The sequence below is a fragment of the Osmerus eperlanus genome, chromosome 9, assembly GCF_963692335.1.
Source record: "Osmerus eperlanus chromosome 9, fOsmEpe2.1, whole genome shotgun sequence".
Classification (NCBI taxonomy): Eukaryota; Metazoa; Chordata; class Actinopteri; order Osmeriformes; family Osmeridae; genus Osmerus; species Osmerus eperlanus.
In genome coordinates this window covers 18688054-18950210 of record NC_085026.1, presented here as the reverse complement: position 1 = coordinate 18950210, position 262157 = coordinate 18688054, and the positions used below count along the sequence as shown (strand labels likewise).

General features: G+C 45.7%; 18 protein-coding genes across 35 annotated transcripts; 10 read left to right on the top strand and 8 right to left on the bottom strand.

The window, feature by feature from the left end:
• Window positions 1-25336: 25336 nt before the first annotated feature.
• On the top strand, window positions 25337-30606 carry osr1 (odd-skipped related transcription factor 1). The gene is made up of 3 exons (XM_062469347.1): window positions 25337-25628; window positions 28746-29431; window positions 29870-30606. Exons 2-3 carry the CDS (start codon window positions 28758-28760, stop codon window positions 30000-30002), a joined length of 807 nt encoding a protein of 268 aa, XP_062325331.1. The 5' UTR covers window positions 25337-25628; window positions 28746-28757; the 3' UTR covers window positions 30003-30606.
• Window positions 30607-71431: 40825 nt separating this feature from the next.
• On the top strand, window positions 71432-74022 carry LOC134026600 (retinol dehydrogenase 14-like). The gene is made up of 2 exons (XM_062469492.1): window positions 71432-72235; window positions 72466-74022. The coding sequence occupies exons 1-2, from the start codon at window positions 71933-71935 to the stop codon at window positions 73081-73083; spliced, it is 921 nt and encodes a 306-aa protein (XP_062325476.1). The 5' UTR covers window positions 71432-71932; the 3' UTR covers window positions 73084-74022.
• A 3901-nt stretch (window positions 74023-77923) lies between these two features.
• Window positions 77924-84945, bottom strand: LOC134026599 (cytosolic 5'-nucleotidase 1A-like). Its single transcript, XM_062469491.1, has 6 exons — window positions 84743-84945; window positions 83163-83330; window positions 82922-83051; window positions 80864-80986; window positions 79416-79600; window positions 77924-79246 (listed from the first exon to the last, which is right to left on the bottom strand). Exons 1-6 carry the CDS (start codon window positions 84863-84865, stop codon window positions 78764-78766), a joined length of 1212 nt encoding a protein of 403 aa, XP_062325475.1. The 5' UTR covers window positions 84866-84945; the 3' UTR covers window positions 77924-78763.
• A 10456-nt stretch (window positions 84946-95401) lies between these two features.
• Window positions 95402-98647, bottom strand: LOC134027041 (protein L-Myc-1b-like). The gene is made up of 3 exons (XM_062470159.1): window positions 98387-98647; window positions 97231-97875; window positions 95402-96257 (listed from the first exon to the last, which is right to left on the bottom strand). The coding sequence occupies exons 2-3, from the start codon at window positions 97823-97825 to the stop codon at window positions 95683-95685; spliced, it is 1170 nt and encodes a 389-aa protein (XP_062326143.1). The 5' UTR covers window positions 97826-97875; window positions 98387-98647; the 3' UTR covers window positions 95402-95682.
• Window positions 98648-107996: 9349 nt separating this feature from the next.
• si:ch211-67f13.7 (uncharacterized protein LOC565426 homolog) lies at window positions 107997-111065 on the top strand. Of its 4 annotated transcripts, none has more exons than XM_062469887.1 (8): window positions 107997-108569; window positions 108652-108758; window positions 108836-108942; window positions 109034-109205; window positions 109296-109413; window positions 109527-109606; window positions 109681-109763; window positions 109951-111065. In XM_062469887.1, exons 1-8 carry the CDS (start codon window positions 108033-108035, stop codon window positions 110223-110225), a joined length of 1479 nt encoding a protein of 492 aa, XP_062325871.1. In that variant the 5' UTR covers window positions 107997-108032; the 3' UTR covers window positions 110226-111065. The 4 variants fall into 4 exon arrangements, with proteins under 4 accessions (XP_062325871.1, XP_062325872.1, XP_062325874.1 ...); XM_062469890.1 differs by having other exon boundaries at window positions 108411-108569; window positions 108672-108758; XM_062469888.1 differs by lacking the exon at window positions 109527-109606 and having other exon boundaries at window positions 109951-110052.
• zgc:153911 (uncharacterized protein LOC768172 homolog) lies at window positions 110509-113278 on the bottom strand. Of its 2 annotated transcripts, none has more exons than XM_062469892.1 (4): window positions 113022-113256; window positions 112116-112457; window positions 111693-111977; window positions 110509-111416 (listed from the first exon to the last, which is right to left on the bottom strand). In XM_062469892.1, exons 1-4 carry the CDS (start codon window positions 113086-113088, stop codon window positions 111247-111249), a joined length of 864 nt encoding a protein of 287 aa, XP_062325876.1. In that variant the 5' UTR covers window positions 113089-113256; the 3' UTR covers window positions 110509-111246. The 2 variants fall into 2 exon arrangements, with proteins under 2 accessions (XP_062325876.1, XP_062325877.1); XM_062469893.1 differs by lacking the exon at window positions 110509-111416 and adding an exon at window positions 111447-111521 and having other exon boundaries at window positions 111618-111977; window positions 113022-113278.
• A 937-nt stretch (window positions 113279-114215) lies between these two features.
• Window positions 114216-138966, bottom strand: si:dkey-157l19.2 (uncharacterized protein KIAA1522). 3 transcript variants are annotated; one of them, XM_062468816.1, is made up of 8 exons: window positions 138650-138966; window positions 130249-130492; window positions 121539-121682; window positions 121007-121056; window positions 120760-120910; window positions 120460-120573; window positions 116139-120230; window positions 114216-116029 (listed from the first exon to the last, which is right to left on the bottom strand). In XM_062468816.1, the coding sequence occupies exons 2-8, from the start codon at window positions 130478-130480 to the stop codon at window positions 115995-115997; spliced, it is 4818 nt and encodes a 1605-aa protein (XP_062324800.1). In that variant the 5' UTR covers window positions 130481-130492; window positions 138650-138966; the 3' UTR covers window positions 114216-115994. The 3 variants fall into 3 exon arrangements, with proteins under 3 accessions (XP_062324800.1, XP_062324803.1, XP_062324801.1); XM_062468819.1 differs by having other exon boundaries at window positions 121013-121056; XM_062468817.1 differs by having other exon boundaries at window positions 121539-121679.
• Window positions 138967-139966: 1000 nt separating this feature from the next.
• On the top strand, window positions 139967-141709 carry LOC134026255 (syncoilin-like). The gene is made up of 4 exons (XM_062468820.1): window positions 139967-140635; window positions 140854-141264; window positions 141338-141462; window positions 141556-141709. The coding sequence occupies exons 1-4, from the start codon at window positions 140123-140125 to the stop codon at window positions 141599-141601; spliced, it is 1095 nt and encodes a 364-aa protein (XP_062324804.1). The 5' UTR covers window positions 139967-140122; the 3' UTR covers window positions 141602-141709.
• An 866-nt stretch (window positions 141710-142575) lies between these two features.
• On the top strand, window positions 142576-146943 carry zbtb8os (zinc finger and BTB domain containing 8 opposite strand). Its single transcript, XM_062469781.1, has 7 exons — window positions 142576-142836; window positions 143074-143098; window positions 143205-143326; window positions 143521-143603; window positions 145711-145763; window positions 146385-146421; window positions 146658-146943. The coding sequence occupies exons 1-7, from the start codon at window positions 142755-142757 to the stop codon at window positions 146742-146744; spliced, it is 489 nt and encodes a 162-aa protein (XP_062325765.1). The 5' UTR covers window positions 142576-142754; the 3' UTR covers window positions 146745-146943.
• Window positions 146944-147171: 228 nt separating this feature from the next.
• On the bottom strand, window positions 147172-151307 carry LOC134026809 (CD276 antigen-like). The gene is made up of 4 exons (XM_062469780.1): window positions 151170-151307; window positions 148567-148920; window positions 147852-148133; window positions 147172-147619 (listed from the first exon to the last, which is right to left on the bottom strand). The coding sequence occupies exons 1-4, from the start codon at window positions 151210-151212 to the stop codon at window positions 147492-147494; spliced, it is 807 nt and encodes a 268-aa protein (XP_062325764.1). The 5' UTR covers window positions 151213-151307; the 3' UTR covers window positions 147172-147491.
• Window positions 151308-151730: 423 nt separating this feature from the next.
• On the top strand, window positions 151731-159255 carry khdrbs1a (KH domain containing, RNA binding, signal transduction associated 1a). 3 transcript variants are annotated; one of them, XR_009931352.1, is made up of 11 exons: window positions 151731-152077; window positions 152564-152691; window positions 152865-152981; window positions 153072-153218; window positions 153343-153470; window positions 155454-155742; window positions 155827-155903; window positions 156201-156259; window positions 156419-156557; window positions 158371-158431; window positions 158710-159255. XR_009931352.1 is itself a non-coding variant. In XM_062469007.1 (9 exons), the coding sequence occupies exons 1-9, from the start codon at window positions 151930-151932 to the stop codon at window positions 156517-156519; spliced, it is 1194 nt and encodes a 397-aa protein (XP_062324991.1). In that variant the 5' UTR covers window positions 151731-151929; the 3' UTR covers window positions 156520-157455. The 3 variants fall into 3 exon arrangements, 1 of the variants encoding a protein (XP_062324991.1); XR_009931351.1 differs by having other exon boundaries at window positions 156419-156581; XM_062469007.1 differs by lacking the exons at window positions 158371-158431; window positions 158710-159255 and having other exon boundaries at window positions 156419-157455.
• Window positions 159256-162108: 2853 nt separating this feature from the next.
• On the top strand, window positions 162109-167363 carry tmem39b (transmembrane protein 39B). 3 transcript variants are annotated; one of them, XM_062470378.1, is made up of 9 exons: window positions 162109-162310; window positions 163043-163241; window positions 163489-163708; window positions 164273-164356; window positions 164501-164655; window positions 164962-165295; window positions 165506-165693; window positions 165809-165941; window positions 166398-166509. In XM_062470378.1, exons 2-9 carry the CDS (start codon window positions 163111-163113, stop codon window positions 166413-166415), a joined length of 1263 nt encoding a protein of 420 aa, XP_062326362.1. In that variant the 5' UTR covers window positions 162109-162310; window positions 163043-163110; the 3' UTR covers window positions 166416-166509. The 3 variants fall into 3 exon arrangements, with proteins under 3 accessions (XP_062326362.1, XP_062326364.1, XP_062326361.1); XM_062470380.1 differs by lacking the exon at window positions 166398-166509 and adding an exon at window positions 166560-166580 and having other exon boundaries at window positions 162110-162310; XM_062470377.1 differs by lacking the exon at window positions 166398-166509 and adding an exon at window positions 166987-167363 and having other exon boundaries at window positions 162122-162310; window positions 165809-165929.
• Window positions 167364-167825: 462 nt separating this feature from the next.
• ccdc28b (coiled-coil domain containing 28B) lies at window positions 167826-174829 on the top strand. 3 transcript variants are annotated; one of them, XM_062470382.1, is made up of 6 exons: window positions 167826-168058; window positions 169054-169377; window positions 169500-169669; window positions 169960-170114; window positions 172162-172184; window positions 172297-174829. In XM_062470382.1, exons 2-6 carry the CDS (start codon window positions 169142-169144, stop codon window positions 172367-172369), a joined length of 657 nt encoding a protein of 218 aa, XP_062326366.1. In that variant the 5' UTR covers window positions 167826-168058; window positions 169054-169141; the 3' UTR covers window positions 172370-174829. The 3 variants fall into 3 exon arrangements, with proteins under 3 accessions (XP_062326366.1, XP_062326367.1, XP_062326365.1); XM_062470383.1 differs by lacking the exon at window positions 167826-168058 and adding an exon at window positions 168155-168391; XM_062470381.1 differs by lacking the exon at window positions 167826-168058 and adding an exon at window positions 168155-168406.
• A 541-nt stretch (window positions 174830-175370) lies between these two features.
• LOC134027175 (TOG array regulator of axonemal microtubules protein 1) lies at window positions 175371-194632 on the bottom strand. Of its 3 annotated transcripts, XM_062470376.1 has the most exons (25): window positions 194223-194632; window positions 192358-193584; window positions 192249-192312; window positions 190593-190659; window positions 188753-188872; window positions 188351-188599; window positions 187978-188249; window positions 187474-187697; window positions 187125-187219; window positions 186872-187036; window positions 185013-185078; window positions 184530-184684; window positions 184299-184398; window positions 184092-184214; window positions 183978-184055; window positions 183359-183476; window positions 182721-182826; window positions 182301-182536; window positions 180003-180170; window positions 178738-178864; window positions 178484-178593; window positions 177687-177864; window positions 176832-177051; window positions 176651-176737; window positions 175371-176539 (listed from the first exon to the last, which is right to left on the bottom strand). In XM_062470376.1, the coding sequence occupies exons 2-25, from the start codon at window positions 193320-193322 to the stop codon at window positions 176283-176285; spliced, it is 4350 nt and encodes a 1449-aa protein (XP_062326360.1). In that variant the 5' UTR covers window positions 193323-193584; window positions 194223-194632; the 3' UTR covers window positions 175371-176282. The 3 variants fall into 3 exon arrangements, with proteins under 3 accessions (XP_062326360.1, XP_062326358.1, XP_062326359.1); XM_062470374.1 differs by having other exon boundaries at window positions 183978-184214; XM_062470375.1 differs by having other exon boundaries at window positions 183978-184214; window positions 186872-187009.
• Window positions 194633-195091: 459 nt separating this feature from the next.
• Window positions 195092-204555, top strand: LOC134026222 (kelch-like protein 28). Of its 2 annotated transcripts, none has more exons than XM_062468750.1 (7): window positions 195092-195232; window positions 196104-196364; window positions 196505-197142; window positions 197246-197689; window positions 199508-199716; window positions 200006-200454; window positions 200587-204555. In XM_062468750.1, exons 2-6 carry the CDS (start codon window positions 196104-196106, stop codon window positions 200167-200169), a joined length of 1716 nt encoding a protein of 571 aa, XP_062324734.1. In that variant the 5' UTR covers window positions 195092-195232; the 3' UTR covers window positions 200170-200454; window positions 200587-204555. The 2 variants fall into 2 exon arrangements, with proteins under 2 accessions (XP_062324734.1, XP_062324733.1); XM_062468749.1 differs by having other exon boundaries at window positions 200554-204555.
• A 69-nt stretch (window positions 204556-204624) lies between these two features.
• Window positions 204625-208406, bottom strand: c9h14orf28 (chromosome 9 C14orf28 homolog). 2 transcript variants are annotated; one of them, XR_009931343.1, is made up of 6 exons: window positions 208101-208406; window positions 207236-207760; window positions 206560-206649; window positions 206347-206481; window positions 205878-206238; window positions 204625-205583 (listed from the first exon to the last, which is right to left on the bottom strand). XR_009931343.1 is itself a non-coding variant. In XM_062468751.1 (5 exons), the coding sequence occupies exons 1-5, from the start codon at window positions 208184-208186 to the stop codon at window positions 206052-206054; spliced, it is 1023 nt and encodes a 340-aa protein (XP_062324735.1). In that variant the 5' UTR covers window positions 208187-208406; the 3' UTR covers window positions 204625-206051. The 2 variants fall into 2 exon arrangements, 1 of the variants encoding a protein (XP_062324735.1); XM_062468751.1 differs by having other exon boundaries at window positions 204625-206238.
• Window positions 208407-211871: 3465 nt separating this feature from the next.
• On the top strand, window positions 211872-240480 carry fsip1 (fibrous sheath interacting protein 1). The gene is made up of 5 exons (XM_062470305.1): window positions 211872-211967; window positions 212080-212196; window positions 214951-215112; window positions 231445-231588; window positions 239939-240480. The coding sequence occupies exons 1-5, from the start codon at window positions 211911-211913 to the stop codon at window positions 240212-240214; spliced, it is 756 nt and encodes a 251-aa protein (XP_062326289.1). The 5' UTR covers window positions 211872-211910; the 3' UTR covers window positions 240215-240480.
• Window positions 240481-243864: 3384 nt separating this feature from the next.
• LOC134026268 (thrombospondin-1-like) lies at window positions 243865-253905 on the bottom strand. 2 transcript variants are annotated; one of them, XM_062468852.1, is made up of 22 exons: window positions 253740-253905; window positions 253520-253608; window positions 252821-253380; window positions 252590-252668; window positions 252349-252438; window positions 251902-252023; window positions 250773-250898; window positions 250060-250156; window positions 249744-249917; window positions 249469-249645; window positions 249206-249379; window positions 248784-249064; window positions 248460-248678; window positions 248252-248359; window positions 247767-247926; window positions 247555-247673; window positions 246940-247174; window positions 246498-246725; window positions 246116-246387; window positions 245912-246009; window positions 245680-245819; window positions 243865-245570 (listed from the first exon to the last, which is right to left on the bottom strand). In XM_062468852.1, exons 2-22 carry the CDS (start codon window positions 253581-253583, stop codon window positions 245563-245565), a joined length of 3531 nt encoding a protein of 1176 aa, XP_062324836.1. In that variant the 5' UTR covers window positions 253584-253608; window positions 253740-253905; the 3' UTR covers window positions 243865-245562. The 2 variants fall into 2 exon arrangements, with proteins under 2 accessions (XP_062324836.1, XP_062324837.1); XM_062468853.1 differs by having other exon boundaries at window positions 253520-253598.
• Window positions 253906-262157: the final 8252 nt, after the last annotated feature.

Here is a 262157-nt window from a genome sequence, read left to right as displayed (position 1 = left end):
CTGCGGGCACTCTGCCCCTGAACTCAATGCGCGTTAATGTAGTTTTCAACCAGGATAGGCAGAGGATTCTAAACAACCGGACAACAAATAGATGCACAAGAATGGTGGAGAAAGATCAGGTAATAAATCCAGTTCCAGATTTCACAGTTAAAAGACGAAAGAGAAAACAGACAGTAGTTGAAAAGGCTACCAGCAAAAATAGATTAGATTTAGCACATGTTAGCTTGAAGGTATAACGTTATCACTGTTTAAGTTCATTATGATAGTGTTGTGTGTGTTCTTACATGTGAATGGACATGGAATTCATAAAAGAAACTATACTGGGAGGATCAGAATCAGAATGAGCTTCAATCGCCATGCAAGTTCACACAACAAGGAATTTACTGTGGCAGGAAGGTGCATACAATAAACTATACGGATCTTCAGAACCGCTTTTGCTCAAATGTCTGTCAAATTCAAGTGTGTCACAATATGGAATGATCTTCCCCCCTCCCTCAATAATTTTACTTCCTCTTTTCTGACTTTCAAATAAAATAAAAAATTCCGCTGTAGTTGCCACTTTTGTTGTTCTTATTTTATTTTAATTCATACCATTAATTATTGATGACCCTTTTCGCATCGTATTCATTTACTATGTAGTACTTTATTATTTATTGTTAACTCAAAGCATTAGTTATCTGTGTATCCTTATTGCATTATTATTATTTCTATGTAATACTTTACTTTATTATTTATTGTTAATCCAAACCATTCGATTTACTTAATTACTTGATTATTCCTATTGTATCATTCATTTTCTATGTATTAGTTTGCTTTAGTACTTATTGATTATTATACATTTTGTTTAGTTTAGAGGAGGAGGGCCTCGTATAAGCGTTTCACGCTTCTTCCCTCCTCCTGCACCTGTTTTACCTATTGTTTTTGTATTATTTTTGTATATATATAATATTTTGTGCAATAAAATAAAAAAATAAAAAAAATACGGATCTTAAATATACAAATTAGAGAATATACAATAGTCTAAATACGTACGGCATGATAAAGAGTGGATGGCTGGGGAGTACAGATCAAGAGAGAGGGGATGGGGGCTGGGGAGTACGGTGTGATCAAGAGTGGATTGTTGGGGAGTACGGTGATCAGGGGTGGATGGCTGTAAGTCATGTAGAGTCTAGACTTTTCTTTCACATGAGCTTTGGCCCGGTTTGAGGTCTGTTCAGGTGTCCATAGTCTTGCCATTGGCCTGGATTGACTTCAGAATCAGAATACGTTTTAACCGCCAAGTAGTTTACGCAACAAAGAATTGGTTAGTGGACTTGTGGGCCATCAGAATGACCCCCTAGGTCTTGAAGTGGATTGGAAGCCTCACCACTTGATATTTTGGCCCCCAGGGAGCTATTAATCAGGAAGGGTACCTTTCTTACCTGACTTCTACTAGGGCTGGGCGATATTTTTTTTATCGATTTATCGAAGTAATGACTTCCCTCAATAAACTTATCGTACATTAATTCATTTTCAATAATATCAATAATATCGATAGAGAATAATTAGGAACAGCAGTCCATTTAATTTCTGTAATGCAGCAGGAAGTTGCGGAGAAATGGTAGCCTACGCTCACTAAAATATACTGAGCACTTGAAGTGGAATAGCTAATGTTAACTGCGGAAAATGAGTCTTATTGCCGAAAACAGTGACAGCGATACCCATGGCGAGGGAGCAACTTCCAATGAAGAAATTATTGATAAAAAGGGTTACTTGACTCCAGATACGTGCTCCCTGGCCACAAACATTTCTCTCACACCGTGCTGCCTAAACGTTTTGCAGAGTGTAGGGAAAAAGTTGAGGTAGAAACTTATTTTGCTACTACTACGGATCTGTGATCTATCGTCTTAATTATCATTATCAAATGGAAATATAAATATCTATATAGATAATTTTTTACCCATATCACCCAGCCCTACTTCCTACTTTTTTTTTTTTACCCCCAGCTAACTCTGACTAGGAAAAAAAGAAAAATCTAATCATAAGTGGATGTGGGCCATCAGAAAGGCTCTCCTAGGGCTTGAAGTGGATTGGAACTCTCACCCATTGATATATTGGCCAGCAGGGGTCTAGTAATCAGGGAGGGTAATCTGACGTGGTTCGAAAAGTCAAACCGGATGACAACAGCTAGTGTCATTGCCACATGACAACATTTTTGAAGCGTTCTTATGTATAAAGTCAATAACAATGAGAAATGAAGGGACCTTGTGCAGGTCTTACAAGCCATTCAATGACAAGACTAAAAATAGGTACATAAAGAGTTGATTGGTCGATAATTTATTACTGGGATTGTTACTCGATTGCGATTTTGCTCAAAATATCATTAGCAAAATTGGGTGCCACTCGTTGCGTTATAACTCTGTATGGCAACTGATTACATGGCATCAGTTTGTGACCGAGCGTGACACACCATTACTACTTGTCCATTACTACTATTATTATAGTATCTGTATAGATAGATAGATATATAGATAGAATGTGAGACACAGTAATACATATGACTTATCAAGCTTTTAAATGGACCCATATGGTCCCTTGTTAATGTTTAAGGCCTAAAGAATTGACGGTAATGAGTCAGGCAATTTTTGTTAAGTGTTGTTTACTTCTCAGAGAACAGGTGCAAGGGAGGTGAAAACGACATACCTCTTAAACAACAGCGATGAGGGTGGATTTTCCACAATAATATGTTATTATTAGGCACTGATCTACCCCCATCACACACACCCTTGGTACCCCCCTACGGGTAGTAATTGACAACAGCTATGCACTTTGTATTTGATGGCTACAAGAACTCACTAAAGACTAACAAGAGCAAAAGGCAACATGTAAAAAGATATTGTGCAGATCTTTTCCTCTGTGTGTGCCCACCACCAAGGGCAACTGGCAGCCGCACCTGGTGACTGGCAGGGGGATCTGATGGGTAATGCATCTGGGACTCCCTGAGGGTGTTTCAAACACCCGAGAGCAGGATTCTGCATCACAGGACAGCAGGGAAGGCAGTAAAAGGGTACACCAAGATTCTTACCATTTGCTTGTTTTTGCATTTATTTGGAGTTTAGATAAAGGATGAATATAATTCAGAAAATAATTCATTTATTTTAGATATTCAGTGCAAAACACATGAAGCAGCTTGTTAATTTTGTTAACAAAATTTGCGGCTAACAGGAATGATGTCCCATTTGTTCATTGCACATATACTGTAGATATTTATAAATGTTTTCAAAAGATTAGCAATTGTTACAGTGACCAGACTGACAAACTGTGCAGGTGCAAACTTCAAATTAAAAGAATAATGCCTCTTTCATAAATAGTTTAAAAACTTTGCGCCTTTTTACAGAATCAACTGCATACATGTAGTTGTATGATAACAAACAAATATATAACAAATATAATAACAAAAAGTATAATGATTTCATATTTAGAACATTCTGTTATTGGTATATTATTAAGATATATCTTATGTGTATACATATGTATACATAAATACATGCATACATATGTATATTCTGTATAGCATCTTAAAACTATTCAAGCAAGGAAATCTTGCAGTCGATTGATATGGAATAGCTTGCATTGCATGACTGACGTGCAGCAGTTTGGTTTATTTAACAGTCATGCAAAGCTCCACCATATCAAGTTTTACTCGTGTGAGAACTTTTACCGTTAAACTGTAATAAAGTGTAACTTCCTACCAGTTCCTATGTAAATACTGTGTTTTATTTTTATTTTTGGGTATCGCTAATCAGGTACATTATAGTTATTAACTTAACCTTAATGTAAAGTGAAGCCCTGTCCTTTTATAAACGTGGAAACATTTGTGTCTACCCTAAAAGAAAAACATGCTTTCCTACATGGCTGCATAATTCATTGTGATTTGAATTTGGAGAATATCTTAAATATTGTATAAAGTATTGTATCAAGCATATCTACAGGAAATATTCCACAAAAACAGAAACTATTCCACATAAGTTACAGTATGTATGCTAATACAGCATATAGATTCTGACAATTTAATGACAAGTCTTTAAATTTGTTGATCGCTCTCCGTTTCTTCTTTCATTTGAACACCACTCACACTAGGCTTATCTAGGTTTGAACACCAGCCAGCCCCTCACCATGAAGCCCTCAGCGTTATCCCTCAGCGTTATCCCTCCAGCTCACCATGGAGCACCAGATGAATAACACCACTCACACTAGGCTTATCTAGGTTTGAACACCAGCCAGCCCCTCACCATGAAGCCCTCAGTGTTATCCCTCAGCGTTATCCCTCCAGCTCACCATGGAGCACCAGATGAATAACACCACTCACACTAGGCTTATCTAGGTTTGAATCTGTGTTAGACTTTTGTCCAGGCCCCAGGGCAGAGTTCAGAGCATTTTTTCTTTTTAAATATTTCTCCATCGCTGTCATTTAATTCTACTGTAAATTATCAAGGTCATTATAGCGCTACCTACTGCCACCCAGTGGCATGGAAGAGTATTTATTTACTTATCCAGCCACTACATTGCAGGCTCAGACGTTCAACAATGGCAAATTATTTGCAGCAACTAAATAATATTTTTTGTAACCAATTAAGTGAAATTTGACATTTTCCCACAGCACACCTGACGATCTCTCACGGCACACTGGTGTGCTGCGGCACATTGGTTGAAAATCACTGCTGTAATATACATTACATACAGTAGGCTATGTACTGTATGCTGTAAAGGCGAGTTCACACCAAGGACGATAACGGTAACTATAAAGATACAGTTTTAAGAATTGTTCTATATTCAAAACAATAGCAAAGTCCTAGCAGGAATGATATCATTGGGATCACTTAAAAAAAATCTCCACCTGATGAACTATAAAACAATGACAACCAATCAGAATCCATCCGAATTTAAAACGCGAATATAGTTATTGGGTGTGCTCAAGCCTTCGGCGACCACAACCATTGTTCTCTCTTATATATATTTATTATTATTTTCCGACCCCTAAAAAAACTTGAATATTTGCACTACATAGACAACGTCGGTGTCAAAATGTTCGTTTTGGTCCCGATTGAGTTGCTTGTATTTGCACGAACGTTACGTTTGACGGTTAAGGCCGATTTATACTACTACGTTTTTACGGACACAGGGAACGCCCTCTCCGACGTGGAACGCCCTCTCCGAGCCCCTCGGAGAGATCTACGTGCACCTCCTGATTTTCCTGACTATCCGTCTGTCCGTCCGTCATTTTACGGATACCGCTTGGCTGTGATTGGTCCGTATTAAGAACCGCTTGCGTCAGGGGCGGGGTTGCCGTGACCAACAAGAGGAACAGAATCCTTTGACCGCCATTGCTGTAAGATTTTACAATTCATATTTCAGCTAAACAGTACATGTAAATCAGCATCTGGATTAAAATGTGACGAGAAATGGGCAGTGTAGTTGCTGAAAATGTGCTTATTATATTGATAAAACGGCTAATTTGTAAATTTGCTCCGACTTTTTGATAACCTAGCTAGCATCACAGTGCAGCGCCAACTACTCTTCTGGCAGTGAATTGTTTTCAGCACCCACAGCCTTCGGAGTACTATCAATTCAACAAATCCGTCCGACTCCGTCCGTCTGTCCGTAACGGAGTCGGAGTAGTATAATTCGGCCTTCAAGGCCGATATATGCTTCTGCGTTTTTCGAAGAACGGACACATGGGAATGCCCTCGTCTCCGTGGAACGCCCTCTACGAGCTCTCTGTCAGCCTTCGGAGAGCTCGACGTGCACCTCCTGAATTTTCTAACTATCCGTCGTAATTTCGGAGAGCGACGGAGAGCTACGGAGACCCCCTTTGCTGTGATTGGTCAGTATTAAGAACCGCTTGCGTCAGGGGCGGGGGCGGGGTTGCCGTGATAAACAGGACGAACAGAATCCTTTGACCGCCATTGCTGTAAGTTTTTAGAATTCATATTTCAGCTAAACAGTACATGTAAATCAGCATCTGAATTAAAATATGACGAGAAATGGGCAGTGTAGTTGCTGAAAATGTGCGTATTTTATTGATGAAACGGCTAATTTGTAAATTTGCTTCGACTTCTCGATAACCTAGGTAAATAAACACTCGAGGACGACTTACAAAAAACCGTTGCGCCACCTATTCTTCTGGCGGTGAATTGTTTGAGGCTTGAATCAGAGCCTGTCTACGGAGAGCCTGTCGACTCCCTATTAAGCCCCATTGAACCGAATTTCGTTGCAGTTCCACCAGAGTTCCACTGGGGGTGATCGCGAGCGAGTGCAAAATGGGAGTCTATGGAGCTAAACGGCTAAATTTGTCTCTTTCGCCTGATTGTCTTAGAGAAATCTCAGATTTGATTATAGTTTTTGCATGTTCAACATGGATTATTGGTCAAAAGTTGAATAAATGAGTACTTATGTCCTTTATATTTCTTACAGGGTGAGTCGTTGTTGCCCATAACACGCTAGCATTATGCTAATGAATGCTGATTGGTTAGTGAAGGACTGACTACGACCAGAGATCCCTCTTGATGGCATCCGAAGCAGATACAGGCAAAAATACAGGGTGTTCATATTCACAGCCTGGAAACATACCCATCTGCAACTGATGCAAGCACACCCCACAATTTCCCCAGAAATTGTACCCTCTCTAGTTGTTATAGTTATCGTTCTTGGTGTGAACTGGCCTTAACATACATATGCAACATACAGTATGAATGCAGAAATGTGTTGTGTTTGTGAATTAATGCAAAAATTGTTCCAGTGTTTTATGAAGGAAAGATAGTCGGTGTTCAGTGCAGCACTAACAACAGTTGTTATTTTGCCTCTGGATATGACATGGTGATTCACACATGGTATAATGAGCGTTTCAAGATGTCTGAAATGATCTATAAATTACCTATAAATTTTTACTCGGCTCACTGTTGAGGTTACTAACTAAAACATGTACAACTGGTCATTCCCAGTGTACGCACTGTGTTTGGTAGGAACTCTTTCAACATTAGTCATTTTATTAGTTTTTTTAATCCACCTCTCCAAACCCAGCTGCTGTTCACACTTTTGTACTCCATATATATTAGAAAGGTAGTTATGATATATATATATATATATATATATCTGTTAATGCATAGATATTTTGTATGTAAAATTGTGAGGATGTTGTTATAAAAACTAATAATTACAGGCATATTTTCAATGACACCATGATCAGTTATGTTTTCTCTTTAATAAATGCACCGCAGCTACGGTCCTGGAAGAAGATAATCAGCATGTATGAGGACTGTCAACTGTAGTTAATTAAAACCACCTTTGTTATTTTGTTTATGAAGGCAAGTGTGCAGTAAACTGACCCAGTAACTAGGCCTCTCTCCACATGAGGCCTCGTCTTAAAGAGTGTGGTGTGTCTCTGCTGGTCCTTTCCATACTGCTGCTGCTGCTGCTTTTATGAGCAGAATTGTGTAGCACACCTGTTTGTTTGTTTGTTTGCTTCAGCCATGACTGTTATAAGGATTTTAATGGGAAATCAGGCCTACGTATTTTTATTTTACACACAGTGTACACACTAACCCTAACCCTAATACGCCAGTAATCAGTGATCCATATGCTGTCATCATGGATTTTCAGCAGACAAGTTTGATTTTTGTCTCAGTTTATTTGGAAAGATAAATGGCCCTTTCTTCATCCTGCTGACAAAATGTAGTCTAAGTGCTATTGTCATGTGAAAACCACTCATTGTCTTGTGACAAATTATCTACAATTACAGTAATTGCATTGAAGATGAATAATTGCCTTTCAGGGAACAATTGTGACATTAAATACAGACTGCCATAATTTAATCTTTAAATAAACTACATAACCTCAGAGCTCCCTTTCTGTATGGTACAATTGGATACATTCACTCATGGTAGGAGACATTCATTCATGATAGGAGACATTCTGCATTGTACATCTAGACCTGCAAAATCAAAAACAGCACACTAATGAATCTAATGGTTAGGGTTGCAGTCCTACTGGCATGTGAACAATATGTAAATGTAAAGAAAGTAATGCTTGGGAGATCTGGAGGTGTATGACGGAAGATACATGTTCTCACTTACTTCTTCTTACTCAGTTTTTAGAGATTCAGCAAAATGCTCCATACTTGTTAAAAACCTTATAACATATAAAAACCTGTTATAACATATATAAAAAAATGTGTGGCCAGTGTAGATCAGTTAAACTCACTCCTTAGGTATGTAACAGGCCACCCGGGCCAGCAAATAGTTATTTTTTTGTTGGCATAGCTGGTAGTGGTCACACTTCAGAATCAGAATTCGGTTTATTCGCCATGTATGTTATACAAACACGGAATTTACTGTGGCAGGGAGGTGCAAAACACTAAACATATACAGATCTTAAATTAAGTAAAAGTACAAAAGTTTAACTATTTCTAAGAACTAAACAATCTAAGAATACAACAATTTAAATATAAAATATATATAAAAATAAGAATAATGAGCAGCGTGAATGGTCAACATAGTGCAGTCGGATACTGAGATAAAGTGGCTTATGCATACTGAATTGCCATTAGATGGACTTATAGTTAAATAAGTGAATGAATGTCAATGGGAGTCCTTGGCCTTGTTGTAGAGGCCAGTAGCAGATGGAAAGAAACTGTTCTTATGGCGTGAGGTTTTGGTCCTGATGGACCGCAGCCTTCTGCCAGAGGGGAGTAGCTGGAACAGGGAGTGACCAGGGTGGGAGGGGTCGGCCACAATCTTCCTCGCACGCCTCAGGGTCCTCGAGGTGTGCAGGTCCTCAAGGGTAGGCAGATTGCAGCCGATCACCTTCTCAGCAGTGCGGATGATACGCTGCAGTCTGCTCTTGTCCTTGGCAGTGGCAGCAGCGTACCAGACGGTGATGGAAGAGGTGAGGATGGACTCAATGATGGCTGTGTGGCTCAATGATGGCTTGGAATATCGGAGGTGGCGGGTTCGATCCCAGGTGTGGGCGAACGTCGGCCGAGTGTACGTCAGACAGGGGCGTGGCCACGTCTGTTACACATGCAACAAAATACTGTGATTTCAGAAACTGTGGAAAATTTAACATTGTTTATATCTTCCACTGCAATACATTTCCTGAAGAATGGGCATAATTAGTGTGTATGTGTGTTCTACCTTTTACACTAAATATTTTTTTTTCAGAGACAGTTCCTCCTCAGGTCGCTTTGTGCATCAAAGGCACCCTCAGTCAGGTCCTGTATTCTTAAGGTTCTGTTGGTTTGAGCTGTTTTTATTTCTAATTGAAATCTCTGAACCCCAGTTCTATTAAAGCCCCTGTGGTGTCAGATGAAAACACTGGCATCAATGATTAAACAAACTTGCTAAAAAAAAAATCTGTGTCAGATGTGCCATACTGTTAGTCAGAGCAGTACCTAAATGAGTGTTTAAGTCTGTATTGTTATAGAAACCAATAATGAAATAATTCCTTGGTTTGGATCACGTCTTGCTGTTGCTACCAGTTGCATTTGCATCGTCAACATCTGCACAGGCCATGGCCAACCAATAGAGGGCAGTAAAACGGCACTCATCCAAACCATAATGTTACTATAACAAATGTAACAGCCAAATAAACTGAAATATGAACAAAATTCCCTGTGGTGAGTGCATGATTGTACAGTACACCATCATAGCTACAGTATTGTTAAAAGGTGTCATAGCTACAGTAATGTTAACAGGTATCATAGCTACAGTAATGTTAACAGGTATCATAGCTACAGTAATGTTAACAGGTATCATAGGTGTGTGGTGGAAAATCTTGTGCATCCGTAGTTAAAGCCCTTTCTCTTTAGGCTTTCCACACAAAAATGTGTGGTGAGGTTACAATGCTCTGACAGATCAAATACACTTTTTTATTGCATGCAACAGCACTTCTACATACGGATAAATTCAAATGATTTGAAGGTTTGAGTGTATGAATCTTTTGTAAATACAAAATAATCTGATTATTTTGGGTCAATGTTCGTTAACGTGTGCTAATTTAAACCCAGCAGGTGGACATATATATCCAAGCCGGTAAAAAAATTAACTAGACTTGTCTACAATCATGTGGTTTCTCAACAAGTCCTGGATCACAAATGTCCAACTAGACCTTGTCGTCACCAGGAACTGCTGGTGTCACGGTGACCCCCCATGTGTCAGATCCCTTTGTGTCAATCACACACACTCTCTCTCCACAAAGACACCTCACCCCCTCACCTCATCCACAGGGACCCTCCTGACCCTCCAGAAACAGACTCTGTACTCTCTCCCCCTCTTCCTTGCCTCTGTACTCTCTCCCCCTCTTCCTTGCCTCTGTACTCTCTCCCCCTCTTCCTTGCCTCTGTACTCTCTCTCCCTCTTCCTCGGCTCTCTCTACTCGAACACCCCTCCCCCACCTCCTCTCCACCACGCCTGCAGACTCTATAATATTCATGCCAGCATTGTGGACATCGCTGGAACTTTCTCTCCTGGTTCAGGTCTGTCCAGGTCCACTGGAGAGGTGCCAGACCCTCGCCCCCTCACTACAGGGTTAGGGTTACAGGACTCCCTCAGGGGTTTAGGTCCCCATATACACCAGAACACTTGGCTTAGTCATCTAATCTTATGTCTTCTATTAGCACTGCTATGCTGACGATTTCAAAAAACACATTGCTCACACAATGCAGACCTGTGCTCTCTATGCAACATCACACAATGCAGACCTGTGCTCTCTATGCAACATCACACAATGCAAACCTGTGCTCTCTATGCAACATCACACAATGCAGACCTGTGCTCTCTATGCAACATCAAGAGGATCCGTACATTGTTGACAAACTCCCATACCAAGTGTCACTACCTCTAAACCGTAAAGATGTGTTACTGCAGGCAGTTCCTCCTATAACTACAATGTTATCACCGTGGGTATTTCTATGTGGTAGTTAATGTAACCTCAATGTAAAGTGTTGATGTCATTTCCCATTTAAATTGTAATCACTCCCCGAATGACGACACAGGCAATGTACTCCCTGGTGAGTTAGAAGGACGGAGAACTGTATGCTACAATACAACTACACAGTCTTTTATCAAAATACTTAAAACCACAAAGTATCAGTGAAGAAAGGAAAAAAGGAAGGAAAGAAAATAAACTTGGCACTTCAACTTCTCACTGTCATGTAATATCTCTGACATCATCATTGTAAAATTAGGAACCTGGTTTCTTCTTTCCTGCAGATGTGGAAGCTTGAAATTGCATTCCATGGGCCTGTGCCACATTTCATCAGTGGTTTTTCCCTCACAGGCTTCCAACAAGGAGGCTTCGCCACATCTGGACCTGACCTCCGTTCTGCTCCCGACCCTGCATGGCTCCCCCATCCTCCTTTTCTTGTCCTTCACTTTCTCTCTGGTCCCCTCTCTCAGTGGCCGGCTCTCTGCTCTGCAGTGTCTAATATATCCTGAGCAAGACTAGCTAATCCCAGGCAGTCCCAGCCAGAGCCCACACCTGTGGCTGATTGAATCCTTGTGGAGTAGAAAAGCCCTGATTTACGGCCCTGAGGAGCTGCGGACCCAAGTTGCAGCTGCGAGCCGGCAGGAAAAGGAAGTTGTTCATCACGCTGCATGGATTTCAACATAAATGGTCACCATGCTCATACTATAATGTGAGCCCGTTTAACTTCACATAACTGACAGGGAGGGGCTGTGAGAAATTGAGTTGGCAAAAATTTAACAATTGTTATGACCAGCCCCTTTCCAAACACAGATAGAAAGCCAATGTAATGTGTGCCTGCCACCCACCAAATGTATAAGGATTCTTAGGCCTACACATCACATTAGAACTACCAAGAGTAAAGTATATTTTCCATTCTAACAGAGAATTCTGTTGACCAATATAACCAAAAACAATTAATATATATAATTCATAATGATGGTGGTCTCCTGTTGTCCTGATGCATGATGTCAGGTAAGCCTCAGAGCTTTGTCCGATTCCCACCACACACACACACACACACACACATACACACAAACCCACACATTTATACATTTATACAGCACATACAGTTTATCCTATTGGGTTCATTTGAAACCAGAGGTGGTTCTACTCACCACAAATATTTTTGGACCTTCATGCTGTGTAAGACAATCATTACTCTCTGAGCTCCACTCAGGAAATGACATCGTTGGGGCTCCGCCTCCTTTCCTCAGCTGCATGATTAAAATATAACTTCTCTCTTCTGTGCACACACTCAGGTTCATGTTTGGGGATGTATTCAGTTATTGTTGTTTAATAGTCATAATATTTTGTGCAACATTACTCTGAAATTATGTACTTTTATGGATGCAATGTTGTTTGATGGATGCAATGGTTACATCTGTAAGGCTGGGTGTCAACCTGCCCCCACCTCTCATATGCTAAAATCTGGAACTGCTCGACAGGGTCTGAACTTGACGGCTCTCACACCCCATTGTATAACTTACTGTAGCATTGCTAGTTATATGTTGATAAGTAAGGGTCAAGATGTGGTCTGATTGGTTGTTCTTGTGTATAAAAGGAATTTTGATGCTTTGTTCTGGGGATTCTTGATCTCCTGAGAACTTCTCCTCAGCTCTGGCTTGTTCTTGTACTCATTCTCCCTGCTCACCTCTTGCTGTCTCTCTGATCTCATGACAATAATCATGGTTGAGTAGGTAAGAGTTAACCTTCTTTTGGTAACACGTTTGCCTTGTAATAGATTTCATTCATTTACAATGTTATTAAATGTAAATTACTAAATTTCATTTTAACCTTACTTTGACATTCTCGCTCTGATTTAACCTATAGAGTCAAATAACTAACTCCGTTGGTATTGGCATAATATGGTTCATGCTAATACACTGTTCAGTTTACCATCTTTCTTTAAACCATAGGGGAATTAGTTTAGGTTGTTTGGCCAATATTTAACCCCCTACACATCTATGGACTGTCTGGACAGTTATTTACTATCACATGTCTTTAAACTAACTGTCTTCTGGGGGAGGTGCCTCTTCCATACCACTAAACCATGATAGAGTGAATCAGTTACTAGGGTAGTTATGGTAATTAATGTAACCTTAATGCAAAGTTTTGTCAAATAATGATCATGCCTAATCCTAACCTATTGCTATGCATGCCTAAACTGAAGTATTTGTCTAATGTGATTTTTCCAAAGTTGCAAGATGTTGCATGTTGCATGTTGCATGTTGCAAGTTGTAAGATGTCCAAAGTAACAATAATGAGCATAATCAGAGCGTCTCGGACAAGATCAAGTATTACTGTTAAGATACACACTCATGTTGATATGGTAGCAGGTAACTAGTCAGAAAACAATAAAGAAAATGACCACTTGGGTCTGGGGTGTTTGGACGTGTGTTTGGGAGCCTTAATGCAACACAGTCTGTATCACGAATGCAACACAGTCCAGCTTCCTAACAGCTTTTCTTGTTCTCTCCTCTGAGGTATTATATCTCAAAAATGTCCTCTGCTCTGCTTTATGCACACAGATCCCAAACCCAGCTGGCTTGGAACTGGTTGACTTGTTTGTGTACCAGTTTTCACATGCATGCTTTGGAGTTTCCTGACTACGCTTCTCAAGCCAGACCACCTGCAACAGTTAAAAGGTCGACAGAAACTTGTTAAACCAGCAGTTTAAAATGATCAGTGATTAAATATGTCTTGTGGGACAAAGACAATTGACAGCCTAGATCTGCTAATTGACAAAGATGAGACAACTTACTGTGTCACAACCTCCCACGGTAGCCATTGACACATTCTGGACATCATATTATGTACAGGAATTTCCTGGCACCACCAAATTCACATGGAAAGGATAATAGTTTTATGATCTGTCTTGAGCAATGCTTGATAACTATGTCTTGACATGACCCTTTCCTCAACCTCCCTTTTCAGGGGAATATCTTAACCATCCATTACAAACCTTTTGATGTAACTATACTATGTTTATATTTAAAAAATCGAAACGGATTTCACCTCTGATGTGTGACAATCTAGAACAAACAGCATGCATGCTATTATTTTCAAGAATACGATTTCATAATACTGTCATGACACAATAACTTAAAATGTATTACAAGAATCTTTGTAGAAGTTCGTAATTTCTGAGAAAAATTAAAACACATTCCTGAAAAACATTCTTACAGACAGGTCATCAGAGGTAAAATTTAAGTGGAAAAGGTATGAAAGACAACAGTGAGAATTTGTCAACTCAACAATTAGTTTGCTGACAGTGGTTCTGTCATTCCATGCTGGGCTTGATTAGGTGTGTGTACTGTGCAACAGTGAAGGCTGCATCTTAATGCTGTTTACATAAGTCTTTGTTATTACCAGAGTTGGGAATCCACAATCCCTCTGCCAAGTGCAACTGAAAACATATGGATCCAACAGGAAAGGCTCATAAATAAAGATATGACTTATTTTTGCTCTTTTTTCACTCAATGCATTACTGTTGAGAAAGCATTGGCCGTTCTTAGGCTGTACGTGAGTAGGCATACAAGAAACAACGAGCTATTTATAGCTGCTTTGATTTTACTGGTCATTTTAAATGCTACTGATAAAGCACAACACTGCAATGCAAGTACTTTTGTTTATCAACATACATTGAAATGCCAGCATGAACATTAAGCAGTAAAAGAACAGTGTTTAGTTTCCATGTCTAGTTCCTTAACTGGAACCTATGGATTACAAGCCCTGCCGATCTATGCATGTACTACATCCAGCACGTGCCATCCTATGAACATACATGTGCTGCTTAACCTCACACCGTGTATCTTCAAACACTCAACAATAACTTATATAATGTAATGTAAACGTTCCCCATTGCAGTGTTTACTGTGTACACATCAATGAACCAAGCTCTTTATACAATACATAAAGTATGTAGCAATCAGACAATCCTTTAGAAGCACTTACTGTGAAATGTTCTGCCACACACAAATTGAGGGTGCATTACCAACATTATATATGACCTAACTTTGTAAAGAATTTAAAACTAAAGATTCAGCAGCAGAATTTGTTACATCTGTTCTCAATTACACAGGACAATATGTAACCTCTTGCACAAGACTGGACTTCTATCCAAGGAACAGTAGTAAAGGGTGTAGTGATTCACTGCAGATATTCAGACATTTCTTAACCAATGCTTTGGACAGACCACGCCAATGATAAACGTTTCAGCGTTCCCATTTTTCCCTAGAAATGAAAGCATTTGAGGATTCCAAACCAAAAAGTGCCAAAATCTGAATCATGTGTGTTGCACTAGGGTTATCCATATTTATTTGCTGTGTAAAAACCTTGTCTTTTCCCATGTCCAAAAAACATTTACAAGGCTTGGCTGAAGAAAAACAAATATTGCCCATAATATATTTTATGGAAGGGGAAGATGTTATATCATCCAGTACTGAGTGTGAATCGTACAAGAGGATATGGGGCACAACTAACCCATCCTTGAAGTATGATGGATGTCAGGGGACTCAACACGGGCACCTGCCATATTGGGACATGTAGATACTTTTTTGTAATTTGTAGCTGTGTGTGTGTGTGCATACATGCATGCCTGTGTGTAGGGTCACAACACACAGTACATGAACATTTCAGAAATGGATACAAGTAGCAATGTGAGTAGAAGCAGGACTTATGGGTGGAGGCTGTTTTGGATACGAGACTGGTGCCTCTCACGCAGAGCAGATACTGCAGACTGGAGGGACACCATGTATTTGGTGCTGGGATGCGTGGCTGCATTGGAATGCGTTCAGCATGAATATGGTTCTCTTGGGCTTCTGCATAAACCAAGAATGTTTCAGTGGATCATTGTAGCCATCAGTCATCTCTTCATAGCCCTTGTGGTATCAAACTGTTTATGTTAGCTGCTACTTATTGCATTGGCTTGAATTGGCTCTGGGTACGTTGCAGTTCACAGGTAATAAATTTAAAAGTCCTTCTAAATTATTGTCATTTTCATATTTGCAAATGTCTGATCTTGACAGAGGTATGTTGATTAATATTAAAGAAATTGTGGAGAAGACTTTTCAAGTCCAGAAGCAATCACGTTGTGTTCAACACACTGCTTCTGTGCAGGGAAGACTCACTCAAGTCAAGGAATAATGATGTGGCCCATTTCAAACGTGACCACTTTAGAGTTTCTGATCCATATTTGGGTGTGCTTTGCCTTCGGCAAGAGCTCAACCTTTGTTCTCTCACATATATATTATTATTGGGTGTGCTTTGCCTTCGGCAAGGGCACAACCTTTGTTCTTTCACATATATATTATTGGGTGTGCTTTGCCTTCGGCAAGGGCACAACCTTTGTTCTCTCACATATATATTATTATTATTATTTTTATTTCTTTTTGCCCCCCTAAAACTCAGTCAATATTTGGCCTACATAGACAACATAGGTGTCAAAAGTTTCGTCTTGGTAGCCATTGAGTTGCTTCTATTGGGATTTACGTTCCGTTGCATGGTTTAGGCTGAGCTTAAGTTTTTGTGGCGAAAAGTGAAGCTAACGGTGGCTAATTTGCTAGCCACAGTCACTGACGTTACTAACGTCACTACGTCACTAACGTCACGAAAACACGCGTGACTACCTTTGGCAGAACATTCGTTTCGCATCTGTTAACTTGGGGGATAGCTAGGCTAACTATAGCTTTACTGCAAGGCAGCTGCAGAAACGCCACAAGCAAAGAGGCCAGGGTGATAACTATTTACTCATTTTACTTTGTGATATGACACACAATTGTGATGTGTAATGTACAATAAAAGCTGATTTTATTAAGGAAGTACATCTACTTTCGGAAACAGTAGTCTACTATGTCACTGAAGTATTAGCATCATGACATTAGCCTCTGTTGCCCGGGCAACACATACTACCGTACAACGGAACGTTAAATCCAATTCAACCAATGCAATCGCTACCGAGACGAACACAGCAGTACATTTACATTTAGTCATTTAGCAGACGCTCTTATCCAGAGCGACTTACAGTAAGTACAGGGACATTCCCCCGAGGCAAGTAGGTTGAAGTGCCTTGCCCAAGGACACAACGTCAGTTGGCACGGCCGGGAATCGAACTGGCAACCTTCGGTTTACTAGCCCGATTCCCTCACCGCTCAGCCACCTGACTCCCAGTAGTCTAGTACTGTACCATAGTAGTACAATTTACCGGGGCAGCTTATCCACACAGGGCTATATCGCATTTTGCGTTGTTACTGACAATGATCGCTACCAATGAGCTTTTTATGAATGAGCGATTTTCCACTAAATAAATGTCAAGCTTATTTACGTTTTGGGGGGCATATTTTCAGTTAGCAGATGGTACTGTTTGAATCGCGATTCCATCTTCTACTGCCGGTAACATCGTAGAATAATCTTCAAAGGGGGTTCTTTATTAATGAATGAATGCAATGAGTAGGCTAAATGCATGAAAATATCACGAGAAGGGAAAAACTTAAAAGGACGTTTAAGTCATAGAGATTAGGTCAATTTGTACACCGGTCTGCCAAATTTATTCGTTTTGATTCAACGATGAGGCTGCCTCTTGCAGGGGAAATGAGAAGACATCCATTTCATTCTACACTTCCCTCGTATTTTCAGTTGTAAATGAGCAGCAAAAAAAAATGCTTTTAAATCTATGTAATCTTTATAAATAATAAGTATGCATTTTTATATAAAATACAGAAATATCAGTTGTAAAAATGTCATTAAAAAACAGACCCCTGTGCAACCGACGCAAGCAAGCACACCCTACAATTTCCCCAGAAATTGTACCCTCTCTAGTTATTATTATTTTATTGGGTGTGCTTTGCCTTCGGCAAGGGCACAACCTTTGTTCTCTCACATATATATTAATATTCTTTTTATTCTTTTTTGCCCTCAGTCAATATTTGGCCTACATAGACAACCTAGGTGTCAAAAGTTTCGTCTTGGTAGCGATTGAGTTGCTTCTATTGGGATTTAAGTTCCGTTGCATGGTTTAAGTGGAAATTAAGTTTTTGTGGCGAAAAGTGAAGCTAACGGTGGCTAACTTGCTAGCCACAGTCAATGACGCTACTTACGTCACTAACGTCACGAAAACTCGCGTGACTACCTCTAGCAGAACATTAGTTTAGCAGCTCGTTAACTTCTGAGAGATAGCTAAGCTAACTGCTTTACTGCAAGGCAGCTGCAGAAACGCCACAAGCAAAGAGGCCAGGGTGATAAGTATTTACTAATTTTACATTGTGATATGACACACAATTGTGACGTGTAATGTACAATAAAAGCTGATTTTATTAAGGAAGTACATCTACTTTCGGAAACAGTAGTCTACTATGTCACTGAAGTATTAGCATCATGACATTAGCCTCTGTTGCCCGGGCAACACATACTACAGTGGTCTATGATGCATCTGTTTTCAATCGTTAAAATAAACATTCCTCACAAATACATTTTCGTTGTAGGATTTATTATGACATTACATTACGAGTAAACGATTTGTGGGTGAAATTATAATTACCTGTGGTTTCAAACCAGTGTTGCTCACTGCAACGCTGTAGCCTACCCGAGACACTACAAAAACATCTACACAGCTGTAGGAAGTCAAACGGCGACAGAACATGTTCGGCACTCCCCTTACTTAAACCAAAAGTCTATCTAACTACTAACCTTAACTTCATTGCCACAGCCTAAACTTTGTCAATCTGTTCATGAAAATGATTAATTTCAGCCTAAACCGTACAACGGAACGTTAAATCCAATTCAACCAACGCAATCGCTACCAAGACGAACGAACACAGGAGTAGTCTAGTACTGTACCGTAGTACCGGGGAAGCTTCTCCACACAGGGCTATATCGCACTTGGTGTTGTTACTGACAATGATCGCTACCACTGAGCTTTTTATGAAAGCGATTTTCCACTAAATAAATGTCAAGCTTATTTACGTTTTTGGGGGCATATTTTCAGTTAGCAGATGGTACTGTTTGAATCGCGATTCCATCTTCTACTGCCGGTAACATCGTAGAATAATCTTCAAAGGGGGTTCTTTATTCATGAATGAATGCAATATGAGTAGACTAAATTCCTTAAAATATCACGAGAAGGGAAAAACTTAAAAGGACGTTTAAGTCATAGAGATTAGGTCAATTTTTACACCGGTCTGCCAAATGTATTCGTTTTGATTCAACGATGAGGCTGCCTCTTGCAGGGGAAATGAGAAGACATCTATTTCATTCTACACTTCACTCGTATTTTCAGCTGTAAATGAGCAGCAAAAAAAAAAGCTTTTAAATCTATGTAATCTTTATAAATAATAAGTATGCATTTTTACATAAAATATACAGAAATATCAGTTGTAAAAATGTCATTCAAAAACGGACCACTGTGCAACCGACGCAAGCAAGCACACCCTACAATTTCCCCAGAAATTGTACCCTCTCTAGTTTTATTTATTTTTTTGCCCCCCTAAAACTCAGTCAATATTTGGCCTACATAGACAACCTAGGTGTCAAAAGTTTCGTCTTGGTAGCGATTGAGTTGCTTCTATTGGGATTTACGTTCCGTTGCATGGTTTAGGCTCAAGTTAAGTTTTTGTGGCGAAAAGTGAAGCTAACGGTGGCTAATTTGCTAGCCACAGTCACTGACGTTACTAACATGAGGAAACATATTCACATAGGCGCTTGAAAGTCACTCATACGCACACTTTGAATTATGTTCTTAGATGACTGGCTAACTGAATCTTGACTTAAGTTTAGCTACTACTGAGCTACTCTTCACATGTGGATTTCATTACCTGACTGGGGAAATATTACAGGAAAACATAAGTAGTACACATTGTCCATTGTAGCCCAAAGCTTCTGTCTGGTAAATTGCAGTTGTATAGCTTTTATTCAGGGCAGAGGGAGAACAGGGATAGGCTGACTGGGTAGGAGAAAGTCGGCCAATCCAAGACTGAAGGCCAAACTTGATATATCACCGAGCCCCCATACTTTCATTTCTTGGTCTGGTAACAAGACGCAGTGCATCCAGACTCTTTGATTTATAATACCTGCTATCGTTGAACACTAATCATTTATTATATTCCCCATGTACCAAAAGCCTCTCACACAAACTGTAAAGCTTGTGATTAATTTCGTGATATACCTCTTTGAGTTTTACTTTTCAGGTTTTAGGAGCTTTGTATGTTTTAGGGTATTAAGTTTTGGCAAATATAGTTTGTGCAATGAGTCTTTCAACCTCATAGCTGAAGGATGATTCACATTTATTTTTTTGTGGGGTTTTCTGTCATATTTTGTCTAGCAGTCTGCACTATGACTGTTGTTGTTGCATGACTTAATTGTCCTGGAGATTTGTAAACTCAAGAAAATGCACTGTCCATGCTTCTGCATCAGAACATTGTTGCACAACATCTATCAGATAACTCATGATTCATTCCTTCTCAGCTGTTAAAAGCAGTGTGTGTACCATTACCATCTTGTCAGATGTGCTCATAAAGTTACGGTTAACAGTCTCACATGGCATACTGGTCCTGCTGTTTCATTTACAGCCTGTATTTGGTCTCAGTGGGGGTTCCAGTGAGCTCAGGGGAACTTTGTGTGAGTGTGTATTTTGTTTGTGTGTACGCACCTGCATGTAGAACTATTCGTTTTCTAATTAAAAACAGACCCGACCACAAATACTTCTTATGTGAGGGTACCAGTCTACTGCCAAACACCTTTTATGCTTTCATATGGCCATAAAATCATACATTCCGTCATTGAGCGTTGGCATATATCAACACAAGTGCTCTAAAATCATTGTTAAATATCATTGCAATGAAATATCAACAACATAAAGGCATTACCTGAGGTTCGGGAGGTGAAAATCTCGACTCTCCTCCTCACACCTCTCCTTCTACCCACCCATCCCTTCTCCACCTCCAGGTCACAATTGCTTTATTAATACATCTATTGCACAGAGATACAGTATAGCTCATTTGAACTGCTCCTGGTGGATCTTGGCCAGGGTTAACTGCCATCCATTCCTTCATTCTTGACACGGTTTCACAAGCGTCTTCAAGGGTCTTATCTGAATGCTTTATTGCTTGCATTGTTGCAGATATAGAAATATGCTACAATGTCATAAAAACATATATATATATGCATCTCTTCCAATGTGGCACACGAATCAGCTTCATGTGGCTCCAAACCCCATAGTTATTTTTATTCATTTTATTCATTTCATATTTGAAGCGATGGTACCATTGGTTACCTAACTATTAAACATCATTTTGTTAATTAATAGCTAAAGTATGATCGAACATGTGTCTTTGTAAAGGGCCTGCATGACATCATGCTACTTATTGTGTAGTCACCCCTGAGAGAAATCTGTTGTTGAAATGTTACATTTCAAGGAGTAAATGCCTCTAAAAGCCCACCTCTACTAAAACATCATTTAGAGCTGTCAAAACGTTGATTAGATCGAACCTCAGCTACCAGTACAACAGATGGAACCTCAGATAACAGTACAACAGATGGAACCTCAGCTAACAGTACTACAGATGGAACCTCAGCTAACAGTACAACAGATGGAACCTCAGATAACAGTACTCTCTGGCAGGGTTAGGGTTAGGGTTACTCTCTGGCAGACCATAATATGGGGCTCTCAGTTCACTTGTAAGGCACTTTATTAAAGATTGAGATAGCTGAACATTGTCATCAGCACATTAGGCCAAATTCATTCTTTAACATGGTTATTCCTTTAAAAGAGTTTAAATATTCTTAAGAAAGATTTTTTCATATTTACAAAAACAGAAATAGAATAAATCTGATCCTGAATGCATGTCTTTAGCGAAAATCCTCCTTCAATTATCCAATCTTCTGGAACCTTAAGTATTTTAATCTGAATGAAGAAATTATGGCATTGTAGAACAATATTTTGGACTGTTATAAGTTTGACTGAGTGATTAGTATTAACTGAATATTTCAAGTAATGATACAATAAATTGGGTTTCTCCAGAACAGTGGAAGGGTTTGTCACAGTCAGTCATGGAATGCCCCTCCCCCTTTATTTCCTGGATTTCAGGTAATTTAAATGAAGACAGTGCCTAACCTGTGACCCCAGCCTACCTTTAAAAGTATTATTTTGCACTGCGGTTGCACTGCAGGTTGTCATGATTTTTGTGTGCGTGTTGACTGTTCTTTGAAAGTACTATATTTGTGATTTGTGTACGTGCTGTAAGATTTGATTGGAATCCAAGGTTAGGTCATGGTGTCGCACAGGTCCCAGTATCACATCACTCTGTAGGGGACTGGGAGTGGGTGGAGGTGCAGTAAAATTAAGAAAGGTAACATAGTTATGTCACAGATAATCAGGGCTTTTGGCAGGTTGGTACCCAACTATCCATTTGCTTTTGGTTTTTGCTTTTGAATTTTATTTCACACCGGGACATTTTAGGGACAGCCAGTGCTCTTTGTTGCCATCATCTTAGAGCCTGTGGAGGGAGCTGCTGCTGTAAGCACTGTGGAGGGAGCTGCTGCTGTAAGCACTGTGGAGGGAGCTGCTGCTGTAAGCACTGTATGGTGAATTAGGCCTAACTGCTGCTGCTGTAAGCACTGTATGGTGAATTAGGCCTAACTGCTGCTGCTGTAAGCACTGTATGGTGAATTAGGCCTAACTGGCTCAACCATTGTGCATGTAATGACCTCTGTTATGAACTAAATGTTTACATGTTTGTGGTTGTAAGACAATTTAACAGAGAACCAAAATAGTGCATTTTGATTAACATAACATAAGCAATTTATTACTTAAGAAACAGCAGACAAATGAAGGCTACATAATAATTTGCACGATTGTAGGCTACCACAGCATTGGCAATTTGACTAGAATAGACAATGACGGAGTAGACGGAGGTTGATCAAGTACTTTAAGAATTTCAATGTGATCTGAGAAATATAGGTACCAAAACCACTGAGAAGAACTGTCATCGCCAGCTGCATCATGAGCACTGCACTATCTATCTTTAATTCCAGATATCTGTGTGTGTCACCGACATAATCGCTGGCATTGTGCCCTATCTATAATTATATAATCTAGGAATCTGTGCATATGTGCCACCAATTCTATCATGTGCACTATGCACACTATCTATAGTTCCAGTAATCTGTATTTGTGATATAGCTTGACTGTTGATCAGAGGGGACAATCTCCCTCAGAACAAATGGCTTGATGGCCCTCTGATGGTTGCCTGTAGCATGGGACAAACTGACACTAACATGACATGGTACAATGATGTTAGAACACAAGCTAACACATTGTACAATGATGTTAGAACACAAACAAATGTATTGCTAAAAATATTACATTTCAGTCAATAATCTTGGTCTTATACCAATAGCCGATGATAAACACTTTTAATGAAGTTGAAATACTATATTTATTTAGTGAATGTAACTTGCTACACAACTCCTGGAATTGGGTGTGGACATTAGATTAATCGGTATAGAACTACAGGCATTTAAGAACACTTCAGTAGTTATCAAAACCCAAAAGCTACTTAATTATAATTAAGGATAAGGGATGTGCTGACTCTTAGAAGTAAGGACTGTTCATTGAATTTGGACCGCAAGGAGAATTGACCTTCATTATAACTGGAAAACAGAGCTGATCAAGAGTTGAGTTTAATGTTTCCTGATGTTTTAACTGGTTCTGATTTGGGTGACCTGAAGGCTGTTGGAGGTAGTCTAACATCTACTCTGCAGTTGTTACACAAAACTATATTTGTCAACATTTCCATCAGTGTAATGGATGTAAGTTTTAAGTGTATTAAAGTTTTTAGTGTATAAACAGTGTGTATATACAGTACCTTGCACTGCCAAGTGTGTAACCCTCTGTCCACCTCCCTTATGTTATTGAGTTGAATCTAGGAAATTGAATCTTCACTCTGTTTGATATTTCCTTTTCAAACACTGACACTCAAAATGAATTACTGTAAGGTGAAATTGGTTTTATATAGGAACATATACGTATATGTAGAGAACTTCAGAAAAAAAGGTATCCACTAGGTGGCAGGTTAGACTGGAACTCTGTTTCAGTCACAAGGTGCTGTTGAACTAACATCTCTGTTACTGTAACTATGCACTTTTGAACTAATATCTCTGTTACTGTAACTATGCACTGTTGAACTAACATCTATGTTACTGTAACTATGCACTGCAGAACTAACATCTCTGTTATTGTAACTATGCACTGTTGAGAACACAGATTAACAATCATGTGAACAAGTGCAGCAGAGTGCAATATACTGTTATAGGTCAGATAAAGCTTGGATATTTTAACAAGAAAGCTTGTATGAAAAGAAACTATAGATGTTAATGTTATATATTAGGGAGAGGGAGGTGGAGTGCCACGTCCCCATTATACTATTATGTTGGCACACACACTACTAAGTTCACACTTTCAGGAAAAAGTTATTTTTTTAATATGACATTTAGATATTGTTCTTGTGGGTTTTTTCTCAGCTGTCCCAATCACTTCATTGTTCTAAATGAATAAACTTTCTAATCCAGGTTGAGACTATATTGTTACAAAACCCTCACCTAGTTTCTCATGACTATTTAATAGGTCTTGTAGAATGAAATACAGGCTGTAGGACTGTCTTATTAACCATCAGGAAAGGGGGAGGCAGGGGCAGGAGAGGCTGGAGCAGCAGAGGCAGGAGAGGGGGAGGCAGGGGCAGGAGAGGCTGGAGCAGCAGAGGCAGGAGAGGGGGAGGCAGGGGCAGGAGAGGCTGGAGCAGCAGAGGCAGGAGAGGGGGAGGCAGGGGCAGGAGAGGGGGAGGCTGCAGGGATAAATGGATCTTCACATGTGCCATTCCTTTAATAAACTCAAATTGTGATCTGCTGAGTTGTTGATCTATTTTAGAAAGAAGTGATATTGTCTTTGTTTTCTCACCTGGTACTGAACCCAAATGAATGTAAAGGTTTAATTTCCAATTTAAACTAATATGATTTCTTAATGGTGAAAATGTAGGATGAAGATATGTTTGAAAAACACAAATATATACACAAACCATTCATTAAGAAAGTTTAATTCGATTTTAAATTGGGAGTTAGTAAACTATAGGTACGGTATGGTCAGTTTGAACAAATCTGTTCAAATTTGACAAAACATCTAAATGTTTAGTGGATTTGATAACTGTTTAATTGCTAATGAAGTGTAAGCTCATTAACTCAGGCACGTTTAAAACTCAGCTATATCCACAAGACAACCAATTAATGTAGAGTGGATATAAAGGGGTTGGCTATATGGCGCGCATGTGCGAACGGTTTGATGTAAGGGGTTTGGCTGCAATAAGAGGTGGTTTGAATGCAGACCACAGACTAGTTACTGAAGACGTCTCAACTAGTTGAATTCAGAACGCGCGTGCCACGGTGGTTTGAGACAGTAGTTATAGAATTCTGTATGCGTACAGCTACTTAGTAAAGCTGAAGTGAACATGTTAGCTAAGGTGTAGTATCACTGCCGAAACTATCTAAACTATTAGCCTACACACTTTCTGTCATCTTGTATCAGTTCGCAGACCTTTCTACAGGACCTCTTTGAATTCTGAAGGACTGACCTTACATTTGACCAGGTAAATTATTTATTTTAAGTTGTTTTACTGGATAGCTATGTGGGAAAGCAGAATAGACGTCACTTGCGAGAGAGGATCTGGAAGTTCTTTCGCTAAAAACGCAGAATGGAAACCCTAATGACAAAATAGTGACATAGCTTCTTATTCGCAAAATTTCTGATAATCCAGCATAGCCTCACGTTTTTTCAAAATTAAAATGAACAGACATGCCATCTACCTTTGCACACTTGGATTACTAAAACTTGAAAAGTATAACATTTGTGTTAAATGGTCCAAATGGTTCAGTGACTTATGTGTCTTTCGCGGGCGTGCGACAGGTGGGATCTTTCCACGTATCATTTAGAACGGTGTAAATTGGATTGACTGATTTTTTGTTGCTTACTGTTGACTTAACAACAACAAAAATGATATGCATATATCATCACAAATACACGGTTTGGTAATTGTTTCTCTATGATGGAAAGGGATTTTATAAATGAGTGACCATTTGATAAAACGCTGACCAAAATTGAAAAAAATATAGCCTAGGCCTACTATATGTAGCCTATAGCTAAATCGAGACTTTATTATCAAGACTTTAACATTTTAATATTTGGCGCCTTGCAATTTTCTACAGCAGTTTGCACCTTACCATTCAGGATATCAAGGTTGGATCAACCTTTTATCGTTTAAGATTATTCAATGTCATGGAAAACAATTTTGTCATGACACTTCCAACATTTATGATCTGTTATTTTCTATAATATTATATTTATTTTTAAGCATTTTCAAAATATTCAATGAATCATGCTTTTCGAGTTTTTTTTAGGTGACATCAGTATTCGATTTCTCTCTATTTTATAATGCTAAAATAAGTAGTTTTTGCGCAGGTCCTTATTGCACATTGGCAGAACTGTAGGCCTAACTTTCTTAAGGAAATATAGCCTAGTATTATTCTAGTTATTAAACATATTTTTCTTGACAAATGAGGGAAAAAGTGAAGGCACACAATACTTAACATTCGAATGTCCCTATATAAGGGCCTATATCTTTTACATTTTTCAGAGAACAGAGTACTCTGTACTGTAATCCATGTGCAAGTTCAAGGATCAGATTCAAACAAATGAATTTAAGTAATATTTTGCCATTGTATTTTTTATTGGGTCCAATAACCTAGTAAACCCTTTTGATTGAATGCATGATGTGCTGTACAATTATGTACCTATTTACAAGACAACACAATGTTACAAGCTAATCTCAAATTATCAGAAGAATAGATATAACCTAGGTCCTAAACCAATTTAAAGAAAACTAATTACAAAGCAAAGGCAACCCCCTAACCTTTTTCAGCAACTCTTCTATGATAAACCACTCGCTGGTGGTAGTGAACTAAATAATATTTTGGGAGTAGACCTATCCCAAAATTGAAATGGATTTGACTTTTTGCTAACACTAATGCAAAATGCTATAACATTGCAGTGTGTAATTAATGTAGCCTATCTAACGGCACAGAGCTCAAGATGTTAAATTGAACCCTAATTTGATCGCAAATGTTTTGAAACATTTCCAGATAAACGAAGCACTTGTTTCCTTAATGTAAAGTAATTAGACTATTAACTAAATTAAGCGGCGTCTCATTCCACACGTTGGCTTTCTGAGGTGTGGAGTCTGACAGCCGACACCAAAAGAGCGGGAGGCAGTAGTGTCGCTTGATTGTTGAGTCGTTGTGACGGTATGTTGACATCAAAGGGTTAAGGATACCAGACTGCTCGGGAATAACCACTGATCTCCCCTAATGACCTCCTAAGTAAAAGTCAATTACTTCTGCGTCATGATCAGAAAGGAGCGATCCACAGGGGAGGTTTTGAGCTTCAGCCGTAATGAGACCATTTCAACTTCATGTACTGCTTCAGGCCAGTTCTCACTCTACAGAACCTAATTTTATCCACCAGAAGTTCATGCATTTCTTGATAAATAGTAGGATACTATAGTCTTCAAGTTGCATTATTGCTATCATGTTTTATTTCATTTTGGGATAGGAAGTTATATATGTTTTATTTACGCCCTTTCTTGTTTTTAACCTGTAGCACTTTGAGATTTAGCTAAATTTAAAGTTAATTACAAATACAGTTATTATTATTATAAGTTCAAACTGCTGTCAGTCTAGGTTTCCATAATAAAGTATAAACCAGCATTGAGGTTATGACAGTTTTATTTGAAAAACCTAAGAGGACTTGCATCTTATGACACATATATAACCAAACAAAGACTAACGCAATGGATTAACTCTAATGCTTTTTCTATTGACTTCCAAATTGTGTCACACTGCTTATTAAGGTGTGGCATTGGTCATGTGATTAGACTGTGACGGATGATGACTGCCATGGATCCTGTCCATCCTAAGCATTGTAAAACAAAGAGGCATTATTGTTCATTGTTTTTTTCTCTTATCAAACAGTCATGGAGGTATTTTGTTCTGTGAATGGTGTCATTATATTCACCTGAGATGAGCAGTCCCAGGCATGTTCTCTGGGAAGAGGAAACACCCACACCAAACACAGGGTTGTATGGGTTTGAGTGTGTCTGTGTCTGGATGTGTCAGTACTGTGGATTGATTTGTGTGTGCATTCCCTGACACATGCTTGACACACACACGCTTACACATACACACTTGTCATGTCATGTCATTCATCGTGTGTATTTCATTCCATTGTGTCATCAGGGCCAGTGCTGTGAGCTGCAGGCTCCAGTGGCAGACATGCCTGGTGGAGACACATTTTAACACTCTCAGATGCAACAAAGCTCTGACAAAATCAGCTCCTGAGATAAACGGATTCCTTTGTTGTCTACAGTAGTGCTCTTGGTGGGGGACATGCACCACTTTAATCCGTTGATAATGAGGTCTCTTGATCATCTAGCTAGACTTCTTGTGACTTTTTGTGAATTGAGGTGTGGCACGGAATGTGTGTCCGTATGTGTATTGGGGGATGACATTAGCATTAGCTAATCACAATCAAAGTGTAATTGTGTGTAAGTGTATTCACAACAGCATAATACAACATAAAACATTGGAGTTGCATGATAAACATGTTAGTTTGTTTTTACTCAACTTTAAACTTATTTTCTTTCATATTCCAGGGGCAACTAACCATGGGAAGCAAGACTCTTCCAGCCCCAGTCCCGCTCCACCCCCCCCTACAGCTGGCCAACTACTCCTTTCTCCAGACCTCCACTGGCATCCAGCTCCCCATGGAGCAGACCCCTGGCATCTACAGCTTCAGTGCCCTCCATGCCATCCACTTCCATCAGTGGACTCTAGGCTACCAGCCCTTCACCCTGCCCCGTGGCACTTTCTCCAAGCTGCCTGCCCTCATGGATGGCTGTTTATCCCCCATTCCCATCTTCCCCCACCTGCTCCAGCCCAAGCTGGACTATTCCTCTGCCACAACAACAGTGGGTTTGCTTCAGGGTTTGAAGAACAAGCCTCGCTTTGACTTTGCCAACCTGGCAACAGCTGCCACCCAGGAAGACCCTCTGAAGGACCTGAGCATCACCGGGGTGTTGGCAGCCTTGCCTGGCCACGCGGCCACAGGGGGCTCAGGTCTCCTGGATGCAGCCAAGCTCTGCTCCCCTGAGCGCAAGCCCAGTCGAGGACGGCTGCCATCAAAGACCAAAAAGGAGTTTGTGTGCAAGTTCTGTGGTCGGCACTTCACCAAGTCTTACAATCTGCTGATCCACGAGCGAACACACACAGACGAGAGGCCCTACACCTGCGACATCTGCCACAAAGCCTTCCGGAGGCAGGACCATCTCCGGGATCACAGGTGGGAGGATTCGTTCTCCAATAAGAAATGCTGTATTTTTATGCAGTGTAAAAATATTTACAATTCAGTTGTGCATGGACAACAATACGGGCTAATTCCGTATCATCTTTAGTTCTTAAAAACTTACAGTCCTACAACTTACAGCCTAACAGACAGTCCTGCATACAATACATCTCAAAACTAATAGGAAAGTACTATTAATAGTATTGTACTGTATAGTAACTTGGAAACATGTGCTGCAGTTTCCAGATAGTTACATCTATAGAATTTAAGATAAATTTAAAGAGATCTAAAGTTATCTGGTAATAACACTGCATGTTTCTGAATTCAAGTCGTTTTTTATTGGATGACATAATAGTGTGATTTTTTTTTACCTGTGAAGGCATGTTTTAGATTTAAATATGCGGCTATATCATTGTCTCTCTCTGTCTCCCCTAGGTACATTCACTCCAAAGAGAAACCCTTTAAGTGTCAAGAGTGTGGAAAGGGATTTTGTCAGTCAAGGACTCTGGCTGTCCACAAAACATTACACATGCAGGTCAAAGAATTAAAGACACCAAAGTTCAAATGAAACCCCCCAGGATTAAATAAATAAGATAAATAACAGGAGGCACTGTGAAGGACCAAATAAGAACACAACTGAAGATGTTTTCAAGCTCAAGTGTCAGAAGTGTTCTGTATACAATATCTTTCCAAGACGGAGTGGGATGCAAAAGTATGCTACAGTGAAAAGAACACCACTGTGTCTCACCTGTAAGATGTTTTTATTGATGGACTTTGGAAAACCCTGGATCTATTGCTTATACACAACATTTAACTCCATTGAGTTTTTGTGTCACTATTGTAGCTGCTTATTCTAAGTGTTGATCCAAACATAAAAAGATGATCCAAGTCTTATGCAGTTTTTGTAAACAGCACAAAAAAATGGTAAAGCCATGCAGGCATAGTTGCCTTTTCCTCCTAAAAACATTCCAATGATACTTTTGTACAGATATCTTTTTATAATTATATTTTTGCACTTTAAGCTGATTACTCATTATCTACATATATCACTGGATTCCCTATTTTCTAAATAAATAGTCATTTTCTAAACAAAATACATGTTATATTTTAAATTGTGATTTATTAGCAAAAAGAAAAATGTTGTACAGGTCCTTATTTTATTATTAAAAACATTTTGCTGATATGGATCCCTTGCTTGAAAGTTTTATTGTGACATTTCAGAAGTGTTTAGTGTCCTGTATGTGAAAGTGTGTGAGAAAGATGCACTGTGTGGCCAACAGTATGTGGACCGCACTCAGTATACAGACACCTGTTTGTTGAACCTCTCATTCCACTCTGCCTTCTCTTTTCTGGGAAGACTTTCCAACGGTGAGTATATGATGTTAGGCATAAATATAACTACATTGTGCTGTAACAGGTTAACAGCTGTGTGCTGGATAAAAATATATATAAACGTTTTCAACATGCAGTACTTAGGAAATGGGAGTCCTGTGTGTCCATAAAAAAATAGGTGAATTTATACTCTTCACACTGTACCTCCGTAATTTCCCACTAGTTCATAGTTTCATAAGCTATTGATCAGGAGGACTCAGCATGATGCTGTGGTCATCACTGTGGGGAAACAACATGCGTGGAACCCTATGTGCAGTTGCAATTCATGTGGTCAATCAATGTCTGGCATGGGTTTAATAAACTTGACCTACGTCACACAAGTCAGTCAACAGAGGTAGGCCTTTTCACAATTTGCATTTTGAATTGGAAACAAATATTACTGTAGAGGCTTCAACAGGGCTATAAACACTGTCTCTTTCACAAATCCTTGGTCTACTTGACACTCTTTATATAATCTACTGACAGGTTATGCATAACCTGTTGTTGTGATATCTTATTGTGGTAGAGGCTGGCACAGAGACCAGACAGCTGTGAGGCAGACTCTGGCAAGGTCATGCAGCGTCAAGGTCAAGGTGGCCTGCTGACCATTTCCCTTCTGTCTACAAAAAGGGATACCAAGGATATTTTGTAAGTTATTAATGAAGGTGAATTAATGTGTGTATAAGCTGGCAAGTGTATGACAGTGTGCTAGTGTTTAATAATTGTGTTGGGACAGATTCATTGGGGTCAGTTGTCTAAGTGTCACACCTTATTTTGCCAAGTTGTTATGGTTTTTTATTCATACGACTGTTGAACTTCTCATCGTTGTTGTCTGACATTTCTAATGAATAACTGATGATGAGATTGATAGTAATTTAGGCTTTGCTGAATAAGTAGTCACAATACATCCTTCCAACTATCAGGATTTTGTCATCTGAGTAATTTTGCAGTAGGAAGGCCGCAGAGCGTCCAGGGGGAAAGAGAGTTCACAGGATGGAGAGCCTTGTTGCTCACCGTTCCTCTAGAAGCCAGGAACTCATCTGTCCATCAACATCTCCCTGGCTCCACTGGGAACGTCCGGGACACGGAGAGTGTGAGACAGCTGGCCAGTTTGCTGTGACCTGAGCGCGTCATGGTGAGAGTACAAGGACGACACAAGAGTCCTTTCTAACCATGCACATTAGTACCCTCCGGAATTAAAACCGATTTAACTCTTATATTAGTATTATCGGGAGTTAATTATTTAATGAAAGAAACTTCAATACACTGACTGTGACATCCAAATTCATGACTTATTATCTTAACAAAAGACTTGACTACACTTCACTGTTCTTTCCAAACCTATAAACCCTCTACCAAAGTAAAAGTAACCTTAATCAGGTCATGTTTAATAATCAAATTTCCATAAAGAACATGACATCAGCCATCCAACTGAACAATCGAATAAATTATTGTAATATGTGAGAAGTCACATGCTTTATGTCCAAGCGAGATGTCATTCATAACTTCTGTCGAAATGGTTTGATTAAGTGGATGTTCCTCTGGGGTTGGTACGTGGGGTCAGAGAGAAGTTAGCGAGAAGTTCGGGATAGGTCAGGGAGAGGTCAGAGAGAGAAGGTGTAAGTCACATGCTGTAGACGATGGGGGAAATGCTAACATGTTGAGTGTTTGTGGCCTGAGGGCGGTAGAGGGCGGCAGGATGAGCGGATGATGGACTGACAGACACAGAGCCGAGAGGGACCACATCCACCATGTCACCTCCTCCCTGGTTTCCTCTTGCACGGAAAAGGGAAACTGGTGTGACACTCAAATATGCCCTTTATCCCCCAATACAGAACAGAGCTCGGTTCAGCCAGGAAGGTGAATTTAGAGCTTGATGAAAATCACTTCCGTGGCATTCAACTTAGAGGGTCTCAGAGAAAAAACAATGGCCGAAAGACATTTCTCACCTGCAGCGAGAGGTGGGCATGGATGTCCATGGATGTGTTAAAGGTAAGGATCACCTATTCATCCTCCCAGCCACCGTCCTACCCTGCTACAGCCTGCATGAAGAGCACTAGTGCATGTTGATGTTGTGCAGCTCAAAACAAATATTACTGACTTGACAAATGAGCTCAAATGTATCTACTACATATTACTTTTATAGGACACCTTTCGAAGGCTATAATGGCAATCATTTTTTATATGCTCTTAATCCATTTCATAAATCAGTTTTCCAGCCTTCATGGCAGTGCTTTGATGATGCCTATTTGTTATTTGCTGGGAAATTAAAAAGCTGAACAAACTGTTTTGGTTCCTACCTAACACCAATTCTACACAAAGAAACCTGTATTAGGTGCAACAACCTTCCACCTTCAATTATCATATGATATTAATAAAAGTATGGTAGGATTGTTGGTAGACTGATAGGAAAGGTTGAAAATCACTACCATGGACTGACGTAGTGTAATTCAACATACCATAACAAGACATATCGTTCTGCAAATGGCCCTCACATTAAATGAGAAACATCTGTATGCAAAAACCAGTAAATCAAAAGATTTTGTATGGCGAGTGTGTATGGTAACTCACTGAAGTGAGCAATTGATCCTCAGTTAAAGACCAGGGTTCCTGGATTTCCTACAGGTACACTCTTGCACTTTTGAGGTTCATGTTGTTTAATTTGTAATTTGTTTAACTACATGCTCTTATGTTTCTTCCCATTGGCACTTATTTGCTTTTCACAATGTATGCTTCATGTTTTGGCTACCCGCAATGTTTTTGGGGCTATCTCGTTGTTTATGATCAGTGACCTGCACTTTTGTAAAGCTCTCTCTTGGAAGTTGCTTTGGATAAAAGCTTCGCTAAATGAAGACATGTAAATGTTCTCCTCTCTCCTCTCCTCTCCTTTCACTGTGTGATTTCTTTTCTTAAAAAAAAAACAAAGACAAAATTCAGTTACCTGCATGACACTAAAACATGTAGTAGTAATGGGTACTTTTTACTTAAGTATATGTCAGAGCCCACACTTCTTTACTTTAATTGGAGAACATTTTTTAGAGTCTTTTTAAACATGAGTATCTGTACTTCTACTTGAGTGAAGGATGTGTGTACTTTTGCCATCTCTGGTCACGGCACACACCTAACCATCATACTATAATATGAGTCAGGAGGTAGTCCTCTCCCACACTCTTTTTTCATCAAGTTAAGAGCTTGGACAAGTCTGATTTTAGTCAGAAGAGGGAGAGAGCAAGCAAAGAAAGGCACATGGCTGCTTGTTCACATTTCCATCACAGTGTTCAAGGAACTTTGGGTGCACACTAATCTGTTTCCAAAAATGCTGTGACCATACTCTTATTATTTCATTCTTTAAAATTCTAAAATTCCCAAGAGCTGATTCACCTTATGACCCAAAAAGGTTGCCTGGCATCGGATGGCTTTAAGAGGTAGGTTGCCCAGCAATGACAATTGGGTACATCACTACCAAAATAAAGTGTGGTGTTGTGATGTTTTATGACTGCCATTTAACTCTGTATAACTCGAGACAACTATCATCTCAGTAAGCGTGAGAAGTGGTTGAAATGCGAGTGTCACGGCGACTGGAGAGCCCTGCATAACGTTAGCCATTCTTCTTGTTGCCTTCTGCCTTGCTCCATGGTAGCTTCATAGACTAGCTTACGTTTGTTGTGCGTGGTAGCCAGGAAATAAGAAAAGGCACGCAATGACAGGAAATAATATTGATCATGCCACCAAATACAGATTCAGACTAAAGTAATGAGCCTGGTTTGTAAGAAGTATAAAGTACTGATATTTGTGTAAAAAATTTAAATCAAATCAAATCAAATGTATTTGTATAGCCCTTTTTACACGCAAGCATGTCACAGAGGGCTTCACATATGCCGATAGAACTGCCCCTCAACCAACCTAAACCCTCAAGGAAGACAAGGAAAAACTCCCAAAAAACTTTCAACAGGAGAATTCTTTTTTGAAGAAACCTTGGGAGGAGCAATTCAGAGAGGGATCCCCTCCTCCAGAGACGGTTGGTGGGAGAGAGGAGCAGAACACAGGCTAAACATAGTCATACAGTGTCGATGGGTTTTTAAAACACCAAAATCCATTATTCAACTTTATAGATGTAGGACAGGACCGGGAGACTCGCGACCAGGTCCAGCGTTGGCTGACCGACGACCAGGCAGGTGCTGACAACTCAAACCCCCCACACCACAAGGGATGTGTGTGGGGGGGGACAGAGAGAGGAGAGCAGGGATTAGAGAATGCCAGGAGCAGCTAACAGTTACAGTCATAATAGAATGAGATCCCCACCGGTCAAGTGTGGACTGATGCAGCAATTTAACAGAGCAAAAAAGGGGAATTTGATGCAACCCCACACACCAAGACAGCGACAGCCCCCCTCATTTGGAACATGAAATCTGTTCCAGGGGAAGAGAACTCTAAAATAAGTTATACTTAAAGAATAAGGATGGAAACAACCCGTCCCCCATTGCCTCCAACTAGTAACATACTTACCTTTAACAGTCGTAGAATTGACTAAACAATAACGTTTTTAACCTAATTTTAAACGTCGAAACAGTATCAGACTCCCTAATTGAGACGGGTAGTTTATTCCAGAGAAGAGGCGCTCTATATGAGAACGCCCTACCTCCAGCTGTTTTTTTCTTAATTTTGGGAACCACCAGATAGCCGGCATCTTGAGATCTAAGTGTCCTTGCGGGGCAATAGGGTGCAAGGAGACCGGAGAGGTACAGTGGTGCCAATCCATGCAGAGATTTGTAGGTTAGTAGTAGAACTTTGAAGTCAGCTCTGGCTTGGATAGGGAGCCAGTGTAGAGAGACAAGAGTAGATGTTATGTGATCAAACTTTCTTGTTCTGGTCAATAGTCTAGCAGCAGCATTTTGCACCCGCTGTAAATTTTTTAGGTGGGTAATTGGGAGGCCAGAGAACAACACATTGCAATAGTCCAATCGGGACGTAACAAATGCATGTATTAGTTTTTCGGCATCATCCTTTGAGAGAAATTTTCGTATTTTGGCAATATTACGTAGATGGAAAAATGCAGTTCTAGTAATTTGCTTAATATGGTACTCAAACGAAAGGTCTGGGTCCATTGTGACTCCTAAATTTTTTACTAGCTGGTTTTGAGAGACTTTGACGCCGTCTAGGTCTAAGGTCAGATTGGAAAAATTATTTCTATATTTTTTAGGACCGAAAATTTGAACCTCGGTTTTATCCGAATTTAGAAGAAGGAAATTTGCAGTCATCCAAGCTCTCAACCTAGAAACACATTTTTCCATAGCATGTTGAAATTCTCCAGACTTTATAGACATATATAGCTGAGTATCATCTGCATAACAGTGAAAATTTACCCCAGAGCTTCTAATTATGTTTCCTAAAGGCAGCATATAGAGAGAAAATAACAGAGGGCCTAGAACTGAACCCTGTGGTATTTTACAGTGGAGCTCCTTTTACTTTCACTTAAAGAGTGAAAGTAAAAAGTTGTCAGAAAAATAAATAGTGAAGTTAAGTACTGAAAATCTACTGAAGTACAGTAATGAAGTATTTGTACTTCGTTACTTCCCATTTCTGGTCATTGTATGTAAAAGTGTGAAAAAGAAATGCAAAGTTTTAACTGATGTGCTTCTTCAAAGGTCCTAAAAGTACCCTATCCAGTCCGCATGGTACACGCCCTACCCAGTCCGCATGGTACACGCCCTACCCAGTCCGCATGGTACACCCCCTACCCAGTCCGCATGGTACACGCCCTACCCAGTCCGCATGGTACACGCCCTACCCAGTCCACATGGTACACCCCCTACCCAGTCCGCATGGTACACGCCCTACCCAGTCCGCATGGTACACGCCCTACCCAGTCCGCATGGTACACCCCCTACCCAGTCCGCATGGTACACACCCTACCCAGTCCGCATGGTACACACCCTACCCAGTCTGCATGGTACACGCCCTACCCAGAGACACAAAGATTTAACTAAAGGTATCTACAATTTTATTAGTCTTAGTGTTAATCAGTAATCAATGTGTATTACATATCAACTGATTACAATATTTAACTCATTTTATATAAATTATTAAATGAAACCAGTTGGTTATGGTGGACCCTACTGACTGGACCCTACTGTGTGTGTGTGTTTCTGGCAAGGCAACAATATTATTTCTCCCCATAATTGTGTTATGATGATGATGCCATATTGACTTAAAAAATCTGTCCAACTGTTCTACTGCAACTTTGCTAAAAAACACAATACAAATGGCTTGCGAGGAGACCATGTTTGGGTTGTCAGTGGGATGCTTCTATGTCAAAAGAGTTCACAAGTTCTTTGTGGCTTACATGAAGTATGTTGGCTAAATTGTGTGTGACTGCATATATTCCAACAAATATTTGTTAACATACATAAATAATCCTAAAATATCAACAGATGATCACTGATCTCTTTTCATGCACTGCTTCTCTTGAATAGTCACAGAATAAAAGCCCTAACTATAAGGAAAATGGCAGCAGTCTATCCCAGCAGGACCCTTTGAAAACCAAAGTCCTCTGCTGTGTTGATTGAAGTGAGACAAACAGCAGACTGGATAGGTGAGAAACTTGCAAGAGGGTTAGGGACGACCCCCCTACTGCTTCCACTGGGGTGCAGGGACGACCCCCCTACTGCTTCCACTGGGGTGCAGGGACGACCCCCCTACTGCTTCCACTGGGGTGCAGGGACGACCCCTCTACTGCTTCCACTGGGGTGCAGGGACGACCCCTCTACTGCTTCCACTGGGGTGCAGGGACGACCCCCCTACTGCTTCCACTGGGGTGCAGGGACGACCCCTCTACTGCTTCCACTGGGGTGCAGGGACGACCCCTCTACTGCTTCCACTGGGGTGCAGGGACAACCCCCCTACTGCTTCCACTGGGGTGCAGGGACGACCCCTCTACTGCTTCCACTGGGGTGCAGGGACGACCCCTCTACTGCTTCCACTGGGGTGCAGGGACGACCCCCCTACTGCTTCCACTGGGGTGCAGGGACGACCCCTCTACTGCTTCCACTGGCCTCAAGGGGAGCAGCTGGGGGACAACTGCTTTTCTAGTTCTCATTTTGAGACATATGATGCAGGGTGATTGATTGCCTTGCTTCTGTTGTTTGTCTGGTTCAAATCTAATTAGGCCACCAGCCACTAGATAAGAAACGGGGAGGCAAGAATGGGGGGTCACTAAAAGCAAATATACACATGCAATGCAGAGGGAAATGCACATACAGACTCACAGCCAGATAAATACTGTGACACTTAACACACAAAATATTCACTGAAAGTTTGAGCTCAAGTTAGGGAGGGTATCATAGGGAGGCACTGCACATCAGATACGAGTGACTAGAAAGAGAGAGAAGACAGAGATGTTCTCTTGTGGAAAGTATAACTAGGGTAGAGACTGAATAGTAGCTATGTTGTATTGTTGAGAGTATAGCTGGAGTAGAGGATGAACAGTAGAGAGCAGTAAGAGATAACAGCTCATGAGAAGCATTAGATAAATCAATTGGAGGAGGATAGTGGGATGTTTCACACTAGCGGGAAGCAGAGATAACAGGGGGCATGCACATACAGAGCATGGGAGACAGTGTGCATGACCACTGCATATTAGTCAAAGAGTAGCCAGAGAGAGATAATCCTGCAAATAAAGAGAGCTGAGTAATGTTTTCTCTGAAAACCTCTGAGACACTTGAGATGGGGCTTTCACTCTGAGCATTACAATGTCTTCCCTGTGACCCCCCCCCCCCACAAGAGAAAACATTGAGACCAGTGGCTGGAAGGAACTCAGAAACATGCGGGAAAGCATCCTCAGAATCCTTGCACGCCTGCCAAAATGAATAGATATCAGGATTGAAGGAGATGTGGTATCAAAATTTCCAATATTTGGCTCCACAAACACATATGCTGTTGCAAAAACAGAGGCCAAGGAGTCTCCTGCTGGTTGTTCAAATAGAAAAACGTTTCATTATGAACCTTTGGGAAATGGAACCACTATCCTGGGGGTTAGGGTTCGGCCCATTTTGAGCCTGAAGCTTCTAACTTGTCCTTGTAGAAGAGGACTTTGTCCTGTATTAATGTTAATCCTCTTCAAGTCCCTTGTTTTGTTTATCAGTGATGACCTCTCCTGGTCAAAGCATTCGAAGGTGGCAGTAAAATATGCCCAAATTTCTACCCCATTACTTCTTGAGGAGACTCATCGACTGTCAAAACTCTCTCCCACTTCTACAGGTGAGTATTCTCACTGGCTGCATCACTTCCTGGTTATGAGCGCATCATGCCAGCTCCCTCTGTGCAAGGCATCTACCACACACAATGTCAGAGAAAATAATCTCTGGACAACCAGACTCACAAAAAGGTTTTCCCCCCCAGGCTATCAGGCTTCTCAGCCATCAACTTTAACCTAGTTAATGTACATATCCATTGGTACTCCAACACTTTATGATATATATTTGTTGTACTTACTACGTGGCTGTTGCCTTGCCTTGTCATAAGAATGTCATGACCTAGAATTACCTGTATTATACTGTGCATATGACAAATACATCTCTTTGACTTTGACTACAAACTTGAGAAATGAACATATAATAAACACATTTAACAACCATTAGGCTACACCTAGAACTTCTAAAATAACACAGCAACAAATAAATACATATATAGACATATATAGAGTATGAACCCTTTGGAATGATGAGATGATGCTATGATGGTTTTTAAGCTGTTCCTAACACACGCTGTTTCACTTTGGCCCTTTTACACGCTAACTACATAATGGATGGATTGGGGAAAGGAATGCACGGAGCAGGCAATCATCTTTAAAATGGCACTCTTGACCCACAGAGACATTGTGTTTCAAATGGTTTAGCATTTTTTGTCATTTGAATGGGAAGCACATGTTTGTAAATTAAAGTTACAGCCGAGTTAAATTTACATTTTCTGATGTCCTGCCATATTTGACACTTACAGAATTAATATAAATGAATATTTCTACTTACAGTTTTACTATTTAAAAAATACATTTAGTGAAATATTGAATTCACCCACAATATATATATAGATCTTTCACAGAGTAGAAAAATGTACATTTTAAATAATGTTTAATCATTGATAGAACTGTCAAGACACATACACAAGTGTAAATCGCAGCCTTTTTACAGTGTTGACACATACACTGCTGTATGAATGAGATAACTGAATGAGAGAACTGTCTCATTATTAACCAACTTGCATTTGACTGTATATATTGCATATGGTCAGTGATAATTTGGAATGCAATGCCTATTTCTAAATGATAGAGGACTCCAAATGTGGGGGAATGTGATTATTTGTAACTCAGATTAAGTCTGAGCCTTTCCCAAACAGTTGGATATAATCTTCCTTTTAATACTTGGCAGTTTTGTAACACAATGCTTAGTTTGATGGAAGATGATTATTTTGTTCCACAAAGCCACATGTACAGGTGCAACGGAGGGGTAGGTTTAGCACATGAACTGTAATCACTGCACATAGCTGCAGATGTTCAGATTTATTCAGGGGGGAGAGGAATACATTTTATACATTTACATTTAGTCATTTAGCAGACGCTCTTATCCAGAGCGACTTATAGTAAGTACAGGGACATTCTCCCCGAGGCAAGTAGGGTGAAGTGCCTTGCCCAAGGGCACAACGTCATTTTGCGTGGCCGGGAATCGAACCGGCAACCTTCTGATTATTAGCCCGACTCCCAAACCGCTCAAGCATCTGACCCCTCGACCCCCTAGTCATTTCTTCCAATGACTATTTTCTTCTTACTTTCAGGGACCACTGGATGACAAGTTTTTACAACCTCTAAACTCACCTACACACTGCCTCTTTGGAGGATGAGTTAAAAGGGTTAGGGTGGTTAGGGTTAGGGTGGTACACCATTACTCATCCTAATCCTAACCCTAACTCACCTACACACTGCCTCTTTGGAGGATGAGTTTTTTACTTTTCAAAAATGTAAGAGAAAATAAAACTAAACCAGTGCAACCGATCATCTTCCAAAATGGGAGTTTATCTAAAAGCTAACCATAACAACAGCAGCAGGGAGCAGGAATGACGATGAAGAGGAATGATGATGAAGACCACTTGGGCTGCAGAACTTAGTTTTGATCTCTGTCCAAGAGCAGCTTTGGTAACTTTAGCCAAACATCCCCCATCGCTCTGTGTGTTTCTTACTCCTTCACTCAAGGTGTCAAGATGAAATGATTACTTTGTGAGCTAGACAAAACAATTATTATGTTAATGTGAAAAGCATTGTGGTAAATCAGAATCACAATTTGTTTTTTTGCCATGTAAGTTTACACAAACATGGAATTTACTGTGGCAGGAATGTGCATGCAATAAACATTTACGGATCTTAATGTAGTAGAATGTATAATATAAAAAAGTCTAATTCTAATACTTTTTTTTTTGCCTTGTGAAACCTTGTGAAAATATATATTTTTGGCTGTACCAAATATTGCTTCATTGGGGAATGATGCAACTAAATCAGTTGACGTTCAAGTCCGATCTGTCAACTCCTGTTGTGAATATAAAATGTCCATACTTACATGCATCCATACTGTGCAACCACATCGCTTCAGACGGCTGAGGTGGGGCCTGAGACAGAGCCTAGTGAAGGTGCGCTTGTTTGATTGAACCTGATGTAACAATGAACAAAAAGGGGAATCTTCTGGGGAGCCCCTTGCTCCACGTGGGTGGGCTACTCATGCCTGTGGTGAGGCACACAAACCTTCACATCAGTGCCTGTGGTGAGGCACACAAACCTTCACATCAGTGGATGTTCGTATTCGTGCCGTTGCTTGACGCTCACTTGCGCCCTCCCTCTGGGCCGCTGTCCCTGGGCCGCTGTCCCCGGGGGCCTGGGGGGCCTGGGGGGGCTGGGGAGGCTGGGGGGTTCTGACTCTGGGGATCTACCAGTATACACACAAACACTCAATGTACATACATAAATGCATACCAACATGGTTTACACAATACATCATTAACATTCTACATTCCATTGATCTGGCATAATGTGGATCATCAGAACCTCATGTAAGATAAAACAATAATAGTTCCACTATTATTGTTTTATCTTACTGCAGTTGCTTAATGCATTTCGCAATAAACAACCTACTCAGACATTGCACAAGGTGGACCAAGAACATGTCTTGATCTGCAACACAGAACTATAACATATTGCTTTTTTTAGTTCGCAAGCTCACACTCCTTACCCCATTTCTTATTTACTTATGCACCTTTATTTCTGCAGGAGCCCAAAAACGTTACAAGCTATGCAAGGGAGCCCTGCATACAAAAAGTAGAAGACTATGAGTGGATGGATGGATAATAGGAGCTTTATGATCTCCGATGATCTATGATGAAGGGGAAACTTGCATAAGTCAAGCACTTCAAGCATAGTACTTGATGAGTATCTACTACACTCTACTGTACTCTGCTTTACTCTACTCTGTTTTAGGCTTCTTCTCCTCTTCCCTCTTTCGAAAGGTTGAAAAAAAATATGTATATTTTTAATATAGTTTCGAAAGGTAGAAAAAACATTTAGGAAAAAAATATTTTATAAATTGTCTGGGTACCAGGGTGTTCCTTGTGGAAATACAAATCTTTCTTTTTATCTAATTGTAACTGACGTTGAAGTGAACAGAATTGACGATGTGAAAAGATAAATAAACAATCCCAGGAATTCTGCATTTGCAGCTTGGAGCCAACACTATACATTGTACCATAGATGTAAAACCATTGTTATTCTTGCACGTTTGCAATGATCAGGAACTAATGGGCTGGTGAGAGATGAGAGAGTGTAAAGCAGAAGGACACAGACCCAAGGGAGCAGCAAGCAGTTGGGCAGTGCTGAATGCCAGACCACAGAACACCTGACAGTATGTTACTTTAATTACAGTTTAATTACATGCTTTAAAATGCTATAATAAATACAATATTGTCTTATCAGCAATAGTCTTTATTCTTTTCTTTCTATAACAGAGGAGTAAAAGTATGCAAGAAAAAGTAATTCCCAATTCCCTTAAATGTGATATTTCTGTGACAATGTAAGGATTATATCTGTCATCATGTTTCTATTCCCTTGGTCCAGTACGACCACAGTTGATGAGAATATAAGAAAAATGCAATTGGGAACTATTGGGATAAATACATTACCTGGTTAAACATAATTCGTAATGCTCTGAAACTGAGAAATTATACCTCATAATTTCAATCCAATTTCTGGTATGTGTTTACGAGTAAACTAATTTAAATCCTTTATTTCAACAGAAGCTTTGACAGATGGTAGTAATGTAGACTATGCTTTGTTTTGGAGTTTGGTACTTGAAACAAGTCTTGGACTGAAGAGGAGAGCTAATGTAAAGTTTCCCTCGGACTGTAGCTGTGAAAAATAATCATTCATCCCCCAGTCAATCCACCCTTAATCCCAAACCACTCTGGAACAATGATCGCTGACACTCCGTCTTTTCTCTTCAGAAGACATCATCCTTTACTGGTATTTGTGGCCACATCCATTCTTTGGGGATATTGTAGCAATTTCTCAGGAATCTGCTTTTGTAAAAAGCCCACATGTTAGATGAGCCCTCATGACAAGTGAAGCACATTATTCAAGTTGTACCAGTCAGCATGCCGGGGCTCCTCTGTGCCTCTGCTGTTGACATCAGACTGTTTGGTTATTCTGCATCCACTCAAAGCCTCATTATTGCTCCTACTGCATTTTATCTGACTGACTGACTTGACTTCAATCTGACTTCAGTTATGTTCAGCCTTTGGCAAATTACCACTCTACCTACAATAATTGCTTACTGTTTAAGGGTACTATACACATAAAGTAATCTATGACGGTTATTTCAACAATGAAGCACACAACTCTTAGCATATGTCGGATAGGAATAAGGTGCCATCAAACATCAGTATCGTCATGTACTTGAATCATCATGATTGTTTATGTATTTTACTTTTACTATTTACTGTTGTAATATTGTATTCTGTAATGTAGTATAGCTGTAGAGCTTATCATTATTTTCAGGCAAGCAGTGTTCTGTGAACAGAAGTACAGTTTGTACGAAATACATAACCTTTGACACATCTTAACAATTATTAAATTGGTATATTTATCACAAAAACAGAACCGGTTCTGTGTTCTAGAACCACAGTTTTCTGATGTAGAAGCTTGTTGTTCACAAGATCAGAGTTACTCCTACTTTTCTTCTAAAGTTACTTTTAATTTTCTAATTGTTGGCGTTAGTGTTTCAAATTACCACAACACTGACCCTCCTTAAGTCTAGTAATGGCAGTAAAACACACCCTAAAAATACCTTATTGCTTCCAGATTAACCATTACAATATTATGAGAGGAATGTGGAGGGGCAGATTCAAAAGGAAATACCATGAGGTCAGAATAATGGTCTCCTTGGGATCCAGCTAACAGCAATGGAAGTCATGATGGAGATCCATGTTTGTTTAGCGGAGGGTGAGAACTAACCTGGCAAAGTGAAAGCCTTGTGGTTATGTCAACACTGGCTGGGCACATGGAGTCCTGCTCCTAAACCACTCTGTCAGACTTTTGTCAAGACAGCGCAATTATAGTGACTCACTCTAACAGAACACATACCTTCTATTCATCCACAACGGGCTTTATTCAAACAGAGGCATCAAATCGTACTGTAAATATAAGTAAAATATTCTTTCCACTTATGTTTACTGGGTCAGTGGGTCAATTTACTGTCACTGCGCCCGTTTTCTGTTGATGTGGCAAACAAAATATTTGAGGATCCCAGTCAGTAGCATACAGAGCCCATGATAACAGGGATGGATCTGTATCACATGTTCTTCAACTAAATTAAAGTTAAAATATATATAACACAAACAAGAAAACCATTGATTTTTCTTTTTTGGAATAACAGTTTATCAGTATAAAATACAATAGATCAGGTGGCGTGTGGAGCTATATTTATATTTTTGCAGGAAGTGAACATTTAAGATTTGCTGTCATTGTGGCATGTGGCTTGATTTTGTAATGTAATGACAAATCTCCCTTTTGACAAATGACAATACGCCTTTTAGAAAAGACAACAGAGACACAACACGGGCTGACGTGTGCATTCTGGGTTTGTTTCCCTCAACTGACTCATTTTAAATCGTGTAGTGTGGCTTTTCTTGTACCAGAATCGAAAATAACAACAGATGTGTCTTAACAATATCCAACAAACTTGAAGTTAATACAATTGCAACCAAATAAGCATTGAACTAAATGTAATTTAAAATACATTTGTAATTTCTTTGTCAGATAATGGGTGTGTTCATCCTTTGTCGAAAGAAATGTAAAGGAAGACTTTTTCTGTAAAAAGGGGTTTTAAGTTGTTCTCTGAAACATCTCTATGCTGAGCCAAAGGCTGCTCTTGTCAAGAGGGAACCAGTAGACTGCAGATGTATTCATTACAGCCAGCACCCCTTCAGATAAGCTTTCCAGACTCTTGAAACAGCACCAAAAGTTAGGAATTAATAAGAAGTCATTTGTGTGGCCTCAGATAAGCTTGAATCTGTATTTAGCTTGATTGTTGGCCATTGCCACATAAGCCTAAAAATATTTAAAGTAGAATTTGGTGCCAGACAGAGCAATAATTAATTGTTTATGAAAACTTTCTTTTGCCAAAGACCATATAACAGGAACCTTATGTAAATGAAGCAATATAATCTGGGAATTTCACAATATAAAACATCAGACTGTGCTACATTTGCGTTGAAATTCAGTGAACTAGCGTCATAGTCATAAAAAAACCATTTGGTGGGCTCAGTTCCACTCTCTTTTACTCTTGGCTGGGGCTTAGCTGTGGTTTATGTGATTCGACTATGTAAACAAAAGGGAACATTAGATCAGTTCACCCTCTTCGCAATCAAAATCAGATGGACTGTTTTGATACTCATCTAATATAAATGCATACATGGTTGCATTGATATTATGATGTCCTGTATGTCCCACGGTGTAAGGATTATTTTCAAATCACTTTTAATGTTGCATCTACATCTGTAGGCAAATCAATATTTTTACGAGTAGAAGAAACATTAAAATAGGTGTGTGGATGATTGGCTGGCACTCGCAATAACTCTGAACCAAGAGGGGGCTGGACACCCAGCCTGCCTCCTGTTGTACTGCTTCGTGTAACAGCATTATATCATCAATAAAGATTGTCTATGTGTTTATATTGCATGTACAATTGTTTTTATAGATGTAGACATACAACATACAACTAATAGTATTAATAAGTGTCAGTCATATTCAAAAGGCCTCTCCGGGATATTGCCCTTCATATGAGTTTGGAGGATGGGGGTCTTTCAGACTCCAGTTCGCATTAGCTGCAAAGAGGGAGAGAGCTCTGTAATACTTTGTGAGAAGATTTATGTGCTACATAGAACTTTCACTTGCAGTATTATTATAGACCCCTCAGTGTACACCCATGATTAAATAATGATGACAGAACTAAGGTTTCCAATATGTGTAAAATATGTTCTCTCAGATTCCTAGAATCCAATGACAGACTTCCAAAGTTATGTTGTAAAACTAAAAAGAAAAACAAACAATGTAAATGCTAGTTTGGAATAAATGCTCTCTTCCTCCATATACTCTGTAAGGCTGTGAATGTTAACTAGGTTAAAGACTGATACACTCTCAGCATGTGTATGTGACACTCCCAGTATGCAGAAACAAGTTTAATTTTCAAAATCTTGGAGTGAACCTTTACAGTATACACAGCTCACTGTTAATATTTCCTTTGTGCCTCTATCCTCTCAGTGGCATTAAGCGACCATAACTAGATGGACGCAGGCAGCTGTCAGTGTGAGTATGTGCCAAAGCAAATAATGCTGAATAACTTTGCCATGCTGAACAGATTAAGTGCTGCACCTCCTGTTTAGGGCTGACTGACAGAGCCGTGCAGGCCTGCGCTGCTGATGTAACCAGTTGTGTATGCAAAGCTGGGCTTGTGTAGAAATCTGGAGGCATTAAGATATTTATGGGTTCTCTTTTTTCTTCACTGCACTTCTGCTCAATACTGTGAACAGCAATCTTTATTGTCTTTCATTCTGATCCAATAAGGCCCAATATATAATACAACTGAATACTCCATCCACTACTGTGTACTCCAGTTTAACTACTGACTTCATTGTAGAGTGGAACAGGAGCTTTCCTTTACCAACAGTGGAGACTGGGTTTCTCTATGTGGCATCAGTATCAACACTAAACAAATATCCCATTATAAACTGTGGCACTGCTAGGAATACCTGACAAGTTCAAATGCACTGATTGTTACTTTATATTACAAAAGAACACATCTGTGTTACTGTCAATGCAACAATAAGTGTCTTGATTGTTACCAGGTGTTATCATTCAGTTACTTTGTGAATACTTCTCTTTGTTGCTTCTCAAAAAATGTTTTTTGTTTTTATATTTCACAGCAGCTGCCACACGCTGGGGAGACAATTTATAGGTTTTAATAAAGAAGGAAACGACTTATGGCAGGCAGTGGAGTTGGTGACAATAAGAAGGCTTCTTTTCTCAGGAATTTCTGAAAGCTGTTGGCTGCCAATTTTGAAACAAAGCTTATTTGTCAGGTAGAAGCATTTGGAAAACACCTTTCATACTTCTGGTTTATTTTGGAACCGCTGTCTGCTGTAAACAGTATGGCTTTTGTCTTTTTCTTTTCTACAGTTCAACATCTGCTAGATGGAGACATAAGATAAGCAACATCCTCACGTGAAGGATACAGGTATCCTCAGGTAGACTTTGTGACATGGGCATTCAGGACACTGAGTATTATTATCACTCCCAGTAAGAGAACATAAGAATTGACACCCAGGTTCACAGCCATTGTGTGTGGTGCTCATAAAGACATTTTCCTGATGTTTGGTTTTTGTTGTTTACCAGGGGGGTATTGCAGAAAGCAGGTTATGCAACATAACCGGGTAAGTTAACCCAGCAACTGATTTACAATGTTGCAGCAACCCACTGGCAATGTTTCTACAACGCTGGATGTCAGCTGGGGAGTTAACTTACCTGGGTATGTCGCATAACCTGCTTTCTGGAATACCCCCCAGAACAGTGAAATTCTTGAGAAAACAATCATGGTGATTTAAGTAATCCAAAGACTATCACATCGAAGATGTTGCCCAACCAATTTGTTGACTGTAGCAGCTGTTTTGTCTGCTCTTTACAGGTAGTGCCTGTCAGAAACACACCTGGGTAGTTCATCAAAAACCTCACACACCCATTCAGCACTTTTGTATGCAGCAATGCAAGGCCGCTGTTTATGTCTCAAAATGGCTCATGTTAATATTATTTATCAATATTAATGTGCTTGAAATGGTGCTAATATAATACATGCATTTCAATACCATACTACAATACAATACTGCAATGGTTTGTGGCTGCTTCCACCACCTCAATGCTATCCTTGTTGTAAAGACGCTAATAACTCTATCCTTGTTGTAAAGAAAGCTTGTGAAATCTAAAACAGGTCCTGAAATGCTGAGTTAAATTATGTTGTTTTCTTTTTTCTCCATTGAATTATGTAATGTACCCGACCTGACAAAAAATATTCAATCTGTCAATAAGAGGTAAAAACTTGTTGTATATCTCCCTTGTTGAGTGAATACATCTAGGTGTTTGTTATTATAAGACCTGCCATCCTAGTGTGTGCACGTGCTGAGCTTGTCTCATTCACTCCATGCTCAGCAGCATATAGTAACTTCAATTTCACACATCTGCAATTTAAATAAGATTTTAAGGTTAAAAGTAATCAATTGCTAGTTCTTAGCTGTCTAGTATTTACTAGTCTGTCTAGTATTTACAGGTAAGAACAGATGTGAGAAAAAAGCTTTTGAAATGCTCCAATAACGAGTATAGAAGAAAGAATCACAATGCCAACATTACATGAACTAGTATGCATTGGAGTCAAACGCATCTATTTGTACTACAGCCACTACAAAGATATGACGTGCAAAGGTGAAGGTCTATTTTTCCCAGCAGAACTATATCCTCAGACTGTATACTTTCTCTTTCAAATGTAATCCTTTATTGTGGCATACACTAAAATTTGACAAAGTCTTCTCTAATTCATAAAAATTATAGATTTTTTGTCTAGAATGACCTGTAAAGATCTGTAAGCATGCCATCACACATGCCTGTCTTGACAGACAGATAGTACAACCCCCTTTTGTTCATCATCAGAACAGAAGTTGTGTTGTGGTTAAGCTGTTTCGCCTCAGTGGAATGTGCCATCAGAGAGTTATGTTAAAACACAGTCATCTCTTTTCAGTGCTAGTAGCTATTTGACCTCAGATATATTGATGACTTATTTACAACGTAAAACACATTAGATCACAGTGAATTAAATGCTAGAATGATATTTGACTGTAAAACCACAGGCAGAGGAGGGCAGTGCCCACTAGGAGGCTGCAGAAACACACGCAGAGAATAGTGGCCTCCTTCTCAACATACTACCAAGAACACTGCAGAGGATAGGATTTTTACAAATAATATTTACTGAAGTTATTGTTTATCTACAACAATACATATAGATATGTGCTCCCCAACTGATATGACTGATCATATGGTGTGAGCCGTGCTATAGATAGACAGTAGAAACAACTGTTAATACAGATCATTACACACAGCAAACATGCCGTTTATGAAGACACCACTCCGCAGTCTCACATTTCTCTTCCCTGTGATCCTTTGCTGAACTGCTCTCACGCAGTGACGCGTTTGGCCCTGGGATCCATATTGCATACCTCAGGCCCTTGTCTAAACAGGAAAGGGGAGTTTGAATCACTACCCCTTTGTAGTGGATAACTTTGGCTGGCAGTTTTCCAATTCTTCTTGCTGTGTGTCGGGGAGGGATCTCATTAATGCATGGTGTTCAGCATACATTATGCCCTGTTTTAAATTTGACAAAGGTTGTCAGAAATGTGTTGTATTCTAAGGAGGACTTTCATGTTGAGCTGCACTAAGTGATAGAGCCATGGACCTTGTGAGACTGGGCACTGCACTAGCATTATCTGCCAACATGCACTACATTAGTTGACTATCAATGGAGTGCTCCACGTCTCATTTGAACAGCCTGTTAAGGCCCTAATTAATATCTAGGAGCAAACGTTTGAAGGTTTATTGTAGCATTTATTGTGCATGATAGACATTGCCTCTCCTTCCAGGTTAAAATACCTACACCCATTATAATGACTGTATTGGCATCTCTTACCTTAGCTGAGAGGAATCCTGCGTTCTAAGGTTTAGTCAGAATGATTTACATAACGCTTGAGTCACTGAGGATAATAATCGACAGGTGTCATGAAGTTGTGGATGGGCCAGTTGCATTTAAACTTACCTAGCCTTCTAATGTTTGAGTTTCAGAGGCAAACACTGTTTAGGATGAAGTTCGCTTGCCCAGCTCAAATGTTTGATGATGAATCAGATTTACTGGACATGTTTCATGGGTAAGACATTTATAAGGACTTAAGATTAATCAAATCTTTTCACTAAATATGTACTGGTGACCATGAGCACATGGGTGAAAGCACCTCAGTTCAATATTAGTAGCACCATGTGTATTTATTGTATCTGTTAACAAAACACACTTGAATGTTCCCACCTTTCATTGTTCTGTGGTGTGTTTTATTTACCTAGCCTTCGCTCATGTTGGAACTCATATGAATTTATTTTTGCTTTTACTTCCTTGCTTTATTCATACCTTTTCTATCAATAAGAAATGAGGGAGTTTTGTGAATCTTTAGAAGCACAAACATTTGAATTGTCCTCAGGCCACCACTGAGGGAGGCTCGGTACATAGCTACTGATTGGGTCACTCACATCAGCTGGTGTGTTCTGAAACACTCAGGTGAGAACAGGTTGCAATATGCAATGAAACCAATACTAACTCAAAAGCCTAATTGGCAATTGTGGGTAGCTAATTTAATAAGCTAGCCCAGAGACATTAAGCTTGCAAACTAGCACAACAGATAAGCAGTATATCATATTTAGAGAAAAAACACCTCCACATATTTCACAGCAGATGTGTCCAGGGATGTATGCATGTTTTATGTGTGTTTGTGTGTGTATTGGTGTGTAGGGATGTAGGCATGTGCTGGGTGTGTGATCTTGTGGGGCCCAGGCAGCAGTGTGTCTGGTTGTGTGTTTTTTGTTAGTAAAAAACAAAAAGACTTGGCAGCAGAGGGCCAAGACAGTGTGCACGCTGTGGCCTCAGGACAGCCCTGTGCGCGCGGTTGTGATCCACTGCCAAACACAGCAGAACAGGGGTAGATTTGTCCTAATCAGCAGAATGTAATGTCTTGCATCCAGCCGTGCTCACCCCATAATGTCATCCATCGGCTCCCTCTACAAACTTAAACTTTATGAAGTGACCACATGCTATACCAGTGTTTTAGGTCACTGATGGGACAAACATCATGTATGTGTGGGTCTATCTTCCTGAACAAATGATACCCAGACAACCATCACAGCTGCAACATGTGTCTGTCTGTGGTTTTCAATGGATGCTCTACATCACTGTAAGAGTACGAATAAGAGAAGACTCTCCCTTAAAGATGCTTTGATGGAAGGCCATCCGATACAGGATGCACTTCATATTCCTGCAAGATGTTACATATTGGAAAGTTTATGTTTGCTGAAAGCTGATGCAGAATCTGTATTTTAATCAAATGTATAGTAAATAAATAAATAGTATTTGGATTTGATTCAGATTTAAAGGATTTGGTCACACTGCTCAAGCAACCTGATGCTGGTGCTTGTTCATCTCTATAAGCAGCCATGATCTGCCAAAGTGAATGTTTCTGAGTAATGATAAAGGTATTTTTTCAGATTTTTAACATTATTTTACCCAGCCAGTTCCACCGGTTGAAAAACAGAACAATCATAAAATATACAATCTGTTTTCTGTGGAATATTTCCAGAGTGCCCCCCACCACCACCCCACCTAGCTGGGCTGAGACAGCACTGGGCTGGACAGCACTGGGCTGAGACAGCACTGGGCTGAGACAGCACTGGACTGAGACAGCACTGGACTGAGACAGCACTGGACTGAGACAGCACTGGGCTGAGACAGCACTGGACTGGACAGCACTGGGCTGAGACAGCACTGGGCTGGACAGCACTGGGCTGGACAGCACTGGGCTGAGACAGCACTGGACTGAGACAGCACTGGACTGAGACAGCACTGGGCTGGACAGCACTGGACTGAGACAGCACTGGGCTGAGACAGCACTGGGCTGAGACAGCACTGGACTGAGACAGCACTGGACTGAGACAGCACTGGACTGGACAGCACTGGGCTGGACAGCACTGGGCTGAGACAGCACTGGACTGGACAGCACTGGGCTGGACAGCACTGGACTGAGACAGCACTGGGCTGAGACAGCACTGGGCTGTGCTGGGGCTGAGACAGCACTGGGCTGAGACAGCACTGGGCTGAGACAGCACTGGGCTGTGCTGGGGCTGAGACAGCACTGGGCTGAGACAGCACTGGGCTGTGCTGGGGCTGAGACAGCACTGGGCTGTGCTGGGGCTGAGACAGCACTGGGCTGAGACAGCACTGGGCTGAGACAGCACTGGGCTGAGACAGCACTGGGCTGTGCTGTTGAGGGCTGTTTGTTGTAAAATTGTGTCAATTTGAACGGCACATCTGTACCTACATTCTCAACTGCAAGTAGTGTGATGCAGGAAATGTCATGTGAAAATGTGTGAGACTTTATAGCACCTAACAGAGACTTGCACACTCAAATTTTTGCTGAAGCGTTTAGCGCATTAAAGGGGAAGGTCACCCCCTCTTGCCTGTAGCGCTATTTATCCATCTAGATTGTTTTTATGTGAGTTGGCAAGTTTTGGAGATATCGGCTAAAGGAAATGAGAACAAAGTTATACGTTTAAAAGGCAAAGAGGGCACTTGAAAATATATTACGAAAAATGCACTGACCATTCTCTTTTCAAAAAGAACTGATAAAGGAGATACATCTAAATAATTCCTAGTATGCAGTTTTAATGTTAGCACACCTTTACTGATCAACAAATCAATGCAGAACTTATTAACTTAGTTTATGATATGTAAAAAATATGTTAAAACTGAATATAAAGATCATTTGTTGGTTTTAAAGCATGGGAAGTCTTAGTGAGTTCATCATTCAGTCTTTATGACTTCTGTTCATCTCGACATACACAGCAATTAGAGGGCTACAACAAGATGCAGACAACTTTTCAGGAGCTTTAACTCTCAACTTCTTTCTTCTGAACATTTCTCTCCTTCTGGGAAGTTTCTTAGAAGCAGGTCTTGTCATTTCATATACTCCTCAGTGATAAATGAGAGAGATAATGTGTATTAAGCATGTCCATTTCCTTGGAAACTTTTGTCCCTGCTTTTTATCAAGACTTCCTTCTGCAATAAGCCATGTCGTAGTTCCATGAAGAATTCCTGGTTGTCTCCGCTAAGCTTTTCACAAGTAACTTCTGTGTTTTTTACGTTATAGTACAATACATTTAGTCTATTTTAAATAGACTAAATATATTAGTATATATAAAAAATACCAGATTTAAGAAAATATTTGACAAACAACAATGTTCATCTGAATTATTCCAAAAGTATTTGACAGTATTATTCTCAGGAGTCGCACAGTGATTGGTTAAAAAAGCTGTTCCCCCTACAACAGAGGCTGCAAGGTGAATACACAACTTCAGATAATCATGAGATCATGTCTGGTGTAAAAGATTGCTTCTGGAGAAGTGTTTCAAGTAAAACATTTGTCAGTGAAGCCCAGCCCATGTTGATGGTGTGCAGTGATGAGTTTCATGTGAAGTTACATGCAGACTGTGCAGCCAAACACACACATGGATATACGTAATTTGCATTCAATATGTATCTAAAATGTAAACTTTCCAATACACTTAAAACTTCCATAAACACTAATCTACTCTTCATTAAATGTGTATAATGTCAAGTGTACAGTACATGTGTAGTGCTTGATTCTGTTCCCCATAGAGACCTCTGTCCTTCCCTGCTGGGACTCTGAGAGGGAAGTCTAATGGGATAGACTTGCTCATTGAACTGGTATATACTTCAACAGTTAAACTTTTGTACTTTTACTTAATTTAAGATCTGTATATGTTTAGTGTTTTGCACCTCCCTGCCACAGTAAATTCTGTGTGTGTATAACATACATGGCGAATAAACCGAATTCTGATTCTGATTCTGAACAGGAAGAGCAAACACATGTCCTTGTGCGACCACAGGCCATTGAAATGAAGTTCCCATATCCCAAATGACTAAATGTAAATGTAAATATTCAATCAACCATCAAAAAGTTATATCTGTTTTCCATTAATATTTCTAATAAAGGACATGAGAAATATAGTTTTGCCAAAACTAAAGAAATTGTCCAAAGACAAACTTCATGGCACACTGACTTCCACTCAGTGTTGCAATCCCATTTGCACGTTGAGCTCCCACCTCAGTGCAATAATCACTGTATGGAATGGAAAATAAGTGTATATGACTAATGAAAGCAAAAAAGACTAGAAGCTAAATGTTTTTGAAAAAAGCTACTTTTAAGACACCTCATATTGTAATTGAATGCTTGAAACCAAAAAGCCAAGAGTTAAGTCCCCATGAAGTGCGACTCTTTTTGTCCTGCACCTGCTTTGTGTTGGAGTAAGCAACCCACACAAGTTCAACCCTTTCAGTTCTGAAGTCCTGTCCTCTCCTGGAGAAGACACCAATTACCATTCTCAAACTCTACCATGATGCACTAAGTCATGGATGTAAGCCATCTGAGAAATATTAAAATGTGTGGAATAGTAATTTTACTTATGGCACAGTGCCTTTTATCTGCCAAAAGTCAATAAAACAAGAAAGAAAATGACAAATTCCAGCCACTTCATGTGCCCATAGGAAGCCAACACTGTGAACACACAGCTGTGGGGCCAGACGGCTGTCAGGGAGGGTTCTGCTGTGGGGTGCATGAAGGGGTGATATCACAACACCTCATCCCTGACTCATGTAGTTTGCTTTATTTACTTTCAAATCACATGCTCTCGTTACAGACTCAATGACTTCACGGATCATCCAATTAGATTGTTTGTATCCCTTGTATCTGCAGATGTTTCAGTGAGTTTATTTGTGTTTTGTGTACTTTGTTTTCTTCACTTGCATAGGAGCCGTGTGTCTCAATCACTATCACGTGGATGACACGCAGTGTGACATCTCGCTGCCATGGGGCCCTACTGGTTCTACTGATCATCTGTGCTCTCTCTCATCTCATTCTGTCTCTACATAGAAACTTATTTTTGTGCTCCACATAAAGTAACACAGAAAAAAAGGTTAATTTGAATGTTTTCAAATCAAGCTTTGCAAACAGGTTTGGATTATTGTTAGAAAAGTCAGTTACGGTACTTTGTGGGGCACTTGTAAAAGTGGTACCAGTAACAAAGTATCGAATCAAAACAGTTGTGGAACTGATAAAGATACTAAACTAACCAGTCAGTAACAACTTGCATTGAATGTGCATTTTGTGCATTGAATAAGACTGAACTCATCATGGGGTTGTTTAGGCCACACTGCATGTGTGAGTGGGTTTGTAGCAAGAAGGTTATTATTTGAAAAAGCTAATCAAACACAAAACAAAAGCACCATGAGGGGCACCATGGCACCATGAGGCTGGCCTCCCACTGAGAGGCACCATGAGGCTGGCCTCCCTCTGAGAGGCACCATGAGGCTGGCCTCCCTCTGAGGGACACCATGAGGCTGGCCTCCCTCTGAGAGGCACCATGAGGCTGGCCTCCCTCTGAGGCACCATGAGGCTGGCCTCCCTCTGAGAGGCACCATGAGGCTGGTCTCCCTCTGAGAGGCACCATGAGGCTGGCCTCCCTCTGAGAGGCACCATGAGGCTGGCCTCCCTCTGAGAGGCACCATGAGGCTGGCCTCCCTCTGAGGCACCATGAGGCTGGTCTCCCTCTGAGAGGCACCATGAGGCTGGCCTCCCTCTGAGAGGCACCATGAGGCTGGCCTCCCTCTGAGGCACCATGAGGCTGGCCTCCCTCTGAGGCACCATGAGGCTGGCCTCCCTCTGAGAGGCACCATGAGGCTGGCCTCCCTCTGAGAGGCACCATGAGGCTGGCCTCCCTCTGAGGCACAATGAGGCTGGCCTCCCTCTGAGAGGCACCATGAGGCTGGCCTCCCTCTGAGAGGCACCATGAGGCTGGCCTCCCTCTGAGAGGCACCATGAGGCTGGCCTCCCTCTGAGAGGCACCATGAGGCTGGCCTCCCTCTGAGAGGCACCATGAGGCTGGCCTCCCTCTGAGGCACCATGAGACTGGCCTCCCTCTGAGAGGCACCATGAGGCTGGCCTCCCTCTGAGAGGCACCATGAGGCTGGCCTCCCTCTGAGGGACACCATGAGGCTGGCCTCCCTCTGAGAGGCACCATGAGGCTGGCCTCCCTCTGAGAGGCACCATGAGGCTGGTCTCCGTCTGAGAGGCACCATGAGGCTGGCCTCCCTCTGAGAGGCACCACGAGGCTGGCCTCCCTCTGAGAGGCACCACGAGGCTGGCCTCCCTCTGAGAGGCACCACGAGGCTGGCCTCCCTCTGAGAGGCACCATGAGGCTGGCCTCCCTCTGAGAGGCACCATGAGGCTGGTCTCCCTCTGAGAGGCACCATGAGGCTGGTCTCCGTCTGAGAGGCACCATGAGGCTGGCCTCCCTCTGAGAGGCACCATGAGGCTGGCCTCCCTCTGAGAGGCACCATGAGGCTGGCCTCCCTCTGAGAGGCACCATGAGGCTGGCCTCCCTCTGAGGCACCATGAGGCTGGCCTCCCTCTGAGAGGCACCATGAGGCTGGTCTCCCTCTGAGAGGCACCATGAGGCTGGTCTCCCTCTGAGAGGCACCATGAGGCTGGTCTCCCTCTGAGAGGCACCATGAGGCTGGCCTCCCTCTGAGAGGCACCATGAGGCTGGTCTCCCTCTGAGAGGCACCATGAGGCTGGCCTCCCTCTGAGAGGCACCATGAGGCTGGCCTCCCTCTGAGAGGCACCATGAGGCTGGCCTCCCTCTGAGGCACCATGAGGCTGGCCTCCCTCTGAGAGGCACCATAAGGCTGGCCTCCCTCTGATAGGCACCATGAGGCTGGCCTCCCTCTGAGAGGCACCATGAGGCTGGTCTCCCTCTGAGGCACCATGAGGCTGGCCTCCCTCTGAGGCACCATGAGGCTGGTCTCCCTCTGAGAGGCACCATGAGGCTGGCCTCCCTCTGAGAGGCACCATGAGGCTGGCCTCCCTCTGAGAGGCACCATAAGGCTGGCCTCCCTCTGAGAGGCACCATGAGGCTGGCCTCCCTCTGAGAGGCACCATGAGGCTGGCCTCCCTCTGAGGCACCATAAGGCTGGCCTCCCTCTGAGAGGCACCATGAGGCTGGCCTCCCTCTGAGAGGCACCATGAGGCTGGCCTCCCTCTGAGAGGCACCATGAGGCTGGTCTCCGTCTGAGAGGCACCATGAGGCTGGCCTCCCTCTGAGAGGCACCATGAGGCTGGCCTCCCTCTGAGAGGCACCATGAGGCTGGCCTCCCTCTGAGAGGCACCATGAGGCTGGCCTCCCTCTGAGGCACCATGAGGCTGGCCTCCCTCTGAGAGGCACCATGAGGCTGGTCTCCCTCTGAGAGGCACCATGAGGCTGGCCTCCCTCTGAGAGGCACCATGAGGCTGGCCTCCCTCTGAGGCACCATGAGGCTGGCCTCCCTCTGAGAGGCACCATAAGGCTGGCCTCCCTCTGAGAGGCACCATGAGGCTGGCCTTCCACTGAGAGGCACCATGAGGCTGGCCTTCCACTGAGAGGCACCATGAGGCTGGCCTCCCTCTGAGGGACACCATGAGGCTGGCCTCCCTCTGAGAGGCACCATGAGGCTGGCCTCCCTCTGAGAGGCACCATGAGGCTGGCCTCCCTCTGAGGCACCATGAGGCTGGCCTCCCTCTGAGAGGCACCATAAGGCTGGCCTCCCTCTGAGAGGCACCATGAGGCTGGCCTTCCACTGAGAGGCACCATGAGGCTGGCCTCCCTCTGAGAGGCACCATGAGGCTGGCCTCCCTCTGAGAGGCACCATAAGGCTGGCCTCCCTCTGAGAGGCACCATGAGGCTGGCCTCCCACTGAGAGGCACCATGAGGCTGGCCTCCCACTGAGAGGCACCATGAGGCTGGCCTCCCTCTGAGAGGCACCATGAGGCTGGTCTCCCTCTGAGAGGCACCATGAAGCTGGTCTCCCTCTGAGAGGCACCATGAGGCTGGCCTCCCTCTGAGAGGCACCATGAGGCTGGCCTCCCTCTGAGAGGCACCATGAGGCTGGCCTCCCACTGAGAGGCACCATGAGGCTGGCCTCCCTCTGAGAGGCACCATGAGGCTGGTCTCCCTCTGAGAGGCACCATGAAGCTGGTCTCCCTCTGAGAGGCAACATGAGGCTGGCCTCCCTCTGAGAGGCACCATGAGGCTGGCCTCCCTCTGAGAGGCACCATGAAGCTGGTCTCCCTCTGAGAGGCAACATGAGGCTGGCCTCCCTCTGAGAGGCACCATGAGGCAGGTCTCCCTGGCCTCTGAGGGACACCATGAGGCAGGTCTCCCTGGCCTCTGAGGGACACCATGAGGCAGGTCTCCCTGGCCTCTGAGGGGCACCATACAGTAATGTAATCTCACAAAGTTTATCCACCTGCCTCGTACTCTGTAGAGAGGCCAGTTTGACTGTACTGGCCCTGGCAAGAACGCCACATGGATGTTGTTTCAGCTTCCTCTCATCTAACATGTTCCCTCAGGAAGTTGTCTTAGTGGGGGCCATACTTGTCTCATACTGGCCTGTAGTCCTTCTTCAACCACTCTGCTTCTTCAACGAGGTTTGAGAACAGCTTGTCATGTCCAAATGTGTCCCTTGGGACACTTTCACGATAATCCTGTGATTTTGTGGAGAGGAATAGTAAGACATTATACAGATCCTTTGATGTCCATTGCTTGATAACTATGCATGCTTCAAAAACTGTTGAATCCCAGAGGAGGTTGTACAGAACATAAAAATATGTTCTCAACCACAATTTATTTAAATTCGTTAATTTAATAAAACAATGTCGTTGTTGTCATTGAGTAATTTACAAATGGGGCAGAAAAAAGTGTGTGTAAAAGATGTGTTTTACAGATGTACCATGCTATTACATCATGTTAGGTTCTAGAATGTACAAAGATTCTGTCAAAAAAGATCAAAAAGGTGATTGTCCATGCCTTGATACAAATTTGTGTACATTTAACCTCTCTACAAGAAAACAGTAAACAGTGTTGATACTGTTAATAGTACATTTGAGGAAATAAAGGAAAGAAAATAAAATTCCTTGTGAAAAAATAAACACGTATTAATAAACACCACAAATTGTTTGCAGGCTTTTGGAGATAAGCTGCTTTTTCAATTTTTTTAGTTCAGTCCCTTAAAGTGTTTCTGGGGACACAAATTCAGTTGCAAATATGCCACAGAGCTGACTGGTGGTTCACACTGAGAGCAGCAACTAATCTGTGTTTATTCAGACGTGCATCGTTGACATGGAACGGCTCCACTTTAGGGCCTCACAAATGTAATTTTCTACAGATAAGTCATATCTGATTCAATGAAGTAGGTCTGTCATACCAAGAGAGTAAGAATAATATTAAACTAACAGTACCTTGAAGGGGACAATTAACAGTTTTAACGTTTCACTTTTTGCATCTACTGAGAGATTAACAAAAGGACATCTAAAGTCGGAGGTTTCTCACAAAAGATTTCACAGCTTCTCCCTGAAGTGGGAGAGGCTCTGGGTGGTCCATAAGAGATTGTCTAAAACCAATTTCTGCATTGATATCTAGGTTAAAACGTCTGCAAATCAGTCCCTTGACAAATTTCAAACTCAAAACCCCAGGAGATTGGAGGGGGGATAAGGTAAGAGGCTGTAAAGAAAGGCGGCTTAACCATATATTTTAGTTTCGCTGAGGCACTAATGTTTCCAATTTTCTTATTTGGTTTTTCCTTATGAACTACTGTGTTAAATAATATAAAGAACTAAAAGCTGTGGTAACGGTGAGGACCTTGAGGATCCTTGGCAACACAAACAACTGATGTTAAGGTTGTTTTTCCACTCAGTATTATGAAAGAAATAACCCTTACCCTGGATTACTAGCACTCCAGTAATTACTCCATGAACATGTTCCCCTGACAGGGGTTGCTAGATCTCATACTTGGAGGCTGGGGTCAGGGATCAGGGTCAGGGTCGGGGTGAGGGTTGGAGTCAACCCTTAACCGGGCTCTAGTCATTGTAGATCTTTACACTGTCACAGGGGCTGGCTGGCAGGTAGACCCCAAACGCCAGACTCAGAACACGGGAATCGGTTAGTGGTTTATTATTTTGTAGGAGAATTGGCAGGGGGTGGTAGTGGAGAATTGGCAGGGGGGGTGGTAGTGGAGAATTGGCAGGGGGGGTGGTAGTGGAGAATTGGCAGGGGTGGTGGTAGTGGAGAATTGGCAGGGGGGGTGGTAGTGGAGAATTGGCAGGGGGGGTGGTAGTGGAGAATTGGAGGACCAATACCTCACGCCACAAAAACAGTTTCTTCCCTTCCGCTGTTGGCCTCTTCAACAAGGCCAAGGGAACACACTGACTCTTATGACTTCCTGCTTAAAACAAATTGTATCTTGTACATTTGTAATATTTGTATTTTTGTATTTTTATATTGTAAATTACGACAACTTATATTTAATTATATTGTATATTTTATTTAATTCTAATTCCACTTAGTACTGCTAGTTTATGTACCCTTAGCATAGATAGTCCACATGTGAGTGAAAAGTTATGATTCACAACCGCAGGTAGTTCAGAAGCACTAAAAGTAAAGTGTTGCAAAATCAACATCATTTCATGAGAGCAACATCAATTGGGAGAGCTGGCTCTTGCCAAACAGTGATCTTGAATATGACCTGCAGAGAATGTACTGTAAGTGCAGCTTTCTGTCACCTTAGGCCAAACTAGTCAAAAACCGGAGCATTGAGACTCTGTTTGAGGGATCATGGGGACAGAGAGATGTGTAACTGAACGAGGAGGTTGTTCCACCTCTGGGGACCACGGAAGGAGAAGCACTGCATGCTGGGTGTGCGAGGACCTTGTGAGGGTCATGAGACGACAACATGTTGGAGAGCGAAGCACCAAGACGTGTGTAAGGTTTCCTGCAACAGCAGGTGTTGGGTCGTTCTGCTCTGGTTAGGGTTTAGAAGGGCAGCTTTGAACTAAGCACATTGACATGAATGGGCCATTAAGCCACCATGTCAACATGGATAAGTACCGTTGTACTGCCCTCTGTTGGGGCTTGGCTTGCTCAGGCATTGAACAACAATGCAAAAAAGGAAGATGTCATTGCCGTTTCATGGCATATTTCTACGAGAGTTAGCATTTTGAGGAAAATATTCTTGCCTTAACCTCTACCTACACTATAATTATATATCTATACTATATTATATACCTATAATTAAAAAGTGTGACAATTTGCCCTGGTCTCACCTGCTGTGGTAAAGATATGCAAGCGAGACTAGCTGTTTTCAGCTAAAGGGCAGCTGAAAACAAATAGCTGCTCAAGAATATGCTCAATCTGACTATCAATCCAGGAATCTGTCTGTGTTTGTCTGTTTCTCTTGATTATCTCAAGAACCAGGCACTGTATGAAGCTGAATCGGCAGATTTATTGCTCAGGACCCAAAGACATGTAGTGTCACATGTGAAGTTATTTGGCTGATGATTAAAAATACGTGCAAACATGACTCCACAAGGACAGAACAATAACATTTGTCTGCAACTCCCACAGCCATCTTAGATAACCAGTTTTGCCAGCCTATGTTTAGTTAAGTTCACTTCCTTTTTCATCAGACATAGTTGTGTCTATTGCACAAGGGGAGCACAACAGCTGATGCACATCATTGCAAAACTCAGGTTGGGAGCAGCCAGAAACAGACTTAGTCTGGAGCAGTCTGGGACAGGAGGAGTCTGGAGCAGTCTGGGACAGGAGGAGTCTGGGGCAGTCTGGGACAGGAGGAGTCTGGAGCAGTCTGGGACAGGAGGAGTCTGGAGCAGTCTGGGACAGGAGGAGTCTGGAGCAGTCTGGGACAGGAGGAGTCTGGAGCAGTCTGGGACAGGAGGAGTCTGGGGCAGTCTGGAACAGGAGGAGTCTGGAGCAGTCTGGAACAGGAGGAGTCTGGAGCAGTCTGGGACAGGAGGAGTCTGGGGCAGTCTGGGACAGGAGGAGTCTGGAGCAGTCTGGGACAGGAGGAGTCTGGAGCAGTCTGGGACAGGAGGAGTCTGGGGCAGTCTGGAACAGGAGGAGTCTGGAGCAGTCTGGGACAGGAGGAGTCTGGAACAGTCTGGGACAGGAGGAGTCTGGGGCAGTCTGGAACAGGAGGAGTCTGGAACAGGAGGAGTCTGGGGCAGTCTGGGACAGGAGCAGTCTGGGACAGGAGGAGTCTGGAACAGGAGGAGTCTGGAGCAGTCTGGGACAGGAGGAGTCTGGGGCAGTCTGGAACAGGAGGAGTCTGGAACAGGAGGAGTCTAGAACAGGAGCAGTCTAGAACAGGAGGAGTCTGGAGGAGGAGTCTGGAACAGGAGAAGTCTCGAACAGGAGCAGTCTGGAACAGGAGCAGTCTGGAACAGGAGGAGTCTGGAACAGGAGGAGTCTGGAACAGGAGGAGTCTGGGGCAGTCTGGAACAGGAGGAGTCTGGAACAGGAGGAGTCTAGAACAGGAGCAGTCTAGAACAGGAGGAGTCTGGAGGAGGAGTCTGGAACAGGAGAAGTCTCGAACAGGAGCAGTCTGGAACAGGAGCAGTCTGGAACAGGAGGAGTCTGGAACAGGAAGAGTCTGGAACAGGAGAAGTCTGGAACAGGAGCAGTCTGGAATAGGAGAAGTCTGGAACAGGAGCAGTCTGGAACAGGAGAAGTCTGGAACAGGAGCAGTCTGGAACAGGAGAAGTCTGGAACAGGAACAGTCTGGAACAGGAGCAGTCTGGAACAGGAGCAGTCTGGAACAGGAGCAGTCTGGAACAGGAGCAGTCTGGGACAGGAGGAGTCTGGGGCAGTCTGGAACAGGAGGAGTCTGGAACAGGAGGAGTCTAGAACAGGAGCAGTCTAGAACAGGAGGAGTCTGGAACAGGAGAAGTCTCGAACAGGAGCAGTCTGGAACAGGAGCAGTCTGGAACAGGAGGAGTCTGGAACAGGAGCAGTCTGGAACAGGAGCAGTCTGGAACAGGAGGAGTCTGGAACAGGAGCAGTCTGGAACAGGAGCAGTCTGGAACAGGAGCAGTCTGGAACAGGAGCAGTCTGGAACAGGAGGAGCCTGGAACAGGAGCAGTATAGAAGCGTCTGACCCTAGCTTTAAACCTGAACTTCAGTTTGCTAGTATCAGTCATAAGTGTCACAAAAAAACATAATGTAGGGCAGCATGAAGAGCTGACAATGTTCTCTGTTCTGTAAGTGACAGTTGTAGATGTAATTTTGTGCCAAACATCCTGGGAAACTCCAAATGTAGCTTTCTCTTCTCTCAATCATTCATTAACATAAACAAATTAAGTAATACTTATCATTCCAATAAACATATCCACTTCAGTTGAAACCGCAGTAAAAAAAAAGAGCTAATGAATACAACTTCTCAAAAAAAAGGAAGAATTGGACCTTTAAGTGTAAAGTGAACCAGCGTGGCTCAATGGTATATCATTTATCAAATTTAACCAAGCTGCAAAAACACAAGATGTTGACCTTGGAAAGCTGCACAGCAGCGGAACCACAGGTGTACTATTACGTCAAGACAACTTTCCTTGGGCACAGGCACTGTCCTTGGTGTGTGGGAGTGTAGCATACTGTAGGTCTAACAGACCTTGTATTGGTGGCAGTGTCTAATACATAAGTGTCCCGGCCTCCACTAAAAATTCAGTTGGTGCCAGTCTCTCCCCAGTCTCTCCCCTGTCTCTCCCCTGTCTCTCCCCAGTCTCTCCCCAGTCTCTCCCCTGTCTGTGTGGTTCCAGTCTCTCCCCTGTCTCTCCCCTGTCTCTCCCCAGTCTCTCCCCTGTCTCTTCCCTGTCTCTCCCCAGTCTCTCCCCTGTCTCTCCCCAGTCTGTCCCCTGTCTGTGTGGTTCCAGTCTCTCCCCAGTCTCTCCCCTGTCTCTCCCCTGTCTCTCCCCTGTCTCTCCCCTGTCTGTGTGGTTCCAGTCTCTCCCCTGTCTCTCCCCTGTCTCTCCCCAGTCTCTCCCCTGTCTCTCCCCTGTCTCTCCCCAGTCTCTCCCCTGTCTCTCCCCTGTCTCTCCCCTGTCTCTCCCCAGTCTCTCCCCAGTCTCTCCCCTGTCTGTGTGGTTCCAGTCTCTCCCCAGTCTCTCCCCAGTCTCTCCCCTGTCTCTCCCCTGTCTCTCCCCTGTCTCTCCCCTGTCTGTGTGGTTCCAGTCTCTCCCCAGTCTCTCCCCTGCCTCTCCCCAGTCTCTCCCCTGTCTCTCCCCTGTCTCTCCCCAGTCTCTCCCCTGTCTGTGTGGTTCCAGTCTCTGCCCAGTCTCTCCCCAGTCTCTCCCCAGTCTCTCCCCTGTCTCTCCCCTGTCTCTCCCCTGTCTCTCCCCTGTCTCTCCCCTGTCTGTGTGGTTCCAGTCTCTCCCCTGTCTCTCCCCAGTCTCTCCCCTGTCTCTCCCCTGTCTCTCCCCTGTCTCTCCCCTGTCTCTCCCCTGTCTCTCCCCAGTCTCTCCCCTGTCTGTGTGGTTCCAGTCTCTCCCCTGTCTCTCCCCTGTCTCTCCCCTGTCTCTCCCCTGTCTCTCCCCTGTCTGTGTGGTTCCAGTCTCTCCCCTGTCTCTCCCCTGTCTCTCCCCTGTCTCTCCCCTGTCTCTCCCCTGTCTCTCCCCTGTCTCTCCCCAGTCTCTCACCTGTCTCTCCCCTGTCTCTCCCCAGTCTCTCCCCTGTCTCTCCCCAGTCTCTCCCCTGTCTGTGTGGTTCCAGTCTCTCCCCTGTCTCTCCCCTGTCTCTCCCCTGTCTCTCCCCTGTCTCTCCCCAGTCTCTCCCCAGTCTCTCCCCAGTCTCTCCCCTGTCTCTCCCCTGTCTCTCCCCTGTCTCTCCCCTGTCTCTCCCCTGTCTGTGTGGTTCCAGTCTCTCCCCAGTCTCTCCCCCTGTCTCTGCCATGCTGTTACGATGCGCCACCACTCGTTTCTTCATTTAAAGTTTTACATCGGACCATTTCTTCTTAATTTCTGCCATGGTCCGGTTCTCTGAACCCACATCATTTATGGCCCTATAATAATAATAATGATTGTATTTGTCATGCACTTTACATTTAGCTAAATCTCAAAGTGCTACAGGTTAAAAACAAGAAAGGGCGCAAATAGTGACAGTTTTACACTCCGCCGACTTTCTTTTGTCGCTAATACCTGATGACAGGCCGACAAACAGGACACATTTTCTTGCCTCCACCTCTGTTGTCAGAACCTTGAGCTCACAGTCACCGTATTTGTTCTAATAAACGCTGCGGCGTTTATTAAATAACGTTCCTTTTTGGTGCGGCGTTTATTCAAGGGCGGCATTATTCGAAGAAATACGGTAATTCAGACAAAGAAATGACCTTAGGAGCGCATTTATAGTCCATCTGCATATTCATTTATGGGAGGAGGAAAGGCGGGGTCAGTGGCTCGTTCACGTGCAGTCAATCTCACGTTGATTGTGATTTATAAATGAAAGGTGCACAGGACCTGGCGTACGACCGGTTTTATACATGTGAATATTTCTGTGCGTAGGTACTTTTCGAGTTTTGACCGTACGCCATCTTCTGGTATGAAAGCTGCGCAATCCTTTATACATGAGGCCCCTGGGGTATCATTTATAAAGCTTGCGTACGCACAAAACGGGGCTGAAAATGTGCTTACGCCACTTTCCACGCAAAGGTTGTGATTTATAAAAAACAAACTTGACGGGAGAATGTGCGGTCCTCCACGCAAACTCTGACCCTCCCGTAGGCCTATGCACATTTTGGAAACAGTTGGAATTGGCGATGCAGATGACCGTACTGTAGTCAGACTGCAGAAAGTGAATGTGGGAAGAACATTACTCGTAATATTTATATATTTTGTTTTCCTCACACACGTTTTTTTTTACTCAATTTCATCATTATCATGAAGATTAAATCCAGCAGTGTTATTTGCGTTTGTACTGAGTGATAATTGTTCCATAAACACCTTGTACAATCCAACTCAAATTTTAAATAAAAATTCAGCACTGTATGTCTCACCATCAGATTGTCCACTACGGGATGTAGGAGGGGGAGATGCCCGACTGCATGGAATACAGGATAACATCACATATCCTACCTTTAGATAACAGCAGAACACATTGTATAACTAAATATATTTCATTAATACTGTGCATATATCATCATATGTCAAAAACTGGAAATACAGTCGTTAAGCTCCCGCGCAATCGCTACACTCTACGTCCTCGTTATCAGTCCAGACTTCAATAGACTACTGTTCATAACAAAACACTTTTGTTTTCAAATTGTATCTTGACTTGTGGTATCACTGGCACAGTTGACGCCACTCGCACTGTTTTTTTTATTGGTGATCCAACGGCCACCAAATAATGTGGTTTTCGGGCCTCCGCCAATAGGCTAACAGTGTCTGAGAAGTTGTCATGCGCCATGCTTCACCGTAAAGAACAATCGCATGCCAGGGTCATTAATATACTGGATTAGCATTCATGAGGTGCTTTGCATTGACCATTTATGGTTAAAAATGGGCGTGTTCAGGGCGGGGTAAAATGCAGATTCATGTACGCACTCTTGTGGGTAGTCTGTGATTTATAAAGGGAACATTGCGTACAGGTGTGCGTACGCACGGTTTTATAAATCTTAATTTTTGTGTGCGTACGCCATTTTAGGCTTTTGGGCGTCCGTACACTTTTAGTAAGAATCCTACGCACAGTTTTATAAATGAGACCCCTGGTCACTTTGATAGTCATAGATGGAAAGGTGGTCTCTTGTATGAAATGTGTATTCCATGGCTCATACCAGACCTACTGTGCCAAGAAACCCAGCATGGAAAGGATTAACACAATGGTGAAGCACCAATAAGGGAGTCTACAAAGGTGAACTACACCAGCCTTCACCCGCTATCCTCTCCTGTCTCACTCTGCAGTACCCCTGGTCTGCTCTGGAGTAGCTCTGCATGAATAATTTACAAACCATTTAGACTGGAGCCATGGTGCTCCCCCCGTTTGTCTCCTTTAAACTGATTAACATCAGAACCTGCAGAACCCATGAAGGTCAGACTGTTAATGCAGAAAATGACTTACTACATTTGGGTCCCACATCCTCATACTGTTCTTATAAGGAGGCCTGTAGTCTGCTGTTAAGTTGTTTATATATTCTGAAAATGACTTTTGAGTGGGTAGTAAGCGCTAGTAGATGAGGAGAGAGGGTTGGTGTAGCTCCTGATAGAGCCCAGGCTGACAGTGCAGTCCCCCTATGATGGATTAGCTGGCTTGGCAAATTACAACTCTCTAATTATGCGTCACAGTGTGCCTTGCAATGTATCACTCTTGAGTTTGTCCTAACAAAACAAAACACTTAACATTTGATTGAAATAAAAATATTGAGAGGGGCACAGTTACTGTTATAGAACAATGTTAGCCCCTCCAGCAGTGCTCTGCTGAGTTGGGATTCATCACATGTCAAACAAGCCTGGAGGATCATCACCATTGTTTGTTTTAATTCAAATTGTGAAATGCATATGATTGTCAGGGAGAATAAATGCATGCAGCTGAAAGGAACAGCAACATACAACATGGACTCTTTCATTGAATAAACACAATGCAGAGGAAGTGCGCACCAACACACTTGATATAATACGACAGCTCTAAAAGGCATCTAACAGGACTCATTCCTCTTCTCAATATTTACTGAATAGGAGGGGGGCTTGGATTCCACCCCCTCACACCTCAAGCCCAATATACATTTACATTTAGTCATTTAGCAGACGCTCTTATCCAGATCGACTTACAGTAAGTACAGGGACATTCCCCCCGAGGCAAGTAGGGTGAAGTGCCTTGCCCAAGGACACAACGTCATTTCGCACGGCCAGGAATCGATATCCCCCCCAATCAAACTATACTAACTACAACACAAATAAAACTATACTAACTATTGCACAAATAAAACTATACTAACTATAACACAGATCAAACTATTCAAATTATAATACAAATCAAACTATACTAACTATATCTATATATAGCTATATATATATAACTATATCTGCTAAATGACTAAAGTAACTATAACACAAATCAAACTATTCTAACTATAACACAAATCACACTATACTCACTATTGCACAAATCATAACATAAGAATGGTCCAGTGAACTTGGCTTGCTGAGAAGGAGACCCCCACCTGGCTGGATCCTTCCTGGACCCTCGTGAAGACTACACCTCCCAGGTCCTGAGACACAGACTCACTTTTATATATTTTAAGCCCAGATTAATTAGATGTATCTAATTAATTATGAATTACATGATGTGAAGCCTATAACTTCACTTGTGAAGTTATAGGCTTAACCCTAACCCTAGTTGATTAATTTGTAGTGTAAGTTTGCTAAACTGTGCACATGGTCAAGAAATGTGTTTCAAGAGTTAAACTATAATTTCTGCATTCTACTCTGCAAAGATGTGAACTTGAGTCACATGACTCAACAAATATTTTTACTAGATTTGGCCAAAAACATTTGGACTGGAGAATCTAGGCAGTGTTGTTTCCCACAGGCTTGTAGTCTACTGTAAGAATATATTCTAAAACTAAACATGAAACTGGAGGCATTCCTCAGTAGAGTTGATGTGTCCCAGTTGCTCATGTGCATGGAGAAACACACGTTTGCACTGGGAAGTCTTACCAGGAACTATTATCACACTTCAATGAAGTGGAGACAGACCTATCACTATTTTCCTACCTTGCTAAGAATCAGACTACATTAATCAACAATATGACTTTGCCAAAGCTGGTGAGACACCGGGAATAGAGTTGTCATCCAGGTATACATGATGTCATTCAAAGCTGTATTTTTGTTGGGTGACAGATCTAATTATATAATTAAAATTGTCCTTCTCATGGAAAAACATACAGAATAGATTGTTGGAATATATATTTTCTGGTCGGTCTTTTATTTGTTTTAATTGTGAGACCAATATTATGTATAAGGAGTCAGGTGGCTGAGCGGTGAGGCAATCGGGCTGGTAATCCGAAGGTTGCCAGTTCGATTCCCGGTCATGCCAACTGACGTTGTGTCCTTGGGCAAGGCACTTCACCCTACTTGCCTCGGGGGAATGTCCCTGTACTTACTGTAAGTCGCTCTGGATAAGAGCGTCTGCTAAATGTATGTATTTTATTTTGATAAATTCAGAAGGATGATATCATACTGCTGGTAAGAGATCCATTCATTGGCCAGAATCAATGTTAGGGTTAGGGGGTTAGCGTTAGGAAAATGTGTGTTTTGTCTCTAATTTAAAGCTGCAATATGTATCATTATGAAATACATTCCAATATGAGAAACAGTTCCACCAATTCCTGTCTGAACTTCCATGCTTTCGGACAAATCAACTTTGAGTGGTTTCACCAAAAAAGCCAAGGAGAAAAGCCGGCCTCAAGGCGATTGGCTGGAACAGGATTATTGGAACATAACTGTGCTCCAAAATGAGAAATTAACATTCCATTGGCACTGAACAGCTCTTTTTAAAAACTGCAAATCCATCCCCACCAGTTTTTCTTAAGAAATATTTAACGCCGCATCCTCGGTTGTTTAAAATAGTTTCCCATATTTGAAAGCAAACCTGCTCCTGCTGAGTGGGACAAAACTTTTTTTTTACTGAACAATCGTGTCTTTTACGCTCCTGTTTCGCCCGCGAGACAAAAATGCTGCCTCCCCCTTCCTCAGTTACGACGCACTAAATTCTAAAAAATATATTTTTTAGACGCTACACATGTTATACATCGTTGGAAAGCTACGATTCTTGTGCTTCCATTGAAATAAACCAATTAAAGATCAAGTCGCAATAGCAAGCAAAGTCAACGTCTTTTTCCGGTGAACATTCCTTCAACAATGCCAAAGAAAAAAGTTGTACTCACCCTAAGTTGTTCAAATAGGTCCAGGTGTGCAAATCATGCCATCAAAACTTGATCTGCGTAAGTCCCAAGGGTTCAAAGTATCTAACCATGTAAAGTAATTCGTCCAAATACAATGTTTTACGTTCATGAATAGCGATTATCCTTTGTTTCATTATGCAAGTTAGCCGACGGAAGAAACAACTTGTTCACATAAAAGTGTTATTTTCTCCGATTTATCAACGGAGTATTTACAAAATGAAGGTCTCAAAATGTCCGTTGAACCCTCCCCTTTTGATTGACACCTTGTTCGACCCAATAGGAGCTTCCATGCCCCGTTGACAGCCCTCTAAAGCCAACTAGGTCTGTGCGTCCTGCCCCCCCCCCCGCCCCCCCCCCCCCCGCCCCCCCCCCCCCACACTCGTTCTAAACAAATTTCTCGAACTGGCTTCGACTGGCTCTGAAATTAGCTCGTTAGCCTTGTAGCTGACAGCTAGCTGAAAATGCCAATACCTCATTTGTATGCGTCTGTGGAGCCTTCAAAATAACAGTCGATTGCGCAATATGGTTGACAGAATCAGTGTTCTTTGTGCGCCAATCCTTGGAATCAGATAAAGCACTCCAATGTGTTCATGCTTCAGTTTTTGTGTTTCAGTATTACTAATTAGGGATTTAGCTATTATATATGATATTTCTAAGTACCAGAGATGGGCCAGAGATAACAATTATGAAAAATAATACCTTTTTATTTGACCTTGACCTTGGTTACAAAGGGTCATTTTGGAGTCTCCAAAAGACCCTTTTAGAAAATTCCTGGATGTACTCTTATAAAAACATGTGTCAAATATGAATATATTGTGGTATTATGTTTGACTTTTGATTTGAATTGGGTAAGGCTTCAACCTGTGGTCCAATTTAGTCTTCCAGATAATACCTACCACCTCTAGGCCTATTCAGGCCTCTGTTTTCAAAACAAAATCTAGGCGGAAATAGAAATTTTCACTTTCCTTGTGTTCAAGCTTCTATTACTCAACACTAGAAGGACTGACAGGGGTCCTGACAACAGGGGACATAACTTCAGAGTGTCAGCTTTCAAAAGAGATCATTTACATGCATGTACTCCAAATGGTTCAAGAACAGCTTCCAATTTACTTTGGGTATGCTGTTTAGGCGTTTTCAGGCAAATTTAACAGGAACATGAAAAGGTTAACATTTGAGTCACGAGAAACATAACACAACTTGAGTCAGAAGTGTTACCACGTTTTTTGCAGTCATGCCACGCCCAACCAACAGAGGGCAGTACAACAATAGTCATATAATACACAATGAATGTCAGAGTTTGCTTTGCTATGTCAAATCTTTTTGGACGAAAAAGCAAAATACTGTCCTTTGGGGACATACTGGGCCTCGAACGTTGAGCCTGAATCGATGGAAAGGGGGGCCCTTGTTAATATCTCGATGTGGATGCTTTTTTTTGCGACGTCGTACCGTCTCATCCGTCGGTGGTAGCAAAATAGTGTCCCAAATATTGTAATTTTCAATGCACTGATTTACAATGCAGGGTCCTTGACGAGGTTCAAATGTAGGGGATAGTGAATGAGTGAACCAGGGAACACTTGTTTAACACTTGTTCAAACTTCCGCCTTCCTTGTCATGACGTAGTTTTTAACCTTTGTTATTTTTTTAAATATTTTTTTTACCTTTGTTATTGTACATGGACAACAGTACATTGTGCCAGTGAAAGACGGAAGGACGGGAGCAAAATGAAGTCGCATCCCGAGTGTTGCCTTTCTGCTCTCCAGTTGCATGTCTAGTTAAGCCTCTCTGGGGACTGTCATCTGTTGAACTGTTAGCTTAGCTTTACTGAAGAGCCAGCTACTGTAGCATGCCAATTCTGTTCGTATGTGCTAGTCCTAGCTTACTTGTAAGATATTGTACCATCAAAATGATGCAAGGAAAAACTATAATAGTGACTGGTGCCAACAGCGGGATCGGGAAAGCCACAACAATTGATCTGTTGAAAAGACACGGGCGTGTGATAATGGCTTGCAGGGACGTGAAGAGGGCTGAGGATGCCGCTCGAGATATCAGAATGGAAACAGGTCAAGACACCGGAGAACTCGTAATTCAATACCTTGACCTCGCGTCCCTGACATCTGTGCATAGGTTCTGTGAAAATATAATTAAGGTATGTTATGTTGTCAAAGCATAACCAGGATGAGTCTAGTTGCATTCAGCCAACAACAAGCTAGCAGCTAGCGTTGTTTCTGCTATAGAAGTTAGTTTACGTCAACATCTTGTTTACATTTTGGAAATATGTGCAAAACATGGAGTGACTTGTTAAATGGGATGTTATTTATACTGTATCCAACGGGTCAGGTAATCAAGAGTCACTAACTTAAAATTGTGTTTCAATAGGAGGAATCCAGAATAGATGTGCTGATCAACAATGCTGGAATCTACCAGTGCCCATACTCCAAGACAGAGGATGGCTTTGAAATGCAGTTTGGGGTTAATCACCTCGGTCACTTCCTCTTAACTCACCTCTTGAAGGACCTCTTGATAAAATCAGCTCCCAGTCGCATCATAGTAGTGTCTTCTAAGCTATACAAATATGGTCAGATAAACTTTGAGGATCTAAACAGTGATAACAGCTACGACAAGGCTTTAGCCTATGGCAGAAGTAAGCTAGCAAATCTTCTGTTCACTTGTGAGCTAGCCTGTAGGCTTAAGGAGACAGGAGTCACAGTCAACGCCTTAACTCCAGGTTTAGTACGAACTAACCTAGGAAGACATGTCAGTATTCCTCTCCTGGCCAAGCCGCTATTCAACATGGCCTCCAGACTGTTCTTTAAGAGCCCAGAACAGGGTGCTCAGACCTCTGTGTACCTGGCCTGCTCCCCTGATGCAGAAGGGGTTTGTGGGAAGTGCTTTGCAGACTGTAAGGAGCAGTCTCTTTTGCCAAAGGCTACAGACGAAGAGGTGGCACGGAAACTGTGGGACATTAGTGAAGTCATGGTGGGGCTAACGACGTAGCAGACCAACTTTGGTAACTAAGGTTCCTGAGAGTTGAGTGCTTTACTGGAGTGAACATTTACATTTAGCAAATATTTGAATGAAATCCTTGAATTAAAATGTACAGATGATCTGTAAAATTCCAGTTGGTGTCAAACTCAGATGAAACCCAATAATCATAAATTGAATACCAAATATATAGGAAGTGGATGCAGTGTTTGTACGTAAAATATTGTGAATTTCTGTAAATGAGCAGCAATTGAAATTACTAAACTTTAAGGAGCATTTAACAAATTAGGATGTATGCACACTTCATGGATCTTAACTGGCTTTTCAAAGGCATTTTTTGTGAACAAATGTAGACAGTCTTAGAATATCTAAATACAGTTTCTTTCTAAACTTGATACACAGTGTTATATATATTTGTCTCTTGTGAAAAGGTTTAAATTAAGTAATCTGTTTTGGGGAGTAAATTGTTCATAGCTCAAAATGAGTAGCAAAATTGGCTGCATTAAAAATATTACCATGTTCAATTGACATCTTTGTTTCATCAAATAAGAACAGTTTATTAAAACCACCTAACATCACTTTAAAAGCCTTGTTTCTCATAAATGTAAGGCTTGATACGCAGACATGGATAATTGAATAATTGTTGTTGACTAGGCTCATTTGCAGTACAGAATTGCCCTTGGAAAGAAAATAGATTCTTCATTGGTTGGGGTTTAGTTAGACCTCAATCAGCCATAGTAGCTGCTAGTCTTGAATGCAAATGTTCCAATATTACTTAGGAATGTTTTCTCTCTTTCTGTGAGGTAACGGGAGAAAACCCCTTGGATTTGTAATGTATTTTTCACCTGCAATCTCCATTAGTGCATTTTATGGATCATTAATAAAGAGCACAGGACAATCCATAAAACAAATCAAGTCCCTGTGACTTGGAGAAGAGATTAGCTCTCAGGTTGCTGCTGTTTCAAGCTGGTTTAATGAGTATGTTTGCTTTATAAGCAAATAAAATATGTATAACTTTCAAACCTTTGAACCTTAAATGATGCGTACAGCATTGGTGGATAAGAACTGAAGATCTACACCTCCATGTTTGAATATTTGTGAGACTGAAAAACATGGTTAACTTAATGTTTTTAAGACCTTACAAACCTCACAGACATGCTACAGGAAACATGTCTGTTTAGCTTAGCCAATGTCATTCAGCATGTGTTGAAGATCTAAGCTACATGCTTAAACCCTTGTTGACTGGAAGAGCTGGGTGAACTGATGAAAAACAGGTTTAATGGTTACACACTTTACAAGCAGTGTTTCAGAAATGCATCCGAAGACAGGAAATTCAAATGAGCATTGTGTGTAAGAGATCACGCTTAATATAGGCTTCATAAGGGGCTATGAGTACTGCGTAGTAAGATCACATGACAAGCTGCTGTGTTTATTCCTTATGTCACTACCAACCAGCCCGCCAGGTAGTTACTTATATAAGATCACTTCAAAACCAGATCCCATTGACCCTTAGGGAGCTCAATGGGATGAGTCATTAGACATCAGACTAAATCATGGTAAACAAGTTAAGACATTATAAAGAATAATCCCAACATAATGTAAAGTGCATTGTGTTCTAACTAAAAACCTTTTATGACATGCTGCATAAGTTAACTAAAGACCTTATAGGCTGTTTGTGTAATAACTACCAAGATGGTTACATTGTGACTACAAATGACTACTCCACACCCTTATGTAACTGCCGCTAGACTCCTGTCCCACATCTAAACATTTGATGCATGATAGGCTTCATTACATAGACTGTACATATACTGTAACAACGTAAATCCAATATATAGGTAATTAACATTTGTATGAAATGCTTAAGACTGAACTATTTTTATTTCAAACATGCAGACAAGATCAAATTTGTCTTCTCTAAATGTGAAGACAACTATCCATGCATTCAATGTAACTGCTTTCAACAGTTTGTATTTGTATTTTTTTTATTTTTACTGGGATTTATTTATGTCAGTCTTTCAACATCCTTCCTAACACGGTCTGGTCGAGAGCCAGTACCACAGCTGAAAGAAAACAACTTGACTATTATGTTTGGCTCTGAGTCTAAGACACATCCACCACCATACAGTTGCAAAGACCACAATGAACTTTTAAACTTCTCTGCAACAAATTATTTTATGCTGTTCTATCATTGTGGTTTATTGTGCCATAGTGATTTGTAATGATTTTGAAGATTTAATGCAGATTTATTGCTGAATGATAGGTAGTTGGATCAGCGCATGTATGTGGAACCCCACATCCACTGTTTTCTCTGTGTGTAGTGTTGTGGTGAGGTCTCAGTCTCAAACATACAAGACATTATGCAATGAACCAGGGCAATATTAACATCCACAAAACTAAGCAATGGATGAATCATTGTATCCATCCAACTAATTGAACTCAGAGGAGTTAATTTTTTGATAAATATGTGCATAATGTTTCCTGCTGGGTTTATCATTGCTACATTGAGCAGGAAGTGAAATGGAAACCACCTAGACTCTGACCTTCAACATCCTTCACTACAACACCACCTAAACTTCACCATGAATATTTGCTATCAAATTGTCTGAGGTCACACGTTATGAATGTGAGTCAGTGCTGTTAATTGTTATTGTTCAGATTTATAGTCAATGGAGTGTTGAGGACTGTCTGCTGAAAGAGAAAGCAGAAGCGAGTCTGCAACAAGAGGCTCGTAAATCATCTGGAAGAGTTTACTGTGAAGTAGCTCTGTAGTTCAGCAGGGCCAGGCAGGCCTACTGCTTTGGGTGAAATAATCCAAACAGTTAAGAGAAGAAAGAGTCTGGGTCTCCTTGTCTGTCGTCCATTATGTCCCTGTTGTTGTACTGGCCTTACTTTCCCCTTGTTTTTCCTGTCAAGAGTGACTGTAAATCCTGTTGTTCTCATACACATGCCCTCATCAATGTGACTGTAAATCCTGTTGTTCTCATACACATGCTGCCCTCATCAATGTTTTCCCCCCCTCAATAATGAACTGCTCTGTCTGCCTTCACTACTAACTAATCAATTTAACTAAAAAGAACACCATTTTTTATCCAGAAGTATTTACATGTTAAGGTGTCTTTTTCTCTACATAACACGTATATGCACAGAATCCACTTATAAATGTATGTTTTCTCTTTAGTTGTTCTTGTTTTATTTTGGCTGTTTTTTGTTGATGTGAGATCTACATAGATTCAATCATTCAGCATTAACACATTTTCAAAGGATCTTAAATAAGTCAAGCTATGCCATTTGGACACCAGTGTATTTTGTTATTTCACATCCACAGCCATGAGACCCTCCCCCCCCATGGCAAGGACATACAAACAGCAACTTTCCTCCCCCCTCATCAGTGGCCTTGTCGTTGTGATGTAACTCAGAGTCACACAAGGTGACGGGAGAGAAGCCTTTCATCTCAGAGTAAAAAGGGAACGTGTCCGGGGTCAAAGGGGAGGTGGAATGTTACTTATTTCCAGTGGGACCCGCCCTCGCTGTCAGAGAAACACCTCCCCAGGGACAGGAAACAGCTGACTCACTGACCTCAGAAGGTATTCATTGATAATATCAGAAAAATACATACTGTCACCTTGTTTCCCCCCTCCTCCAGTATCTGCTGAATGTCACCTACTTAGAGATGTCAGGGCACAGGCAGACCCCAATACATCATGGATATTGCGTGAAAATGGATTCCTGTTCTTCCTCTGAATTAGTGAGTGTCTGCAGATTGTGATTTATGTCACCTGTGTGTGATTTTTTCCTCTCTCCAGTGTTCTTTTAAGCTGGATATTGTTATATCTCTGTTTGATGTAGCTAAGTAAAATATGAAGTACTAATTAACCAGGTAGATCAGCAGAAGCGAGATGTTCTCTGTATCCTTTCTTTAACCTGTCTGTGTGTCTTCTGAGTCAAACCAACAAAACAAGTCGAGTCTCTTTTCAGTGACCAACTTGAAGATGCGTTGTTGAAAGTTTCCCACAGAAACAACTGAGAACCTAAACATAATAATGCTTGGCTATGTTTTCAAAGACAATTACTTCCACCTGAGGAGTTCTACATGATGAAGATGGTAAATGGAAGGATGTGTTGCATGTAGGAAGCCCTGGTGTTTTGGTAATTCTTTCAATTTTCTACTGTCTTACAGTAAACACATGGCGCCCTCTGCTGTATGTGGGCGCCCTCTGTACGGGCGTCGTTAGACCCTTTTTACGGGCGTCTGTGTGGGCGTCGTTAGAGCCTTTTTACTGGGGCATGTGCCCCAGTATAAATCTGCTGTGCCCCAGTAAAATCTAAAGTTTGAGTTTTAACAATTTACTTTATTCGTCAATGCATTAATTTAGATTGATAATCCCGAAAAAAATTAACGCAATATCCCAATCAACACTTGTAAAATCAAAGTAGTTTAACCGAAAACACAAACCGATGCATGTCTTCGCGCTCTTCTGAGCTTGCCAAATAGCCCTGAAGCATGCACACAGAAGTCCAGGTGTCGGACTCGGCACACAAGTCAGAATTGATAGGCTAAGAAAACATTACAAAACTAAAGAAAGTTTCTAAATGATAGGCCTACCAATTATCTTATTTTGACTAAAACATAAAAACAATATTACATGAAGCTCAAAAAAACTGTATTTGGGCTCAAATGAATGGGAAAAAAATGTGCGCTCTCGCATTAACTAATGATGTCCCTGCCAAAGCTGATATCAAACTTGCGTCCCTGAACTGTGTATAGTGGGTTAAGCAAGGGGAGTTTTTATAGCCTAGTAGTGCATTGTGCGCAGCAAGCTTGAAATAAAAAAAAGGATATGAATAGGGGCCTGTGCCCCACTAGAGTTGTATGTCTAACAACGCCCCTGATGTAGGTGTTACAGAAGCAGAGCATCAGGTGAAAAACAGAGATAATAAAAAAAATACAAATAATAGGAATAAACTGGACAAATAATAAACATTGAAACACATTTGAACACACAAACTACAATACAAACATTTAAACAATAAAAAACATTTAAATGTACATTTAAAATAACAAACGTAAGGCCATACACATCAGAGCAGACAGTGTGTAAAGACATCAGAGCAGACAAGTTTGGATTGGTTTCCACAGGCAGTTTATATATATTAATTTGTGAACTGCTCATCCAAACAACTTCACACTCAACTCTGTCCATCCCTGGGGCCTGAGCTTGCTGAAAATCAATGTCATACAGTGATGGTTCGTTAATCGTTAGATAGTTATATTGGATAGGTAAGGTACAGGAAAATGTGCAGAGACAGAAGCAACAGGTCACATTTTTAAACATCCTGAAGAAACTGTGTTAAAAAAAAACAAGACATTAACAGACGTGTGATTATAATGGATGATTAAAATGTTCTCATTCCTCAACAAAGGTTCCTCAACACCAGAAGAACCACATAACTAGTGTACAAAATGAAAATGTATATGTTCTAAAGGAAGGTACTAATGGCTGACCATCCATAGGACCTACACCACCATCTGCAATGTTGAGTTACATCAACCAAGCGCACAGTGTTGTCTCTAGATGGCCCACAGCCAGCGCTGATGTACAAGTCACGACAGGTATCACCTCATGCTGCCTTACAGTCATGCAGAATGGGGAACGAGAAAAGCATAGACAGAAACATTGTGTTTTGACGTCTATTCATTGTCCCGTGCGGGGGAGGGTGGACGGGGTCCTGGCTCCTTGGGGCTGGAGTCCTTCTCCCTGGCAGGCTTCCCAGCTGGGAGGGTCTGAGCCACCCCAGCTGGGAGGGTCTGAGCCACCCCAGCTGGGAGGGTCTGAGCCACCCCAGCTGGGAGGGTCTGAGCCACCCCATAGGGCACGTGGCAGGCCACAGTCCCCAGCTCTGCCGCCCCCTCTACATGGAACATCTGGTCGTCAAAGAAGATGTGCGGCCGTATTTTCTCCAGCATCGGGCCTTTGGGGGCCCCGGCCAGGAACAGAGCCTCGTCCACCTCCAGTCCCCAGGCCCGCAACGTTCGCAGGGCCCGGGTCCCCGAGCTGGCGGCGCTGCGGGCCGTCACCAGGTAGGTACGGATGGGGCAGTCCAGACGTTGACCTTTGGTATAGAACTTCTTCTGTAGCTTCCCCAGAGCTTCCAGGAAACCCTTCAGTGGCCCCTGGTTGGGGGCCGGCAGGAGGGCAGAGAGATTAAGAGTTTTGAAATGGCCATTTAAGATCTACTGAAGAGAAAGCAGTAGATCTATGGACATCACTAAATGCCTCCCATAAAAATCAAACAGTGTGTTCCATGCTTACAGTGACTTTAGATAATTCCTCCAGACTTACATGGTCAAGGGGCATGTTCTCATGGGCCTTTTCATGCTCAAAGAACTTGTCCAGTCCGTGAGCCTTGTAGATGCGCTCCGACTCATCAGAAAAGAGAACGGCATCACCGTCAAAGGCCACGCGGAGCTGGCTCTCTGACACGACCGTCAGCTTCTCTGGGGTGAACATGGTGGCCGCTGCGATCCCTGAGGCGCACAAACATTCACGCACATTTCAGAAAAGTTGATTCAAAAATGGATTCAAGATATTAATTTTCTCGCCAGACAGAAACAATTTTGCTTGACCCAAGGGCACCAAAAGAAACACTTAGAAATACACAGAGATAGGATTTAGCTGGTTCAGATGCCTGAGCGGTTAGGGAATCGGGCTTTTAATCAGAAAGTTGCTGGTTCGATTCCCGATTTTGTTGTGTCCTTGGGAAAGGCACTTCACCCTACTTGCCTCGGGGGGAATGTCCCTGTACTCACTGTAAGCTCTCTGGATAAGAGCGTCTGCTAAATGACTAAATGTAAATGTAAGTAATGAAGTAAAGATACTTTGTTACTATATTTAAGAAAAATATATATTTTTTAAAGTTTCACAAAATAAATTGCCATAATTGATGAGTACTTGATGAGGTACTATTGTACTTGGCTCTGTTCTGCTTTAATCTACTCTGTTTTGGGCTTCTCTGTTCTCCTCTCCTTTCTCCTTCCTCTCCTCTCCTTTCACTGTGTAAAAAAAAGTTTTGAAAAAAATGTACGTTATGGATGAGACAGAGGCAGTTAGCAATGTCTACATGACTGAGAATAGAGACATTCCTGATCACCCATGGCCATATATGAGGGAGATGTTCGAAATTGTCTACGTCAAAAAGGATTCCTGGCAAATGCTCTGCGTGTCTGTAGTGTCTTTTTGTATTAATGTATTAATATGATGTGAGGTCCAGTTACCAGCGTGACACTAAAACAGGTAGTAGTAATGGCAATTTTTTACTTAAGTATATGTCAGAGCTCACACTTCTTTACTTTAACTTGAGTGAAAAAGTATAGTCAGCACTTCAACTTTTAGTCTTGAGTCTTTTTAAACATGAGTATTCTATTTGAGTGAAGGATGTGTGTATACTTTTGCCATCTCTGGCAATACATTACTTCTTGCAACACCGGAAAATGTGTCCCTTGTCTGCACCTTGTATTTGAGATCCTGTTGTTCCACTGTCTGGCAAGAGACTGCATACATGAAATGGTTTGATCTTAATTAGATTTTGGGTCCTCTGAGTCATGCATGCAAATAAGCACCTTTCATGAACACAGTGTTAGCCAGCTACGGTACCAGAATTCTAGCAGTTCGATGGGGTGGGCAGGAAGAGACCCCATCATAGGAGGTGTGAGTTGAACCAAGTCCGTTTGGTTACAGTATTATCTGTCATCTTAGCTGTTGACGTTACAGTATCATCATGACTGGCTGACCTTCCTCCAGCGCCTCGCGGACCTTCACAGGGTCAGCTGACAGGTACAGGTTGGTGTGATAGGCCTTCAGGTAGCCAATGGGACTGTTCCCTCCTGTCATACAGAAACGCTCAATGAACAGATCTAGAGTGGAGAGATAAACAGTTCAGACAAACACGTTAGGGCTTGAGGTCATGCAAGGGTCCATCATGTCTTGTGTAGCTCACAAGTACCCAAAGAAATAAAAACAGAGGTGAAAACAACTATTATTGCATCAGTTAGCTAGATTCTGTGAGCTGCAGCCCAAAGGTTGCCAAGCCAGCACAGCGATGAGAAAACCAAGCCCACAGGAAAGGCAGCCTAGTTTGTGCCACAGTAGACTGTGGCTGCAGTTCAGGGAGAACAGTGCCGGAGAAGAAAGATATAAGGATTGCGGAGCTGAAACTGGCTCAGGCAGATGTTTCTCCTTGGCTGGGCTGTTTTAGTGGGTGCTGGGTGAGAGACGCACCCTTTTGACCCAGAAAAGAACACATCATGCAGGAGCAGAGGAGGAGGGCATCATGAGCCAGACCACAGGGACATCACAGAAATCCATCCTCAACCCTCAAAGTTCAAGTGTGTGTATGTGCACATGATGTTAACAGAGAAGAAGAGTGGCTGGAACAATGTTTATATTATATTATGATGATTATAAAAATGTACACAATGATAGAAAAACAGTTTAAGTTACTTGCCAGTCTCCTGTTTCTGGCATGTGTACACACAGATACACACACCCACACACACACAGAGATCCACACACAGAGCACAACACTTTAAGGGATTGAGTATGGAATTCTGTGATGCTTTAAGCAGGCATGTTTGTACCCTAAGGTGAGACTGGAGCAGAGTCACCCAGGCTGTGTGGGAATCAGAAGAGCCAACTGTCCAGAGAGCAACATCCATCGCTTCACCAGAGGAACATCACCAGAGACGGTAAAAACGAAGTACAAATACTTTGTTACTGTACTTAAGTAGAATGTTCTGGTATCAGTACTTAAAAATATCTATATATATATCTGTACTTTCTACTTCTTACATTTTCAAACCAGGCTCATTACTTTAGTTTTAATCTGTATTTGGTGGCCTGATCAATATTATTTCTTGTCATTGCGCGCCTTTTTTCATTTCTTGGCTATCACCCACAACAAATGTAAGATAATATAGCTACCATGGGGCAAGGCAGACGTTCTGATGAGACAGAGGCAGTTAGTCATGTCCACATGACTGAGACAGAGGCAGTTAGCCATGTCACATGACTGAGACAGAGGCAGTTAGCCATGTCCACATGACTGAAACAGAGGCAGTTAGCCATGTCACATGACTGAGACAGAGGCAATTAGCCATTTCCACATGACTGAGACAGAGGCAGTTAGCCATGTCACATGACTGAGACAGAGGGAGTTAGCCATGTCACATGACTGAGACAGAGGGAGTTAGCCATGTCACATGACTGAGACAGAGGGAGTTAGCCATGTCCACATGACTGAGACAGAGGGAGTTAGCCATGTCACATGACTGAGACAGAGGCAGTTAGCCATGTCACATGACTGAGACAGAGGCAGTTAGCCATGTCCACATGACTGAGACAGAGGGAGTTAGCCATGTCACATGACTGAGACAGAGGCAGTTAGCCATGTCACATGACTGAGACAGAGGGAGTTAGCCATGTCACATGACTGAGACAGAGGCAGTTATCCATGTCACATGACTGAGAATAGAGACATTCCTGATCACCCATGGCCATATATGAGGGAGATGTTTCAAAATTGTCATCGTCAAAAAGGATTCCTGGGAATGCGCTGCATGTCTATAGTGTCTTTTTGTATTAATGTATTAATATGATGTGAGGTCCAACAGGTAGTAGTAATGGCTACTTTTACTTAAGTATATGTCGGAGCTCATACTTCTTTACTTTAACTTGAGTGAAAAGGTGTAGTCAGCACTTCAACTTTTACCAGTCTTTTTGCCCAACACTCACAATCTCCTGTAAACCTGTGTGTGTGTGTGTGTGTGTGTGTGTGTGTGTCAGATGCTCACCGTGGTGGTTGATGGTGTTGATGAGTCTCAGGCCAACGTGAGCGTGGTGGTTGGTCATGAGCACAACGTCGAACAGCTCCTCGCTGTCTGGGTACAGTTCTCTCAGCCTGGCGTTCACCGCCTCCAGAGCCTTAAACACAGACACCTCCCATCAAGCATCAGAGAACTAGCAGTGCAAAGACACAACAGACACAACAGCTAGACTAGATGTTGATGCGAGTCCTTGTGTGTCTTCTCAGACCTTTACAAAGGAGAAGGCAGGGCCCGGGGCAAACGGCTCCGTCTCGTGCTCCATCTGGTGCTGCAGGTATTCCTCCAGGCCTCTCTGCTGGTGGATCAGCTGCTGTTCCTCCATGCTGAACAGCACCCGCGATGACACCGCTATGGTGATGGCGTTCTGGGGCTTCGGCTGCAAGATGAACAGACGGTCAGTAAGAACAAACCATCACTTCCAGGTTGCAGATAGGTAGGACTTGCTGTCCCCCTGGGGGTAGGACTTTCTAAGGGACTAAGACAGCAGGATCCTCTAATAGCAAACTGTTCTACATCTCTTCTCTTCTCAACAACAGAAGAAAGTATCTGCTATCACTTGTCAATAATCAGCACAAGTGCCTTCATTGCATATTAATAATATTGATTGCCAGCCATCCGAAAATGACTTAGCTATATTTACAGTGATGTGTTGGGGGGGACTAATTGTATTTGTCCGAGGATCGGGGGGGTCGTGTCCCCCCATCCCCCCTGGGATTTCCGCTCATGACACCAGATGATTTATTGCTTCACTTGGCTGGAGGGTGTAATTTTGATATTACAAGACAAGATATTGTGGAGATTATAGAACACGCTGACCATAAAAAAATAATGGAATTGAAAAACAACCACCATTTTATGTAAGAAGTTATGTTTTTAGAAAGTCTTAGAAAGAAAGTAAATACAAACGACCACCAAACCATGACATTGCACTACAAGGTGCAAGGTCAGTCGATGCCATACAAGGATTTTCCATTAAACAGTGTGGATACCCATTACAGCACTGTAGCTGTGATGTCTGCTGATGTCTGTTCAATGTCATGAAGTCACCACTGGCAGGTGGCTTGATTCAGCCTCTTACTCTTCAGGGGGAGGAAACTGGACTGTTCTCCATTGAAATGTTCTCTTTTCCTACAACATACATTTTTTATAATAATAATACATTTGATTTGTAAAGCGCTTTTCTAAGTACTCAACCTCTAGACTATAATGTATATTGTGTCAGATGTTCATCATGTTTAAGTGATGATAAAATAGATGTATTAATCAGCTCATCCTGAGACATTTAACCTTTCAGAATGACTGAGGGGCAACAGGCTGTGTGGCAACCAACAGAAGCAGACACAGCCTACATAGACCATTCAATTCAAAGTTGGCTTACAAATTGTATAATTAAACATTGACAGGCACAAACCAATTATTTAGTTGTTTGTCCAGATAATTTTATAATTTTTAGGATTCAGTTCTCATCCAAAATTGATTATTAGAGATGGTTATTAGAGAGGGTTGAACACATTACAGAACCTGCGTTTTTAGTTTACTGTTAGAAATTAAGATTGTCGCTAACATACTGGCACATCACATCACATAACGTTAAGAAGATACTTAAGATAAGATAGGAGAACACATTTTCAATGTACTTCTTATGCATGTTACTATTACTATTTAGTAAGTTATCGTAAATTCTTATTTGTTGGTGAATTGTGTTTAAACATGTCAGTCAAGAACGTTTGAAGAATATGTCAGACAGTCAGTTAATCGTTTCATGTCACAACACCCAGACTGACTCACTGTTTTCCTGTTCGGAGTGGAGGGCTTCTTTCCTTCCCAGCAGGCATTGCTGACTGCGCTGGTGGCGACGGCAGCGCTGAGCAGTGGGCTGAGTTTATCCTTCCTCCCATCGCTGACGCTCATCCTTCCTGTGCTCTGCCTCGGTACCTCTTCAGTCTCCCTCACATCACTGCCACTTCATACGCTCTCTCCTCTCTCTCCTCTCTCTCTCCCTCTCTCCCTCTATCCCTCTCTCCCTCTCTCTCTCTCTCCTCTCTCTCCCTCCTCTCTCTCTCTCTCTCTCTCTCTCTCTCCTAGAGCTAGGAAGGAATATGTAGGATTATGTTCTCACAGTTTCATGCTCTCACAGTTTTTCCGCTTTTTTAGAATATATCTCCATCACACAACGTGCCTCCCTTTCCCTTTTATTCCATCACACTCCATCTTGATGTGCTTATTTTCCTTGCAGCAATACCCTCCCCTTTTGATTTAATGGGGTCAGATGGCTGAGCGGTTAGGGAATCGGGCTATTAGTCAGAAGGTTGTTGGTTCGATTCCTGGCCGCGTCAAATGACGTTGTGTCCTTGGGCAAGGCACTTCAGCCTACATGCCTCTGGGAATGTCCCTGTACTTACTGTAAGTCGCTCTGGATAAGAGTGTCTGCTAAATGTAAATGTAATGCATATGGGTTAGGGTTAGATGGCATAGCATATGACATGTGTGAAGCGTGGGTTGTTCAAAGGGAAAACAGCTGCATGTAAGCTCACATACTGAAGACCCAGGCACAACAACCGATGTGGGAGATATCATATAGCTGAGTGCCAGTCAATATATAAATGGCTAAATCCATTTAACAGTGGATCTTGATATGTGCGCAGGATCCTAACTGAGTTGTACGGTTGGATGATTTGAGGACTGCAGTGCAGTGCGTAGTGTTGTTGTGTATCCTTCAAGCATGAAAGAGGTGGAAGGTGTCTGTGTTTACACTGCTCGCCCTTGAATCTCCTTAATGTGTCACTGGTCTCTTCCTTTTCCTGCTTAGGGGGATATGGTATCTCTGGATCATTTGCTTCCCTCTGCGTCTGATGATGTTTTCTCTTTTCTATTCTGTCAAACCTCCCTGCAGTCTCTCATATAAAAGAATTACAGCAGAGCAGTAGTTGCCAGGCGACCACCAGAGAATTGCTAGACTGGGACACACACACCTGGAAGCTGATTGGCTGTGGGGTGAAACCAGGCTCTGATGTCAGGCTGGCACCACAGAAAAACACATTCAGCAAGGCAGGAACACAACACAGGTTGCCATCGTCAGCCACCGGTGTCTGGAGAGACATATGAAGACAGAAAATTCAATAAACAGGTTTAGTGATGGAATCATTTCTTAATATCGCATCTAACTACGACACACACACACACTAGAGGCTAATTATTGAAGAGCAAATACTACCCTTGATTGTGATAGACATGGTTTTAGCTAAACCTCACATCTTTTATGTGTGTGTAATTTGTGGACATCAACATAACTTAGTGCACAGGGTATTATAAAGAGAGAGTGTTTAGATTTGACTTATACCCAGTTTAATGGATTAAGTCTTACAACAAGTCTTTAATGTGTTCTATAACCCCATTATAATACAGTATAACACTCCTTATTGGGATAGTCTCTGAGAGATGTAACAGTTCACCCGGTTCCCCTAGCAGCCTGTTCACCATTGTTATCACTAGAGGGCAGTAGAGAATAGGAGTCTCTGAGTCACCACAGTTTCTGTTCCTTCTGACATGTTTAAGAAGAGGAAGTGAGAGGCATACATGACAGTTTGGAATGGGAAGTTTACCTGACAAGAACACAATAATGTGTTATCTGAGATACTGTTGGAACACAAGCGAGCCTGCGATCAAACAGGCCTGCCTCCAGATGCTGGGTACACACAACAAGACAGGACCTGTCTGTCCTGCAGAAACAGAGCTGCTAAGGATGATTTGTAATTCAGTATTGTTATTAATTTGTCATTCTTTCAAACTATTGTTTTTTAAACGAATGACACAAACTTGGTCATTTCAATTTGCTCTATATATACCACATTACCACTACATTATACTTTACTGGGAGACAGGTGGCTGAGCGGTTAGGGAAGCGGGCTAAATGACTAAATGTAAATGTGAATGTACTATACTGTCCAAAACCTATTCTAAAACCTAAGACTGTGTAGAGTCAGTAATTGCATTGTAAAATAACTGTTTCACGGTAGTGTGTACTGTATCACTCCTAATTACAGTCCTTTGTGCTTGTGATTAGCCCAGGGCCCCCTGGCGCTGAGAGAGTTAAGCTGCAGGCAGTTGGGCTGCACCCACCGCAGAGATGATTTAAATAACGCTGGCGCGAGGTTCTGGGAGGCCTCTTTTTCTGCTGGGTAAACTCCTCCCCTACGCAACCTGGTGTGGCGGGAAATGCTGGTGAGAGAGACAGAAAGAGAGAGAAGGAGAGAGAGGTAGACAGTGGGAGGGGAGAGAGAGAGAGAGAGAGAGAGAGAGAGAGAGAGAGAGAGAGAGAGAGAGAGAGAGAGAGAGAGAGAGAGAGAGAGAGAGAGAGAGAGAGAGAAGACTGCAAAGGGTGTGAACCAAAAAACTTATCTACCTCTCTATACCTGCTACCATCAGGTTACCCTGGCAACGTGCCACACATTACCCAGAAAGAAGGAGAAAGACAGAGAGAAAGAGAGGGGAAAAGAACGACAGAACCAATCCACACACCGTCCCTGTCGAGGTGTGAGACAGATAAAGATAAAGCTCTGTCAGTGGTTGAGAACAATGCTGACAAGAGGGGAGTGGGGCACAAGCATGGAGGTAGAACAAAGAGGGATACATAGACACATACACAAGCAGACACACACACTTACACACACACACACAGACACATACACACACAGATTCACTTACAGCCCTAAGGGGAAATGACGGCAAAGAAAGCGACTGTTGTTACTTTTATGATTCCTGCAAAGTAACTACACAGGCTGGTGTAGTCTCCAAGTCACTTTGTTCTTTACTGGATTAGCCTTGGGCATGACAATTACACCCCTCCCCTCTCCCTCCATCCCTGCCCCCGACACACACACACATGCATGTCAGTGCTGCAGTCTTTATTCCTCCCCAATCAGGCCTCATTGCAGCGTTGACAATGCCCAGCCAGAGAGGAGAGATGAATGTCATTATCAGTAAACACACCAAAGTTCAGAGATACACACCACAGCTCAGAGATACACACCACAGTTCAGAGATACACACCACAGTTCAGAGATACACACCACTGTGAAGAGGTGAATGAACACACACAAGCACACACACCATAAGTCCCAAACAACACTTTTCTAGAGTGACTAACTTTGCTGAGCTTCTTGTCTGTGTACCACAACTGGCCTCACAGCAGAGACCAGAAAGGCAGGGCTTGACACTTCCTGTCTGAGAGGGGCCTTCTACAAAAACAGGAAGTGAGAGCTGCCTGTGCGCTCTCAGACATTTCAACACTGCAGTTCTCCGACACACACACACACCCAGGGAAAGGGAGGACACTGATTCTTACATAACCAGCAGTGTGTCAGGCTCCACTGGAGACACGGGGAGGTGAGAGGAGTCAGTGTGGATCCCAGTCACACATGCCCTGCAGGGTTGGACAATCTGAGAACAGATCCATTGACTTCTTTGAATCCATACCATGTATGCCCCCCCTCCCTCTCTTTCTCTCTTCCCTTCTCTCTTTCTCTCTGTTTCTTTCTCTCTATATCTGTCTGTCTCTCTATATATCTCTCCATCTGTGATAGTCAGCGTGGTGTGAGGTGGTTGTGAGGTGGTTGTGCGGGGGCTGAAGGGCCTGGTTAGCCAGGGCCTGGCTGAGAGGCTTCATGAGGAGACAAAGAGCAGGGGGCGATCGATCCTGCTGAAGAAGGAGGGGTCTGGTGGACGCTGACAACCATGGGGTATGGAGGGGGTCAAAGGACAGGGAGGTGGGGCCAAGTCCTCACTGAGTGGCTGGGGGGAGAAATGGGGGAGGGGAGGGTCTTCAATAGGACAGAATTCAAAAGATGCAGCAAGTGTCCCGGCGGCCCTGAGGCAGGGGGGTTTGGGGGCTGGGGGTTGGGGGCTGGGGGGTTGGGGTTTGGGAGGAACAAAGGAACATCTGCCCCTGACAGAGCTCTGGTCTTCCTGCCATGCGGATCAGGCCTTGGAGCTAGCAGCAGGTCCATACACAACCGTAACATAAACTTCATATAAAAAAGAAAAACTTTCTACATTTGAACCAAATAAAACTCTCCAAAAAACTTTGATAGAGACAGGATGAATCAAAAGTAAATAAAGCCACAGTGGTTAATTTTAGCATTCACACATGTACAAGACCGCTCACACACACACACTCTTTGACACATTCTGTGTGTGTGTGTTGCGTTGCCACGGTGAGGGTAGTAGAGCAGCTATTGGACTGAGGGCCCCTTTCCTGTAACTCTGCTCACCATCTAGCAGCTCCAGAGTTACATCACTAGGCTGGGCCCGTTACGTCAGGCACACAAGCCCCCTGCACCCTGGTCTGTTGTCCCTGCATGCTGCCACAACACTGACCCTTTAGCCACTCTCAGCATATAGGCCCTTTTCCATCCAATAACATAACTTCTCTGGTGCCCTACAATCCCTTGGCTTTAAGCTGACGTTGGAGTTGTCTGTTGTGGATCAGGTGGTTCCGGAGGCAGTGACACTGGCCCAGGACAGAGTTGAGGCTGGTCCAGGTGAGGCTTGCATGGTTCTGACAGGACCAGGGAGCTGGGTCTGGCTGCCTGTGTCTGCAGACCTCTTGACTGGTCTGTTGTGCTCAGCGCTCCAGTGTGTTTGGACCCAGATGGCCCTGGTGTTCAGACTAATGGGATCAGGATTATCTCCAGATTAGACAGACTGAGAGGCCAACTCCCCCCAGAACATGACAGTGAGAGACGCCGGCTGGACTCTAAGCTGAACCCCTTCATGCGGCTGCTAACTACGACTCAGACTCGGAACAGAACGGCTGTTCTGCCAAAATAAATGTTTTAAAGATGAGACAAGAAGGCAGGATTCCTCGCCGGGCATGAAGACGCATTTGGGTTGGGTTCAGCTAAACAAGCTTTATTTTGTTTAAAGACAGAACAATGTGTTAGAAAGCAAAACATCACTCAGTCTCCAGCCAGAGGCAGACAGGAGAGGCAGACAGGAGAGGCAGACAGAGAGGCAGACAGAGAGGCAGACAGGAGAGGCAGACAGAGAGGCAGACAGGAGAGGCAGACATGAGAGGCAGACAGAGAGGCAGACAGGAGAGGCAGACAGGAGAGGCAGACAGAGAGGCAGACAGGAGAGGCAGACAGAGAGGTGAAGACAGAGAGGCAGACAGAGAGGCAGACAGGAGAGGCAGACATGAGAGGCAGACAGGAGAGGCAGACATGAGAGGCAGACAGAGAGGCAGACAGGAGAGGCAGACAGGAGAGAAAGACAGGAGAGGCAGACAGAGAGGCAGACAGGAGAGGCAGACAGAGAGGCAGACAAAGAGGCAGACAGAGAGTCAGACAGAGAGGTGAAGACAGAGAGGCAGACAGGAGAGGCAGACAGAGAGGCAGACAGAGAGGTGAAGACAGAGAGGCAGACAGAGAGGCAGACAGAGAGGCAGACAGAGAGGCAGACAGGAGAGGCAGACAGAGAGGCAGACAGAGAGGTGAAGACAGAGATGCAGACAGGAGAGGCAGACAGAGAGGTGAAGACAGAGAGGTGAACATACAGACTGTTCCACATTCATCATCCCTGTTACATCATGCCGGCCTTAGGACAAGGCAGAGAGAGAGAGAGAGAGAGAGAGAGAGAGAGAGGGGGGGGGGGGGGGGGATTGGGTTAGGGTTAGCAAATGAGCCAGATAATCCCCTGAGGAATACCACAGCTGACCGGGGAATGAAGGAATACACACTACAGAGTAAGAAGCCAAACTAGGGTTAGGGTTAGTTTCTCCACTCTTGTGGAAAAGTTTCCACAAGAGTGTGTGTGTGCATGCACTCTGTTACAGGAATCTCAGTCATTCCAAAACAGTAGAAGCGGAACGGGGAGGTGCTGTAGAACTCTGAGTACTGAGGATCCTACTTGTCCTTCACATCCTGTCACCATGACAACACTATGTTCTGTGCTCTCCTGGGCCAGTCATGGAGCAATTCCTCCTCCTCCTTGAATTAGTCAATTTGAATGAGCCACCTCATTGGTAGGAAACGTTCTCTGGGAGATGAAGGCCAAAGCAGTCCGTCTCGACGTGGAGCACAGAGCCTCCTCACTCTGCTGAGCTCAGCTGAACCAGGAACAGACCTGAGCTACAGACCACTGCTTTATGTTTAATGCTTAATTTCCTTTCCCAGATCCCAATGTAAACACACAGTGTATACTGCACATCTAGCCAGCCTAACACACGCTACCTTGAACATAGGGGAGAGCAGTGAGTCACACACACACACACTCATTGCTTAATTTCTATGTTCTAGAAGTGCAGAGATTTTGCACTATTTTGCACGCAGAGATTTTGACAGCAAAGGAGGATGGTTCGTTGCAAAACTTTCTTCTTGCTGTATTTCTCAATACACTGACTCTGGTCAAAGTGATCTAACCCTATCCCTAACCCACTGACTCTGGTCAAAGTGATCTAACCCTAACCCTAACCCACTGACTCTGGTCAAAGTGATCTAACCCTAACCCTTACCCACTGACTCTGGTCAAAGTGATCTAACCCTAACCCTTACCCACTGACTCTGGTCAAAGTGATCTAACCCTAACCCTAACCCACTGACTCTGGTCAAAGTGATCTAACCCTAACCCACTGACTCTGGTCAAAGTGATCTAACCCTAACCCTAACACACTGACTCTGGTCAAAGTGATCTAACCCTAACCCTAACCCACTGACTCTGGTCAAAGTGATCTAACCCTAACCCACTGACTGGTCAAAGTGATCTAACCCTAACCCACTGACTGGTCAAAGTGATCTAACCCTAACTGTCGGCATGCTCATACTCCTGGGTTGTTATTGTAATTTGCAGGATTGCTTGTTGAATAGTTTTAATGGTGATTGACCTGTTCATTCTTTCCTTTTGTAAATACACTCTGGGTTAGGAAATGGGCAGACTATGACAGAGACTGAACAGGGGCGGGAGAGAATATGAGGGATCAACTGAAAGGGTGAACGGACAAGGGATGTTCACGAAAACACACACACATGTTTATAACAAACAATACCATTTTACACAGTACAGAATGCAGCGCAGAGACTGGTCTGAAGCTCACCTGCACACACACACATTACACACACAAATTACACACACTAATCTGGCAGTTGTGAGAGTCAGCATAACTTTATTGACCCATTCACAAAGGAGCTATCTGATCCCACCACTTCCTCTGCTACTGGCTGAATATCCCGTTAGGCACAATTAACCACAATTATCTAATTAAGCACCATTAGGAATTCAGTCAAGCACTTAGGCCACCCACATTAGGCTCCTCAGCTCATGCATTCTCTAGTGTTTCTCAGCAGCATGAATGAGCTTGGTTAGTTTGGTCAGTAGACTCTAACCCCTTGTCTTCACCAACACTTGTGTGTGTGTATTAGTGTATGTGTGTGTATTGGTTTATGTTTGTGTATTTGTGTATGTGGTGCATCTGTCCTTGCCTAACTGCGTGTATGCAGGGATGTGTTAATCTGGACCAGACAGCATAATAAGGCTGGACACAGAGTTGTCCAGAGGGAGAGAGGGGAGGTCAAATCAATCACACACAGAAATACACCAGCACACAGCTGAGTCATCAATTCTCCACAGCCACACCCTGATCACACACACATACATATAAATACACACACACACCCTGATCACACACACACATACACACACCCACGAGCTGAACATGTAGCCAGTCACACATGAACTAAAGCTCTGGATCTGGGGACGGATAGAAGACTGGTTATTCTGGTTTGGCAAGTCTGAACAGTTGATCTGACAGGTAGCCAGAACTGAACACCTTACAGGACAATGAGATCTGCTTACATCATAACCGTCTCAGTTAAAACGACTGTTCTAGAAGCGGGGGCCATCTGTGTACTGTGTTGTGTCCATTCTCCCAGTTGCATATACTCATCATAGCACAGTAGTGCTTTACCATCTGTTGTAACTTCCACAGATCCTGCCAATGCCTCTCCATAAACAAATATATCAGTATGCTTTGCATATGGGTTCACTTGGGGACACACAATGCCACAACTACAGATTTGCAACAACAGTAACAGTTCTAAAGATAAAACCAGTACTCTGAAGACTGCAGATCTTATAATAACAAAAAGGAAATTTGAACAACACATTCATGACACATGATGGGAAATTATTGTCTTAGTTCTCTGTGAACTGGAAACATCCAGCTCAGCTTATTGAACTGATGTGATCTAGGAGTATCTCATCTGGGAGAGATTTACTTCCTGGTACACAAACCCCCTGGCACACATCTCCACACAGGGTTCAGCTGATCCCTATCTCAGCGGTTATCTGGCACTAACCCGTCACTTCCCCCGTCAATATAATGTCCTGCCCTGTGCTGTCTGACTTGCAGGGTGAATGTGAGAATGTCTTGGCAAAGTAAACATTGTAAAATGTTCAGGAGGACTCTAGTTCGTGTTGAGAGTCATGTGGATTAGGTGCAGTGTCCTTCCAGCTGCAGTGGCCTGATTGTTAAACTATGGTGAAAGGATTCCTGAAGAACAGAACTAGATGGGGGGGGGGGGGGGGAGTGTTTGCATAGTGCAGGTAAAGCACCAACTGTCACAGCCTCACAAAGGAGAGGGGGAGACGGTTGGAGACTTTACTGGTCTATCAGGCTGCGTCTCTGAGAGATGTGACAAACATGATCCTCTATTAACCCTTGTGTTATCTTCGGTTCATTCTGACCCATCAGTCATTGTGACCCACCGTCGTATTGCGACAAATTTACCTCATACAAAAACAAAGTGAAGCATTTTCTTTTAACTGTCGGGCTGTGTCAGACCCCCCACATTGGAATGGTTAAAAGAAAATTATTTTTATTTGTTTTTGTATTGGGTAAAATTGGGTAAACACAACGATGGTTCGTTATGAACCTTTGGGTCATGTGACCCGAAGGCAGCACGAGGGTTAAACCAGTAGAACTACCTCATGGTTCAGGGCAGAACTACCTCAGGGTTCAAAACACAGTAGAACTACCTCAGGGTTCAGGGCAGAACTACATCAGGGTTCATCTCTCAGCAGTGGCCACAGGGATACACAACAAAGCACCAGGTGCACAAACAAAGCACGCAGGGGCCTTACGCTGGTGTACTGAGTCTCAGATGTGCAGGACCCTAACCCAGGACACTGTAGAGGGCTTCAGGGATAGAATAGCCTTTTCAGTACTGGTTCTAGAAGATTCTCAAAAAATAGTCTTGAATGACTGAAGCAGTTTTCCCACCTTTCTACTGTCTCGTTCCAGGGTTAGGGCTAGCAGCAGGAGACCTGAAAGAAGGGGCCTTTCCTCATATCACAGCTACACCAGCAGCACACACAGCCCCTCTCTCCACACCCCTCTTGGGACTGTTCTAAAGATACTGCGTATGTGTGTGTATAGACTTGGTAGTGTAACCTAGTTCCATGCTCATCAGGTGGCCAGCATGCAGCAGCACTGCAGAGGGAGGATCCTCTGAAGATCACACCTTTCAAGGATAAACTCAAGGACAAACACACACACACACACACACTCATACGCTCACACACCGTAGTCATTAGGAGTAGATGGAGTATTTTAGCATCTAAAGCATTCAAATTTTTTATTTTTTGTATGATTCAACGAGTCTGGTTTTAACTCCTGAGCATCCCGCTGTGGCAGGCATCTTGCTTTCCTCTTAATGCTGTGCAACTGCTGTAATGATTTTGTTATTGAAAACTTCCTGACATTTAAATCTAAATGTACACTCTACTGCTGGGTGACATAGAAACTATTAACGATACTGAGATTATTCTAATCTCTTTACAGTAGGCTGGTAAACAGAGGTCGCTGATGTTGAATGTGTTAACCAGGATGACCATGTCAAATTATTAATAAAATTGAGAACAGACATTCTATGCAAGTATTGTATCAAAATGTAATGTTTCTGGCGAAGTATCCGCAATATCACCCCAAGACAAACAAGCAGTGAAAACAGCATCACAAAGTGACATGTGACAATAAAGTACAGTAGTGCTACTTTATGTTTTTTCCTTTTTTTTTTTACAAAATAAATGCTCCCTGCTTTCCAGAGAAAAGCAAAGTTTATACACAAGTTTTGATTTTGCCTCCTTCACAGGGAGCAGTAGGCTATTATTTACAGAACAATTTGTACACCAAAATAAATCATGTGAAGAAAAAACTCAGTCACTCACTTCCTATATACACAGCAAGACTACTCATATCACTAATTTAATTGTGCAATGATGAAATGCATGACATTTCAAGAGAAAACAAAGTTGTATGTATTCACAAACTGACAAGTTATCGAGACCTGAAAAACATGCATCTCAGGAAGTTATTTTCCCTCACCTACATGTTGTTTTATGTCCTTATAACAACACTCACCGTGAGCTCATGTGCAATGTGCTGTGCTTCCTTGATATGCAGTAGACCGTGCATTATGAGGCCTTCCTGAAGGGAGAAACACATGAAACACAGAAGCAACATCCAGCCTTCCGCATCGGACTAAATTCACCTTATGAAGGAAGTCCATAGTTTTACAAACAAGGAATTTTGTTAATGGAGAAGTCCATGGCTTTGTACATGAGGCATATCATTAATATTTAGTCCTTAGCTTTTAGAAAGTGGCAGTTTGCTTTAGTTGTAAAAGTGTTCAGCTAAGAATGAGGCAGTTTGTGTCTGTATAGTTGGTTCAGGTCTTTCAGGAGCGTTTGAGGTCGGCGATCCTGCGGAGCAGCAGTTGTTTGCGTGCGCGGAGACGCTTCTTCTCCTGCGCCTGGTGCCGCTCCCTGACGCGCAGCTGGAGCAGGTACTCTGTAGCCTGGGTCAGGATGGCCACCTTGGGCGTCTTGGAGGACTCCACCAGGCCCGGAATCTGGTCGCGCAGGGCCAGGAAGCGTGAGCGCAGGTCATTCCGCCTCTTTCTCTCCAGGAAGTTGTGGTTGCGTCGGCGGTCTGTGTCCTCAGCGTCGGAACTCTGGGGGCTGTCTGAGCAGGAGGAACTCTGGGGGCTGTCTGAGCAGGAGGCTGTAGGGCAGGCCTGGGGGTAACTGGACTCCAGACAGGGTCGCTTGCTCCGGGGTTCCTCCTCCTCGGGCTCTGCGTCGCTGTCAGGGGACGGGGCGGCATAGTTGTGCTGCTGGCGGTGAACCGACATGTGGAAGCGCTTGGGGCAGACGTCCGCACGGACAGTGATGGTCACAGGCTTGCGACCACTCAGCAAGCGCATTCGACTCTGCTTGCTCTCTACAGTCACCACATCGATCTCCTCGTCGTCTGAGAAACAAACATCAACAATCAGACCCATCACTACACATACCCCACAAGGATCTTTGTATAATGGCATGAGAGAAACAAGAGAACATTTTTGATTTAAAACATTTCATTTGTAGTTTGGGTGTTTCAATGTAAATCAACTGCTTGATTTTCAATAAAGGCATGTAGAAAGTGTAAATTTATTTAATTGGTCACTGTGGGCCATCCAACATTAAAAAAAGAAGTGGTCAACCATGTTAATGCATGCTGCTATTCAGGCTTTTGTTAGTCAATGATGAGCATGTTTATCAACAACTAAACTGCATGCAGGGGGGCTCACACTGATTTGGGATTGAAAGAGTTTCTCTCACGGTCTGAAGCCATGTGTAAAAGCCAAAAATCACCATCCCCCCGCATTGTCATGCAAAGCTCTTAATGCTAGTCTCACACATGAAGGGGGCGAGGTTTTTAAAGACTGTTTGTAAATAAACTATCTGAGCTATATGTCTCACACTTTAAGTTTTGACCCTACATAAAAGCTTTCCAAATCAAATGACTTTCTCTTGAAGATAACATGTTTACACATAGCAATGCAGACATACTACATACAACATTGCTATGCTTTGTATTTTTATATTGTAATTTACGGAAATTTATATTTTATTTTATTGTATATTTAATTCTATTCTAATCCCACTTAGTACTGCTAGTTTATGTACCCTTAGTATAAATAGTCCACATATTTAAATTGTAGGTATATGTTTATTGTATGCACCTTCCTGCCAAAGCAAATTCCTTGTCTGTGCAAACTTTCATGGCGAATAAATCCCATTCTGATTCTGATTCTGAAAAGACTAGTAACGCTGCATTCATTCGACTCAGCGAAAGGCAATCTCCTACTAGAGCGTGCGTCCTGTAGACCTACAAATTACGCACTGTCAGATATCTTACATCAAGCGAGACCAGGTAATTTATTGCATGGTAAATTCCTTACCGGATGAATCAGAGCGAGATTCAGATCCCGAAGAGGCCGGTTTCCTGCAGCTGGTGGCGGGGAAGGTGAGAACAGCCGCCGGGTCAACACAGTCTGTCACCAAGGTGTTGGCTGGTGACGCGTCAACAGAGGCGCACTGCACTTGCTTGCTCGCAGTGTCGGGGTTGTGAGGGGCTGGAGGCAGAAGGAGCGGGCCAGCAGACACCAGACGCTCACTGACCTTTAGCAAGTGCTTACTGGCGGAAAAACTACTCCACATGCAGTCCTGGATAATAATGGAACTAAGGTTTCCAAACAGTTCGTGGGAGTTGGGTCTATTCAGTCCCTCACAGTCTTCGTCCTGAACCAAGACCTTGGACAACCAGCTCAGCTTGTCTCCCGGGGAGAAGTGCATACCATCCCCGCTCAGTGTCCGCGTGGGAGACATGGGAGGGGTGGGCACAAGCTCGAACTTCTTCCACATATCCTCGCTCGGTGCGGTGGATTTGTAGAAATCCTCCTCCGTGTCGAGGCCATCGTAGAAGTAGTGCTGATAGAGGTCATACTCCATCTCCCGGCTTTCACAGCGGGGTGCTAGTGAGTTTATTCCAAGCATTTAATTTCACAAGCACAATTTAGAGTGAGGAAATAGCTTTAAACAACGGCCTTGGGGAGAAAATTGATGCAAGATTAGGAAAACGCAGTCCCCCATAAAACACCACATTATAACTGATTGTATATATCTCATAGAGCATAAGAGCCATTAGGCTCACGTCCGCCTTATTTTACAGATGGGACCGTTAATAATTGATTGCATCTTGCGGTTGCTAGCTTTGCTGTAAGTGATTGAAACTATCCAGACAAGGTTATTACATAATCCAGTTATCCCCAGTTTAACCCGCTGGAGCAAGGGGGCCACACAAGAAACGCCATCTCCGCAGGCTTCGTATTGTGTTTATATTTGCCCGATGCTTAATGTTCAGTAACGTTTCAAATTCCAGTAAACGTAGAATCACAAGTCGTGACTGAGACAAAAGTAACATGTGTTTCACCTTCGCTTTTTTCTTTGTGTTGGAAGGGGCAGGAGAGCCAGACCGGGTTATCCAGTAACACCAATGTCCGCTTGGTACCATGTGATCAATTCTTTACTTTATTTAAGACAAGAAAAAACACTCACCGGTTCGTTCGGATAATCCACTCAAATAAAATGCGCAATTCACGGCATGGAGATTTCCGTCCACCCGTCACTAATAAAACTCAATTTGAGAGAAACTTATATGCAAAAGCCGTTCCAAGTTTCTGGCGTTACCTGAAATAGGAGGTCAAACGTCTGCTACGTTTTCATTAAGAAAATGTAAGAACTCCAACAGAAGGAGCTGCTTCCGTCAGCAGTCTGAAACACGAGCCAAGCAGTGGTTTTTCCCGCCAGTGAAAGATCCTGTTATAAGATGATAAAGTAGGGAGGAGTCTTTCAGATATCTGCAGCGCTAGATCCGGGTAAGCCATGAGATACATTTCCATAAAGAGGCGGTGGTTGTTTCTCGGCCACGCCCATTCTTTAAAGCTACATTGAGAGCCAATTCGTTCTTAATCTTTTTATAATGAAAATCACCCGTTTTGACATCCAAAGACAGACAAAAAATAGTTACATTGTGAATATGTGGATTTGCATCTTCCTCCACTTATAGACAATGCATCTATAACTTTCAACATATCAGTTTATATCTCACGTCTTGGTTGAATGTTAGCCCACAATGGGAGGGAAAGCTAAGGAGGATGAGATGCCCACAGACGTTCCTGGGTACGTGAGTCCTTGCTTTGTTTTAACAAGACGCATAATCCCGCACACACACACACACATTCACACACTCCTTCACACCGTCTGAGGAATCATTTGTGCCTCCTGAAGAGGAGAACTGACCTAATCATCACCATTAAAGTTTTATATTAATATTCACCAAGACATGGGCCCTCTGCTTGGGACTTGCAAAAGGCTCGGACATTGTATCTTTGTCACTGTTACATTTACTCAGTAATTATTGTCTAAACGATACTTAAAAAAAACAAAACACAATACAATACAGTAATTCAGTCTGACATGTAACTAATAACTGGTTGCAGACAGAGTTGGTCCATGTTCATGTGGTTAAAAGCATCAGAATCAGAATCAGTTTTTATTGCCATGTAAGTTTAGACAAACATGGAATTTATGTGAACATGTTGTGTGAACAGTGTAGAGGTGTAGGAAGTGTAGAGGTGTCAGGGCCGGTCCCACCCAATTTGATTTTCCAATCAAAGGGACCCCATACACTATTTTTGTTTTGGGCCTCCAAAACCCAAGGGCCCGGCCCTGAGAGGTGTGGTAATGTAGCTCCACAGAGACATCTGATTAGAATCACTCGTTTTACAGTTGAATAGGTACGATTTTATGGATAAACATTAGCGCGAATAGACAGTACACAACATTAAACACAGACACACAGACTATGGAGTAAAGTCACAGTTTATGTAAGTGTTCATAACAGTTTGTTATAGGTTTGTCATCTGTTTGCATTTGAGACTGAAAACGTCTTAATATACCAAATACCAGCAAACACTTGATCCATTGAATGAAGGATTGTCTCTATTTAAAGGAAATGTTTGCATAGATTTAAGAGATATTTTCAGAGCAACTAATCCATCAATTAAAATTCACCAGTGCAGCACAGAAACCAGGGGGACCTTACGAGTGCAGCACAGAAACCAGGGGGACCTTACGAGTGCAGCACAGAAACCAGGGGGACCTTACGAGTGCAGCACGGAAACCAGGGGGACCTTACGAGTGCTGGCACATTGGCTTTGTATGGCTCTTGCTCTGTCATTGTCACAGTTCAGAAGAAAGAGCCTCCATACGTAAACCAAACATGCCTGAACAATGGACAAGACATAGTGTGACATGACATGGTTATGATTAAGTGCACACGCACTAATTCAATTCCATACTGTGCAGTGTGGAGTGCAGTCAGTCTAATAGTAAGCTGGGACTCCCAGGCCTAACGCAGGCTGGGGGTCAATAGAGCACCAACGTCCACCAAGGAGACAAGGCAAAGTCAAGGGTCATCCAACCCCCCCCCCCCAGCGTGTAGACCTGATAGACCCAGTGTGCCGCTCCCCGATATAATACCTCAGGGATGAAAATGAGCCCCCTCCTAACCCTAACCCTCCATGCCCTGCGGGGCCCCTCCTAACCCTAACCCTCCATGCCCTGCGGGGCCCCTCGTAACCCTCCATGCCCTGCGGGGCCCCTCCTAACCCTAACCCTCCATGCCCTGCGGGGCCCCTCCTAACCCTAACCCTCCATGCCCTGCGGGGCCCCTCCTAACCCTAACCCTCCATGCCCTGCGGGGCCCCTCCTAACCCTAACCCTCCATGCCCTGCGGGGCCCCTCCTAACCCTCCATGCCCTGCGGGGCCCCTCCTAACCCTCCATGCCCTGCGGGGCCCCTCCTAACCCTCCATGCCCTGCGGGGCCCCTCCTAACCCTCCATGCCCTGCGGGGCCCCTCCTAACCCTCCATGCCCTGCGGGGCCCCTCCTAACCCTCCATGCCCTGCGGTGCCCCTCCTAACCCTAACCCTCCATGCCCTGCGGGGCCCCTCCTAACCCTCCATGCCCTGCGGGGCCCCTCCTAACCCTCCATGCCCTGCGGGGCCCCCCCTAACCCTCCATGCCCTGCGGGGCCCCTCCTAACCCTAACCCTCCATGCCCTGCGGGGCCCCTCCTAACCCTCCATGCCCTGCGGGGCCCCTCCTAACCCTCCATGCCCTGCGGGGCCCCTCCTAACCCTAACCCTCCATGCCCTGCGGGGCCCCTCCTAACCCTCCATGCCCTGCGGGGCCCCTCCTAACCCTCCATGCCCTGCGGGGCCCCTCCTAACCCTCCATGCCCTGCGGGGCCGGCCACTGAAACAGCAGGGACAAGTGAAGGACATCTGTTGTCAGAGACCAGCCTGAGGTGACATACAGAAGCTGCTGCTCAGTGCCTTGTCCCCTGATCGTCCCCTGCTGTCCCCTGACTGTCCCCTGCTGTCCCCTGATCGTCCCCTGACTGTCCCCTGCTGTCCCCTGATCGTCCCCTGCTGTCCCCTGATCGTCCCCTGCTGTCCCCTGACTGTCCCCTGCTGTCCCCTGATCGTCCCCTGCTGTCCCCTGACTGTCCCCTGCTGTCCCCTGATCGTCCCCTGCTGTCCCCTGACTGTCCAGGGAAGGCCTGTCACTCATTGCAGCTTTACACCACGTGGACATTTGACTGGATACAATCATATCCCTGAAGATGGTCTGGTGCATCTATGATTTGAGATGGGAGCTGCAGTAGCTGTATGTGTATATTGTGCAATTTTGGGTTAGGGTTGAATGAATGGATATTAAGTCATATGTGTTGTACAGATGCTCAGCTCTGAAGTTTATGATAATACATCTTCATGGGCTGTTTTCAGAGGGAGCTGAAATAAGACAAACATATTTAGTAAACCCTGTCTGTATCTACTCTTAGTCTAGTATCACTGGGTTAGTTTGATGAATCATCTTTTTACACACACCCACCCACACACACACACACAAACACACACACACACACACAGAGTTCCTTCTCTTTCCAATCCCACATTGGAAGCAAAGTGAGAGACTGTCTTCCAGTCTGCTACTTGTGGAGGAATCCATGTCTGCTAGTGAGAACTAATCCCCTGGGACCCATAACCCCGGGCAGGGTCTTCTACTCCACTCTTCCATCATGATGAATGAAGACCTGGGCTCTTTTGCCCAGCGGGGTTGTTGGGAGTAACAATACTTAACACTAACAATGGCTCCCTCCCCAAGTCAACTCCAGCTTAACTTCAAGAGGATGTTTTCGTCCCATATTGTTAGAGCAGCATATGTGTGGAGAGGAGAAAGACATGGTGGGGGAGGAGAGTTGCTGGGGGGGGGACTCACCTTTAGGAAGTAGTCAGGCGGAGCACATTAAACGCCCACATTCAGCCATCCCTGTATGAGAATAGCATGGTGGCACAGAGGATGTCAGAATTATCTGGAAGAATCTTTCTGGGGCCTGTCTCTGGACGTGTCCTAGGTCCACCACTGTCCCTTTCCCCACGACCTCTCTGACATCCAAACCTTTAAGCCCTGACCCCTGACCTTCTCCTGCATCTCAGAAGATACAAACCAACCCCAGATTGAAATGACACGTTACCCTCTGCTTAGAGACGAGTCCTGTTGAAGAGACAGAAGAAAATGCTCATATAACCGAGTAATTGCTCCCAAGGGAGAGAGGTACCTGACTCTGGCACACCCTCTGGGCATGGTGTGATAGTATATGGAATTTATACTGTGCTGCGTGTGTTTCAATCTGATTTGCTGGGTAGAAACTTTGGTGTGTAATTAGATGTGCCCCCCAGGTTTGTGATGAAGAGACATTTTGAAAACCCTTAGTTGGGTTAGGGTTAGGGTTAGTTAAACCCTTAGTTGGGTTAGGGTTAGGGTTAGTTAAACCCTTAGTTGGGTTAGGGTTAGGGTTAGTTAAACCCTTAGTTGGGTTAGGGTTAGGGTTAGTTAAACCCTTAGTTGGGTTAGGGTTAGGGTTAGTTAAACCCTTAGTTGGGTTAGGGTTAGGGTTAGTTAAACCCTTAGTTGGGTTAGGGTTAGGGTTAGTTAAACCCTTAGTTGAGTGGTGAAAGTAAAGGATTTGTTTATAAATGACTAATAATTTGATAAGAGTTGTGAAGTAGATTATTTGAAAAAATGTAATTTTGTTGCTAAACAATATTTATTGATTTCATATCAATAACACCCTGGTCACTAAATAAGCTCTATACTGAGTCTGCTGAAAAAGTCACTTTTAGGTGAGAGTCAAACAATGAAATGTTTTTTTAAGATGAAAAAACAAACACTGCAGCTCAGAAGCTGTGTTTTACTACCACCTGCTGGCGTGATTTTCACAAAAAAATTGTAAATATATAAAAATATATATAAAAATATATATATATTTCAAAGTTACCCAAAATAGTTTTGAAAGGTATTAAAAATATTTTTACTATATTGTACTCTGCTCTGCTCTATTTTAAGCTTCTATGTTCTCCTCTCCTTTCACTGTGTGTGAAAAAAAAGGTTGAAAAGGTTGAAAAAATGTTTTTGAAGTAAAGTTTATTAAAACATTTTTGAAAGGTTGAATTTTTGTGTTGTTGAAAAGAACGTTTCAAATAAAACGTTTCAAAAGGTATAAAAATTTGAAAGGTTTAAAAATCTATGCATCATTGATGAGTACTCAACTATACTCTCCTGTGCTATGTTCAGAATCAGAATCAGAATGGGATTTATTCTCCATGAAAGTTTGCACAGACAAGGAATTTGCTTTGGCAGGAAGGTGCATACAATAAACATATAGGGACCTAAAATTTAAATATGTGGACTATCTATACTAAGGGTACATAAACTAGCAGTACTATGTTGTCAGGTATTGGAGTCAGGTGGCTGAGCGGTTACAGAATTGGGCTAGTAATCAGAAGGTTGCTGGTTTGATTCCAGGCCGTGTAAAATTATGTTGTGTCCTTGGGCAAGGCACTTCACCCTACTTGCCTTGGGGGAATGTCCCTGTACTTACTGTAAGTCGCTCTGGATAAGAGCGTCTGCTAAATGACTCTGCCATTGTACTCTGCTCTGCTTTCATGTACTCTGTTTTAGACTACTCCCACCACTCTAGAGCGCCCGGTCCCAACACAAGCTCTTCTCCTGTCTGGCCCCCCAATGGTGGATTCAACTCCCCACCTCCATCAGGGACACTGACTGTCCCCACCTTCAAGAAGGCTCATGTTGTAAGCTCTTGTTCCGGGAGTACAAGCGGAATGCTTGGCTGGACCTGATGTTAGTTTCCTCCAGGATCACAATGACTGTTATTGAAAGACTTGCTCTTGTTGATTAGTTGTAACGGATTTAAATTATTGTACGCTGTGAAATATTTTTACTGTTGATTGTTTTTCTACAGGTACACTCTTGCACTTTTTGAGTTTCATGTTGTTTAATTGTGACTTGTTTAACTGCATGCTCTTATGGTTCTTCCCTTTGGCACTTATTTGTTTTTTCACAATGTATGCTTCATGTTTTGGTTGCTCACAATGTTGGGGCTAGCTCATTGTTATGATCAGTGACCTATGCACTTTTGTAAAGCTCTCTCTTGGAAGTTGCTTCGGATAAAAGCGTCTGCTAAATGAATACATGACAATGTTCCCCCCTCCCCTCCCCTCCCCTCCCCTCCCCTCCCCTCTCCTCTCCTCTCCTCTCCTCTCCTCCCCTCCCCTCCCCTCCCCTCCCCTCCCCTCCCCTCCCCTCCCCTCCCCTCCCCTCCCCTGCCCTGCCCTGCCCTCTCCTCCCCTCCCCTCCCCTCCCCTCTCCTCTCCTCTCCTCCCTTCTCCTCTCCTCTCCTCTCCTCTCCTCCCCTCCCCTCTCCTCCCATCTCCTCTCCTTTGCTCAAAAACAGAAAAGGTCACCTGTTGCCCTTTTATTCTAAAGCTCTGATTGCTAATTGTAAAACTGTGTGACAGGTGTTTGTCCATGCGATGAGTCAGTGTGCGTATTTGAATGGCAGTGTGTTCTTTGTGAAAACAAAAGATTTTCTTCATGAAAATTGTGCCAAATGCAGAGAATTGTGTGTAGTGTTTTGAAAAAAGTGTGTGTTAGAACTGCAATTTGAGTGTAAAGCAGGAACTGTGCTTGTAGTTTAGCACAATTGGTTCATGGGGTTGGTGCATGAGTTACATGTTGTGGTCATTGTGTCTCAAGTACCAGTATTTGTGTGTAAACAATTGAGAAAAACTGTAATCTGCCATCTGTGGACTTGTGGTATATGTTTGTTTACATATCCATTCTTAGTTTTGAAGGGACCTTGAATTGTTTCCCTTCAAATCCAAAGTATGTGGAAACCAGAGGGCCTTCTGCATTGAGAAGGAGAGCCAGAGGGCCTTCTGCATTGAGAAGGAAAACCGGAGGGCCTTCTGCATTGAGAAGGAAAACCAGAGGGCCTTCTGCATTGAGAAGGAAAACCAGAGGGCCTTCTGCATTGAGAAGGAAAACCAGAGGGCCTTCTGCATTGAGAAGGAAAACCAGAGGGCCTTCTGCATTGAGAAGGAAAACCAGAGGGCCTTCTGCATTGAGAAGGAAAACCGGAGGGCCTTCTGCATTGAGAAGGAAAACCAGAGGGCCTTCTGCATTGAGAAGGAAAACCAGAGGGCCTTCTGCATTGAGAAGGAAAACCAGAGGGCCTTCTGCATTGAGAAGGAAAACCAGAGGGCCTTCTGCATTGAGAAGGAAAACCAGAGGGCCTTCTGCATTGAGAAGGAAAACCAGAGGGCCTTCTGCATTGAAAAGGAAAACCAGGGGGCCTTCTGCATTGAGAAGGAAAACCAGAGGGCCTTCTGCATTGAGAAGGAAAACCAGACTTAGTGACTCCATCCGAGGTGGTGTCTGATTGTGGTTCCGTGTTTTAAGACTCAACACAGAAGAGCAAGGGGCAACACATCCTAATCACATCTGCTCTGAAGGGTGTTTCTATAATCACATCTGCTCTGAAAGGTGTTTCTTTAATCACATCTGCTCTGAAGGGTGTTTCTATAATCACATCTTCTTTGATGGGTGTTTCTACAATCACATCTTCTCTGATGAGCGTTTCTATAATCACATCTTCTCTGATGGGTGTTTCTATAATCACATCTGCTCTGATGAGTGTTTCTATAATCACATCTGCTCTGATGGGCGTTTCTATAATCACATCTGAAAGGGTGTTTTTATAAACTACTTTAGGAAATGCTAGAAATGCTCCATTTCTTTTGTGTGAAAAATGAAAAAGGTCAGAATCTCTGCCTTATGTCTTCTAAGCGCACTTTTTAATACTGTTATTGTTTTTTCTGTGTACCAGATTCTTCGTGTCAGTGTTTTCTACTGCACAAGGTTCTACTAGTTATCAACTTTGTAAATCAGTTATCTAAAACACATTAAACAATGTAATTAATTGGTTAAATTCCAATTTGTTATGCCTACACAAACAAGTGCCTGAGGTCTTAAAAGCACAATTTGCATAATGATGTAGTGGAGCATTTTATTTATTAATTTAATCTAATCATTAATCCAAATGGATCATTGAAGAGCCAGTACTACAGTATTATACTGCAAACACTGATGCAACATATTCATGCTTGTGTCTGAACTGGTGGCTCCGTGGGTGGTTTGTACTGATGAATGACGATGTGTATTGAATGAGAATGAGGGGCGGTACACAATGTTTATTTGGTAACTTCCTCAGAACGACAGGTGGGCCTATGTGATGGTAATGTGACTGGTACTTGTATCAGTTCTGTGGTTAGAATCAGAATCAGAATCAGAATGGGTTTTATTCGCCATGAAAGTTTGCACAGACAAGGAATTTGCTTTGGCAGGAAGGTGCATACATTAAACATATAGGAATCTTACATTTAAATATGAGAACTAACTATACTAAGGGTACATAACTAGCAATACTAAGTGGAATTAGAATTAAAGTAAAATATACAATAGAATGTAAAATAAAATATAATATATATAAATAGAGGTTTGATTATTGTGCAGAATGTTGAAAACAATCAATACCTTCAACAGAAGGTTTGCAAAAGTGTTGCTTTTAAGCCTTTGGTGAGCAATGCTGTATACAATTAATGGAAAAGGCTCAGAAATACGGAGGGAAGTTTTCTGCCGAGTTCAGTTATAGCCTACAGAGTCTAATGCCACCTATCACCCTATCGGCCAATCAGAAACACCTATCACCCTATCAGCCAATCAGAAACACGAGCAACACCTCGACCTCCTGGATTTTGGTACCAAAATGTTGGCAGGTCTGATAATATCACTCCAAACTTTTTATAAAACTTGAGAGCCCTGCCTTATATATTTGTTGAAAGCTATGTACAATTTTTCAGACTTAAAAAAATCCTATCCCTAGGGATAGAGTTCCAGGTGTCAGGGTTAAAAGAGTCCCTGGTTTGATTTGTTGAAACAATATATATTTAAAAAAGTTTCAAAATAGAGGTTTTGAAATGTTGAAATAATATTTGTCATTTGTCATTTAATCAACATTAAAAAATGTTTAGAAAAAACGGTCTCCTTTCCTTTCACTGTGTGTGTGATCAAGTTTTGAAACCAGGTTTCAACTTGGTTTTGCAAACTTGATCAAAATGGAATGAGACATGTCTACAGATGATCCAGTAAACACACTCTTCTCAAGCATACGGACCACTCAAGGGCCTGGGATTATACCATGTTGTTAACGACGGGAGAAACCAGTCGATACGGGAGCAGCAAAGATAGGAACAAAGCTGTATTGAAATGTATGTTTGAAAATATCTTAAAAATACTGTTTCAGCTGGATACGCCCTCTGTGGAGAGGGGGGATGCAGAGCTGAAGAAGTGTATGGAGGACAACAGAAGGGGGAGGGATGAGGGGGGAAGCTGGGGTATTTAATATGGGAGAAAGTCTATGTATATTTAAATTATTAAACTCATGACTGGCGAGTGATAGCCTACCTGTGTCATCATGTGAATGTTAAGTGAACAAGGATATTACGTCAATTTCGCATTTCAAATACAATCTATGTTCTAATGATTCTATGATTGTAATGATGTTCTAGATGTTGTATACCTTGTGAACTAATTAGTATGCCAGGGAGTGGCGGGATTGTCTCAGTTTTTGGAACGTAGTATAAATAGACTTGATGACTCATTACCTCCAGCCGTGTACAGGTCGCTGTAGAGGTATCTAGAAAACATCTCTTGAGATGAAAAAGTGGTGTGTCTGCATTTTATGGAGTGTATTTACACTAAACGTCGCAAATTCTTCAACGGATATGTATGAGTCCTCGACTGTCTTGAGTCCAGATGCCGTCAAGTCCAGGAGAAAGATTTTCAAACTGGGCACATCAAAAAACACTTGTTTTATGATGAACCTGACATCTGAAGATAACAGATCAGCCCTGATATCAGCCAAAAGAGTTTGTGCTGAGTCGCCTCAGCACATCCCAGAGGTTAAACCAAAAAGCAAGTTTACCCCTACGTCGCCTCTTCAAATCCAACGAGACTTGCATCCCACACGACCCGACCTGAGGAGTAAGGAGGGCTTTACTTATTTGCCGGACGTTTCTGTCTCTTGCTCTACATCAGAATTGGTTTTGCGGGTCAGACGGTCTTTCTATGGGTTTGGTGCTGACGCAAAGGAACTGACATTGGGAGACGCTTGCAAAAGCAACGGTGTTCTCAGACCACGTAACGACATGCTATTTACCTATCATTTGACAGACTGCGATGGCAAATGGGAGGTAAGTGTTTTAGTGCAATATTTTAGTCTGTTCAACATAATTATGTCGCGAACCTCTAGCCTACAAATATCCTCACATACAGGAGGCTTCCGACTCTTTCAGCTACAAATTCGTGCTTCACTATGTCCCTTCGCCCATCCGCTTCAGAGCGCGTAGTGTAAATCTGAATGTCGTTTGTCGGTTTCCAAGGTGAGATTTATCGTTTAACGTCTGCTAATCGTTTTTGACAAGGTTGGCAATTGAACACGATGAACCCTATTCCACAGGTATCATCACGTTTATCGGCTCGCGGTGCGCCCTACCTGGAGTACACGCATTATGCATAAAACACTAAAGTGGCGCTCTATTGATTTCCAAATTCAGTTGATGGATGGTAAGCTTTTCCTACACTTTAAGGGCTTGGTGGCCAAATGAACTGATTTTGGTCATTGGGATATGTCTAGATTTTTTTTTTTATGTTGTAGATTCATGGACCACACCAGCCCAGTCTCAAGTGTACCTGCTTGGGCAGACTGTGAACTTCCAGGTCACTGCTCTTCACCTACCCCATGGAAGCCTAAAGCTCTTCATTAGAAATTGCTATGCAACCACAACCAGTGGCACCTCTGCTACGTACACCATCATTGACAACTTTGGGTATGTCTGTGAAATGCTCAAATAGGATGTCCCCTGCTTTTGTAAGCATTACTTTGTTTATGACGTGTCCTTCCTAACCTCATGTCTCAGGTGTATGCAGGAGAGCCAGAGGAACCTGGGCAGGGCTCGCTTTGTGTCGCCCCGGACTGACGGCTCCCTCCGCTTCTCCCTCAGTGCCTTTCAGTTCACCTCTGACCCCCACGTCCAGGTGAGAACCCTAGTGGGTTTCTTCCCTCTGGGTCTGTCTGAGGAACAGTACCGATGGACAAAACCTAGTCCCATCTTTCAGAGTATCTGTAATGCAATGTTCAATCTATTCAGGTCACTATGCACTGTAACGTGTTCCTCACGTCAGAAGAACCCGGCCCATTGCACAAATCCTGCTCCTACACAGAGCATGGGTAATATTTTTATCTGTTGAGTTTCAACAGTCCTGTAACTCGTCCCGGCACCCTGACATCTCCCTCTCCTGCAGGTGGAGAGCCCTCACAGGGGAACACACCATATGCGATTGCTGCAACACCACATGTTCAAGATTAAGAAGTGCCTTGCTTGAAGGTCAGTTCATGTCCTCTAGTCTAGGCAAATAACTCCTCCCTTTTAATTGGTTACAGTAAAGATACGAGGATAGTGAAAACAACTTAAATATGCCTCTTTGACAGATAAGGATAACGTGAAAATGTTGCTTCAGCTAAAACTGTGGGAATGTGTGGTTGTAATGTGATGTCACACTGTACTCCTCCAGGCTCAGTAACAAGCAGCCCTTTGCAGATCTCAGACCAGTCATACCTCACCCTAACCCCAGCAGAGCAGTCATACCTCACCCTAACCCCAGCAGAGCAGTCATTTACCCCAGGAGACACCCCTCCGGCAGAGCGGAGGGGGTTGAAGAGTGGGGGACCAGAGTTGGGACAGCAGAAGGACCATGAGGAGAGAGGTTCAGATTTAAGTGACGTCTTTGTACTAGAGGAGGAGGAGAGGGGGGTTTCTCAGTCTATAAAGGAAAGGGATCAGCGGTAGGAGAGGAAAGACCACTAGTCTCACTGCGGGCATGAAGAAGAGTGTAAGGCAGATGGAAGAGATTGGTCCGTGAGCAGAGAAGACCACCAGAATATTCCGATCTCTGATGATGATGAGATCCTGGGTGCCGATGGTGGACTCTGACTCTTATGGCTATAGTGGGTGGAAGAGACAGGGTCTGGCATTTGAAGTGGCAGTAGCATCAGTGTGTTTGTGAAACATGAACCAACACTAAACATATTCTTACCACTAACCATCCCATTTAAAATAAAGTATGGAAATGTACTTTTGTAGTCTTTAGTTTATTTAGAATGCATCAGCGCCTCCTGTCCTCAGGTGTTTATCCAGAATCTCATGTGAACAAGCCAGCTTGCTATAAGGAACAATACATGCTGCTGTTATAGCAGGAAACATATGACATAAAAATCTACCGTGACAAGTCTAAGAATTTTCTTGTTGGTTATTCAGAAATATGACTCAGACTTGAAACAGGATATTCTCTTTCCTGATGAAATATGACCCTGTGTCAAAGCACACCACCTCTACCAGCACCATCAAACTGGATCAGGGCTCTGGGCCAAACAGGGAAGAGGGGGAGATTGAGTCACCAGGTGCTAGCAGGTGCTAGTCCGTCATCCCTCACATGGGTTATGTGGAAGAAATAAAATAGTTGACAAATTAAAGAGTATGTGTGTTCTTGAATGGTGGCAACTTGTTTTGAATAAATACTGAACAATATAACAAGCTCTAAGCCACTGGCCTAAAAATGAAAACAAGAAAAAAAAAAAAATACACATTGAAATAATATTTATAGTTTCAGAACTTGACAGTGAAATACTTCAGGATTATACTCTCCATAGCATTCTTTACACAAAACATAAACATGAAAATGTATTTAACCTCTTCAAGCTGTTTGGTATATGACCATTTGAAATGAATTTTGAATTCAGTCACAAGTTAGTCAAATTTTCAGTGCATTCCATGTAACAGCACTATAGAACATTAGGGTTTCCTTTGGTGTTTAAACATGTTCTGTTCTCAATGCTGTTGGTTTTCTTTGGTCTAAGTTTCTTCTCTGTAATATTAATGCTGTTGCTTGTAAGAAGATGATTATCACAAGGAATATCACAAGGTATAACGCAACCCCCCATCTGTCTCTGTCATGGTTCCGTGATGACTTGGCACCAATACCTGTAAGATTTTTACAGATAAAATAAAAAAAAGGATTTGGTTAAGAATTATTCATGATTCATTCAAGGAATTCTACCATGCCTCCTAACTTCTGTTCTACCATGCCTCCTAACTTCTGTTCTACCATGCCTCCTAACTTCTGTTCTACCATGCCTCCTAACTTCTGTTCTACCATGCCTCCTAACTTCTGTTCTACCATGCCTTCACACTCATACTTTCCAGTCTCACTCTATAAACAAATGTGAAATAAACCATCGGTATGTTGTAGTGCTTTACCTGTGTCTAGTGTGAAGTCTCTCCTGATCACCTGGCCCAGGATCCTGTTCTGCAAGATGAAGGTGAGGCTCCTGGAGCTGGCTGTCTGCAGAGTCAGGTTGCTGGACACTGTAAACAGTCCCTCTGTGTCCTGCCTGACGAGTGTGCTTGTGTGGTTGGTGATGTCCTCTCCTCTGTCATCCAGCCACTGAACGCAGGGGGCAGGGCGTCCTCCGTGTGAAGTCAACAGCAGCTCCAAGCCGCTGGGAGATACTTTCAAGTTTGAATGTGGTTCTGCGTACAGTGCTGAAATTATACAAAACATTTAGTGTCTTAATCTTCTACATGTTTTAGAACTTGAAACAATCAATTGGCAATTCATTATGATCCCATAAATAACTCTAAACATTTTAAGAGGTTTACTGCCATCAGAAGTGTGATTACCTGCTACTTTCAAAGATAAGGTTTTCCTCTGGCTCCCCAGTAGCGTGCTGACAGAGCAGGTGTAGTCTCCCTCATCCTCCATGTTGCTGCGCTCCAGACGCAGAGAGGAATCCCCCCGCTCCACGTCGGAGTGCATCAGGCTGGTTCTGTTGGCATAGCGACGGCTCTGGCGGTCCAGCTGGCCTCTCCCGTGATAGAAGCTGTGGACCACCTCCTGCCCCCTCTGCCAGGTGACCACCAAGCTGCCCAGGCTGCCGCTCACTGTGAAGCTGCAGGGCAGGACGACCTGCTGTCCCTGGGCTGCTACAACGTGGCCGCGGGGGACAGTAACCTGAAACTCAACTACAGACAAAAACACAAGCAGTCACATCAATGATCTAAAGCACAGTCACACCAACAATATAAAGTGACCCACATCTGTGGATGTTTCACACCAAACGCGAAGCGGATTATTCGCGCGAATTAAGCGACTTTTTGCTTCGCGTTCATTTGTGTTTATTCGCACGAATTGCTATGAGCCAACCGCTTTTTTCTTCGTCAACCATGTCCGAAATTACTACTATAAAACAAATACGAAGTAGTGTCTTATAGCAGAGGATGCACACATACTTCCCTCTGTTTGTTCTAAAACGTCTGTTACATCTGTACACCAACTACAGATCAACTTTCGCAACACAGCGTTACGCGAATTTTGTTGTTGTCTCTTGTTATACATGTTGTTACATGTAATCTCGACGCGCGAATAATTCGCTTCTCGTTTGGTGTGAACACAACAGGAGTACCTGTTGTGATTGTTCGTACCTTCAATTTACCACAATAACAACAGGTATGACAATTCAAATGGGAAACATTTTACATTCTCTATTTGAGTCACCATACAGCACACAAAACCAATGACACACTTACATGAAAAGGCTGCCTTAAAGAGAAGCGATGCAAGCAGGTGTTGAATAACCCATACGTTCCAGTTCATATCAGGGTTCTTGAACGTACCTCACCTGTGTCTGGTATCCCAACTCTGTCAGAAGTAGTTTTAGTAAAATACCAGCAGTAATCGAGCTGCCGTCACTCTGAACAGACTGAGTTTCTGTCTTAAAAGCTGCTCATTTATCCTACGCAGATATGTGCATGCTTATCATGATCATGCGTCATCACGGCACGAGTTACAGGTGAGAGGAATGTGGACCGTTTCAGTCAGGGATGATTCTGAACTTTGAGTCCAGAACGTCTACAAGCAGAGATGTTATATATTCTGGAATGAACCAGGATTCAGTCAGTCTCAACAGGTCCTCCTGAAGATTTGCATTGTTACACAGCAGTCCTTTGGTACAACTGTTAGTTCAATAAAGCATTTATAAAGTAGGCTACTCAAACTCTCTAGCTCTCACACTGTCTCTTTAACGTTAAGGAGTAGCGTCACACATATGTGATTCTGAACATTCCAACCGACTATTTTCCGATAGACAAAAACTATATGACAAACGCTATAGTATGGCTTCAAAATTTACAATTAGGAGGCTAACAAGTAACACTAGCAGGTAGTAGCATTGCTACGAGTATTATGCTAGGTTGCTAGGTACTAGCATAGGTACTAGGTACTAAAACTAGCTAGCTTCCGTTTTGGAAAAATAACTAACCATAAAAGGTTAAGGCCACTCCCACACCTGTCTAGTTTCCATGGACACACCCACTGAGTTGTTGGATGAAACCAACAGTTTCCATGGACACACCCACTGTGAGTTGTTGAATGAAACCAACCACAGAAACATGTAACAAGGTAACCATGGAGATTGTTACATTGTTTGTTTATATTAAGATGTTTGATCGATTGATCAAATTATTTTTGTTATTTGGAGAAACAGGGGAATATTGCCTTTAGGTTGCTGTCTACAGGTGAGAATACCATTGGTGTTAATGGCTTAGGGTTATGGGTCCATGTAAACGATTGGGGAGACTCACTTGGGTAATGACAATAGTAAAAAGGTATGGATCAAGACAAATACTACAAATGAAGACATTTTATGAATTGAATGAAAAAACATTGTGGATTCACATAAAATAGATTGTCAATCATTTATTGTCACCGCTGAACCGCTGGCCTTGACTGTTTGAAGTTGGGACACTCCAAACAGGATTTACTTTTTAAAAACAGTTCACATGCAGGTCCAAACTGAAACAGGACATCTTTTGTACAAATAATAACATTGTAATGAGTTTTTCAAAAAGCTAAATAAAAGATCTGTAAAAGTATATTATAAAAATATAAATTTTGCAAGAGGAACACTTGCAAGAGGACTGTCTATTGAGGTCATCTCATCTCAGAAGCCACTATCGTACTCTACACAGGTATGTACACACCCAAGACAAACACATGACACCACACACACACCCAAGACAGACACGACACCACACACACCTCACTAAAGTTGCCAGATTACATTTAACACATACCAGCAGAGGTGTTGCAAGGAATACCCATTTAAGTTACAGATGAACATTCTTTACAAATGGAACCTTAACCCTAACCCTAACATGGTGGGTCCCATGAATCATCAGCAGTGTTACCTGGTGAAAGTTCTGTTCTTCAAGATCTTCAGTTCCTTTTCTTCAAGTCATGTTTAGTTCTTTGAGCCTTCTGGACTTAATCACAAGATGCTATATATTCTCTTGTCTTAACCCATAAACGCATGGCCCTGGATCAATCGTTGGGCATCAGATATGTGATCAGGGTCAATTAAAGGAGAAAACATGAATTCATTGTGACAATTTATTCTCTTTTATTGAAATACATGAATGTGAATAATCATTCCTTTGATTATTTTTACAATCATGCTAATCACTTTGAAAATGATTCATTATCCAAAGTATTTGTATTGCACAGTTGAGGAGTATCTTCCTCTCTGGGCAATAAACAACATAAATCTAAAGTACAGTAGCTTCATCCGGTAAGAATATGATTTATATATTCTCAGTAACCATAAGTAAAACCATAAAAACTTAGAACGGAATCAGACTCAACATGTGAAGGATTTAATGACATGAAGGATGATCCTCCAGTACCTTCACAGCAAAAACTAAGAAACCAAACACAAATTTAAAGTTATATGCAGATTTGGACCAACCCTTACACAGATGTAGCATGAATAAACAAATAAACATTTGGGGTTAATTAATAGGTGTAGAAACGAGGAAAGATAAAGATGTCATTATAATAAAACAGTAAAGGAAGATGGCACATTTCACTATGCTCACAAATGAAACTGAAAGTATCTACACAGGAAAAAATAACTTAACTCCATACATTTTTAGGACATGGAAGAAATCAGACTTTTAGGGCCGGTTTTGCAGACACAGATTAAGCCTAGTCCAGGACACTCCATTGAGCTTGTTTTCTTTAGTCCTATACTAGGCTGCGAAACCTGCCCTCAAAGATATATAGCAGGATTTAATAGTGCATGTTCTTTTCTTATAATTATATAAATATCTTAGAAGTAAAACATTTGGGTATAATACATATAGGCGCCCATAGCTCCCCCACTTGCAGTAGTTGGCCTGACATTCACGTAAAGACATGACATGCCACAAGAGGGCGACATGTTGCGACTATATCAGTAAGCATTGGGCTGTCGACAGCAGATCAAAATATCAAAGTGAAAGCTAGAAGACTTTCTAACAAAGAAAATATAAATGTATAGTACAAAAGGTAGAGACATTTAAAGACCCAAACTAATAACATCAAACTCAAAGTACCTTTTTACTTTCCGTCATCTGATTTATCTTCCTCTTCTCCGTCCATCCTCTTGTATACATGGTCGTTAAGTCTGTTTTGATGGTCCTCTCCTCTTCGGTCTTGCTCATAACAAGGGAGAGAGTGGCGCCTCATGCTGTTGTTCCACTGGGGGCCCCTTCAGAACCTGCAAGGGAGGAACAGAACAACTAGATGATATCGTCTTCTTATCAACTAGAGGTGTAACTTCTAAAAGCAGTATGTGTATCTTACATATTGAGTTACTAACTCCTTACCCTTAATGTTGTCTGACTGTGCTTGCTGTCCAGCAGTTTGCACATGCTCAATGTTCACACCGGCCTCGGACTCACCGGCCTCGGACTCACCGGCCTCGGACTCACCGGCCTCAGCCTCACCGGCCTCAGCCTCACCGGCCTCAGCCTCACCGGCCTCAGCCTCACCAGCCTCAGCCTCACCAGCCTTGGCCTGTGGTTTCTTGGCCACCGGTGGAGGCACTTTGAGCCCTCTCTTCTGAACTTCTGTTGCCTTACTGGGACCGGACACAGGCGGCAGCTGTGCTACCAGCTTGTTGTTGAAGTTGGCCGTGGCTACTTGTGAGGAGGAAGGGTCCATCACCACCTTCTTTGTACTCTTGGAAAAGACGAAGCTGGCGCTGGCGGAAGGAGACTTGTGGAGGTCTGCCCCCGGTGGGGAAGCTGGGGAGTGCATGCTCAAGCGAGAGGGGCAGCTGTCTTTAGCTGTTCTGGCTGCTGTTCTCAAGCGGATAGCTTCTTGCAGCCTCATAGAGGGGGTGGTGGTCGTGGCAGGGGGGGATTTTTTGGTTGGGGAAGTAAGAGTGGTTGAGGTTGGGGGAAGATTCAGTACTGGTGTGTTGGAATGGGACTGCACGGTAGATGGTTGTGAGGTGAGGACAGCAGGTGGGGATGCATCTACAGGAGGAGGAGAGATCATGATTAGTGATCTGCGTATAGGCTTCTGGGGGGCCTCATGGCTGGTGAAGGCTGGATTTGAAACACTGTTGGAGGATTGGGTGGCTGTGCCAGAGGCCGATGTCTGGGTCTGGTCCTGGGTCTGGTCCTGGGTCTGGATTGGAGTCGGGTCCTGGGTCTGGTCCTGGGTCTGGATTGGGGTCTGTTCCTGGGTCTGGATTGGAGTCGGGTCCTGGGTCTGGATTGGAGTCGGGTCCTGGGTCTGGTCCTGGGTCTGGATTGGAGTCTGGTCCTGGGTCTGTGAAGGAGGGTTTTTGACAGACCTGAGCCTGATCATCTGCAGAAGGGAGGGGGTGACAACAGGAAGGGCTCCCTCAGGAGAGGACACTGGTGGGGAGGTCTCGCTTTGGGACTTCAGCTCCTGGCCCCCTCTCTCTATGCTCACCACACTGGGTTGGTGTGGGACATTAGCAGGCACCTTCACAGGGATTGGGGGTGCTGGGGGAATAAGGGGGGTGGCAGGAGCTGGTGGAGTAAATGGTGTGGTAGTCTTCTGAGATGGAGGTTGGAGGGTCTCTGGTTGGGGTGGTGAGGTGGCCTCCTGAGTGGGTGTCTGGGAGTCTTTTAGGGGAGGTGGAGAAGGGGTGCTCTGGGGTGGGGTAAGAGTGCTCTCAGGTGGAGGTGGGATCACTTTGGGGGGCGAGGGCACCGTAACCCTCTCAGTTGAAGGAGCAGCATCCTGGGCTGAGATCTTTGCAGGTTCTTGGGGTTGTGGTGAGGTCAGAACTACCTGAGATGGAGGAGGAATGCTTTGAGGTGGAGGAGGAATGCTTTGAGGTGGAGGAGGAATGCTTTGAGGTGGAGGAGGAATGCTTTGAGGTGGAGGAGGAATGCTTTGAGGTGAACTGAGTTTGCTCTCGGCTGACGCTAGGGCCTCTTTGGGAGGTGGGGGTAGGGGGGCTGCATAGGGAGGTGGGGGCGGGATGCTCTGGGACCGAACCTTGGTCGTCACTGCTGAAGACTCCAGAGCAGGACCATTTACAGCTGTGACAGAAGGGCTTGAAGGATCAAGCTTTGGAACAGGTTCTTTCACTGAATCACACTGCTTGGAGAGATCTGGGGGGGGGATGATCAGGTGTTTTTCACCTTGTGACTCTTCAATAGGGGGAATCTGTTCTGTCACATCCAGCCCAACCTGGCTTGGAGAAAATGGGGGTGGCGGAGGGGGGAAATCGCTGTCATCATGGACACTGTGGGGGGGCTGGATGAGTGCATCCAGTAGGGGAGGGGGGAGGGGCCATGACAACTCCCCTGTGGGGGAAACAAGGGGTTCTGGGGGGGCATGGTTGAGGTGGGACGCAGGTGTGGTCTGTTTGGTGGGCGGCAAGGGGGGGAGGTGTGCCGGGGGGGGGGAGGGAGACACACGTGCTACTGCATGGGCACACACACACAACGTGTCACTTTTAGGTGGTGACGCAGTCTTCACCACCTGGGCTTGATTTGTAGTCTGTAAGGCAGTCTTAGTCTCAGCTTTCTGTGACGTTGTTAGACCTTCTGCTACTAATCTGACTGACGTTCCGTTTATTCGAAAACTTCCTTTGACATTCTGTTGTTCATCTCCCCATGCTACTGTGGCATTCCCTTTCTTCTCTGTAGACTCCATCTGATTTAGACGTTCATTTTCCTCTTCGTGAACCACTGAACTTGAATTTTCAGTAGCCTGGACTATTAAACTTCCCTGAAACTTTCCTGACTCAAACATAGCGGTTCCACTGCTTGATATCATCAAGGATGACTGTTCCTTCTCATGACCTTCTAGAACCTTGCTCTCCACTGCATCTGAAACCCTCTTTAGCACGGCTACGGTCTGCTGTGCTGGTGGCTGTTCTCCATCTCTTCTCTCCGCTGACAAACTCTTCAGTGAAGCTTCTTTAGAACCAGACTGTTTCTGCGCCCGTCTGTCCTTGGGGTTCTTCCTCAAGGCTGCGTACGTGTCTGTGGGGGCCGGGGGCCCCAGCAGGAGCTCAAAGCTGCACTTGTTATGCACCCACACCTCAGGTGGAGGGGCTGGGGGGGCGTGGACCCTGGGTTGGGGTGGTATATCAAACAGTCCTCTGAGGGCCAGAACCGAGGGAGTGGGAGTGACACATCCCACTGGAGGGGCGGGGTCAGCCTGGACAGGCTTGGAGGTGTCAGCGGTTGCAGGTTGTGCATGGTGAGGTGAAGGAGATGCCCCAGGGAAAATATTCTGCAGTTTGGCCAGGAATCCTTTCTTGTGCTTAGGGGAGACGCTGTGGGTTTGTCTGGCCAGGAGGGTGGGCGTGCCCCCCTGGCTGGAGTAGCCACTGGAGGGAGAGACAGTGGTCTTCAGGCCGTTCTCCTTGGAGGCTTGAGTCTGAGAAGAGGAGTCTGTGGATGCAGGCTCAGGCTCTGCAACATCGTCATTTGGGATTTTGTTTTGAGGCTTGAGTGGGCTGGCTGACACAGAGGACTCCTCGAGAGAGCTGGTGTCTGCAGTGTAGCCAGACCTGGCCTCCCCACCCTGCCCTGGGCTGAGATGAGGAGGAGACTCCACCACCACCCTGACCTCTGCCAGGTCCCGCGAGCGCCTCTTCATCTTGTCCTTGTGTAGGGAGTACGAGCGACTCGGAGGGGGGGGGGCTCTCTTGGACTTTATTACAGACATACTCCGGATAATGTTCCCCTCCTGCTTGCTCTCCTCCCCTCTGGTCCTTGCCTTGCCATTGGTGGATGTGGTGATCCTGGAGGCCTTGCTAAAGGATGATCGGACACTGACTTGGTCAGGGGAGGTTTCTGGAGACGCTCCCTCCCCGTGGGACTGCCCCTGCCTGGCCGTGCTGCTGGAGATGGTGGAGGAGTCTGACACCAGGGTCTCTGATGATTCTGAACGACTCCACCCTGAGCTGTCTGAAAATGTTGGTTGGTTGTAGCGGGAGGCGGAGGAGAGAGTGGAGGCCTGGGAGGAGGCCCTGGAGGAGGCCCTGGAGGAGGCGGGGCTGGCCAAAAGCAGGCTGCTCTTGCTGACAGTGCGCACACTGTTCCGGCTACGCCCCCGACTGATCTCCACCACATCTATGGAGGGTGGGAGCACAGCGTTGGGGATGATCTTGGACAGATAAGTGGCCTGAGGGGAGATGGACATAACGGGGCTGGGAGGATGCTGGGCCAGGCTGCTGGCCGTGGTCAACCAGGGGATGGCCACAGACTTGGGCCTTTGCAAGGCAGAGATCTGGGGGCCTGTGGGCTGCAGAAGGGCCAGGTCATCGTGGGGTCCCCCCCTGGCCTGGTTCTCACTGATCGTCTGGAGGGCCTGGTCTCTGGCGCCCTCCTGTGGACCTGCTGGATGAGGACCGTCTCCATTGTGGAGACGAGCGTCCTCCTCCAACACCTGTGCTGCCCAGGCTGCTCTGTCCAGGCCTGGAGACCAACAGGAAATATCAAGATATATTCAGTACTTTCTATAGTCACCTCTGAGGTTAGTTGTGAAGCTGTCACAAAGCCAAACAACAAGAATATGTCAACCAAATTCACTCAGACCCACGACTCAGACCCACGACTCAGACCCACGACTCAGACCCACGACTCAGACCCACGACTCATGACTTAGACCCCACAAATAAGGAAACACAAGGCATGATCTATGTACCTAGTTCCTTCTGGACATGCTGTGGTATCCCCATCACGGTGGTCCTCCTGTGTCTCCTCCTAGCTTTAGCTTTCCCAGGCTTGTTCCCTGAGCTCAGGGGCCCAAATGTAGATGCTGAGGAGATCAAAATGTCAGAAGAACAGCAACACATTCAAAACATGTCATTTAGACAGAAACTAACAATTTAGAGTTCAATGTGGTCAGCTGTGTAACTCCCTTGGTGACTAGTGCATGACAACTCAAAACATATTTGGGTGAAAGCACAGCCATCTCTGATGGGTTTTGGGTGTGTTAGGTTACCTTGTCGGGTTAGCCCTGAACGTGAGGAGCGGGTGGAAACCGAGGATCGTGTGGAGACAATGGACTCGGAGTCTGGGATGGTGCTGTCTGATTCCACGGCACTCCTTTCACTGTAGCTGCAATACTCACTCTGCTGCACTGTCACTGTTGACTGGACAGATACCCGAAGGTGCAGCACACGAATGTTCACTGGTGGAGCACACACACTGTAGTATTCAGCAACACTGATTTACAATTAGAGACTTACACTGACACTGATACTTTGGTCATCCTTGAAGTCCACTCCATTGTCGGATTCTAAACAGGAAGACAGTAGAGGGTTAGCTTGTGGTCAGCTGACCCAGGCACAGGAAGGCAGTAGAGGGTTAGCTTGTGGTCAGCTGACCCAGGCACAGGAAGGCAGTAGAGGGTTAGCTTGTGGTCAGCTGACCCAGGCACAGGAAGGCAGTAGAGGGTTAGCTTGTGGTCAGCTGACCCAGGCACAGGAAGGCAGTAGAGGGTTAGCTTGTGGTCAGCTGACCCAGGCACAGGAAGGCAGTAGAGGGTTAGCTTGTGGTCAGCTGACCCAGGCACAGGAAGGCAGTAGAGGGTTAGCTTGTGGTCAGCTGACCCAGGCACAGGAAGGCAGTAGAGGGTTAGCTTGTGGTCAGCTGACCCAGGCACAGGAAGGCAGTAGAGGGTTAGCTTGTGGTCAGCTGACCCAGGCACAGGAAGGCAGTAGAGGGTTAGCTTGTGGTCAGCTGACCCAGGCAGGCCTCTGAGTGTGTGATGCTAATTACCTTCCTGCTGCAGCAGCTTGAGCCCCTCGCGTGCCTCTGAGTGAAGGTCCTCCAGGTACTTGGGCCTGCTGCCTTCCAGGAACACGTTCTCCTGGAAGGGTGGGGGCACCAGCCTCACCTCCACCTCCTGCTTCCTTACTGCTGCTAGCAGACGGCCACACAAGGGTCACACATGTCCAGGTGATGAATATATACAGGATTTTTCATTCTATTCTATAATTAGCATGTTTCATAATTTTCTACCATATTTAGAAACAATTGTTGGAGATAATTAATTTGTAGAAATCACCAGAAATGGTGGTATAAAATTATTTGATGCATTTACTTTGTATTAATTTAACAGACACTTGCATCAAACTTGCGACATGCAAATAGTGCTTTTAGAAAGTAAAGCAGAATATCAATGATCCGGAGTGCAGAGTTCTAACAGTCAAGGAACGGTCTGTGTTAATGTGGTCAACTCAATAGCACGGAGGTATAATGCACTGCTGTCAGCACTTTAGAAGCAGCTTGATCAGATGTGATCTACAATTCAGTCAACATTCAGAGTCCTGCTAGCTCCTCCAGTAGCAATAAGACTCCAATCAATCAGTTTCTTTCCAGAAACACTTATCTAACAGAATAAATGGGAGTCATATCCTGTCCAATTGACAAAACTAATCACTGTGACTACATGATTATACTGTCCATCATTTAAAAAAAAGTACCTTGCAACAGGCCACGCCCAAAAGACAATTTAACACATTATATAAATGGTGTTAAACAGCCCATGTTGTCATTCCTAAGACTTTCAGTTAGAATGGAATTATATTGCATCACTGAGGTATATTTAGCAGCGCAGTCACTAAGGTATACTTAACAGTGCACTGTTATATCCAGTAACACCAAAATAGGCACTTAATTATTGCTTACCTAACCAATTAGCATACTGACTGTCTAATTCCATAGCTAAGCGTTTTCCAAACCTGTGCCCTAAAGACCAGGAGCAGAGCTGTGAATCCTGCCTGAGGCTGTCCAGAAGCAAGCAGGCTGGTGACCTGTTAAGACACTTTCATGTAATACGGTTGGTTCTGTTATGCTTGCACTCGCACGGTACCCTACTGTACAGTTCAGAGCTGGACGTGGCTGATTAAGGCTACATGTGCTTGGAGAGATCCTCACTAAATATACCTTCGTCCCCACGGTAATGGCCTTAAGAATGGTTGTCAATTAGACAAGTACACATTAATCTCATCTCCCATAATATGTAACGTCAAGAAGTCTTTCAATTCTCAAAATCTTCATTATTTCATATTTTCGTGTTTCCGGCGATTCATTTGCAAGATTCTACAGCTATTCACAAGCAGCCGTTCCTTTCTCAGTTTCCTGTCAGAACCAGTTGACCCACTCTGGGGGTTCTTTCTCCCACTCTTACTTCTACTTTTAAGCAGGAATACTAGACTGACCAGATGGGACAAGAATTCAAAGAAAGAAAAGTGTTTCCAAAGTGGGTATTGTAAATCAATTTGTGTTTTTTAGGTGTCAAATAACTCACCCTTCTTCTTGAAGACCAATGGCAGGCAGTAAACATTGTTGGTGAGGAGGACCACCATGACTAGATAGAAATGACTAAAAACACCAACAATAAAAACAACCAATCTTCCAAAAGGAGTAAAAGGACCAACAATTTATAAAAGTTATAGACGTAAAATCAAAGCCCCAAAGAAAGACACCTTGGATAGACCTCAATCCAACAAGACAATAAAAAAAAATCTCAAATCAGATCATGATTTCCCTTGTTGCTGCAGATGAGGATGAGAATGTTGTTGTGTTCGCTCCCTGCAGAGTGCTCCTAGACCAACCAGAGACGATGGGAGCTCAGACGGTAATCCTGTAGCCTGCATCCACCCATCCCTCTGGCTGACGACTAACGACCCCCCTCCTCTCCCCTCTCCCCCTTTACCCCCCTCCCTTCAGCCGGTCCCCCTCCTGTTTCTGGGTGGGGTCCCAGTGCACACGCGGGTTAGAGGGGAAAGCAGGGAGATCAGGCACAAGGCCCATCAAACCAGGGGTAGAGGGGAAAGCAGGGAGATCAGGCACCAGGCCCATCAAACCAGGAGTAGGGTTACATGATGGTGGCTCTGACTGCCCCCAGTAAAGCCTGATTACAGCCACCACTAGACACGCAACTCCCCTCATTAGAGCTACTGAGCTAACTGAAACGTATTATTGGCTAGCTGACAAAGTCAATCAGCCTTTAGGTATAATTAAGCTCTCTCCTGGGTCTGTTCTCTGCTACCATAACATAATGTTTCCCCACAAGGGGGAGTAAATGAACTAGATAGATTTGAGCTTAGAAGCTGTTGTACACCAGATAAAAATCATTATTGTTTCCTACAACATTGTTTAAAAAGTATCATAGAAGTGTTTGAAGTAGACTCAAAACATCCGACTCCATCATACTGTAATATCTCTCTGAAATGACCCTTATAGACGGGGCATGTCTGCACATCCTGGTGAGGAAACCTCAAACAGCACAAGAGAAAAGTAGTCAGCCTACTTCCTGATACTGGGAGCTAATATGTCAAGGCACCTGAACTAATGGGAAACATTCCCACAATGAACCTCCTGCCTGATGACTGTTTTCCAGAACTTTTTCCCAATTACACGAGTGACCCTCTCCCAGGTACACTTTGTATCATCTTCACTGTCTGGTTTTGTACATCAGCTTGTCAACGATCCAACATGTTTGCATAGATTTTGTGGTTTGGTTATGGTTTCATAAAAATTAAAATAAGTTATTTATAGACTGGGTCAAAATAGAAAATGAAAATGGTCGTGCCCAAACAACAAAATGAATAGATCACAACAAAGATACTGACATCACCATGACACATTGGAAACACACACACAGATGTGTGTGTGTGTTAATAACAAGGGTTTATGTTATCTCTAGTTGCGTGAGCCCAGTAATTATGTTTGAATTAATCACCAGTATGAAAAAAGCACCATCTGTCCGGGGACTCTGAGATAAAGTCTGTGGTGTCAAAGGGTGGTGATGACAATGTGAGACCCAAACTGATGTTTACAACAGGGATTAGTAAAACTACAGCCAATCCGATGGCCATGATATTAGTCATCTTAATGTATTGATGTCAGATATCAGCCTCTAGCCTTAGTAAAAAACAAAATACGTATGAAACGCAGATTAAAAGTTGGATTTATAATAACCCTATCATATCACTGTAAACAAATGTATTTGTTGGTCAAGAGGAGTCTTTCATCATAAACAACATTCTCAGTCAGTCGAAATGGTTGCAAAGCAAATGTCTTAAAAAAAGACATAATAATCACAAATTATAAATACATGTAATCAGAGGTTTTGAAACCAAGGTAGTGAGTATGCTCTTGACACAGCACCTAGAAGACGATGAACAATAGAGAGCATTTCACAACCTTAGGGTGACTTTTTGGCCTGATGTTTACAGCTGGGAGGGGATGTAGTTTAGCAGGCTGATCTGAGTCAGCAGAACAAGCTGCACTCCAGAGCCAGGGTTCAGAACTATGCTGCTAACAAACTCCAACATACTGGAGGTAGGAGCTTCACACAGAACTCCTTTCCATGCACAGACGCTCCACATACACTTACAAGGGAGCACACACACACACACACAGTCACACACACACACACAGTCCTGTCCCAGCATGCCTCCTCCTGTGGGGGTTAGGCTTAGCTGCCTGCCTGTTTGAGCACCACAGAAACAACTGAATACCGGGAGGTGGCGGCTGGGCCTAAGAGGCACTGTGTGTGTGTGTGTATGTGTGTGAGAGAGAGAGAGTTTGTACGTGTGTGTGTGTGTGTGTGTGAGAGAGAGTATGTGTGTACGCGTGTGTGTGTGTGTGTGTGTGAGAGAGAGTTTGTATGTGTGTGTGTGTGTGTGCGTGTGTGAGAGAGAGTATGTACGTGTGTGTGTGTGAGAGAGAGAGTTTGTACGTGTGTGAGTGAGTGAGTGAGTGAGTGAGTGAGTGAGTGAGTGAGAGAGAGAGAGAGAGAGAGAGAGAGAGAGTTTGTACATGTGTGCGTGTGACAGAGAGTTTGTACATGTGTGTGTGTGTGAGAGAGAGAGCGTTTGTACATGTTTGTCTGTGTGCATGTTGTACTGCTCTAAGACCGAACACTTCTACAGAATACCCGCGGCCACCAGAGAGATAAAAGTAAATACTGAAGAGAGAGGAAGTCCTGTGGGCGTTCAAGTCACCATCACTGTGGGAGCTCATGCACCTCCAAACAGCTGGCTCTGCTACACAGGGCCCTCTGCTACACAGGGCCCTCTGCTACACAGGGCCCTCTGCTACACAGGGCCCTCTGCTACACAGGGCCCTCTGCTACACAGGGCCCTGTGGGCTTAATGCTCCTAAAAGCACAGACACACACAACTTGACACCATCACACAAAACCCACACACCAACTGCATCGCTAGTATCCACCAGTGGTAACGTCATAAATCCCCTCATTAGACCAACTACAGCTGTCAGATTGCACACAGTCTCTACCTGTCATTCCCATAGATCCTGATGAAGGTCAGAGTCTATTCCTAGCCCCAGCCCCAGCCCAGTCCTAGCCCCAGCCCAGTCCTAGCCCCAGACCAGTCCTAGCTCCAGCCTCAGCCCTACCTCCAGCCCAGCCCTACCTCCAGCCCAGCCCTACCTCCAGCCCAGCCCTACCTGCAGCCCAGTCCTAGCCCCAGACCAGTCCTAGCTCCAGCCTCAGCCCTACCTCCTGCCCAGTCCTAGCCCCAGCCCAGTCCTAGCCCCAGCCCAGTTCTACCTCCAGCCCAGTCCTACCTCCAGCCCCAGCCCCAGCCTGAGGCGTAGCCAGGTCTCCCTGTGATCAGTGCCAGTAAGGAGCAGCAGAATGTGAGCCGGACCAGTCTGGGCCTGTCAGGAGTGTATCTGCTGATAGACATGCTGACAGGCATGCTGACAGGCAGGTCCCACATGAGACAGCCAGAGATGCAGCACCAGCAGCAGGAGGGAGATGCAGCATGGACGTTCACACTGCTGCTGAAGAGCAGCTGGGAAATTAGATGATAAATAGAACATTTCGCATATTTTTTTACATACAGATTTACTATACATATGTATCCATGTATCATAATTCCTGTTTTCGTGTCATGGAAAAAATATAGAAGTTCCCTGCTCTGCACAAATGCAAGCCAAGTGTGTGTGTTGTGTCTGCTAGGTAGTGCTTACTATGCACACTTGTGCATGCTTATTAAACAGTCTTTGGGAGTAAAAGAACAGTCAAAATCAAATCAACATTTATTTGTATAGCCCTTTTCACAAGCAATGTCACAGAGGGCTTCACATACGCCCATAGAACTGCCCCTCAACCAACCTAAACAGTGAGTTCTGGAGAGTAGTGTCACATCCCAGACTGGGGATGTTAGAAGGTGTTCATGCTTCATCTTCTCATCATCCATCTTTCTGTAAAGTAGCTAATAAAAATTCTCTTTGGTCTATAATAATTTTGCTGCCGTGAAAACAGTGTGTGAGGGCTATGAAAAGCTATTGTAACATATCTATGTCACATGACAAAAAACTGAGATACGATTTCCTAAATAATCCCAGTTGTTGATTGCAACTAGGCTTGGCCCAGGAAAAACTGATGCGGAGCACACTTCAGGGCCAAGATGACTTTAATGAAATTCAACACCAAGAACAATCCCAACAGATCCTTCAGGGTAGCTGGCTTTGGCTTCATGTACCTGGAGTCCCTTTATACACATCTGAATCTGATCTGATAAATACCAGGGTGTGTTGACTAATATTTCACACATTCAACTTAAAAATCTCATCAACTGCTATTGAAGACCCATCTGCAGGAGGATCAGACTGGGTTTGGATGAAGGACATCTTCAGCTGTCTGGAATACAAACAGTTAATCAACCCTGTCCCACAGAGGAACAGCAATTACTCCTTCGCTCAAATGGTAACATGTTTTAGGTGTGTGTGTGTATGGTTCCTGACAGACTGGTGTTAGTCAAAAATATTTCCCACCCTGCAGTGAGGCAGAGGTCCTGGCCTCCCTGTTACCTTCCCTCTTCCACTTCCTGACACAGGAAGTCCTGTTCAGCTCCTGTGGCAGTCTGGGTAAGTCAGAACAATCCTCCCAGGGTGGAGTGTGTGATTGCTTCCCGCCATGAGACGCAGAAAGTGAAACAGTATCCAGCTTCTCAAACCTGTTCTCCGGCCCCGCCAGTCTTTGTCAGATCATTCAGGCAACAACAAAGTTGATCCAAAGAGCGACCCACCCACACACGCAAACACACACTACACACACAGACACACTCACACCCTTATGTTATATGTCATGGCATAAACCATGCATATGGAATGCAACTGATAGTGTGGAGGTACAGAACTAACACCCTAAAAGTAGACCAGCCCTCACACACAGTAGACCAGCCCTCACACACAGTAGACCAGCCCTCACACACAGTAGACCAGCCCTCACACACAGTAGACCAGCCCTAACACACAGTAGACCAGCCCTAACACACAGTAGACCAGCCCTCACACAGTAGACCATCCCTAACACACAGTAGACCATCCCTAACACACAGTAGACCAGCCCTCACACAGTAGACCAGCCCTCACACAGTAAACCAGCCCTCACACACAGTAGACCAGCCCTCACACACAGTAGACCAGCCCTAACACACAGTAGACCAGCCCTCACACAGTAGACCAGCCCTCACACACAGTAGACCAGCCCTCACACACAGTAGACCAGCCCTCACACACAGTAGACCAGCCCTCACACACAGTATACCAGCCCTAACACACAGTAGACCAGCCCTCACACACAGTAGACCAGCCCTCACACACAGTAGACCAGCCCTCACACACAGTAGACCAGCCCTCACACACAGTAAACCAGCCCTAACACACAGTAGACCAGCCGTAACACACAGTAGACCAGCCCTAACACACAGTAGACCAGCCCTCACACACGTTACCTCCACACAGGGGTACCTCCATGGGTCCCACAATCACATACATCACACCATCACAACATCCACCCATGTATGTCTTTATAGAGCTCAGGAATGTGTAGGATGTCTGGGTGTGTATGGGAGAGGATGGATCTTTAAGAGTAAAGCCCTTCAGAAGAGAGAGGGGCAGATCTGTAAGAGTGAAGCCCTTCAGAAGAGAGAGAGGGGCAGATCTGTAAGAGTGAAGCCCTCCAGAAGAGAGAGAGGGCAGATCTGTAAGAGTGAAGCCCTCCAGAAGAGAGAGAGGGGCAGATCTGTAAGAGTGAAGCCCTCCAGAAGAGAGAGAGGGGCAGATCTGTAAGAGTGAAGCCCTCCAGAAGAGAGAGAGGGGCAGATCTGTAAGAGTGAAGCCCTCCAGAAGAGAGAGGGGCAGATCTGTAAGAGTGAAGCCCTCCAGAAGAGAGAGAGGGGCAGATCTGTAAGAGTGAAGCCCTCCAGAAGAGAGAGAGGGGCAGATCTGTAAGAGTGAAGCCCTTCAGAAGAGAGAGAGGGGCAGATCTGTAAGAGTGAAGCCCTCCAGAAGAGAGAGAGGGTCTGTGAGCAGCCTTCAGTCTGGCTACAGGACGGCGCCTTGTAGGACTCATTTAACTAGCACAGCAAGCACATCATACACTAAAGACAGGCACAGAGAGAGAGAGAGACAAAGAGAGAGACTCAACATGACAGCCTGGTGAGAACTCCATGGTCCAATATATGTTGACAGAGGTGCAAAGGTCAGGTAAACAGATGTCCAGAGAGGTAACACTGGACAAGGAGCCTAGATAACCTCCAACATTCCCAACCTGAGGGGAACACCAGTCCTCTCTCTCCCCACCCTCACAACAGGCTTCTGTTCATTATCCATCTGATGATGAAGACTGCAGCATTAGCAGTGGTTGAACACACACATGAAAACACACACAGACACACATCCACTCTCAGTCTTGTTTGATCTCTCCTGACATCAGTTTCCCCAGGCAGCCCATGGGCAGGGCGGTCAGGAGAAACACCCCTGGTTCTTATACTCTGGCATCAGCTGGCAGGGCTTCATGAACTGGGCATGTGCCAACCCCCAGCCCTGAAGCCGAGCCCTGACCCGGAGCCCTGACCCGGAGCCAGGAACTCTGGCATAATGTCTCTGTATGTCTGTGTTGGTCTCCATGTTTGTGTATGTACATCTCTGATTTCTGTACTACATGTTTAAAGTATCTCCTGTGTGAAACGTGACAACAGAATCAGGTCGAGTGCATCCCAGAACAGGACGGACAGAGATTTCTTCACGGCAAACAAAGGCTCCAGGGGTCAAAGGGCAGGTTCATGAGTCACATGCTGTTCAAACAGTCCTCCTCCAGAGAGCAAACATGCCTGGGAGCTCAGCACGAGGATATTGAACTGTTACCGAACACCAAACTCCCAAAAAAACACTGCTCAGAGACTACAGCCACCGAGATCAACTTCATATCCAAACAATGCCATATTTCACTCAGGTAGAAAAGGTCACTGGCACTCTTTATATTTACAAATCTGTAGAGACGGTTTATCAGTGTTTGAATGTATAAAACGTAGGCCTGCCAACAGCAGAAGCACTGTGTGACATACAGCGAATCTGAGAACACTGGCCAGGCTACCTGCACATTACTGAAAGCCAAACAATCACATGGTGTAGAGGGGTGTTTCCTCCTCCTGGTTCTCACCGTGGCCGAGTGGCAGTGTAGGCGGCGGCCTGGCTGCGTTGGTCCCTCCAGGATGTGTGTCCAGGCTGTTGCAGCCCAGCTCCTTCTTCTTCTTGCCTTTGAGCCAGCTGAAGGCCCGGCCCAGGGAGCCCCGACGCTTCTTCCTCCGGCCCCCTCTGGTGCTCCGCTCTTGGGCAAACACCTCCGCCATGTCCTGGGGAATCAGCTCCCCCACTGAGCCCCGGGCCGACATCCCACACCGGAGCTAAACACAGGAGGGAGGGAGGTGGAGGGAGAGAGGGAGGGAGGGAGGTGGAGGGAGAGAGGGAGAGAGGGAGGGAGAGAGGGAGGGAGAGGGAGGTGGAGGGAGAGAGGGAGGGAGAGAGGGAGGGAGAGGGAGGTGGAGGGAAGGGGTAAGGGTGGCAAAGAAAAAAGGCAAAATTGATTAAGCACAAATACTATTAATTGCTTCCATTCAATGGGAATAATTACATCTCTGGATGCTTTATCGCTGTTGTTGATTCATGTTGCTGTTGACATTACATAGGAGTTTCCCCTCACTGACTTCCATTCAGAGTAAGTGAAGCAGACTGGTTGTGTTCAGGCCCCTCTGTCCATGTTGAGGGTTGAGAACCAAGCATGTTCTACCCCCCTCTCGCCTCTCAACCAAACTTGACTGTTCTGTGGAGACATGGCACCACTCCCTTCATTCCTAAACGTGGAGTCATGGTTCAGAGCCCCACCCGTAACCATACACACACCAGTCACACACACAAAGATTTACACAAATCCAGATAAGTAAACACACGCTCGGTCCACCACAATGTTGGTCTCTTTGCTTCATTTATACAAGTTCTTCTTGACAGCTTCCTCTATTATTACTCTGACAGTCGCACTTCTGTCTTCCTGTATTCTTCTTCTCTCGATGTCGAACGCTCTGATGTGATGAGCTCATCTCCTCGGCCTCCCTGCCAAAACCGCTCGCCTCCAAGGCAGGTTTCTGAACCTTGATGTTGGGGAGCTATAGAGCTGTAGAGCAGTAGGGCTGTAGAGATGTAGAGCAGTAGGGCTGTATAGCAGTAGGGCTGTAGAGATGTAGAGCAGTAGGGCTGTAGAGATGTAGAGCAGTAGGGCTGTATAGCAGTAGGGCTGTAGAGATGTAGAGCAGTAGAGCAGTAGGGCTGTAGAGATGTAGAGCAGTAGAGCAGTAGGGCTGTAGAGATGTAGAGCAGTAGGGCTGTATAGCAGTAGGGCTGTAGAGCAGTAGGGCTGTAGAGCAGTAGGGCTGTAGAGCAGTAGAGCAGTAGGGCTGTAGAGATGTAGAGCAGTAGGGCTGTAGAGCAGTAGAGCAGTAGGGCTGTAGAGATGTAGAGCAGTAGGGCTGTATAGCAGTAGGGCTGTAGAACAGTAGGGCTGTAGAGCAGTAGGGATGTAGAGCAGTAGGGCTGTAGAGCAGTAGGGATGTATAGCAGTAGGGCTGTAGAGCAGTAGGGCTGTAGAGCAGTAGGGATGTAGAGCAGTAGGGCTGTAGAGCAGTAGGGATGTAGTGCAATAGGGCTAGGGTTACATATGACCAACATGACAATGTTGGTCATATATGGTGCACAAGAGTACCTTAAATCTTACTAATTATATTAAAGCAAGTAGAACAATGCTTTTCATAGAATAGATGTGTCGCTTTATCCATCAATCTTTCTCCTCTCAATATCACATGCATTTTCATAGTTTTTTTTTTGCTTGAGTAAATAAAAGTACTTAGGGCCTCTGCTAACAGGCACATCACATGTGACCCTCAGTTAGAAACACACTAAAGCAAAGAAAGAAATACACATTTCAAGGAACACACACAAGCTCTCTCAAACAAAGTACCATGCCAACATTCAAATTACAGAGTTGCTTCATTGGCACAGTCATTACAGACCTCAGGACCACACCTCTCTCTGGTGGATGTTGATATACACACACAATACACCCAGAAAACAAACAAAATGAGGGGTAACGGAATCTTTCGTCACACCACCTTTTTTGTGGACTAACGAAACTTGGACTTCCCTTCAGGCTGCTTGGGGCGCTATAGTATAAGGGTAGCATTGATGGGAGTCACAGTAGGCTGTCAACAGGAACATCAAGCCTCACTCAAACATACCAAACAAACACACACAATTGTGTTTAAACACACACACCACCGGCCGCGGTTTACAGCTCGGTAACATAATCATTTTCCATAAAGCTCTATACCATACTCTACTTACCATGTAAGAGGTATATATGGGTTATTTTCCTGGTGTTAACAGATACACCCAACATTCATTCATGATCTGACAGCCTTGCACAGCACCACGTCATCAAGCTGGAGGGAAGAGATTCCACAGAGACCTGGGTCTGGGGTTCTCTCAGGGTGCCGGAGGAGGTGAAGCCTTGCTGAAACAGCCGCTTCTGCCTGTGGAGCTCCAGGGCTCACTGTCCAAGGGGGAACCATGCAGCATTCATTCTCAAGCTATGTATTTTTTGGGACAAATGATGAGGTGATCGAGAACAACTAGCATGAATCACTTGAGTCTGGCGCTAGCTGATTACCCAGAGGCAGATTTGGTGGCACATGCTGAGGTTTCAACATCCACGCCTGCAGCACGGCCGTGCTCTTATCTTATCTGACATGAACAGTGTGACTTGCAGTAGAAGTGGTGGCTGGCTGCGGAGGTGAGTCAGAGCGGAGCAGAGCGGAGCAGAGCAGAGCGGAGCAGAGCAGAGCAGAGCGGAGCGATTTCGGCGCTGAGCGCCCATTGGTACAGGGCAAGGGCAGGAGGGTGTGGCAGGAAACAGACGCCTTTGTTTGAACAGTGAGTGTCCTGGGCCGAGGGCCGAGGCGCGAGCCTCAGTCACCTTCACCGTGCTGCAGCTACAAAGGTTACAAAAGACATTCCTGAAAGCATTCAGTCAAACTCAACGACTCCCCAGTATGAAGTTCTGTAAACTGTGTTGGGGTTGTGATAACTCGTTTGGAGAGTGAAACTGAGGTAAATGTGTCCATGTTACAGGTGTGAACTGTGTTATAATCAGGCCAGGGCGTGTCTCCATTCTCTAGGCAGAATCAAACAAAGGACAGCCCTTCCTTCACTCTATACACCCCAGTCCTCTTCCACTCAAGGCCTTCCTTCAGAGAAGGGATCGAGCCAGAGACACATTGTACGCATTCTGAACCAGACATAATGTACTTGCTTTATGAAGGTGAGGCTGTCAAGGGGGATACTGGTGTTACCCAATTCCATGTCTCAAGTAGGACTCACTAGCACAAGCACTGACAGAGGCTGCGTCTGTGAAGAGGAATGTCTTTCCTCACACTGGTGATGACATCAACCATGGTTTCCCTTTCTTCTGGCAGTTTATAAGAAAACCCACCGTCACTTGATCAACAGTCACCTGGAAGGAAGTTTACTCTGTGCTTCTACTGCTAAGATCACTCCCCAACAGACTCAGTCCGTGTGTCTTATACGTCATGATCAATGGGTAAAGGTGGGGTTTTCTTGAATCCCACTTTGTTAAACTGGTTTGTTTCACTGAAGCTTCTCTTGGGGTGCATCCGAAAAGTAGTTTTTTTTTGGCAAATTCCTCCTCCTCAAATTCCTCCTCCAATTGGACACACAATAGCCCATAATGATAACGTGAAAAAAGAAAAACGATTTTTGCAAGTCTATTCAAATAAAAACGGAAAAAAAGAACATGTATATAAGTATTCACAGCCTTTACCACAATACTCAAAATTCAACTCAGGTGCATCCTGTTTCCACTGATCATCCTTGAGATGTTTCTAGAACTTAGAGTCCACTTGTGGTCAATTCAGTTGATTGGACATGCTTTAGAAAGGCACACACCTGTCTATATAAGGTTCCACAGTTGACACTGTGCATGTCAGAGCACAAACCAAGCCATGAAGTCCAAGGAATTGTCTGAAGACCTCTGAGACAGGATTGTTTCGAGGCACAGATTTGAGGAAGGGTACAGAAAAATGTCTGCAGCATTGAAGGTCCCAATGAGCACAGTGGCCTCCATCATTCGTATATGGAAGAAGTACTTCCATGTACTTATGTACATGTTATATTTCGTTCTTAATTTTTACAGATCTATAAAAAAATATTAAACAAACTTTTTCACTTTGTCATTATGGGGTATTGTGTGTAGAATTCAGGAAACACGATCAGATGGCTGTGGAATCGACCACAGGTTGAACACTAGCATGTCCAAAGAAGTAGTCCGAAGCCAAACATTTTGGTTAAAATACCATGCAAATCTGTTTATATGGAGCTTCACAGTTTGAATGATATTTGGTCAGAAATGCTGGGAAGAGAATGAAGTGGGGGGGGGGGGGGTTTACACAGTTTAGTGTAAACCAACATGCCACGTTACCACACAGGGTAACATGCTCAACAGCTATAGTACAGCTACGGTACAGCAGGCCTGCAGAGCTGCCTGTGTTTGTGTGCTGTTAAGCCAGGGTAGCCATGCAGCAGCATGTCTGCTAAGAGCAGGGGCTGCATTCCTGAGAGATTGATAATTACTGTGGAACTCACTAAATCTCTCTCCCTCGCCGTCTCTCTCTCTTTCCTTTCTCCCCCTCTTTCCCCCCCTCTCTCTCTCTCTCTCTCTCCCTCCCTCTCTCTCCCCTCCCCCCTCTCTCTCCTCTCTCTCTCTCCCCATCTCTCCCCCCTCACTCTGAAAGACAGTGGCCTGGGAAAAAGACATAAAAACATTGTAGCCTGGCTGTGAGGGAGAGAAAGATAGAGCTATTGAACAGTGGCTTAATACAAGCTAGCTAAGGTGACTGTTCATTGTGTATCCATTTCAGAAGTGAGTGACTTGATGCGGGAGTCAGATGGCTGAGTGGTTAGGGAATCGGGCTAGTAATCTGAAGGTTGCCAGTTCGATTCCCGGCCGTGCCAAATGATGTTGTGTCCTTGGGCAAGGCACTTCACCCTACTTGCCTCGGGGGAATGTCCCTGTACTTACTGTAAGTCGCTCTGGATAAGAGCGTCTGCTAAATGGCTAAATGTAAATGTAATGCTGCAGAACTAGAGCCATTAAAACAACCTTGTTTTCAGAGATCCGTTGCCATGGACCTAAGCCTGGGCTTCTATCTACGCCATCAAGAACAGACCCTGGCCCACAGGCAAAGTAAGTTGTTTACAACTAGAGGAAGGTCTTTAACAGTGGTGACTTGGGGACTGTGGAGATAAACACAGCTGTGGGCTCAAAAATACATCCTCTCCTGCTGCTGGCATTTCTGCAATCAAAACAGAAGCTCTGGCACCAGCCCACAACCACACCCTCACCAGATTCACCCCCCAGCAGCCCTCACCAGCTTCACCCCCCAGCAGCCCTCAGAGATCAGATTCACTCCCCAGCAGCCCTCAGAGATCCGATTCACTCCCCAGCAGTCCTCAGAGATCAGATTCACTCCACAGCAGTCCTCAGAGATCCGATTCACTCCCCAGCAGCCCTCAGAGATCAGATTCACTCCCCAGCAGCCCTCAGAGATCAGATTCACCCCCCAGCAGTCCTCAGAGATCAGATTCACCCCCAGCAGCCCTCAGAGATCCGATTCACTCCCCAGCAGTCCTCAGAGATCAGATTCACTCCCCAGCAGTCCTCAGAGATCAGATTCACCCCCCAGCAGTCCTCAGAGATCAGATTCACCCCCAGCAGCCCTCAGAGATCCGATTCACTCCCCAGCAGTCCTCAGAGATCAGATTCACTCCCCAGCAACCCTCAGAGATCAGATTCACTCCCCAGCAGCCCTCAGAGATCAGATTCACCCCCCAGCAACCCTCAGAGATCAGATTCACCCCCCAGCAGTCCTCAGAGATCAGATTCACTCCCCAGCAGCCCTCAGAGATCAGATTCACCCCCCAGCAACCCTCAGAGATCAGATTCACCCCCCAGCAACCCTCAGAGATCAGATTCACTCCCCAGCAGCCCTCAGAGATCAGATTCACTCCCCAGCAGCCCTCAGAGATCAGAGTAGGGAAGTGGACGGAGAGAGCCATACAGTAACATGGAGCACCTGGACTGACACACACACACGGATCTGATTGAATGATTGCTGATCAAGGGCTCAGTGAATATAAATGAGTATTGATCACTCAACTCCACTGATCAAATTCCATTGTTCTCCAATCAGCAAACCAGAGATGGGAAGTAACGAAGTACAAATACTTTGTTACTGTACTTAAGTAGATTTTTAGTAGTACTTCACTTTACTATTTACTATTCACTATTAACTTAATACTTTAACTCCTTAATTTTTTTACACAAATATGTACTTTCTACTTCTTGCATTTTAAAGTCAGGCTTGTTACTTCAAATTTTAATCTGTATTTGGTTGCATGATCAATATTATTTCTTGTCATTGCGCGTGCTTTTTCATTTCCTGGCTATTACGCACAACAGACAGAAGTTAGTCTACGAAGCTACCATGGAGCAAGGCAGAAGGCAACAAAAACAATATTTCCACCAAAAAAAACTTTGAGAAAAAAACCTAACCAAACCTTGAGCTGCTCTGTCTCTCATCCATCTCTCCTGCTGCTGCTGTCTCTCATCCATCCCTCCTCCTGCTGCTGTCTCTCATCCATCCCTCCTCCTGCTGCTGTCTCTCATCCATCCCTCCTCCTGCTGCTGTCTCTCATCCATCCCTCCTGCTGCTGCTGTCTCTCATCCCTCCTCCTGCTGCTGTCTCTCATCCATCCCTCCTCCTGCTGCTGTCTCTCATCCCTCCTCCTGCTGCTGTCTCTCATCCATCCCTCCTCCTGCTGCTGTCTCTCATCCATCCCTCCTGCTGCTGCTGTCTCTCATCCATCCCTCCTCCTGCTGCTGTCTCTCATCCATCCCTCCTGCTGCTGCTGTCTCTCATCCATCCCTCCTCCTGCTGCTGTCTCTCATCCATCCCTCCTGCTGCTGTCTCTCATCCATCCCTCCTGCTGCTGTCTCTCATCCATCCCTCCTCCTGCTGCTGTCTTTCATCCATCCCTCTTGCTGCTGCTGTCTCTCATCCATTCATCCCTCCTCCTGCTGCTGTCTCTCATTCATCCCTCCTCCCGGTCTGTTTCCTCAGTGAGGACATCTCTCCCCTCCTCCAGCAGCTTCCCTGCATCTGTGCTGTACCCCTCTCATGCTCTCTGTCCTTATCCACCTCCCTGAGGCCTTCTCTCTCGTCTCGCTGCCCAGCTACATTCTGACCTGTCCAATCCCTACCCAGCTACAGTATGACCTTTCCAATCCCAGCTCAGCTACATGTCCTGTCCAATCCTTCGCCCAGCTACAGTATGACCTTTCCAATCCCAGCTCAGCTACATGTCCTGTCCAATCCTTCGCCCAGCTACAGTCTGACCTGTCCAATCCCTACCCAGCTACAGTATGACCTTTCCAATCCCAGCCCAGCTACATGTCCTGTCCTATCCCAGCCCAGCTACATGTCCTGTCCAATCCCTGCCCAGCTACAGTCTGACCTGTCCAATCCCTGCCCAGCTACAGTCTGACCTGTCCAATCCCTGCCCAGCTACAGTCTGACCTGTCCAAACCCTGCCTGTCACAGGTTTTCATCTGATTCTGCCAAAAGTCCAGCAGTTGCGTAACCAATCAGTGATCTCCTAGGGAACAAGCCCTGGCATGGCAGACTGGCAGGGAGGAATGAACAGCAGAACAAGACACACCAAACTACCAAACAACCAGCCTCCCCTGCCTCTTGACTGCAGCTAGAAGAGAGAGGAGGCTAGTGAGACCGCCAGGCCAGCATGTTATGGGCTGACCCCGACACTGATCTTCCAAATGACTGATGTTCCACACATCCAGAACTGATCAGTGTCAAGATTTTGAACCAGCTTTCAGTGCAGTTTAAAGTCCATCTCAGTTGGCCTAAAGTGCACACTGAGGGGGAGACCTCCCGGAGGATCTGGGGACGTCTTATCTCCCATCAGGTTAATGAACAGTCAGTCTCTAACGATAAAAATGTATGGACTGCCAGATAAACATCGGTCAAATTGTTGATGTGCCTTGCTAGACTAAATGCCCTTGGACAATTGAAAAGATACATAGTTCGGTACAAATGACTTGCTAAACTGGGAGGGCCAAACACCCCACACCTCGTTTATTTAATGCCAGTGCACGACATCTTACTGGATTCTTCGTTTTCTGACATCTCAACTGGAAGTTTACTAGTAAAACGAATACCCTCCGAACAGATTTACGATGGCATCTTTATCTCGGGAGGAAGTTTTAGGTTTAGTAGGCCTAGATTCTAAACTTTCATTCCTGAAATTGAACAACTATTTCACAAATGGAACAGCTGGATTAACAAAATTGTACCCGTTTAAAATTCCAAAAGTGCAAACGATGACTATATTTAAAAAGGTTCTAATTAATCGTGTCTTACCTCTGTATAAACTTGATAAAATCCCGATTTGATGGGTTGAATTCCCTTATCCGCTCTCCATTTCCAGCGTCGCCAGTGCGTACTTCTCCAAAGTATTTCACTGTCCGAACTGAAACTTCAGGTGAACCATTTCCGCGAAACTGCACTTCAGGAAGAGACAAGAATAAGCTTGCAGAAGTCAAACCGTGGCTTTCTGCAGTAATTTATGGACACGCTGTTGGTTTGCTTGTGGACTCTCAAGTAATACTCCAAAATGCGAAAACGTGCGTTGCTGTTGTCCTGTCCCACCTGAGGCTGCTCAGCGCACAGGTGAGGACCGCCAGAGATTTTAAAAGGTTTCATTCATTGTTTTTACAGAGCCATCTAGTGGCGATTTCTTGGTATGAAACATGGTAGTTCATTCGTTGATGAGTTTATCTATTTGAGATAGTGATTCAGGAAAGAAAAAGACACGTTCCTATAAAAACATCACCACAAATTCCACAAGATAATTAGTACCATCCGAATGTAAGGGTTTATCAAGTATTTAAGATCAAGGGTGGTCAAAGTGACTCTAGATTGCCTTGTCTGCTCAGTTGAAATACACGTTAGATGGACTTGCAGGCCATAACACGCCTAAATATAACCCCTCTCTGGTACACTGACATGTTCAGACCTGCGTCAGCGAGTACAGCTATAACATCCAGACCGTTTCAGCGTCCCAGTTACCCCATGTGGGGGTGAGATGGTTCACCACATGGCTAGGAGATCGTATTTCCTTACTCCATCACAGTTATTAATAAACACTAACAGAAGCACTGTTTTCCAGGAGACATAACAACACAGCTGTATTGGGGAGTCTCAGGATTACGATCGGCTCGTTTTGTGTGTTTAACATTTTTTTTTTTTACAGAAATTGATAGAAAAGGTTTTTTTCTTCTTCTGTTGGGGTAGGTTTGTGGGCTGCAGTGTAAACTAAAACACTTTTGCATGTAGTGTTCATCTTATCCAAAGTACTTCTTTAATATGTACTATGTCAACATATATGTAGCTATATGATCTCATATAATATAATGGCAACACCTTTGTGTATTGATATATTTACATTTAGCAGACGCTCTTATCCAGAGCGACTTACAGTAAGTACAGGGACATTCCCCCGAGGCAAGTAGGCTGAAGTGCCTTGCCCAAGGACACAACGTCAGTTTGCATGACCGGGAATCGAACTGGCAACCTTCGGATTACTAGCCCGATTCCCTCACCGCTCAGCCACCTGACTCCATATATATCCATGTATATCCCAGAATTGCACAGAAATATTTTCAACATTAACTTTTTTGCAGTCTGTAGTAGTGTAAGACCAAGCTAAACTTGATATGATTTCTGTTAGTCATAGATAAAGTATTGTCCTTTGGTTCTTGGACATGTCATGATGTAATAGTCTGGTTCCTGTCTGCCTGGTGTGTCAGTGTGGAACGTGCTGTCCCAGCACTCATGTCTGCTGAGGGTTCATGGAAAGGGAGAGAGGTTGATTCCCCAGAGGACACTCACCCAGAGGGGAGACTGGAGGGTGCTGGGACAGACTGTGTGTGCAGCACCGTCAGCGATGGGGTCAGCCTGACCCAGGGGACCATCACAGAGATGGTGCAGTCAGCTGAGAGACAGGCTGAGGAGGCCTGGGCTTGGGCAGCAGGGGGTTTGGACAGTGTGGGACGACTGTTTGAGGAGTGCATCGAGGCGGTCTCCCTCCTGGAGGCGGAGAGGGAGATGTTGGTGCAGGAGTGTCTCCGCCTGCAGCAGCAGAGGCTGCAGGCTGTGGAGGCCCTGAGGGCCGAGCGAGGCAGAGGGCAGCAGCTGCTCTCACTGGTGCAGCTCAGCCACGCCGGACTGCAGGAGCAGGTGGCACAGGTGAAGAGGAGGCTGTTTGTCACGACCAGGGACTGCATTCAGAGTCAGGTGACTCTGGCTGCCCTGCAGTATGATGTGGCCGAGTTCATGCTCACACAGGTGTGGCAGAGTCCAACAATGCAATGAATGATCAAACAGATCAAACCTTAAAAGACAATTTTGTTTATGCTGTGTTTTTGTTTTGTATTTATTTACTTTGTTCCCCAGATGTCCTGATTTAGTTTTGCTAGATATCTGCCATCCACAGTTAATGATCATGAAGAGACAGTGTTCAACAGGACAGTCAACTCTGCTGTGGAACTCTGTCCTGCCACTAGGAGGAGCTCCAGTCTCAGGTCCAGAGCCTGGCGGAGGAGGCAGTCCAGCTGCGGGAGGCCCAGCAACAGCAGCTGACCTTCCTGAGGGACCAGGCCAGGAGGCCCAGCCGGCCCCGCGCCTCCAGCGACCTGAGCCACGTCCGCAGGGCCTCGCTGGCCCTGCAGCGGCGCCTGAGTGGCAGCATGCGGGCCCTGGAGGGCTGGTACGAGCCCCGTCTGCTGGCTCTGCTGCGGAGGAGGCAGGCTGGGGAGGAGGCCTTGAGGAGGACCAGGGAGGCGGGGGGGGACCTGGAGGCCCGGCTGGGGCCGCTAAGAGAGGAGACATGGAGGCTGCAGCTGCAGAGGGCGTGTCTGGAGGAGAGGATGGTCCTGAGGAAGAGGGAGAGGGAGGAGAGTGTGGCACAGCAGAAGGTAGGGGAGGTGAAACTGGAGGGGACCAAGCATGTTTTATTACCAGTAGTGTTAACTCATTCTATTACATTAGGAGATTGTGGAGACATTGGAGGACACTGTGAGAGATTTAAAACTGGAGCTTGAGGTTTTGAAAAAGTCCAAAACAAACATGGAGAAAGTGACCAGTGACCTTTTAAGAGAGGTGGACTTTCAAAGGTAGGGTGTTGTGTGGTTTATCATCTCACATGTCAACATGAGCGTGGTGGTGGAGGTGGATTCAGGGATATAATATTACATCCTTCATTACAGACGCGGTGGTGACGTGTGTGAGACCACAGAAGAACAGGATGCATGATTTTTCACTACGGACGATGACCTTGCCTATGATCACCATTATCTGCTCATCCTCAAATGGAAATACCACAATCCTGCAAATATATTTTATTATGAACACATAAAAACAGAGGACATCAGAAGACAACATAGTTGTGAAACAATACAGTGACAAACATGGTAGATAATCTATCCCAAGAAAATAAAAGGTATTGAAAAGGACAAATCTATGTAAAAAGTCTTTAAAAACTTAACTGTGTGGTGTACTGTACTGTTTTGATTATCGTTTGTACCTACTAAGTAAAAAGTTGACACACATGCCAAAAAGTTGTTTTTTCAACATTTCAAATCTTTTTCTTTTTTTTTTAAACTCTTTTTCACACACAATGAAAGGAGAGGAGAGGAAGGAGAGAGGAGGAGAGGGGAGAGAACAGAGAAATCTAACAGAGTAGAGAGTAGAGTACAGTAGAGTATAGTAGAGTCCTCATCAAGTACTCATCAATGATCCATAGATTGTTTTTTACTTTTTTTAAATAACATTTTTTAAACCTTTCGAAACGTTTATCATTTTTTAGTAGGCCTACTTTTTTCCCAAAATATTTTTTAAACCTTTTGTTTTCCTTGCTTTGGCGATCCTCGCGGATCACTCGTGTGGCCGCAGCCCACAGGTTGGGAATTGCTGCTTTAGATAAATTAACCAATTTTAGTTGCATCTTCAGATAAAATACAGGCGAAGCTTTTGTGAAGTAGCAAAGTATAATCATAGTTGTATTTATTTTTCCTCCGGTTTATCACCCAAATGCGTCAATAGATGCGCAAAGGTCGCGCAAATGCCACCTTCATGTACGAAATTTACTCATAGATACTACACTTTGTGCATTTATACGTGCTGTTAGAACCAAGCCTAAACCGTGACCGCTTACTTGATTGAACCTTCAGTAGTATTTATATGGAGCATACTATATGGATATATATCCAATCCTGTTAGACCTATACATTTCAAGTGCACATGCACAACCGATTTGGAATTGGTTGGGTGGATGTTTTCAGCCTGTGATTGGTCGCCCGATACTTCCTGGTCCTGTTGCGTGTTGTTGAAACAGCAAGTTGATTAAGAATATTCTTTCGTTTATTTGAATCACATTTCTATCTTGTGAGAAGTAAATACATCGATCATGACTGATCGTGAACTTGATCTAACCGAGTCTCAGAAAGAAATCAAGGCTAAATATCCGGCGATCAACAAGAAGTATGAATGTGAGTCTGTAGCAAGAGCTTTTAGAGTTGTATGTAGCTATACCCTACTGTCACATAGTCCTCTCATATCATTCCGTTACTCTCCGCTGCGTTTAATAACGTGCTACACAAATGTTGATCTTATATGACAGCAATGCCATCATTCCCGATTACATCATTTGTATACTTAACCTGTACAGAGAACCAACTAAAAGTAAAGATCTCAAACCACGAGTCAATATTGCGATTTTTCTTTAGATTTGGACCACACCGCGGATGTACAGTGAGTAGATCCTGAATCACAACAAAGGTTGAAGTCTAGTCTGAGATGTACTTTGTGTATTCTATCTGATTATGTTTTCAGAAGGCTGTTTTTTATCCCACCCCAGAATCCACTCATGGGGCGAGTCTCTGGAGGAGGCTTTTGAGCAGTGTGCTATGGGCATGTTTGGGTACATGACAGACACAGAGACGGTGGAACCCATTGATACAGTTGAAGTAGAATCAGAAGGTGAGCTACCAGTTTCTGTTGGTCCATGGCAACAGAAATACTCAATCATAGAGGGAATGGGGGATCCAAATGAACCACTTTGACATGTTATGTCCAATACTACAGCCCACCTTTAAGCCCACCTCTCTCTCTCTCTCTCTCTCTCTCTCTCTCTCTCTCTCTCTCTCTCTCTCTCTCTCTCTCTTCTCTAACAGGTGATGATATGGAATCACTTCTATTCCATTTTTTAGATGATTGGCTGTTCAAGTTCAGTGCTGATCTCTTCTTCATTCCCAGAGTAAGAGCTCTCTTCATGCACCACTGTTGTTGTTGCCCCCTCTGGTGGCCAAGATAGGGATTCCCTTGTTGTAAACCTGAACGCTCATCCCTCTACTGAGGCTAAACAGCCAGTGGCGGCTGGGAAGCCCCCCGCAGCCCCCGCGAGCCCTTCATATCAAAAAACAGACTAATGGCCAATATAAAATATATATATATATATAAAAACAAGGAAAACACTTTGAGGGCGCACATTGAGAGCCCCAAGTTTCAACTGCCAGGTAAAGGAATTCCGTAATGTAGGCAACGTAACAGATCTTCATCCACTTCCATGGGCTAAATAGTCTCAAAATCCATGGCTTTTGCGCATCTTACGTGCCTTTTGCGCCATTACGCCTATTGAACGCGCACATTTAAAAAATGCTAATCATTACGTTCTGCTAGATGACGGTAGAGACATGAGTAAAAGAAAATATGCATGCGGTGCCCAAAAGCGCAGCAATAAACTGTTGTCTGAACAAGGTCGAACAAAACGAAGATTACACACTTATTTAGACCAGCCAGAGAGGAATATTAAAGACATCTCCACAGACGAAACACTACCGCAGCCGCAGGTAGCTAGCAGCAGCACGTCTTCACCAGCAACCAACAATAAATATACTTGCTTAGCCTACTTATTGGCAAGAATAAATGTTTTCCTTTCCTCCGTTGATTGTGTGTTATTTTGGCGATGCTATCCTTGGTGCTGAACTATCAGAAGCCAAGCGCTGTCTTTGGTTTTGAACAACGACAAATGTGTGGCGGCCTGCAGAAACCCTTCACATCGTGAACATTTGGGTCTTTTGGGTATTATACATATTTGGAAACTACAAACTCTCCTGAATACAACTCTGTTCATATCACTCAGATATCTTTATCACAACTGAAGTTACATCGTTTTAAAGTTGACCTGTGTCAAAAAGTTATAAGCTAGAAAATTGCATTCAAAGATTCCACTCCGTTTCATTCTAATTCTGTGGCGAATATGGAAAGAAAATCATTTTGTTCTTAATCACGTTGTGAATGTAAATGTCAGTTTAAGTATAAGCTACATTAATAACTTCTTAGCAAGTTATTTTTAGTTGTTTGGAGATGCTGCAGCACTCAAAAGAGCAGGCAAACTAAGCATTTGATTTGAAATGGCTTGGAAATCTTGCTAGCTGACATGTCCAAAAACCGTTGAAATTAACTGTTTTTAATAAGTAAATATATACTTTTTGTACATTACAATGAAGTTTAGGGTGTTAACTATAGAAAACATCAAAAATCTCAATTTTGACAGAAAACGATTTTCGATCTTTTATGGCTTATAGCCAACAATGAGCTGCCGCGACATCCGAAGGGTTTCCGCAGGACGCCACACAAATAGGCTGCTGTTGTGCTTTTGTTATTTTTAAACTTTTTTATTTCTCTCTCACATATAGAGGCTATATTTAAAGGTAGACAGCAATGTATAAGATAGGATGGAGATACATTTTGAGTGGATTTAGGGGAGGGGCCTCGAGCTCCGACTTTGCGGGGGCCTCTGCAAAGTCCCGGCCGCCACTGTAAACAGCAGTTAAATAAAAGAGGCTCTTGCAAACGTTTTTGAAAGAATGTATTCAAATGCAAGCTAAACTGTGCCAAAGACTTTTCAGAAAAATACTTTCATAACGGCTTGTGTGTACAGAGGACAATTCAAAACAATTTCAAACTGAAAAGCAGGGGGTAAACTAAACAACTGACCCTTTCATGATACGTTTCGTCCAAAAGGGTGCGCAGGTGGCCAAAGGGGTTCAGACCAGAACCAAGCCTCCTTATCTGTGTATATACAGAAAGATATACAGTACCAGTCAAACGTTTGGTCACATTTTCCATGTGTCCAAACTTTTGAATGGTACTGTACATTCACATATACTGTTAAACATGAAACTGTGTTTTAAACATGAAACTGTTTTAAACATGAGTACAACTGGCACATAACATTAGTATGTATGTAACCCTTCTACCATCACTTTTGTTAATAATGGGACCATTGTTCTTCTCCAGCATGTTATACTCATGATAAAGCTAGCAAAACATACCTCATCCATCCTGATTTATGTTTACAGGAGGTGAAGGTGTTGCACATTGATAGAATGCAGTTCAGGATCCGGTCCATTGGGTAAGGCCATCTGAAGTTACTTCCCTGTTTAGTTGTAACCGCATGGAAGAGTTGGAACACGTCTCCAGAGACAGATGATTCCAGGAATCCTCACACTCTTAAAGGGACAGTTCACCCCAAAAAGCATATATTTTTCACTCAACAGCAATGTCTCCTTCCAGAAATCATCACCTGGTTACTAAAGATAATCTCTAGACTTTGTTGTTAGCAGTTTAATGTAGGAACAATTTTCTTTCTTGCAAATTTCCTATTTAAAACTGCTTGCAACTAAGTCTGTGGATTATCTTAACCGGGTCATGATTTCTGGAAAGAGACATTGCTGCACCAGGTACCCATAGGGGGAAATATATCAATCAAACGTGTATAAGTGATTACAAACCAAATACCAAAAATTGCTGTAACACTGTTTTAAGCAACTCAAACAGTCACTTGATTATTGGGTAGGCCAACCTCTTGGAGGGTTACACATCATTCTTGTGACATTCTATGACATAAAAACACTCCACCTTAAATAATGGGCTTCCAGTGCTCCCACATCATAGACAATATTTAAGTATACTCCCTTTCATGTGTATTTTGACCACAGTGACTCAGGTATTAATGGATGTTTTTGTCTTGTAGGTGGGGAGAAGAGTTCAGTCTGCTAAAACACCCTCAGGTGAGCTTAGCAGATGTCTAACTGTGTGTACACAACTGGAAAACAAATCCGTTCACAGACTGACTCTATCCACCCTAGTGATAATTGCAGTTGATGCAAAAACAAATGTTCACCCACATACTACTTAATGCATCACCCCTTTCAAAGACAGCTATACATACCAATAGCAATATCCTTTTTGTCATAATTCTGTTTCATGTGTTTTGACAGTGTTTCTAAATTTGGTGTCATTTCAGGGGACTGAGGTAAAAGCAATAACTTACTCAGCCATGCAGATCCATGATAAGGAAAAGGCAGAGATCTTTGCCATTATTGACATCTGAGGACATTTCTGCAGATAGTAACTGCCCCGAGGACATGGGGGTGTGTGGAAACATAATACGTTGTTGTGTGTGGAAACTTGACAAGTTAGAGCTGAGGGAATTGAGAACTTGTGATGAACAGTTGGTCATATTTTTACAGAAGTTGAGCTAACTTAATTTTTATTGTCAAAGAGGCATCTATAAACACCAAGAAAACAAAGGTTTGGGAGAGTAATTGTGTGCACAGTGAAGTTTTCTGGAATGGTTATGAAAGTTAAGACCAAAGGGGATCATTATACTCCCAACCCTGTAATCTTTTGTCAGATGGAAACACTAAACCAACCAATTGTAAAACCTATCCAGGATATTGGTACCCATAATATTTTCAAAATGTTCTCAAGAAAGGTATTTTCAGGTGGTAGTTAATTTATTATGTAAATAATCTAGGCCGTGCTTTTTGTTTTTTTTAATCAAATGTAAATACATCACATATTTGATTCAAATGCATTTGACCCATTTCCTCATTTTAGTGCAGTGTTTGTTTGATTACATACTGTAAACATACTGTTCAGTCATTCCCTTGGTTTGGTTATGTCATGGGAAAAGGCACTTTGTCTACAGTTATGCACCTTGTCAGTTTCATCTGTGTAGGTTTCGGATTACTTCACCTTTCACTGATTTAATCTCTATTCTTGAAACATGAGCTAAACATCAGTTAGCCGTAGTCTGGCTGCTGGACCTTTGTTGAAGAGGGCCTGACAGGATCAGTCAGGTATGATTGCGAATAGTTCTTTTCTTCTGTATGCACATTCCAAGGACCACCACACAAAGGAGTGCACATACAACAGACAGTGGTATGACTGCCTTCTGGTGTGTTCCTCTTTCTGGGCAAGGTGCTAGGACAGAGAATGAAAGAAAAAACAATGCTTTAGCTGTAAAACATAATTAAATGTTTTGAAACATTCCAGCAGTAGGGCCAGCCAGCCAACATTACTTGGAAGATGGTAACTAAACATTGTCATCTTCTTTGTGCTTTGTTACTGCCCTTGGTCCGTAACCAAACACTATAGAGGACAAAGAAAGTGTTTCAAACAGAAACTGTATATAGGCTAATACTCAATGACTCACCATGGTTTAAGGTTACTACTCGTTCCAGGGTTTGCTTGACATGCTGGTTCTTCAGAATGAAGGTGAGGTTGAATGTGTTTTTGCTGTTGTCCAGTGGCACAATCTGTGTCCTCAGAAAGAGAAGCCCCTCCCGCAGAGGAGACACCTGTGTCTGGTGGACAAGCTGCTGGCCTGCAGAATCCTCCCACTGCACTTGTGCCTCTGGATAGCCTTCCGTCTCATACACAACACTGACGCCGGTCCAGTTCACCTGGATACTCAATCTAGGCTCGGAGTACAATGCTGGTGAAATAAAAACACAAACACTGAAAATCATCATGGTTATATTTACAAAAACAGGGTTATGGTAAAGTTTTGAACTATTGTAGTCCTGCAATAATTTGACCTAAACAAAAAAAGTTGATCCAACAATCACTGTCATAGTGTGCCCTTCTGTTTCATATGAGCTTAATTAACATCATTGTTATCCTGCAACTTCTAGTGAGCCGAGTCAGTGCATGGAAGTTCAAGTTCCCAGTGCATGTTCACATATTAAGACATGGGATATAAAAGGATGGAACATTAGTGTCCTCCCAAACAATGGGAGTGAAATGTGGGAGTTTGTGTAATCATAATCACATTATTAATTCTGCTTCTACTTAATTGAAATACAACAACTCCAGTCTCACAAACTCTCTTCAGTATATAATGCCTCTCCTTGTGTTGGATGGTTTACCTGCATAATCCACCTGGACCTGTGCGCTGTGTGTTCCCTGCGAAGTGCTCACAGCGCACAGGTAGAGCCCAGCATCCCCCAGTCTCACTCCAGATATCATCAGGGACGCGTTCCCAGCTTCCAGCTCCGACACAAACAGGACCGTCCTGTTCCTGTACTGATGGCTCTGCTTGTCCAGCTTGTCTGCACCATAGTAGAAGCTGTGAACCACCCTGGAGTCTTCTGCCCTCTGCCATGTGATGACCAGGCTCTTCAGCCCAGAGAGGCGGTCTGGGGAGAAGCTGCATCCCAGCACCACGGATCTCTCCCGAATTGCCACCACATGCCTGGAGGGTGTGGTCACTTCAAAACTATCTGAAAACAGAAAACATCAGAACCAGTTTTGTTCAGAAAAAAAGATCTAAAAAAGTTTAGGACCACACAGACACCTAAACTTGGCCCAGTAACTATGTACAGGGGTGGGGTAAAAATCCCAGAATGAATAGAAATTATTCATCTCAGTTCCAGCTTTTGCACATTACTAGACTTGAGAATAACTATTTCAAGTACAATAGTGTAGAAGACTGGAATTTTAGTCTTATTTACAGACTTAATTCATGTATATGCTTTTGGCAATGATAAGAGAACCAGTTGTTTTTACCAAATCAGAATCAGAATGGGATTTATTCGCCATGAAAGTTTGCACAGACAAGGAATTTGCTTTGGCAGGAAGGTGCATACAATAAACATATAGGGGCCTAAAATGTAAATATGTGGACTATCTATACTAAGGGTACATAAACTAGCAGTACTAAGTGGGATTAGAATTGAATTAAATATACAATAAAATATAAGTTGCCGTAAATTACAATATAAAAATACAAATATTACAAAAAATAAAAATGTACAAGATACAATTTTGTAATGCAGTGCAAAAAGCAGTGTGTTTTAAGCAGGAAGTCATTAGAGTCAGTGTGGTCCCTTGGCCTTGTTGAAGAGGCCAACAGCGGAAGGGAAGAAACTGTTTTTGTGGCGTGAGGTATTGGTCCTGATGGACCGCAGCCTTCTGCCGGAGGGGAGTGACTGAAACAGGGAGTGTCCAGGGTGGGAGGAGTCGGCCACAATCTTCCTCGCTCGCCTCAGGGTCCTCGAGGTGTGCAGGTCCTCGAGGGTAGGCAGATTGCAGCCAATCACCTTCTCAGCAGTGCGGATGATACGCTGCAGCCTGCTCTTTTTCTTGGCAGTGGCAGCAGCGTACCAGACGGTGATGGAGGAGGTGAGGATGGACTCAATGATGGCTGAGTAGAAGTGCACCATCATTGTCTTTGGCAGGTTGAACTTCTTCAGCTGCCGAAGGAAGTACATCCTCTGTTGGGCTTTCTTGATGAGGGAGCTGGTGTTCAGTTCCCACTTGAGGTCCTGGGAGAGGATGGTGCCCAGGAAGCGGAAGGACTCCACAGTGTTGACTGGGGAGTCACACAGGGTGATGGGGGTGAGTGGGGCTGTGTTCTTCCTGAAGTCCACAACCATCTCCACTGTCTTAAGAGCATTGAGCTCTAAGTTGTTCTGGCTGCACCAGGTCACCAGGTTGGCCGCTTCCCACCTATAATCAGACTCGTCTCCACCAGAGATGAGCCCAATAAGGGTGGTGTCGTCCGCAAACTTCAGGAGTTTGACGGACGGATGACTGGAGGTGCAACTGTTGGTGTACAGGGAGAAGAGCAGAGGAGAAAGGACGCAGCCCTGAGGTGATCCGGTGCTGATGGACCGGGAGTCAGAGACTTGTGTTCCCAGCTTAACGCACTGCTTCCTGTCAGACAGGAAGTCTGTGATCCACCTGCAGGTGGAATCAGGCACGTTCAGCTGGGAGAGCTTGTCCTGAAGCAGGGCGGGGATGATGGTATTGAAGGCAGAGCTGAAGTCCACAAACAGGATCCTGGCATAGGATGCTGGGGAGTCCAGGTGCTGTAGGGTGAAGTGTCTTACAACTTCCAGGTAGTAGTCTCACACAGAAAATATTGTAGTTGCTTCAGACTGATTAAAAATGACGTTTATGGAATGAGCAAACGGAATGTAAATTGATTGAAAAATTGGTCCTTCCAGCTATACTGAATTAAAGTATGCTATCCATTTTATATTGTATTTCTGTCTGTTAGCTACTTCGCCCCCCCCCCCCCCTCATATGCAGTTCAAGTCCTCCTCAAAATCGTCACTTGGGCTACACAAAAAGTTGATCCATCAAAATTAGGTTAATTATCTTCTGTTTTTCATATATTCTCATATAACGCTAGCCTACCCTAGCCTACCCTACTGCCCTACAGTCATGTTTAGCAGTCCAAAAAAGACAATTTTACGATTATTAGTTTAAATAAAATATTTCTGATTCACTGGCTGGCAAGAGTGAAAACATTAAGCTATTCGTTTTCCTTAAAAAAAAGCCGCAAAAAATTGAAAAGCCGCTTCTTTTGTTCGCTTGACGATGTTTCTCACTTGTTCCCAAGACAACTAACTTTACAGTCATAGCCTAATAAAATCTTGCCAGTCATCAAGTTTCCAGAACATTATCGTTAAAATTCCAAACAAAGCAATGCATCAATTCAAAACAATAGTCTACGACGTCTTACCTGTACAACTGGATAGTGTCCAAAAGAAAGTTAGAAACAGCATTTCTGGTATCACTGTTTTAACTCCAATAAATAATGATCGGACAAATCTAGCTCTAAGCTTCTAGCTCTAGCCCAGTGGTATTGAACTTTTCGAGGCAAGCGCTTTATCTGTGCCCTATTCAGGTTCTTGTCGCCCCATCAAAGTCGGCTATTACTTTGTTTTAGGCCTATATAATAAAATAAAAACATTAAATTGAATGCCAAATAGCAGACAGTTGGAATATCATTATCAGGGAGCAAATAAGCCATGTGAATATACATTTTATTTAAGAGTGTTAAACAAATGAAACGATTTTCACTTTTACATTGAATCTTTAATTCTGTCTCTATTGAACACAAATAACATATTTATACGGTAGTATTAATCACTTTAAAGTTCGTGGATGTGGCAATTTGGTTGTGATCCTCCATAGTGCTGCAGTGTAAATTAGCTTGATGAAGATGAACCGCACTCAAGTTGTCTAGGCCGCTAGGCGGCGTTAATGCAATTTTTAACAAACACTTCAACGAAGAAGATGTCTGCTCATGCGCTGTTACAGCCACAGAATCTGCGGCCTTTTCTCTTTGTCCAAGAAGCGCTGGTCAGGGACGAATCTTACTGAGCATTTCTGCCACATTTAGCATCATTACTGACGAGGTTTAGCAAACTCTGCACCCTAAAGGGTTGACCTGGAGGCGTTGTTAGTCGAAGTACGTTAGCTACCTGTAACTGAACACCATGATGAGCCCGTCAGAAATAAAACCCGAGACTGGTGTCGTTGCTAAAAAAGGCAAAGTTGATGAAAGCAAGTATCTACCAGAGCTTCTTGCCGAAAAAGACAGCCTTGATTCGTCGTTCACACATGCGATGAAACTCATATCTGCAGGTAATGTTAATACTATTACGTTTAATTATTTTACTAGCGTTAGAAGTCAAGATTCTCTCATTCATATTAGCTTACCAGCTAAGTACGTCACTGAAACATTCCATGTGCAGGCTAACCATGTAGAGCTAGCTAGTAAAAAAAAACAAGCCCGGCGCTGCTCACTTGAAAATGATAGCAAACCATGTCGATGTAGTGTGTTTTTGTTCATCTAGCAGGCTTATAAAACAATGCCTGTCTAGCTTTCTACTATAGATTAAAATTCGCGTAGTAAAGATGCTACATTTTTGAGTGATATGGATACCGGTGAGTTGGGCTAGCCTGCTCCTTCACCAGCAGGGCCGCGGGATGGCTGTGAGCGCGTGTTCACTGGCGCGAAGTGTGCTAAGCGAACCTTACATTCTTACACGTTGTTATTGCTATAATTTAAGTTATTTATAGCTACATGTTAATGTATGACTTAACATGTACTTCTTATCCCTTGTCTAGAGATTGAAAGGATTCAGAAAGGAGAGACCAAGAAAGAGGCAGACAAAGAAACATACCTCGACCTGTTCACGACGAGGAATATCAAGGTTAAGGAGCGGGTGCTCATTCCTGTCAAGCAGTACCCACGGGTTAGTAGAGCGGTTTACTGTCTGATCTAGTCATTACGAATCCATACATCTCTGTCATGTTCCTGAGACAAGGACTAGTTATGTCGGAGGCATGGTAGTGACATGCTGCAATATTCCTAAAACCTAAAGTTAATTAATTCGATTTTGAAACCGTTTCCACTTTCTCCCCATAGTTCAATTTTGTAGGTAAAATCCTGGGACCCCAAGGCAACACCATCAAGCGTCTTCAGGAGGAGACTGGAGCTAAGATCTCCGTGCTGGGCAAAGGCTCCATGAGGGACAAGGCCAAGGTAAGAGTCGGGGCCTGGGATCAGTGCTATCCATGTCAGTCTGGTGACTTAAGCAGAATAGTTTTTTGCTAATTGTGCGGTGTCTCGTAGGAGGAGGAGCTTCGTAAAGGTGGGGAGGCCAAGTACGCTCACCTGGGGATGGAGCTGCACGTGTTCATTGAAGTGATGGCTCCCATCCCTGAGGCCTACGTGCGCATGGCGCATGCCATGGACGAGGTCAAGAAGTTCCTGATCCCTGTATGTATACTACCCTCGCTCCCACTGCTACCCTCGCTCCCACTGCTACCCTCAGGCCTCCTTCACACACCAAACACAGTCCAGCTCTACTCTCTCCAGACTAAGCCCCTGTTCCTGTCTGCAGGAGACCTTGGAACATGAACAGTTCATGGACCCTAACTACCTGAATGGAGCTCAAGATGGATCAGGCAGGGGCCGAGGAGCCCCAAGCAGAGGCAGGGGTGGGCCCCCACACAGCTCAGCTGGATCCAGGTAGGCCCCCAGACAAGGTAGACCCCACACAGGAACCAGGTAGGACAGATGATTCTAGTGACTTGATTCTGTCTGCAAGGAGGATTAGTTTAAATGAAGGTATTTCCAAGTAGCAGTTTAGGGATTGGTTTCTCTTGGTATTGTCTTGAGTACAAGTGTACGACATCTATCAGTAATATCATACATGGTAGATCCCTCAGTGGCTGCTGCTGTATGTTGCGGTGCGTTTTTGTCCAACAGTGTAGATGCGCACTTCTCTACACAATCTACTGTAACTTTGTTTAATTCTGAACCAATTTCCATGACATTTGTTTTGTAAAATGAATATATACATTTAACCAGTAACATCATTAATTCCATGAAGTGACCAGTATCATGTTCAATTTCCCATGTTCACATCAAACCAAATTTCATGAAAATCGGTTCAGAATTAAGCGAGTTACAATAGATCTTGTAGAAAGTGTGCATCTCTCAACTTCTTTCATATGCCGACTAGTAGATGTTGACCGCTTCAGCAGGGCGGCCATCCAGATGCAGGTGAGGGCGTGGTCTCTGACTTCCTGTATCTCAGTGATGCAGGTGAGGGCGTGGTCTCTGACTTCCTGTATCTCAGTGATGCAGGTGAGGGCGTGGTCTCTGACTTCCTGTATCTCAGTGATGCAGGTGAGGGCGTGGTCTCTGACTTCCTGTATCTCAGTGATGCAGGTGAGGGCGTGGTCTCTGACTTCCTGTATCTCAGTGATGCAGGTGAGGGCGTGGTCTCTGACTTCCTGTATCTCAGTGATGCAGGTGAGGGCGTGGTCTCTGACTTCCTGTATCTCAGTGATGCAGGTGAGGGCGTGGTCTCTGACTTCCTGTATCTCAGTGATGCAGGTGAGGGCATGGTCTCTGACCTCCTGTATCTCAGTGATGCAGGTGAGGGCGTGGTCTCTGACCTCCTGTATCTCAGTGATGCAGGTGAGGGCGTGGTCTCTGACCTCCTGTATCTCAGTGATGCAGGTGAGGGCGTGGTCTCTGACTTCCTGTATCTCAGTGATGCAGGTGAGGGCGTGGTCTCTGACTTCCTGTATCTCAGTGATGCAGGTGAGGGCGTGGTCTCTGACCTCCTGTATCTCAGTGATGCAGGTGAGAGCGTGGTCTCTGACCTCCTGTATCTCAGTGATGCAGGTGAGGGCGTGGTCTCTGACTTCCTGTATCTCAGTGATGCAGGTGAGAGCGTGGTCTCTGACCTCCTGTATCTCAGTGATGCAGGTGAGAGCGTGGTCTCTGACTTCCTGTATCTCAGTGATGCACGTGAGAGCGTGGTCTCTGACTTCCTGTATCTCAGTGATGCAGGTGAGAGCGTGGTCTCTGACTTCCTGTATCTCAGTGATGCAGGTGAGGGCGTGGTCTCTGACTTCCTGTATCTCAGTGATGCAGGTGAGGGCGTGGTCTCTGACCTCCTGTATCTCAGTGATGCAGGTGAGGGCGTGGTCTCTGACTTCCTGTATCTCAGTGATGCAGGTGAGGGCGTGGTCTCTGACTTCCTGTATCTCAGTGATGCAGGTGAGGGCGTGGTCTCTGACTTCCTGTATCTCAGTGATGCAGGTGAGGGCGTGGTCTCTGACTTCCTGTATCTCAGTGATGCAGGTGAGGGCGTGGTCTCTGACCTCCTGTATCTCAGTGATGCAGGTGAAGGTGTGGTCTCTGACCTCCTGTATCTCAGTGATGCAGGTGAGGGCGTGTCTCTGACCTCCTGTATCCCAGTGATGCAGGTGAGAGCGTGGTCTCTGACCTCCTGTATCTCACAGTGATGCAAGTGAGGGCGTGGTCTCTGACCTCCTGTATCTCAGTGATGCAGGTGAGGGAGTGGTCTCTGACTTCCTGTACCTCAGTGATGCAGGTGAGGGCGTGGTCTCTGACTTCCTGTATCTGGTCTCTGGCTTCATGTATCTGGTCTCTGACTTCCTGTATCTGGTCTCTGACTTCCTGTCCTTCCTTCAGGGGCCGTGGGATGCCACCTCGTGGAGGGGCCCCTCGCGGAGGAGCCCAGCGTGGAGGAGCGCTACGAGGGGGCCCATCCAGAGGGGGGGCTGCTAGGGGAGCACCTGCGGGGCGCGGGGGACCCCCCTCATCGTCCTCCCGAGGGGGCTCGGCTCCTCGTTCCAGGCCCCCCACACCAGGGGCCCCCCGGATGCTGCCCCCTCCAGCCCACGCCCACCAGCAGCACCACCAGCCCCAGCAGCACCACCAGCACCCCCCTCCGCCCAAACCAGAACCCTATGAAGAATATGTACGTCCCATCTTATATCAAGTAGTTATGTGTGTGTGTGTGTACTCCTGAGACTCACTTTGTGTGTGTGTGTCTTGTCCCCAGCCTGCTTACGAAGAGGCGTACGCTGAGCCTTCTTACGAGTCTTACGATGCTTATTACAGCCAACAGGCTCCTCAGGCGTGAGTACACAACCCATAACGTCGGGAGTCAGGTGGCTGAGCGGTTAGGGAAGCGGGCTAGTAATCTGAAGGTTGCCAGTTCGATTCCCGGCTGTGCAAAATGACGTTGTGTCCTTGGGCAAGGCACTTCACCCTACTTGCCTCGGGGGGAATGTCCCTGTACTTACTGTAAATCGCTCTGGATAAGAGCGTCTGCTAAATGACTAAATGTAAATAACGTGCTGAGATCATTGTGCTGTGAGCGTGTGCTGTGAGCGTGTGCTGTGAGCGTGTGCTGACGGCTTCCTTCTTGTCCAGGGACACGGAGTACTACGACTACGGACATGGAGAAGCCCAGGAGACTTGTGAGCCGTACGGTAGGAGCACTAACACTTTGATTGTTTGGATGATTTGCACTTCTACTCAGATTCACGTAAAGAAAACAATGTTACATATAGTTACTAGTTCAGCCACCAAGTAATTACTAGTTAAGTCAAGTCATTGCCTGAATATGGAATTGTGTGTTTGTGTCTTAGCTCAGGATGACTGGGAGGGCTCCTGGCCCAGCACTGGGGGCAAGGCCCCGCCCCCCAGGCAGGCTAAAGGAGCCTATCGGGAGCACCCTTACCGCTACTGACCCTCCTCCCGAGGGGGACCTGGCAACTGACTCCCATAGTAACCCACTTTTAACTCTTCAAAGTAATTTTTCTCCCTTTCCAGTTTTTATGTTTCAGGTCTCTTTTTTTTTCTGGACCAGTAGAGTTGGAGGGGTCTCAGTGACCCCTAGTCTAGTCGAGAGCGCGTGAAGGCGTTGAAATTCATTGTTTATGTTAACATTCAATATTTGCTTCTTTTTTTAAGCAGACAGTTTTAAATTCACATTTAATGTAATTTACTATATAAAGAAAGGTGAGGAAGAAAGAAAAAAAAACGTTTACTTTGTCGTTAAATGGTGTCCGCGTTTTGAGGTTATTTCAGCTAGTTTTAAGTCTTGATTTCCTTTAACAATTACAGACTCTAACCTGTATTTCCAAAGTATTTAGTGTATGGGTTAAAAATCATTCAACACCGCGTTAATGTTTAGTCTGCAACTAGAATTAGACTTGATGGAAGAGAACTGAACAAAAAGATGTAGAAAAAAACAAACCCCAGTCATGTTTCTTGGATTTAGCTTAGTCATGAAATCTAGTCCTGTACACTGCTGAGGAGCCTGTCCTAATATCATCTAAATCATTTCAATTCAACGTATTCTCTAGACACCTTTTGCGTTTGTCTTATTTTGATCCATCTCTCATTGAGCTGACAAGTATGATCAGAAGTGATCTGTATGTTTGTCTAAAGAACAAGAGCAGGGTCCTCCTTGGGGCAGGTCTGGAGAGACACATGTCAAACACAATATTATGTATATAGGCTTTAGCACAATATTGTATATTGCTTTAAATCTGTGCCGTCTCCAAAATGCATAACGCTTGTGTTCTCTTGCCTAAATAGGATACTAAATATATATCCAAAAATGTTTTGCTGCAGTGCGTTGTATCAATAAAGCCTAATTTGTCTTTTTAGTGAAACCTAAGATGGTATTTTTGCTTTTGTGGTATTAGATTGCTCTTATTTCTGAAAAACGTTAGTTGAGATTCTCAACCATATTTAAAAGGCTTTAGGATACTGTATGTTTGTAGCTAAACGATGTTTGCTCCAGTGAGGCTTCCTCTTCATCCCACTCTGTATTCAAAACACATCTAGAAGAAACCTGTCACCCTCAAAAATAAAGATACCGTTCTTAATCAAGGTAACGTATCGACAAATACTTGTTTGACTCTTGAGAATTATATGACAAAGTCGACTGCTTGGACATGTTTTATTTGACTAGTCGGTATATAGCACATTTCCACTAGCTCCTGGAGCCATGTATTTCAAGACGTTTGAAATGACTGGTTTTCAACAGTATTTCAAGTCAAGCTTACAGGGATCTAACTTGGCTTTGATGCAAAGTCATGCGGACTGTTTTTTTTATAAAAGAATATCGCAGAGGAGAGGAAGCTAAAAGCCTAAAGATCGCCACAAGGTAAAACTAACCCCAACCTCACTTGTTAGATGTTTATTGTCTGATGCACAAAATCAGGGGAACTGCGAGCCAAAAACCTGTTATCGGAAAATTCACAAGTGCAAAATGTTATGAAAAAGATAACTCAAACAAAATGGCTGTACAATTTTTTTTTTTGTGGTTGTAATGCAACTCATGCTCAAATGAGCACATTAATGGTCCAATCATTTCACTTATGAATATCATAATTACAATTACTCTTTTCTTTTGATTCATTTAGAATTATGCTAAAATTAAAATTCTACAAAAGTTACTTGTACAAAACCAACAACTTCAGCTTGAGTTGCATGACCCTTGTAGTGTTAAGTGATAATTGCATGAATGTATTGCAGCATAGATGCTCCTCCAGAGTGTCAGCTCAGAGGGCCTGCTTTCTGCCCTCAGGTGGTGACGGGAGCGCCTCCTGCAGCCATGGAGACCTGGACTGGCCACAACTCAACTCATGGTAAGTTGTGGTAGAAGGTTGGTGTCACGGACCTGCTAACTATACATTTCTAACACGGCTGTATAAGTTGTTAGGCCTCTCCCCTAGACGGATGAACCAGAAGAGGGCTGTAACAGCTGTTCAAATTGTCTTCACTTTGAGTGAGGTTATGGTAACATGCACTTAGAAGCAAGGCTGTCATCTCTTACAACAGGATTTCTTTCATTCCCCCCTTATAGCCAACTGCATGGTGGTGAAAAGTTTGAGTGCTCAGTGTTTTCTTTTCTCCATGTCCACAGGTAGTGATTACAGAAAGACAGCTCAAAGCCTTGGTGGCCTGCAGACTGGTGTTTGGGGCAAACGGAGCTGGTAGACCTTAACCCTAACTGGTAGAAAGCCTTCAGAATGGGGTGTGATTCTGTCTGGTGGATGACTCGGTCACCTGTATGTCTCGCTCAGGGAATGTCACAGATGCCAGTTGGCCAACCAACCCAACAATGAACTTTACTACAGAAATAGCAGACAACATAGGATGGCCAACTGGCATCTGTGACAGGAACAGGTCGACCAGAGGCCCGGGTCACCTGTGGCTCGTTCAGGGAAAAGGTCGACCAGAGGCCCGGGTCACCTGTGGCTCGCTCAGGGAACAGGTTGACCAGAGGCCCGGGTCACCTGCGTCTCGCTCAGGGAAAAGGTCGACCAGAGGTCCGGGTCACCTGCGTCTCGCTCAGGGAACAGGTCGACCAGAGGCCCGGGTCACCTGCGTCTCGCTCAGAGAACAGGTCGACCCGAGACCCGGGTCACCTGCGTCTCGCTCAGGGAACAGGTCGACCAGAGGCCCGGGTCACCTGCGTCTTACTGGGGGGGATGCTGTACAAGTTTTCAGCTGCAATTTCCAGTTGTGACAAAGCAGGACATAAACGGCATCAAACATTTATACTTTATTTTTAATAGCAACCTATTGTTTAACTTTCTGATTTTGTTAATAGTACTGAATTAAATGGTGTCTAACTTGGCTAATAAAGTTTTGTAGTATTGAAGACCTTGTCCAATGTATTTGTAAACCGTCCTGTTACTCAACATGTCAATGGTTGTCACAGCATGCAGCATCACGCTGTCGGTAGTTGTTCATGCGGGCCAGTTTTGATGTGAAACCAGGCTGCCCTCCGTCAGCTCAGGGAGGACGAGGGGCCGGTCTGCCAGGACTACGTCACTATGGGGTTGAAGACAGACAGGCTGCTGAGTAGGCAAACCATCTACTTCCTCACAAGGAGGGAATTTCATCACTGTTCACTTGCTCATGGCAGCTCAGCGATGGCTCCAAGTTGCGTCCTCACATTTAGAAACTATCTAAACCAGGGGTGTCAAATCCTGGTCCTCAGGGGCCGCTGTCCTGTACGTTATAAACGTTTCCCTGATCCAGCACGCCTGATTCAAATAAATGATCGTTATCAGGCTTCTGCTGAGCTTGATCATGATCCATTCATAAATGGATCAGCTCTAAATACAATTTACTTACAGGATTTGACGATGTCCATAAGTTGGCGGTCTTGTACATTGTGCAAGCGGGACGACTGCCATGTTCCCCAGTGTCTGTTATTTACAACAAGCGGTAGCCTATTTATTACCTTTTCAGTATTGTCTTAAGAAAACCCCTTTGTGATACTACCCTTATATATTGCTCAAGCTGTAAACAAACGAGTTAATTACGTGGGTTCATCATTTCAGCAGCTATTCATAATTATTTCGCAATTAATGAAAGTCACACTAGAGACACCACGCTGCTTAATCAAAGCTACACTGTACGATGCTTAATGAAAGCCACACTGTACGCTGCTTAATCAAAGCCACACTGTACGCTGCTTAATCAAAGCCACACTGTACGATGCTTAATCAAAGCCACACTGTACGCTGCTTAATGAGTCACACTGTACGCTGCTTAATGAGTCACACTGTACGATGCTTAATGAGTCACACTGTACGCTGCTTAATGAGTCACACTGTACGATGCTTAATGAAAGCCACACTGTACGCTGCTTAATGAGTCACACTGTACGATGCTTAATGAAAGCCACACTACGCTGCTTAATGAGTCACACTGTACGCTGCTTAATGAGACACTGTACGATGCTTAATGAAAGTCACACTGTACGATGCTTAATGAAAGCCACATTGTACGATGCTTAATGAAAGTCACACTACGCTGCTTAATGAGTCACACTGTACATGCTATATGAAAGTCACACTGTACGTTTCTTACATTTACATTTAGTCATTTTACATTAACATTTAGTCATTATATTACTTTCTTGACTTTCTTAATGAAAGTCACACTGTAAGATACTTAATGAAAGTCACACTACGCTGCTTAATGAAAGTCACACTGTACGCTGCTTAATGAAAGTCACACTCCACGCTGCTGTGGAGAAATCAGTTTTACAACTTGCCATCTCATGCTACCCATTGTTGAGAAATTCACATGACACTAGTTCCATACATTTTTATTAGCCTTGCAAATAACTTTCCTCAGGACAATTGTGCAATGTGCATTGATGTAAATGCATGACCAGGTAATGAAGATTTTTTCAAGAATATAGCACACGATTAGTTGCTTTGGTTTTTGTTAAGAGCCGTTTCAAAACGGGACCCGCCCTCCAAGGGGGCAACCAGCAAATATCCCATTAATTTTCTCAGTAGGATATTGATTGTCAGCCATAATGTCTAAGCCATCCAAGGTAGACTGACCACGAGCTACGAGGTTGTGAAACGAAAGTTTCTGCTCCTATAAAAGCCACAAGTCCGTATGAAATAAACCTTGTTATTTGCGATCTTGTGTTGAAATACTACACTACCCACAATCCTAAGCAAAACAACACTGACTGATATATCTGATTGGTCGAACTCGTGGTTACCATGGCGACGTTTACCGCCCACGCGACCAAAGTTAAAATTTTTGTTTGAGCAGGAAAAGAAAGTAAACGTACATATATGCCAGTGGTGGTGAAAAACTAAAGATATCGGACAACAAAAGAAAAGCTTTATTCAGTCTACCAAAAGTGACCTCTTTCTTTGGTCCAGCATCTGTAGAGCTAACCCTTCCGGCGACAGCAGCGGCGCGCCCGGTAAACTGCATCGTTTATGATAAATTCGGTTCAGTGTCAGTCAGACTCTTTTTTTCTTTGCTTTTGTGAAATAATTCAAGTTGGCGGGATGTTTGAGCTGTTTTTTTAAGTTAGCCCAGAAAGCTGAAAATATACTGCGCTAATCAATTAAGCAGTGAAGTTGCCGTGCGTGAAAGAGCGAGGCTTATTCCAACGTAAAACGCTGTATAAATAATTGTATATCGTTTCAATCAAATAAGGTTGGATTATTCTATGTTGAGCTGCCCTGTTCATGAATCTGAAGGTGCACGTAAAAAAATACTATACCATTGATGCAAACCAACAGGAATCATTGCCTTTTCTGCTCTATTATGTTTATGTTTTATATTGGTATGGATCCCCATATTAGTTATTGAAACGGCCCCCCAGATTCTTAAGGCCGCCGCTGTTAAGAGCATCTCGGATGTGAGGACATTTGCTAACAAAAATCATATTTCCCACGATTGATATAACTGAGGCATTTGACTGTGTTTGTGTTTATATAAACATCTGGATGAGATGTAATATGTGAAGATTAGAGGAATGTTTCTTTAAATAATGACTCCCTCCCACATGCTCACGTCCGCGGCGCGCCCCCTACCTACTGCACAGCCACTCTCACATCAACAATGAGTATCTTCGTTTACCATTATGAACAATTCGGAACTATTTCATCAAAGACTCAGACATTCTGGATTGTGTGACTTCATATTGTATGTACAGCAGTACCATTTCAACTAAATTCATTGCCCAGTCTCCGGTAAGCTTACATTTTCTTTTAATGGGTGGCTCATCTTGGGTGTTTATCTGCTAGCTAGCTACGCTTTGCTAGGCCGCAGTCTTTTGTATTTTGTCGAGCATGCATTTTGCCATCTTGGCGGAAAGATTGGGGTCTCAAGCTCGTGGGCAGACGTTCAATTGCATGCATACTTTTAATGAAAACATGCGTAGTCCTTGGAAAATATATTTAGTCATCTGTCAATTCGCGATGATAGATGCAGCTAACTGTGAAGTCAGCTTCCGCAAAACCTGTTGATCCTAGAATTGCTAGCTAAAACAGGTCTTAAAGTGAGGTTTGTTATTGGTTAACTATATCAAACATACACTTATGTTGAATTACATAATGGTGTTGCCAATTATTCAAATTCAACGCACTCTTATGCTCAATAGAGAATAGTATAATATTTAGAAACTAATAACTGGTATTTAATAATTGACACAGCGGAAAGCAGAACATTGTGGTCAGATCTAACATCAGATTTTCCCTCCATGCATGTCATTAACACAGACTAGTCAGATAGTTTGCTATGGTGTGTCAGAAAACGAGATTTCTGCTTTGTATAGATCAAAACGACACCATTCATTACAATTTCATGTCGCTTAGATGTATTAACGATGTTGTCAGTTTGATCAGTGTTGCAACTGAGGGTGCACCCCCACCACTGTCCAAAAATATATTTGTTTGAACGTGACTTTAACTTCTCTGTTACAGGAGGAGTGTGTTTATTGTGAAATTCTCGCATAACGCGCTCTTATCATCTAGCGGTGGGCGTGTCAGGGATGGCAGGCGGCCGGAGAGGGGCGAACCGCTCTGCTTATTGCCGGTCTCCGCTGAGCAGCGAGCCTGGCTCTGTTGGCAACGGCAACCACTCCACCAGCTCCCCAGTCACCGGGGTGCGGTCCCGGACGCGGTGAGCCAGGCCGGGAGGAGGGAGGGCTGCTGTCAGACTGACCTGTTTAGTTAGTGAATCTCTAGGAATAGTCCTTGTTTACTCACTTTCTGGGGAGAATAAAGAGAGGAATATCAAGTATGGACATAGGCTGATAATTAATATATGTTTAAATATTTACCGTTGCCTTGAAAAACGTTAAGGCTCTTGTTCAACGTCTGCTTTTAAAACTGATAATTGTCTGACTGTGTGTGTGTGTGTGCCCCAGGAACGGCTCAGGTGCAGGTATCTCCAGCCCTCCGCTGGCTGCCCAGACGGTGGTTCCTCTGAAACACTGTAAGATCCCAGATCTCTCTCTGGAGCGCAGCGTGCTGTTCGAGCTGCACCTGTTCTTCTGCCACCTCATCGCCCTCTTCGTCCACTACGTCAACATCTACAAGACGGTGTGGTGGTACCCACCGTCACACCCCCCCTCACACACCTCTCTGGTGCGTCAACACGATCAGTGCTGGGCTGTGTGACCCTCTGTCCTGGCCCAGACGCTAGGGACTTCTGTCTGGGTTTGTTTTCTAGTGTCAGCAGCATTATCATGTCTGAGGGCTTGACTGAACTTGACTGTTTAAAGATCTAAGTATCTCTGTTTACACTTGGTTTTAAAATGTCCTGTTACATCCATGTCTGGAACCAACATTAACACTGCTGAAGAGATGTGGTCAGTTACATTAACACTACTGAAGAGATGTGGTCAGTTACATTAACACTACTGAAGATGTGGTTAGTTGTGTTTGACTGATCGGTCCAGGTGGTCATTTACACATGGATTTAGCACTGTGATCCGCTAGTCCAAGACTCAAAAACCTTAAAACCAAGTGTAAACAGGGTCAAGATTGGCCCTGTGTGGTTGAGGTTGGGGTCAACTGTGGCTGTTTGTTAGTGTTGCTTCTTGTGGACTATGTGACACAGGCAAAATCATTATGTGAATGGGAAGTCATCTTCTCAGTATACTGGTTTATATGGGAGGTAGTTAGCCTCATGCTTTTTCTCTTGTGCAGAACTTTCATCTTATTGATTATAACATGCTGGTGTTTACGATCATCGTGCTGGCTCGAAGGCTGATCGCAGCAATTGTGAAAGAGGTATGTGTCGGTCATGTGTAGATGTAATAGATGTTCGATATCTCCTTTACTGCTCTGAACAACAAACACAATGTTATTGGCCTAATCTCCCTCCTTTCCTCTCTTTCTCCCTCTCTGTCTGTTCCTGTCTGTTTCTCCCTCCAGGCCTCTCAGAGTGGGAAACTGTCCTTTCCTCACTCCATCTTCTTGGTAATGGCTCGGTTTGCTGTGCTCACCCTGACGGGCTGGAGTCTGTGTCGCTCCCTCATATACCTGTTCAGGACCTACTCTGTTCTTAGCCTGCTGTTCCTCTGCTACCCGTGAGTACAGCCCAGCACACCAGCCTATCACAGTACAGACCAGCACACCAGCCTATCACAGTACAGACCAGCACACCGGCCTATCACAGTACAGACCAGCACATTGGCCTATCACAGAGACCAGCACACTGGCCTATCACAATGCATATTTAAATAAATAAATACATGATTTAGTGTACATGAAGCTCAACAGCTGCACCCAAACCAGGACACTTGAGTGCTTCCTGTGGTTCTGAGGAATAACCCCTAGCCTCCCTCCTCAGCTTCCTGTGGTTCTGAGGAATAATCTCTAGCTTCCCTCCTCAGGTTCGGGATGTACATACCCTTCTTCCGTCTGAGCAGCGACCTGCGTCGGCCGGGCCCCTTCTCCTCCATCGCCAGCATTGGCTCCAAGGAGATGGGGGGCCTGGGGGCTGGGCGGGACTACCTGACGGTGCTGAAGGAGACCTGGAAGCAGCACACCAGCCAGCTGTATGGCGTGCAGGCCATGCCCACCCATGCCTGCTGCCTCTCGCCCGACCTCATCCGCAAGGAGGTGGAGTACCTGAAGATGGACTTCAACTGGAGGATGAAGGAGGTCCTGGTCAGCTCCATGCTCAGTGCGTACTATGTGGCCTTCGTCCCTGTGTGGTTCGTCAAGGTGAGTAGCTCGGACTGTTGGCATGATGAGTTGTATTGAAGTATCTTGAGGTGTGATGAGTTGATGTGTCGAGCATTATGTTTTGACTATCAATACTGATTGCATTTTTGAAGTAACTGACTAAAGAGGAGATTGTCTGAGCAGTCTGGTCCCAATGTAAACATTTGTGGTGATGTTAAACTGGGCTCTGTGCTTTCTGTCTTCCTGCAGAGTACCCAGTATGTGGACAAGCGCTGGTCATGTGAGCTCTTCATCCTGGTGTCTGTGAGCACCTCGGTCATCCTGATGAGACACCTGCTGCCCCCACGATACTGCGATCTCCTCCACAAGGCTGCTGCGCACCTGGGCTGCTGGCACAAGGTGGACCCCTCCGTCTGCTCAAACGTCCTGCAGCACATGTGAGTACCATGTGTGTACCATGCTACACACAGTGTGCAGCTACACACAGTGTGCAGCTCCACTGCTGCTCCGCTGTAGAACCACTCCTCCCACAGAGCTTTCTGTCATCCCCAGATGGAGCGAGGAGTACATGTGGCCACACGGCGTCCTGGTGAAGCACAGTAAGAACGTCTACAAGGCCATGGGCCACTACAACGTAGCCGTGCCCTCCGACGTGTCACACTATCGCTTCTACGTGAGTATGACCGTGTGATCACCAGCCTAGAGAGACCACTGTTCACCAGCCTAGAGAGACCACCACTGCTCACCAGCCTAGAGAGACCACCACTGTTTAGCAGCCTAGAGAGACCAGCTGTGGTCACCAGCCTAGAGAGACCAGCAGTGGAGACCAGCCTAGAGAGACCAGCAGTGGAGACCAGCCTAGAGAGACCAGCAGTGGAGACCAGCCTAGAGAGACCAGCAGTGGAGACCAGCCTAGAGAGACCAGCAGTGGAGACCAGCCTAGAGAGACCAGCAGTGGAGACCAGCCTAGAGAGACCAGCAGTGGAGACCAGCCTAGAGAGACCAGCAGTGGAGACCAGCCTAGAGAGACCAGCTGTGGTCACCAGCCTAGAGAGACCAGCAGTGGTCACCAACCTAGAGAGACCAGCTGTGGAGACCAGCCTATAGAGACCAGCTGTGGAGACCAGCCTAGAGAGACCAGCTGTGGTCACCAGCCTAGAGAGACCAGCAGTGGTCAACAGTCTAGAGAGACCAGCAGTGGTCAGCAGCCTAGAGAGACCAGCAGTGGTCGGCAGCCTAGAGAGACCAGCAGTGGTCAGCAGCCTAGAGAGACCAGCAGTGGTCGGCAGCCTAGAGAGACCAGCAGTGATCACCAGCCTAGCGAGACCAGCTGTGGTCAGGGTCAGCTGTGATAACTAGCTAACAGAGACCAGCAGAGCTCAGCTGTGATCAGAAACAGCTGTGATCAGAAACAGCTGTGATCAGAAACAGCTGTGATCAGAAACAGCTGTGATCAGAAACAGCAGTGGTCAGGGCTTCATTGCACATCAGCACACCTCTGGGAAGAGAGGTGGTCTGTGCTTTCTGCTGGTGAGAGACAACTAGAAGCAGATAAGTCTATCTGAGGAGATGATCAGCCAAATATGCTTTGCTGCTGGTTTGGCAATGATGAACTTAAGACAAGCACACATCTATTCTCTGCTTGTTGGCCATCTGTGTTATGGCCAATATAGACAGCCACTTGTTAAGTGATGGACTGAATGGATTCTTAAACTCTGTCTTTCTCCTAGTTTTTCTTCAACAAGCCGTTACGAATATTGAACATCCTCATCATCTTAGAGGGGGCGATGATTTTCTACCAGCTCTACTCGTTGATATGTTCAGAAAAGTGGCACCAGACCATATCCCTGGCTTTAATCCTCTTCAGCAATTACTACGCCTTCTTCAAGCTACTCAGAGACAGAATAGTCTTAGGCAAGGCCTACTCGTACTCAAACAGCTCTCCCGACCAGAAAATAAGTTAAAAGACATAAGTTATTGTTGGTCATTCATCATGGAACAAGAAAAACATGCATGAGAGCTTTGTATTTTTTCTACAACTGCATTTTGTGTCACTGTTGTTTTTTTTGTTCTGATCTGCCATAATAAAAAGAAACATATTTTTGTATTCCTTTAGAACGAATGCCCTTGCCTTCATTAGGAGGAGTGGTCCTGGTTTCTTATCATTAATATAATACTTTCTTGCCAACAAGTGACTGTTCTTCTGCACTCTGTGAACCTAAGAATTTCCACAAGTGAAGGTGACCAGTTTGCCAAAAGTTAAACACAAGATCTACTCCTATGCTAAAGCTACGACTAGTATTACTGAAGATGGGACATTGGACAACTTTATTGGTATGCCTAAGGCCTGCAATACATTGTAGTAACTTGTTCTGAATCGATTATATTGATTTTATAAAAGCACCTGTCGGGTCCATTTAAGTGGTTTCCAATTGTAGCCTACTGCTTTCGATGCTTAACCCATTAGAATGTAATGATGCGAGCTAGACACTTGTGCTACATCATGACGGAGATGGAGATGTGAGTGCTGGTTCCCCCTTGTTATCCTGGAACAGCTCGTCCTACTGGCCCTTTAAGACGAGGAGAACAGTTTATTTATCAGGACAACCAGAGACGAGCGCACAAACACCGCTCTTGGGAATTAATTCATTTTATTTTCTCGGAGGATATTGAGCATAAAACCATCAGATGGATGGTTTTTAGCAATTTATGCGATAAGAGTGGAGTTGTTCATGTAAATCTAAAGAAAAGAAAATCGACGCAGTGTTCGTTGCTCTGATTTTGGTGCGTATCCTACGTTTGGTAAGTGAAGAGCGTATTGTCTATCGATGAACGTAGTTGTTTATTTCACGGATTATTTCAAGTGCATCAACACGAAAAAACGAGTTACATATGAAAGTCTTATTTACATACAATTGACAAGTAGCCTACCAGAAGGCGCAGATTGCGGTAACATGGATGGTTTAATCTGTTAGCCTACAATTAAATTCGCTTTGTGGTTAGTGGCCATCTTTGGAGAGTGTCTGATTGGTTGAATCTTAGTGTGCATACTCTAATTATCACGTTTGCAATGTAAGAGTTACATGATTACCACATTTAGCCCAATGTAGCATGCAAAAGTAGGTTACACGGTTGGTGAGTACCTATATGGTGAGTAGGGTATTCTAGTAGAAAGGGAAACTGCGGAATCAGAATTCTGTTAAGATTACATTCAACCATCTGTGACGAAAAACAGTAGGCTAGTTGTAACGTGTAAAGTGGTTCACAGATAAACTCTGACCTCATAATGCGACTTAATGTAGTGCTAACAGTCTCGATCAGATGATCATGAAATTCAAACAAAAATTGTAGAGCTAGGTCATTAAAGTGTTGCTTATAAACGGCACAGATTCAATTGCAGCTTTTGTCAGACCGACAAGGAAAGAAAATCCATAAATCGCTTTGTGTCTACTGTTTCATACAGGAGTATTTACATAGGTGGAAACTGTCTAAAATTAATCAATTTGTGTATACATTTTATAGAGAAACATGAGAACCGGAGAATTAAGCTTGGTGAACTAACATCAAAGATGTTATAATGTTGGATGGAAGTGGAATCAGCTTCCAATGCTAATATCTCCTCTTTAGTTGTCACTTATAAACCCTCTCCAGAGTATACATCATTCATCATGGTTGCTTGTCCAAATCTCAGCATACTGTTGTTGAATAAATATTACACTTCACTCTGTAAGTAGTTGGATACAGCTTCATTATTTCACCTGCAATGCACCTAACCGTGAACATTTGGTTTTGTGAAGGAACAAGGAAGTTGCTGCCTTGGTATTTTCCAGACATCTGGAGAACAGGCTCCTCTCGTCTGGCAGAGAGCTGCACTCTTACAGCCTCATGGAGGACAAACGCAAGAAGAGGAGTCCCAAGGTGTCCCTCCCTCAGCCCCCTCCTCCCCCCGTCAACCCCCGCAAGCTCTCTATCCTCCCTGCCAGCAAGAGCGCCACCTTCTCTCTGGGTCTCCCCCAGCCCCCCTCTCCCAAACCCAGGGGCAAGTTCAAGAGGTCAGCAGGGGCAGCTGGGCAGTCCAGAGAGCCGCTTAGTGTGACTGTCGCTCCACCAAAGACTGGGAGGTCTGTTACCACTCATAGTATCACAATATCAGTTGTCTGTAAAGGCTTGAATCAGCATTTGTGTGGTTTCAGTTTTGTTGTGTGTGATGGTAAACATGCTGTTTTCTTTCTGCTGTGTCCAGACCTCACAGGGAGAAGGCCAGGGCACCGCAGCCTGCAGGCGCCAGCAAGGTGAACCAGTCGTCCCCCCTGCAGCACTCCTTCCTCACAGACGTGTCGGACGTGAGGGAGATGGAAGGAGGCCTCCTCAACCTACTCAACGACTTCCACTCCGGCAAACTGCAGGCTTTTGGTAAGTTGACCATGGAAGCCCTCCAGGGTGTACACTGTTACTGGGTGTAAACGTAGCTAGCTCTGGCTCTGGACCAGCCTCATGCCCAACTGGCATTTTGTGTCTTCATCTACAAATAACTCTCCATGGGTTCCAGCTTCTTTCTTTCTGACATGACCTCAAACCATCCTGACTCAGATGTTACAGTCTTCACAGTCTGCTTCCCCTAGCGTGGTATCTGGTTACGGGGGGGGGGGGGGGGGTGGACTCAGGATGATGAGGAGAGTGAAGCCTGGGCTGTGTTCCTCCAGGGAAGGTGTGCTCGTTCCAGCAGCTGGAACATGTGCGAGAGATGCAGGAGAAGCTGGCTCGGCTGCACTTCAGCCTGGACAGCCATGTGGAGGAGCTGTCGGAGGACCAGAGGAAGACTGCTGCCGATCACAACCTGGAGCACCTGCTGTGCAACGTGAGAATGCTCGCTCCCATCCAGACACAAGCACACACACACAAGCCTTGAGAAACACAATGTTGAGGTTGTCGATGTGTGGGAATGTGGACTCATAGCCTTTAACTTGTTTATGATTTGTCACAATTTGTGATAAATCACGGTTTGTAATCATTGTTGGCCTTCCTGTACACACATCCAAAGGGTCTTTTATTCACAGTGTTCGCAGCATAGCTGGAGCTATATCTAACCCCATGACAAGCAGGAAGATGACTATTATTAGCATCTGGCGTTTAGCATGCTGTGGTTGGTATGTGTGCTGGAAGGTGAATTTCTGTGGTATGTGTGAGGTTGGTGTAAAAACCCTTCAGCTCATTAAAGAGTACAATGCCGAAAATACTCTGTAACCATAGCAGAAGGGCCCTGAAATGATCATGTTTTAAAGCAGATGGGCTGTGGAATGACTTTCTTTGTGTAGATGAAGAACTGAAACAGTTGCCCTTTGTAGAGTACAGAGAAATACAACTTTATTGACCCGTATTGACCTGACTTCATCTGCATCATGTGACATGAATGTTTTCATATTTATTTTTACCTGAACCACAAATTTCCTTTGTGCAGAGATGGGAAGTATCAAAGTAAAAATACGTTGTTACTGTACTTAAGTAAATCTTTCTGGTATCAGTACTTTACTTAAAGTGGTTGTTGACTGCAAAACCAAGTTTACCTTGTCATAGTTGAATAACAACAGTTCGTGGGTAAAAAGGACCATTGAGTCCATTGACACCTCTTTCCTATGCAAATCTCACAATTTGAAACTGCTGCTGTAAAACGGGCGGTTTCCAAAAAGCCACCGAATTGACGTCACATCGGTAGCTCCACCTTATTTGGCTCTGGTCTGTACCTTTGTCACGCCCCAAAATGTACTTAAACATCCAACCTATGCTCATCACAACCGCAAGCTGTAAGTATGATTTTGTCGCTAACAGTTATTAGCAATGCTAACGTGTCCTGTATCTAGCATAGGTAGAATGTGTGATGATTTAGTTTATTGGCAATGGGGCTAACGTTATTTCATTTTCCTGACTGTTTCATTCGAATACATAATCAGTTTTGTCATGTAAATTTACAATTCACGATGCATGTTTGGCTATGTTGCGTCTTTGCTCTGCAGCTTTGCTTGTTGTAAACCAACCAGCTCATCTAAATATTCATGAGCATACCATAAAAGGGAGAAAACCTCTCGTTTCATTCTAGGGCTATTTCACAGGGTTGCATTAGGGCGCATAGTGGCCCAACCAATGTTACATACCCTAATCGGAGACCTTAAGAAATAGTGTGAAATACCCTATAAAATCAGTCAATGACCCCTTTAACTATACATTTTTATGACTACTTTTTACTTTGACTCCTTTTTTTTACACTAATATCTGTAGTTTCTACTTCTTACAAACAAACAAAAACGTTTATAAAAAACTTTCTAAAGGTTGAAAAAAGATGGTTGAAAAAATATTTTTGAAACAAAGTTGAAAAAAATTTGAGAACAAAGTTTTGACAAATATTAGTAAATGTAAAAAAATATTTTTTTCACTAATATTCTTCACAAAATAATTATTCTAAAATACTTTTTCAAACTTTTAGAAACTTTTTTTGTTTGTAAGAAGTAGAAAGTACAGATATTTGTGTAAAACATTTGAGGAGTGAAAGTAAAAAGTTGTCAAAAAAATAAATAGTGAAGTAGATTTATGTATAAAGTTGGGCTATCACGCCCAACAAACGTAAGCTAGTCTACGAAGCTACCATGCAGCAAGGCAGAAGGCAACAATAAAAAATATATAAGTTTAGTACGTTGAAAGAATATTACAGAAAAAGATTTTGAAAAAAACGTTTTTTAAGGTTGAAAAATATATTTTTTCAAAGATTCAAAAGCTTGATTTTTTTTTAAACAAAAGGTTAAAAAAAGTAACTTCTACTTGATTGAAAGATGTGTGTACTTTTGCCATCTCTTCCTATCTGCATCTATACTTTACATCTCATGTGCTGATTACATTCTTCCTCGTCTCCACAGCTAGAGGAACTCAGCACATCGATGTATCCTTTTCTGTCATCCCTGGGATTCCCATAATCTTCACCTGATTTCAATCTTCTGTCTTCAGTTCCTGGTTTATTCTCTTTGGCTTGATTCCTTAATGTGTGTGTCTAGACAAAAGCTACACTTGGCAGAGAACCAGGACCCTCCCAAGACATCTGAACCAGGACCCTCCCAAGACATCTGAACCAGGACCCTCCCAAGACATCTGAACCAGGACCCTCCCAAGACATCTGAACCAGGACCCTCCCAAGACATCTGAACCGGGACCCTCCCAAGACATCTGAACCGGGACCCTCCCAAGACATCTGAACCGGGACCCTCCCAAGACATCTGAACCAGGACCCTCCCAAGACATCTGAACCGGGACCCTCCCAAGACATCTGAACCGGGACCCTCCCAAGACATCTGAACCAGGACCCTCCCAAGACATCTGAACTGGGACATCCCCATCTGGTCCCTGACGAGGGGCATCATTGAGGAATGTGATCCCTCATCTCCACAGAGCATCAAGAGAAGTTACCACCACACTGACCAGCAGTTAGCAGCACAGTTGATTGGTCCAGTGGTTGAATGGTTGGTTTACATGGATCATTGAAGGAGGTGGAGCCACAGAGCACTTGATCTGAGAACTGGAGCCAGATGATAGCACACTCGTTAACAGCCAGTCATGTGACTGGTGCTGGAGTCCAAAAAGTCACATTGGTTGTATTTGACTTCATGCAGCGCCGGCGAGTGCTTCAAGTGCTGCATGAAGTCGAATACACCTATTTGCTGCTGCATCCTGTCATGTGACAGAACCACACTTGTGTCTGAATGGTCATAGTTTTACATGCTCTCTTGTTCTTTCTAATGTCAATAGTAAACATGCTGTCCCTCAGCAGTGATGTAGTCCCCCTTGGGTCAGTCAGTGACCCGACCGCTCGCTAGTAGCACAAAGTCAGCAACAAACTAACGAACGAACGCACACACAGAGATCATTCCCTGGTCACCCGCCCCCCAACCCAACCCTAACCCGGGGGACAATAACAACATTTTGGAATATTTCCCTGCGGCCCAATCAGATGAACATATTCTGCCTTAGAAACACATGAGATGTACTTTGTGTTCTTTCATAGCTACCAAGTCAGCTCAGGTCTATGGGGGTTGTCCTTAGCTACAAGGACTCTCTCTTATTTTGATATGTTTTGCTAAGCATAAACTATTATGGGAAACATCCTGGATATGGATATATATAACAGGGAGATACATCCTGCATATGGATATATATAACATCCTGGATATGGATCTATAACAGGGAGAAACAACAGGAAACAGATCATTGTATCCACCGCTGTAGCAAGAGGTGTGGCACTTCCACTGTGTTACATGGAAATAGTATATTTAGATGATACTGAATGTGTGAATTTCCTTTTATTTTATTAACTTTCAATAGGCTGTACAAACTGTGTTAACGTTTTGGCATCTAAAACTGGAGTGTTTTGCTTCTGCGTAGATTGTTAGTCGGAGATATCTTGGTTTCAGATAAAGTATGACAGCTGCAGCTCGTCGAGCTTCAGTGTTGTGGAAGCAGCCAGTGTGACATGTAGGTCACGGGTCCCTAACCCGACCAAGGTGATGTGTTCCAGTAAGACCTACCGTATGGTGTGTGACCCGACCAAGGTGATGTGTTCCAGTAAGACCTACCGTATGGTGTGTGTGGATGACACAGAGCCTGCAGGTCTGGTGTAGAGCAGTTAGCTGTGTCTCTGGCTGACTCCACTATTATCTTTTTAATGAGAAAATTAGTGGGTGGAATGATTTTAAGTGTACAGTTTAACAAGGCAGCTTTTGAAACTTTTTCTAATTACAGCATTGGAAACCAAGCTGTGGTTATTTCTCTTGTCCCAGAAGGGGAAATAAACCAGACCTTGAACAGGCTTCAGCATGTTGTTCATAAGAACAGAACCAAAGTAACGTTCTCTGGTTCATTATACAAATGCAAAAGAAACAGACTCTGAATGAGCCTCCATGGTACCTGCTGGACATGCCTACCTCCTTCTGCCCCGAGGCAGGGCACTGTGAGAGCTGTTACCCTCCTTCTTCCCCGAGGCAGGGCACTGTGAGAGCTGTTACCCTCCTTCTTCCCCGAGGCAGGGCACTGTGACAGCTGTTACCCTCCTCCTGCCCCGGGGCAGGGCACTGTGACAGCTGTTACCCTCTCGAGAAACCTGCTTTTATTTCAAACAGCCTTGTCCTTAGCTTTGCTGTTGTGAAGGGATAGTTCACTCATAGACAAAAGTGCTGCACGTGATCACCAGGATTGGTGTAAACAGTCACACCTGCGGAAGAACAAGAATACTAGAAAACAGGTGGTACGTTTTGGGTGAACTTCACCTTCAACCAACTGTGTATTTATATACTGTACCTTTTAATTAAAAGCAAATCCTGTACTGTAAATGTTTTTATGATGCCTTGTTATGTAGCACACTGCATCTCTGCAAGACACCCTGTGTACCAAATAGCATACCATCTCTTTGTACTTTTAGTAGGTACTGCAGCTGCCCTTGCTAAGTAGTACTGTTGCATGCAGTATGCATACAGGTGGGATGTACCATTTCATAACATTGTGCCTTGAACTTCATCCAATTAAAGATCCTGTAAAGTGGAATTTAAAAAAAATTAGTTTTAAGTTCATCACACCACAGAAGAATCCAAATTCGAATGGAAAAAAAACAGACAAGTATGTTAAATTAGGCTTTGAAATCGTGAGAAAATCAGCAGTCTTCTCTGCTTGAGACTGGGGGGGCGTGTCGCCTGAAGGAGCTTAATCTCTGCCCCCTCGAATTATTGAATTTAACAACAGCAGCAACATTAGCTAAATCAATTGCAGATATCAGAACAGACCTACCTGCAGTCTCTGAGTGTTTTATGTATTAATTACTTTGTCTTTGCATCATACCAGCTAAGTAACAGAATGCAACCGTCTGTGAGCTGACGTAGATAGGTCGCCGTGACGTAGATCGGTCGGGTTTTGGCTCCGCCTATACAAAACCTGAGCTGAAAACGGGAGAGAAACTGTTCAACGATTTAACTCCACATTTCAGTGCGACAAAGTTTTCGCGCTTTGCACATGCTTTCAGGAACTCATTTCACACATATATAATGTACTGAGGAGCAAATCATGGAATTTGCTTTACAGGATCTTTAATATAAATAAGCCTACTGGGAACACGTTTACAGAAATAAAACACTTTATTTATGTAGCAATATGTCTTGTTATCTCGTTAACAAACAAGTTAATATAATTTAACAATAGAATAGTGAAAGGCTACTTTGAAGACTGGCACTATACTGAAACAAAAGGGAGAGCTGTCTTAAAAAATATAAATAGTTTTTTTTATCCTGTCAGTACCTTTTGGTCATGCAAAAGAAAAAAACCCAACTAGGACAATAGCAACTCACCACACAAACACATGATACAGTAGAAATGTCAAAAAATACACAATATATAAATTATATACTGTAACATTTTACAGTACAGCACACCGATAACATTAGGGTAATACTGTGCAATTACACTTTGTAGCTGTGTTTTGTAGAATCGTCACTAATATTCACTCTTACAAATCTCAAAAACAAGCGTAGATAAGACATATTAGAAGTAGCAGATCACATTAAAACAGCGTCTGTCAGGTTGTTTACGTATTTTTTTGTGCATTTAAACATTACATTCTGCAAGGTTTTCTCTGATTGGTCTACAGTACGTGTGAGATTACTCAACAAAAAGGAACGGTGCCAGTGATAGGACGATACATCCAGCATCATCATGCTGTCATGATGGTGAGCAACGCGTTCAAAGTGCAAAGAGAGCAGGTGGAGTGTGATGGTGAGACCTGATGCTAACAGCTGTTTTTGTGAGAGGTGCTTCATTAGAAAACATATATATGAGAGAGATAAGAGATGATTTAAGGGCTCTCATCTTTAAGGACGTAACATTTTCTGTAACGATAAAAGTGCAGGCACTAGTAGAAATGTCGTACATCTCTGTCTTCAAGTAAGGTCAATGTTGTTGTCCAGGTTTGGTTTGTGTGTTTGATCTGAAGTAGGAAGCGGGCGGGTCATGGAAGGCTCCGGAGCAGCTCGTTCAGGCTGGTGTGGATGTTGGCAGGCTGAGCGGCGGCCAGGTCCACCAGGCTGGGCCCCATGTGGGTGTGGAGAGCGAGACACAGGCTGGCACTGGCCCCCCGCAGGCTGCTGCCCCCCCGGCCCTGGACACTCCCGCTGCCTCCAGATGAACCCAGGAGGTGCCAGAGCAGAGGCAGCACTCTCTGCTCCACCATCTGGGGCCTGCGGGGGTACAGCTCTGCCACCAGGTCTGGGCAGGGTGAAATGGTAACAAACATGCTGAGGTAAAATATTAGAAGACAGGATGCCACTGTGGCGATAACAGACTGAATGGTGTGAAGCAGAGTGGTTGTAAACATACCAGCAACCTTCTCTACAAGATCCACCTTGGCTTTTCCGCTGAGGAACTGGGCCTTGCTGCAGAGCGGCTGCAGGAGAAGACTAGTGTCTGGTAAACATAGGTCAGACGGGGTTAAAGGTCAAAGCTAGTTCTCCATTTGGGCACAGATGAACCCTGACCTTGGTGGAGGAGATGAACCTACCCAGGTTGAGGGTGAGGGCGTGGAGGGCCTCCATGGCAGCGCTGTAGATGGAGCTGTTCCTGGAGTTCAGGTGGTTGTCCACCACGGCCGGGACCAGCAGGTACACCAGCGAGCCCAGGTGCTCCTTCATCAGGGACGAGATCCTGGGCAGAGCCTCCAGAGCATGCAGACACACCTTACTGTTGGACTCCTGTAGACGAGCCATGAAGGCATCAAACACCTGGTGGGGAGGGAGGGAGAGATGGAGGGAGGGGTGGAGGGAGGGAGAGATGGAGGGAGGGAGGGAGGGAGGGAGAGATGGAGGGTGGGAGGGAGGGAGAGATGGAGGGAGGGGTGGAGGGAGGGAGAGATGGAGGGAGGGAGGGGTGGAGGGAGAGATGGAGGGAGGGAGGGGTGGAGGGAGGGAGAGATGGAGGGTGGGGTGGAGGGAGGGTGGGATGGAGGGAGGGGTGGAGAGATGGAGGGTGGGAGGGAGGGAGAGAGGGAGGGTGGGATGGAGGGAGGAAGGGAGGATGGGATGGAGGGTGGGATGGAGGGAGGGTGGGATGGAGGGAGGGGTGGAGAGATGGAGGGAGGGTGGGATGGAGGGAGGGTGGGATGGAGGGAGGGGTGGAGAGATGGAGGGAGGGAGGGTGGGATGGAGGGAGGGGTGGAGAGATGGAGGGAGGGTGGGATGGAGAGATGGAGGGAGGGTGGGATGGAGGGAGGGGTGGAGAGATGGAAGGATGGAAGAAGGGAAGGGTGAAAGAAAAGAGAGGGATTATGCTTGGCCACAGGGAGCTTCAGTTTATACCCAAGTCCTGGTGATGGTCCCTAAACAACATGCAGGCAGGCAGGCCTGGTGGAGGAGCGTACTGGGAACATGCTGCTGATGACCAGGGCGGGGTTAAGCTCGCAGTCAGATACCAGCTGGTCGATGCCCTTGATGCGCTCTCTGAAGTCCTTGGAAGCCATCAGAGCAGAGATGTTCTTCACGTACTCCGTCTTATCTGCTACACTCTGGACCTGGCCTCTCACACTGGACTGGGAGTCCCTGCAGGGTAAGGGGGAGGGTTAGGGGCCCTGCAGGGTAAGGGGGAGGGTTAGGGGCCCTGCAGGGTAAGGGGGAGGGTTAGGGGCCCTGCAGGGTAAGGGGGAGGGTTAGGGGCCCTGCAGGGTAAGGGGGAGGGTTAGGGGCCCTGCAGGGTAAGGGGGAGGGTTAGGGGCCCTGCAGGGTAAGGGGGAGGGTTAGGGGCCCTGCAGGGTAAGGGGGAGGGTTAGGGGCCCTGCAGGGTTAGGGGGAGGGTTAGGGGCCCTGCAGGGTAAGGGGGAGGGTTAGGGGCCCTGCAGGGTAAGGGGCCCTGCAGGGTTAGGGGGAGGGTTAGGGGCCCTGCAGGGTAAGGGGGAGGGTTAGGGGCCCTGCAGGGTTAGGGGGAGGGTTAGGGGCCCTGCAGGGTAAGGGGGAGGGTAGGGGGCCTGCAGGGTAAGGGGGAGGGTAGGGGCCCTGCAGGGTTAGGGGGAGGGTTAGGGGCCCTGCAGGGTAAGGGGGAGGGTTAGGGGCCCTGCAGGGTAAGGGTCCCTGCATGGGCCCCAGAGATGAGACAACACAGATCAATACAACAGAGAGCAGGGGAAGAGGGCGGAGGGAGACAGCAGGGTTGGGGTTTTCCTACCGTGTGAGCAGGGGTTCCCTGGTGAGAGACGAGGCTCTGACCGTCCCACTGCCTGGAAGCGAGCGCCGGCCCCTGGCTGAGGGCGTGTCCTGGGGCATCTCTCCCAGACCCTGCCCACACCACAACACCCAGATAACACCTCCACGCCTGGAAACCACCTCTCTGTTCCCCTTATAGTGATACAGCCATCTCCAAAACCCAGCAGTAACATCCAGGTATCAATATCAACAGGTGCGCAGCCTGACACGCCTTACCTTGGTCTTGAGAGTGAAGACGGTGTCTCTCACAGCAGCCATGTCCTTGGCAGGGATGTGTTTCTCCAGCATCTTGTCAAAGTCTCGGTGCGACGACAGGAACAGCAACATCCGCCGGCCGTAGAACCTGAACACAGCATGCCAGAGACTGAACACAGCATGCCACACAGGCAACATGAACCTGAACACAGCATGCTACACGTCAGCACTGGTTCTGAGTATCTTCCCCTCCTCCTCACCTCCTACCCCTCTCCTTTTTTTGTTTTTGATTTCTTTATTTAAAGGGACAACACACATGAATCAACATGAGCACAGAGTTCAACATGTAAATGTGCCAGATTTAGCCATACAGGCTCATTTTCATCTGTCCCTGGCAGGTTGATGCCTTAAAACAATAGATAAGTTACAACAATAACAACAACATAAACATAAAACAAGTAACACATACACAAGTAAAATGACACAGCCACTATTCCAGATCATGACAGCTGGCCGGTTAATGACATAAGAAAAACATACAAGTAGCATATACAGTAGACACAGGTAAAAGTGGATAGACACACATTAGAACACAACAACCACACAGAAGCACACACACAGAGACCATACTATAACCACAAAGATAAACACATTATTCAGGATTATGGCTGCATATTTGATGAGTCAATAACCAATGTTTTATGGATTTTTGGAAGGATTTGATAGATGAAATGTTTCTTAGTTCTGTAAGTAACGGTATTCCATGTATGGGCTGCACAAAAAGAAAAAGCTGACTGACTTCTCTTCACCTCCCTGCCCCCTCACCTCCCCGCCCCCTCACCTCCCCGCCCCCGCCCCTCCCCGCCCTCTTACCTCCCCTCCCCCGCCCCCTCACCTCCTCCCCTCCCCTCCCCCGCCCCCTCACCCCCCCTCCCCCTCACCTCCTCCCCCTCACCTCCCCGCCCCCTCACCTCCCCGCCCCCTCACCTCCCCGCCCCGCCCCCTCACCTCCCCGCTCCGCCCCCTCACCTCCCCTCACCTCCCCTCACCTCCCCCGCCCCCTCACCTCCCCCGCCCCCTCACCTCCCCGCCCCGCTCCCTCACCTCCCCTCCCCCGCCCCCTCACCTCCCCCGCCCCCTCACCTCCCCTCCCCTGCCCCCTCACCTCCCCTCCCCTGCCCCCTCACCTCCCCTCCCCTGCCCCCTCACCTCCCCTCCCCCTCACCTCCCCTCCCCCACCCCCTCACCTCCCCGCCCCCGCCCCCTCACCTCCCCCGCCCCCTCACCTAGCCTCCTGAGAGGAGTCCTGGGCCAGCCTGGTGATGGCTGGGAGAACTCGCTCGGTGAGTGACTCGCTCGGCTTCCCTCCAGACAGGATGCGTGTGGCCCCCATCTTCTCCACCAGACTGGTCAGGTGATGAGCGGTGCGGTTCCTCACCACGCCGCTCAGGTGCCTGCAGGTCAGAACATCTGTTAGGGAAGAACAGCCCACACAGTCCAGCCCCCTCACACACACCTCACACACACCTCACTACAGGTGTTCTCTCTCATCACTCAGCAGTGCTTGATTGAGCTGGCCTGGTGTACTGGAGATGATGCATTAACCCCAACAATACAAACCCTGTCATTCCCAGAAGCCACATCAGGAAGTGTATGGTTTGTCTAGTGACAGTGGTTACTTTAACACTGACATGAAGTTCATGAAGTGTGTTCCTACACAGTGGCCTGTGTGTGTGTGTGTGTGTGAGGTACATACAGTTAGGACCATAAATATTTGGACAAATTGACACAATTTTCATCATTTTGGCTCTGTATACCACCACAATGGATTTGAAATGAAACAATCAAGATGCGCTTTAAGTGCAGACTTTCAGCTTTAATTTCAGGGTATTTACATCCAAATCAGGTGAACGGTGTAGGAATTACAACACATTGTATATGTGCCCCCCCCCTTTTTAAGGGACCAAAAATAATTGGACAAACTAACATAATCATAAATCTAATTGTCACTTTTAATACTTGGTTGCAAATCCTTTGCAGTCAATGACAGCCTGAAGTATGGAACCCATAGACATCAAAATACGCTGGGTTTCGTCCCTGGTGATGCTCTGCCAGGCCTCTACTGCAACTGTCTTCAGTTCCTGCTTGTTCTTGGGGCATTTTCCCTTCAGTTTTGTCTTTAGCAAGTGAAATGCATGCTCAATTGGATTTAGGTCAGGTGATTGACTTGGCCATTGAAGAACATTCCACTTCTTTGCCTTAAAAAACTCTTTGGTTGCTTTCGCAGTATGCTTCGGGTCATTGTCCCTCTGCACTGTGAAGCACCGTCCTATGAGTTCTGAAGCATTTGGCTGAATCTGAGCAGATAATATTGCCAGAAACACTTCAGAATTCATCCTACTGCTTTTGTCAGCAGTCACATCATCGATAAATACAAGGGAACCAGTTCCATTGGCAGCCATACATGCCCATGCCATAACACTACCTCCACCATGCTTCACTGATGAGGTGGTATGCTTTGGATCATGAGCAGTTCCTTCCCTTCTCCATACTCTTCTCTTCCCATCATTCTGGTACAAGTTGATCTTGGTCTCATCTGTCCATAGGATGTTGTTCCAGAACTGTACAGGGTCTTTTAGATGTTTTTTGGCAAACTCTAATCTGGTCTTCCTGTTTTTGAGACTCACCAATGGTTTACATCTTGTGGTAAACCCTCTGTATTTACTCTGGTGAAGTCTTCTCTTAATTTTTGACTTTGACACAGATACGCCTACCTCCTGGAGAGTGTTCTTGATCTGGCCAACTGTTGTGAAGGGGTTTTTCTTCACCAGGGAAAGAATTCTTCTGCCATCCACCACAGTTGTTTTCCGTGGTCTTCCGGGTGTTTTGGTGTTGCTGAGCTCACCAGTGCGTTCTTTCTTTTTAAGAATGTACCAAACAGTTGATTTGGCCACACCTAATGTTTTTGCTATCTCTCTGATAGGTTTGTTTTGATTTTTCAGCCTAACGATGGCTTGCTTCACTGATGGTGACAGCTCTTTGGACTTCATATTGAGAGTTGACAGCAACAGATTCCAAACACAAATACCATACTTGAAATGAACTCTAGACCTTTTATCTGCTCCTTGTCAATGAAATAACGAACGTATTGTAATTCCTACACCGTTCACCTGATTTGGATGTAAATACCACGAAATTAAAGCTGAAAGTCTGCACTTAAAGCACTGTTTCATTTCAAATCCATTGTGGTGGTATACAGAGCCAAAATGATGAAAATTGTGTCAATGTCCAAATATTTATGGACCTAACTGTACATGGCATGGTAGCTCTGTGTGTGTGTGTGTGGTCCTGACCCCAGCCCCCCAGCGATCAGGGCGCAGGTACAGCGTGCGGGGGTGCAGTGCTCTGTGTGTGTGTGTGTGGTCCTGACCCCAGCCCCCCAGCGATCAGGGCGCAGGTACAGCGTGCGGGGGTGCAGTGCTCTGTGTGTGTGTGTGTGGTCCTGACCCCAGCCCCCCAGCGATCAGGGCGCAGGTACAGCGTGCGGGGGTGCAGTGCTCTGTGTGTGTGTGTGTGGTCCTGACCCCAGCCCCCCAGCGATCAGGGCGCAGGTACAGCGTGCGGGGGTGCAGTGCTGCACCATGCTGTCCAGGGCAGCGTCCACGTCCTGCCTGATGAAGGCGTTGCTCTCCCCGGCCTTCAGCAGCAGCGCCCGGGCCAGCCCCTCCAGCTCCTGGTCCACACCCCGCTGCAGCTGACAGAACAGCTCCCCCACCGCGCCCACCGCCACCCTGGACACTCCCGAACGCAGGTTCTTTACCTGGGGGGGAGCAGTATTCACAACATCAGGTCAGGGTTAGGAGGCTTGTTCAGGCCCCTGGGGGGAAGCTAGGGGGCAGGAATCTACTGGGGAAGATTCTCTTCATGAGCAGAAATCAGGGCTCAGGGCATAACCACAGGAGTGTGAGGAGGCACTGGAGGACAGGCGGGAAGTGGGGTCGTACTTCCTGGATGAGGGCCACACACACGTCGTGGAGGCGCCCCAGCAGCACGTCAGGATGGAACAGCGCCAGGCTCCTCACCACGGCCACACCCTCAATCTTCTTCTCCCTGTTACAAGACATCAACACATGGATATGAGGGATCCAACCATCCTGATCTCTCTGCTGGCTGGTGCAGTGTCTGTGTGTTGGCTGGTGCAGGCTGTGTGTGTGCTGGCTGGGGCAGGCTGTGTGTGTGCTGGCTGGTGCAGGCTGTGTGTGCTGGCTGGGGCAGGCTGTGTGTGTGCTGGCTGGTGCAGGCTGTGTGTGCTGGCTGGTGCAGGCTGTGTGTGCTGGCTGGTGCAGGCTGTGTGTGCTGGCTGGGGCAGGCTGTGTGTGTGCTGGCTGGGGAAGGCTGTGTGTGTGCTGGCTGGTGCAGGCTGTGTGTGCTGGCTGGTGCAGGCTGTGTGTGCTGGCTGGTGCAGACTGTGTGTGCTGGCTGGGGCAGGATGTGTGTGTGCTGGCTGGTGCAGGCTGTGTGTGCTGGCTGGTGCAGGCTGTGTGTGCTGGCTGGTGCAGGCTGTGTGTGCTGGCTGGTGCAGGCTGTGTGTGCTGGCTGGGGCAGGCTGTGTGTGTGCTGGCTGGTGCAAGCTGTGTCTCACCAGTCCTCCAGGTTCAGCAGTCTGAAGCTCTGGGCCAGAGCCTGCTCAGGCTTGGAGAACGGACGTGGCTGCTGATCTGCATCTCTCTTCTGACCCACGCTGCCTGCAGAGAGCTCGTCTGGAGACGTCATACACACACACACCTGTATTAGTTAAGTGAAAATAAAATAAAAAGCTAGAAAATACAGAAAGCTGTTTATGTGTGGGTGGAGGCGAATTAAACGCAGGCTGTCATAACAGGAGAGACGCATATTAGCCCTGGAGAATACCTCATTTAACCAGGCTCCGCTGGCTGTAATGGACTAACGATTGAACCCGAGTGCTTAAAATCAGCCTGTTTGGTCTATTCAAACTGCAGGGCAGCACAGTTAGACTGTTAAGAGAAACAGGGAGGGCAGGGGGAGGAGAGAAGTGGAGGAGAGGGTGGAGGAGAGAAGAGGGTGGAGAGGGTGGAGGAGAGAAGTGGAGGAGAGGGTGGAGGAGAGAAGTGGAGGAGAGGGTGGAGGAGAGAAGTGGAGGAGAGGGTGGAGGAGAGAAGTGGAGGAGAGGGTGGAGGAGAGAAGAGGGTGGAGAGACTGTGGAAGAAGGGGTGGAGGAGGGAGATGGTAGCTCTACTGACCAGAGCTGTGTGACAGAGAGGGGCGTGTAGTGCTGAGGCTGGGGGCTCTTCTCAGGCGAGGCAGGGCTCGGGGGTTAGGTGGTGCCTCGGGGGGGCTGGGCTTGAGGGGGTTAGGTGGTGCCTCGGGGGGGCTGGGCTTGAGGGGGGGGCTCTGGGACCCCTGAGGGCTGGTGGGGGAGGAGTCAGGGGACGAATCTGTCTGGATGGGGGCCAGCGTGTCATTGTTCAGCTGCAGATCTACGGAGACAGGAAGGTTACTGCTGGGGAGACGAGCGCACTGCTGGCCAGAGAACACCAGGAGGCATCAGGCTGAGATGGTACCTGTGCTGAGGGCTGAGTCCAGGGCCTCCGTGGCCCCTGGGAGAGGCTGCCGGCGAGGTTGGCCCTGCGGCTGGGCGTCCCTGGAGGCCCCCGTCTTCTCCTGAACAGTAAAACACACACAGACCAGTACAGTCTACTCAGACTGAGCCCTGTACAAACACTAGCTGATGAGGACTGTGTGACGTGCAAGGCCTGATGGGATGTTTCAGAGAGGATGTTCCTCTGGCTGACCTTGGTGTCCTCTGTGTCCAGGTGATTCCCAGACACCACCAGGCCGTGCACCCCAGCAGGGGGCACCCCAGCAGGGAGCTGGCCGGGGAGCTGGTCTCCCTGCGCTGCTGTCACAGCCACAGCTGGCTGGCTGCCGCCTGAAGGCCCAAACACACCTGGGGACGAGACACAGACATGTCTAGCCCAACACTCTCACTCCTATAGCCAACTCTCACTGTGCTGTGTGATGACACAAGGCCACAGTGTTAGCTGAGCACTGGTACAAACTCTGACATGACCATGTCTTTACTGAGCCAGGTCATGGGTGGTTAAACCAGAGCACAGTGACCAGAGCACAGTGACCAGAGCACAGTGACCAGAGCACAGTGACCAGAGCACAGTGACCAGAGCACAGTGACCAGAGCACAGTGACCAGAGCAGCATGGATACCAGCACAGAGACACTCCGCTGAGGAGCGCTCCTAACTGAGCAGCAGGAACTGACCTCGACCAACCACGCCTTCACACATGTCAGAAGCAGGGGAGGTTCTGGAGCTGAAGCTCTGGGAACCTGAGGAAGAACAACTGCAGGTGAACGAGGAAGCAGAGTCCATCTGAGAGAGAGACACAGAAAGAGAGACAGAGAGAGACACAGAGAGAGACAGAGAGAGAGAGACAGAGCGACACAGAGAGAGACAGAGACAGACACAGACACAGAGAGAGACAGAGAGAGAGACAGAGACAGAGACAGACACAGAGAGAGACAGAGAGAGAGACAGAGAGAGACAGAGAGAGAGACAGAGAGAGAGACAGAGAGAGACACAGACAGAGAGAGACACAGAGAGAGACAGAGACAGACACAGAGAGAGACAGAGACAGACACAGAGAGACAGAGAGAGAGACAGAGAGAGAGACAGAGACAGACACAGAGAGAGACACAGACAGACGGAGACACAGAGAGAGACAGAGACAGACACAGAGAGACACAGAGACAGACACAGAGAGAGACAGAGAGAGAGACAGAGACAGACACAGAGAGAGACAGAGACAGACACAGAGAGAGACAGACACAGAGAGAGACAGAGACAGACACAGAGAGAGACAGAGAGAGACAGAGAGAGACACAGAGAGAGAGACAGAGAGAGACACAGAGAGAGACAGAGACAGACACAGAGAGAGAGACAGAGAGAGAGACAAAGAGAGACACAGAGAGAGACAGAGAGAGAGACAGAGAGACACAGAGAGAGACAGAGACAGACACAGACACAGAGACAGAGAGAGACAGAGAGAGACACAGAGAGAGAGACAGAGAGACAGAGAGAGACACAGAGAGAGACAGAGACAGACACAGAGAGAGAGACAGAGAGATACAGAGAGAGACAGAGACAGACACAGAGAGAGACAGAGAGAGAGACAGAGACAGACACAGAGAGAGACAGAGAGAGAGACAGAGACAGACACAGAGAGAGACAGAGACAGAGAGAGACACAGAGAGAGACAGAGACAGACACAGAGAGACACAGAGACAGACACAGAGAGAGACAGAGAGAGAGACAGAGACAGACACAGAGAGAGACAGAGACAGACACAGAGAGAGACAGAGAGAGACACAGAGAGAGACAGAGACAGACACAGAGAGAGACAGAGACAGACACAGAGAGAGACAGACACAGACACAGAGAGAGACAGAGAGACAGACACAGAGAGAGACAGAGAGAGACACAGAGAGAGACAGAGACAGACACAGACACAGAGAGAGAGACAGAGAGAGACAGAGAGAGACACAGAGAGAGACACAGAGAGAGACAGAGACAGACACAGAGAGAGAGACAGAGAGATACAGAGAGACAGAGACAGACACAGAGAGAGACAGAGAGAGAGACAGAGAGAGAGACAGAGACAGACACAGAGAGACACACAGACAGAGAGAGACACAGAGAGAGACAGAGACAGACACAGAGAGACACAGAGACAGACACAGAGAGAGACAGAGAGAGAGACAGAGACAGACACAGAGAGAGACAGACACAGAGAGAGACACAGAGAGAGACAGAGACAGACACAGAGAGAGACAGACACAGACACAGAGAGAGACAGAGAGACAGACACAGAGAGAGACAGAGAGAGAGACAGAGAGAGAGACAGAGAGAGACACAGAGAGAGACAGAGAGAGAGACAGAGAGAGACAGAGAGAGAGACACAGAGAGAGAGACAGAGAGAGACAGAGAGAGACACAGAGAGAGACACAGAGAGAGACACAGAGAGACAGAGACAGACACAGAGAGAGACAGAGAGAGAGACAGACAGACAGAGAGAGACACAGAGAACTCAATGAAAGCTGCAGTTCTCAGGGTGCAGACCTACCTTTGGCAGGCCGCAAAGCTCTGATTGGCTCTCTGCCCGTGGGTCTGTGAGGAGGGGGGGAGGGCTCTTCTCCTGAGTATGGAACTCTCTGACCAATCACGCTGACCGCAGCTGAGACTCTATCTTGGGGTGGCAAGGCTGCAACAACAGCAGGACTGAGTGGCCCTGAGCACGTACCAGGGTCAAACCTAGTCCAACCACAGTGGTCAGACTCACACATAGTACTTTACACTGGAAGTGTGTACAAGTGTACCTTGAAGGCAGCTGAAGTCCATTGACACAGAAGACCTCAGTTTTGCAGAAGGCACTCTGGCCATGCGAGGCTTGGAGGAGGCAGAGTTCCCAGGGCTGGGGAGATGGGAGAGAGAATGAGCCTCCTGGTTCTCTCCCAGGGAGTCAAGTACTCCAACATGTCTGACTCTAGATCCATTAGTCATGACACCATCTTAGCATGAATTTGTGGAACAGTATAACCCACCCCCCAGATAAAAACACCCCCCACTGTCACAAGATTATTATAACTTTAATTTCAAAAATAAAAAGAACCCTCATATCTTGATAAAAGATCAGATGTGGTTGAAGCAGGCGTGTGGGTGACCGACCTGGTCCTGCTACCTCCGAGGCTGGAGAGGGGCGGGGAGTATAGGCTGGAGAGGCCACTCTCGCTGGCGGGGCTGGCCCCCGTGGGGGAGGCCCGGGGCGGGGACTCCACTCCTAGGTCCAGCCTCACGGCCGAGTCAGGGCTGTCTGGGTCAGAGCCGCTCACGCTCACCTTGGCCCGCTTCTTAGCTGCGCTGCAGCGCAGGGAGCGCAACGAGTTCAGCATCTGAAACACATCCACATGAGACAGAAGAGTCAGGGTAGAGAGACACAGAGGGAGAGAGAGAGAAAGGGAGTGAGAAAGGGAGAAAGAGAGAGGGAGAGGGGGGGAGAGAGAGAGAAGGGGAGTGAGAAAGGGAGAGAGAGGGAGAGGGGGGGAGAGAGAGAGAAGGGGATAAAGGGAGGCCCTGCATGTGGGAGTCTAGGTGGGTGCACCGTATCAACAACATCACTAATGGCAGCAGGATCTAAGGATGTTTTAAATGTGGAATCAGAACAGTCCTGACCTCCTGTCTGTCCAGGGACTCATCCTCTGGCTCCTGCAGGCCCAGCTGGGACACCTCCTGCAGCATGCCCCTCTCCTGCAGGCCCAGCTGGGGAGGGTGGGACATCTGGCCATTCTGGGGCTGGAGCGGGTCTCTCTGGGCAGGACTGGCTGGAGTCACAGGCAAAGCAAGCCGTGTGCTGCTCAGTGCCCGGCGGAAGCAGGAAGTGCTGGAAGAGGAGCTCACCAGAGACGCACGCAGCGGGCGGGGAGAGCTGCTGGAGCTGGCCTCACCTGGAACACATGCACAAGTTCAGCACACAAACACACTTCCTCACACACACAAACACACCTCCTCAGAGCGCTAGGCTAGCGTGCCGAGGGCCCATGCTAACCTGAGGAGTGTGTCCAAGGGCTGGGCTCTCTGCAGAGCGGGCTGCTGTCCCTCTTGTTGGGCCAGGTGTTGGACATGGACACAGAGGACTCAACCCTGCGGGGCGGGGTGGGGGAGGGGCCCCCTGCGGTGAGGTACGCCAGCGGGTAGCAGGGCAGCAGGAAGGAGCCCTGGGCGGGGGGGTTGGAGGGCAGCGAGAAGGTTCGCTCCACACTAGGGTTTCCCGACAGGAGACGGCCTCTGGTGGCCACTGCAACACAACAGCAGTCACCTTCACAAGTTCCATCAAGATGGACAGAAGCAGGTGTGTTTGAAGTGGGTTTAACCCCAGTCACACCCTCATATTAAGCCTCCAACACAGGTCATTCCCATGTTAGTTACATGTTCAAACTGGACTATTCACCTCCATCTGTGGCAGAGAAGTTTGTAGATTTAAAAATGTCCGGATCAGAATCCAAGCTTCCACTCCTCCTCAGTCTGGTCAGCGGCTCTCGTCTCCTGGAGGACGGGGGCTCTGCAGAACCTGAACACAGAACACCTGCTGAACACCTGCTGAACACCTGCTGCACACCTGCTGAACACCTCCTGAACACCTGCTGCACACCTCCTGCACACCTCCTGCACACCTCCTGAACACCTGCTGCACACCTGCTGCACACCTCCTGAACACACCACACCTCCTGAACACCTGCTTAACACCTGCTGAACACCTCCTGAACACCTCCTGAACACCTCCTGAACACCTGCTGCACACCTCCTGAACACACCACACCTCCTGAACACCTGCTGCACACCTCCTGAACACACCACACCTCCTGAACACCTGCTGCACACCTCCTGAACACCTCCGCTTACCACCTGCAGTGGACTTGGTAACAGTGGGAGTCAGGTGGCTGAGCGGTTAATGAATCGGGCTAGTAATCAGAAGGCCGCTGGTTCGATTCCCGGCCGTGCCTAAAAAATGACGTTGTGTCCTTGGGCAAGACACTTCACCCTACTTGCCTCGGGGGAATGTCCCTGTACTGACTGTAAGTCGCTCTGGATAAGAGCGTCTGCTAAATGACTAAATGTAAATGTAACAGTCATACGGCCCATTACGCTGACTGAACACACAGGTCAGGCTAGTTAACCTGATATAAGACATTTACTGTAAGCTACTCCAAGTTTGCTGACAATTGTTCTGGTCTGGATACCTTTGATAAGTTTCCATTAACAAATCTAAGTTCAGTAACGAGGGAAAACTAGAATTTGTGAGAGTACAACTTGTTCAGCCCCTGTTTGTTCGTACTTGGTAGTAAACTTTTCTGGCAAATCCTACAGGCTGCTCCGGTGAAAAAATAAGAAAAAATAAGTCAAGTCCAGTCTTGCCTTATCTTGCATGGGGGACGTTCTCATACTTAGATTGTGCATGGTTGCTACTTTACATGATTTAGTCAAAAGTCAAAAACATCAGGTGGCAATAACGTATAAATGATTAGTGCTAGTGGGGGCCACTTCAACAAAGCAGCCCACCTTGTTACCATGACTACTATAGTAGCATTAAACTACTAATACACCTGCACCCGTTAGAATAAGATTATTTAAGAGACTATTAGCGTGGGACCAAATTACACATTAATGACCCCAGTATGCAGGGCAGAACACCTGCCAAGGGATCAGGATATACTGGCCTGCCTCTCATCACACATTTTAAGGCTGAGAGAGAGGCAGCAGGCCAGAGAGAGAGGCAGCAGGCCAGAGAAAGAGGCAGCAGGCCAGAGAAAGAGGCAGCAGGCCTGAGAGAGAGACAGCAGGCCAGAGAGAGAGGCAGCAGGCCAGAGAAAGAGCCAGCAGGCCTGAGAGGCAGCAGGCCAGAGAGAGGCAGCAGGCCAGAGAGAGGCAGCAGGCCAGAGAGAGGCAGCAGGCCAGAGAGAGGCAGCAGGCCAGAGAGAGAGGCAGCAGGTCAGAGAGAGAGGCAGCAGGCCAGAGAGAGAGGCAGCAGGCCAGAGAGAGGCAGCAGGCCAGAGAGAGGCAGCAGGCCAGAGAGAGGCAGCAGGCCTGTACGCTGTGGCCGTACGCAGCACGTATCTGCCCTGCAGCCTAACAACCTGCTCATCTGGAGGCTGTGCGTGCAGAGCAGTAGCATGGCTTGACTGAGGCATGCTAATCCAATTCAGCAGGTCTTATTTAGCAGCTGGCTAACTCAATGGCTTGTGTGCTCCTGATGCATCCATGTAAAAAGTAGAGAGAGGAGGGTCACCTACCAAAGCTGGGGACATAAGTCTCTGGGCTCAGCTTCCTGGACAGGGACAGCCCATCTTCACGGATGACCTGCGAAGGAAGAGGATGTCATGGCAGGATGATTATCATCTTAGAATACAAAAAGAAAAGGTCAAGTTCAAATGACAAAACGTGACAAAAAGGAGAACTGAGGGAGAGTTTAATATGGGTCTACTGAAATTCCATCCACTTGTCTCAACAAAGGGATGTCACAGAGATGCCCCTGAAGACTCGACTAGTTTCAGCAGGATTCTATCATACTCAGTTAGTTTTAGCAGGATTCTACCAGCTACATGTTTTCCTGTAAAAATGTAACCATGGCACCAATGCACTGTACAATCAATAAATGTAACCATGGCACCAATGCACTGTACAATCAATAAGTGTAACCATGGCACCAATGCACTGTACAATCAATAAATGTAACCATGGCACCAATGCACTGTACAATCAATAAATGTAACCATGGCACCAATGCACTGTACAATCAATAAGTGACAAACATCTTTCCAACCCTCAGTTTCTCTGGCAGCTTCTATTGTGGTGCACCAGGTTGCAACCAACACAAGAGCATTACATAGCTCCAATCATTCCCAGCTGTATTAGGCCTTATGATGTGATCTCTTCTCCAATTATGTTTCACGCCCTCAGAGCACAAGTGTGTGGACGTGGGGTTGCTGGGATACAGGGCACTGGTGTAAACAGAACCATTCACTAGAAGATACATACACTCATACAATAGAAAATACCTTGGATGCTTTTACTAATCAATTCACACAACACCCTTCCTTAAGCCATGAATAATGTGAAGGTAATCTGTCACATTAAAAGCCACAGACTAAAATAGACTGAAACAGAAGTATGGGCTGGAAGTGGAAGCAACAGTAGGACATCTGAAATGACAATGTAGAAAGATTGTGTCAATAGCTCCTTTTATTGTGTTCCTCCTAAACATATTGCATTGCTTATTTCCGGTGAGATGAATCAAATAAGCCTCCTCCATGCACAGCTGTGTTTGCAGTCAGACTTTTTATTCTAAGGTCTTAAGGGTAGAGAATTAATATTATTACTTTATTACATCTGGGCAGCTGAAGGTTTGCGCTGATTGATAATCCCCAACATGAGTTAGGAAATCTTCAACTAATGAGGGTTAGGGTTAACGGGCTTTCCATCAAACGAAGCCCAAATGATTCTTACAAATGTGACAAGCCTGCTAGTTTCAAACCCTCCGCAATCAGGACACTGACAAAACTCCTGGTTGTGGAACAACAAATCAATGGAAACACACAGTTCTTGATGTGGTATACTAGGTGATTTCAAAGTCAATAAGATACATTTTCAGACCACAAGCCTAGTCAATCAGTGACTGACAAAGCGTTGATAGCTGTTTCATACTTGCCTATCAAAGTCAACTAAAGGGCAAAATCTGCATTAGCTACCTGAGGCTGTGGAAGTCTAGACTCCACTTCTCCATCTGTGCCCTCTTATATCAAGCATTACAAACATTCAATCAAAAATAGGTGAATCATAGGAAATGTCTTCGCATCTCAATCACATGCTTTCTGTTATAAAATAGGCTTCCTATTAGGAAACTTAAATACTTCCTGTTAAGAAACTTTAAATACTCATGGATGACCCACCTGGTCCGCGTTCGTCTGGAGGACCCGCGCTGGCTGGGCGTCCTCTGAGTAGGGGAGACTCGACCTCTCCCGGGCTGGCTGGGCATCCTCTGAGTAGGGGAGACTCGACCTCTCCCAGGGCAGCTTGTTCTTCCCCTTCCCAGCGCTGACGATCCTCCTCTGCAGGGGCAGGTCGTCTGTGAGGGAGCCCAGGCTCCCGTAGCCACACAGCCTGTCAGGGTCTGGCTGCTGTCGGGCACTGCGGGCACTGCCTCCCCGCCCTCCGCTCAGCACCCACTCCAGGTCTGCCCCCGAGCCGCACTGCTGGGACCGTCGTCCAGACCTGGGGACCACAAGGCCGTATTCTACCATCCCTTCAGAGGACAGCTTGGGAAGCAGGTGTCTGGCCCTTCTGGCATGTACAGCGGCCATGAGGCCCTCCACGTCTCCACTGAGCTCAACTCTGTCCACAGCCTTCATCAGGGGCTGCTTCTTCCCTGGGTCAAGGCAATAGTCAAAAACAGCAAACAGCTCGAGGGCTGCATGACGGACCTTCATTTTACTGTCTGCCAGATAAGGTGCAACTTCAAAACAAAGACTGGGGATATTGAACTCCTTTCTGGGGTGGGTGAGCATAGCAGCCGTGATGATATTGATGACATCTTCTCTGACTCTGGAGTTCTTATGCCTCAAGTGTCCCAGAACAAGGTCCAACACTTTTTGTGGTCCAACACTTCTCATCAACTGGAGAAATACATTCATATACTCATTCCTGGTGACAGTGCGAGTATCTCCAAGGGTTTTCAGTGCCGCACAAGCTATATGCTTGGAATACTTTTCTACATTGTAATCCAATTTCTTAATAAGAAGGTTTATGACCTGTAAAGTCCCATACAAGACTTTAAAGTTGCTGTCGTCCAGTAGCCTGCGGAGGAAATTGATAAACTCTATAATATTGTCCGAGGGGATTGGCTTCAGGTCCAAGTCCAAAAGAATATGTTTCAGCTCTTCCACCCCATTTGTTCGATTCTGATAGTTTTTAGAGTCCAGGAGCTGTTTGTGTAGCTCCTGGGGTAATAATCCAAATATCATCATTGATTCTTGGGATGTGGTCAAAATGGAGAAATAAAAAATGAAATCCCATTTCTATGAGGGCAAAGGTATTGCTCGTTGCTTAGGCTTCTCATCTTCTATTCGTGGACAGAGGATGCTTTCAAGCACGTTCTATACACTCGATTTGGCTGTCAGTGCTGGAAAATCAGCATGCAAGAAACCTGGAAGTCTCTTTTAAACGCATTAAACAAGGCTTTGTATGTATTCTTCGGTTCTTGGCATAAGTGAATGCTCTGCTCACCACCTGAAAGTGTTGAGACAGAAAATAACCATTCGTAATCTTGAACATGGATTGTCTCAATACAATATATCAGAATCAGAATGGGTTTTATTCGCCATGAAAGTTTGCACAAACAAGGAATTTGCTTTGGCAATATATAGCTATTCCGATTATACTGCTGCCATAAAAACCGTGCTGTGGTTTAGATTGGTCTATGGGGAAATAACTGCATCCAAACTGCGCAATCTGTACAACACTTGTAGCTCGCGTCCCCTTACATACCGAAAAAGCAGCGTCACTGGAATGAAGATCAAGCTACCCACAGTATATGTTTAAGTTAGCTCGCTAGCAGTAGGTCAAACATCTTCTATAATTATTCCAAATTGACACGATCACGACAGTGCCAATATAAATGAATTGTCATAAAACCTGATTGTAACACAACAAACTAGCGACCCATCTATGCAATGTTATACGGATCGGATCCCAGCTATCACCATTAGTAATCTAGCTAGACCGCTATTCTAGTGCTAGCGTAATAGAAGATACGGTATGGTATATACAGTAGCTAACCAACAACACACGCTACAAGAAGTTAGGGAAAGGACAAATCAGCATAAGAACATTTCTCAAGTGCGATATTCATGATCTGAAGAGATTACCTTGTTCAGTGCTCTATGATATGTCGCATGTTTTCTTTACGACATAAACCTTTAGAAATTCACATCTGTTATGTTGAGTGATTGCAAGCGATTGCTAGAGACTTCTTGCTGCTGTAGCTATACTGCAAGTGGTGTCAAAATGGCGAATACATGTCACAAACGGACTGCTTCCATGGTGACGCGAATAATAGACACGGTAGCAGGAAAAGTTGATCGTAAACAAATTAAATGAGAATGTAAAAATATTTTTGGAATTAATTATACAATGTTATTTCTTTGTGAACAATAATTATAATGTCTCCTCTCTTTTCACTGTGTGAAAAAAAAGTTTCAAAATGGTGAAAAAATATATTTTTAAAAGGTTTTGAAAAATAGGTTTTGAAAGGTTGAATAAATAAATACAATTAGTGTAATTTTTGAGTCGTGTTGTGAACGGAGCCCCTGAAGGGACCTGTGAATGTTGTTTTTTTAAGGACACTTTCTCGTCCGCACGAGAAACCGCGTTACAGTTTCCGGTTAAAAAAGGAAGGTGTCACATGCATGAAACTTACTCTGGTTACTCTGGTTACTCATAGTTATATAGTTAGCATCATTGATGAGTTGTACTTTGCTCTCCATTACTCCTTTTTATGCTTCTCTGTTCTCCTCTCTCTTCTCCCCTCCTCTCCTTTCACTGTGTGTGGAAAATAACGTTTCTAAAAAAAAAAAGTTTCTAAAGGTTGACAAATTATTTTCTTTAAAAGGTTTTTGCAAAAAAAAACTAATAAAACTAATAAAAAATAAAACAATCTCAATCAATCTGAACCATTAGTTCAGTTTTTTCCACAATGTATGAACGTCCCATAGGAATGTCCGTGTTTAAATGGTTAAGAGCCTAAGCCCGCCCCGGAAGTTGCGCGTTCTGTGTTTTGCTGTTTGTTTTCTTGACAGCCGCTCGGGTTCTGCTGCTGGGCTGAACTTGGCCACTGCTAAACACATCTTCAGAGCGGCACATCGGACGCGCAAGACAGGTCTGTACATTTATTTATCTGCATATTTTCTTGGATTGTTGGTAGTTTACTCACGTATGACTATCCATGGCGATATTTATAGCCGAATGTAATTCTATAAGGTATATCTGTGGCTTATTGTGTTTATTTTTTTAGCAAATTGGCTCCATTCTGCAGCAGTACCAGTAATGCACTAGCGTTACTACAGTACATTAAAAAGCTAGACTAACCTAGTTACCTAGCAAACATGTCCTTGTAATGCAATTTCTTGTTCGGGGCCTGTAGCTAAGCTGCTAGCTAACGAAACCTTCGTCAAGAGGTACTATAACGTTTTGCATTTCATAATGTAAATGTGGAATTAGAAGGTGTGGTTTATGCCGAATATCAAATGTCGTTAGCTAGGCTAGCTAGCGGTAATATTAACTAGCTCGCTAGTGACATAGTAGGTTACTGTAGCTAGCTACACAACGTCAGCATTCTACTAGTTATCTAGCCTTTCGTTCACCAGCTAATTTCCATGTAAAAACGATTTAAGAAATCTACAGAACCCTAATAATTTGTAATACACCGTTCTAGTTAGCTAGATTCTTAGCTACACACTAGCATGTAACGTCGTTATTTAGCTAGAGTTACGTTAGCTATCAAAACGAGGCAGCTATGGCTGAAAAGGAGCTGTGTGGTTGCAGATGGCTTGCTACCAATAACATGATGAGCCTGCTAGTTATAAACCTACAAACTATACAACTTTACTTCAGACAGTAGTTAATAGTTAAGTTGCCGTTAGATGCCGAGGTGTTGTCAGAAAGTCTTCGAAACAAGCGTACAACTAAAATCATCTGGTTGTGCATTCTTGGATGGTGGTACATCCCTTAACTCGCCTGTACGTGTTCAGATGGACCCGCAGGCTCAGTCCTACATGCTCGCGAGCCTGACGCGGCCCCACTCCGAACAGCTGCTGCAGGGCCTCCAGCTGCTGCGACAGGACCATGAGCTGTGTGACATTGTGCTGCGCGTGGGCGACGCCAAGATCCATGCCCACAAAGTGGTGCTGGCCAGCATCAGCCCCTACTTCAAGGCCATGTTCACAGGCAACCTGTCCGAGAAGGAGACCTCCGAGGTGGAGTTTCAGTGCATTGACGAGGCTGCGCTACAGGTACGGGATGCTAGCAGAGAAATCTCCCTTGAAGAAAAGGACCCGTTCATAGTTATGTTTGTGTTGTTGGCTGATATATGAATCAGATGTAATCCACAAGCTAAGACACACATGCAAAACCTGTTCTTCTTCTCCCATAGGCCATAGTGGAGTATGCCTACACGGGGACGGTGTTCATCTCCCAGGAGACTGTAGAGTCCCTGTTACCAGCTGCCAACCTGCTCCAGGTCAAGCTGGTGCTGAAGGAGTGCTGCTCCTTCCTAGAAAGCCAGCTGGACGCTGGGAACTGTATCGGCATCTCCCGCTTTGCAGAGACCTACGGCTGCCATGACCTGTGCCTGGCAGCAACCAAATTCATCTGCCAGAATTTTGAGGAGGTATGCCAGACCGAGGAGTTTTTTGAGCTGACCAGAGCAGAACTGGACGAAATAGTGTCGAACGACTGTCTGAAGGTGGTGACAGAGGAGACTGTGTTTTACGCCCTTGAGTCGTGGATCAAGTATGACGTGACTGAGCGGCAGCAGCACCTGGCTCAGCTGCTGCACTGTGTGCGCCTGCCTCTGCTCAGCGTCAAGTTCCTCACCCGCCTTTATGAGGCTAACCACCTCATCCGTGATGACCACGCGTGCAAGCACCTGCTCAACGAGGCCCTCAAATACCATTTCATGCCTGAACACCGTCTGTCCTACCAGACGGTGCTGTCCACACAGCCGCGCTGCGCCCCCAAAGTTCTCCTCGCCATAGGAGGCAAGGCTGGACTCTTCGCCACACTGGAGAGGTATTTTGAATGATCTGAGTTGTTTTTAGAATACATTCTGCACCTACGTTTAAGTGGTTTTCCGTGTATCTGAGAGTTGTTTCCTTGTCTCTCTGTCTTGCAGCACAGAGATGTATTTCCCCCAGACAGACTCCTGGATTGGGCTCGCCCCCCTCAGTGTGCCACGGTATGAGTTTGGCGTGGCGGTGTTGGACCAGAAGGTGTTTGTTGTGGGAGGGATCGCCACTCACATGAGGCAGGGGATCAGCTACCGCAGACACGAGAGCACGGTGGAGCGCTGGGACCCGGACAGCAACACCTGGTCCAGCGTGGAGCGCATGGCGGAGTGCCGCAGCACACTGGGAGTTGTAGTCCTCGCCGGGGAACTGTATGCGCTGGGGGGCTACGATGGCCAGTACTACCTGCAGTCTGTGGAGAAGTACGTCCCCAAGGTGAAAGAGTGGCAGCCAGTCGCGCCCATGACCAAGTCCCGCAGCTGCTTTGCCACGGCGGTCCTGGATGGCATGGTGTACGCCATCGGGGGGTACGGACCAGCTCACATGAACAGGTACGTCCTCTGTGAGCTGTGTGATGTGGTGCCAGGCTTAGCCCCTAACCCTCCACTCATTCTCAGTTGGGATATTTAGTTATTTATTTCAGACTCCAAGTTCCATATAAAATAACAGACATAGAACTTATTTAAGTTCTATGTCTATTTTATTTTACTCATCACGTGTAAACTTTTATACTAAGCTTTTGAAATTGGAGTTTGATGATTTGAAGTGCGCTTCAATGACCTGCCTTAAACACTTCTTTGTTCCTACACAATCATATTGGCTTCAGAGAGGTTATTTATGTGGTGCAGACCTTTATGAAGGCTTTGATCCCATGAAAAGGCTGTCAGCCCCTCTGCTCTGCTGCCTGGTCTTCTGTTACACAGCCTGACATGGCACACAGCCTGACATGGCACACAGCCTGACATGGCACACAGCCTGACATGGCACACAGCCTGACATGGCACACAGCCTGACATGGCACACAGCCTGACATGGCACACAGCCTGACATGGCACACAGGCTGACATGGCACACAGGCTGACATGGCACACAGGCTGACATGGCACACAGGCTGACATGGCACACAGCCTGACATGGCACACAGCCTGACACAGGCTGACATGGCACACAGCCTGACACAGGCTGACATGGCACACAGCCTGACACAGGCTGACATGGCACACAGCCTGACACAGCCTGACATGGCACACAGCCTGACATGGCACACAGCCTGACACAGGCTGACATGGCACACAGCCTGACACAGGCTGACATGGCACACAGCCTGACATGGCACACAGCCTGACATGGCACACAGCCTGACATGGCACACAGGCTGACATGGCACACAGGCTGACATGGCACACAGGCTGACATGGCACACAGCCTGACATGGCACACAGCCTGACATGGCACACAGGCTGACATGGCACACAGCCTGACACAGCCTGACATGGCACACAGCCTGACATGGCACACAGCCTGACATGGCACACAGCCTGACATGGCACACAGCCTGACATGGCACACAGCCTGACATGGCACACAGCCTGACATGGCACACAGCCTGACATGGCACACAGGCTGACATGGCACACAGCCTGACATGGCACACAGCCTGACATGGCACACAGCCTGACATGGCACACAGCCTGACATGGCACACAGGCTGACATGGCACACAGCCTGACACAGGCTGACATGGCACACAGCCTGACGCACTGCTGATGCATGTCTACCAGACATGGCTGACAGGTGAGGGAGGGAGGTTCAGTGTAAGAACAGGCAGTCTTGCCAGTGAGAGGAAGAGCTGCTCAGATGTTGGCTGGCAGCTGTGCTGTTGCTGCTCAGGACTGTGGCATGGTCTTTCCCCTCCAGAGATGCATCTGTGTTGTAGTTACTGTCTCCTTGACTCCCCAACCCCCGGGAGAATGTGTTTAGAGCAGAGTCCTTTGGGACTGCCCCACCCCCCCTCCTGCTGAGATGCTGGTGCTCCGGGGCGAGTCCCAGACAGCACTGTTTTCCACCCTGGAGTTACAGGGTTTCATCACTGGAGCAGTCATTCAGGACAGCAATTAAACTGTGTTGCCGAGGCATGAGATAATAGCATCTGAAAAAGCGCTAATTAACTGCATTTGATTGTGTGTTTGAATGCTCAACATTCAAATTCAAAAGCATTAATTTAGTTCAAGTTGTTTTGACCCCAAGACCCACTGAATGTTATTAACATGTGACCCTGTAGCTGTCTAACTGATAGCTGTAGGGTCTGACTGACCTTGATGAGCAGACTATTGTTGTTAGTGTGTCTGACTGGAGCTGTGTGTGTCCAGTGTGGAGCGCTACGACCCAAGCAGGGATGCCTGGGAGATGGTGGCCCCCATGGCTGACAAGCGCATCAACTTTGGTGTGGGGGTAATGCTGGGGTTCATCTTCGTGGTGGGCGGTCACAACGGGGTGTCTCACCTGGCCAGCATAGAGAGGTACGACCCCCACCAGAACCAGTGGACGGCCTGTCGACCTATGAATGAACCGCGCACAGGTCAGTTGACACATCAAGCTAACGTTACCAACAGGATTTTGAATGCTGTTTTTGTAATGGTGCTTTCTAGAGATGTGTGAGCTTGTGAGCAGAGAGAACGTTGTTCTGTTTATGTTCTCCCCAGGCATTGGTTACTGTTCTTGTCTGTTCTCCCCAGGCATTGGTTACTGTTCTTGTCTGTTCTCCCCAGGCATTGGTTACTGTTCTTGTCTGTTCTCCCCAGGCATTGGTTACTGTTCTTGTCTGTTCTCCCCAGGCATTGGTTACTGTTCTTGTCTGTTCTCCTCAGGCGTTGGCTCGGCCATAGTGGACACCTACCTGTACGTGGTGGGGGGACACTCGGGGTCGTCCTACCTGAACACAGTCCAGCGCTACGACCCCATCACAGACAGCTGGCTGGATGCCAGCGGCATGATGTACTGCCGCTGTAACTTTGGCCTCACAGCTCTATGACCCCTGGATTACCTGGGCAGGACTCCTTCAGAGAACACATAGACAAAAGGGATTTCTTTAGTTTGTCCCCACCGCCTAGTGAGTTGAAGAAGGCTCCAGGGAGCCCAGGGAGAGAGAGGGAGAGCTTGTTGGACGGACTGAAGGAAGGGTGAAGGGAGCCCAGTTTGCCGGTGCAGGGGACCAGTAGACGGCGGAGGATGAAGGTCTGAGTCAGGAGAGGTGCAGAGCAGGAAGCTGTCTGGGTCAGGAGAGGTGCAGAGCAGGAAGCTGTCTGGGTCAGGAGAGGTGCAGAGCAGGAAGCTGTCTGGTTCAGGAGAGGTGCAGAGCAGGAAGCTGTCTGGTTCAGGAGAGGTGCAGAGCAGGAAGCTGTCTGAGTCAGGAGAGGTGCAGAGCAGGAAGCTGTCTGGGTCAGGAGAGGTGCAGAGCAGGAAGCTGTCTGGGTCAGGAGAGGTGCAGAGCAGGAAGCTGTCTGGGTCAGGAGAGGTGCAGAGCAGGAAGCTGTCTGGGTCAGGAGAGGTGCAGAGCAGGAAGCTGTCTGAGTCAGGAGAGGTGCAGAGCAGGAAGCTGTCTGGGTCAGGAGAGGTGCAGAGCAGGAAGCTGTCTGGGTCAGGAGAGGTGCAGAGCAGGAAGCTGTCTGGGTCAGGAGAGGTGCAGAGCAGGAAGCTGTCTGGGTCAGGAGAGGTGCAGAGCAGGAAGCTGTCTGGGTCAGGAGAGGTGCAGAGCAGGAAGCTGTCTGGGTCAGGAGAGGTGCAGAGCAGGAAGCTGTCTGGGTCAGGAGAGGTGCAGAGCAGGAAGCTGTCTGGGTCAGGAGAGACTGGACGACTACAGAAGACCACTCTGCTGCTGCTGCTGGACCACAATGAAAACTCTAAACCAATAACCAGAGAGTTGTGGAAGAAATCTGTCACTTTGTTTCTTTGTAGACATTTACAATTTACCTTGTTCATAACATCCTTTGTTTTCACTCCATTCTTTATTTCTGACATGAGCAAATATGTGTGTAAAAAATGTTTAAGGTCCTAAATCATGTTTATATATGAATGTGTAGCCAAGTCTTTGGATGTGCTAATGAGTGTGCTTGGGAGTATGTGCATGTGAGGAGAAATGATTGGTCTTTTGAGTATATGTGTGTGCAGAACTAAAACTCAGGCACAGTGATCAGTTCACACACTTTAGTTTAAAATGTCTGCTTCTAAATCAGTGCTTCACAAAATGAGAAAAGAATCGGAATCTTTATATTCACATTAAAAGGGCTGCCTTTTACTCTCTTATAAATAGACAAAACAAAAAAGACATATACGAAAATATCCTGTAGTGCATTGCCTGTAAATGTTTTCTGCACTGGGTAATTAGTTGCGTGGGTGCGTGTGTGGACGTGTGTCTTTGATTTTATGGTTAGAGGAGATGTAAAAGATCAACTAAACCCACAGAATACACCTGATACTTATATCTGTTTTAGTCCCAACCCCAATAAGTCTGTACTATCTTCCTCTCTGTCTCCATCCATCCCTCTCTCCATCCCTCTCTCTTTCCACCCCTCTCACCATCTCTCCATCTTTCTCTCCCTCTCTGTGGAGTGGTGGACAAAGCCCTGGTTCTTTACCTGGGGCTGTCTGTTCTCTAAACTAACTGGTGCTATATTTAGGGTTCAGGATTGGAATGTGTGTGTGTTAGTCATACTTGCTGGCTGTTTGATTATGTGCATTAAAAGGCCCCCAGATTGACAACCCCCCCATCCCTCCCCTCGATAACGCCCTGAGTCTTGCTCGAGCGTAACTCTGACCACCAGTCTTTACCCATGAGAGGTTGTGGTATTAATGAGAGGTTTTATCTCCAACATCCCTGGAATCCCAGATGCTCTCCACTGTATGATCGGTAGTGAGGCTTTCCCCCTGGCTTCTGGTTGCTTAGGGTTAACCCTAGGGGTTAGGGGTCAGTTCTGCAGGTTACTTCCTGTTCCTGCACGCCCCGCCCCTCTGATGCATGCTGCACGTGCCCAGTCTGCCTCACAAGCTCGCGAAAGGAGCACCAGCCAACCAAGTGCCAAAATATGACCTGTGTTCACCCACCTCCCTCACACCTCCCTCACACCTCCCTTGCCACAAATAGCTTTTCCCCCTGTGTGCCAGAATCTCTCCTGAGTGCTGATGTTTGTGTTTGTTCCTCTGTGCTGCTGTGTGGATGGGGCTCTGCCCGGCTGAGCAGCTCTCAAGCTGCAGGCCCCAGGAGAGCCTGGCGCTCTTCTTTGGGCATAGATGGCTGCAGGTGTGCGTGTGTGAGTGTGAGCGTGTGAGAGTGAAGCCAGGGGCAGTACCATACGCAGGGTGATGTGACATCAGTTCAAATCCCCATTTTGGTACAGAGTGTAAGTACAGTGATGCGTTCTAAATGTGTGCACATGTGGGAACTGTAACAGCTCTGCATTGCACTTACTGAACTATGTGATACATAGTGTTCTTTGTAAATAAGTCTCGTTTTAGGCTAATGGCATTTAGATGATGCAATAAGATTTTTGTTTCTTCTGTGAGTTAATATTTTGGCTTTTAATGAAGCCTCCTTAAAGCCAAGGCATCTCTCTCATACTGCTGTACTGACTCACAAGCCATGTCTATCCACATTGTTAGCTGTTGGTTAAACTACTCTGATGAAACACCACTTCTTATGGCTCAATTGTTTCTCACTGAATCTTGCACTCTGCATTGACCCCATCTCCAAAGTTGTGCATGTTGATTTATTAAGGTTTGCAGATATTGATATTTCACTAAACTAAGAGGAATAGGTGTGTTTGCTGTTGTCTTCAGAGTTTGGCTCTGAGCCAGCTGCAGGTCCATCAATCAGAAGAAGCCTTACTGTCCTGTGTTCTTCCATGTACACAGTCTGTTCATATCGGCCAGTTTGGATTCTCTGAATGTGATCTTGAGCTTAAGCAATGATATGATTGACAGCCCCCTAAACATCCATTTAAAGACTCTTCAGTCTTGTTAACCCTTGTGTTATCTTCGGGTCATTCTGACCCATCAGTCATTGTGACCCACCGTCGTATTGCGACAGATTTACCGCATACAAAGACAAAGTGAAGCATTTTCTTTTAACAGCTAGGCTGTCTCAGACCCCCCACATTGCAAAGGTTAAAAGAAAATTATTTTAATTTGTTTTTGTATTGGGTAAAATTGGGTAAACACAACGATGGTTCGTTATGAACCTTTGGGTCATGTGACCCGAAGGCAGCACGAGGGTTAAAGCAATAACAGTTTCACCAGTGTAAGAGCCTGTCAGAATAGTGTAGGAGGTCTTCTTGTTTTCAAAACTAGATTCTAATTGAAACGTACATGGCCGAGTCCAGGTGGACTAAGTGGACTTAAGGATATAATTCTTAAAAATATTATTTTGTACAGAAAAAAAATATGAAATTGCTGTCATACTTCTGGAGAAAAAGAAAATGTTACATTAGCCATTGTGTATTGAATATTAAGTTGTCTGTATGTGTTTCTGTTATTTATTTAATGTTTCTTGTCATAACCTTTAGCTTTTGAGAAGATTGGCTGCTTTGGTCTGTCTACAGTGGACCTGCTAAAGATCAGCTAGAACCCTGATCACACAGGCGTGACGCCGGCCGGGTGTCTCCAGGCGTGACGCCGGCCGGGTGTCTCCAGGCGTGACGCCGGCCGGGTGTCTCCAGGCGTGACGCCGGCCGGGTGTCTCCAGGCGTGACGCCGGCCGGGTGTCTCCAGGCGTGACGCCGGCCGGGTGTCTCCAGGCGTGACGCCGGCCGGGTGTCACAGGCGTGACGCCGGCCGGGTGTCCCAGGCAAGCATTCATGTTCCGAGCATGTCATGTATGGATGTTGATGTGAGTACATAAGAGAGAGAACACCGTTTCCTCTACGTGGTTAACTGGCCTACTCTACTTTGGGGTGATAGCGCTTAACCACTCGTGGGATCTGAAAACGTGAAACTGCAAAATGAAGGGATGTATAAAATGTTTTTTTTTGTTTTTTTAAGATGGCCTAACCATGTGTTGTTTTGCCACCAGTCTCACCAAAGTGCTTGTTTTACTAAGGAAGGCAGAGGGACTACTAATATCAAGTCTGGGAGGAATTGTCACTAGTTTTGTGTCTGGATGAAATCCTGAACCAGATGTCAATGTTAGCCAAACCAATTACAACTACAAGCTTCTTTTACATTTCCCATTGTGTGTCTGAACTGTGACTGAAGTAAGGTGATAATCTTGAATTTTATATCCTGTGGATTATTACTGGAACTACAAGATAACCTACATGTTTTTTTCACATTTTATCATGCTTTGATTAAATACATTTTACATCTTAGCCAGTTTGTTTGTGGTGCATTTGTACCCAGTTAAAATTAATAAATGCTTTAAAAGGTATCTTCCATTTGTTTATTTTTTGCCTGAATGAAGTTTCAGAAGTAATACTAAAAGAAAAAAACTCACAAATGCAGAAATATAAAATAGTTTTATTGCTTTTAAAAAGAACAATAGCTGCATAGAAAATGGACAAACCAGGGATGTTTAAAGAAATTAAAATGTGAGTTTTGACAAGGATCATGTTTTCAAATGGTCAGAGGCACACAGTGAGGTTAAGAAACATGGGGAATGCCATTTTCAGTTTTAAAATTAAAGTAAAATCTGTATATCATGTTTTTGTCACTTGTTCAGCATAAGAACATATACATTCCACCATAGAAGTGTGGCAGGCGGGCAGGGTCACTGTGCCAGGGTATTTCTATGGTCTGTAAGAATAACAAATTCCACCTCAACCAGAACCAACATTAGCTGAAAATGACTTCCACAAATGTAGACATTAAAATTTGACAAAATCCTTTTAAGCTGCAGTGGAGACTGAGAGAGCACCAGTTTGTTTTGATGACAGGCCAATATGCACAGCTCATTTCAAACATAATGATAATGGGATAGTATGCACAGCTCATTTCAAACATAATGATAATGGGTCAGAATGATAATGGGTCAGAATGGTTTAATATGGAAATAATAACATTGGTCTCATACCCCAGCAAGAAATAAAGAAATATATGGGTTTAAAGTGTACTATTTAAGCAGTATCATGAATGTATACCAGCCCAGAACTATTATAGTCCCTATGTACAGTATAATCTTGGATTCCAAGAATTTACAAAGAAAAGAAGCAAATTCGTTTGTGAAAAGCTTTTCACAAGCAATCAGGCAAAATAGAGCACATCATTGAAAGTGATTCGAGGGTAAATAAAGAGGCTGTTGACATGAGACCTAAGGTGGGGCATGCAGATGCTTTCTGTATGACTAGATAATAAGACTGTGTGATTCACTCTTAAGAGTGGTGATACATGGATACATGGTCCCCAGCCTGTCTGTCTCTCTCCCCTCTCAGCCTGTCAGTCTCTCCCCTATCAGCCTGTCTCTCTCCCTCCCAACCTGTCTGTTTCTCTCCCTTCCAACCTGTCAGTCTCTCCCCCTCTCAGCCTGTCAGTCTCTCCCCCTCTCAGCCTGTCAGTCTCTCCCCCTCTCAGCCTGTCAGTCTCTCCCCCTCTCAGCCTGTCAGTCTCTCCCCCTCTCAGCCTGTCTGTCTCTCCCCTATCAGCCTATCTGTCTCTCCCCTTTCAGCCTGTCTGTCTCTCCCCTATCAGCCTGTTTGTCTCTCCCCTATCAGCCTGTCTGTCTCTCCCCTATCAGCCTGTCTGTCTCTCCCCTACCAGCCTGTCTGTCTCTCCCCTATCAGCCTGTCTGTCTCTCCCCTACCAGCCTGTCTGTCTCTCCCCTACCAGCCTGTCTGTCTCTCCCCTATCAGCCTGTCTGTCTCTCCCCTACCAGCCTGTCTGTCTCTCCCCTACCAGCCTGTCTCTCGCCCAGCAAGTATGTGCAGGCCGTCAGGGCTTGTCGCTGGCGCGGATGTAGACGAGGGAGGACAGCAGCAGCAGCTCGGGGGGCTTGTGCAGCAGGATGAGGTTGTCGCTCCGCAGCCCGTCATAGTGCATCCAGTAGCCGTCGATCTGGAAGGCTGCTGAGTAGTGATGCTCCTCCTTGTTGAAGAGAGTGGCGCCCTCCAGTGAGTACCTGGAGGAACACACACAGCATGTGATGGTCAAATCACTGTATGTTACCATCAGTTCAGTCCCCCTGTATAACCAGACATGGCTTTGTATGCGTTCCTGCTGAGCCTACCTATGCTGGGACAGTGCCAAGTGGTAGGGAACGTAGGACAGCTCCTCCGACTTCCACAGCTGCATGTTGAGGATGACGAAGGGAGGAGGGCCGTGGCAGAACATCCTCTGGGAGAACTCTCTCAGCCCGTTACACCTGCAGGACAGACAGACCCCACATCACCACCGAGGAGCATCCAGGACGGACCAACAGCATTCTAAAAACACGTCCTACCCCAGCTCCCTGCAGAGGAGGATCTTGGGACAGAAGAACATGTCCACTGCTGACTGGATGGGATCTCTGTGAGGCAGCTCATGAGGAGGGCTGCAAGAGGGAACCAAAAAGGAATCATTCACAACAACTGCCGGCAGACAGCATGAAGCACAGGCACAATTCATTTTGACTCAACCCGACACCTACATCATCCCCTTTCAAAGTACGAGAGATTGTTGGAAGAGTAGGTAAGAACAGATAACTGTTTACAGAGGAGGAGTAAACCAGGCAGTGCAAGTCTCAGAGATAACTGGGGACCTCAGACAGTTAAAACCTGCCCTCTTCTTCTCATTAGACAGCTGGCTCCTGTTACAGCCAGCAGACAGTCAGGGGACGGGGTATAAACCATAGCTGAAGACAGGAGTAGACCAGCTGACCTTCATTAGAAAAGAGAACATCAGTGACAGGACCCCCCATTTGGACACGGACCATTTCAGCTGAGCACAGCGCATTTTCAGGTTCAAGCCTCTCCATTTTATTTTTAGCTTTGTTAGAAGTCAACTGCCAGGACATTAGTTCCTACTTGAGATGTTGTGAATTCAATAACACAGATGATCAAAGGTTTCTGGTTAGAATATTTCACAGTATATGCAGCACTGGCCGACAGCAATACTGGCATGCAGTCAGCAGGTCTTACTTGATGTGGATGGTCCTCTGGATGAACTCCTGGAAGCGGCCAGGGCAGCTCCAGTTGGTACAGAGGCTCTCCTGCATGGTGGACATTAGGTTCTCCAGGTTCTTTGTGAAGTTCTCATGCTCGTTGCCGAAAAGATCAATCTCCAGCGCCGCATGATGGATGAGAGAGCGGTACTGGCTCTTAGACATCCTGTCCCATATCCACAACATCTTGACTGTAGTGTAGTCATACGAGTCCATTAGGTAGAGGAAATGTTCCACAAACTGCTTCCCCAGGAACACACCCACTTCCCTGGGAAAACCTTGATTGTCTCGCAGAATGACATAGAGGATCATAAGAAACCCATCGATGGTGCAGGTATTCTTCAGGTTTATCTTGACGTACAGAGGTGTGCAGGAGATCGCCTTCCTCCCTGCCCTGATGGTGTAGACACCGCCCCATGGAAGCACTGGCCTCCAGAAGGAACGCTCTTCCTCATCGTTATTGTTGATGGAGGCACGAATCTCCTCAAACAATGTCTTGAATCTGTGAATATGATATTGCACATTATTTCAAGAAGCGTTGGTTAATGTATTGAAGTGTGCTAGCTAGCTAGCTTAGTGCGGGTGTGCGTTTTCAAAGCAATCTGAAAACTGGTACTAGCTAGGTAAAGTCCTAACGTTGACTGTGTTATTTAGCTACATTCAAAATATCGTCGGCTCATCATACCCACTGATTAACAGGCAATGAAATTGACTAGCACTGGTTAACATTACTAGTTACTTCCTACATTACTAACTGTTAACAAAACACGATAGTGCTAGCTGATGCTAGCTATCTTAGCCAACCTGCTAGCTTAGCATAATCGGGTAACCTGGTTAGCTACCTTTCAAATTGCAAACTCTCCTCGGTGTTTGAAATCAACGTTTTCAGATCTTCTGTGTCATTTAATATACAAAATTCACTCTCCATTGTTCTATGAATTTCTTCATGTCTTAATTTCGGCCGACAGCCCAAATAATTTACAAGTATTGCAATGCTCAAGAAAGCTGGCACCAAAACATCCTCTGTAGACGTCAAGTAAAGTTACGCCCTCTTGGCCTCAGACATGTAGCTTCATAACGTTCACATTCACAGAACACTGGAAGCCCCTAACACACTGCCCCCCCTACTGGCCACTAAGAAGTCGTTTCCTAAAAGTGTGCACCATGATCCGCACTGCCGTAAAATGCCCTCAGATGTCCTCAAATACCATTTCCGGTTTGGCGAATTTGCCTTCAAAATAAAAGCATCACCTGAAACTTGTGTAGAGGAGCTGCAGCTTTTTCTTTAGGAGAAAACAGGGATAACAAACACACTTTCATAAAAATTGATGAATGGTGAAATGTAAATTAAGGTTCACTGACACATTTCTTCACCAATATCAATAGGTGCGTTCGACTTGCAGCCCGGCTGACTCGAAGCAGCCGATGGCATTCTCAGTTTCAAGACAGCAGGCTGTCGGCGCCGCCGGCGCTGCATGAAATCGAACACAGATAATATCAGCAGAGGCTATAACTAAATATCTCCCTTACAAGAGCAAGTTTTTCCTGCGTCTCTGTGTGAACCTAAGCACATTTTACTTTTTTTTTTTTATTATTTAGTTTTTATTATGATTAATACATAATAGTAGTATTTTACTGCATATTTTATGTTATTGTGTTTATGTTAACTAATTCAATTTTTGGAAAATAAAGCGTAAACGTTCTATGACCTTTATTTCGAAACATGGAAGAAATTGTTTTCATATGACGTCACAACTGTCCCCTTAGCAGTCGCGTCCTTGGATACCACTATTTCCACAGAAAGTGGTAGCTACAGTAGCTAAATTAACGGTTTTGTGTGTGATATTAGACAGATGGACATCACAAAAGGAAATTTAGATGACATCTCCCGTCCTGCATCAAGTGAACGCTCTCGCCCAGGTAGCCGTGTATCCAGTGTGTCATTATCTGAAGTTGGAAGAGTTTGTCCGCGCAGCCCGATGTCCCTTGTTGTTCTGAGCAGCGATAGCCCAGATACTAGTATTGAGGTAAAAGTACAGCTCCTTCGGTTTAGCTTTTTGATGAATTGGTTGCTGTTACTAAATTACATTGCATTGTACTAATGCAATGTAATTTAGTCTCAGAATAGAATAGCACAAACGTTGTTACATAACTCATCCCAATCTCTCAAATGTACCCCATATCATCAGGACCGTAGCACCAGTTCAGATGAAAACGTCAACTCTCATGATGGAAGTAATTCCTTTGAAAAAGGTAACTGCCTTTTAATATCATCTAGCCTCATTTAATGATATGCAACACGTAACATTTATTCTCCCGAAGAAAACAATTTTGTTCCAATTACATCCAAAGACCTAGCAGATTATTTGCCACAATAACCACACAAATGTAAATGTAAAGTGCAAATACGTAAACCACCATGAAAACCAGGGACTAAGATCTCTCTTTATTCAGAACACAGATGTTTGTGAACGTTTGTCTGCCCTCCTTCCTACATTTTGTCATTTACGCTCTTATCCAGAGCGACTTACAGTAAGTACAGGGACATTCTCCCCGAGGCAAGTAGGGTGAAGTGCCTTGCCCAAGGACACAACGTCATTTTGCATGGCCAGGAATCGAACCAACAACCTTCTGATTAATAGCCTGACTCCCTAACCGCTCAGCCATCTGACCCCTCTACACATTCCTGACTACTTCCTATGGGTGTTGCAGCACTTTTAAATTCTTCATCTCTCTTTCCTTAGATTCTTCCACAGACATGTTTGAGGATGAGCATGAAGACCTGGAGATACAAAAGGCCATCTCTAAAATGAAAAGACTTGACAAAGTCCTGGCCTTGAGGATTTCTAATGAGAAACAAGTCAAGCGCAGGAGTGAAGAACTCCATCACACCCTGTGGCAAGAACTGCAGGTGAGACAACATGGAGCCAGGGCAGCAATAGGGCAGCACTAGCAACAGGGGTGGATAGAACATGGTGTTAGGGCAGCAATAGGGCAGCACTAGCAACAGGGGTGGATAGAACATGGTGCTAGGGCAGCACTAGGGCAGCACTAGCAACAGGGGTGGATAGAACATGGTGCTAGGGCAACACTACCAACAGGAGTGGATAGAACATGGAGCTAGGGCAGCACTAGCAACAGGGGTTGATAGAACATGGTGCTGGGCAGCAATAGGGCAGCACTAGCAACAGGGGTGGATAGAACATGATGCTAGGGCAGCAATAGGGCAGCACTAGCAACAGGGGTTGATAGAACATGGTGCTAGGGCAGCACTAGGGCAACACTAGCAACAGGGGTGGATAGAACATGGAGCTAAGGCAGCACTAGCAACAGGGATGGATAACACATGGTGCTAGGGCAGCACTAGCAACAGGGGTGGATAGAACATGGTACTAGGGCAGCACTAGCAACAGGGGTGGATAGAACATGGTACTAGGGCAGCACTAGCAACAGGGATGGATAAAACATGGTGCTAGGGCAGCACTAGCAACAGGGGTGGATAGAACATGGAGCTAGGGCAGCACTAGCATTAGAGGTGAGAGAACCATGGTGCTAGGGCACTACTAGCAACAGGCGTGGATAGAACATGGAGCTAGGGCAGCACTAGCATTAGAGGTGAGAGAACCATGGAGCTAGGGCACTACTAGCAACAGGCCTTTTTGAGGAGATGACATTTCCCATCCTTCTGTTCTGCAGCAGATAAAGCCCATACGATCTTCTGAAAGTGCAGATGAAGCACAAAACACACGGATGTTTTTGTCCCTGACTCCTACCCACGGTAAGGTTGATTATTCAGAGACGTGTAGAAATACAGCAGTTCCATAAACTGGCTGCAGGTCTACAGTAACATTATCGCACCCAACCAGGTCATGAATCCACAGAGAAAGATCACTTTGTTCCTGTGTTTGGGACACAAGTACCCGAACAAAACTATGAGGATGCCACTACACACATGGAAGGAAGTAAGGATCCATCTAACTAATGTCTGAGAACAGGATGTTGATTTACTTGACAACTTGACAGTTTTGATGTCACACGGTTTGTTTTTGCATTGTACACTAGATGGCAATATAGTTCAGAGAAACAACACCTCAGTCCTTTTACTTATATAAGTAAGTGGAGAATACCACAAAGAAAGCAACTAATGCTGGATCTTAAAATGTCTAATTATAGAGATATTTGGTCAGTTGACATGTCTGATTGGCACACTGTTTTTTACTTGCTTCACGCCTGAATTTATGTGTGATCATAATCAGATCAATTAGGTTTATAAGTTGAATAGATGTACAATGGTTATCAATAGCGATTTTCAAAAAGTTAACAGAAGCTGCTAATGCTAATTGAACTAAGTTGGATTCAGTTGAACTGGAAGGCTAATTCTAAGTTACATACATGTATGAAATGAGGCTGTGTTGTGTGGACCTGTCACAGTCCTAGAATGCCTCACCTCCCAAACTTCCCTCACCTCCCACACAGGTGAAGAGGAGGGCAGCAACACGCGGTCACCTGGAGGGGGTCAGGAGGAGGGGAGGCCCGGGGGTCAGGAGGAGGGGAGGCCCGGGGGTCAGGAGGAGGGGAGGCCCGGGGGTCAGGAGGAGGGGAGGCCCGGGGGTCAGGAGGAGGGGAGGCCCGGGGGTCAGGAGGAGGGAAGCATGTGTGGAGTTCTCAGGAGCAACAAGAAACAAGACTTTGTGAAGAAAAACATTAAGGTATGTCAGAGTTCACGCAAGGCCAGTGTCTGGGTATGTGATATGACTTGGACGAGACTCGCGGCTGTTTGTTTTCCCACTGGGGAAAAAAGATTGACCTCCTTGTCTCCAGTTGGTGAGCGGTGCGGGAGCCCTGGTTGCCATGACGCAGCAGGAGGAGACTCGCCTGGCAGAGCTTCTCAAGGACATCCAGGAAGAGGAGGAGGGTACTGGGCCAGCAGCCTGGGAGGTGGACTCACACCACACACACCACACACACATCCACAATCCTGATGGAGAACATGTGCTCTTACATATGGTAGTTGAGGAAGGTCTATAACTGTACTACATGTAGAGGTTCTATAACATACATACTGTCTGCAGCTCTTGACTGTTCAGATGTGTTTTCATGTTGATGAAGCAGATGTGAAGAGAGAGACATGTCTGGAAGATCTCACACCTGCCCTCCTTCTGTTTGATGCTGGAGCTTTGTGCTAAAGGTCAATTTTTATCTAGGTCACTTCCATGTTTCCAGCCTGCATGTGAGAAATTCTACTCATTAAATAGGAGGCCAGATGCATTTCTGCTCCTTTGAAGGGTCATGTGAGAGTCTGCCTCCTGGAGCAGGCCGCGTTTCACTGTCCCTAGACTCTGGGGACATCAGGTGTTTTCTTTGTCAGGTGTGCCCACTCTGCCCCTCATCGGCATGCAGCCCTGGGACGTCCTTCCCAGGGCTGAAGTCTGGTGCTGTATTCGTGGGTGTTTCTTTAGCTTTAAGAACAACGCTGCAGTAACTGGCGCGGTTATCAGACCAAGAGAGGAGCAGATGCCTGGTTTTCTTGATGGGTCAGACGAAGACTTCCTGTTATTGTGAGGCGTGCTGCTATGAAAGGCCGTTCACCAGGGAACACATTTGTCACTTGGACTCGGACAGCAGAGATCCAGGTCTGTAATCATGTTGGTGTGTAAGGATCCAGACAGGGAACTTGGCAGACTCCTTCAGGACTCCTAATCAACCACAGACCTCTGATCTGTGTCCCTCTCCCGGCTCCTGATACACTTCACTGATGCTCCTGTCTCCATGGCTAACAAGCTACCAGCATGTTCACGAGTTCAGTAATCACACCATCGATTGAATAGATAGCTTTTATTGAAGCTGGGCTGGTAGCAAAGCCAAGCCTAATGCATTGTGGTACAGGCTGGTAGCAGAGCCAAGCCTGAGGCTGGTAGCAGAGCCAAGCCTAATGCAGGTGTCGCAGGCTGGTAGCAGAGCCGTGCCTGAGGCTGGTAGCAGAGCCGAGCCTTGAGTGGTTGGTGTAGGCTGGTAGCAGAGCCGAGCCTGAGGCGGTGGGTGGAGGCTGGTAGCAGAGCCGAGCCTGAGGCGGTGGGTGGAGGCTGGTAGCAGAGCCGAGCCTGAGGCGGTGGGTGGAGGCTGGTAGCAGAGCCGAGCCTGAGGCGGTGGGTGGAGGCTGGTAGCAGAGCCGAGCCTGAGGCGGTGGGTGGAGGCTAGTAGCAGAGCCGAGCCTGAGGCGGTGGGTGGAGGCTGGTAGCAGGGCCGAGCCTGGTGCTGATGGAGGCCGGTAGCAGAGCCGGGCCTGGGTTCCTGGGAGGATGAGAGTGTGATTAGGGGATGCAGAGATGGTGGAAGTGATGTGGATGGTGCATGTATAGTTACCGGGGAGGTGATGTGGATGGTTCATGAATAGTTACCGGGTATGGACTCGGGGTGTGGCGGAGAGTCCTTATGGGTCACGGCCGAGCAGCGGCTCAACCGGATCCCCCGGGGAGCCTGGATAGACAGGGAGAAGCAGAGAAAAGGGGAGGGAGGGAGGGTGACAAAAACATGCTAGCACAAGGATCAGAGCAACGGAAGACACTTTATACAAGCCTCGTAATTGATACCGGGAGTTTGGTCGCATTCTTCCGTGCTTTCGCTAGGCTGATGCGTATGAAGTTGATTGGAGTTGGTGCGCATTCTTCCGTGCTTTTGCGATTTGCTTGATTGGAGTAGAGGAGGAGTCTTGGTGTGCTATCTTCCTCCCGAACTTTAGTTAGTTAATCTAACTCCCTTTCTGGTTACCTGGGGGGATACTCATTCAGGACACAGACACAGGGCCCTGGAAATGCTGGGTCTTCACCAATAGATGCAGGAGAAAGTTGTCTCCTACATCAGGTTACAGATGGACTCTACAGCAGGGAGAAACATGCTGGGGCTCTAACCTGCTTTCCTCTGGCTCACCCTTATTCTGAACTTGATCTCATATCCTTTCATGGACAGCATTTAAAGCAATTTATTTCAGAAAGCCTTTGAAAAGGCACCAAGAGATGCATTAGCAGACATGGGAATCAATCAGCTGGATTCTGAAGTCTGATTCTAAATACAGTGACAAAGTTAGCCCAACTTCAAATGAATAGTTTCGCATAATCAAAACACCATATAAAACAGCTGGAGTAAGCCCTGAACCTGGCTTTAGGTCCTGGGTGTGTGTGCTAGTTCATAAGTCACAGGGTCTACTGTGTGAGCATGTCCAGGTTTCCCTCCTCACCATCACTGGGAGCTGACATCACAGCTAAGGCTTGGCTCTCGCTCAGTCTGAGACTGAGCTTAGCACCAGGGCTGCTGTTCAGCTCTTACCTCATCCTCTACCCAGCCCAGATGAGCTCACCCTGCCCCCACAGCCCTCCCCTCGCAGCTTCATTATGATATCATCTGGGCCCAAAGGGACAGTCCCTCACGGTGAGGCAGAAGCGATTGTTAAATATTTGATGTTAAGGGAATTCTTAGCACGCTCCTCGGAACACAGTGATCAGCAGTGTGTGTGTTTCCAAAGTAAATACAGAATGCCAACTGGTCAGGTTTTGACTGTCCCTCCATATGAGTATTATTGTCCAAGTGAATAAGATATATTCCAATGTAACAGGCGAAGGCAACTTCCACTTAGTGCTGTTCATATTCAGAGGAGGCTTCTGATGCTGAACCAGAGCTGTGGTTGTGTGTCCCCAGGGAGAAGGGTGGGTGGTGAGAGTTCCATGTGGCCATGGCTACACCCCAGAACCAGCCCTGCTAGACCAGCTACTTCACCTCGACTCCAGGCTCCAGCTCCTCCTTCCTGTCGAGGATTTTCTGTCTGTGAGAAGCCCGTATCCTGACCACAACCTGCCCCAGGTAGGGACTACACAGCCCCACTGTCTGGAGTGGAATATCTCTGGGTTCACTAATAGGCCATTATCTTCTGAGAACAGCATCTAGCACTGCAGTAAGTCAAGGGCGTTCTAGCTCATTACAAGGTCAACACAGTGGGTAGTCAGCAGCAACGTCTTGTAAACTGTTTTGTTTATAGGGCTCCAGGATCCACACACCCTCTCCCAAATTAACATTCTGTATTGTGTGAGATACTGCCATAAAGTTGGAACTAGAAGTTGACTCAATCTTTCCACAAGATCCATGCTTAAAGTAGCATAGTTTCCTCTTGTTAAATCATAACATCAGCAAATTGGGTAGGCCCAATTTGGTAGGCCTATTAAAGTTAAGGCTGAACTAGTGCTTCTGTCTGTCGGCCTAAAGGCTGTGTCAAACCTTCACTTGATCTGCTTTGTAATGGAAGTCTTAAGCGATGGGACATGTCCACTATGACATCTGTGCAGATTTACCCTGGGTCTGGTCCTAGACATGAGCTCACTACAGATATCTCCCAGCCTTATCGTACCATTTACACCAGATGGCATTCTGGTCAGACATCTCATGTGCCCATGCTGTCACTGGGGAAGATGTTTTTGAAATCACTTGGCCTTCTAGGATGACGTTTCGTTCACCCTGGGTACTGTTTCCTTCTTTCACTTACTGAGTCACAACATGGAAAACATGTGGCCCCCGAATCTTATTCTTGGAACAACAAGTTGATGTGGTTTAACATCCTTAGACTGTATTTATAGTGTTGGACGACGCATCCTTTCTTTATGGGATTTGATCTCTCTCTCTTTTCTCCTTCTCTTTCCCTCTCTGTCTCTCATCTCTTCTCAACTCAATATGTTTTGTTGGCAAAAATATTTTGATTAAACGGTGTTGCCAAAGCAGTCCACAGTGATGGGACTCACTCACTCTCACACACACACACACACACACACACCATATATTTACTCTACGAGTCTCTAAGTCTGGTTGTCATTCTTAGTTGAGCAGGGAGAGGTGAGAGTAATGATGCCTGAGGGAGAGGTGAGAGTAATGACGCCTGACCAGGCCCATGATGACATGTCAGTCGCTGGTTCAGGGTGCCGGTGCAGGGGGCCGGTGCAGGTGGCCGGTGCAGGGGGGCGATGCAGGGGGCCGGTGCAGGGGGCCGGTGCAGGGGGCCGGTGCAGGGTGTCGATGCAGGGGGGCGATGCAGGGGGGCGATGCAGGGGGCCGGTGCAGGGGGCCGGTGCAGGGGGGCGATGCAGGGGGGCGATGCAGGGGGGCGATGCAGGGGGCCGGTGCAGGGGGGCGATGCAGGGGGCCGGTGCAGGGGGCGATGCAGGGGGGCGATGCAGGGGGGCGATGCAGGGGGGCGATGCAGCCCTGGTTTAACTGTTTGGTCAAACTGAAGAACCTGTCCGTGCCATGCTGGTCACTTCCAATCTGCCTAAATCACATTCTACAGTTAAAGTTAGACAGCACTCTCAGTAAATCACTGAGAGTGGTCGTTTATTCAGCTTCAAAAGCGGTAAATCCAAGCGTGGTCGTAAAACTAAATATGCTTTTGTTTTGTGGTTGCCTTTCTTCTCTGCTGTGGCTTCCACCAGTGTCCTGATTGAAACCGTTTGGGAGTTTTGGAGCAACCTGCTCACATGCCACAACATGCCAACACACACATGAACACAGCATGCCAACACACACATGAACACAGCATGAACACACACATGAACACAGCATGAACACACACATGAACACAGCATGAACACACACATGAACACAACATGCCAACACACACATGAACACAGCATGCCAACACACACATGAACACAGCATGCCAACACACACATGAACACAGCATGAACACACACATGAACACAGCATGAACACACACATGAACACAGCATGCCAACACACACATGAACACAGCATGCCAACACACACATGAACACAACATGAACACAGCATGAACACAGCATGCCAACACACACAAGAACACAGCATGAACACACAAATGAACACAGCATGAACACAGCATGCAAACACACATGAACACAGCATGCCAACACACATGAACATGTGAACACACACATGAACACACGCATGAATACACATGTGAACACACATGAACACATGTGAACACACATGAACACAGCATGAACACACACATGAACACATGTGAACACACACATGAACACAGGTTTTAAAGAACCAGGAGCTCATGTAGGATGAAGCGTCATGTCTCTTCCCTGTGTCTGACATGTTTCTTGATTAGCACGATAACCTTAAACGTCAAATACACCCGCTGATTGCTGCTGGAACCATCTTTCTTTAGACACATCACATCAGCGGGCTGCTACATTTGATGTTTTATTGAATTACTCCTCTATGAATCCTCCCCACATCAGGGGATCAAAGCTGGATGAGTCTGAATGCTTCACTCTCCAAGCACCAGCAGCCAAAACCAGGGATTTATTTTCCCAAGAATGAGCATCCAACATCAGCAAACCCAGATTCATGTAGTTTGTTTCTACAGGAGGACTTCTACTAGGGTCTGAACTCATAATGTAGTGTGTTTCTACAGGAGGACTTCTACTAGGGTCTGAACTCATAATGTAGTGTGTTTCTACAGGAGGACTTCTACTAGGGTCTGAACTCATAATGTAGTGTGTTTCTACAGGAGGACTTCTACTAGGGTCTGAACTCATAATGTAGTGTGTTTCTACAGGAGGACTTCTACTAGGGTCTGAACTCATAATGTAGTGTGTTTCTACAGGAGGACTTCTACTAGGGTCTGAACTCATGCCAGCAGTGTTGTACCAGTAGACCAGTCAAGCCTCTTTGTTGCCACAGGGCACCCTCCCAGCAGAGGCACCCTCCCAGCAGAGGCAGCCTCCCAGCAGAAGCAGCCTCCCAGCAGAGGCAGCCTGCCAGCAGAGGCACCCTCCCAGCAGAGGCAGCCTCCCAGCAGAGGCAGCCTCCCAGCAGAGGCACCCTCCCAGCAGAGGCAGCCTGCCAGCAGAGGCAGCCTCCCAGCATAAGCAGCCTCCCAGCAGAGGCAGCCTCCCAGCAGAGGCAGCCTCCCAGCAGAGGTAGCCTGCCAGCAGAGGCAGCCTCCCAGCAGAGGCAGCCTCCCAGCAGAGGCAGCCTCCCAGCAGAGTCAGAGACCAAGGAAGACGCGCCCTTCTGACCAGCGCAGTGTGTCCTCCACATGGCCGCTGCACTGAGGCCGGCGCACTGAGGCCGGCGCACTGAGGCCGGCGCACTGAGGCCGGCGCACTGAGGCGGGCGCACTGAGGCCGGCGCACTGAGGCCGGCGCACTGAGGCCGCCTCACTGAGGCCGGCGCACTGAGGCCGGCGCACTGAGGCCGGCGCACTGAGGCCGGCGCACTGAGGCGGGCGCACTGAGGCCGGCGCACTGAGGCCGGCGCACTGAGGCCGGCGCACTGAGGCCGGCGCACTGAGGCCGGCGCACTGAGGCCGGCGCACTGAGGCCGCTGCACTGAGGCCGGCGCACTGAGGCCGGCGCACTGAGGCCGGCGCACTGAGGCCGGCGCACTGAGGCCGGCGCACTGAGGCGGGCGCACTGGCGGGCGCACTGCAAACACAGCTTGGTGGATGGGCGCACTGCAAACACAGCTTGGTGGATGGGCGCACTGCAAACACAGCTTGGTGGATGGGCGCACTGCAAACACAGCTTGGTGGATGGGCGCACTGCAAACACAGCTTGGTGGATGGGCGCACTGCAAACACAGCTTGGTGGATGGGCGCACTGCAAACACAGCTTGGTGGATGGGCGCACTGCAAACACAGCTTGGTGGATGGGCGCACTGCAAACACAGCTTGGTGGATGGGCGCACTGCAAACACAGCTTGGTGGATGGGCGCACTGCAAACACAGCTTGGTGGATGGGCGCACTGCAAACACAGCTTGGTGGATGGGCGCACTGCAAACACAGCTTGGTGGATGGGCGCACTGCAAACACAGCTTGGTGGATGGGCGCACTGCAAACACAGCTTGGTGGATGGGCGCACTGCAAACACAGCTTGGTGGATGGGCGCACTGCAAACACAGCTTGGTGGATGGGCGCACTGCAAACACAGCTTGGTGGATGGGCGCACTGCAAACACAGCTTGGTGGATGGGGGGTTCAATCTTTAAAACCCTCCCCAGCTGTGGGAAGGTCACCCCATCACTCCACAGACTCATAAACTATGAATTTGAAGAAAATGTTCCCCCACAAGACATTTTTACACTATTTACTTCAACTGTGTATAACAAGGACTAGGTTACACAAAACAAGATGGTTGCCGATGTGACAGTTGTGACAATACACTGGCATTAAGCATGATCAAAAAAAAAAATCTGTACTCTGAGTACTTTTGTTCAGTACTTTTTATGAGAAACATTGTGTGCCTTGGCTTTAATATGACCAGAATAGAGTAGGCCTAGGCTAATTGTCATGGTAGAATCAGGCCAGTGGAATTTTCAACAAATCAGCTTGATTTCCTCTCATCTTTTGCCATTGGAAAGATAAGCGTAGCATTTATAGCCTTGATATTAAAGGAATACATTTCTTATTGAAATATTAAAAAACACAACAAGAAAGCCTGTTCCTGGGTAACTGCTCTAGTATCCAGTCCAGCGTAGGTTGTTGGTAAATCAGATTTGAATTGTTGAGGACAAGCTCTTGCTGGCTGCTGAGATGGTATGAACACCTGTTTGTGATGATTAAATCCATCATTCAGTTACAGACTATAGCCTATATTTCGTCCACAGGAGAATGTAGACGTCATTGTGATTTGGTGGGACACATTTTTCCCACTCAGAAACAGAGTAAAACAACTAGACTCCACACCCTTTCAGCCCTGTAATCTCAAACTTTATTGTCTCTTTATAAACTATTTTCCCATTGGTGTTTTCCTCAGAAGCTGTGGTGTTTACAGCTTTGGTTAAGAATTATTATTCAGACATGAAAACTGGTGTTATAGTGGACTGTAGGCTACACAACTGAACCACCATGTCTGTTCATGCAGCTGTATTCATCACACATGGTGAGCCATTCCACCATGTCTGTTCATGCAGCTGTATTCATCACACATGGTGAGCCATTCCACCATGTCTGTTCATGCAGCTGTATTCATCACACATGGTGAGCCATTCCACCATGTCTGTTCATGCAGCTGTATTCATCACACATGGTGAGCCATTCCACCATGTCTGTTCATGCAGCTGTATTCATCACACATGGTGAGCCATTCCACCATGTCTGTTCATGCAGCTGTATTCATCACACATGGTGAGCCATTCCACCATGTCTGTTCATGCAGCTGTATTCATCACACATGGTGAGCCATTCCACCATGTCTGTTCATGCAGCTGTATTCATCACACATGGTGAGCCATTCCACCATGTCTGTTCATGCAGCTGTATTCATCACACATGGTGAGCCATTCCACCATGTCTGTTCATGCAGCTGTATTCATCACACATGGTGAGCCATTCCACCATGTCTGTTCATGCAGCTGTATTCATCACACATGGTGAGCCATTCCACCATGTCTGTTCATGCAGCTGTATTCATCACACATGGTGAGCCATTCCACCATGTCTGTTCATGCAGCTGTATTCATCACACATGGTGAGCCATTCCACCATGTCTGTTCATGCAGCTGTATTCATCACACATGGTGAGCCATTCCACCATGTCTGTTCATGCAGCTGTATTCATCACACATGGTGAGCCATTCCACCATGTCTGTTCATGCAGCTGTATTCATCACACATGGTGAGCCATTCCACCATGTCTGTTCATGCAGCTGTATTCATCACACATGGTGAGCCATTCACTGTTCATGCAGCTGTATTCATCACACATGGTGAGCCATTCACTGTTCATGCAGCTGTATTCATCACACATGGTGAGCCATTCCACCATGTCTGTTCATGCAGCTGTATTCATCACACATGGTGAGCCATTCCACCATGTCTGTTCATGCAGCTGTATTCATCACACATGGTGAGCCATTCCACCATGTCTGTTCATGCAGCTGTATTCATCACACATGGTGAGCCATTCCACCATGTCTGTTCATGCAGCTGTATTCATCACACATGGTGAGCCATTCCACCATGTCTGTTCATGCAGCTGTATTCATCACACATGGTGAGCCATTCCACCATGTCTGTTCATGCAGCTGTATTCATCACACATGGTGAGCCATTCCACCATGTCTGTTCATGCAGCTGTATTCATCACACATGGTGAGCCATTCCACCATGTCTGTTCATGCAGCTGTATTCATCACACATGGTGAGCCATTCCACCATGTCTGTTCATGCAGCTGTATTCATCACACATGGTGAGCCATTCCACCATGTCTGTTCATGCAGCTGTATTCATCACACATGGTGAGCCATTCCACCATGTCTGTTCATGCAGCTGTATTCATCACACATGGTGAGCCATTCCACCATGTCTGTTCATGCAGCTGTATTCATCACACATGGTGAGCCATTCCACCATGTCTGTTCATGCAGCTGTATTCATCACACATGGTGAGCCATTCCACCATGTCTGTTCATGCAGCTGTATTCATCACACATGGTGAGCCATTCCACCATGTCTGTTCATGCAGCTGTATTCATCACACATGGTGAGCCATTCACTGTTCATGCAGCTGTATTCATCACACATGGTGAGCCATTCACTGTTCATGCAGCTGTATTCATCACACATGGTGAGCCATTCCACCATGTCTGTTCATGCAGCTGTATTCATCACACATGGTGAGCCATTTCACGTTGAAGTTGGAAGATTGTTTTTTGTGAGAAGCTGCTCATCTCCTCTAACTTTGACAAAGTTGAAATAATATTATTGATGTAGCGATTCCTTCAGCAGTGGGACAGGAAATGACATAATTCCCCTGCAGTCCTCTGTACGTGTGTGGATGGATGACTTGGCACTCTGCACACCTTCACCAACACGGCGTCTTACACAGTCTGTCTCTTAAATTAAAGATATAAAGTCACTGTAGAAGATTGTTAACAGCTGAAATGTAAGTCAGATATTGTGCTTGACAACATTAGTGTTGCTAGAACAGCTTTCAAGGCCGAGTGCAAAAAAAAAACAGACTTGGGTCAGTAGTTGTTTGGTCCAGATGCTTTGGATAGACTTGAAAGCGTTGAATATATTCCTCAAGTTTCCTCTTCCAAGTTATTTCTGTGTCATTGTTTTGGCAGTGTTCTCTGCTCCTGATACTGGGGACTGAGGTACAGAGGGAGGCTGGTGATACTGGGGACTGAGGTACAGAGGGAGGCTGGTGATACTGGGGACTGAGGTACAGAGGGAGGCTGGTGATACTGGGGACTGAGGTACAGAGGGAGGCTGGTGATACTGGGGACTGAGGTACAGAGGGAGGCTGGTGATACTGGGGACTGAGGTACAGAGGGAGGCTGGTGATACTGGTCTCCAGAGCTGCTTCAACTGGAGCAGGATGAAGCAGTCAATCGAGGTTAGTTTAGGGAATATTTAGAGAACATTGAGGGTTGGAGAGGACATCCCACTCATCTTTCAGAGTTTACAGACAGACATTTTCAAAGCCACAACCATGCACATCATCTAAAGGGTTTAGCTTGACCCTTCCTCGTTAAATGTCACGCCTGTAATGCTAAATTCAAAACATATAGCAATCAATAGATTTAGTCCAGTACTCTATCCAACATGCTTTGTGAGGGGTAGATAAACCAGCAGGTTTTGATGTCTGCAACAGCGATCGCTCCAGACCACCCTGAGTTGCCGAGGAGGAACTATGAAGTCCAGATGATCCAGCATGTATCTTGTAATACCTCAGGAATGTCCACCAGCCATCCAGTCATCTTCGAGCGATCCAGTGTGCTGTTGTAAAAACTCAGTCTGTGTTATAGGGGAAGTTGGACACAAGCTCATATCAGAAGTGGAATGTTTAAAAGATGTTCCTGTGAGACCCTCCTGTGTGCTCATCCCATGGTCCCATCGTCCATGTTGGCTAAGCAGTGATCCAGCCAGAGATGTCTGTTAACGTAGCGGTGATCCAGCCAGAGATGTCTGTTAACGTAGCGGTGATCCAGCCAGAGATGTCTGTTAACGTAGCGGTGATCCAGGGAGAGATGTCTGTTAACGTAGCGGTGATCCAGGGAGAGATGTCTGTTAACGTAGCGGTGATCCAGCCAGAGATGTCTGTTAACGTAGCGGTGATCCAGCCAGAGATGTCTGTTAACGTAGCGGTGATCCAGCCAGAGATGTCTGTTAACGTAGCGGTGATCCAGGGAGAGATGTCTGTTAACGTAGCGGTGATCCAGGGAGAGATGTCTGTTAACGTAGCGGTGATCCAGCCAGAGATGTCTGATAACGTAGCGGTGATCCAGCCAGAGATGTCTGTTAACGTAGCGGTGATCCAGCCAGAGATGTCTGTTAACGTAGCGGTGATCCAGGGAGAGATGGCTGTTAACGTAGCGGTGATCCAGGGAGAGATGTCTGTTAATGTAGCGGTGATCCAGCCAGAGATGTCTGTTAACGTAGCGGTGATCCAGCCAGAGATGTCTGTTAACGTAGCGGTGATCCAGCCAGAGATGTCTGTTAACGTAGCGGTGATCCAGGGAGAGATGGCTGTTAACGTAGCGGTGATCCAGGGAGAGATGTCTGTTAACGTAGCGGTGATCCAGCCAGAGATGTCTGTTAACGTAGCGGTGATCCAGCCAGAGATGTCTGTTAACGTAGCGGTGATCCAGGGAGAGATGTCTGTTAACATAGCGGTGATCCAGGGAGAGATGGCTGTTAACGTAGCGGTGATCCAGCCAGAGATGTCTGTTAACGTAGCGGTGATCCAGCCAGAGATGGCTGTTAACGTAGCGGTGATCCAGCCAGAGATGGCTGTTAACGTAGCGGTGATCCAGCCAGAGATGGCTGTTAACGTAGCGGTGATCCAGGGAGAGATGTCTGTTAACGTAGCGGTGATCCAGGGAGAGATGTCTGTTAACGTAGCGGTGATCCAGCCAGAGATGTCTGTTAACGTAGCGGTGATCCAGCCAGAGATGTCTGTTAACGTAGCGGTGATCCAGGGAGAGATGTCTGTTAACGTAGCGGTGATCCAGGGAGAGATGTCTGTTAACGTAGCGGTGATCCAGCCAGAGATGTCTGTTAACGTAGCGGTGATCCAGCCAGAGATGGCTGTTAACGTAGCGGTGATCCAGGGAGAGATGGCTGTGTTGAAGTGGGGGTGAAGGACATGTTGCGTTGACACTGACACTCATGTCCAGAGCTGGGGGAGCAGCAGGGCTTCTTCCCTCTCTATCTCCCTCCATTCTCCTTTCCTCTCTCTTTCCCTCCATTCTCCTTTCCTCCCTCTCTCCCTTGCTCTCCCCCTCCCCCAGTGCTCCTGAGTCCTCTCAGCTTGCTGGATCCTGGCTGCCTCAGCACTCGTTGAGAGGCATGTGGACTGCGTTGGCAGGTCGCCTGGATCCACGTAGCACAGCCCTGAGAGAGAGAGAGAGAGAGAGAGAGAGAGACAACCCTGAGAGAGAGAGAGACAGCCCTGAGAGAGAGAAAGACAGCCCTGAGAGAGAGAGAGATCCCTGAGAGAGAGAGAGACAGCCCTGAGAAAGAGAGACACACAGGCCTGAAAGAGAGAGACACAGCCCTGAGAGAGAGAGAGACACAGCCCTGAGAGAGAGACACAGCCCTGAGAGAGAGAGAGAGAGAGAGAGAGAGAGAGAGAGAGAGAGAGAGAGAGAGAGAGAGAGAGACAACCCTGAGAGAGAAAGACAGCCCTGAAAGAGAGAGACACACAGGCCTGAAAGAGAGAGACACAGGCCTGAGAGAGAGACACACAGCCCCGAGAGAGAGAGAGAGAGAGAGAGAGAGAGAGAGAGACAGCCCTGACAGAGAGATACAGCCCTGAGAGAGACACCCAGCCCTGAGAGAGAGAGAGAGAGAGAGAGACACAGCCCTGAAAGAGAGAGAGACACAGCACTGAGAGAGAGAGACACAGCACTGAGAGAGAGAGACACAGCCCTGAGAGAGACAAACACAGCCTTGTGAGAGAGAGACAGCCCTGAGAGAGAGCCCTGAAATAGAGAGAGACAGCCCTGAGAGAGAGAGAGAGACCCAGCCCTGAAAGAGAGAGACACACACAGCCTTGAGAGAGAGAGACAGCCCTGAGAGGGAGCCCTGAAAGAGAGAGAGACAGCCCTGACAGAGATAGAGAGACACACACACACACGCACAGCCCTGAGAGAGAGAGAGAGAGAGAGAGAGAGAGAGAGAGAGAGAGAGAGAGAGAGAGAGAGAGACAGAGAGAGACAGACAGACAGGACCACACAGGGCTAACAGGGCTGTGGCCCACAGCCCTCTGTTCTGGTCCATGCTGCTTCCTGCATTGTCAGTAAACACTGGTCTTGTTTGGCAAGCACCCTAGAATTCCCTGAAGTGTAGTCACTAGTCATGACTTGCATGGAAAAACAACAAGCTGAGAGATCGTAAGTGCAACCGTGACCTAATTAGTTGTGTTGTTATTGCTGCCGTCTGTGAGATGGATCTGCTGCATCTGGACCAGTAAGGATGCAGCTGTGGTGCTGGCAGAAGGAGGACAGACGGGACCCTCGCTGGAGCAACTTCCCCTCAGGGCTCGCCTCAGTGGCGCCCTCTAGCTGCGGACCCTCTAGCCTCACCTCACCCTGCAGACCCTCTAGCCTCACCTCACACTGCAGACCCTCTAGCCTCACCTCACACTGCAGACCCTCTACCCTCTAATCTATCCTCACACTGCAGACCCTCTAGCCTCACCTCACACTGCAGACCCTCTACCCTCTAATCTCTCCTCACACTGCAGACCCTCTAACCTCACCTCACACTGCAGACCCTCTACCCTCTAATCTCTCCTCACACTGCAGACCCTCTAATCTCTCCTCACACTGCAGACCCTCTACCCTCTAACCTCACCTCACACTGCAGACCCTCTAGCCTCACCTCACACTGCAGACCCTCTACCCTCTAATCTCTCCTCACACTGCAGACCCTCTACCCTCACCTCACACTGCAGACCCTCTAGCCTCACCTCACACTGCAGACCCTCTAGCCTCACCTCACACTGCAGACCCTCTACCCTCTAATCTCTCCTCACACTGCAGACCCTCTAGCCTCACCTCACACTGCAGACCCTCTACCCTCTAATCTCTCCTCACACTGCAGACCCTCTAGCCTCACCTCACACTGCAGACCCTCTAGCCTCACCTCACACTGCAGACCCTCTACCCTCTAATCTCTCCTCACACTGCAGACCCTCTACCCTCTAGCCTCACCTCACACTGCAGACCCTCTAGCCTCACCTCACACTGCAGACCCTCTAGCCTCACCTCACACTGCAGACCCTCTACCCTCTAATCTCTCCTCACACTGCAGACCCTCTAGCCTCACCTCACACTGCAGACCCTCTACCCTCTAATCTCTCCTCACACTGCAGACCCTCTAGCCTCACCTCACACTGCAGACCCTCTAGCCTCACCTCACACTGCAGACCCTCTACCCTCTAATCTCTCCTCACACTGCAGACCCTCTAACCTCACCTCACACTGCAGACCCTCTACCCTCTAACCTCACCTCACACTGCAGACCCTCTACCCTCTAATCTCTCCTCACACTGCAGACCCTCTACCCTCTAACCTCACCTCACACTGCAGACCCTCTACCCTCTAACCTCACCTCACACTGCAGACCCTCTACCCTCTAATCTCTCCTCACACTGCAGACCCTCTAACCTCACCTCACACTGCAGACCACAATCTGGGCCCAGAGTGAAGCTGTTGTAGCACAGAGTCTGGTGATGCTGGGCCAGATGGGAGTGTGGATTTCTTCAGAAGCACGTTAATCAGTTGACCTGAGCAACGATGGCTCAGTGTGTTAAAGCCTGTTGGAAGCCGGGCTAATACACCACACTTAATAATAATAATGTAATCACCGTCTTAAAGGTCACCTTGTTGATTACACCTGTCAGATGGTACGTACGTTGGATTATCCAGGTCATATTTACTAACCCAGTTCTGTTTCAGCCAAACTCAGAAACAGTACCAGCCCTGGATACTGGACATGACTGAGAGAGAATAGAAATGACAGAATGAGTAAATATATTCTCTGCTGTAATATATCCTCATTCACACACAAATGACCATGTAAAGGCCAAATTGAAGTTGAGTTTGATCTCCCTGATTGGAAGTGGATCAAGTGCTGCAACAATAATGATCTTCTGAGTTAAGCTGCTTGATGGGGTTTGTATTGACTGGGAGTTGACAAGTGCAGGTTTCTGATATCTTAATGTAAACAATATTACCAATCTGATTATTTCCATGTTAACTATAATCCTATTTGACATTATTCCCTTATGTAGAAAAACAAAGGCTTGATTATTTTGGCTTCCCCAAACTATCTGACCTAGATATGAAGTAAGTATTCAGCAGCAAGTCAAGTAGCGGCTGAGTTGAGAGCCAGCGACTAGCTGCTGGCCGACCTTCAGAAAGCCCAGCCGGAGTCTGCTGGTGGAGCGCAGCCGGAGTCTGCTGGTGGAGGGCAGCCGGAGTCTGCTGGTGGAGCGCAGCCGGAGTCTGCTGGTGGAGGGCAGCCGGAGTCTGCTGGTGGAGCGCAGCCGGAGTCTGCTGGTGGAGCGCAGCCGGAGTCTGCTGGTGGAGCGCAGCCGGAGTCTGCTGGTGGAGGGCAGCCGGAGTCTGCTGGTGGAGGGCAGCCGGAGTCTGCTGGTGGAGCGCAGCCGGAGTCTGCTGGTGGAGCGCAGCCGGAGTCTGCTGGTGGAGGGCAGCCGGAGTCTGCTGGTGGAGGGCAGCCGGAGTCTGCTGGTGGAGGGCAGCCGGAGTCTGCTGGTGGAGGGCAGCCGGAGTCTGCTGGTGGAGGGCAGCCGGAGTCTGCTGGTGGAGGGCAGCCGGAGTCTGCTGGTGGAGGGCAGCCGGAGTCTGCTGGTGGAGGGCAGCCGGAGTCTGCTGGTGGAGGGCAGCCGGAGTCTGCTCTGCTGGTGGAGGGCAGCCGGAGTCTGCTGGTGGAGGGCAGCCGGAGTCTGCTGGTGGAGGGCAGCCGGAGTCTGCTCTGCTGGTGGAGGGCAGCCGGAGTCTGCTGGTGGAGGGCAGCCGGAGTCTGCTGGTGGAGGGCAGCCGGAGTCTGCTCTGCTGGTGGAGGGCAGCCGGAGTCTGCTGGTGGAGGGCAGCCGGAGTCTGCTGGTGGAGGGCAGCCGGAGTCTGCTGGTGGAGGGCAGCCGGAGTCTGCTGGTGGAGGGCAGCCGGAGTCTGCTCTGCTGGTGGAGGGCAGCCGGAGTCTGCTCTGCTGGTGGAGGGCAGCCGGAGTCTGCTCTGCTGGTGGAGGGCAGCCGGAGTCTGCTGGTGGAGGGCAGCCGGAGTCTGCTGGTGGAGGGCAGCCGGAGTCTGCTGGTGGAGGGCAGCCGGAGTCTGCTGGTGGAGGGCAGCCGGAGTCTGCTGGTGGAGGGCAGCCGGAGTCTGCTCTGCTGGTGGAGGGCAGCCGGAGTCTGCTGGTGGAGGGCAGCCGGAGTCTGCTCTGCTGGTGGAGGGCAGCCGGAGTCTGCTGGTGGAGGGCAGCCGGAGTCTGCTGGTGGAGCGCATGCCTTGTGATCTCCAGGGGTCCAGGGCAGGCTGCAATTACAGCCTGTCCAACAGCAATAAACAGGCTGTCTAGAGAGGGAGGTTGTATCTGTTGTCTATTAAGGTCAAGGAAAAAACGTCTGTTGTTTTACAAGTGATGAATAAGTATATACTGTAAGTGAGATTTACTTTCCCTGCTTGGTAGGAACATAACATCAGTCGATATGTTTCAGATCCTTAGTGTCCTCATTTCAACAAACTACTTAATATAGATGAAATGTCTGCCAATTGCATTAACTCAGTTGAACTTGTGGTGTACGGCTGCACGCCTGCTGTTGTAATGATCATACTGGGCTGTCAGCCCTAGATACATGGTAGGAATTAGCCGTCCGATGACATACACTGGTGTGAGAGGAATGAGGGCAAAAAGGAGAATAAAGTGTGGTTTAAAGTCCATCTCCCTCCAGAACTGCGGCCATATAAGTACATTGGCTATGAATTTCTCATTAAGATGAGGAATGTTGAACTGATTTTCTGTGTGTATGTTAATAACTGTTGCTGTAATCGGACAAGTGTTTTAAAAGAAAGTTGTCCATATAGCTGTGGCAGAGTGATTCAAAATAATCACCTCCTCCATTATCTCCAAAATAAGTCTAGGCTATATATTTTATTTCAGTTCCAGACTACAGTTCTTGTAATTCTTTAAAGTAAAGCAAAATAAGCCGTCTTTTCCAAACGAAATAAACAGTCTCCGCCAGTGATCTTCTCTTTTTTAGAAGCTGTACTTAGTGGTGAGAGATGGGCAGGAAACTACACAAGACTTCTGGTTTTGCCTCGTTCAGTACGATGGGCTCATCACTAATGCATGGTCCAACCTGGTCCTGGTCCAACCTGGTCCGTCCTGGTCCAACCTGGTCCTGGTCCAACCTGGTCTGTCCTGGTCCAACCTGGTCCTGGTCCAACCTGGTCTGTCCTGGTCCAACCTGGTCCTGGTCCAACCTGGTCCAGCTTATGGAGTCAGTGGAATTGTCTGAAGGTCTCTAATAATGGCCATCTTGCCTCAGATAGTCGCCCGATAGACAAGCCGACACAGGCTCTCTCACTCTGGGGGTGGAAGGCTTGCAGCCACACAGGCTTGCTGTGTCCATGCGTCTTAATTCGGTGTAGAGAGATCAGGAACACCCTGCCAGTGTTTGGTTTAGAGGAAAAGAGTGGACAGGTCCTCCACAAGCCAATAAGGCCATGAATCTGATCCCTTCTCATAGTCAGAGCTCAGCTCAGATTAAACAGAATCATAAACGTGTCATAACAGATTTAGGAACTTAATAACCCAATACATAATAATCTTCTCCAATTCCCCTTTTCCTATAACCTACCATTTGCCAGACAGTGAGTCTCACTTAACATGTCGCAGTTTTATGAAATATCCATCAATTTAGCAATATTAGTTCACCCATAGGAGAGCCTTCTGACCAAGGGAGAGGGAGACATCCGCCACATAGAGCTGGCTGGTTTGTCACCAAAACAGCCGTGTGACAGCAACATCCTCCCACAGCCACATTACTGCTGCGCTGCGGCTGTGCTGTCCTCTGAGACTATATTTATAGAGGCCAGTTTACGACCTGAGCCCAGGTCAGGTTTTGGTCACTTTCCCTTATTTGTGTAATCCTTTTTCCAACTTATTCTTACATTTCCAGTGTTGAAATGATGTGCCTTTTCTGAAAATCTGGTATATTACACTGTATAGTATTAATATATTACACTGTCTGGTACTACTATATTACACTGTCTAGTACTACTATATTACACTGTCTAGTACTACTATATTACACTGTCTAGTACTACTATATTACACTGTCTAGTACTACTATATGACACTGTCTAGTACTACTATATGACACTGTCTAGTACTACTATATTACACTGTCTAGTACTACTATATTACACTGTCTAGTACTACTATATGACACTGTCTAGTACTACTATATGACACTGTCTAGTACTACTATATTACACTGTCTAGTACTACTATATGACACTGTCTAGTACTACTATATTACACTGTCTAGTACTACTATATGACACTGTCTAGTACTACTATATGACACTGTCTAGTACTACTATATGACACTGTCTAGTACTACTATATTACACTGTCTAGTACTACTATATTACACTGTCTAGTACTACTATATGACACTGTCTAGTACTACTATATGACACTGTCTAGTACTACTATATGACACTGTCTAGTACTACTATATGATGCAGCCAGGACGCAGCGTCTGAGGGATAGGCATCCTGCAGCCAGGACGCAGCGTCCTGACGCCCCCTTTTCCTGACCCATTTTCATGGTTTACTTTGGACGAGTCGTGCTGTACTGAGAGCCCCCTCACTTGCACGTGGACTCTATAAAGATGTCATTCCTGTTGGACCCCAGGAGGTAGCTGTGGGTTCCCAGCTCTTCTGAGGCTTTTTCTCCATCTCTCATGCTTCTCCCTGCGCACAAAACAGGATGTAATTTGACAACTTTAATGTGTTATCGTTATGGCACACGACTGATCATGTGATGAAACACTTCTCTCTGATTCTCTGTGAGGGGACTCCTCCCCGTGTGGCAGCCTTGATGCGGCTGATGGGAGTGACATCTGTCAGACCTGACCTCTAGCTGTGAGAATGATAGCTGTGTTGTGTTCCAGGTGCGGCTGGCTGGCTGGGAGCGCAGGGGGTCCCGGCCCGGAGAGAAGGTCCTGCAGGACATCAGGGAGCGCAGAGACCAGGAGAGGCGTCTTGAACAGATCCAGCAGCAGCTGGAGAACCTGGGCCAGGGCCAGGAGCGGACTGTGAGTTCAAAGCTTCTACACACACACACTCTTACACTCACATACACACTCTCTCACACACACACTCTTACACTCACATACACACTCTCTCACACACAGACCCACTCACACACACAGGCATAACCATAGTCTTGACTCATTCTTAAACACTCATTCTCACAAACTGACACGAGGAAGGCACATGCATTCATCATACAGAATACTTACACCAACTCACATGGACTGTTATGCTCTCTCTACACAAACCAACCATACAAAGTACCTCATTCTTGTCACTGTAGTAAATATAACACTGAAAACAATCAAGCACTTAAACACTTCTTTACAGGCTAAACTGTTGTCCTGTAATAAAGTCTGGTCCAAAGACTTAAGGTAACAATTACTTTGTGATTGCTGTGGAACATTTAAGGTTCTCTCAACGTTGTTTAACAACCTTAATTAAATGTCCTGGACAAACTCCACATACTTCAATTGGGACCTTGTTAACTCTGTTGATGGCCTTCGTCCAAGGAGTTTAACGGGCCCTTGTCATTCTTCCCTCCCATTCCACATCTCCTGTGAGCCTGGTGCAGGTTCAGGATGCTCAGCAGAGTTATAACCACAAAACGAACATGCATCTCAAAGCCCTGTCGCTAAAAGACCTTATCACGAGAATGTCTCTGAGACAAAGGCTGATTTGATTTCTTTATCTGCTATAATTTATTGTGCAGCAAAAAAAGCTTAAGAACACCAAGTAATTTAGCTGTGTCACTGTACGACCTCACACAATACCCTTCTGGGGTTCATTGCTATCTTTATCCTATGTGCGTTTTAACAAAAGTGTTTAGTGACATAGCTTAACAGTCTTGATCCCAATTTAGTCTTTTATAGATTGACGTTAGGGATTGCCATGGTGAACCACAGCTGGATGTATGCATGAACAGAATCAGGTTCCAGGGTTAAACAACCACACCCCAACATAAAGACTGCCATGAAGTCGAGACCTATTCTTGGGCTTGTTAGTGAGAAACAAAATGCGATTTATGTTCGCTAATGAAGGCAAAATCCTTTGGTGGATAACCTTTTTTAGATGACTGAACATCAAAACCACCAGCCTTAATAATTGTTGTTGCAAGGGTAATTAGGTTGAGACAACTTCTGGTGTTGCAGACTTAAAATAGACTCTGGGACATTCTGAAGAGACATTCCAGTGTGAGGCTCGTACTAGTAGACTGAGCAGTTTTAAACAGGATGAAACTGCTTTAGCTTGTTGGTGTTCCCAAGTGACGCTCATACACAAGAGACATTCCATTCTGAAATGTAATTCATTATTTTTTTTGAATAGTTGAAAAGGATGGAAAAACTATCTTCTTGCCACATCAGCCCTAACTGCTGTAAACTAGCTGGAATAGCAGGAGGCCTCTAAGGCTGTGAGGCAGAGAGCTCCTAACTGCTGTAAACTAGCTGGAATAGCAGGAGGCCTCTAAGGCTGTGAGGCAGCAAGCTCCTAACTGCTGTAAACTAGCTGGAATAGCAGGAGGCCTCTAAGGCTGTGAGGCAGAGAGCTTTTCTTCCTCCAGCCCTGTTTAGTCTGACTCCCTGGAATGCAACAATTTGGGGAGCAGGGAAATGTTAAAAGGCTTAGTAAAACTAAACTGTTTATGTTTAGGTCATAGATTTATGACTGAAAACCCCCTGCTGCTCCTCGCTGTGATGGATGTCCTGGTGGAACGCTGACTGCTTGTATAATATCTCTTATTTAATCAGTCATATTAAGTGCTGCAGATGCACCTATTCTGACATTCCCAACACTTTGTTCACCTCATTTATATTTTTACCTGAATCTGCCCTGACCCTCACCGCCACTTCCTTCTTCCTGTTCCCCTGAAACACCTCTCTCCTCCAGCTGCACACGGTTTGAGAATCAGAATCAGAATCAGAATTCGGTTTATTCGCCATGTATATTATACAAACACGGAATTTACTGTGGCAGGAAGCCTCAGTAAGCCTCAGAGAGCCTGTGTGTTGATAATACCTCATGGTGTGTGGGTACAGGAGAGAGCCGTGTAAACACAGACACATTCTCATTGTCTGACCTCCCCTGGCTTTATTCCACATATTTAAAACAGAGATTAGATCTGTTCAAAAGGGAGGACCTTATAGGAGCTCAGACAGGTCAGTCTGTTTGGTACTTGGGATTCCCATCAGCACACAGCCTGACCTCTCAAACCTTCTGTTGGCGCTGTACCTTCATCAGCAGGAGCTGAGCGTTTTAGCACTCCAACATCATCAGCAGGAGCTGAGCGTTTTAGCACTCCAACATCATCAGCTGGAGCTGAGCGTTTTAGCACTCCAACATCATCAGCTGGAGCTGAGCGTTTTAGCACTCCAACATCATCAGCTGGAGCTGAGCGTTTTAGCACTCCAACATCATCAGCTGGAGCTGAGCGTTTTAGCACTCCAACATCATCAGCTGGAGCTGAGCGTTTTAGCACTCCAACATCATCAGCAGGAGCTGAGCGTTTTAGCACTCCAACATCATCAGCTGGAGCTGAGCGTTTTAGCACTCCAACATCATCAGCTGGAGCTGAGCGTTTTAGCACTCCAACATCATCAGCAAGAGCTGAGCGTTTTAGCACTCCAACATCATCAGCAAGAGCTGAGCGTTTTAGCACTCCAACATCATCAGCAAGAGCTGAGCGTTTTAGCACTCCAACATCATCAGTCATGTCTGTCTCTGTAGACTGGGTTTCAGAAACTCAGCCTACTGCCACCACACCTAGTATACCAGCCTCTTCACTGTCCAGATGAGTTCCTTCAGCACAGTCTGACTGAAGAGGCCTGCCATGAACACACGGGGAACATTTCTGTTCAGAGCAGGTAGAGCTAGGCTGAAAGGAAATATAACACAACATCTTCTTCTTCATCTCCTGCATATTTCTCTGGGCCCCATGTTGGGACTGTACTAAATCTGTTATGTTCAGTATTCAGGTTTTCTTTGCACACAAGCCCCTCTGTTCTGCCAGCCTGCTTTTTTAACACTGTTCCCCGCTGGCCTGTCCAGGAAGCTCCATCCTGGAGGGAAGGCCGGGGGAATGTGGTGCCGGGTACCTCAGATGGCTTTAATAAAGAGCCCTGCTCGGGCCGTGTGGGGAGACAGGGAGGGAGGGAGCTACACCTCCTGGAATCTTTCCCCGGCTGGATGAGGGCAGGAGGACGGCTAGGGGGCTGCTGCCAAGGAGTGGGGTCTAGATTTCATACTGGAGAAGTATACCTACTCTGCAGTAGCTTGTTTACTTTTCTGACACTACAGACTTTATTGGGACTAACTCAGCCTGGTGAACTAGCCTGCTAACTCAGCCTGGTGAACTAGCCTGCTAACTCAGCCTGGTGACTAGCCTGCTAACTCAGCCTGGTGAACTAGCCTGCTAACTCAGCCTGGTGAACTAGCCTGCTAACTCAGCCTGGTGAACTAGCCTGCTAACTCAGCCTGGTGACTAGCCTGCTAACTCAGTCTGGGGAACTAGCCTGCTAACTCAGCCTGGTGAACTAGCCTGCTAACTCAGCCTGGTGACTAGCCTGCTAACTCAGTCTGGGGAACTAGCCTGCTAACTCAGCCTGGGGAACTAGCCTGCTAACTCAGCCTGGTGACTAGCCTGCTAACTCAGTCTGGGGAACTAGCCTGCTAACTCAGCCTGGGGAACTAGCCTGCTAACTCAGCCTGGAGAACAGTGAGCCCTCAGTGAGGTCATCTAGGCTGAGGGGTGTGTGTGTGTGGGCATGAACTTTTTAGTGTGTTTCTAATGGGTGTGATGGGATGTTTTGGCAGATGTTGATGGATTCATCTCCAAAGATATCCTTCTCAGGAAGGAATTACTCCTCCTCCTCCAGAGGACCTGCTTCCTGGAGCTTGAAAGCCTGAACTAGGTCAGGTGATGTCGATGAGTGTGGGAAATGAGAGTCTTCATTCGCAAGTGTGATAAATGGCATTGCTGATATAAAACTGAAAGTGTATAGCTAGATCAGGATGCCGTGCCCTTGTGGCTCCAGTGGAAGTCTCAGTCTGCAGCAGGATCTATGGATTTGCCATCTCTGCCTCATATTTCACATGTTCTTGACGAGGCTGTTGAGGCCAGGTAGCCGACCACAAGGTGCTCTACTTCCTGTTGCTGGGAGTCTGCTTGTAAGCATGCTTCCCACTGGACTCCCACTTCATCTTCTCAGACTGCCGGTCTGATAACCCAGCTCCGCTCCAACACCTGGTCTGATAACCCAGCTCTGCTCCAACACCCGGTCTGATAACCCAGCTCCGCTCCAACACCTGGTCTGATAACTCAACTCTGCTCCAACACCTGGTCTGATAACCCAGCTCTGCTCCAACACCCGGTCTGATAACCCAGCTCGGCTCCAACACCTGGTCTGATAACCCAGCTCCGCTCCAACACCCGGTCTGATAACCCAGCTCGGCTCTATCAGTGTCTAGCCAAGCTGAACTGCCTGGTTCCTGTTTCAGTGGTTACCTTTATAAGAGGGTACAGTCTGCAAACATGCCAGCTCTTTGAAACAATTCACCTCTCATTTCCTTTGGATGGCTTTCCTGTCAACACAGCACTTTCCTCTGTGTTTGCTGGCAGCTGTAACTGGAGTGAGGCCCAGGCGGTGGCTCAGGAGAACAGGCTGTGGAGAGCTTACTGTCCAGTGACAGACAGGGGAACACACACCAGAGACTCCCCCAGCCTCACCCCCCTGTCCTCCAACCCCCCAGCTTCACCCCCCTGTCCTCCAACCCCCCAGCCTCACCCCCTGTCCTCCAACCCCCCAGCTTCACCCCCTGTCCTCCAACCCCCCAGCCTCACCCCCTGTCCTCCAACCCCCCAGCTTCACCCCCTGTCCTCCAACCCCCCAGCTTCACCCCCTGTCCTCCAACCCCCCAGCTTCACCCCCTGTCCTCCAACCCCCCAGCCTCACCCCCTGTCCTCCAACCCCCCAGCTTCACCCCCTGTCCTCCAACCCCCCAGCCTCACCCCCCTGTCCTCCAACCCCCCAGCTTCACCCCCTGTCCTCCAACCCCCCAGCCTCACCCCCCTGTCCTCCAACCCCCCAGCCTCACCCCCCTGTCCTCCAACCCCCCAGCTTCACCCCCCTGTCCTCCAACCCCCCAGCCTCACCCCCCTGTCCTCCAACCCCCCAGCCTCACCCCCCTGTCCTCCAACCCCCCAGCTTCACCCCCTGTCCTCCAACCCCCCAGCTTCACCCCCTGTCCTCCAACCCCCCAGCTTCACCCCCTGTCCTCCAACCCCCCAGCTTCACCCCCTGTCCTCCAACCCCCCAGCCTCACCCCCTGTCCTCCAACCCCCCAGCTTCACCCCCTGTCCTCCAACCCCCCAGCCTCACCCCCTGTCCTCCAACCCCCCAGCTTCACCCCCTGTCCTCCAACCCCCCAGCCTCACCCCCCTGTCCTCCAACCCCCCAGCTTCACCCCCTGTCCTCCAACCCCCCAGCCTCACCCCCCTGTCCTCCAACCCCCCAGCCTCACCCCCTGTCCTCCAACCCCCCAGCTTCACCCCCCTGTCCTCCAACCCCCCAGCCTCACCCCCCTGTCCTCCAACCCCCCAGCCTCACCCCCCTGTCCTCCAACCCCCCAGCTTCACCCCCTGTCCTCCAACCCCCCAGCTTCACCCCCTGTCCTCCAACCCCCCAGCTTCACCCCCTGTCCTCCAACCCCCCAGCCTCACCCCCTGTCCTCCAACCCCCCAGCTTCACCCCCTGTCCTCCAACCCCCCAGCCTCACCCCCCTGTCCTCCAACCCCCCAGCTTCACCCCCTGTCCTCCAACCCCCCAGCCTCACCCCCCTGTCCTCCAACCCCCCAGCCTCACCCCCTGTCCTCCAACCCCCCAGCTTCACCCCCCTGTCCTCCAACCCCCCAGCCTCACCCCCCTGTCCTCCAACCCCCCAGCCTCACCCCCCTGTCCTCCAACCCCCCAGCTTCACCCCCTGTCCTCCAACCCCCCAGCTTCACCCCCTGTCCTCCAACCCCCCCCCCCCCCTTTTTCTCTCTGTATGGACATGGGGCTGGTTTATGTCACCGATGGTCATTAATATAGAATGTCCATGGGGGCACGTTTTTAAAATCGTAATTTATGAACACTCTAAGCCCTGACATGCCTGTAATTGTTCTGTATTGTTTTTATGGTGGTGGTGTCAGGTTGCAGGAACGGCTCATTTAGAGTTGTTCACACTGCCATCCTGTCCTCGTGGCCCCAGCAGCAGCCTCTGAATCACCAACCAGACAGTTGGTTAAGTACGGAAGGTCAAGTATGTCTAATGCCCTCACAGTTCTTATCAGCACACATCCAGTGCACTGGCCCTTCTCAGGCCCCTGGAGGCAGGCTCCTGGAGGCAGGCTCCTGGAGGCAGGCTCTCTGGAGGCAGGCTCCTGGAGGCAGGCTCCTGGAGGCAGGCTCCTGGAGGCAGGCTCCTGGAGGCAGGCTCCTGGGGGCAGTGTCTGGAGGCAGGCTCCTGGAGGCAGGCTCCTGGAGGCAGCGTCTGGAGGCAGGCTCCTGGGGGCAGCGTCTGGAGGCAGGCTCCTGGAGGCAGCGTCTGGAGGCAGGCTCCTGGAGGCAGGCTCCTGGAGGCAGGCTCCTGGAGGCAGCGTCTGGAGGCAGGCTCCTGGGGGCAGCGTCTGGAGGCAGGCTCCTGGAGGCAGGCTCCTGAGGGCAGCGTCTGGAGGCAGGCTCCTGGAGGCAGCGTCTGGAGGCAGGCTCCTGGAGGCAGGCTCTCTGGAGGCAGGCTCTCTGGAGGCAGGCTCTCTGGAGGCAGGCTCCTGGAGGCAGGCTTTCTGGAGGCAGGCTCTATGGAGGCAGGCTCTCTGGAGGCAGGCTCTCTGGAGGCAGGCTCCTGGAGGCAGTGTCTGGAGGCAGGCTCCTGGAGGCAGGCTCCTGGAGGCAGGCTCTCTGGAGGCAGGCTCTCTGGAGGCAGGCTCTCTGGAGGCAGGCTCCTGGAGGCAGGCTTTCTGGAGGCAGGCTCTCTGGAGGCAGGCTCTCTGGAGGCAGGCTCTCTGGAGGCAGGCTCCTGGAGGCAGGCTCTCTGGAGGCAGGCTCTCTGGAGGCAGGCTCTCTGGAGGCAGGCTCCTGGAGGCAGGCTTTCTGGAGGCAGGCTCCTGGAGGCAGGCTCTCTGGAGGCAGGCTCTCTGGAGGCAGGCTCCTGGAGGCAGGCTTCTGGAGGCAGGCTCCTGGAGGCAGCGTCTGGAGGCAGGGTCTGGAGGGAGGGGGTAGACTCAGTTCAATGTCACCCGAGGATCTTTAACCTTTGACCTGTCAGTGGGGACAGAACGACCCAGGTTGTCCCAGGAGCTCTAGGTGAGTAGTGTACTAGCACACCACCTCATCATGACCTGAAGCCTGCCGTCTAGAAGCCTTCTGCAGGGTTACAGTGGGACACCTGACAGGCAGTGCGTCGTGGTGTCGGAGGGTGTTCAGAAAGAGAGAAGGCTGATGATTGAGAAGATGTAATGGTTTTGGCCGAGGGGGCCCAGAAGAGATGTGTATGTGTTTGACTTCCCTGTGGGGTGGATGAACACACGTGTGTCTCTCTACACGAGACCTGAAACCACCACTACTAAAGTAGAGGTCACCGGAGGTCAGAGATGAATGGTGCTTGGGTTATAAATATAGATAAATATATTTATGGAGTTTATTCAAAATGAGAAAGGGTTAGGGTTACTGTCTGGTATATCTCTCATTTATAGACATTTGAAATCTGTCATCCTGGTAACCTATATTTCTCCAAGATGACTTGTCTCCTTGAACTCCTGCATTACCATAAGGCTCTGGGAAGACTCTGACTTATCTGCTGGAAAACAACTTGGTGTCCAACTGGAAGTTTTTTATGCAACTGGAAGTGTTGTATGCAACTGGAAGTGTTTCTGCCTGTGCTGTCCAGCTCAGCACAGGGGACTTCTGGATGTGCAGTTAATCATCCTGAAATACCTACGCAATCACAGGTCAGCAGGGGAAGCAGCGCTTCATGTGGAGTTATTGGAAACAAGTCTCTCTGAAATGTGTCTGCAGGGGAAAGTTGTGCAGAGTAGCATCCACAGACAGTAGCAGGTTTCATTGATACTGAGCTCTAAAGATGTTTAGTCTTTACTGGTGAAACTAGAAAAATCCGTATAATATCGAAAGCATCAGTTCATGGGGATCCATCCTGTTATGATCACGACACTGGCCTGCTCTGGATGAAAGCACCAGATAAATGCCATATTATGTGCCATAACAATATAATAGAGGAATAACATCCATTCCATGACTTCACCTGTTGATTGTGTGTGTGTGTGTGTGTGTGTGTGTGTGTGTGTGTGTGTGTGTGCAGAGTGAGCCCCCAGGCCTGCTGGAGGAGCAGCTGAGGACCCTGCTGGAGGAGTGTGTGCAGGCCCAGAGCAGAAGCTGTGCACTGGGGAGTGGCTGCAGAACAGGAGACACCACCCCGGGGGATTCCGCTGATGCTGACAGTCTGCTGGGCAGCCAGACCCAGCTCTCTGACACGCTGCTGTCACAGCTTCTGAGAGACGCCTACACCACCGGGACCACCACCAGCCAGCAACCAGTCCACATGGCCCCAGACAGACCACCACATGGCCCCAGATAGACCACCACCAGCCAGCAACCAGTCCACATGGCCCCAGACAGACCACCACATGGCCCCAGATAGACCACCACCAGCCAGCAACCAGTCCACATGGCCCCAGACAGACCACCACATGGCCCCAGATAGACCACCACCAGCCAGCAACCAGTCCACATGGCCCCAGACAGACCACCACATGGCCCCAGATAGACCACCACCAGCCAGCAACCAGTCCACATGGCCCCAGACAGACCACGACAAGCCAGCAACCAGTCCACATGTCCCCAAACAGACCAGCACATGGCCCCAAACAGACCACCACATGTCCCCAGATAGACCACCAAGCGACTTATTGCCTGGAGGTGTCACACTGTCAAAGACAAAGATCCCCAGTCTGCCTAAACAGTTAAGAGTTTTAAGTTTGATTTTGGATTCAAGGTTTTTACATTTGTACATTGTACATTGTTGTTACTAATGGGATGAATGGTTGATGGAAAAACACATTAATCATTTGATCAATCGAAACAAACTCGATAATTTCCAGTTATTATGCTATACTGCACAAAAATAGTTTCTTATATCTGTTTTTATGTATTTGCACCCTTGTACCAATAGACATTACATAAGAAATGTAAACATCCCTCATAACCTCAATTCTAACAGTTGAGGAAGGAGCCCATTTTTTAAATTAACATCAGGTTTTAAAACTTTTAAAAGTTAAAAAAAGAAAAGTTTCTATAGGTAGAATTTTTTTTTGTAATGTAAAAAATTACTTTGAAAAAACGTTTTAAAAAATATGTTTAAATCTGGGGAATATAAATGACAAATCTTTTTTTCAAAAGGTAAACTTTTGGGGGGGGGGGAGTTTCAAATAAAGTTTCAAAAGGTTGAAAAAATCTAGCATCATTGATGAGTACTTGATGAGGACTCAACTGTACTCTATTGTGCTCTTTAATCTACTCTGTTTTAGGATTCTCTTCTCTCCTCTTCCCTCTCCTCCTGTCTCTTTTCTCTCCTCTCTTTTCACTGAGTGTGAAAAAAGTTTCAAAAGGTTTAAAAAGTTTTACAAAAAAAAAGTTTTACAAAAAAAAAAAAAAAATAGACAGAAAAGTAAAGGATTCTGCAAATATTTATGTTATGGATGAAACAGAGGGAGTTAGCGATGTCTACATGACTGAGAATAGAGACATTCCTGATCACCCATGGCCATATATGAGGGAGATGTTTGTTTAAATTGTTTACATCAAAAAGGATTCCTGGAACTTGAGTGAAAAAGTGTAGTCAGTACTTCAACTTTTACCAGAGTCTTTTTAAACATGAGAATCTGTACTTCTACTTGAGTGAAGGATGTGTGTACTTTTGCCAACTCTGCTTACAACCAACACACATCTAGTAGCAAGCAGCAGGAGTGTGGATCCCTGCTAAACAAACACAGACCCACGGACGAGGAGACGCCAGACTGCAGCTCCACAGGATGGAACACCAGCCACAGTTTGTACTCTTCAGACGGGGGGAATTCCATACATTCCTGGCGCTTTAGGTGAGCCGGGATCCCAGCGGCGTCAGATAGACAAGAGAACACAAGGTTAAAGCTGCCTGTTCTCCCAGGCCTCTGTAATCCTATCCTCACCATTACCATCGCCCAAGGCTTCACCTTGAGACGCTTGACAAGAGGTCTGCGGGCTGGTTTTAGATGAGCTGTTTACCTGGTTCATATTTACTCATGACTGCACAGCGTGACCCGTTCTTGCACCTGGTTTGCCGTGGGGTCAGAGATCATCTGTCACGTCCATGGACACCCAGAGGCCTCTGCTCCTCTCTCTCCACCCTCTGCTCGCCCACTGTCTCCCTGGAGTCTTGACTACGCTGCAGGAATTCTCTCACATTCCAGTCAACAGAAAACACATTCACCAGGTGAGCCTCCAAGGTCAAACACATTCACCAGGTGAGCCTCCAAGGTCAAACTCAACCTTAGCCTTCCTCATAAGCCCTCAGAAACCTTTTTCTGCCCTGGGAATTTAGAAACACCAGGATTATAAGTAGAAACAATCCATAATGTATGTTTGAATTCAAATGATATTGTATAATTATATTGACTAATAGAAAATCTGAGAGAATCAGAACGTCCAAAGAATTCCAATTTAACACAATATAATTTGAATTCAAACAGACATTATGGATAGTTTTTACCTAGAAAGCAGCATGTCTTAGCTGAGTTTCATGTAGCAGGTCTGAGCTGCTGGCACTAGGCAAAAGCACACCATCTCCTAACTCTGTTTACAGACTAGATTCCTGCTAACACCTCAAGTTTATCACCACAAAGCAAAGACTGTAAGTTTGTGGAATGCATCATGGAGGTGTGACAGTAGCCAGCTCTGTAGAGTTACTATGGGCTAGCTTTAGTTAGCTCTGTAGAGTTACTATGGGCTAGCTTTAGTTAGCTCTGTAGAGTTACTATGGGCTAGCTTTAGTTAGCTCTGTAGAGTTACTATGGGCTAGCTTTAGTTAGCTCTGTAGAGTTACTATGGGCTAGCTTTAGTTAGCTCTGTAGAGTTACTATGGGCTAGCTTTAGTTAGCTCTGTAGAGTTACTATGGGCTAGCTTTAGTTAGCTCTGTAGAGTTACTATGGGCTAGCTTTAGTTAGCTCTGTAGAGTTACTATGGGCTAGCTTTAGTTAGCTCTGTAGAGTTACTATGGGCTAGCTTTAGTTAGCTCTGTAGAGTTACTATGGGCTAGCTTTAGTTAGCTCTGTAGAGTTACTATGGGCTAGCTTTAGTTAGCTCTGTAGAGTTACTATGGGCTAGCTGTAGTTAGCTCTGTAGAGTTACTATGGGCTAGCTTTAGTTAGCTCTGTAGAGTTACTATGGGCTAGCTTTAGTTAGCTCTGTAGAGTTACTATGGGCTAGCTTTAGTTAGCTCTGTAGAGTTACTATGGGCTAGCTTTAGTTAGCTCTGTAGAGTTACTATGGGCTAGCTGTAGTTAGCTCTGTAGAGTTACTATGGGCTAGCTTTAGTTAGCTCTGTAGAGTTACTATGGGCTAGCTTTAGTTAGCTCTGTAGAGTTACTATGGGCTAGCTTTAGTTAGCTCTGTAGAGTTACTATGGGCCAGCTGTCGTTAGCTCTGTAGAGTTACTATGGGCTAGCTTTAGTTAGCTCTGTAGAGTTACTATGGGCCAGCTGTAGTTAGCTCTGTAGAGTTACTATGTGCCAGCTGTCGTTAGCTCTGTAGAGTTACTATGGGCCAGCTGTAGTTAGCTCTGTAGAGTTACTATGGGCCAGCTGTAGTTAGCTCTGTAGAGTTACTGAAACTGAGCAAGTTGACACTGACATAAGTGATTTAGTTAAACCCATTAATTTACCAGGTATGTTGCACAAATTCCTCCATCTCCCCATGTGTGGGATTGACATAATGTGCTGGATGAGCAGAGATAAACTGGTCTTTACTTCCGGCTGTCACCTCTGACGGATCCTCCCTTTTCCCCCGGGAGAACCAGACTGAGCTAGCAAGTAGATTCCTTCCTGATGACACAGCAAGGCTGCCGGGCTTGTAGCACCCTCGCCCCATAACGGACATCAGGCTCAGACAGATGAAGCTGCTGATTCACACAGTCAGTGTTTAGAAGTAGTGAGCATTTACCTGCGCCAAGCAATCCTATTCAGGACAACCAGTACCAGTCATTTTCACCTGATGTGTTTTATTGTTCAGTTGACATTACAAAATAAATGATAGGAGTATAAACAGCATGTTGTGGGTAAGAATAGGGTAAACATTTTCTTAGAAGCATCACTAATATAAAAAAGTATAAAACAAAACAAAAACCAAAGACATCCTCATGTCAGTGTGCAAACAAGTTTATACAGACAGAAACACTTCCATGGGTCATGTTTCTTGATAAATTACTTAAATAGCATATATCTACACATGAAGACCTCTTAACATGAAACAAACATAATAATTTATCCATTACAAATGCACAGGACATACATCAAGCACAACAAATTTAAGTGTTTTTATCACTTTCTTTGGGAATATTTTCTTCTACAAAAATATCTTATATACAGCAAAAAAACAAAAAACATTATTGCACTACAGTTGTGCAAAAATAACCAAAATAAGCCAACCACTAATACTCTGCTGCTAAAAAGATATTCGTCTCGTTTGTGTCAATCAGAAAAATAATGAGGTAATATTTGTATGTAGAGGGTTTACTTTGTCCTATCCCTATTCAGAACTATACACACATGCTCAATCACGCTGGCCATGCATACTGTGCAGAAACATAATTTCTTAAAATGTAACTTTTAGTTTATTTGTTGTCTTGATCGGATTTGAGTGAGAGGTACCACCGTGCTATGAGAGGACTGTTCAAGGGACCCCTGGTTTAAAGATTCCAGTTACTTGGACGGGATTGCAAATACGTATGACAGAGATGAATGAGGGAGCCTCATCTAGGGATCACCTGTGAATACTCTCAGATGGTAACAAACATAATAAATAATAACTTATGTACAACCTTAACAAGAGTCCTCTCATGGCAGGTCATAGACTGGCCTTTTGTTTACGTCCCTGTACACTTCTTATATTCTGGGGTAAAAGCGGTTGTTCCCAAAGTATCTCTACAGTGTTGTCTGCAAGAGATTCAACACTGGCTTTGGGTCTTGCTGTTCTTGTCCTGTCCTGAGATAGAGTCATATGGGAGTCCCACAATGCAAACCTATTCAAGGTTAAAATGAATCCAGATGAATGGGGGATAAAAGTAAATCTTACTTAAAATGGTGTACAACCTCTAGACAAAGGGAGTTCTATAAAAAGTATCTTCCTGGGCAACACACACACAGATAACATTCACTCTTTCTGATGGTAACATCAGTCCACATCCTGTCCATGGTCCCTCGGTCCCTTCAGTGGCCTTCTCTGGCCATCTAAAGATCTCCCTCCTCACACTGCTTTCTTCATATTGAAACAAGTCTTTGAGTCCACAGCAGATCTACAGAAAATGCTTTAAAAATATAGACAAATACTTTCCCCTGTGGACACGCATCGGGAGAGGAGGGTATCGGCAGCTATTTCAGAAGTGCACAGCGATCTGTGGCCCTCAGCTGTGCAGCTCAAGCAAGAGTGTGAAGCTCTGCAGAGTGGGAGCTGCCGGTTTCTTCATCTACTGTTGGTGTAGTGGTTGAGCTGTCACCCAGCAGTCAGTTCACCAAGTCCTGAGGTCTACCGACCTTGTCTCTACTCACACGCTCTCCATTCAACCAATGTGCACTTCGCAAGGAAAGAGTAATATAGATATGGTCCCAGGGAAAACATTACATATTTATATTGAAACAGACATAAATTCTTCTGAGAGCCTCACTCTGGTCCCATTATGTATCTGAGGGGTAAAAAGGAGGGAAGAAACATTCAGTTAAAATGAAAACTCAAGTGGAACGAGTATACTTCTGATACGTACATTATTTGTTTGTAAGTATGTAGCGTCTCACCTCTGCATTGGTATTTGAGGTCTGAGAAGTACACCATCTCTTGTGAGAAGACATACAGGCCCAGTCTTCCACCTGCGTACGTCTTGTCGTACAGATTACCAGAATCAGCCATGATTCTCTTTCCCTCATACATCACAACTCTAAAAGGATGAAGAACTCCTGTTAGCTCATCAGCTCACTACAGCTAGCGTCAGCTCTTTTATTGTGATTTCAGTTTGAGATGTCGCCTCACCTGATGAGTCCGGTCTTGGGCCTGTGGATCAGGTGCCACCTGTAGGCAGTGTAGTCCTTCCAGCCGATGTTCTTGGGGTCATGCCACAATGTACGCACCTGTGAGCACCAATCAAAACATATGATAAGAAACTTACTTTTCTTCCTTCTCTAACACGCATCTTCTCGTCTTCAGACCAACCGCAGGTTTCTGAACTGAGCTCACCTGTCCTGCGGTGTCTCCAGTGTGCCACAGGGCGTTCCTCAGGTGCTCTCCTGGGCCAGTGGTGGAGTTGACCACCTTGATGGACAGACCAGAGTAGCCCTGAGCCCTGGTGGGTGTGTGGGACCAGTAGGTCTGGGTGATCTGCTTCCAGGTGGCAGTGTAGAACCTGGAGCTGGACTGGTAGCCAAACACGAAGCCTGCATAGTCGTCATCTCTGTCCGTGTTTATGAAGAAGGTTCCGCTGAAGTCCACTGCGTTGAACTCATCGTAACCTGAGCGGCAAACAAAACAGGTTAGAGTTTGAACGGTTCGTCACATAGGAAGTGAGAGACTTGTGTGTTTCCTTAGTTCTCTCATTGATATTTATTGGTGCTGTACTCACCAACAGCAATGCCAGGGTCACAGTTGACCGTCTGGACCAGCTCCTTGCCCTGGTGGCGGACCACCCAGTTGGGGTCAATCTGAGAAGTGCCCTTGGGGTCCAGAGGTACCATCTGGAACCTGCGGAAGTCTGTTTCCGAGATGGCAAAGTTCTCAGGGCACACATCATAGATGTCCAGCACGTTGTCTTGGTCAAAGTCATCTTTGCAAATATCACCACGACCATCCCCTGAAACATGGAGTGAAAGCACAGTTAGAAAGGAAGACTAAGGAGTAGATGGATAACATCCAGAATGACCTCCACTCTGTAGTCTATTGGGCTTCACTACTTTTCAGCTACAGTTAGCTTCCTGCTGTAATGTTCTCATGAGTTACTCTGTACACAGTAGGTCCATTTATCAGCACCAGTGAGACTGCTATGAATCCTGGAGACAGTGACTCACCATCAGAGTCCAGCTGGTCGGGGTTGAAGGCCAGCCTGCAGTTGTCCTTGTCATCAGGAATGCCATCATTGTCGTCATCGTGGTCACAGGCGTCACCCTTGCCGTCTTTGTCGTGGTCGGCCTGGTTGGCGTTGGGGATGTAGGGACAGTTGTCCAAGTTGTTCTGGTGACCGTCCTCGTCAATGTCTTGGTTGCTGTCGCACTTGTCTCCCACGAGGTCCGAGTCAGAGTCAATCTGTAGGAGACAAGAATTTCTTTAGAGTTCTGACAAGGCACATTCTCACACGATGAAACATTTCCTTGCTTCAACGCCCTTCAGAAAATACATCTCATCACTGTCAACATGAGTTAGTCGCCCTCCAAGTTCTTAAATGAAACCCGTTGTCTTCAGGTATGCTAGCTATGTCTCCACAAACAAGGTTTCTGTGTCCTTGTACCTTGGCAAGACTACACACATGCATTCATATCTGTTCAAAAGCTGGGATGAATAGGTGGAAGGGTGCATTACACTCATTCCTCCTCCAGCTTTAACATTCCTCCCTTTCTCTGAGTGGCCCCACAGGTGTGCAGGGACCTCTGTCCTGTGTTCCTGAGGGCTCCTGTGGGCATGGTTACCTGGTCAGGGTTGTGCTCGAGAGGACAGTTGTCGCAGTGGTCTCCGACGCCATCAAAATCACTGTCTCTCTGATCCACGTTGTACACATAGGGACAGTTGTCCTTCTCATTCAGAATACCTGTCAAATTAAAACACAGGCGTAACATTTAAAACTAATTTAAAACTTTAAAACATTTCCAGAGTGCCAGGATGCAGGTGTGTCTTGTCTCACCGTCCCCATCGATGTCCACGGCGCAGGCATCCCCCTCCCCGTTGCTGTCCGTGTCTATCTGGTCAGGGTTGCTCTCAAACACACAGTTATCACAGCGGTCACCGACATCATCGCGGTCCGCATCATACTGGGCAGGGTTGTACACCATGGGGCAGTTGTCCTACAATCACGAGACACATTACAACTTCAGTATTGACGGAGTCAGTGTAGAAGCAAAAAGCTTTAAATGTGGCTGGTATTTGCACTCTACTAGTCTTAGCTTTCTCAATGAACAGTATGAAAGATGTGTTTGAGGCTATGTTCTGAAGCTGCGTTCTGAATTCTGCTATTTATATGCTGCTGGCTGTCTCCCGAACTCTCCCACTCTTTGGTCAGATAAGCAGAGAGCAGCATTCCTGCAGCCCAGATGAATGAGGTCTAGTTGCTGTGTTTGGTCCCAGTATGGAGAAGCAAGATCAAGACTAGAGTCTAGAGGATTGTCTCACCCTGTCATCAGGAATCCCATCGTTGTCATCATCGTGGTCGCAGGCGTCCCCAAGGCCATCTTTGTCGTGGTCTTCCTGTCCAGAGTTGGGCAGGTTGGGACAGTTATCCTGTGGAGGAACAAAGGAGCCGTTAAACACACCATAATAACGCTGTAGAGCTGAGATATGCTGACGTGTATTCATGGGACCGTGGCTCTCTCCTGCCTACCTTCTTGCAGTGGTAGGTGGCGTTCTCCACACAGAGTAGGTTCGTGTTGGGCCATCCATCCAGGTCCGAGTCTTCTCCACAGATGTATCCGTTCCCTGCGTAGCCCGGCCGGCATTCACAGCGGAACATGGTCTCAGAGAAGACGCCCAGGTAGATGCAGTTGGCGTTCTTGTTGCAGTCGTGGCTGCCGTCCTTGCAAGGGTTACGAGGAATGCAAACCTATAAGGAGAGGCAGGGTTAGTTTAGAAGGTGAATCACTGGCACGGAGGAACTGCATGTTATTTGTACAGCATTCCCCAGCTAACAGCTAGCAGCTAGGCCCACCTGCTTCTCTGCGGTGGCTTGCTCCACTCCTCTGCCGTAGGGCTGAGGGCCAGAGTAGCGTGCGGGGCAGGGCAGGCAGTGGTAGCCAGGCTCTGTGTTCTCACAGCGGTGGATGCCGTTCTGAACGTAGCAGGCATCAGGAACTTCCTGGCACTCGTTGATGTCCTTGCAGGTGATGCCGTCCCCAGTGTAGCCCACGGGGCACCTCCCACATCTCCACGTCCCGTCTGGGAAGCTGGTGCACTTGGACCCAGCAAAGCAGGGGTTGGAGAGACAGCCATCTACCGACAGAAACATACACGTTATTAGTCTAAATTATTAATTAACTTGTGAGTTTGGATTGTTATTAGGAAGGCATTCAGGAAATATAAGATGTGTAAAATTATTTCAGAGTGAGTCATATCAGGTCAGTGTGTTCTTACCGACAGGGCAGTCCTCTTTGTTGCACACTTGGGACATCTTGCCATCACCAACACAATCTTTTCCTCCAAATTTAGGGGCGGGGTCGGTGCAGAGACGCTTCCGATTCTGAACCCCTCCCCCGCAGGTGATGGAGCAGGTGTCCCACAGCGACCAGGGTCCCCAGCCTCCGTTGACTAGAGGGGCGGGGTGGAAGGGAGAGATGTGAGTTGACATGCCTCCATACAGACAGTCTTCATGCCGGTCTTCACTCACAGCTACTTACCAGGACAAGGGGACTTCTGGCAGGGTTCAGTCTGGCGTCCCTCGCCCTGGCAGTCAATGCCTCCCATCTGGGGCGTGGGGGAGTTGCAGAGCCGGATGCGAGTGACGACTCCCTCTCCGCAGGTGACCGAGCAGGAGGACCAGGGGGACCAGTGGCTCCAGCCGCCGTCCTGCTTGACTGCAGACCACACGTCATCGTCAGTTCACATGTAACAATGACCCAGGAGCAGGGGAACAGCAGCAGTGAGAGGAGGGGCGGACGGAGGAGCTACTCACAGCGTTTGTCACACTCCTGAGGGTAGCAGTCTCTTGTCTGGACGGACGTGCCCTCGCAGTTGCTATTGATGCGGTCGCAGGAGCGTCCTCGCTGCTGGATGCCCCGCCCACAGGACACGGAGCAGTGTGTCCACTGGGACCAGGGGGACCAGCCGTCTTCAGCAAAGTCACTCGCTATGAGGAGAGATGCCACGAGAGGGTTACTACCTACAAGCTTACAGACGTCTAGTTGATGTCGAACCCATTAAAGCTCTCAGATTTAGATTTGTTTGGAAGTTGTCTGCTCTTTGGCAGTGGCTGTGTGTGCGGGACGTACGTGTTCCACAGCGAGGGCAGCACTCCCCATCAGGCACGGTGGCGTTGGTGCACGGGATCAGAGGGCAGGAGATCTTGCGGCAAATGGTGGCAGAGTTCTGTACGAAGAAACAGCAGGGTCAAGATGATGTTTGTCACTTGTGCAGACGAATATCTGCATCATTAACTTCTCATTACTCAAAAGCAGTGTTGTGCCTGAACTAATTGGTGTGTTTGGGAACAACGAGATGATCTCTGTCTCTCTGTTCACCTGCTCTGGGGTATGGTGAGGGGAGCTGGGGGTCTGATAGCATGTTTGAACCCTGACGAACAGACTTTCTAATTAGGAAGCATTCCTGAAACCTTGCCAATTACGTAATCATTAAACGCCCGTAGACACTATGTAGAGAGAGCGGAGTAAGGAATGCTGCTTTCTAGGGTCCACATGTCCCTGCTGTTAACTGGCGGGCTGGCGGGGAGGTGATGGCTCTTTCTACCTGGCTACAGAAGCTCATGTCAGCATAAACACAATCAGGCTGTGTAACTGCCTGGCAGGTGTGTGTTCAGGATGACATGTACCTGGCAGGTGTGTGTTCAGGAGACAGTGATGACATGTACCTGGCAGGTGTGTGTTCAGGAGACAGTGATGACATGTACCTGGCAGGTGTGTGTTCAGGAGACAGTGATGACATGTACCTGGCAGGTGTGTGTTCAGGAGACAGTGATGACATGTACCTGGCAGGTGCACTCAGTGCAGCCGTCCACAGTCCACTCCTCCTGGTCCTTGTGAACGATGCCGTTGTGGAGGCAGACTCCACTGTGGATCTTCATCTGGTTCATGAGGAGAGTGCTATCCTCCGACTGCCAGGAGAGAAGGAGGAAAACAGAGAGAGAGAGAGAGAGAGGGAGGAAAACATAGAGAGAGAGAGAGAGGGAGAGAAGGAGGAAAACAGAGAGAGAGAGAGAGAGAGAGAGAGAGAGAGAGAGAGAGAGAGAGAGAGAGAGAGAGAGAGAGAGAGAGAGAGAGAGAGAGAGAGAGAGGGGGAGGGAGGGAGGGAGGGAGGGAGGGGAGGGAGGGAGGGAGAGTGAGAGAGAGAGAGAGAGAGAGAGAGAGAGAGAGAGAGAGAGAGAGAGAGAGAGAGAGAGAGAGAGAGAGAGAGAGATAGAGAGAGGAGAGAGAGGAGAGGAGAAACATAGTGAGAGAGAGAGAGAGAGAGAGAGAGAGAGAGAGAGAGAGAGAGAGAGAGAGAGAGAGAGGGAGGGAGGAAAACATAGTGAGAGAGAGAGAGAGAGAGAGAGAGAGAGAGAGAGAGAGAGAGAGAGAGAGAGAGAGAGAGAGAGAGTTGTTTTCAGACATTAGAATGGAAAATGTTTCTGTTGCCAAGAAAGAATGAATCACCCAGTAACTTTGTAGTGAAAAGATAGCTAACTCCTACTGGAGCAATGCTAATCAAACGACAGCCAAAGATATTAGTGTGTATTCACATGGGGCACATCAGAGGTTTGGCAAGGACTAAAGTACAGGAACAAGTGGCTTGTTTTTGTGTGACTGAGCAGACAGATGAGAGAGAAAAGAGAGAGAGGAGGGAGGGAGGGAGGAGAGAGAGAGGGATGAGAGAGAGAGGAAGAGACGGGAGAGAGGGAGGAGAGTGAGGGAGGAGAGAGAGAGAGAGGGGGAGAGAGAGAGGGAGAGAGGGAGAGGGGAAGAGAGATGACAAGGAGGGAGGAGAGAGAGAGAGAGAGATGAGAGAGAGAGAGAGGAGAGAGAGAGAGAGAGAGAGAGAGAGAGAGAGAGAGAGAGAGAGAGAGAGAGAGAGAGTGGAGGGGGACGACAGGGCCCTGGCGGTTGGCTGTAGGTCCTCACCACTCTGTGGAGCTCGTTCGACAGCTGCTTGACGACCACGCCGAGTCCCTTGAGTTCCTTAAACATGCCGGCAAGATCCTCACAGGAAAACCCACAGGAAAACCCACAGACAGACTGCAGATCTGGAGAGCAGGAAGGAGAGAAGTCAGTTTAACCCTCAGGCTCATACCAGACACCGGCAGCACAGCCTGGCTGTGTCACAGTGAGGAGCAGGCAGGCTCAAACCAGACACCGGCAGCACAGCCTGGCTGTGTCACAGTGAGGAGCAGGCAGGCTCAAACCAGACACCGGCAGCACAGCCTGGCTGTGTCACAGTGAGGAGCAGGCAGGCTCAAACCAGACACCGGCAGCACAGCCTGGCTGTGTCACAGTGAGGAGCAGGCAGGCTCAAACCAGACACCGGCAGCACAGCCTGGCTGTGTCACAGTGAGGAGCAGGCAGGCTCACCTTTAGTCTTGTGACCTGTGTATTCAGTTCTGATGGCAGGACTGGAGCCGTTCACTGGGTTGTCCAGGGTCATGACGTCAGTCAGCACTGCTGTGGGCGGAGGAGGGCAACACAGAACATTTGCTTCTGGTTTTCTAGTACACTAACAAGAGGTAGTCATTGTATTTAGTTCAGAGGTACTTACCACCACTTTTCTATTACAGTAACAAGAGGTAGTTGTATTTAGTTGAGGGGTACTTACCACCACTCTGGCATCCCTTGTTCCGCAGGACGGTTTCCAGGTTGGTCCCAAACACAAAGCGCACATTCTGGAGAACTCCCTGAACAAATACACATTCCGTTTAAAACGTATGGCAGATTAAATCTGCTTCAAATATCCCATACCTTTCTTGATTATTATGAATACCAAATCAAAGTAGCCTATGTTCGTAATTAAATACTTTTAAGAAAGTATAGGCTGTGAAATATTTACCATGAATCTGTCTCTGACTGCTCCTTTTCCGATCCTCAAACGGGCAACATCGGCGACCTCGGGAGAGAGGACCTTGTAGATTGGCACGTCCATCTCCGAAATATTAATATCTTCGCAGCCAACAAAAAGTTGCGCACGATCGTCCTGGATGAACAACGTGATATTCTTCCATTGTCCGGTGGCCAAATCGGCATCCTCGATAGACACAACCTGTTGCTGATTCATGGTGGAATAAACCACGTCCAAAGTGTTCGCTTTGCCGTTGGAAATGATTTCGAAAATTGGTCCAGTGCCGTCATTCTTCTCAATTGTCAGAAGACTGCCTCTGGTTTTCTTTGACTGCTTGAAGTTGACGAGTAAAATAAATCCCCTCTCGGCTTGAATGGAATCTATGAGGTCCCTGAAGGAGGCGTCTGGCACCTGGGGGATCAGGTCTGCGTTGAGGATCTTGTACGCGGGGCTGTACGGATCTGCGCCTTTCACCAAGCTCACTCCATTGTGCCTCTTGTGGACTCGCGCAAGTTCGAATAGGTCGTATACGCTGTTATCATCTCCGCTTTCTGAAGGGAGAAATAACAACGATTGTCTATGGCAACTTCAAATTTGAGATAACAAAGTCAAAAGGAAAACATACAATTAGAATTGTTTTCTAGTATTGACAATGATTGATGATGAATTCCCAAAATAGTTAAAACTCACCTGCCACTCTGCTTCCTTCACAATTCCAGAGCATCAACAGCAGAAAAATCCCTGTCAGTTTCATCTTGCTCTCAGATGCCTTAGTCTAACTAAAGAAAGAAAAATCCGATAAATTGTTTTAAAATAGACAGCTAACAGTTTATCTGGAAGAATGAAATGAACGAAAAATGTATTTAAGATTAAGAAAATAGTCTACAATACATTTAAAGGATTCACATACCTGAATACAATAGAAAGTAGTTCAGAATAAATCAAAGTAGGAGTCCTGACTTGTAACGCGTCTTCTTTGTCAATTATTCAAGAAACTCCTAGTCCCTTGTATATTAAACAGTTCTAATAGGCCTGTTGGTGGAAGACTCTTCAGGGTAGTTCTGTCTTTATTCCGATGCTAAGACTATTCTACCAACTCTGAGCACATAAGTGCTATTTAAATCTTTTCATGACATTCCTGAAAACCGTCTCCTCCAATCAGAACACGAGAGGAGAAAGGGACGAACTTATTTCCTTACCTCACAGTCCGAGTAATATCCGAGACAGACACATAGGAAAAAAATGCATTCCAGAGCTGAGTTTCCATCAGCGGAGAAATATTTTATAGACCAACAAGTGCCAAACGATCGTTTCTTGACGCACGTTATTTGTTTAATATGCACTAATATATCCAACTCTATTTTCAGTCACTTAAAAAAAAAAAAAAAATTATATATATATATATACATACAGTTTGGACGGATTTGTTTTTATAAAAAATACATCATAACCCTAGAATAAATTGAGAATGAATCAATCTGATTATATATTCAGTTGATAACAAAATCACAAAAAGATACATTCTGTAAAAATGGTTGGCTTTGAATCAACAAATAATGTTGAATATTTCTGTGTATTTCTATCTCCTTTTGAACTTTGTTTATCATAATTACTATTCAGTATTTGGCCACTAGGAGCCGTAGTAAGTGTATGCCAATGTGAACATGAAGAATCATAGGACGTCCATGGGACAACAGACAGGATGAATAACACTAAGACCACTGTTGTAAAAATAGCATATGATTCTTCTACTTCTATGGTCATTTACAAATGTAACTGCATCACTGTATGTTTTCAGGTTGGTAGGTGTGTTGATTCTTACTGATCTGTCTGACAGGGAGTCAGGTGGCTGAGCGGATAGAGCATCGGGCTAGTAATCTGAAGGTTGCCAGTTCGATTCCCGGCCGGTGCACATGACGTTGTGTCCTTGGGCAAGGCACTTCACCCTACTTGCCTCGGGGGGAATGTCCCTGTACTTACTGTAAGTCGCTCCGGATAAGAGCGTCTGCTAAAATGACTAAATGTAAAATGTAAATCTTGAACACAGGCCTGGTGTGTGTATTTTAATGATGAAAACCTTAAACTGCCTTCATTTGTGTTAAGCCTATTGAATTTCTTTGTGACAATAAGGACAGTGATGTCACAAGAATTTGTAGCTCTTTCCAGTCTAAAAAATGATCAAATATTGACTTTGCTGTTATGAGGTTGTTTACTAACCATGATGCTAATAAGCAGGCAAGTCTATTGGCCATCTTAAACTTCTTCCAACCCTTTCACCTACATGTGTATTTTCTTGTGATGGAGTCAGACTGGACCATGTTCTGTCTGGGGGACTGGACCCTGTTCTGTCTGGGGGACTGGACCCTGTTCTGTCTGGAGGACTGAACCTCATGTGGGGGACTGGACCTCCTGACTGAGACTTGCACCACAGCTCACCTCTGGAAAAACACGTAAGCCTGTAAGTCTTCCTTTGACCCGAAAAACAACGTTAGCTCATACTTGGAGTAGAAAGGTCCAGATGTGGGTGTGTATCAACACAGAGGGCAGGGGGGCACGGGGGGCAGGGGGAATAGAGACAGAGATGGAAACACTCGGACAAACAGCCCAGGACACACTACACATGACTAACACACCCTGAAATAGTGGGCAGCTAAATATAATATCCGTGGTCCCCTGGACGTGAGAGGAGCACACCTGGAGAGGAGCACACCTGGACCCCCTGCTGCCCAGCCAGAACGTACACACCAGAGGGAGGTGTTCACGAGCAGCATTGTTGTCCTGGTCTAGAACCCAGGCAGGGAAACAGTGCTTCAGCAGAATCAAGCTTGTCTGGTGAGAAATGTCCGGAGGGTCTATATTTGGGCAGGGGAGGGAGTGGATGGGAATCCAGTCGTTCTGGAGAAGGGGCGTGGAGGGAGAGGACGTAGGCAGGTGTTACCAGGCGTGCCTTCTAGGTATGTGTGAGCTCACAGCGTAGGAGAAGGAGGAGGAGGAGAAGGATGAGGAGGGTAGAAACATGCCAGGTCCTGATTAATCCCCAACACATCAGCCAAGCAGAGTCCACAGATAGCTGTTAACTCTCCCTCTACGCATGCACACACACACACACACACACACACACACACACACACACACACACACACACACACACACACACACACACACACACACACACACACACACTGTGTCAGGGAAGTACAGGATGAGATTGGTCAGCTTTGTCTTCCTGTCTTAACAGCAGCAGGATCCCCAGGGACTGTCTGCTGCTCTGAGTCCTGCCCTGCAGGGGCTCCACACTGGCCACTGATATCTGGAGACCTGCCTCCACAGACCTGCCTCCACAGACCTGCCTCCACAGACCTGCCTCCACAGTGATGTAATAAGGTCCAGTATGTTTTTCCCGTAATAGTGTTCCATAAGGCGGATTGTTATTGACTCAAGTGGGTCAGAGGAGCTGGACCAGACTCCTTTATAGACGGTGGGTCAGAGGAGCTGGACCAGACTCCTCTACAGACGGTGGGTCAGAGGAGCTGGACCAGACTCCTTTATAGACGGTGGGTCAGAGGAGCTGGACCAGACTCCTCTATAGACGGTGGGTCAGAGGAGCTGGACCAGACTCCTCTATAGACGGTGGGTCAGAGGAGCTGGACCAGACTCCTCTATAGACGGTGGGTCAGAGGAGCTGGACCAGACTCCTCTACAGACGGTGGGTCAGAGGAGCTGGACCAGACTCCTTTATAGACGGTGGGTCAGAGGAGCTGGACCAGACTCCTCTATAGACGGTGGGTCAGAGGAGCTGGACCAGACTCCTCTATAGACGGTGGGTCAGAGGAGCTGGACCAGACTCCTTTATAGACGGTGGGTCAGAGGAGCTGGACCAGACTCCTCTATAGACGGTGGGTCAGAGGAGCTGGACCAGACTCCTCTATAGACGGTGGGTCAGAGGAGCTGGACCAGACTCCTCTATAGACGGTGGGTCAGAGGAGCTGGACCAGACTCCTTTATAGACGGTGGGTCAGAGGAGCTGGACCAGACTCCTCTATAGACGGTGGGTCAGAGGAGCTGGACCAGACTCCTCTATAGACGGTGGGTCAGAGGAGCTGGACCAGACTCCTCTATAGACGGTGGGTCAGAGGAGCTGGACCAGACTCCTTTATAGACGGTGGGTCAGAGGAGCTGGACCAGACTCCTCTACAGACGGTGGGTCAGAGGAGCTGGACCAGACTCCTTTATAGACGGTGGGTCAGAGGAGCTGGACCAGACTCCTCTATAGACGGTGGGTCAGAGGAGCTGGACCAGACTCCTTTATAGACGGTGGGTCAGAGGAGCTGGACCAGACTCCTCTATAGACGGTGGGTCAGAGGAGCTGGACCAGACTCCTCTACAGACGGTGGGTCAGAGGAGCTGGACCAGACTCCTTTATAGACGGTGGGTCAGAGGAGCTGGACCAGACTCCTCTACAGACGGTGGGTCCGAGGAGCTGGGAATCGGGCTATTAATCAGAAGGTTGTTGGTTCGATTCTCGGCCACGTCAAATGACGTTGTGTCCTTGGGCAAGGCACTTCACCCTACTTGCCTCGGGGGGATGTCCCTGTACTTACTGTAAGTCGCTCTGGATAAGAGCGTCTGCTAAATGACTAAATGTAAATGTAAATTATACAGTCAGATGACAGGTGATTTAAGCTTGCCTTTGTCAATTCCACTGCTTTCTGACCCTGTACAGGTGAATGAATGACAGGGGAAGCCTCTCCAGCTCCCCCGGCGCTGGGCCTGCCATGCTGTCTGTCCAGTGGCAGCATGCTGGAGCCCAGGGCTGCTTCTACATAGTTTCTGGTTTTGATTAGATTGTGCGTGACACAGCAGGCTGAGGTTAGCACACTGGCAGCTGCTGAGTTTCATCCTTGAGGCCAGGAATTTACCAACCCTCATGGTGAGTCAGTTAGCTCTCCCTCACAGCAGGATGGTCCCCCGAGCACCCTGCTGCTACGCTTTTATAGGAGCTGCCTTCTGTATAAAAAGGGCATGTGCAAAACTTTGTTTTGGCAAAAGAAACTCCCTTCAGAACCGGATACCATCAGGGTGCATCGATAAAGTTATGTTCAATTGAACAAGCGACCTGACATGTCCATGTTCGTCCCCCCTGGAGGAGGTGGATCACAGCTGGCCAGCGTGTGCTGGAACCTGCTGTGGAGTTAGTAGTGCTCACCCAACAATCAGCCAGACTGGCCCTTGCATGAGGATTGGGAATCAACCTACGTCATTTACAGGAGAAACCAAAGCTGTTTGTTTCCCAGACTTGAACTTCCTAGACTGAACTAGCCAAATCTTTGAAACAAATTTGAACTATTGGCCATGCAGTCTATGGTAACTCACAGATCGTAATCCATGCTTCATTAGTCATTGCTAAAGGGGGAAACATGGATATTATCAGTGGCTTTGCAGCTGGCGTATTGTGGTAAAATGAAATAAACTTATAGTCACCTATTTAGGCCTTACTTGATAAAATTATCCTATTCGAACAATAATAACAGTTTTTTCAGTGCTGTAAACTGATGCAATATACATATATATATCTGCACAACTGATGCATACATCTTTGAGTTGACATTTACAAGGTAAACAGTTGAATAAATCTAACCAAGAAGGTTATTTGTATTAAGGCGACAGAACCCTGAATCTGTGCTGGGAGATGATTACATAATCAGTTATAGTGACTCGGTTCCTATCCGGCTAGTGATGTCACGGTCTGTGATGTCACGGTCTGTGATGTCACGGTCTTTGATGTCATGGTCTGCTAGTCTTGGATGCTCCTTGCTTGGCGGCGGTACCTGGGCTTATTGTTTACCAGCAGACACCAAATCATCCATGGTGCTCCCTGCATGTCAGCTAAACACTCCTGTGCTTCACTGACAGATGGTGACGATAGCCGTGCATCGCTATGTTGGTGCCATCGTCTTCCACCGGGACTTGAGCTAATGTAAGAGCTGACAGACTACATGTCAGTCATCTGAGAACAGGAGAGCATCCCTGCGTCCAGGAATGTAAAAAGCTCTTTCGAGAGACCAGGGAATGCATTAGCAGTGACGACCTGACGAGGCATCATCACACAAGAGCTCCTGGCGACCACACAAGTGGATAATGACTTTGTGAGGTACACACTGTCTGGGTGGCGGCGTGGAGAAAATGGAGACTGTACAGGAGTCCAGGAGATCATCTGGCTCAAGGCAGGGGATGAAGAGCTTGTGTTTGGGAGAGCAGCATGGAGGGAGGATGTGGCTTCTGCCAGGCTTCTGACTAACATATCAATTCAGGTGATTATTTATCCTGAATAAGGAAATTCTTACGACATGGCAAGCAACAACTACATAGTAGCTATAAGATGGTTAGCTAAGTAGTAGAACATGCAATAGACATAATGTGTAGGGATGCGTTTTCTACAGCATCTTCCATCATAATGTCTTCAGAAAAACCATTCAGACTTGACCGTTTTTGGACAATTGCAAGAACACAACAGCATACTGTACTATGGTCGTACTGAATATGGAATGAATCTGACCTCAAAGGGGAATTTCCAGCAGCATGAAAGTGAGTACGTATGTATGTACAGGCCAATACAAAGAAGAGTCACTCAGATTCTTCTCCCTGGAATCATGTGCTCTCTTTGGAACATTTCCTGTTCCATGGCAGAAGACATTTTCCACAGCTAAAGGTTTCTATTGCATCACAATTTACGACATAAACCCTCTCGAGGTAAATGGGATGCGCTTTTAATAGGATTTCTTTCCTTTCCAAGTACTGTACATATTTCGAAAAGTACATCAACAGTACATCAAGTTAAATATACTTAATTGTATTTTATGATAATAGCTTCTCTCTAATTAGGTCAGTAACATAATCAGATCAATCTGACAGTAGTTGTGGAAAGCAGTTCATTTCTTTCATCTGTGCTCAGCGATCAGAGAGGCACCAGCGCTCCCTGTGTCTCCTACCATCCCACCACGAACGGCAGAGCGGATCTGGGTCAGGGTAAATACTTCTCTCTGGGATTTGTGTAATGGGGTTTACAAAATAAATCAAAGGTCAACAAGGATATTTCATCATCCAGCGACACGTTCTCTTTACTGTTGCCATGGGACCCTGTTTTTCTTGGCTTTCTCTTCCGACAAGTCCTCTCAGATAGTCTGTGAGACTGCAGCACCTCTCACTGCTGTTCAGACTCACGCAGAGAAACTGCAGCTGCAACCAAGCTTGTCCCTGTCAGCGCTCCACACACACTGAGCCCCATCAAGACTCTCCACACACTTCTGTGGAGCTCTCCCCATCACCTCAGAGTCTGCTGCTGTAGGGGCTGTAGTGGTCAGTCACAGACCTTTATATGGAAGCAGGGAGTTCTCCAGCATGAGTTTAAACACTTTCATGTCATTTTATTGGGTTTCTTTACAGGACCAGAACGCTTTGAATCAAAAAAGTGTGTTAAAAATGAACCTCATGACCTATGACCTATGACCTAATTCTTCAGAAAAAGTGTGCTCTTGAATCTTAGGTTTTAGGAATATTGTACATTTGATCATAGGCACTCCAACAGTTAGTAATGAAGAACTGAATGACACAGTGTATGTTGTGGACCTACAGACTGATTTATCTACTGTATACATTTACAAGTACATTTAATTCATTTAGCAGGTTATTTTATCCAAAGGGATGCACAATGATCAGCCCCACAATCTGATCTACAACCATCTTTGGCACATGTTAGCACACGCATGTCACTGAACTCGAATTGGACGCTAGCACAGTGACCATCAGCCGTCAGTCACATGCAGTGTAAGAGCAGCCTCACGTCAGTCACATGCAGTGTAAGAGCAGGTTAGGGTTGGGGAGCCTCGCGCCAACGCAGCCATGCATCAGCTGCACACGCATGAAAGTCAAACAGCGTTCAGTGAGATGGAGCTGCTTGCCATTAAGCTCCACAGAGTACCTCCAGGTGAGTTATACGCACCAGAGATCAGGGAATCCCTTTCAGCTCCAGCGTCAAGGTTTAATCCAATCATATGGAAAACATGCTCTACAAATATGACTGATCTTTCAAAGGACGCACATTCTTTCTGGTCACGTCCAGAGAGGATCCCTGCTGAGACCTCCTGGGGTGTCCCACTACACCAGAGTTCAGGAGGTTTGGAGGGAAGATATGATTTGTGGCTCATAACTGACCTACTTCTGAGATTGCAGCAGAGCCCTCAGAGCTCCAGGGTTAGGGTTCGGTGTATTCCTCCCTGCACTCTGAGAAACATGTTGAGTCCAACTGTAGAGAATGCTTTTTGTGTAGAGAAGTTACTGATTCAAACCATTTATGACGCATTAAGTCCAGGTTTTAGCATTGAAACTACACTTTTCTTTAAAATTCCTAAAATTCTAGCTGACTGCTGGGAGGTACTCCTCATGAAGCCGTGTAGAACATGAGTGACCTGGGACTCGGGGCTCAGCACTTAAACACTTATTTGTGTCTGATATTCTTGTACATGAACATGATTCAAGTCATTTAAACACTTCAGCTACTAGCTTGTTTTCCCTGAACTGTCCTATGTTGCACTACAGGGATGTCAATAGTTTATGAAATTTCAACAGTTTAAATTCCATTGTCTTTCTTTTAAAAATCTCGTTCAAGTTCTGTAAAGTTGTGTGTAGGATTCCTCTTCCCTCCCAGCTGGCCGGCTGCAGGCTGTGGGGACTGTGCCATCCCAGACATTCCTAAACTCCCCTTTTTGGAAACCAATCAACGGGCACTGTCAGGTGCCAGTAAAGAAACACTGTCAGGTGCCAGTAAAGAAACTAATTAATGGGTGTGCTTTTATTATCTTATGTTGGTGTATAAAGCAAAACCCTCTTTATTTACTGCCTGTTGTCACCAGTCCTTCCAGGCAATGTGTTTGCCAAGCTCTTAGTGCGCAGCATCAAAGACAAGATCTAGAAATCAAAAGAGTTATGTTGCCACATGGCAGAAACACAGCACAATGTAAATACATGGAACATTTTCCTAAGACATTAGATACTGCCAGTGTGTTAGAACCAGTTATACATAAAACATGCTGTTGATGATCGGATGCTATGTAAGCATCTTTTATTGTAACATAGAGAACATCAAGTACGATACAGTACATTGATGGAAGCTGTGGTGGACACATCCTCTCCTTCTAGATCCTTGCTCCCTCGTTGCTGTGGTAATGCTAAACACGTTCCAGGAGCCACAGCACAAGGCAGTGTTGGTGTCTGGGAACACCGGAATGTTCCCAAAACACAGACGTCCCAGACCTATGCCTCCGACCAGCGT

What these genes read in the sequence shown, in the direction of transcription:
- khdrbs1a (XM_062469007.1), top strand. Translation starts at nt 151,930, where the DNA reads ATGATGAGCCCGTCAGAAATAAAACCCGAGACTGGTGTCGTTGCTAAA. An exon ending in CAGAACCCTATGAAGAATAT is followed by an intron (nt 155,743 to 155,826) that starts GTACGTCCCATC and finishes TCTTGTCCCCAG; the next exon opens with CCTGCTTACGAAGAGGCGTA. An exon ending in GGAGACTTGTGAGCCGTACG is followed by an intron (nt 156,260 to 156,418) that starts GTAGGAGCACTA and finishes TTTGTGTCTTAG; the next exon opens with CTCAGGATGACTGGGAGGGC.
- fsip1 (XM_062470305.1), top strand. Translation starts at nt 211,911, where the DNA reads ATGTGTGGAGTTCTCAGGAGCAACAAGAAACAAGACTTTGTGAAGAAA. An exon ending in CTGGGCCAGCAGCCTGGGAG is followed by an intron (nt 212,197 to 214,950) that starts GTGGACTCACAC and finishes GTGTGTCCCCAG; the next exon opens with GGAGAAGGGTGGGTGGTGAG. An exon ending in CTGACCACAACCTGCCCCAG is followed by an intron (nt 215,113 to 231,444) that starts GTAGGGACTACA and finishes GTTGTGTTCCAG; the next exon opens with GTGCGGCTGGCTGGCTGGGA.
- LOC134026600 (XM_062469492.1), top strand. Translation starts at nt 71,933, where the DNA reads ATGCCAATTCTGTTCGTATGTGCTAGTCCTAGCTTACTTGTAAGATAT. An exon ending in TCTGTGAAAATATAATTAAG is followed by an intron (nt 72,236 to 72,465) that starts GTATGTTATGTT and finishes GTGTTTCAATAG; the next exon opens with GAGGAATCCAGAATAGATGT.
- c9h14orf28 (XM_062468751.1), bottom strand. Translation starts at nt 208,186, where the DNA reads ATGGAGAGTGAATTTTGTATATTAAATGACACAGAAGATCTGAAAACG. An exon ending in GAGAGTTTGCAATTTGAAAG is followed by an intron (nt 207,761 to 208,100) that starts GTAGCTAACCAG and finishes TCATATTCACAG; the next exon opens with ATTCAAGACATTGTTTGAGG. An exon ending in TTGGCACTGTCCCAGCATAG is followed by an intron (nt 206,239 to 206,346) that starts GTAGGCTCAGCA and finishes GTGTTCCTCCAG; the next exon opens with GTACTCACTGGAGGGCGCCA.
- LOC134026255 (XM_062468820.1), top strand. Translation starts at nt 140,123, where the DNA reads ATGTCTGCTGAGGGTTCATGGAAAGGGAGAGAGGTTGATTCCCCAGAG. An exon ending in CCGAGTTCATGCTCACACAG is followed by an intron (nt 140,636 to 140,853) that starts GTGTGGCAGAGT and finishes TCCTGCCACTAG; the next exon opens with GAGGAGCTCCAGTCTCAGGT. An exon ending in AGAGTGTGGCACAGCAGAAG is followed by an intron (nt 141,265 to 141,337) that starts GTAGGGGAGGTG and finishes CTATTACATTAG; the next exon opens with GAGATTGTGGAGACATTGGA.
- si:dkey-157l19.2 (XM_062468816.1), bottom strand. Translation starts at nt 130,480, where the DNA reads ATGTCGGCCCGGGGCTCAGTGGGGGAGCTGATTCCCCAGGACATGGCG. An exon ending in TACACTGCCACTCGGCCACG is followed by an intron (nt 121,683 to 130,248) that starts GTGAGAACCAGG and finishes GCCGTCTGCTAG; the next exon opens with CAGCAGTAAGGAAGCAGGAG. An exon ending in ACAGTCAGACAACATTAAGG is followed by an intron (nt 116,030 to 116,138) that starts GTAAGGAGTTAG and finishes CCTCCCTTGCAG; the next exon opens with GTTCTGAAGGGGCCCCCAGT.
- zgc:153911 (XM_062469892.1), bottom strand. Translation starts at nt 113,088, where the DNA reads ATGAACTGGAACGTATGGGTTATTCAACACCTGCTTGCATCGCTTCTC. An exon ending in CTTATCTTTGAAAGTAGCAG is followed by an intron (nt 111,978 to 112,115) that starts GTAATCACACTT and finishes GTATAATTTCAG; the next exon opens with CACTGTACGCAGAACCACAT. An exon ending in AGACTTCACACTAGACACAG is followed by an intron (nt 111,417 to 111,692) that starts GTAAAGCACTAC and finishes AAAATCTTACAG; the next exon opens with GTATTGGTGCCAAGTCATCA.
- LOC134026809 (XM_062469780.1), bottom strand. Translation starts at nt 151,212, where the DNA reads ATGCTGTTTCTAACTTTCTTTTGGACACTATCCAGTTGTACAG. An exon ending in GGTCCAGGTGGATTATGCAG is followed by an intron (nt 148,134 to 148,566) that starts GTAAACCATCCA and finishes TTATTTCACCAG; the next exon opens with CATTGTACTCCGAGCCTAGA. An exon ending in AGTAGTAACCTTAAACCATG is followed by an intron (nt 147,620 to 147,851) that starts GTGAGTCATTGA and finishes TCTCTGTCCTAG; the next exon opens with CACCTTGCCCAGAAAGAGGA.
- si:ch211-67f13.7 (XM_062469887.1), top strand. Translation starts at nt 108,033, where the DNA reads ATGAAAAAGTGGTGTGTCTGCATTTTATGGAGTGTATTTACACTAAAC. An exon ending in CCAAATTCAGTTGATGGATG is followed by an intron (nt 108,943 to 109,033) that starts GTAAGCTTTTCC and finishes TTTATGTTGTAG; the next exon opens with ATTCATGGACCACACCAGCC. An exon ending in TGCTCCTACACAGAGCATGG is followed by an intron (nt 109,607 to 109,680) that starts GTAATATTTTTA and finishes CCTCTCCTGCAG; the next exon opens with GTGGAGAGCCCTCACAGGGG.
- zbtb8os (XM_062469781.1), top strand. Translation starts at nt 142,755, where the DNA reads ATGACTGATCGTGAACTTGATCTAACCGAGTCTCAGAAAGAAATCAAG. An exon ending in AGTTGAAGTAGAATCAGAAG is followed by an intron (nt 143,327 to 143,520) that starts GTGAGCTACCAG and finishes CTTCTCTAACAG; the next exon opens with GTGATGATATGGAATCACTT. An exon ending in TTCAGGATCCGGTCCATTGG is followed by an intron (nt 145,764 to 146,384) that starts GTAAGGCCATCT and finishes TTTGTCTTGTAG; the next exon opens with GTGGGGAGAAGAGTTCAGTC.
- LOC134026268 (XM_062468852.1), bottom strand. Translation starts at nt 253,583, where the DNA reads ATGAAACTGACAGGGATTTTTCTGCTGTTGATGCTCTGGAATTGTGAA. An exon ending in TCAGGAGTGTGACAAACGCT is followed by an intron (nt 249,646 to 249,743) that starts GTGAGTAGCTCC and finishes TGTGGTCTGCAG; the next exon opens with TCAAGCAGGACGGCGGCTGG. An exon ending in CTGGAGACACCGCAGGACAG is followed by an intron (nt 246,010 to 246,115) that starts GTGAGCTCAGTT and finishes TGGTGCTCACAG; the next exon opens with GTGCGTACATTGTGGCATGA.
- ccdc28b (XM_062470382.1), top strand. Translation starts at nt 169,142, where the DNA reads ATGGAGGACAAACGCAAGAAGAGGAGTCCCAAGGTGTCCCTCCCTCAG. An exon ending in GCTCCACCAAAGACTGGGAG is followed by an intron (nt 169,378 to 169,499) that starts GTCTGTTACCAC and finishes TGCTGTGTCCAG; the next exon opens with ACCTCACAGGGAGAAGGCCA. An exon ending in GAGGAACTCAGCACATCGAT is followed by an intron (nt 172,185 to 172,296) that starts GTATCCTTTTCT and finishes GTGTGTGTCTAG; the next exon opens with ACAAAAGCTACACTTGGCAG.
- osr1 (XM_062469347.1), top strand. Translation starts at nt 28,758, where the DNA reads ATGGGAAGCAAGACTCTTCCAGCCCCAGTCCCGCTCCACCCCCCCCTA. An exon ending in GACCATCTCCGGGATCACAG is followed by an intron (nt 29,432 to 29,869) that starts GTGGGAGGATTC and finishes TGTCTCCCCTAG; the next exon opens with GTACATTCACTCCAAAGAGA.
- LOC134027175 (XM_062470374.1), bottom strand. Translation starts at nt 193,322, where the DNA reads ATGATGATATTTGGATTATTACCCCAGGAGCTACACAAACAGCTCCTG. An exon ending in AGTCCCTGGACAGACAGGAG is followed by an intron (nt 187,698 to 187,977) that starts GTCAGGACTGTT and finishes GATGTGTTTCAG; the next exon opens with ATGCTGAACTCGTTGCGCTC. An exon ending in TCATCAGCAGCATGTTCCCA is followed by an intron (nt 177,052 to 177,686) that starts GTACGCTCCTCC and finishes CCTCCCCACCAG; the next exon opens with GTGTTTGATGCCTTCATGGC.
- LOC134026599 (XM_062469491.1), bottom strand. Translation starts at nt 84,865, where the DNA reads ATGAGCGTCAGCGATGGGAGGAAGGATAAACTCAGCCCACTGCTCAGC. An exon ending in CAACACCATCAACCACCACG is followed by an intron (nt 80,987 to 82,921) that starts GTGAGCATCTGA and finishes TCTCCACTCTAG; the next exon opens with ATCTGTTCATTGAGCGTTTC. An exon ending in CCGCGAGGCGCTGGAGGAAG is followed by an intron (nt 79,601 to 80,863) that starts GTCAGCCAGTCA and finishes TGTGCGCCTCAG; the next exon opens with GGATCGCAGCGGCCACCATG.
- tmem39b (XM_062470377.1), top strand. Translation starts at nt 163,111, where the DNA reads ATGGCAGGCGGCCGGAGAGGGGCGAACCGCTCTGCTTATTGCCGGTCT. An exon ending in TCGCAGCAATTGTGAAAGAG is followed by an intron (nt 164,357 to 164,500) that starts GTATGTGTCGGT and finishes TTCTCCCTCCAG; the next exon opens with GCCTCTCAGAGTGGGAAACT. An exon ending in TCCCTGTGTGGTTCGTCAAG is followed by an intron (nt 165,296 to 165,505) that starts GTGAGTAGCTCG and finishes GTCTTCCTGCAG; the next exon opens with AGTACCCAGTATGTGGACAA.
- LOC134027041 (XM_062470159.1), bottom strand. Translation starts at nt 97,825, where the DNA reads ATGCTTGGAATAAACTCACTAGCACCCCGCTGTGAAAGCCGGGAGATG. An exon ending in ATCTCGCTCTGATTCATCCG is followed by an intron (nt 96,258 to 97,230) that starts GTAAGGAATTTA and finishes TTTGTTTCTCAG; the next exon opens with ACGACGAGGAGATCGATGTG.
- LOC134026222 (XM_062468750.1), top strand. Translation starts at nt 196,104, where the DNA reads ATGGACCCGCAGGCTCAGTCCTACATGCTCGCGAGCCTGACGCGGCCC. An exon ending in CTCTTCGCCACACTGGAGAG is followed by an intron (nt 197,143 to 197,245) that starts GTATTTTGAATG and finishes TCTGTCTTGCAG; the next exon opens with CACAGAGATGTATTTCCCCC. An exon ending in GGACCAGCTCACATGAACAG is followed by an intron (nt 197,690 to 199,507) that starts GTACGTCCTCTG and finishes GTGTGTGTCCAG; the next exon opens with TGTGGAGCGCTACGACCCAA.